Source organism: Salmo salar, chromosome ssa17 (genome assembly GCF_905237065.1).
Source record: "Salmo salar chromosome ssa17, Ssal_v3.1, whole genome shotgun sequence".
In the NCBI taxonomy this organism is placed as follows: domain Eukaryota; kingdom Metazoa; phylum Chordata; class Actinopteri; order Salmoniformes; family Salmonidae; genus Salmo; species Salmo salar.
In genome coordinates this window covers 61242904-61530018 of record NC_059458.1, presented here as the reverse complement: position 1 = coordinate 61530018, position 287115 = coordinate 61242904, and the positions used below count along the sequence as shown (strand labels likewise).

At 42.7% G+C, this 287115-nt stretch overlaps 8 protein-coding genes and 1 pseudogene across 12 annotated transcripts; 5 read left to right on the top strand and 4 right to left on the bottom strand.

Moving 5' to 3' along the window:
• The first annotated feature begins 17506 nt into the window (after window positions 1-17506).
• On the top strand, window positions 17507-26284 carry LOC106576263 (fibroblast growth factor 4B). Its single transcript, XM_014153346.2, has 3 exons — window positions 17507-18337; window positions 18847-18950; window positions 21525-26284. Exons 1-3 carry the CDS (start codon window positions 17998-18000, stop codon window positions 21702-21704), a joined length of 624 nt encoding a protein of 207 aa, XP_014008821.1. The 5' UTR covers window positions 17507-17997; the 3' UTR covers window positions 21705-26284.
• A 1301-nt stretch (window positions 26285-27585) lies between these two features.
• Window positions 27586-29378, top strand: LOC106576344 (fibroblast growth factor 23). The gene is made up of 3 exons (XM_014153467.2): window positions 27586-28049; window positions 28156-28259; window positions 28577-29378. Exons 1-3 carry the CDS (start codon window positions 27815-27817, stop codon window positions 29021-29023), a joined length of 786 nt encoding a protein of 261 aa, XP_014008942.1. The 5' UTR covers window positions 27586-27814; the 3' UTR covers window positions 29024-29378.
• Window positions 29379-38751: 9373 nt separating this feature from the next.
• LOC106576331 (fibroblast growth factor 23-like) lies at window positions 38752-40094 on the top strand (annotated as a pseudogene).
• Window positions 40095-43020: 2926 nt separating this feature from the next.
• Window positions 43021-48462, bottom strand: cl005 (CL005 protein). Its single transcript, NM_001146444.1, is given in 6 exon segments — window positions 43021-43685; window positions 43904-44014; window positions 44162-44239; window positions 46295-46416; window positions 47904-47941; window positions 48394-48462. Coding segments are annotated over 6 exon segments (810 nt in total). The 5' UTR covers window positions 48426-48462; the 3' UTR covers window positions 43021-43256.
• Window positions 48463-49610: 1148 nt separating this feature from the next.
• Window positions 49611-62787, bottom strand: LOC106576262 (G1/S-specific cyclin-D2). The gene is made up of 5 exons (XM_014153345.2): window positions 62242-62787; window positions 61019-61234; window positions 58522-58681; window positions 56336-56484; window positions 49611-53014 (listed from the first exon to the last, which is right to left on the bottom strand). The coding sequence occupies exons 1-5, from the start codon at window positions 62431-62433 to the stop codon at window positions 52826-52828; spliced, it is 906 nt and encodes a 301-aa protein (XP_014008820.1). The 5' UTR covers window positions 62434-62787; the 3' UTR covers window positions 49611-52825.
• A 21130-nt stretch (window positions 62788-83917) lies between these two features.
• LOC106576261 (ubl carboxyl-terminal hydrolase 18) lies at window positions 83918-87408 on the bottom strand. Its single transcript, XM_014153341.2, has 11 exons — window positions 87277-87408; window positions 86992-87130; window positions 86409-86505; window positions 86147-86277; window positions 85953-86032; window positions 85694-85828; window positions 85428-85523; window positions 85169-85333; window positions 84863-84991; window positions 84711-84754; window positions 83918-84593 (listed from the first exon to the last, which is right to left on the bottom strand). Exons 2-11 carry the CDS (start codon window positions 87059-87061, stop codon window positions 84482-84484), a joined length of 1059 nt encoding a protein of 352 aa, XP_014008816.1. The 5' UTR covers window positions 87062-87130; window positions 87277-87408; the 3' UTR covers window positions 83918-84481.
• A 3312-nt stretch (window positions 87409-90720) lies between these two features.
• prp12 (Poly polymerase 12) lies at window positions 90721-124063 on the bottom strand. Of its 3 annotated transcripts, none has more exons than XM_014153330.2 (13): window positions 123512-124063; window positions 98251-98386; window positions 97731-98007; window positions 96651-96788; window positions 96364-96414; window positions 96140-96266; window positions 95780-95945; window positions 95549-95669; window positions 95234-95330; window positions 93038-93122; window positions 92743-92873; window positions 92134-92285; window positions 90721-91992 (listed from the first exon to the last, which is right to left on the bottom strand). In XM_014153330.2, the coding sequence occupies exons 1-13, from the start codon at window positions 123784-123786 to the stop codon at window positions 91487-91489; spliced, it is 2262 nt and encodes a 753-aa protein (XP_014008805.1). In that variant the 5' UTR covers window positions 123787-124063; the 3' UTR covers window positions 90721-91486. The 3 variants fall into 3 exon arrangements, with proteins under 3 accessions (XP_014008805.1, XP_014008804.1, NP_001133528.1); XM_014153329.2 differs by having other exon boundaries at window positions 96651-96800; window positions 123512-124062; NM_001140056.1 differs by having other exon boundaries at window positions 96367-96414; window positions 96651-96800; window positions 123512-123850.
• Window positions 124064-125415: 1352 nt separating this feature from the next.
• On the top strand, window positions 125416-143561 carry LOC106576260 (transcription factor ETV6). 3 transcript variants are annotated; one of them, XM_014153338.2, is made up of 8 exons: window positions 125416-125762; window positions 127401-127530; window positions 137927-138091; window positions 139225-139359; window positions 141837-142418; window positions 142535-142677; window positions 142787-142887; window positions 143024-143561. In XM_014153338.2, exons 1-8 carry the CDS (start codon window positions 125730-125732, stop codon window positions 143124-143126), a joined length of 1392 nt encoding a protein of 463 aa, XP_014008813.1. In that variant the 5' UTR covers window positions 125416-125729; the 3' UTR covers window positions 143127-143561. The 3 variants fall into 3 exon arrangements, with proteins under 3 accessions (XP_014008813.1, XP_014008812.1, XP_014008815.1); XM_014153337.2 differs by having other exon boundaries at window positions 127398-127530; XM_014153340.2 differs by lacking the exon at window positions 125416-125762 and adding an exon at window positions 126023-126397 and having other exon boundaries at window positions 127398-127530.
• An 844-nt stretch (window positions 143562-144405) lies between these two features.
• On the top strand, window positions 144406-194945 carry LOC106576259 (chemokine-like protein TAFA-2). The gene is made up of 7 exons (XM_014153336.2): window positions 144406-145033; window positions 146784-146943; window positions 178923-179026; window positions 183600-183752; window positions 188480-188604; window positions 190833-190889; window positions 193700-194945. Exons 2-6 carry the CDS (start codon window positions 146930-146932, stop codon window positions 190860-190862), a joined length of 426 nt encoding a protein of 141 aa, XP_014008811.1. The 5' UTR covers window positions 144406-145033; window positions 146784-146929; the 3' UTR covers window positions 190863-190889; window positions 193700-194945.
• The last annotated feature ends 92170 nt before the right edge of the window (window positions 194946-287115 follow it).

Below are 287115 nucleotides of genomic sequence, written 5' to 3'. Positions count from 1 at the left end.
CTTTTAGATCACAATAAATACGATTGCAAAGACAGGCGAGGACCTGATCCTAGATCAGCACTCTTACTCTGAGACGCTTTGTGGACGCGGGCCTTGATTAGCATTATTGAACATTTGAGACGTTTTCAGTTGGCCTTGATTACAGTCAACTTTAATTCAGTTCATTACAGTTATCCCCTCAGTTTTGTTTGATAAGTTCAGTGAATGCGGACATCCTGTCTGTTCTGTAGAGGCCGTGATAGACATAGATTATGTCAACTTTGGTCTGCTGGCACAATGACAGAATCGGTGTATCGATGACTCACACCTACAGCGGTGTGCCATCCCTGAGCGTCTCCATCAGCATGACTACCTTTATGGATGCCTATTACATCACAAATCACTCTGCGGAGGCTAGGTGGTCACACCCTCACACCGCGCTCAAAGCCGGTGGCACAGTTTACGTTGTGTGAGGGTGAGAATGTGCGAAGCGGTGAGTGAAAATGTCACAGAATTCCTTACATTCCCGGGATAGGTTTGGGGTGGCTGGCTCGGTGTTGGGTTCCTGGGGGTAAGGAAAGAGGAGCCAGGGGAATAGGGTGCCGACTCAGCAGCTGACACCTCTGATCTCTCTCCCTCCCTCCGTCCTCCACCCTTAACTAAATACTAAGCCACACTGTAAAAAAATGATCCAGCTGTTTCAACCAAATATTATTAAGTAACTGGTTCCACAGCCTTTTTTTTGTTTACTCAACTTTTCGGGCAAAATAACCTGAACTTAACATTTTAGTTGGCTCAAACTTAGCTCCAACATGAGAAAAACAAAGGCAAAAAAATGAAAAAACGTATAATGATGTGTTAGCTCAAATTGTCTCATAATATGAAAATCACACACAGTGCTTTTAACATATAATGTTTTCAACTTTCATATTTAAACACGTTGACATGATTACATTGTGTATGTTAACTTATACAGTAATTAATATTCAACATTATCTCACCTAGGATTTTAGCTCACAACCTCTTGGTTCACAGCATTCCAATCGTTCTGCTACTCCACCATGTCTGTGTCAATAACTGATTTCACCTGTATTTCTACACGTTGCACTTTAAAGTAAATTTCAGCTATGTTAAAAGTACACTCAAGAAAAACTATTTTATTTGTCTTAGAGATTAAGGAGTAACATTAAAACAGAGTAATATACCCCACCAACATTAGACAAAAAAAATACTTTTAGCATGCTTATAGAGAAGGCCACTCAACATGCTCGGCACTGACACAAATGACTGATGATTGGCTGAAATACATTTATAATAAGAAGATTATGTGAGCTGTTTCGGAGGGACTTCAGTACCGGAGGGACTTTGGAGTTTCGGAGGGACTTAGGTATCATTGAGCATAACATATTGCTGAAATAACTTAGGTGTTATGGATTAACATCTTCTGCCTTATCATGGATGGATAGATACCTATCCAATAGAACACAGAGGGTTTTCTTTAATGGAAGACTCTCTAATGCAGATTCGGTTGAGTGTGGTGTACCGCAGGGCAGCCTGCTTGGACAATTATAGTTTTTTATGTTTACTAATGACCTTCCACTGACCTTGAATAAAGCCTGTATGTCCCTGTACACTGACAACTCAACACTATACACATCGTCTGCAACAGTAAAATAAATACCTGACACCCTTAACATAGAGCTACAGTCAGTTTTTGAATGGGTAACTAGCAATAGGCTGGTATTAAATATCTCAAAAACAAAAAGTATACGGGCCTCCCAAGTGATGCAGCGGTCTTGTGGCATCTCTACAGATCCGGGTTCGATCCCGGGCTGTGTCACAGCTGGCCGCGACCGGGAGTCCCTAGATGGGGCACACAATTGGCCCAGCATCCTCCGGGTTAGGGGAGGGTTTGGCTGGCCGGGATGTCCTTGTCCCATCGCGCTCTAGCAACTCCTGTAGCAGGCCAGGCACATACACGCTGACACATCCTACACATTGGTGCTGCTGGCTTCCAAGTTAAGCGAGCAGTGTATCAAGAAGCAGTGCAGCTTGGCAGGGTCGTTTTTCGGAGGACGCATGGCTCTCGACCTTCGCCTCTCCCGAGTCCATACGGGAGTTGCAGCAATGGGACAAGACTGTAAATACCAATTGGGGAGAAAAAGGGCTAAAAAGTCAAAAAAATATATTTAAAAATAACTGAAAGCATACTTTTTGGGACAAATCACTCGCTCAACCCTAAACCTCGTCTGGTTCAATTAATGAATAATGGCAACTAAGCAAGTTGAAGAGACTAAACTGCTGGGTGTTACCCTAGATAGCAAGCTATCATGGTCAAAACATATAGGCACAATGGTTGCTAAAATGGGATGAGGTCTGTCCATGATAAGGCGTTGCTCTGCTTTCTTGATATCTCAGTCAACCAGACAGGTCTTACAGGCCCTAGTTTCATCGCACCTGGACTACTGTCCAGTTGTGTGGTCAGGAAGGACATAGCCAAATTGCAGTTGGTACAAAACAGAGCAGCACGTACAGCACTTAGATGTACACGGAGGGTGAATGTCAACAACATGCATGTCAATCTCTCCTGGCTCAAAGTTGAGGAGAGATTGACTGCATCACTATTGGTCTTTGTGTGAGGTGTGATGTGTTGAAGGTACCGAACTATCTGTTCAAGCAGTTGGCACACAGTTCAGACACTCATAAGTACAACACAAGACATGCAACCAGAGGTGTCTTCACCGTCTCCAGGTCCAGAACAAAGGCTGGGAAACACACAGTACTAAATAGAACCATGACTACATGGAACTCTCTGCCACCCCAGGTAACTCAAGCTGGCAAAAAAACACATAAAAGAACACCTTACAGCACGACAGGGACAGTGAAGAGATACAGACATTTTTATGCATTTTGTATTGTATTTGCATTGTATTGTGTATTGTATTATGTTTGTGATATGTGTTTGGGATACAGCTGTGATATGTGGTTGTCTCACCTGGCTATCTTAAGATGAATGTAATAGCTGTGGGTCGCTCTGGATGAGAGCGTCTGCTGAATGGCTAAATTACAATGTAAATGTAGTGCTATTTATATTTAAGTATATTATGTTTTTTATTTGTTGTGTTCTTTCCTGTTTGGAACCCAGGAAGATGCTAACTGGGGATCCTAATAATGACTAAAAACGAATTGATGAGGGAATAGTGAGATTAACTGAAAATTGACACAGACATGGTGGTGTAGCAGGAAGATTGGAATGCCATGAACATTTTGCCATGTAAGGCCTACTACGGTAATCTGTTTGATCACATCTCATTGAAGAGGCATTGCTGTTCCCCTCACCTCTCATGGGGTGAATCAATGTCCATGTTGTGAAGCATCCTCTTGTCATTTGGAGTGAAAGCCAATCTATTAGTTAGCCTATGAGTGATGTGGCTCGACAGGAATTGCTTTTCACCACTCAAGCCAGATGAGGAGAAAATGTTCCCATGGTCAACATTCTCCAATTCATTTTGTCCATTGAATTTGCAACCTTGTGATCAAAATAAATACAGTATCTAAAGACTTCATATCAGATTCTGCTTAACCTCTCTGGGCTAGGTGGGACAGTGTAATCCCGTGGCGCGATTTTCAAATACCTTAGAAATGCTATTACTTCAATTTCTCAAACATATGACTATTTTACACCATTTTAAAGACAAGACTCTCGTTAATCTAACCAAACTGTCCGATTTCAAAAAGGCTTTACAACGAAAGCAAAACATTAGATTATGTCAGCAGAGTACCCAGCCAGAAATAATCAGACACCCATTTTTCAAGCTAGCATATAATGTCACAAAAACCCAGAAGACAGCAAAATGCAGCACTAACCTTTGATGATCTTCATCAGATGACACACCTAGGACATTATGTTATACAATACATGCATGTTTTGTTCAATCAAGTTCATATTTATATCAAAAACCAGCTTTTTACATTAGCATGTGACGTTCAGAACTAGCATACCTCCGGTGAATTTACTAAAATACTCACGATAAACGTTCACAAAAAACATAACAATTATGTTAAGAATTATAGATACAGAACTCCTTTGTGCAATCGAGGTGTCCGATTTTAAAATAGCTTTTCGGTGAAAGCACATTTTGCAATATTCTGAGTACATAGCCCAGCCATCACGGCTAGCTATTTAGACACCCACCAAGTTTAGCCCTGACCAAACTCCGATTTACTATTACAAAAGTTTGATTACCTTTGGTGATCTTCGTCAGAATGCACTCCCAGGACTGCTACTTCAATAATAAATGTTGGTTTGGTCCAAAATAATCCATCGTTATATCCAAATAGCGGCGTTTTGTTCGTGCGTTCAAGACACTATCCGAAGTGTAAATATGGGTCACGAGCATGGCGCAATTCGTGACAAAAAATGTGTAAATATTCCATTATCGTACTTCGAAGCATGTCAACCGCTGTTTAAAATCCATTTTTATGCCATTTTTCTCGTAAAAAAAGCGATAATATTCCGACCGGGAATCTGCGTTTAGGTAAACAGACGAAAGAAAACAAGGCATGGGGTCGACACGGGCACGAGCCTGAGTCTCACAGTACTGTGACCAGCCACTATCCAAACGCGCTACTTTTTTTCAGCCAGAGCCTGCAAAGCCACGATTCAGCTTTTTGCCGCCTTCTGAGAGCCCATGGGAGCCGTAGGAAGTGTCACTTTACAGCATAGATCCTCTGTAACGGGTAGAGGTAATCAAGAAGGGCAAGAAATTGTCAGACAGGCCACTTCCTGCATGGAATCTTCTCAGGTTTTGGCCTGCCATATGAGTTCTGTTATACTCACAGACACCATTCAAACAGTTTTAGAAACTTTAGGGTGTTTTCTATCCAAAGCCAATAATTATATGCATATTCTAGTTACTGGGCAGGAGTAGTAACCAGATTAAATCGGGTACCTTTTTTATCCAGCCGTGTCAATACTGCCCCCTAGCCCTAACAGGTTAATGTGTATTGAATGGACTTAAACGCACAATTGAAAATGGCTGACAATTTATCGACATTGGGTTACATTGTTGTCATACATGGTGTTTGTATTTATAGACTGAGAAACCTCTTAGGAGATACTGGAGAAGTAGCATATCCTTCCGACTACAGCCCTCTTCTAAGACAGTCCAGAACATTTTGCTGGAAGTATGCTAGCAGTTCCTGTTTAAATAGTATTTTTGACTCAAGTAAAATGCCAATGATTTCTGCTGTGTCATCGATTAATGTGGACCTGCAGAAAGGTCACCTCTGCCCTGGTACATTTCCCTTTAAACACTTATGCCCATTTGAGAATTTCTGTGACAATTGTGTACCAGATGCACTTTTCCTTTCTCTGCAGAGGTCGTATCCTTGAAAACTGCTCTCCACTCTGAACACTCCCGTCTGCCAAGCTGCACTTACCCAATTCAATGCCGCCAAAAGGTCGGACTGAGCATGCCATTTGAACCAGGGTTTTATTATTGATTACGTTCAGTGGGCCCTCTGTGGCAGCCTGTCTGTTTAGTAGTGTATTTCGTTTTTTTGTTAGGCTAGTGAATGTAGGCTACTGTGTTGTGTGGCGTGCTCACTGCTGTTCAGTAGCTTACTCCCAATCTCTCCCATACACCTCTGACTCTTTCACGTGTTTATTCCTATCAAAATGTTATGTATGCACATGTTATCCACAGTACATAACTTAGGCTATCAGTTACCTTTCTGAGTAAGCGGCATGCATAAGTATGTGAGCATAGTATCATGCATGTTTTATTTACTTATTTACTTTGTTATTTCACCTTTATTATACCAGGTAGGCCAGTTGAGAACAAGTTCTCATTTACAACTGCGATCTGGCCAAGATAAAGCAAAGCAGTGTGACAAAAACAAGACAGAGTTACACATGGGATAAACAAACGTACAGTCAATAACACAATAGAAAAATCTATGTACAGTGTGTGCAAATGTAGAAGATTAGGGAGGTAAGGCAATAAATAGGCCATAGAGGCAAAATAACTACAATTTAGCATTAACACTGGAGTGATTATGTGCAGATGATGATGTGCAATTAGAGATACTGGGGTGCAAAAGAGCAAGAAGATAAATAACAATATGGGGATGAGGTAGTTGGCTGTGCTATTTACAGATTTACTGTGCACAGGTACAGTGATCGGTAAACTGCTCTGACAGCTGATGCTTAAAGTTAGAGGGAGATATAAGTCTCCAGCTTCAGTGATTTTTGCAATTCGTTCCAATCATTGGCAGCAGAGAACTGGAAGGAAAGGCGGCCAAAGGAAGTGTTGGCTTTGGGGATGACCAGTGAAATATACCTGCTGGAGCGCGTGCTACGGGTGGGTGTTGCTATGGTGACCAGTGAGCTGAGATAAGGCGGGGCTTTACTGAGCAAAGACTAATAGATGACCTGGGGCCAGTGGGTTTGGCTACGAATATGTAGCGAGGGCCAGCCAACGAGAGCATACAGGTCGCAGTGGTGGGTAGTATATGGGGCTTTGGTGACGAAACGGATGGCACTGTGATAACTACATCCAGTTTGCTGAGTAGAGTGTTGGAGGCTATTTTGTAAATGACATCGCTGAAGTCGAGGATCGGTAGGATGGTCAGTTTTATAAGGGTATGTTTGGCAGCATGAGTGAAGGAGGCTTTGTTGCGAAATAGGAAGCCGATTCTATATTTAATTTTGGATTGGAGATGCTTAATGTGAGTCTGGAAGGAGAGTTTTCAGTCTAACCAGACACCTAGGTATTTCTAGTTGTCCACATATACTAAGTCAGAACCGTCCAAAGTAGTGATGCTAGTCGGGCGGACGGGTGCGGGCAGCGATCGGTTGAAGAGCATGCATTTAGTTTTACTAGCATTTAAAAGCAGTTGGAGAGTTGTATGGCATTGAAGCTCGTTTGGAGGTTTGTTAACACAGTGTCCAAAGAAGGGCCAGATATATACAGAATGGTGTCATCTGCGTAGAGGTGGATCAGAGAATCACCAGCAGAAAGAGTGACATTATTGATATATACAGAGAAAAGTCGGCCGAGAATTGAACCCTGTGGCACCCCCATAGAGACTACCAGAGTTCTGGACACCAGGCCCTCTGATTTGACACACTGAACTCTATCTGAGAAGTAGTTGGTGAACCAGGCAAGGCATTCATTTGAGAAACCAAAGCTATTGAGTCTGCCGATAAGAATGCGGTGATTGACAGAGTCGAAAGCCTTGGCCAGGTCGATGAAGACGCCTGCATAGTACAGTCTTTTATCAATGGTGGTTATGATATCTTTTAGGACCTTGAGCGTGGCTGAGGTGCACCCATGACCAACTCAGAAACCAGATTGCATAGTGGAGAAGGTACGGTGGGATTTGAAGTGGTCGGTGATCTGTTTGTTAACTTGGCTTTCGAAGATTTTAGAAACGCAGGGCAGGATGGATACAGCTCTATAATAGTTTGGGTCTAGAGTGTTAAGTTCATGTTTTAAGTATCCCTATATTTCTGTTATTACGGGGCTATCACTCAGTCAAGAGTGCGCCTGCGCAGGGAGTCTTGTCGTTGATGGACCTAGCCTAGAGTGGAATGGCTACCTTGTAGTGTGTTCATACGCTATAGTAAACTTTGTTAAACTGGAACCTTGTCGTTGTGTCATTTCGAGTTAACATAGAGTGTCTCCCCCTTTGAAGAGGGGGATGACCGCGGCAGCTTTCCAATCTTTCGGGATCTCAGACGATACGAAAGAGAGGTTGAACAGGCTAGTCATAGGGGTTGCAACAATTTCGGCGGGTAATTTTAGAAAGAGAGGGTCCAGATTGTCTAGCCCGGCTGATTTGTAGGGATCCAGATTTTGCAGCTCTTTCAGAACATCAGCTGTCTGGATTTGGGTGAAGGAGAAGCGAGGGGGGGGGTTGCAACTTTGATCATGTTGCTGCAGGGGGTGCAGAGCTGTTGGCTGGGGTAGGGGTAGCCAGGTGGAAATCATGGCCAGCCGTAGAAAAATGCTTATTGAAATTATTGATTATCGTAGATTAATCGGTGGTGACAGTGTTTCCTAGCCTCAGTGCAGTGGGCAGCTGGGAAGAGGTGCTCTTATTCTCCATGAACTTTACAGTGTCCCAAACCTTTTTGGAATTAGTGCTACAGGATGAAAATTTCTGTTTGAAAAAACTAGCCTTTGCTTTCCTAACTGCCTGTGTACATTGGTTCCTGACTTCCCTGAAAAGTTGCATATCGCGCGGGCTATTCGATCCACAGGATGTTTTTGTGCTGACCAAGGGCAGTCAGGTCTGGAGAGAACCAAGGGCTATATCTGTTCTTAGTTCTACATTTTTTGAAAGGGGCATGCTTATTTAAGATGGTGAGGAAAGCACTTTTAAAGAGCAACCAGGCATCCTCTACTGACGGGATGAGGTCAATATCCTTCCAGGATACCCGGGCCAGGTCGATTAGAAAGGCCTGCTCGCTGAAGTGTACAAGCACATGCTCCATCAAAAAGAATTAATAAATAAATACAACACTGCCAGCTCCTGCTGTCGTAGAAAACGCCAAACGGCAAAGTCATACTGCTTCTTTTTCTGCTGATGAATTATGGATCAGCTGCATCAGCAAGAAAATAGTCCCCAGTCCCCACATTGTATCCAGTCCCCTTTGACTTGACTGGCCTATATTCCTTCCAAATGAAATCCAATGCTTTTCATTTCAAGTCTATCCCATATTGATTACTGGGTTTCTTAATTGTCACCATATCACTGAAGTGAATGCTTGTCCACTTTGTTTTTGTGAGTTTTATTGCTCGCTTTCAGTGAGATGGAAATTCAGCTTTTTAATCTGAATGAGCTCGTGCAGCATAGTTACTGCTAGTTACTGCTAGTCACAAGTTCAAATGTGAATTTCTCATCCCACTGGGCAAAAACAGGTTGAATCAACGTTGTTTCCAAGTAATTTCAACAATAAAATAATCTAGGTTATGACATTGAATCAATGTGGAAAAAAGATTGGATTTGCCAAAAATCATCAACGTAAGGGAATTTCGTCTTTTTTTCAACCAACTTTTAGCCTATATCTAATGATATGGTCACATTTCTGTTCATTTCACGTTGAACTCTCATTAGTTGACAACATAACCAAATCTAAATCAAAACTAGACGCTGAAATTACATCTGTGCCCAGTGGAATGTCAATTCCTAAAATGTAATGGTCAGGAATGTTAGTACTGAAAGGGATAATTGATAGATGAGCAGACATGCAATCGTGCAACAATTTTAAAGTACTGTATTGACTTTCAACAGAATGTTTCTCATAGTATCCTATGTTTAAAGAATGCTGTATCATATCGGCTACACTAACAGTGCTGGTTGGGCTAGTTGGTTGAAGATATCTGTGCTGAATACACTGCTAGGGGTATGCTAGTGGTTCTGATGTCATCCTTGAACAATTCTCTTCCAATGCATACTGGGTCTCCCCAGCTGTTGTTTCAATATCATCTAACCGCACGTTAATAAATGCCTAATTGAAAGAGCTTGATATCCCAGTATATCCAGTTACTTGCACTTGTACACAAAGCCTCTATGAATGGCTATACCCTTCAGGCCGTTCTGTGTGTCTGTGTGTGTGTGTGTGTGTGTGTGTCTGTGTGTGTGTGTGTGTTGAATAGAGGACCATATAATTGGTATGGAGACAGCTGAACTGCCAATAACAAAAGAAACCTCTCTGGCACATTTCCCTCTGGGTAACTGCCTGTTTCTTTGTTCCGTATATAATCATTACACACACACACGCACACACACGCACACACGCACTAACACACATTATTCATGTTTGAGGTCAAGGCAAGTCAATTAATGCATTTTGATCTAGCTGTTAACCTTACAGAAGGCTAAATCACATCTTGATATTATGTGCCGTTGTGCCAGATTAGTAGTAGGCCTAGGCTGAGTTTGCTTATCAATAATTTATAGTACTGTAAATCTCTCTTTCACCCTCAGTGTTGAATAATCCTGCCGACTCCGTGATATTCTACATATCAAACAAACTGTAAGGTCTTAGAAATTTGATGGGGAGGGAGGAAGAGAAACGATTATATGAACTCCATAGAGGGGGTTCCTTCTTCTCAGAGTAGAGAATGTCTCTTTTCGATGGTATCCTTAGTTTTTCTGAAATGGGTTGTATATTATTATAAATGAAAGCAAACACACATTTGAGACCCAGTTTGTTAGACAACGGCAGTTGCTGTTGACCTGTTACTGTTTCCTTCTTGTGCTGCAGGCAGCTGTGTTTAATTGTATCTTTCTAGTCAGATTGCTGTGGATAGTAACCCAGCTGTTAATGGGTCAAGTACAGTTGTCTCTGTCAAGGGTTCATGCATCTAGACGTGTTGTCTTTTAATCTCGCTGTGTGATATAATCCATTCTAAATGCTAATGGAAAGTATGTCAGAACATGCTCTAGGAAATGGCAATGTTCCTGGTTGATACCCATTCGTTTTCCTCCCATAGCATCATCTCCTCATGGTCTGTACTGAGGCTTTGAAAGTATTGTCACGGTTCAAAATGCAGAGGTGTCTAGGGGTCGTTCATCAGATTAACAAGATTAACGTGGCCATTGGGTAACCCCCCTAAGTATTTGAAATATTAACTTTGCTCCAGAACATTATTTTTAGGATGTCCCAATACCATTAAACAACCCATAATGGCTGTGCACTTCAGATCTGCCAGTGGATCTCTTATATTTCTGCTAAAGAAACCCCTACATTTTGTCAGTGCAGATGCACTTGATACGGAAATTCTGGACAAAAGCAGATAATCAATTTTTTTTGCCATGATTTTTTTGTACAGAGGATACAGATACGATGGCCAATTTTAGGTATATACATTATCATCAAGTATCCCTGCAGTATTGTCAGGACTGGACATATGGTGGTAAACTGATGATGATGATGGTGGTATAGCAAGGTCTACACTAAAATCACTATCTGTTAGGCTATGTCATTACACACAGCAGTTTGAGCTGCACTTTAATCAGACTATTGAAAGCTCTCTGTGGTCCATGTCTGTGTATGAGAGCTCAGCAGCGTCACAGTCAGGGCCTCAGCATGGTTCTCATTAACATAGCCTTCCCAAAATTGATTTAAGGTTTACTTTGTCAATGACATCTTCCTTTTGCCTATTCAGATGCTGTCTGCAGGACTTTCAGCTTGCCCAGCAAGTTAAATGCTGTAGGCATACAATAAATGTGCTTTTCAGCATGGTTTACTGATGTTGTAACTTCAATTGTAGAAGCAGCAGGTACAATGAAGACATCTAACTAGCTTGCAGGAATCCATTGTTGTGGGTTTCCACTATGGCCAAGCTGCAAAGTCAAATTTGGCAATATCGTCAAAATGTATGGGTAAAGAATTTGCTTAGGGTTAGGTTAAAAATCAGACTTTAAGAAACCAGGGGCTTCTTGGCCAGATAGTGACGACCATTGTTGTGCACTAACGACCCGTGTTAAATGAAGACGATGTGGGGCGATGAGACAACGGAAGTCATTCCATTTCAATGGAAGAAAAGTGATGAGAAGCGAAGTGGGCGAGGGAGCGTGACCAAGGCGGGACTTAAGTTGGGGAAAACTGAACTTTATGCAAGTACTCAGCAATACTGCCGGGTTATTGACCAATCGAAGCTCACTATAGCTTCAAGCCCCTACTGGATTGGCTGTTGATACCGAGCACTACCTAGCATGTTGTCTGCTTGCTAGAAACCACATGGCGAGCCACTCTGGACAAAGCTAGCGTGGCTAAGCGATGCATCACTGCATATTAATACCCCCTAATACCGCGGCGCACAAACATTCAGCACCATAGACAGAGCCACGATCAGCATGAAATAAACAGAACAGCGCACGCTCAAACATTCAGCACCATGGACAATACCACGATCAGCAGGAAGTTAACAGAACAGCGCAAGCTCAAACATTCAGCACCATGGACAGTACTCCGATCAGCGTTGAAGTAAACAGAACAGCGCACACTCAAACATTCAACACCACCGACAGAGCCCCAATCAACACGAAGTAAACAGAACAGCGCGAGCCCAAACATTCAGCACCATGGACAGTAGGCCTACCCCGATCAGCACGAACTAAACAGAACAGTACGGTCAAACATTCAGCACCATGGACAGTATCTCGATCAGTACGAACTAAACGGAACAGTGCAGCCAAACATTCGGAACCATGGACAACACAGCAATCAGCAGAAAGAAAACTGAAAATCGCTGATTCAGCACCACGGTCACTGAACAGTGCTGTGCGCAGGCAGCTCATATAGATTAATGAGTAAAGATTGCAAAGCGCCTATGTAACAGTTTTTTTTGGTGTTGTTGAATTTTCAAACATACAATCTACCTGGAATGAAGCCATTCAAAATGTATATTACATTCTAATCATCTAGCAGACACTCCCATCCAGAACAACCCACAGGAACACCCAGGGTCAAGCGCCCTCCCCAGAGGCACATCAACAGCAACTGTTTGTTGGCCTGTGTAACGGTTTGTTGGCTTCTGTAACTGTTTGTTGGCCTCCGTAACTGTTTGTTGGCCTCCGTAACTGTTTGTTGGCCTCCGTAACTGTTTGTTGGCCTCCGTAACTGTTTGTTGGCCTCTGTAACGATTTGTTGGCCTCTGTAACGGTTTGTTGACCTCTGTAATGGTTTGTTGGCCTCTGTAACTGTTTGTTGGCTTCTGTAACTGTTTGTTGGCCTCTGTAACGATTTAATGTCCTCTGTAACAATTTCTTGGCCTCTGTAACTGTTTGTTGTCCTCTGTAATGGTTTGTTGGCCTCTGTAACTGTTTGTTGGCCTCTGTAATGGTTTGTTGGCCTCTGTAACGGTTTGTTGGCCTCTGTAACGGTTTGTTGGCCTCTGTAACTGTTTGTTGGCTTCTGTAACTGTTTGTTGGCCTCTGTAACGATTTAATGTCCTCTGTAACAATTTCTTGGCCTCTGTAACTGTTTGTTGGCCTCTGTAATGGTTTGTTGGCCTCTGTAACTGTTTGTTGGTCTCTGTAACTGTTTGTTGGCCTCTGTAACGGTTTGTTGGCTTCTGTAACTGTTTGTTGGTCTCCGTAACGGTTTGTTGGCCTCTGTAACTGTTTGTTGGGCTCCGTAACGGTTTGTTGGCCTCTGTAACTGTTTGTTGGCCTCCGTAACTGTTTGTTAGCCTCTGTAACGGTTTGTTGGCTTCTGTAACGGTTTGTTGGGTTCTGTAACTGTTTGTTGGCCTCTGTAACTGTTTGTTGTCCTCTGTAACGATTTGTTGGCCTCTGTAACTGTTTGTTGGCCTCCGTAACTGTTTGTTGGCCTCTGTAACTGTTTGTTGTCCTCTGTAACGGTTTGTTGGCCTCTGTAACTGTTTGTTGGCCTCCGTAACGGTTTGTTGGCCTCTGTAACTGTTTGTTAGCCTCTGTAACGGTTTGTTGGCCTCTGTAACTGTTTGTTGGCCTCTGTAACTGTTTGTGTCCTCTGTAACGGTTTGTTGGCCTCTGTAACTGTTTGTTGGCCTACGTAACGGTTTGTTGGCCTCTGTAACTGTTTGTTAGCCTCTGTAACGGTTTGTAGGCTTCTGTAACGGTTTGTTGGCTTCTGTAACTGTTTGTTGGCCTCTGTAACTGTTTGTTGGCTTCTGTAACGGTTTGTTGGCTTATGTAACGGTTTGTTGGCCTCTGTAACTGTTTGTTGGACTCTGTAACTGTTTGTTGGCCTCTGTAACTGTTTGTTGGTCTCCGTAATGGTTTGTTGGCCTCTGCAACTGTTTGTTGGCCTCCGTAACTGTTTGTTGGCCTCTGTAACTGTTTGTTGGCCTCTGTAACTGTTTTTTGTCCTCTGTAACGGTTTGTTGGTCTCTGTAACTGTTTGTTGGCCTCCGTAACGGTTTGTTGGCCTCTGTAACTGTTTGTTAGCCTCTGTAACTGTTTGTTGGTCTCCGTAATGGTTTGTTGGCCTGCGTTACGGTTTGTTGGCCTCCGTAACTGTTTGTTGGCCTCTGTAACTGTTTGTTGTCCTCTGTAACGGTTTGTTGGCCTCCGTAACTGTTTGTTGGCCTCTGTAACGGTTTGTTGGCCTCTGTAACGATTTGTTGGCCTCTGTAACGATTTGATGTCCTCTGTAATGATTTCTTGGCCTCTTTAACTGTTTGTTGGCCTCTGTAACGGTTTGTTGGCCTCTGTAACTGTTTGTTGGGCTCCGTAACGGTTTGTTGGACTCTGTAACTGTTTGTTGTCCTCCGTAACGGTTTGTTGGCCTCTGTAACTGTTTGTTAGCCTCTGTAACGGTTTGTTGGCTTCTGTAACGGTTTGTTGGCTTCTGTAACTGTTTGTTGGCCTCTGTAACTGTTTGTTGTCCTCTGTAACGGTTTGTTGGCTTCTGTAACGGTTTGTTGGCTTCTGTAACTGTTTGTTGGCCTCTGTAACTGTTTGTTGGCCTCCGTAACGGTTTGTTGGCCTCTGTAACTGTTTGTTAGCCTCTGTAATGGTTTGTTGGCTTCTGTAACGGTTTGTTGGCTTCTGTAACTGTTTGTTGGCCTCTGTAACTGTTTGTTGGCTTCTGTAACGGTTTGTTGGCTTCTGTAACGGTTTGTTGGCCTCTGTAACTGTTTGTTGGACTCTGTAACTGTTTGTTGGCCTCTGTAACTGTTTGTTGGTCTCCGTAATGGTTTGTTGGCCTCTGTAACTGTTTGTTGGCCTCCGTAACTGTTTGTTGGCCTCTGTAACTGTTTGTTGTCCTCTGTAACGGTTTGTTGGCCTCCGTAACTGTTTGTTGTCCTCTGTAACGGTTTGTTGGCCTCCGTAACTGTTTGTTGGCCTCTGTAACTGTTTGTTGGCCTCTGTAACTGTTTGTTGGCCTCTGTAACTGTTTGTTGGTCTCTGTAACTGTTTGTTGGCCTCCGTAACTGTTTGTTGGCCTCTGTAACGGTTTGTTGGCCTCCGTAACTGTTTGTTGGCCTCTGTAACTGTTTGTTGGCCTCTGTAACTGTTTGTTGGCCTCTGTAACTGTTTGTTGGTCTCTGTAACTGTTTGTTGTTCTCCGTAATGGTTTGTTGGCCTCTGTAACTGTTTGTTGGCCTCCGTAACTGTTTGTTGGCCTCTGTAACTGTTTGTTGGCCTCTGTAACGGTTTGTTGGCCTCTGTAACGGTTTTGGTTGCCTCTGTAACTGTTTGTTGGGTTCCGTAACGGTTTGTTGGCCTCTGTAACTGTTTGTTGTCCTCCGTAACGGTTTGTTGGCCTCTGTAACTGTTTGTTGGCCTCTGTAACTGTTTGTTGTCCTCTGTAACGGTTTGTTGGCCTCTGTAACTGTTTGTTGGCCTCTGTAATGGTTTGTTGGCCTCTGTAACTGTTTGTTGGCCTCTGTAACTGTTTGTTGGTCTCCGTAATGGTTTGTTGGCATCTGTAACTGTTTGTTGGGCTCCGTAACGGTTTGTTGGCCTCTGTAACTGTTTGTTGTCCTCCGTAACGGTTTGTTGGCCTCTGTAACTGTTTGTTGGCCTCTGTAACTGTTTGTTAGCCTCTGTAACGGTTTGTTGGCTTCTGTAACGGTTTGATGGCTTCTGTAACTGTTTGTTGGCCTCTGTAACTGTTTGTTGTCCTCTGTAACGGTTTGTTGGCCTCTGTAACTGTTTGTTGGCCTCTGTAATGGTTTGTTGGCCTCTGTAACTGTTTGTTGGCCTCTGGAACTGTTTGTTGGTTCTCCGTAATGGTTTGTTGGCCTCTGTAACTGTTTGTTGGCCTCTGTAACCGTTTGTTGACTTCTTTAACTGTTTGTTGTTCTCTTTAACGGTTTATTGGCCTCTGTTACTGTTTGTTGGCCTCTGTAATGGTTTGTTGGCCTCTGTAACTGTTTGTTGGCCTCTGTAACTGTTTGTTGGCCTCTGTAACTGTTTGTTGGCCTCCGTAACTGTTTGTTGGCCTCTGTAACTGTTTGTTGGCCTCTGTAACTGTTTGTTGGCCTCTGTAATGGTTTGTTGGCCTCTGTAACTGTTTGTTGGCCTCTGTAACTGTTTGTTGGTCTCCGTAATGGTTTGTTGGCCTCTGTAACTGTTTGTTGGCCTCCGTAACTGTTTGTTGGCCTCTGTAACAGTTTGTTGGCCTCTGTAACGGTTTGTTGGCCTCTGTAACGGTTTGTTGGCCTTTGTAACTGTTTGTTGGCCTTCGTAACGGTTTGTTGGCCTCTGTAACTGTTTGTTGGGCTCCGTAACGGTTTGTTGTCCTCTGTAACTGTTTGTTGTCCTCCGTAACGGTTTGTTGGCCTCTGTAACTGTTTGTTAGCCTCTGTAACGGTTTGTTGGCTTCTGTAACGGTTTGTTGGCTTCTGTAACTGTTTGTTGGCCTCTGTAACGGTTTGTTGTCCTCTGTAACGGTTTGTTGGCCTCTGTAACTGTTTGTTGGCCTCTGTAATGGTTTGTTGGCCTCTGTAACTGTTTGTTGGCCTCTGTGCAGACTGAGGGCCTGCTGAATAAACTCTCTGCCATGCTTGCCTATTCTACTGTTCCCCTTTCACTTGAACTGTAGATCACTTAAACTGTATAATTGTGAAAAATATTGGAATGCTCTGACTCTTTGGTACCCCACTACAACTGTCCCAATTAGAATTTGTATAGCAATCATTTTTGGAAGTTACAACATTAACAACAGTCATTGCTTATTGTATAGTAATGGAGCGTTTTATGTTATTTCACAAATAGAAGAACAGTCCATATCCACTTCTGGAAGAACAAAAATCAGGCTACTCAACTCCATTCCTGTAGACCTATACAAATACAATGCAATATTTGCTATGTAATAACACGTTAATACAATGTTATAAGCTAAGATCTTGTTTCTCATGGAAACTGGTCTACATTCTGATTTTAAGAAATGTATAGATATAAAAAATGTGATGTAGCAGACAAAATGCTTTGTCTTTTCAAATTGAAAATGTTGCCAAAGCAAAGCAATGATTTCATATAACTGTTGTTTGTGTATCAGCAACAGCGCCCCTCTTAGTGGTTGCCACGGTATGACTTGACTTGTGCTCCTTGGCACCCAGAGCAGTTGGGGAACCACGTAGCATGGTACTCTCTGACGTATGGGCATTCCCCGCGGCATATGTATTATGTAGTCTGTTCAAGGCTGACAATAACACCGCGTTTTCCAGTATCCCAAAGTGTGGGGAGTAAAGGAACCCGGAGACGGAAAGATCACTCACATTCCTGTGACATGTTAATATGGGTTATCCTTTTTTAATCGGTGCATTCTCTATATAATAAAGGTTCCAGGCATTCCGAAATAATAATAAGAAATATTTCCAGGCATTCCGAAATATGTTGTTGTGTAAACTTCCTGAACAAACAGCGAAGGAAGTGGCGGACAGGATTGCCATTGCTCTCCGGTGACTACTGGACTGTTTTTACACCTTCATTCTAAATAAGGAAGCAGCCTGTCAGACATATGACCAGCGTCCCAATTTGGGCTCCGTCAAAGTACTCATTGCATCCCATGATTGCTCAACTCTACCCAATGAAACTCCTCTCCCCCTGCCCCATCTCACATGTGAGGTGATAGCGGCTGCACATACTCTCATCAGATTTGCAGCTCAGCGCTTGCTGCATACACTTGCTGGGTTGCAACTTTTTCTTCCTCTCCCTCTCTCCCCTCGCTCACTTCGACGGGCAGCAATGAAGTCAGAGTGATGTCATATAAGGATGCGAGTGCCTGGCAAGGTGACATAGGTTTTTGGTGAGTGTGGTATTCTCCACAGCCAGCGTTGCCTATCGAGAGAGGCGCGGAGCTGCAAAAGATGATCAGCACCACCACCTCAAGCTCTGTCACGCTCTCTCCTTTTTCTACTCCTCTTTCGGGCTGTCATTTCATGCCAGAAGACCTGACCTGCCTTCCAAAAATAAGCCTTTGCCACCATGCCGAAGGAAGAAAAACAAGAAGAGAGGTATTTTTAGGCCCATTAACTTTGACCACGTGCCCCGAAGGTAAACTGGATGGCCATTGCGCAAAGGTTCTTCATCGGTATGTGCAACGAGGCAAGCACGCACTGGACGTTGACTGCAATTGTTCTCTTGGGGTCTCTATTGGGGATTGTGTCATCATATCCGATTCCAAGCAGGACTAATGCAACTTTATTGGAGCAAAGGTGGGAGACCCTCTTTTCCCGCTCTGTTCTGGGAATCTCTGGGGCGAAATCGGACATGAACTGGGAGAGTGACTATTTGCTGGGCATCAAGAGAGTGCGGCGACTTTACTGCAACGTGGGCATTGGATTTCACCTGCAGATCCTCCCTGACGGCAGGATAAACGGTGTACACAATGAGAACCAGTACAGTGAGTCGCATCCTGAAATGTAATTCAATAGAGAACATATAATATGAGCGGTCCCAAGTAAAGGCGACTTGAGAGCTCCTTGTCGGTCTTGCATGATATTTAATCATTGGGGTCGACAACGTTGAATGTCTCTCAAAGCAAAGACAAATCTATTAAAAAACCTTGTATCAGTCAGTGCTAAATATCTTCCCAGGCCAAAACATGACATGAATGCTTGGACCAATATAGACGCCAACTTATTTTTACACTGGCTCCTTCTGTGGCCCAGAAAAGGATTGCCATGCACGTCAGAAAGTGCAGTTATGATATATATTTATTTGGGCAATAGGAAATGAACAGCGTTGCTCCCCAAATGATACAGAACAAAGACGATGCAAGCAGAGTAGCCACCTACAAGGTTACACCCACCACTGTATTATGCACGTCTTTGTTCCCCCATAATCAAACGCATTGATACACTGCCAATTTGACAAGGTTCCTCTGTATAACACCATGCTTTGTTTGACTAGGTCTAATAGAGATCTCTACGGTGGAGCTAGGAGTGCTAAGTATGTATGGGGTGAGAAGTGAGCTGTTTGTCGCAATGAACAGCAGAGGAAGGTTGTATGGAACGGTAGGTGTGCGCAACTGTATTTCCCTATTGCTGGGCATGCTGTTTCTAACAGAGATGGAGGAAAACGCAATGTGTTTGAGATGAGCTAAATTCTTTGTTAATATGTTATTACAAATTATATTTGATCAATAATTGGTTTTGTTAAGTAGAGCCTCTGCATTATTTTGTTCTCTGTGAATCAAATCTTACCTCACTGATGGGAGCATTCATGACGCACGGAATGAATCCATTATAAATGATTCATAATTCCCAATTGCCCAGGGTATAACTTGTTTCAGTACGGTCTTTCTGTAGCCAGTGTAGAATAATGGAAAGGGGTTTGGGAAACGATAACCAACATAGAATTCTTATTGAAATATGATCTGTTGAATAAGACGATATTAACGATGCTTATTGAACTCGTTAGTTAACATTAGCCTAATAGTCTACCAATCATCTGATTGCTTTTCTGGCATTTGAATGTCTGAAGTTATTTATTGGAATCAATAAACTTTCAAGGTAGGCCTACTAATCTAAAGAGAAGGAGTTTTAGCATTGATGATATTAAGATTGATTTTATGGCCCATTGTTGAATGAAAATATTGCACCATAGTGTTTGCCTACTGTTGTAAATTGGTCTGAATTGGCAAACATTAGGCTCTGACATTTTAGCCTATAAAACTGCACCCTGCTTTTGTCCTGCAGTCAAAGATGGTTGAGTATGAAGATATCGTAAAACTTCAATTAAATGCAGTCTCAAATAGCCGCCTGTTCCTTTTAATAGCCGGGCATCGTCGCACATTTCAGCAAATAAACGCCTGTTTCAAATAAACGATGGATCTAAATGCATTGTTTACAAGTGAACTTCAGTGCAAATGGTAAAGATTGCGCAATAGAAGATACAGGAGAGCAACAGTATTGCCATGGATGAGACTGCTTGTTTTGGTAGCCTCAATTACAGTGGATACAAAGAGTGAGAGAATGATGCTGAAGCTGAAGCTGAAATTGCAAGTCTGATCTGCAATGGATGTGTTATTATAATGTTTATACTGGTCATACTGGTCATAATAAAGTGTGGTACTCTTTTCAACATTTTATTGAGCAATAGATGCCTTGCTCAAATGGGAGCCTCCAATTCAAACACCCATTAGACAGATCTGCAAGTGTTATAATGTATGCGCCAGTTGTGTTCGGTGATTGAAGCAAATAAACCGCTCTGGCTATTAATTTAAGTTTTACAGTATTTAGAAACTGCATCTCCAATAGAAATCCCCTATCACGCTTGTAGGTGATGTCATGGCAACGTTGGCTAGCTAAACTCATGCGCAGAAACACATCATCGGTACTAATGGTCGTTCGGTGTCGAACTGCGCATGTGCAGGCCACCAATCAAAGGCACTCCTTTGATATAAAGTTGTTTTTGACAAAAATTACAACATGTAAGTGTCAGATTTCGAGGAAATGAACAACTAAGGAAGAATTTTTCACTTCTCTCATTGACTTCTCAAGGGTTTCCGGAAGTCTCGCGATGTTGGGCCTCTGGGTTTAGAAACTGACTGAACTGAGTAGTGTTTAGCTGCAGTAAGCATCCAAATCGATTGCCGTGGAGGAGATCTACAAGTTGCTGAAATGCATTTAATGTGTTCAGCTTGACAAGACACTGTAAATTAGCAGGCAATGATTCATCATGACGCTGTCATGAACTCTTTTTAACCAGATTTAGTCCAGTCCTGTTTCTTCCCTATTTTGAAAACGTTTTAAATATTTTATTGTCTGTATGTTTATGTTAGATTGGCACAAAACCCAATACTTGAATCATGAATTATTTTTTTTTAAATATAAAAAAAAAGATTACTATAGAACTTAACAGAAATCTAGGGCATGTGGTTTTAGAAGTTTGAAGTGGTCATTTAAAGCCAGCATGCAGTATTTTTAATTAACAGTTTTAATCATCACTGTATGTCTATTTCATGGAAAATAACTCAAAATATATATTTTAAAATGTATTTCACTTTTGCCATTGAAATTATGTCTGATCATGTAGGTGGGTTGATACAAATGTAAATATATTTACATAAACAACCCTGATTGGTGGATAGGATCGTCTAGACTTTAGAGCCTGACCCGTTTACCCCTTCACAGTAGGAGGATACATATGCAAATAAAAGATGACCGGTCGTTGGTCAGAATAACCAGATCAGATTATAATGTCATGCTGTGGGCAAAAAACTCCATCCCATTTTAACAGGCTGAAATTCCAGGCGTTTTTTTTCTCCAAAAGCTCTTACACTAAAATAATTTTCACAATTTCAGAGCGTTATTTCAACTTCATAGTTTGGAAATATAATTTAAAAAAAACTGGAAATCAGGTTTTTGAATGCACTTCCCCTTTAATAATGAGTAAAATATAATCCATCTCAAATGTTAGGCAACAATATTTGTCTACTGAACTGTGTCATGTGGTCTGGTGCAGGAAGAGGAACTATGCCATCCATCTAAGCTTTTGCCAAAGCACGCTTGTCGTGTAATGTTCATCCTGTGGTCCTCCTAACTTGAGCTTTTTGTTGACCTTGTCTCTCCATTTGCCATTTTTAGAAATTCTTCCGGGACGAGTGCAAGTTCAAGGAGACCTTGCTGCCAAACAACTATAATGCCTATGAGTCTTCGGTTTACAAGGGCTTCTACATCGCCCTCAGCAAACATGGCCGCGCAAAGAGAGGCAACAAGGCCACCACCGCCATGACTGTCACACACTTCCTCCCCCGATTATTATGATCAAAGCTGGCAATAACTCACTAATTTGCACATGTGGATGTTCTCCCAGGTAATATAGAATTATACAATATACATATACACCATTTCAAAAGGACTGCAAAAACTACACAAGTATTTATTATCTTTATATATGTATATTTGGATAGCTACCTTTGTATTAGAACTTATGTCATTATTTGCTGCTTATCACGTATCATTATCGATTGAGGAGTGTAAGGCTTTGCCAGTCTTCACTTTACTGTGGTGCGTGCCGTAATGGAAGTTCGCTTCACCCTGCCCCAGGATCTGTGCGTTAGAGATGTCGACGATGAGTATGACACGTCTTCTTTCTACTTCCCAGGAAGCTCCAAATCAAACTCCCATTAGACAGATCTGCAAGTGTTATAATGTCAAAATACTTTCAGCTGAGAAACTATCGTCATTTAATCCCGTTACAGCCGGTATGTACTTCCAAAAAAGGACTAAATAAACATTTACAAGCAACTAACATTTTTTTCGTATTTGGCACCTCCAATGTATTGAGATGTTGTAGACTTGAGTAAATTAAAATAGTTGCTCAGCCAAACTCCATAACAAACGGATTTTGACATTATAACACTTGCATAGCTGTCTAATGGGAGTTTGAATCTGAGCTTCCTGGGCATTAAAGACATCTCTAACTCACAGATACTGGGACAGCTTCACCCTGTCTTTAGGGTGGATGACTAATATCCTTAGCTTTTAGGAGTGAAATGGATACTTTTTATTACCTCAAAGAACCACTTGACTGGATAAAGAGATGCATGGAGTTACTGTATGCTCAAGGTAATACCTGTTTAGTTTATCCTTTCTCTGAGACCTTTGAGCACTTGCTGGTTCACTCCCCTGTGTTCAAGATTGCTATTTTCAAGCAAAAAGGGGGATTGAGAACGAGACTACTTAAATGCACTTCTCTTGCTGCACGATGTGAAGGTGCCTTGGTGTTCCCACTTGTGGCCCCCTTAAACTTGCATGTAAGAGACACCCACTGTAGTCAGAAATAGGGCTGACACTCCGAGGAGGGCGTCGGGGGGGGGGCAGGTTATCTCTGGTTTATTTTCTTTTTCTGTTATTAGATGGATTAAGTAATATACACTCTGGTACACAGAGAGAAGACTAGAGGAGAACTCAGCCATGAGTGTGGGGAGGTAGAGAAACTCAGTTCCCACCCACAGTAGAAGTTTAACCCCCATGTGAGACTCCAGTCTCTCCGCAAGGTCATTTAAACATGGTGGGGCAGTTATGTGTTACAGACTGGATTCAAACCTCCTTTGTCTCAGAACTATTTTATTTCATGGCTTGAAATGAACTGAAAAAGGGACTAGCATAAGAACACACAATAAAACATGTATCTGCTCACAAACTGGGATACTGCTGACATACCCAAAAGCTTTAGCGTTTGGCTTTGGGTAAGTGTGTGAAATGTAAAACTGCAAGCTTTTGTGCATCGCCATACATAAACATGTCTATTAAGCCAATGAAAAATGATGTAAATATTGACAAATGTGAAACAGGAAAAAGAACCAGGAACAAGTGGCGTAGTTCAGGTTGCACAGTGACCATCCATGATGGTGCCTGATGTATTTTATGTTGGTGAGAATCGTTCCCATACATGATTATTTATTTAGTTGTTTGTTAATGTGTTTGGTGAAATCCCAGATCAGTGTGCTCTGCAGCAACATTGCCGTGGCAGAAAGTTGTTGGAAGCTGTAATTGGATGGTTTTAAATGTAATTACGGGAGGCTCAGTTCCTAGAGTCAATGTGTAGCACCGGACTGAAGGACAGTGCAGTGCCTCATAGTTGATAGTGTTCTTTCCTCTGCGGCTGCTTACTTGAAAACTGAGGCTTCTCATTCTACCCGACCCCAAGTCACCCTCTGGGAATGTTCTCTTTGGTGGAGCCGAGGAGGAGCAGGACTATTTTAACCTAGGAAAGACTTATGGGATGCGGCCTGCTGTCTCTGTTTGTTGAATCCCCTGCAAGAATGTGTCTTGGCCAGGATGACTGGCTGCTCCCCAAATACTCCCCTTTAACCAGTTCCACCCTGGTCGTCAGATAACCCTGTGAAAACCCATGGGGCTGGAGGGACCTTGGGATTCCAGCAGTTACCCAGGAGCTTCCCCTCCTGCATTAGTCGTTTTTTAGTTCACGGTCAGAGTCATGGACCAGTGTTGACCCTGACTCTGTGTCTAGGGTGGTCTGCTATTTGGGTCACCTCCCATCAAATCAATGTTTGTCTCTATTTGATAGTATTATCGCTCTATTTAATGAATTTGCAATGAATTTGATGTAAAGCTAGTTGATCGGTTTTAAAGGGACATACAGGGCTGTGCTGGGTTGATTCTTTATTTATGGAATTCTTTATGCACTGTTTGAATGGTCTCCATAGAAAGACCATCAGTGGCCTCCAAGACTTCCATCTTGTCCTTAATTGCTCTTATAAGCGTGGCTTTAAAGCTATAGTCTGTGATTGGTGCATCCATTTTTGGACATTAAATGTAATGTAATGAGGCTTTATAGCCATTTATTCTTAAAGAATATAACTTAGAAATGCCTCATGACCTTGGTTAAACAGTCTTACCCCATCATAACCCAAAATATAAGCTTGGTTTATTCCACTGTTTGTGAACAATGTAATTGTAAACAAATACTGTGGATTAAAAATTGGTTAAAACTATAAAAACTAGGGGCTAGGCAGCGTTTTGTTGTTCGAATCATAGACTGTAGCTTTAAAAAATTATATATACACCTGTCATTGTCACTTTTCATATCTGATTGCCTGGCTGAGAATGCATGTGTCTGAGATCTACCGTTGTTTGAGTTATGTCTTTAATTTCTTTTGGTTTGATGCGTCTGCCCTGCATTAATGTGAATGCAGATATCATTTTTGCTCCTCTCACACCCCTTTCCTCACACACTTGTGCGTAGCCTACATCCGAATACTTCCAGGGAGGGGGACCTCTGCAGACTTGATGCAGTACTTGAGACAAAGAGCAAAGTCACTGCAATTCTCTATCCTCCCAGTTCTCTGTGTCTCTACAGCAGACCTTGTGGGCCATTGTGACGTCAACCAACTAACTGCTCTTCAGGAATCACCTGGCTCTGCCTGAGAACCAAGGCTCTCATGCCAAAAGACTGTGGACAAGAGCTTCCAATCCTGTCTAAAACAACCCTTCCCTTACACTTTCGCAGTCTTTACAGAGAGGTCTTGGAACGGTTATTTAAAGATTTTAGTGGCACATTGGAGTATTGCAGGGGAGTTTCATATTGCAGAGTAACTGTTAAATGATTTCCACAGTTTACAAGAGTCCGTTGAGGTTATTTTCAGGATTGATGGAAGCTTTCTCTAAAGGGCAGCACCTACCTACCTGTACACTTACTGTGGTGTACGACAGGAACGTACTAGGATGGATTATTATGGACATACAATTAATCTGTCACACGGTATAGTGGCCTGGATCAAATCTCCTTTTCCTAACTTGTTGTAATGAGAATCTATGTACTGGAAGTAAATCCTGTTGTTTGTCTATTGGTTAAAGAGTGATGTCAGAGATCAGACTAAAGACGTATTGCCGCTGTGACTGCATGTGGTATTACATGAAAACGTTCTGGGATACTTATTGACATTGGTAAAAGTAAAAACGAAAAATAATCAGATACATTGTTCTGATAAAAGTGAGGCAAATATGTATTTAATAAGTTCAATGTGAGTTCATTGAACAGATAAATCCTCATGTCAACATACCTGTGTGTGTGTGTGTGTGTGTGTGTGTGTGTGTGTGTGTGTGTGTGTGTGTGTGTGTGTGTGTGTGTGTGTGTGTGTGTGTGTGTGTGTGTGTGTGTGTGTGTGTGTGTGTGTGTGTGTAAGAGTCTTGCACGCCCTCCCTCAAAGTCAACAAGATGTCAAAGGTGCACCTTATCAGAGATCTTGAAAATATTGAAAGTAGTGCTGCTTGTGAAAAGTGAAATTTTGCTATCTTAAAGTAGCTTATAAAATGCTGTCTTTCCAATGTCTGAGCATGGTAATGGGATAGTGAGGCAACTAAAAGCTGGAAGCCTAAAGATTACAGGTTGATATTCTGTTCCCTATCAGACTTGACCAAAACATACGACCGCAATAAATTCTAGTTCTTTTTGAAAATGATTTGTGAAATGTGTCAATGAACTTCAGCAGAGAAGGCATCCTGTTATCATGCTCCGCTAACTCTAAAAGCTGTCTGAAGCCCACCAAGCCTGATTGGGAGTGTGTCTGCATGTGTATCCCTTGTGTGTTTCGGCAAAACTTTCTTTCTCTTGGTTTTGTACCCCTGCACTAAGGGGAGTGAGCTTCCACCTATGCCCCTTCTCTCTGTTAACATATACCTCACCTTCTGCCTTAGTTTTAATTTGTTATGACGATTGTAAAATAGTAGACTTCTGCAATCATTTATTTCTGAAAAACTGATGAGGCTACGTAAGAATAATAATATATTGAAAATGTTTTTCCTTTTATTTTTGTACGTATGTGCTGTGCACAGCATTCTACTGTATTCCTGAGATACCAATAAACGTTTGTTTTATACTTGTTGTTTTCTTGGTTTCTTATTGAGCCCGGGGCTGTATGGGTTTGTTAAACATGACAGAGAATCATGTACACGTCACCTAGGATGAGATCAACTTGATTTCCTCCTAGCACCTCACTCACAAAGATGAGTGACTTACCAAACATATAGTGTGTAATGCACACTGACCAGTGCACTATGCCCTCGACAGCCTATTGCAATACTTAAGGCGATCTACTATTTTAAGGTTCAGGGGCACTGCTCTGCAAAATGTGACCCCTGAACCCCCTTATAGAATGTTGACACTTCTTATGTTGAAGCACCAACAACAAAGGCAAACCTGCAGTAGTTTATGCTTGGAAAAGTGTCTAACATGAAATCATCATGTCTGAAGATTAGATTAGATCAACTTTATTGTCCCACCAGTGGGAAATTCATTTAGTCAGGTGCTTAAAAAGACCAAGTACATAAAACATATAAACAGAATAATTAAATGAATTTGTAAGTGCTATAGGCTACATATATGAAATAAGATAGTTATGACTCATTGTATGACTCATAGTTATGGTCATTTTATTTTTATTTGGTCCGACACTAGGACCCCCTGTGCCGTCCATATTGTGGCATAGATTACCTTGTGCTTCCCTCTGCTGGTCAAACTCTGTAATGGTAGAATTGTTTGTGATGGGCACTTGGCACCAACGACCATACTTTATTTAAGGGGGCCACTCATCGTCACATATACACACAGTGTAATGTTAATTTGGAGCTTAATTAGTATTATTCAGGCATGGATTTATGTTTTTATAATGAAATAGAAAATGTTAGATAGAAATACAGCACTACATTAGATCTGTGTTTTTAAATGGTCAAATATTTATCTAAGTTTAAGATGCTGTCTTATCATTTAATTCAAACAGATTGTACCATAATGTTCAATTACTATCATAAAATTACGTTTTCAAAACATTAGAAGGGTGTTGGGAATAGGTTGTATAGATTAGGGACAGGAAACCTTGGGAATTGGTTGTATAGATTATCTTTAGCCTTATAAAATGGGTAAAACTGGACCCAGTAAAGGGCTTAACCTTGACTCATTGTTTTTTTTCTATACCTCTAAAAAAATATATAGGTAATTATAATATGCTTACTGGAGAGAGGGGTATATTTCACACACTGAGATGACAGAGGGTACGTGAGTCCAAGGATCCTGATTGTGAACGTTTTTTTGCGTGAAAAAAAAGACGTCACAGTACAGACATTGCTCAATGAGACTACTACGTTATTTGGTGACCAATACCTATTGACAAACAGTCAGGTGGAGATGCACCCCCTTCCTTCCGCCGAGAGAAAGACCCACATCTGCGTTGGGGGCGAACGCTGCGTAGGCTAAAGGATGTGAGCAGGAGTGGCATTTGGGTCCCTTTAAATAGAGCCGTCCTCAAACGTTGGACCATCAGATCAGCTGAAGTTTGCAAACAGTTTGCTGCAGAATTCAAAGCTACATCCGAAATCTCTGTGATACATTTTCAGTGTTCTTTGGGTAAAAGATGGAAATAACCAAGACATCTGGGATGAGGGACGCCGTCTTGGTGCTCTTACTGGCTGTTCTTCAGGGATTTCGACTTGTGGATGCCCTTCCAAACCCATCACCTCTCCTGGGATCCAACTGGGGGAATCCGAGAAGATACGTACACCTGCAGACGTCTTCAGACGTGAACAATTTCTACCTTGAGATCAGTTTAAATGGCCACGTGCGCAAAACTACACTTCGAAGCTCATACAGTAAGTTCATATTACATTTTTGCCGTTTCTTTTTGATTGAAATTTGGTTTTAAGTTTTTGTCTTTAATCTGCTTCTATAGGCTAACACAATTGATTTTGTCAACAGGTGTGATTTTATTGAAGGCGGAAACAAGAGAGCGCGTGGCGATACTTGGAGTCAAAAGTAACCGCTACCTGTGCATGGATGCCCTGGGAAACCCTTTCAGCTCTGTAAGTAAATGCCCATTTTCATTATCCATTGAACTGAAATACATGTTTTCTTAACATTTAGAATAAGACTCGTGAGATAATTGAATGTCACTTTTTCCTAATTTGAACCCTTCCTGACATAAACCAAAAATGCGCTTTTACGCACGGATTTCAGACCACTTTTGTCCAAACACACAGCCTATAACTTGTCCCTTTTTGTTTTGTTTTACACTGGTCAAAATGTTCTTGTGTTTAGCACTCAAGCAACACTTAAACAATTAAGTTAATGGATATACGTTTCTAAATTGCAGTTTTTACGTAAATGTATCTGTTTACAGACCGTTTGCCACAAGGAAGACTGTCTTTTTAACCACAAGTTATTGGAAAACCACCGCGACGTGTACTACTCTTGCAGAACTGGTATTCTGCTCAACTTGGAAGGAATAAAGCAAGTGTACACTGTGGGCCAGAATCTACCGCAAACCTCCCTCTTCCTGTCGGAGAAGAACACGGTGCCACTGGAGCGCCTCTTGCACCGGGAGAAGAGAAACCGGGTGGTTGACCCTTCTGATCCGTACAACATGCTGGGTCAAACGGAGGAGGATGAGGACTCCCGGGCTATGCCGGAGCTGGATGACACCTTGGAGATGGACCAGGAGGCTGAACTCCCCGAGGGACGCAACATCTCCCGGGAGACCCCTCAGTCTCCCTCCGACGACCCGTGGAACGTGCATTCCCTAAACCCCCCTCCCAGTCCCCGTATCATGAATGCAATGGTGGGATAAGAGGACAGGACACTTGCCGTTGTACACCTGGTTTTAAGAATATAAGTTGTGTGCGCGTTCACGTTGGATCTTTTCCAGCTGGTCTGGAAACAAACCCCAACTCTTACACCTGTGAAACTCTGACCGTGACAGGCTTATTAGAGCATATTAGTCATTTGTATATAGTCATAAGACGGAAAATTGTATTTTGTTCATTTTTCACTATAGCACAGTAGCTAGTGAGTATGTAACTATTGGTTTCCGTGCTTTTTAATTCTAGGACGCAAATTCTGCACATGAGTGCACTCTGTTTACGGGATGGATTCTTATGAGAATCATGCTGAAACCCGAAATATTTGTGCGTCTTCTTCGAAGAAAAAAGTAAGTTGAGCTGAAGTCACTTTATTAAATGTTTTACAATGTAAGAAGCCTACAAGAAAATACTCGGGTTATCAAATCAAATCAAGGTTTATTTATACAGCACATTTCAGACATGGAACGCAACACAATGTGCTTTACAGGAAAAACACTGTAAAAAAAACTATGAAAATAGAAGCTGAAATATTTACTAAACAACAAACATGAGATAAAAAAAACAAAAGATGACACAAACTGAACAACAAAAAAGGACCCCAACCAAAAGCAAAGCTAAAATATGTGTTTTAAGATCTCTTTTATATATGTCCACAGTTGATCTCTTTTAAATATGTCCACAGTTTCGGCCCCCCTCAGGTTGTCTGGCACGCCTCTCCATGCCTCTTGGTCCTAGGCTTTGGGATAGTTAAAAGGTCAGTGCCATTGGACCTGAGGGACCTAACATAAAAGTATGTCTGACATGTATTGAGGTGCACAATCGTGGATAGATTTAAAAACCAATAGAAGAGTCTTAAAATGAATTCTAAAACTCACAGACAGCCAGTGCAGAGACCTTTAAAACCGGTGTAATGTGTGCTCTCCGTCTGGTCTTGGTCAGTACCTGTGCTGCAGCATTCTGACTGTTTTGCAGTTGACCAATGGCTTTCTTGAGTAGACCAGACAGGAGAGCATTACAGTAGTCAAGCCTGCTTGAAATAAAGCATGGATGAGTCTCTATCAGCCTGAGTGAGAAACGGCCACACCTTGGCAATGTTCCTCACGTGGTAAAAACCTATTTGGTTCACATTCCTAATGTGTGATTTGAAATTTAGTTCAGAATCTGAAATAACACTTTTTTTTTTTTTTACCTGGTTGTTTTATCTTTATTGCCCGTGAATTAAAATGTGTGGCTAGATTCTCTCTCTGGGCTTTGGCTCCAACAATAAGTACCTCATTCTTCTCTTGATTTAGCTGGAGGAAGATGTGAGCCAACCAAGTATTTAAATAATAATTTATACGTGGAGCTAAAATCCTCTGGTGACACAGAAATGTAAAGTTGTGTATCCTCTGCGTAGCAGTGAAAATCAATACTGGCTTTCTGATAACGCTGCCAAGGGGTAGCATATATAAACTGAACAGTATCAGACCCAAAATCAAACGTTGTGGAACCACATGATATGTATTTTCTCCGAGTTATGTTCACCAAGGGTGACAAAGAACTCTTGACCAGTTAAATAGGTCCTAAACCCATTTAGAACTGGACCGGAGAGGCCAACCCACCTCTCCAGTCTGTCCAGGAAGACATCATGGTCAACAGTGTCGAACACAGTACTTAAAAGAGTACAAGGACAGATTATAATGATGAAACTTAAACATATTCCATATAAAATTAGGCCTACTACAATGTTGGATATGCCAGTACGCCTACATGTTCTAGGCCATTTTCTTGCAGTGACACATTTCATTTAAAACGTGAATGAATGGCAGGCCTACTCCCTACAGGGTATCAGAACACATAGAAAGGATAGGTTGGTGATAGGTGCTGGCCAGCAAAAGCAAGCAACAAAGCCAATCCCAAGAAAGTTGAAAGAAAGTATTTATTTATTTAAATCTATTCATTTATTGTTATTTCTAGTATTTATATGGATGCTTTAACTGTTAAAGAGGAATTCTGAGTTGGCCTTTGATGGGATATAGCTTCTGTTTCCCCAGAAAACCGGATGTGGGGACTCAGCTCAGGCGTTTCTTTATGGCTGCTACATTAGGTTAGTTGTGAGTAGGCTGTGTGTGAGTGTTTGTGACATTTATCTTGAAAAATAAATGATTATGAACAAAATATGACTTTTTTCAATGTATTTATTTTTTGGGATTATATTTTAGATAAATATTTTAGTACTTAAGGATGGAAAAACTGCGTACCTGAGATCCCCATGATGTCATAATAGCAAGCAAATGCAGTTCTGGGTGGAGAAAAAGGCGTACTCTGTTTTGTTTCTGAATCGTCTGAATTTACTTGATATTGACAGTAATCTACAACGTTAGGGACTTTGTAATTATATAAATGACAATAAATCCCATATTCAGCAATATAAGATTTTTCATGTGTTATTTTTCTTATGTTTAGAGCTGGCAAGAAATGTATTTCACTGTACTTGTGTATTTGACATTAAAACTTAACTTGCTGTGTGTTGCTGTTTGAAAGGTTAGTAATCGCACCAGTGGGCATAAAGCTGGCTACAGTCAAACAAGCTGATTGCTACCGAGAAATCAAACAAAAATAAATTAGACGTCAATTCACCATATTCCCTATCATTGACTACTTCGATGTCTTTGTTTGTTTATAGGACTTTGCATGCGATGTCCTGATACATTTAGTGCTCAAATCTCTGTTTTTGTCATTTGTTATAGGCTGTTTTTAAGGACATGTAAATGTGGCTTATTTGGCCAACATCCCTCATTTATTGATGGCGCTGGCTACGCCAGGTTGGATCTGAATGCATATGGATGTCCATTAAATTCATCAAATGTTCGGTAAATTAAAATCTCCCCTGTCATGTTGTCCGGCACCAAATTCTCATAAAGGAAACTATTCAATTATTTTTGAATGTTCACATGAAAATCTGTTACCAACTGGATGGAAACCTAGCTGTAAACACCATAAAGTCTCTGGCAAGTGTGCTAGTCATGTGTCACTTTGATTATATCTGCACATCATGGTTCACCAGCAGCCCCAAGCATCTAAAGAATAAGCTACCAGCCTAACAAGCTTGTAAGAATTGTACTTAAACTCCCCCCTCATACTCATCCGGAGGTTGATTATTTTGCATCTTTATTTCTGTAATGTGTCTGTATCTATGTACACTGAACAAAAATATAAATGCAACATGTAAAGTGTTTCATGAGGTGAAATAAAAGATCCCAGACATTTTCCATACTCACAAAAAGCTTACTTCTCTCAAATTTTGTGCACAAATTTGTTTACATCCCTGTTAGTGAGCATTTCTCTTTTGCCAAGATAATTCATCCACCTGACATATCCATCCACCTCCATATCAAGAAGCTGATTAAACAGCATTACACAGGTGCACCTTGTGCTGGGGACAATAAAAAGGCCATGCTAAAATATGCAGTTTTGTCACACAACACAATGCTACAGATGTCACAAGTTTTGAAGGATCGTGCAATTGGCATGCTGACTGTAAGAATGTCTACCAGAGCTGTTCCCAGAATTGTATTTTAATTTCTCTACCATAAGCCGCCTCCAACATCATTTTAAAGAATTTGGCAGTATGTCCAACCGACCTAACAACTGCAGACCACGTGTATGGTGTCGTGTGGGCGAGCGGTTTTCTGATGTCACTGTTGTGAACAGATGGTGATGGTGGGGTTATGGTATGGGCAGGCATAAGCTGCAGACAATGAATACAGTTCCATTTAATCGATGGCAATTTGAATGCACAAAAATACTGTGATGAGATCCTGAGGCCCATTGTGAGGCCCATATTTTTTTAAGGTATCTCTGACCAACAGATACATATCTGTATTCCCAGTCATGTGAAATCCATAGATTAGGGTCTAATAAATGTATGATTTCCTCCTATGTACTGCAAATTAATGAAATTGCTGTATGTCACATTTATATATTTGACCCCTTTTTCATAGTTACAGTCTTGTCCCATCTTTGCAACTCCCATACAGACTTGGGAGAGGCGAAGGTCAAGAGCCGTGCGTCCTCCGAAACACAACCCAGACAAGCCGCACTGCTTCTTGACACAATGCCCGCTTAACCCGGAAGCCAGCCGCACCAATGTGTCGGAGGAAGCACTGTACACCTGTCAGCGTGCATTGCCATGGGTCTCCAGGATCTCCAGTGGCACAGCTAGCACTGCGATGCAGTGCCTTAGACCACCGCGCCACTCGGGAGGCCCTGCATTTCTATTTTTGTTTAGTATATTTTATATAATTATAAATGGCATCAAACTGTTGAAAATCTTATTTCCCCCTAGCTGATCATTGTCTGCAGCCAGCTCTGATTATAATGTAATGAAACAGGCAGGAAAAGTGAGCTCGTCTGTGGTAGTCGGCGAACCCTCAACCTTCTGGCCCGTAGCCCTGCATGGCATCGACTCTGCCACAAAAGCATGCCGAAGTCGCTACAGTTATTGTTATTTGTGGTCGTAAACATTATTTTGAGGTAATTCTATGAGGGGGGGGGGGGGTGTTCAATTTATTTTAAAGTATAAGGGGAGGGTCATGTGGAAATATTTGTAACTTTGCATTTGCATTTTTTTTATGACACCTTGAGTGGATCAGCCCCTCCCCCCTAGTACATTTCGATCTGTCCTTTAAGGAGCCTAACGTTACCATTACTCCTTAAAGTCCAACAACCTTATGTTATTTTCAGCGGTAGACTGGCTCTGGCAGCCCAAAACAGCCAAATACTAAATTTAAACATTAATCAATTTTCAATTGCGATATGTTTCCCCCCTTGTTCATTCAATATAATCTATAAAAGGTTAAGCTGACCTCATGAAGCGGGTTGAGAGAATGCCAAGAGTGTACAAAGCTGTTATCAAGGCGAAGAGTGGCTACTTTGAAGAATCTAAAATCTAAAATATATTTTGATTTGTTTAACACTTTTTTGGTTACTACATGATTCCATATGTGTTATTTCATAGTTTTGATGTCTTCACTATTATTCTACAATGTAAAAAAATATATAAAAAAAAAATAAGGGAAAACCCTTGAATGAGTAGGTGTGTCCAAAGTTTTGACTGGTACTGTATGTCCATATATAATTACCTAATTAATACCTCTGGTCCCTGCACCGGTGAAGCCTTACATGAGTACAAATCACTTGATGAATACAATTACTATGTGTGTGGTCATCTAAAGATCATCAGGCCACGACTTATCTGAAGAAAGCCCAGTCACATTTGTGGCAGCCACAGTGGACCCAGGCCAGAGAGTCAGTGAACTGCCATACAAACCTTGGCTGTGTCTAGACACGAAAAATGGCTATGCAGTGGCAAACCACTGCACTTGTGCTGCAGGTACATAGCTGCTGTTTTGTTTGCTGTTGAAGGGTGCACACAAGCCACTGCCAATAGAGAGCTCTCATGCACTGATGTTAAGTGTATGTGGAAAGGTTATCAGAAGAGAAATGTAACAAGCCATGCAGCGGAAAACCTAGACATGGCGAGAAGGTCACCTGCAAATGTAGGAAACGGCAAAATCCACCCGGCCTCTCCAATGAGGAACAGCAGGAAGCTCTTGCTCAGCTGCATCAGATTCTGCCCTCAGCAGTGGTTTTAGTCAGGAGTGAGGGTGATACAGACAAGGCCTCTGAGTCAGAATATGAACTACACCTAACGGCAATGTTCCCTCAAAAAAATTTGGGCACCGAGCAAATTTCAGGTCTGCTGAACGCAAACTTGAAAGTTGTGAAAATTCTGTGCAACTTCTGGCGTTTACTGTGAACACTGAGGCTGTACCCACTTTAAGTTACAGTTTTAACAGTGGTCAAGTAGGCCACTGTGGCTATTTGATCATAATGTAGGCCTACCAGAGTGGCCTACCATTAAAAACAATGGAGAAAATACATCCCACAACATTTTAACATGGAAATAGCTATTCAGCCTAGAGTAGCAGCCAATGTGTGGTGTTCAATGTAGGCCTATATTCCATGAGACTTTTGGAAAAAACATGCAGGGCTTGACATTAAACTGTTTATCCACTTGTCCTTCAGACAAGGAGGTGACTGAAAATGTGTTTGATGCAATAATCCCATAGAATTATTACAGAGAATCAGACAAATTATGTTACCCCCTGCCTATTGGCTACTTATCTTATTCAAGCCTGTCTCAAAGTACAACACTGCCCCAAAGTGCTTTACCTGACTCACTTCAAAGAGGGCTAGAAATGCATAGGTTTTGTGCTTTTGTAGGAAGCAACCACGCACCCATTGATGACTAGAAATTAGCTTTAACTGGGCTAATAACTAAATTATTAGCAAACAATATGAACAAATGTGCACACATTGTTTTGATCTCAAAACAAGCACATCTACTCTTGACCACTCATGATGGAAACACAGTCCAGTTCAAAGTGAACGGCACAGATCCATATATAGCAATGGTCTATTTGCATATAGGGATACTGCTCTGAAAATGTATTGAAGTTCAATCTCATACTTCTCTGCGCAGGCTGATATTTCTTCTGTGCGGCAGTCCCGGGGAGCTGCAAGGCCATGCATGTGCGCAGCTTTAAGGGAACATTACCCATCAGTACGACACTGGTTGGCCCAAGTCACAAAAGATGGAAGTTATTCCCCCAAGGAAAGTCCCTACACCCTACCCTTCAACAGGGTGACTGTTGCACAAGGTCAATAATATGTACAACATCCTTCACTACAACAATGAGTCAGCTGTCATGTAGTATGACACTGTCAGCATTTCCCATGTGCCATGTCCCATGTGAAATGGGACATTGAGCATGAGGAAACTACAAGAAAGGAATGCTGTCGACAGATGACAGAACAGCACATCAACTTTCACCTGAAACCCTCAGGTGTTGTTGTTTACCACGCCCACCCTTCCTAGCCGAGTCGCCTGATGGGATTTCCTGGATGACTGCCATGGGTATACGGTACTCGAGATCAAGTGTCCCCACAAATACAAGGACTTGCCTCCAATGGACATACAGGACCAGTCAAAAGTTTGGACACACCTACTCATTCAAGGGTTTTCTTAATTTTTACTATTTTAAAACATTTTAGAATTATAGTGAAATAACACATATGGAATCATGTAGTAACCAAAAAGTGTTTAACAAATCAAAATATATTTTATATTTGAGATTCTTCAAAGTAGCCACCATTTGCCTTGATGACAGCTTTGCACACTCTAGCATTCTCTCAACCAGCTTCATGAGGAATGCTTTTCCAATAGTCTGGACAGGGGTTCCCACATATGCTGAGCACTTGTTGGCTGCTTTCCTTCACTCTACTGTCCAACTCATCTCAAACCATCTCAACTGGGTTGCGGTCGGGTCATGTGATGCAGCACTCCGTCTCTCTCCTTGGTCAAATAGCCCTTACACAGCCTGGAGGTCTCTTTTGGGTCATTGTCCTGTTGAGAAACAAATTATATTCCCACTAAGCGCAAACCAGATGGGATGGCGTATCGCTGCAGAATGCTGTGGTAGCCATGCTGATTAAGTGTGTCTTGAATTATTAATACATCACTGACAGTGTCACCAACAAAGCACCCCCACACATCACACCTCCTTCTCCATGCTTCACAGTGGGAACCACAAATGCGGAGATCATCCGTTCACCTACTCTGCGTCTCACAAAGACACGGCGGTTGGAACCAAAAATCTCAAATTTGTACTCATCAGACCAAAGGACATATTTCCACCGGTCTAATGTCCATTTCTCGTGTTTCTTGGCCCAAGCAAGTCTCTTCTTATTATTGGTGTTATTTAGTAGTGGTTTCTTTGCAGCAATTCGACCATGAAGGCCTGATTCACGCAGTCTCCTCTGAACATGATGTTGAGATGTGTCTGTTACTTTATTTGGGCTGCAATCTGAGGTGCAGTTAACTCTAATGAACTTATCCTTTGCAGCAGAGGTAACTCTGGGTCTTCCTTTCCTGTGGCGGTCCTCATGAGAGCCAGTTTCATCATAACGCTTGATGTGTTTTGCGACTTCACTTGAAGAAACTTTCAAAGTTCTTGAAATGTTCCGCATTGACTGACCTACATGTTTTAAAGTAATGATGGACTGTTGTTTCTCTTTGTTTATTTGAGCTGTTCTTGCCATAATATGGACTTGATATTTTACCAAATAGGGCTATCTTCTGTATACCTTGTCTACCTTGTCACAACACAATTGATTTGCTCAAAGAAGGAAAGAAATTCCACAAATTAACTTTTAACAAGGCACATATGTTAATTGAAATGCATTCCAGGTGACTACCTCATGAAGCTGGTTGAGAGAATGCCAAGAGTGTGCAAAGCTGTCATCAAGGCAAGGGTGGCTTCTTTGAAAAACCTCAAATTTAAAATATATGTTGATTTGTTCAACACTTTTTTGGTTACTACATGATTCCATATGTGTTATTTCATAGTTTGATGTCTTCACTATTATTCTACAATGTAGAAAAAAATATATATATAGAAAAACTCTTGAATGAATAGGTGTGTCCAAACTTTTGAGTGGTACTGTAGTTCAACTGGAGGATCCTGCATTTTGCCTGGAAACCAATTGGTTGAAGAGAAAGAACCAGTACTTCACTCAAGTTCAAACACAACTGCTTGCCACAGGATGTCAGCAGGGTAACTTTGTTGTCTGGACACAGCAAGGCATTTCTGTCATCAATCTTCCCCGAGATGAGCCATTCATTCAAGATCTGTTGATCAGAACCCAAGCCTTTGTTGAACATCACCTGATTCCAGAGTTGCAGAAAAGGAAGTTGCAAATGGTACTGAATGAATAGGAGGAGGGATCAGCAGCAATCTGCTCCTGCAATAGACATCTGTTCGGCAAGATCATCTGCTGCACAAACTAAGACTGCATGGTGAAGTGGTTCCATTACAGATGTGTAGGAATCAAAAGGAAGACAGGACAATGGTTGTGCAATTCATGTAGGAAGTAACCTAAACAAGAAGCGACAGTGTTGTTTCTACACAAGGTGTTTTATTGGACAATAGACTGGGGTAAGTCTAGCTCCCCCAGTCATCATCACATATACACACAGTGTAATGTTAATTTGGAGCTTAATTAGTATTATTCAGGCATGGATTTATGTTTTATAATGAAATAGAAAATACTAGATAGAAATACAGCACTACATTAGATCTGTGTTTTTAAATGGTCAAATATTTATCTAAGTTTAAGATGTTGTCTTATCATTTAATTCAAACAGATTGTACCATAATGTTCAATTACTATCATAAAATTACGTTTTCAAAACATTGGAAAGGTGTTGGGAATAGGTTGTATAGATTAGGGACAGAAAACCTTGAGAATTGGTTGTATAGATTATCTATAGACTTATCTATAGTCAGTTTTTCAATGTGAAATTATGAATATGTTTCTGTATCTATAAAAAATATATAGGTATATTATAATATGCTTACTGGACAGAGGGTTATATTGCACACACTGTGATGACATATGCGCTTTAAAGATTAGTGCAAGGATCATGATTATGAAAGTGCTGATGTTTGAAAAAAAATACGACGTCACTTTTGTACAGACATTGCTCAATGAGACTACTACGTTATTTGGTGACCAATACCTATAGACAAACAGTCAGGTGGAGATGCACCCCCTTCCTTCCGCCGAGAGAGCGCTGCGTAGGCTAAAGGATGTGAGCAGGAGTGGCATTTGGGTCCCTTTAAATAGAGCCGTCCTCAAACGTTGGACCATCAGATCAGCTGAAGTTTGCAAACAGTTTGCTGCAGAATTCAAAGCTACATCCGAAATCTCTGTGATACATTTTCAGTGTTCTTTGGGTAAAAGATGGAAATAACCAAGACATCTGGGATGAGGGACGCCGTCCTTGTGCTCTTACTGGCTGTTCTTCAGGGATTTCGACTTGTGGATGCCCTTCCAAACCCATCACCTCTCCTGGGATCCAGCTGGGGGAATCCGAGAAGATGCGTACACCTGCAGACGTCTTCAGACGTGAACAATTTCTACCTTGAGATCAGTTTAAATGGCCACTTGCGCAAAACTACATTTCGAACTAACTAAAACATATTCAAAGATGACAAAAAATGTACAGTAAGTTCTTATTACATTTTTGCCTTTGCTTTTGATTGAAATTTTGTTTTAAGTTTTTGTCTTTAATCTGCTTCTATAGGCTAACACAATTGATTTTGTCAACAGGTGTGATTTTATTGAAGGCGGAAACAAGAGAGCGCGTGGCGATACTTGGAATCAAAAGTAACCGCTACCTGTGCATGGATGCCCTGGGAAACCCTTTCAGCTCTGTAAGTAAATGCCCATTTTCATTATCCATTGAACTGAAATACATGTTTTCTTAACATTTAGAATAAGACTCGTGAGAGAAGTTTCCTAATTTGAGCTCTTTCTGTCATATGCCTACCAAAAATGCGCTTTTACGCACGGATTTCAGACCACTTTTATCCAAACACATAGCCAATATAGTATCACATTTTTACATTGGTCGAAGTGTTCTTGTGTTTAGCACTCAAGTAACACTTTGAAAATGAAGTTAATTTATGTACGTTTCTAAATGGTCTGTTTGCGTAAATTAATCTATTAATCTGTTTATAGACTGTTTGGCACAAGGAAGACTCTCTTTTTAATCACAAGTTATTGGAAAACCACCGCAACATGTACTACTCTTGCAGAACTGGTATTCTGCTCAACTTGGAAGGGATAAAGCAAGTGTACACTGTGGGCCAGAATCTACCGCAAACCTCCCTCTTCCTATCGGAGAAGAACACGGTGCCACTGGAGCGCCTCTTGCACCGGGAGAAGAGGGACCGGGTGGTTGATTCTTCTGATCCGTACAACATGCTGGGGCAGACGGAGGAGGATGAGGACTCCCGGGCTATGCCGGAGCTGGATGACACCTTGGAGATGGACCAGGAGGCTGAATTCCCCGAGGGACGCAACATCTCCAGGGAGACCCCTCAGTCTCCCTCCGACGACCCGTGGAACGTGCATTCTCTAAACCCCTCCCAGCCCCGGTATCATTAATGGAATGATGGGATAAGAGGACAGGACACTCGCAGTTGTACGCTTGGGTTTATCAATGTAAGCTATGTATGTGTTCACTTTGGGTCTTTTCCAGCAGTTCTGCAATCAACCCTCAATGTTTTAAACAGATGTTATACTTGTGAATGTCGGACGGTGGCACCCTTATTAGGGCATAAGGGTAATTGATATGTAGTCATAAGATGAAATATGTAGCCAAAAAAGTACCACATTATAACGTTTTATTTCGGCCATTCTTCACTATAGCACAGTGAGTAACTCTTGGTTTCCGTGATTTTTGATTCCAGGACGCAAATTCTGTATTTGATTGCGCTCTGTTTACGGGGAGGATTCTTATGAGAATCATGCTGAAAGCCGAGATAATGTTGCGTCTTTGTCTTTTTTTTTTTTTAAAGGCAGTTGAGCTGAGGTCACTTTATTAAACGTTATACAATGCAAGAAGACTGCAATAAAATACTATTGATATGAAACTTAAACATATTTCATCTAAAATTAGCCCTACTAAAATGTTGACTATGCCAGTAGGCCTGCATGTTATAATGCATGTTCTTCTAATGAGACGTTTAATTTTAAACTGAAATGAATGGTCCCCTCTACAGGGTATCAGAACAAATACGACAGGTTATAGAGGCTGGACACCAAAAGCAAGCAACAAAGCCAATTCCAAGAAAGTTGAAAGTATTTATTGATTTAAATCCATTCATTTATTGTTATTTATAGTATACTATTTATATGGATGCTTAACTGTTAGAGGAATTCTGAAAGCCTTCTCATAACTTACAGGTTTTGTATGTGAGGATCAGAGTCACAGAAAATGTATTATGATGAAGAAAATTACTTTTTCCAATTAATTAATTTATATTCTATTTTAGATCAATATTTTAGAACTTCAGGATGAAGAACTGTATACTCACAACCACTCCATCCTAGACTTCTATGTATGACGCAAGCATAAAAGTACAGGCTAAATGTGTGAGTAAGCTCTGTGTCACATTAAGTGCATAAGCAGGTTGACCATTGATTCATTCACTTTGAGCTTCCAGTCATTAAGGTTGAGTGTCTCACGCATCTCATTATGGAGAAAATTGGCATATCTTAATTTCTGCCAAACCATCATTGTCTACAAATAAACATTTACACATTCTATTTTTGTTTCACTCTCACTAAGTAACATGTTGGAGGTATTTTAGTCAAAGGAACACAGTACAGTGACCACAAATCTTTGTCCTGTTTTACTTTGAGGTTAAACCACACTGACCTGGCTGTCACATCTAAGAGGAGCTTAACAATCTCAGTGGCGGTCATGAGTGAAGGCACATTTTTTTTAGATTGATATGATAGTCTAGATATTTTTCAATATTTTTGAGGCAGTTTATTCACACATTGCAATATTCTTTCAAAAGAAGAGCTTTAATAACACTCAAGTTGAATAAGATTTAAGCAAACCCACCCATTCATGTTGACGGATCAGATTTAGTACAGATGTTTATGCTGCCACTGGTGCCTTCGGAACATTACTCATGGTTGTCTCTGGAACAATCTAGACACAGGTCAGTAGCTGTCGCATTATTTTCAATTGCCCCAGTTCTTTGACCGGTCACGCTCAGCCTGAGCACTGAAACAAAGTGATTTCTATCAGGTTTTAAACATGAGAAAGCCTGTAACTCGGAAGTGGCCCCTCGGGTGATTAAACCTGATATTTCCCAACCTGCAAACGTCCCCAGGTTCAAATCCTGCTTTGCATTAAGAAACTACAAGACTTGCACACGCTATTACCTCTTATGCAACCTTTAGTGACAATTACATTTGCGCAAGATCAGAGGAAGCTTGTGACCACTTTGGACACTTGAAATACAAAGCCATTGAACATGTTAAACACCAATATTGAAGCCTTTTCTTTGGTTGTGATTAATCAATACTGTAACGCTGTACTTTTTGCAGTGTATAATTTATTACCTCATAATGGACAGGGACCACAATAAGTGATAACTCCATGTTGAATTGTAAAGGCTTTAAAAGATAATGACATTCCTCACACTTTTCTGCCTTTGGTATAATATGACAAAAACAATACAACTAAATCTTCAACATGATCGACTTAGTAGTGGAAACAAACCATTACATTATCCACACTAAAACATTCCAAACAAGTCCTCATTTCATTGGACTGTGATACAGGAAGTGTTTAGTTTCCATAGAACATTCCATGGATAAATATTGGAAGACCGGGAAATTGACTCACACAGGATATACAGACATCCTGCCAATAGTTCTGCGGAATTTGCACTGAGCAATGATCTACTGTAAAAAGGGTCCATTGAGAGCAAAACATTTACCCTGTATTCCCATAATACTTTGTGTCCTCTACTTCTCAGTGTGCTTGTCTGTGGTCGGGTATTCATTCCTTTCTCGTGATCAATTTCTGATTACATTTGTTAATAGAACGGGAAAAACAGACAAACCTCAATGACAAAGGAGCAAAAAATGATGTAAAATAGATACATGATATCACTACAGGGATACGGACCCAACTTCAGACCGATTCAAGCTGCACCAGCCGACCTCTCAAGCCAACCCACCCCGATCTCTAGCCAAATAAATACACAAGCAAACGAACAACTGAGGTAGTACAATTTTGTGTGCAATTGCCATCGCAGCGCCAGCATCATTTCTGCTGTTGTTAAACCTGTCAGCATTACACGTCATTGTTGGAGTGACAGTGTGTGTGATGAGTCATCATTAAGGACTGGTAGAGTGACTCCAAGAACATCAGATAAGGTAGATAGGATACCGGTCTTCAAAATCTATCCACTTTGGGGCACTTCCAATATACGTATGCATAAAAGAGCCTACGTCACCATGGTTACATAACGTGGAGGTTACTTAAAAAGCTTTAAAACAGGTGAAGATATAAACTGTGCAAAATTGCTTAATTTATTTACCGTGTATAAAAGAAAAAATGAATCAATTGATGATTAGGGTTCTTCAATGACCCTACTAAAATCTCCCCCCAACTGATATCATCAATAGTAGACAAGTCACTGTGCCAGATATTCTTTACTTTCAGTGGTTTGTTAGCTACAGTAAATAACATTTAAACAGAACAGAGTAGTGACTAAACCTTTTGTGTTGCCTTGTCCATCTTTAATGTGTGATGTAACATATGTTACGGGAGGTCAGGTGGTCCTTCCTGTTGGTGAAAACACAGCGGACAGCAGAGAGCGCCAGGCCAGACTCAGTGGGAGACACGGTGAGGACAAAGCGGCTGATGCCTGTGTTGGGGCAGGCTGACAACACCTTGGACATCTTCAGGCCCTGGGGCAGAGAGCACTGCAGGTCCTCCACAAAATGTCTCACAGCCACGCGGATGTAGGCCCCGTGGCTCACCACCAGGGCATGGAGAGGGACACCCTCCATCCCGTCGCCAGGCAGACCAGGTAGGGGCCCATCTGTGCCAGCTGCACCGGTCCTGGCCTCTCTCCCTACAGCAGCAGAACTCTGTCCTGAGCAGCCGTGGTCGTCAACCATGTGCTGGTAAAGGGACTTTAGAAACTTCTTGCATCGCAGCCTTACCTGGAGGGAGACAAAGACACACGTTTAAATTTTTCAAGGACTAAAATAATACTTATCTCCCTAGAATAAAAAAAATCTATTAATGATGTGTTGAGCTTCTGCCTTGAAGTTCCGAGTTGAACCCCTGCATGGCACTGTTGGACATGGAATCCAGCTCTGAGCTGTTGGCTAGCTGGGCCAAAGGGAAAGCTGATAAAATGTTCAGATCCCAGTCTAACCTGTTCCAAGGTCTCCCCTCCAGGAGGAGTATAGTCTCGACACGACTGGCCGGCTCTGTTAGCCATGTTCTTCAGATCCTCCTTGGGCCGTCCTTCTGCGATCCCAAAACCCTGTATGATTGATGAACCACTTTGATGATAATTTTCTATGCATTGTATTTGTATGTCAAACTCTAAGGTCCCTGTGGTCCCTGGGTAGACTGGGCTGGATCAAATATATACTACATACATGCAATAGGAGGCATATGAAAGACTTACCCTCTCTCTGAGTAACGGGTCAAAGACCATTTCAACGCCCGAGGAGTGAACATTGTTCCTCATAATGATTTCTGCAGTCTGACAAAGGATAAGGATGTGTGAACAATGACAGCATTGTCTTAATCGCCACACCTACAACCAAATCAGCTACTACGCTAGAAATGAACATAGCCTTCATTACTGTACTTCTAAACTCAGCAAAAAAAAAAACGTCCCTTTTTCAGCACCCTGTCTTTCAAAGATAATTGGATTTTTACGAATTAACTTCACAGATCTTCATTGTAAAGGGTAATAACACTGTTTCCCATGCTTGTTCAATGAACCATAAACAATTAATGAACATGCACCTGTGGAACAGTCGTCGAAACACTAACAGCTTACAGACAGTAGGCAATTAAGTTCAGTTATGAAAACCTAGGACACTAAAGAGGCCTTTCTACTGACTCTGAAAAACACCAAAAGATAGATGCCCAGGGTCCCTGCTCATCTGAGTGAACGTGCCTTTGGGATGCTGCAAGGAGGCATGAGGACTGCAGATGTGGCCAGGGCAATAAATTGCAATGTCTGTACTGTGAGATGCCCAAGACAGCGCTACAGGGAGACAGGACGGACAGCTGATTGTCCTCGCAGTGGCAGACCACGTGTAACAACACCTGCACAGGATCAGTACATCCAAACATCACAGCTACAGGATGGCAACAACAACTGCCCAAGTTACGCCAGGAACGCAATATCCCTCCATCAGTGCTCAGACTATCCGCAATAAGCTGAGAGAGGCTGGACTGAGCTTGTAGGCCTGTTGTAAGGCAGGTCCTCACCAGACATCACCGGCAACAATGTCGCCTATGGGTACAAACCCACCGTCGCTGGACCAGACAGGACTGGAAAAAAGTGCTCTTCACCGACGAGTCGCAGTTTTGTCTCACCAGGGGTGATGGTCGGATTCGCGTTTATCGTCGAAGGAATGAGCGTTACACCGAGGCCTGTACACCGAGGCCTGTACTCTGGAGCGGGATCGACTTGGAGGTGGAGGGTCCATCATGGTTGGGGGCGGTGTGTCACAGCATCATCAGACTGAGCTTGTTGTCTTCGCAGGCAATCTCAACGCTGTGCGTTACAGGGAAGACATCCTCCTCCCTCATGTGGTACCCTTCCTGCAGACTCATCCTGACATGACCCTCCAGCATGATAATTCCACCAGCCATACTGCTCATTCTGTGCGTGATTTCCTGCAAGACAAGAATGTCAGTGTTCTGCCATGGCCAGCGAAGAGCCTGGATCTCAATCCCATTGAGCACATCTGGGACCTGTTGGATCAGAGAGTGAGGGGCTAGGGCCCTTCCCCCCAGAAATGTCTGGGAACTTGCAGGTGCCTTGGTGGAAGAGTGGGGTAACATCTCACAGCAAGAACTGGCAAATCTGGTGCAGTCCATGAGGAGATGCACTGCAGTACTTAATGCAGCTGGTGGCCACACCAGATAGTGCTACTTTTGATTTTGACCCCCCCCCTTTATTATTCAATTTCCGTTAGTCACATGTCTGTGGAACTTGTTCAGTTTATGTCTCAGTTGTTGAATCTTGTTATGTTCATACAAGTATTTACACGTTAAGTTTGCTGAAAATAAACGCAGTTGACAGTGAGAGGACATTTCTTTTTTTGCTGAGTTTAGTTCTACCCGCTGACATTTCTCATATACTGTAGTCTACGTCTGTGGTTTAATATATTGTCTGCTCTCTTCCCTCCTTCACAGTAACATATACAATGGAGAAGTTTTGTTCCAGAAATTATTGAAGAGACTTTAATGTCTTATCTGAGAAATTTCCCACTGAAAAGGTCTTGTAGTAAGGAATGATTTTACTTTGACATCAGTTGCCAACATATCCTGCCATTTTCTGCTATTGAACGGCAGTGACAGTGTAGCCGCAATTATAAGTCGCACACTGGGAATCTAAACTAAATAGAAGTTACATCCTACATCTGCTGTGCATTGTTAATCTTTCTGGTGGTCTCCTAACCTTGGTCCCAGGCTCAATTGCTACATAGAGCCAGCTGGGTGGACGAGGTTAGTGTCACCTAACCGTAACCTAAGACGACATCACATGTAACACCAGTGGCATCTCAGGAAAACTCACCTGTCTGGCGCGCTGCAGGTTACTGACAAACACGTTGGAGAACCTGAGCTCTCTGAGGTACATTCCTGCAGCCTCTGCCTGCTGGAGCCCTGGCTCCGACAGGGAAGTGTCCACCCACTGACCTGACAGCACAAGACCAACAGGTACAGTTGAAGTAGGAAGTTTACATACACCTTAGCCAAATACATTTCAACTCACTTTTTCACAATTCCTGACATTTAATCCTCGTAAAAATTCCCTGTCTTAGGTCAGTCCTTAAGCCATTTTTCCACAACTTTGAAAGTATGCTTGGGGTCCCTGTCCATTTGGAAGACCCATTTGCGACCAAGCTTTAACTTCCTGACTGATGTCTTGAGATGTTGCTTCAATATATCCACATCATTTCCCTCCCTCATGATGCCATCTATTTTGTGAAGTGCACCAGTCCCTCCTGCAGCAAAGCACCCCCACAACATGTTGTTGCCATCCCCGTGCTTCACAGTTGGAATAGTGTTCTTCGGCTTGCAAGCCTCCCCCTTTTTCCTCCAAACATACCGATGGTCATTATGGCCAAACATTTTTATTTTTGTTTCAACAGACCAGAGGACATTTCTCCAAAAAGTACAATCTTTGTCCCCATGTGCATTTACAAACCGTAGTCTGGCTTTTTTAATGGAGGATTTGGAGCAGTGGCTTCTTCCTCGCTGAGCGGCCTTTCAGGTTATGTCGATATAGGACTCGTTTTACTGTGGATACAGATACTTTTGTATGCGTTTCCTCAAGCATCTTCACAAGGTCCTTTGCTGTTGTTCTGGTCTTGATTTGCACTTTTCGACACCAAAGTCCTGAGTGGTATGACGGCTGCGTGGTCCCATGGTGTTCATACTTGCGTACTATTGTTTGTACAGATGAGCGTGGTACCTTCAGGCGTTTGGAAATTGCTCCCAAGGATGAACCAGAATTGTGGAGGTCTACCATTTTTTTTCTGAGGTATTGGCTGATTTCTTTTGATTTTCCCATGATGTCAAGCAAAGAAGCACTGAGTTTGAAGGTAGGACTTGAAATACATCCACAGGTACACCTCCAATTGACTAAAATAATGTCAATTAGCCTATTAGAAGCTTCTAAAGCCATGACATCATTTTCTGGAATTTTCCAAGCTGTTTAAAGGAACAGTCAACTTAGTGTATGTAAACTTCTGACCCACTGGAATTGTGATACAGTGAATTATAATGGAAATAATCTGTCTGTAAACAATTGGTGGAAGAATTACTTGTGTCATGCACAAAGTAGATGTCCTAACAGACTTGCCAAAACAATAGTTTGTTAACAAGAAATTTGTGGAGTCGCTGAAAAATGAGTTTTAATGACTCCAACCTTAAGTGTATGTAAACCTCTGACTTCAACTGTATTAGTCAGTGTTTGTGTGAATGACCATACTTTTGACATTCCCCCTCAAGTGAACATGGAAACAGATGAGTATCAATAACTTTGATTCTACTAGTTGATACATGAACAACAAGGAAAGGTTTATAGCTGGTTCTTACAGCCTTTGTTTTTAAATCACACAGGATTCCCGAGGTTAGGTCATTACTGGTCAAGGTTGGAATGTTTACAAATGACAACATACCTTGTAGCAACTTCTCCTTGTTGTATTGTGTCTCCCCACTGTGAAATTGAGAAGATAATCATTTAGAAAATTACATGCACAGCATTTTTCTGAGGATACAGAGTATCAGATAAATTCTAGAGGTGCACAAATAGCTTAAAAGTTAACGTTAATAGCTTTGATCACTTGCATGTCTTTCAAGGAGGTTGCATGGGAGATAGACCAGATATAAAGTCTATGGAGAGAGGACACTCAGGGTGACACTGCTTCGATATGGTGGCAGAATAAGAAACCTATGGATTTAGCTAGGCAGCCACTTTGGCACAGAATAATAATGTTAGATGACACATTTGAATAGGCAACACGCTTCCTAGCTAATATTGTCGGCAACTGACAGCTGTGCTTTGAAGTGGTTCAATAGGGTTGTCAAGAATGCAGAAGCCTACGTACATTTTAGGAAATATATTATACATACAGCACACAAAACAGAAAGGTGGTGGTATTTACTTACTGTCTAACAACGGTCAAGCTAAATGTAAGCATTTTAGGCTAAGCCAAAAGTTTTTCTGCCTCCTTTCTTGCTCAATGTTTACGGGTTTCTTCCTAGTTCTATGACACGTGGACGTAACGTAAAACGTCACGAGGTCTATTCTAACAGACCAATGGCATTGCAGAAGGTGAGAAATGAATAATAAATGTTGTAGTTAACAAGAAATACAAATGTAACTCTTAAGATTGTTCCCTGATCAAACACAATTCTTTGAACAATTGAACAATTCTTAGAACATTGTCTAGAATAATAATTTCATGAACACTAAATGCCTTTTGTGAGGTGAAGATAACAGTTTTGTATGTAATTCCAGAGAGAATAGGCAAAGCATTAAAAAAAGCAATACATCTGTCAATGAACTACAGCTATTTGGGGGGGGGGGGGGGGCTGAATTTGTGGAAAAATTATCCGAATTGGATTGCCTGTCTACCAGCCATTGGTGTGTAATGGTATGTGATAAATGTAGCCTATTCAATTTGATTTGGATATATTTTCTTCAACATTATAGGTTGTTTACCACTCTGTATATTTGATCATCTAAAAGAAAGTTGCTATATAGTAGTAACTCATTACTAGTATGTCACCTCTGATGATTCAATACCGCAATTGTTAGTGAGAAGATATAATACCCAAACAACTTGTGCTTTAGTGTACATTTCCAAAACTCTATGTAAAATATACAAAGAGAATTGTAAGAAGTGTGAAAAGGTATGTGGCTCTACAGTTTAAACAATACCATGCAGCCAAGAATTTGTAGGTTCAAATATCATCTTGTGTGTGCGCGTTTCTGCAACTCTCGATGTCAAAATTACAAAGAAGAACGTTTGAAGGAGTCTCTGGTCCGGGCGTACGGATCCCACCCCATAAGAAGTTTGAACCCACAACCACTTGGTCAGATAAGCCTATAGCTGCAGACACAAAATAGCCTTTTGGTGCAGCATATCTTCAATCAAATGAGAAGCCATTTAGCAACTTCAAGCTTTAACTTACCTTCATATGGGCCTGCATAGTTACTTGACTGCACAGTACACCACCACCAACACAATCACTCTACACATTTCACCTTCCCTTAATCTCATCCACCAGCTGGCTCTCTATGCACCAGCAATTTGAGCATGGGGACGAGGTTAACCTTCCCTTAACCAGCACAGAACAGAAGTACACTACTAGCCAGTAAAGATGCTTCGCTCTTTTTTGTGGGTCAAATTTATTGAACAGAAGTTGTGGATCAGACACTTCTGAGGTACATGTGGTTGGCAGTGGTGGGGGTCAAAACAAACTGGAATCCCACAGTTTTCCACACTGAAGGTTTACACACAAACATTTTTTGATCATATAAAAAAAATTCACTAAATGGGTACCTCACAAAATGCATTCCACTTAATTCAATACACTGATCCTAAATGTGCTAATTAAGTTGAAGTAGGAAAAATAAGATAAAATATATATTTTTGTTTTCCAAATACATTTTATATAGCCATCTCTTATTTAGCACTAGGTATGATATGAAATACCTAGTATATGGTCCTTTACTTGGCCAATGACAGATCAGTGTAATTTGATGGATGACAAGGAACTACTGTTGTCTGAAGAGAGGAGGTGCCACATGAATCTCCTGCCTCTCATCCAGGAAAAAAAATCTAGAACCTACCAAAACGCATCAGAGTCAGATTTGATTCCACTAAGTCACTGAAAAACTGCTGAGTTGTGAGGTATTGTCCAATGAACCTGAGGTACAACACCATTTCAATGGTAGAATGCAGCAAGGAAACGACAGAACACCAGATAAATGGAAAGAGTAAAACATGCTATTTGAGAAAACTGCAGAAGGTACTTCCAGTCGAAGACGTGTCCCACTTTACCGCTCTCCAGTTTACATACAGCAAGGAAAAAAGCAAGGAAACAATAGGATACTTTAAAATTCATAATTTAGCAGCACACTCAAGTGAATATCACAATTCTAAGATTGAAAAACAAAAAGCTTAATAGCAGCAAGAAAAAGATAAAGATAAACAGATGCATTTTGGCTTTCATCACTTAGAAATTAATTTAAGTAATTAACACAAACAAAACTTTAAATGCTTACCCATATCTTTTCTCAGTTTATAGCAAATTGCGTTTCATGAGAAAAAGTAAATAGGTTTTAAGTACTTCCTGCATTGGTGAACGTGGATGCCAAAAGTAAAGAGCAAAGTTTTCTGCCTATAGGTTTAAAGTCGGTATGTTATTTTTTTCTTTCTTCTTTCTTCTGAAAGACAAGTTGAACTGTGGAGCAAAACAAAATACAAAAAAAACTATGAACCAGAAAAAACATTGTGTAATCCTTTCTTAGGACCATCATATTGATTTGGATATGAAGCAGGCAAAAATAAAATTCAAGTTAAATGGATGTAATCAAAGAATCAAGTCTAGATGTGATTTTTAAAGCTTTCCTAGGTTTGCATTGCAATTGATTTGGTTCCATGTTGGTAAACCCTTATCCTACTCATTGGTCAGGAAATTCTTTCTAGTCCTTGTGCATCACCCTAAGTGGGAATCCAGCCCAGAGAATATCAAATAACTTAAAATAAAATAAAAATCATTTAAAAAAAAATGAAACATTAGAAAACCCACCTACCCCATTTGATCACCATTCCCTTCAGCTTTTAAGGAACATGTTTTTAAAAGTGCATTTAGGTTGATCCAAGTCTTTGACCATGACTTAAATATCTAGTTGGATTTAACAGGAGGCCCTTCCAGGAAATGTGCCATCACACCAAACTGCTCCCTCGTGATCAACTCTTGAACTATCAGAATGACAACCGCCTGCAGGCCTTCCAATCAAGAACAGGCTTGTTCTGGTGTGCCACGAGAGCTCCCTACCATGTCTTCATCCATTTCCCCCTCATTTGAACTGTTCACAGTCCTTCATTTCATGGCACCAATCGTGCCGTCTCTAGTTCCATTCTCAAAACCTCCCTTTTTTGCCATCGCCTCTCACTCTCCAATAGGCTACTCCACTTTTGCCAAACTTTCACTGCTCTAAAATGTTCCATACACTCCAACTCTACAAAACTTTTTAAACAATCCAGCTGACACTAACAAACAACTGTAGTTTCATTCTCATCTCCACACTAAGACCATCCCTCCAACATGCAGTCTCCTTTTCCCTAGCATTGGCTTTGGCTGATCCAGAACAAAAACATGCTTTCACACCAAATTTACTGACAGACTTAAACAGTGCTCCCTGGTATAAAAGGTATATATATATGATTCTCAATCATTTTCTAATAACATGCAGGAGTTTCTCAGAGCACACAACCCAATAACATAACAAAAATAGCTTTGTTCAATTAGAAAAGTAAATATTGGCTTGGTATTAACTTGGCAATGAAATCAAGACCTTAACAGCTGATAGCTGTTCTGTCCTCGCTCTCACCCTTAGGGGGCAGTATATACAAGCCCTCAGGACTCCTTACCTGTGTCTCTCTACCCCCTCTCGCTCTCTTTGTGTTCTGTGTGAGTGGGCCCAGCCCTCCCCTGGCCAGCATATAAGAGCATAAATAGGAAGCAGTGCTACAGATGCACAGTTTAGCAGGCAGGAGATGCAGCTCTCTTCGTTCTGTACATTAGCTTCTCCTAAATAAAGGTGTATGAACACTGTGCAGAACCAAACCAGTACTTAATGTAATGCACACAGTACTACAGGGGCTTTCTGTATTTGAAATTGAGGGAAACACCCACCCACTGTGAAATTGATAAATGCTTACTAATGATTAACAATTATTATAATAATCATAAAACTAAATTATATTGAAATAATGATAATATCTAGAATAACAATTAGAATACAATAATATGAATAACAATGTTTTTGCTAGCTTTTTTTAGTGAAAAACTATTTTGTATTTTTATCAAGTAAAAAAAACTAATATTTTTATATTTAATAATTCAATGATGCAAATCTATTCAGGTTTCCTTTCTGCAAACCTAAGGCACTATCAAGTTTTCAAATACATTGGGTCTAAAAAAAGCTTGTTTAATTTAATATGGCACATATGTCAATATGTGACCAGCTAAATATAGATGGGAGCCACCCATTTAATTTTTTAAACCTATTCTCTATATTGTTTGTAAAAGTTCTTATCAGTTGATAATTCCAGCATGATGCTGTTGATAGCTCATAGATTGCCATCCCAAACTTTGTGGGACCTCACAGGTTGACTTAACAAGGGTGGGAACTCGTAGGTTGGTATGGCATTTAGTGGTGGGAGTTCATTGGTTGACTTGGCGTATGTGCTGGCAGCTCATTGCTTGACATTGCGAATGTTGTTAGATCCCATAGATTGACAGAGCGACGTAATTGGTGGGAGCTCGCTGGTGGGCGTCACTCTTGTAGATGGTGGTGGTAAGCTCATAGGTTGACGTCGCGTACGTCTGTTGGGGTGCTGGATACGTCTGTTGGGGTTCTGGATTGGTCTTGCTGCTCCATGGCCTTGCTGCCCGGCCTGCCTTCGGCCATCTGCCTCTGCTGCTGTTGCTCCTGCTGCAGGCTACTGGCCAACACCCTCTCTATCTGCTCCTGACACGCCTTCAGACAGTCCTGCAACAGACACAGAGACATCAACACACTCACACCTCTACTTTAGGTGCTGTACACACACACACACACACACACACACACACACACTCTTGATTGACCCCAGACACCTGTGGACGAACAGTTAACGCTGTCATGCATTTACACAATCGACATTGACTGTTATTGGAACAGCTTTGGTCACATGCATGGCAGGCCATACCGGGAGGGTATTATGAGTCTTGTGATAAGTGGTTGTGCCTGTTTCACGACCAGTCAGTCACTAGAACAATGGGTACCAGCGCACACAGACACCAGGCAGAGAGTGGTGACTCATTGGGCCCTTGAATCCTCCTAAACACAGGTGAGGTGTGGGTAGAACATTCCTAATAGTCCTAAATTCAATAATGGGCTGGACTTCCAAATGGTTACATAGTCCCTTTATAGTGCAACATGTTTGACCAAGGCCCATTGGGTTGAGAGGAACACAGCAGCCCTGAGACCAAAGAAACATTTCTCATCACTCAGGACACAGCGGGTGAATCTCAAAAGTAATTTCTCTGATTCCGTGCGTCCTCTCGTGGGAGGTCTGACTCTACGGAGCCGAAAGCGCGAGCCCTAAAGAGTGAACACAGCTCGCAAAGAGGCCAACATTCCTTTGAAACTTACGGATAACTAAAACGTAAATGGGCCGCAGTCTGAGCGCCAGCGTTGCCATGGCCACATAATAACCACAGGTCAATCGAGAGCTGCTGGGTTGTTCCTAGTCTTAGACTGACTGTGGCCCCTGAGTCCCTGTGTGCTGCTGAACTGGCCTCAGGTTCCTTTGTGTAAGCCGAGAGCGCAGACTTACAGTAATAAAGAAATATCTTAGACAACAAAACAGTGATTTAATCTGTGACGTAAAATTATAGATTTTCACATTACAGAATATATACATATACAGTGCCATCAGAAAGTATTCAGACCCCTTGACTTTTTCCACATTTTGTTACGTTACAGCCTTATTCTACAATGGATTAAATAAATACAAATCCTCAGCATTCTACACACAATACCCCATAATGACGAAGCGAAAACAGGTTATCTAGATAAGTATTCAGACCCTTTGCTATGACACTCAAAATTGAGCTCAGGTGCATCCTGTTTCCATTGATCATCCTTTAGATGTTTCTACAATTTGATTGGATTCCACCTGTGGTACATTCAATTGATTGGACATGATTTAGAAAGGCACAAACCTGTCTATATAAAGGTCCCACAGTTAACAGTGCATTACAGAGCAAAAACCAAGCCATGAGATCAAAGGAATTGTCTGTAGAGTTCTGAGACAGGATTGTGTTGAGGTACAGACCTGGGGAAGGTTACCAAAACAATTCTGCAGCATTGAAGGTCCGCAAGAACACAGTGGCCTCCATCATTCTTAAATGGAAGAAGTTTGGAACCACCAAGACTCTTCCTAGAGCTAACCGCCCGGCAAACTGAGCAATCGGGGGAGAAGGGCCTTGGTCAGGGAGGTGACCAAGAACCCAATGGATACTCTGACAGAGCTCTAGAGTTCCTCTGTGGAGATTGGAGAACCTTCCAGAAGGACAACCATCTCTGCAGCACTCCACCTATCAGGCCTTTATGCTAGAGTGGCCAGATGGAAGCCACTCCTCAGTAAAAGCCACATGACAGCATGCTTGGAGTTTTCCAAAAGGCACCTAAACACTCTCAGACCATGAGAAACAAGACTCTCTGGTCTGATGAAACCAAGCGTCAACTCTTTAGCTTGAATGCCAAGCGTCACGTTTGGAGGAAACCTTGCACCATCCCTACAGTGAAGCATGGTGGTGGCAGCATCATGCTGTGGGGATGTTTTTCAGTGGCAGGGACTGTGAGACTAGTCAGGATCAAGGCAAAGATGAATGGAGCAAAGTACAGAGAGATCCTTGATGAAAACCTGCTCCAGAGTGCTCAGGACCGCAGACTGGGGCGAAGGTTCACCTTCCAACAGGACAATGACCCTAAGCACACAGCCAAGACAACGCAGGAGTGGCTTCGGGACAAGTCTCAGAACGTCCTTGAGTGGCCTAGCCAGAGCCTGGACTTGAACCCGATTGAACATCTCTGGAGAGACCTGAAAATAGCTGTGCAGCAACGCTCCCCATCCAACCTGACAGAGCTTGAGAGGATCTGCAGAGAAGAATGGGAGAAACTCCCCAAATACAGGTGGGCCAAGCTTGTAGCGTCATACCCAAGAAGACACTAGGCTGTAATCGCTGTCAAAGGTGCTTTAAAAAGGACTGAGTAAAGGTCTGAATACTTATGTAAATGTGATATTTCCGTTTTTTTTTTTAAATATATAAATTAGCAAACATTTCTAAAAACCTGTTTTTGCTTTGTCATTATGGGATATTTTGTGCAGATTGATGAGGAATATTTTTTTTTAATCAATTTTAGAATAAGGCTGTAACCTAACAAAATGTGGAAGAAGTCAAGGGCAAGGGGTCTGAATACTTTCTGAAAGCACTGTGTGTGTGTGTATGTATCAGTGGAGGCTGGTGGGAGGAGCTATAATAATGGATGGAATGGAATAAATGGGACAGAGTCAAACATGTGGTTTCCATATGTTTGATGTGTTTGATACCGTTCCTTTCATTCCATTCCAGCCATTACAATTAGCCCATCCTCCTATAGCTCCTCCCACCAGCCTCCACTAATATATATGGTGTGAGAGCTCTCAATGCATGTCATCGTAAGGAGTTAGGAAATCTGTGTTTGTTTCTCATCTGCCATTTCCCCTGGAAAGATGGAGCCTCTATTAGGCATAAGAGAAGAGCTAAAGTGGGAGCCATGCAAAGGAACTGCCTGCCTGTGTCCTACCACAAGAATGTGGGCCCTGGGTTCCAAGAAGACATTCCCTCGCCTCCGCTCTTTATAGCTGCAGTCTAGGTCCCGAGCCAAGACCCACAGGCTCTGACTCCATGAAAAGTAAATAGCTTCAATGTGCGACTACTGCAGGAATACTGTAGCATCGCTCTTGTTTACCGGGAAGATCTCTGTGCTCCAAGCCCAGGAACGTTGGTGAATAGCTAAGTCTAACCGGCAGCCGAAGAGGGTGTCGGTGCCCAATGTTGGAACACATGAAGTATTTTGTGCTATACGCTCGCCAACACTGATATCACCATCTCTTCAAAAGTTTCCCGCCATGCTCCTAAAATGTCTGCCATGTAGCACTTAGCTAGCCTGATATCAGATCTGTTTGTGCCGTCTCGCTAACTCCTTGTCATTCATTGACATAACAAGGAATTGGCCAAACATTAAAAACAGACCTGGGATCAGGCTATAAACGCTACTTACCACCTCTGTGTTGGTGATCTTGGCCAGCAGGTCAGTCAGACGGTCTCGACTCAGGGCCTGGTCTGATTGGTCCAGCTGCAGGCCGCAGACGGCCGCCCCCACGCTGCCCGTAGCGATCATGGAGGGGGGGTTCATGGCGAAGCTGAAATCTGAGGATAAGAGACAACATCAGTGAGTTCACAGCAGTCAAGGGGTGACAAATCAGAATCAGAGTTGCACATTCAAGTCAAGGAGTAGTCCAAAGGAAGTGAGGAAGCATTTAGAGGGGAAAAATCTACAATATAAGTTACGAACTGAGTTGAACTGTACTTTCCCACAGACTAACACATTCACACAAGATGCACAATCAAGTCAAGATGTAGTCCAAATGAAGTAGCTGAGCATTTAAAGACGTTCAAACATCTTCATAATCTCTTAATATATGAGTTCTTAAAGAGCTTAAACCAACTTTTCCACAGTCTAACATGTCCAACATGGCCGTGGTGGAGCCTGTGTTTTCCCTCACTCTGCCTCAGCTGTGATTAGGAAAACATAGCAGGAATCCTCCTACTCAGTGAGCAATGAGTTCCAGAAACTACTCCCTCTTGTCCTCCATCAACCAGGCCCAGAGCCCTCAGCGACAATAGCCCTGCCGGCTGGCGGGGGAGGGAGGAAGCAGGCCTGGAGGAAAGGAAACGGCTCTAAAGTGGACTGGGTTTAGCTTCAGCTCCAGCTCTAGCCCAAGCACAGTCCAGCCAAGCACAGACCCTGGTCTATGTGCTGTGGCCTTCTCTCTCTTTATAGAAAGAGGATGCGACTGATAGCTTTGGATCAACCCCAGGGAGTAGTCCAACCACTCTCGTCTCCTCCTCAAGAGGCCAGCTGTGCAGAGGCCAGAGAGCTCCCCTGTCATGAGAACAACATTCAGAGCAGCACATAAAACCCCAAACATTTACATTATTGCTAAACCACAGCAGACTTTTTTTATTGTGGCTGTTTTGCGCTTGTGATATAAACGGGCTGCTTATGAATAGTGGGGAGACCGCTGAAACACGGCCAAATAAAAAATGCAACACTAAAATGGCACTTAACAGCCACAGGGCATGAACCTCATTGAAGGAGCCTATGGCTTGAATACCATATTGTAGTAAACAAGGACTTATGGGCCAGATCAGATCAAAGAGACACATGGCAGTAAATCTCAATATATCAAAGTGGACTTTTTTCCTAAGTTGCATTTCCTCCCTTCTATAATTGTCTGACGTGAAAGATGTAATATACAGAAGAGAGCAGCAGATGCCTACAGGTCAGCTAGATGGGACTGTCTTATTACTGCAGTCCATTCAATCAGAACAAGGACATAGGAGGTAGGGCATGTAGCCTAGTGGTTACAGCATTGGACCAGTAACTGAAAGGTTGCTAGATCGAATCCCCGAGCTGACAAGGTAAAAATTTGTCGCTCTGCCCCTGAACAAGGAAGTTAACCCACTGTTCCTAGGCTGCCATTGTAAATAAGAATTTGTTCTTAACTGACTTGCCTAGTTAAATAAAGGTAACAAAAATACAGTAGGACAAAGGAAACAAACCCATTGGGATTCACCCTTAGTGTTTAGGAAGGGTCTGAAGCGGCATCCGAGTCCATCCTGCTCCACAGCAGAGGCTAGGGGAGGAAGGAAGACTGCCGGCTGCCAGTTCTGACTTATGAAACCTGGAAGGGCCTCTGTCAACAAACATTACGCAGAGAGAGCAACCCAGCTGCTGCACCCAAGTCATCCTAGTCCACAGAGGAGGAGATGGAAGGGGAGCCAAACAGCAGGCGAGGAGACTCATCCACCCACTGTCATCACAGGGAGAGGCTAACCTAAACACTACACGCACAGAGGATTCTCCCAGCCTCCTTTAACTATACTATTAATGCCTTATATGCTGAAAGTGCTCTCGATACAGCTTGCATCTGCTTTTAGCAGCCGTTCTAATGTAAAGATGACCCCATTACGCTACGAGAAGTGTTCCAGTGATGGGAAGAGAAACGTGGAGAGCAGCCATTGGATGGATGTGTGTTTGTGGTCCCTCCCCTTAGACTGCAGAGTAGCGGGTCAGATGAGTGAAATCAACGATGAGTCACAATGTCAGATTGTGAACGAGAAAAAGGCGAGACTATCCTATCAGGAAGCAGAAGGTCTCCTGAGGCAATTTCCTGTTATTACCTGTGGCACACAGGGCGATGAATGTCTGTGTGTGCTTGCGGACCACAGATAGCTTATCTTTGGGCAGGGGCAGTCTGTGTAGGATGTGATCCACAAAGTCGTTTGGGATGACTGCCGCCATGTTCCACTTCAACTTCCCTAGGACCACCAACTCCCACTCCTAGAGGACAGAGACAGAAGGAAGAAAACAAAGCATGAGCAGAATTGCAATGTCCTGTGGATCATTATTATGCATTCACCACTTTACTCAGCCTTTCTGTCAACAAATGTATGAGCTGGGTTTATAAGCTGATGACACTTTATAGGGTATTAGTGCTAAATGATTAACCAAAATGTAGGTTTTTAAACTACTAATTGACTGAAGTCGGTTCAATTATTAGAATGAAATGTTTTTTAAATCTTCTGTGAGCTCAATGCGCACATCGTCAGGCCAATATTTCTACATAGTTTAGCGACGTAATTAACTACAATGACCATAATCCATTGCGCATCTACTTGTCCGGTCTGGGTTTATTTTATGCCTGCTCCGGAAGAGAGATAAATGCACGATGAGGTGATATAGAGAGCAGCTGTTGCTTCGCGAGGAATCCACCTGAAAATAGATTGTTGGTAATCAGCAGTCATAAAAATATGCCTTATTTACTTTGAATAACTACTAAAATAGTGATTTTTGTCAGACAGAATAGGCTGCGGCTCTATAGAGATGAGATGACTTGGAATAAAATAATAGTCCTCAAATAAAACAAGTGTAATATACACAACTGAAATACTTTATTAAAGTAAAATAATGTGAAATGGTTAATAAGTGATAAGCAGTAATGAGCAGTCACTGCCATCATGGGACTTTTACTCATGGTTTTATTCTGTTGCACTATAGGGTATTGAGGGGATGTTTGAGGATCGTTGATCCTGTTACTCTTCTGTTTGCCATGAAATACCATGCATACCAACAAGTCTGTCTCAATTCAGAGGAGAGATCATTCAACACCAGAGCAACATTTTCCTTGACACTCTCTCTCTCTGCACGGTTCTCTCATTGCTTTTCATGTGACGTGTCGAGCCTCGCCACTGGTTCCAGCCAGAGACAGCAGCATCACAGCCACAGTTGCTTCCTTCCTGTCACAAGCCTTAGCTAGCGTCTTTGGTCTGCACCGCCCGTGTTGGTTAGCACGCTGCGGGGAGCTTTCATGTTAAAAGCAGCCTCACCCCAAGGGGAAAAGGAATGGAACAAAACAGCCAATGTGACAAATTCAACTGATCCCGCGACTGGTTTCCTCTTTTGAGATGATGGCTCAACCCGAGACGGAGGCTGTGGCAGGGAACGCCCATGTTTACTGAAACCCCTCTGTTAGTGTGGACAGTGACAGGCCCCTCTGAGTGGCTCTCTCAGATTATAGGGGCAGGCCAGGACAAGCGTCAGCCATACAGCGAGACTTCATTAATCTATATGCGTTTCCTACCAGTGCAGCGCCACACATGCAAACGATTAACCTATGGTAAGCCCGTGGAGAATGTTGACTGAAGATGTGCAGGGAGGAGGTCTGTCCTATTGTCACTGCTGCGCTCACTTCCTGGACAGCTGCCCTGGCTAGAAACCCCCTGAATTCCCCTCCCAGCTGATGCACCAGCATTGGCTCATCGACAAAGAATCTCAATTTCACCACGTCTCTTCTTAGCCTGGTCCCAGGTCTGTTTGTGCCGTCTAGCATGAGTTAGCATTACTGTGACCTTAGGAATTGGAAAGACAGCACAAACACATCTGGAACCAGCCTCTACCTATAAGTTTCCATTCACTTTTTCCAGGGAAACCTCGAGCACAAGGGTGTGATGATGCAACCCCAGCAGCTGGACAGCAGAGGAGAAGAGGACACAGTCCTATAGCTCTCCTATGGTGATTCATATTTGGACACTAGAGCAACATGGGTGGGACATGCCATTTACTGTAGAAATATTGATGTAATGGTAGGGAGGATTGTCTTATCTGATACTAAGGACTGACAGACTTTAAATGGTTGATGGGGGGGGGTCCCCTGTGGAATAACAGTCCCCTGAGACCAATCATTCAATTAACAGAGAGTGGTCAAGAAAACACAGTTGGATATTATGAAACTAATGTATATAAACTTCCTCAACCAGTGGATATTAATATAAGCCTTTGTGGATTTATGCACTACTGTTCCTTCCTACAAATGATTAATCCACAATGTTGGAAATGTTGAAATCCTTCTACCACAAGACAAACTGGATAACTGCCACTAGGTGGCAACGCAGGCCACTTTAGTTCAGACCTGATCAGGCACTCTCCTCATGCATGCATAAGCCCACTGTATGGCCAAGGAATGAATCAGTCTCCAGAACTGTACACTGACATATTTAACTAAATATGGCAGAAGAAAAAACGTGAATATTGTACAATTATTGGGCTATACATGAATGTATGATATTTTAAGTAATTGCATAGTTTTCCATGCATTAAGAAAAAACAATAGTTTCTTACCAGCAGATCCCTTGGTGTGATGGAGTTGTCTGTGTACATGCACAGCTTTTCAGCAGTTAATGGACGACTCTCCTTTAACTTTGTTGCAAGGAACATGCATACAGCTCCTAGAAGCTGCAAATAACACTTTCTAGTGGGCGCCACCGCTAAAAATCTGTCCAAATAATTAATAGCCAAGGGGAAAACGTCTTCCTCACTCTTCTCCTCTTCACAAACCTGGTGGGAGATAACATTATTATATTAGGCCTACTATTTTTAATTATTTTATCAATATTTACATGAATGTCTGCAGAAACAAGAAAATATCCCATTTCAACATTTGCATGATGGGAAAACCATTGTGACCTATGTTGTCGATATTCAGTCAGTGGATCCGCATTAAAAGCTACAATATCAAATTATATCAAAGAGCTCTTTCGTTACAGCCTGTAGCGGAAGTCGTGCCCGAACACCCACGCTGCTCATTTCGCCACGTCCGTCATATTTTCAAAAAATAATTACAAATATAAATAAATTAGCTACAGCAGGAAAATTGTATGCGTAATGTTCATAAGCCGTTCCTAAACCATTCCCGAAAATTTAGAAAGTAATTTGTCTTCGATTAAAGTTTATAATGGCAAAAACTAAAGAAGCCTGTGCGTGCTTGCTATTTTGAGACAGCAAGAACTGGAACTAATATTTTCAAAAAAATTGTCATAATTATTTAGAATGGACTAATTGGATAGATTCAACATGAAAATGAAGCTTAGATTGTCTTCTTTAATTTAACTTATTCCATAACCAATACAATCCAAGATATTGACATTTAGCTAACTTAAACGCATGGTGATGACTTTAGCTAGCCTGCTGGAACTTCCCAGGCACCACACGCCTTGCATGGGTCATTTCTCAGTGAATTCAATTGTAGAAATTCGGCTACATGCCAGCTATCAAAACAACCATGCTATGAAACTTTAATAAACCATCTGAATAAATAGACAAACGTATTACAGAGTTATTAGAACATGCTCCTATGTTCAACATGCAACATTCTTACACAACGCATAGACCCCTGTAGGCTCATTTGTATTAGAGAAATCAAATCGTATTATACACAGCACACTTATTAGCGTGAGAGAAGTACATGATATGCCTTCAAACAATATTCCTGACCAATGCACAAATGCCTTGAAAACAGCACTATACCTGACCAATGCACATGTAGGCTAAAAACGCTCACAAACCTCGTGCATCCATCCTGCAACCATTCGCCTCATATGTGGCTGAATGTCCTTCTGGACACATTTAAAATACGAACATTGCGGTAGAAACCTGTCTTCTATGGTTAGCAGACTTTGCAATACTCTGTCGTCATAGAGAATGTTGGGGTCAATTTGGGCAAGCACGACTTTGTCCTCGAAGCAAAGAAGTTCCATGGTTCGGTTCTTTCCTTTGCAGAAAAAATAAATAACGTCAAAACAGTAGTGGGGACAGTGTAAAACGGCTGGAGAAGTAGGCTATTCGAGAGGAAGCATGGGTGAGACTGCAGGGTTTATTCCAGCGTAGTCCTGCCTCTCGATAGCCTCTGTTTCCTCTCTGCCCTGGGCTTTAGGCTACTTGCCGCTTATTGAAGTCTGAATAAACGCAGGGTAGGCTATGATGCAAGCATATCTCATTCTGCACAATAGTTGGTTAGGCTATAGTGATAGAGCAAACGCTTGTTGTACAATCTATCTTTTGCTGTGTTGCTAGAAGCAGGAACCGGATGAATGCCACCTCACTCGTTTAACTTGTCCCTCTCCCCACCCCAACTCCGGTCTCACACATGCGCTGATGCAGTGAAATCGAACATTAGGCTAAAGAAATGTCAGACATGAACCTAATCGATCACAGTAGCATTGTGAGGTTTCTGTATCTCTTATATCTTAGTTTGTCATATTTAACCAGGCTACTGCTTCTACTACGGCTAACGAATATGACTAGGTTATTCTTAATTGGCACTTAATGTGTTAATTATCAAGCGCTTGGGATCTAGCAAATTAAACTGCAAGCTTTTCTTTAGTTCAACTAACTCAATGTTTATAGAACAATATCCTATACCGTTGAAAGAGGAACTAAAAACCATTGAGCTGAAAAAGCAACATCTTACTGGGATGATTACACATATGTCCTCTTTCACAATCATTACCAAAAATAACTAAATGAAATATGCAGCATCTTCGGAGTTTTTGTGAGAACAGAATGGCAGAAAGAGAGGGAGAATTGTCTCTATGGGAATGTCAAGGTTATTTGGATTAGTTTTACAACAAAGGGATGAATGCATTCAGTTTGCATTCCACTTTCAGGTCAGAGAGATATGCAATTAATATAGGCCTATGGGGGAACAAGCTGACGAACTCAGTTATGGTGTGCATGAGTCTCAGCTGGAGACCGTATGGAACCCTGGCTGCCATGCTCATACCAGGCAGCCATAATCCAAACCTTGGGGGAAACGGAGGTGTCAGACAGATAAAGCTCCCTTTGCTCAGTGCTGCTGTGTGTGCATGTGTCTAATGATAACACGTGTCAGCCACTATCACACAGTCCAAGTCGCACAGAGGTAACAGAGACTGGGCAGAGCCCTGGGAAAACGTGGAGGAGCGTGAAATCACCTTGATCCAAAGATTCCTGCTGCATACCAGCCCACTGAACCCATTAGGGGCTCCGAGACTTACAGGCCCCCAGATCAGAGCAGATCACAGGATGACACCAGGGTCAGAGAAAGAGACACACACACACACACACACACACACACTGGGGGAGAGAAAGATATTACCTAATCCCTGAAATTGGCCTGAAGGTCAACGTCATTATATTATGAATGATGCGTGATCGAGTGAGTAATACAAGCGAAACAGGTAAATAAATACCGCCATGAAGTACCAGTTAAGTGCCAAACCTGATTATAGCGTGCCCACATAGCCAGGGCCCAGAGTTTTTCCTGACAGTCTGACCCTCAGGGACAATTCGGAGCACCACGATGGCACACGAAGAGGCACAAAGTCTATTTTGGTTTATTTGCAGCAGAGAGGAGCATTCCAGGCTGGAATGCCTGTGTGTGAACAGTCAGTGGTGAGAACCTCTCTCAGAGCTGTAGAATGGTACTGGAAGCCAATGCGGTAAGAACCTCTCTCAGAGCTTCTCAGAGCTGTAGAGTGGTACTGGGAGCCAATGAGGGTAAGAACCTCTCTCAGAGCTTCTCAGAGCTGTAGAGTGGTACTGGGAGCCAATGAGGGTAAGAACCTCTCTCAGTGCTGTAGAGTGGTACTGGGAGCCAATGCGGTAAGAACCTCTCTCAGAGCTGTAGAGTGGTACTGAGAGCCAATGCGGTAAGAACCTCTCTCAGAGCTGTAGAGTGGTACTTGGAGCCAATGCGGTAAGATAATTGCATTACAGATATTGGGTAATGGACATGACTAGCACAGCTTCAAGGTTTGTGTGTGGTAATGGGGTTAACACACTCAATAGAGTTATGTATGTGTAGGGTACCAGGCATTTTACATAAGATACTCCCATCACTCCTAAGGTTCTTCTCCAGAGCAAAGTGAACCTATGAAGAAGCCAGTGAATGCGGAAAAGCTGACCTGGCACAGAATAAAAACCATAGAGAGCAAAAGGCATGTGGGTTGGCCTGACTGCAGCCCAAGTCATTCCTTTCAATTTGAGTCCTGTTGAAGACTGAGGGAAGATAATAAAAGATTTACATAGAAAACATAGACAGACACACAGACGTAGTCTATGCAGACATGCATAAACAGTTACATTTAGTCTCAGACGAGCTAGACAGAAATGAGAGGAAAAAACTATACATTCAGAACAGGAAAAAGAGGGGTGTTTCCCACATTGTGCAATGAGAGATTCTCAGTGAAACTGAAAGCCCTTATACAAAACCCAATGGCAACATTTAAGAAGACAATGTTGAGACAGTAAGCACTTCTAGGTTCAGTCTTTGGTCTTGAACACAGACCTGAGTCAGTGGCTCTATCCAACCTTCTCTCAGCCCCTCCTATATACAACTGTCCCTCTATCTCTCTCTCCCTCTAGCTCTCTCGCTGACGTCCATCAGCTTGTGTCTCTATCTTGTAACCAGCATCTCTCCGAGAACATTGGCCTACTCTGTCCCTTCCATACACTCAGGAGTGAGTGGGGCGGTAGGTAGCTTAGTGGTTAGAGCATTTGGCCAGTAACCGAAAGGTTGCTAGATCCAATCCCCGAGCTGATAAGGTAAAAATCTGTTGTTCTGCCCCTGAACATGGCAGTTAACCCACTGTTCCTAGGCAGTCATTGTAAATAAGAATTTGTTCTTAACTGACTTGCCTAGTTAAATAAAAAAAAGAGAGAGGGAGGAAGGGGGGAGCTTGAATTAAGTCACGAGCAGCTAGTGAAATAGGTTGGATTTTACTGGGTGAGATCACATCCTCTCCTCTGAACAGAGAACAAAACTCATCCTCTGATGCCTGGAGGAGTGCACTCTGCCAAGCCTGAGATGGGGTCTGTATCTTTGTATGTCAACCTGTACGTACAGTATACATGAGTGTGATGTGTGTGTAGGCTATGAGCGAGTGAAGTAGCTCCTGTGAATGCCATACTTGGTAGAGGGACTCTGCGTTATGTAAGTAACCAGCCTGAGGCCCGTGCTGCTCTGTCTGTCAGCTCTACAGTCAGTTCACAGGAGGTTGGTGGCACCCTAATTGGGGAGGACGGGCTTGTGGTAATGGCTAATGGCTGGAGCGGAATAAGTGCAACGGTATCAACTACATCAAACACAGTTTCCATGTGTTTGATGCCATTCCATTCGCTCCATTCCAACCATTATTATGAGCCATCCTCCCCTCAGCAGCCTCCACTGAGTCAGTTCCTTTCCTCTCCCTCCGGTTGCCTCTCCTCTCTTCACATCACAGACATCTCAAGGCAGTGAAGAAGGGAAGTGGTCTGAGTGGGAGCCAATAGGCAGTGGGCTGCTGCCTGTCACAAGTGGACCGGGTCTGTGCGGTCAAAGATCAGGGGAAGGGAGAACACAAACAAAAAAGATTCCGGTGAGGGAGCTGCTGTCAGCAGCAGCGTCGGCTGGTGCTTTCTGAATGGGAAGGATGCTGTATTTGGTTGTGCTGGGCTGAGGGGGTGTGTCCTTGCGACCACCAGCATCCTCTTTAAAGGCTGATTCATCAGGGACAGGATGTCCAACAGGAAGACAGGCCCAGGGGGCAGATAGACCAACAGCTGGTCATACATACAGTATCCTCGTCCCAAACAAAAGATCTGTACAAACTGATGATTGCTGTTGTTCTGTAGCCTGTTGAAAACACGGTGTGTTAATCAGTGGCGAGCAGTTTCCAGTAAAACATTTTCAGAGAAGTTTATTTTAAAGCGCTGGCCCCACTTGTCTACAAATAACATTGCTTTCTTTGTCTCTGTGACTTCCCTCCGTCTTTGCAACATTTCCTCCCCAGCACACTTACATTTCCCTACAGAGAGAAAGGAGGAAATGGGGCCCTAGCTCACATGGCTGAAGAAAGTGCTTTGAAAACTGCTAGAGCAAGGTGATCCGACTCCCTATAAATCGCTAGCTGGGGAGGGTAGACTCCTGGGTCTGCTCTGGGGGCTGCCCCGGCCCTGTTCCTTTCCTGTGTTTGATGCATGCTAACCATGGGCCTCTTATTCCTATACCAGGCACAAAGAGACCTCTGTGAGAGGATAGCCATCTTAGCTCACATTTTAATTCACATTATTGGTCTCATTGCTTGATTAGATTGAGGGAGGACGCAGGATGAGAGAGCTCCCCTGTCGCCAGACTCAGTCATTCAGCCCAAAGTGGGACTTGGATTCCATCCAGCTAGACCAGGGTTGAAATAATTACAATATTTCAAATACTTTATTTGTGCTTGATTGAGCTTGCCTGGCTTACTGGACCAATAGAAAAATCCCCAAAAGTGCAAACCCCACTCACCTGGCACTTCAGCCAAACTAAAGCAAACGCTCAACAAATTTGAAAAATGTCATATAGTATTTGAACCCAGGTCTGGAGCAAGCACAGAGTATTATCCTCAAACACAGCAATGGCTGGGGACACTGCTGGGCTTCAAGCAATTGAAGGGGAAAAAGCCATCCATGTCTGTGAGGTACAGTAAGTCTTTCTGACTGATTTCCCAACATATTTCTCTCAAAGTGAAAAGCCATTCAAGGAATCTTATCTGGGTCAAGTACAATCTTGCAGCACAGGCTTGGTTAGCGCACTCAGGAACCATAGGGTGGGGGCGGTATGGCCTATCGCCCAGAGATGGCAGTGGCCACTACAGTCCCAAACCGCTCACCACAAACCAGCCCAGCAGCAGAGACCGGCAATTAACAAAGCAAACAAACAAACACTCTCACATGAGATGGTAATAAATAAAAAATCCCACCATATTGCATAATCTTACATTCCAAATAGCCTAGAGAAGATCTGAGATAAGCACCAGGCATACCAGCCTTATCACCTTATCTGCAGGAAATGCCATAATATGAATTAGAGTGGTGAGGTCGGTGTGACCGGCAATGACCATTCATGCTACCCCCCATCCCCTGGGACACGGCCTGGATTTGATCCTGTGATTTCTCTCCTGGCGTGGAGGACCAGGGAGGCAGAGGAGGCTGACCTGACCAGGGTGGGCCCAGTATTGCGGTGGTTTGCCTGGGATCAGAGCGTGGTGCCATCAGGCTGGTATGTCAGTGCTCTGTACCCACCAGGGCATTCCTTTGGACCAAGCCAAGGAATTTCACATACTGCTAACTGCACACTGAAATCATCTAATCTCAAAACCCAATTGGAGAAATATGAGACTTAAACATGAATGGATTGGAGCAAGTGTTGATTGCTCAATAATGTGGTGTTGTGATAAGTCATGTCTTTTTTCTTCTTCTTCCTGTTCCTCCTCCTCCAAATTACACTGAAAATATGTTTAATTGTTCTCCCATAATTCCCTGCCTGTCCGTTCAGAATTATGGTCACTGTTTTCCCATGTCTTTTTTTCCCATGACACATTACTTTGGGCACAGCCCTTTTTTAGCTGGGAGCCTAAATTCAGTTCGACAGGCTGGATCTTTATTTAGCAAAAGGGCAATAAGCACTTTCTTTCTCCACAGTGAAAACCAGTTGAAATACAAACCTGGAGAAGAAACTAGTAGGACCTGATACTGGTGTTGTCACATACAAAGCTAGTCACCCAAGAAATGGGAGGTGTATCAGAGCAGGCTGATAATGATGATGATGATGGCATTATGAAGGGACCAATCAAAGAGCAGGGTTATGATGTCATAATAAAGGGACCAATCAGATAGTTTATGATAACATCCCAATAAAGGTACAAATCATAAAGCAGGGTTATGATGATGTCATTATGAACGAACAATCAGAGCAGGGTTTTGAAAGGGATAATCAACGAGAGGCTATGCATGTTATGGAACATAATGAACTCCGTGGATGGTGTGTTTCACGTCGCGCTAGCGGAGTGGAACTGACCCTCCACGGAGTTGCATTGTTTCGAGTTGATTATCGCTTTTATACCATGGCTATTATTTTTTCATAGTAGCAAGCTAGGATTGATGGTTTGGTTAGCTAAACTAGCAAGTCTGTTTTTTTGGTTATCAAGGAAACTACTGTAGCTATTTAGTAAACTTGCTATCTACTTCAGTGGATGTTGAACACATTTCTACCTGCAAATGGACACATTTCTAGCGGCAATTGTGTCCATTTGCAGGTAGAAATGTGTTCAACATCCACTGAAGTAGATAGCAAGTTTACTAAATACCTACAGTAGTTTCCTTGATAACCAAACAAACAGACTTGCTAGTTTAGCTAACCAAACCATCAGTCCAAGCTTGCTATTATGAAAATCGAATTCAACAATGGCAATAATATTTTCAATTCGACTTTTGCTTTCAAAAGCAGCACAAACATAAAACATAAGAATGAACTATAGCCATTGAATTCTACTGTGCTAATACCGTGAGTTCTAAGGAAATAATGCAAGCTCTCGAATGGCTTCAAGCCAATCAGAAATGAGCATTCAACAACGCCACAGTATAAGACAATGTGTATAATGTAAAATTGGCCCCTTATTATTACATCATCATAACTCTGCTTTCTGATTAGTGCATCATAATGACATTGTCATAACCCTGCTCTCTGATTTGTCCTTTCATAATGTCATGTTCTTATGATGGACTAATCAGAGAGCAGAGTTATGATGATGTCATAATGAGGGACCAATCAGAGAGCAGGGGTATGACGTCATTATGAAGGGACCAATCAGAAAGAAATGTTATGATGACATCATAATGTCCTAATAAAGGATGGGGCCAATCAGAGAGCAGGGTTATGACAATGTTATTGTGAAGGGACCACTCAAGAGAGTAGCAGGTATATTATACACACAACATGTCACACACACAAGCCTTATTTCAACATTTTGAGAAACAAGTGATATACAATCAGACTAAAACATTCCCACAAGGACTGTTCAGTTCGCTCTATTGGGCATTTTAATACCAGATACCCCTCTGAAGAGACATATCTCTCCCTCGTCCCTGAGGTCAAACGAGAGGAAGTCATCGATTCTTCCCACCAAAACTCTGGGAAGAAGAATAGAGGCCCAGAGTCTTTTTCCCCTTAAACGTTATTATTCAATGTCAAGCCCCACACCAGCCGGTCCACTTGTGTGAGAGGAGAAAGCGAGGTTCACAGTGCTGCCGAGGCTTTGCTGCGATGCTCCAGGCTCATCCTGGACCACCATTTCCCAGGACCAAGGCCACATCCCTGGGGATCACTCGTCCAGTTTTGGCCCCCATCGCTCTGGATCCTCCGTGGTCTTCCGGACTGGGAAAACGGCTCATCAGGCCATCACACTGACCTACATAGCGCACTGTTGGATGGTGCCCATCTATCAAATCCATCAGACATACAGTGCACTAAGATCGTTGTAGCCTTTTCCTTTCTAGGAATGATGAATGTGACATATCCAATGTTTAAAAAACAAACTTTTTTCTGCTGGAAGCTGAATTTTTCCATCATTCTATGTCAGACTAAAGCCATGTAAACAAATCTTAATAAAAAATCTTGCTTTATCCACCTGCCGTCATCAACTTATACACAGTGATGCACATACTGTAATTCTATAATCTGGGGAATGTCTTGATAAGAAAATAGCAAGGTTGGGTTACAGAACAATAACCCTATTGGAACTCTCATTGATGCCAAATACAGAGAAAGTGTCCTGGCTGTTTTTGGAATTGGACGACCTTGGATGTCTGTGTTTCCGAGCCTTATGTAAGCATCCATAACAGGAAGTAGTGAGGCATAGGTTATGGTTGGAGCCATGGCTGTGCTGGAGCTCAGGCCCTTGGTCAGGATTCCCACAGTCACTGAGGAAATTAAGGCAAAGGGAGGCTCTCTTTATGGTTAGCCCTGGTAGACATAAATACTCCTAAGGAAGAGGATGACTTTCAATGGGGAAAAATAACGAGGACTTACTCTATCTTGCACAATGCACAAAACTGAGCAACTGGATAAAACATTGAGCAATGAAACTGACCACAATGCGACAGGACATTTTCATTTCAAACTAATCAAATTGAAGTCTTGGTAAAGAGACCAAAGATTTTCAGGAATCTCTGCAATGCACAGTGTGGGAGGAGTAATTATCCAAACTGAGATGTTTGTAGACATGACAGAGCATTGGAGGTGTGGCTCTTTTCTCCATGTCCTTTGCTGTCATGGTAGTCATTCATTCTGAGACAACTACTCCTGGGTGTGTAAACTGAGTGCCTGTTTGTAGGCCCAGGGTATACCCACTGGGATAAAAACTGGTTGAATTAACGTTGTTTCCACATCATAAAAAAACAACAACTGCAATGTGATGACATTGAATCAACATGGAAAACTGATTGGTCTTGAAAAACTACATTTTTTGTTGATTTCACGTTAAATTCACGTTAGTTGACAACTCAATCAAAACTAGACGTTGAAATGATGTCTGTGCCCAGTGAGTACACACTAGTGTGAATATGGGGTCCTGTGGAGATTCCCAGTTCCCCAAAACAAACAGGCTATTAGTCTACACTGTGACCTGCTTGCAATCTGTTAAAAAAGGAAAGAACAACAGAGGTATCACTACCCAGCTGTGTCTGCTTCCTCAAGAGAGTGGTACATACAAGGGGAACATGATACAGCCACTTTCCACTGTGTGCTGGCTAACAACAAGAACCAACATGACATTTGGCAAATGCATTTCAATATACAGTACCAGTCAAAAGTTTGGACACACCTACACATTCAAGGGTTTTTCTTTATTTGTACTATTTTCTACATTGTAGAACAATAGAGAAGACATCACAACTATGAAATAACACATATGGAATCATGTAGTAACCAAAAAAGTGTTAAACAAATTAAAATATATTTGAGATTTCAGATTCTTTACACACACAGCTTTGCACACTCTTGGCATTTTCTCAACCAGCTTCACCTGGAATGCTTTTCCAACAGTCTTGAAGGAGTTCCCACATATGCTGAACACTTGTTGGCTGCTTTTCCTTCATCCCAAACCATCTCAATTGGGTTGAGGACGGATGATTGTGGAGGCCAGGTTATCTGATGCAGCACTGCATCACACTCCGTCTTGGTCTAATAGCCCTTACACAGCCTGTAGGTGTGTTGGGTCATTGTCTTGTTGAAAAACAAATAATAGTCCCACTAAGCGCAAACCAGATGGGAGGGAGTATCTCTGCAGAATGCTGTGGTAGCCATGGTGGTTAAGTGTGCCTTGAATTCTAAATAAATCCCAGAGTGTCACCAGCAAACTCCACACCATCACACCTCCTCCACACTACTCACACATACAGATATCATCCGTTCACCTACTCTGTGTCTCACAAAGACACGGCGGTTGGAACCAAAAATCTCAAATTTGGACACATCAGACCAAAGGACAGATTTCCACCGGTCTATTGTCCATTGCTCGTGTTTCTTGGTCGAAGCAAGTCTCTTCTTCTTATTGGTGTCCTTTAGTAGTGGTTTCTTTGCAGCAATTAGACCACGAAGGCCTGATTCACACAGTCTCCTCTGAACAGTTGATGTTGAGATGTGTCTGTTACTTGAAATCTGTGAAGCATTTATTTGGGCTCCAATTTCTGAGTCTGGTAACACTAATGAACTGATCCTCTGCAGCAGAGGTAACTCTGGGTCTTCCTTTCCACTGGTGGTCCTCATGAGAGCCAGTTTCACCTTAGCGCTTGATGGTTTTTGTGACTGCACTTGAAAAAACTTTCTTGAAATGTTCCACATTGACTGACCTTCATGTCTTAAAGTAATGATGGACTGTCATTTCTCAATGCTTATTTGAGCTGTTCTTGCCATAATATGGACTTGGTCTTTTACCAAATAGGGCTATCCTCTGTATACCACTCATACCTTGTCACAACACAACTGATTGGCTCAAACGGATTAAGTAGGAAAGAAATTCCACAAATTAACTTTTAACAAGGCACACTTGTTCATTGAAATGCATTCCAGGTGACCACCTCACGAAGCTGGTTGAGAGAATGTCAACAGTGTGTAAAGCTGTCACAAAAGCAAAGGGTGGCTACTTTGAAGAATCTCAAATATAAAATATATGTTGATTTGTTTAGCACTTTTTTGGTTACTATATGATTCCATATGTGTTATTTCATAGTTTTGATTTCTTCACTATTATTCTACAATGTAGAAAATAGTAAAAAAAAGAAAGAAAATAAATAGACATTGGTTGACAGTACACGTCAGGAACAATTCAAATCAAAAGGTTGGACAGAAAGAAAACAAAATGTGTTTCTTCACATCTAACTTATAAGGTTCTACCAAGTGTGGCTTACAGTATGAAGCATGAGGGATCTACTGGGGGAAAGAGGAGTGATAACGCATTCCCATATGCTACAATAATTTCCTCCCTCAGGCACTGTTGCTGCCTCGACAGCTAGCTCACCAGTTGGGAGAGGGTGTGCTGGAAAATATGCCAATGACATGGTGACATTCTTTGTTAATTTCACATTGAATTCCCGTTAGTTGACAACCCAACCAAATGTAAATCAAAAGTAGACGTTGAAATGATGTCTGTGCCCAGTAGGTACACACTAGGGGGCCTATGAAGGTCCTGTGGAGATTCCCAGTTCCCAGAAACACAGAGTTGGGGGGCTGCTGCAGCTTTAGGTAGGAAGTTGCATTGAACAACATGACCCATTCTTCCATGCAGCACTACAGTGCATTTAAGAGGTCAAGTCAACATGACACAAGCAAAGGAAGTCAGGTGACAATGCACCTACCGGTAAGCAGACAAACATACAGGCAGCCATATAAGTGGACAAACAGGCTATGACAGTGTACACTGTGACCTGCTTTCAATCTGACTGTTAAAATGGGAAGAAGAACAACAAAGGTATCACTACCCAGCTGTGTCTGCCTCCTCAAGAGAGTGGTACATACAAGGGGAACATGATACAGCCACTTTCCACTGTGTGCCGGCTAACAACAAGAACCAACATGACATTTGGCAAACACATTTCAGTATACATGACCTTAGAATAGACATTGGCTGACATTACATGTCAGGAACAATTCACATCAAATGGGGGGACCGATAGAAAACATGTCATTCGGTCAGAGCCGCAAAATGTGTTTCTTCACATCTAACTGATAAGGTTCTACCAAGTGTGGCTTACAGTATGAAGCATGAGGGATCTACTGGGGAAAAGAGGAGTGATAACGCATTCCCATATGCTACAATAATTTCCTCCCTCAGGCAGAGCTAGCTCACCAGTTGGGAGAGGGTGTGCTGGAAAATATGCCTCGGCAGTGAGTTACTGTAGAAGAAAAGGAAAGATGCTTCAGCCGTATTGGAAACATCTTTTCTCACAGTCAAGCCAATAGGCAGTGTCATGAGATAGGCTTTGACTGGAGATAGCTGGGTCACCCTTCACAAGTTGCACTTCCTGTCCTAAGATGACTTGTCACAGGAAATCAGGAGGCTAGGTCATCACTGTAACGGCGAACACCAGCCAAACTAAAACTAGCAAGCATCTCCCAACACAGTCCACAGAGAATATATTATCGTAAGGAATAGCTTATATAAAAAATACATTTGTATCTTACATTAAGTGTGATTCAAAGATTTCTTCACTTTAATGGAAATTAATTAAATAGGTGGTGACTGCAAAGACAAAGAAATTACAGCACTATCTTGCCTAAGATACCCACTTATATGATGCATTATCAAATTCAAGGCCTGGCTATTGCAACAACCACTCTACAGTACACATCTCCTTTTGATAGTCAGTGAGGCATCTGCCCAATGCTGGTAAGTCTGCATGGGCACTTCCTCTGACAGTTCTGCATACTCTGCTCTTCACCCACAGACACACCGAGTTACACTTTGTTCTTGATAGGAACTGTGATGATCTCTTCTCACTACCTGCGAGGCACGCTGAGCCTGTCGCCCTGCCCTCCATTCACCATCCAGACTGTCTCGTATAAATATATGGGGCACCAGCGCTCTCAAACGTGGGTGAGAAGGCGAGAGACGGGCACGTGCCAACACGCTCAGCACTGCCCTCACTTGTTTGTCATACTCTAGGGGTTTTCCCATACATGCCAACTGCAGCGAACATGTTCTCACAACATCTACAGATAACAACAAAGATGAGGAGGAAGCTTATGCAACATTTCTACAAACAACAATATCACAGAATCAACATGCCTCGCCTCTGGTGTTTCCTTCAACAACCACATAGCAGGAAACATGGTGAAAGCTCTCTGTACAAACAAATAGGATCCTTTGCAAGACAGAGGTGGATGGCTGGCCAAAGAGAGGGCAAAAGCATGCTTTTTTCACATATTCACTGTAGCCAATTCGCCTCAGCTCACGTTGCCACAAAAAATGGCTGCATGTTATTGTCCCACTGATGTAATTTGCGTCCCCAAGACACACATCTAAACCGTGAACAAATGCCTAATCTTATTTCCAGATGTGTAATCTTCCTACCATCACCAAACATGCGCTAAGGGTTTCAGAATAAGCGGTGAATGAATGCCTCGTGGACCTTTGTATTATAAAGACCAAAGATACAAAAACATGCTCCCTGCACGTCGTTAAGACGTTCGCAGCCGCTTTGAAATGGCGATACAGAGGGTTGATATTAATATCGCACACCATTATAGGCCTATTGACCAGAGTGATCTACAGAGGAACAGAGCTCCAATGCAACTTCAATGGAAAACTGTGTGGGTAGCTGTGCACTCATTGATGTAGGCCTAGCTCTGATTCTACAAAAGCATCCAAGAACACATGAAAATACTTTCTGCCATGTCATAACATCCAGAATAGGCACAGCTCTATCCCCTTCGACGTCGACGACAGCGCTGCATTGTGGATCAGATCAAACGTCTGGGCTAGCCTGGGGCGCATTATATCAGATTCAATTTTGGGTTGAGGCCCCTTCATTCATTTCTGACATTTACAGTTGGAGCAGCCCCCTCTCGGAGGCCTCTTGTATCTGGCTCTCTCTGTGGCCCCAGTCAAGTCAGCCACTCTGGAAAAACCCAGCAGTGCATCTGACTTGCATTGCCTGGCTCCACCGTGTGTGTTCCGTTTGGCCCGCATCGCTGGTGGAGTAGAGCGCGCCAATTACCAGCAACTGCTCTCTCCGAGACGAGCATGATGTCATCCCCGGTCCGCCATAACAGACTGCAGATGAGCGGGGGTTTGGACTAGAGAGGGCTGGGTCTCAAGCCGAATGAATGTGCCTCACACAGGCACAGGAAAGGAACTGAAGGCTTAAAACAAGGAGGATTTGACTGTACAAACTGCAGAAATACAGACTTCTAGTACAGAATTAATATTTCCTCAATATTAAAAGGTGCTTGCATCATTTTGCGGTGCAAAATCAAAGGTTGTGTAAGAATTGAATTACAAACACGCCGACAGTAGATATTAGTGCACCAGCTGTCTCAGATAACAACCCAGGCTACAGATGGGTGTGCATGACTGATGTCATAGCTGTGAGAAAGCACAAAATGCCTCCAAGGCAGGACCTCTATAGAGGGCTTCAGCTCTAATGAACCACACCCCTGAAGACACAACACTGTGTAAAGGAGAGAAAACAACTGAGTGATAGGGTGTGTTCCCCTGGCCTCTTCTAGGGCTCTGGAGGACATCGTTTTTTTGTGTGTGTGGAAAGCCACAGATAGCCAACTGTGTCTTCAGATATCAAAGGAGGGATGAACAATACAGCATAGTGAGGCACACACACACGCGCACACCGCTCCATTGATGACTGGTTTTGGTATCATCCCAGAGGGCTTTGCGCTTTTCAGGAAATGTTATAAAGCCACATCAGAGGCTGTCTCCTCTCCCAGAATGGACCTGTGGGTTACAGCAGGCCTCCTTTCATTTCCCCATGTAATTCATCCAGAACTCTCCAACCACACACTCCACACACACTCCCCACCAGGAGTACAGGCTCTTTCTGTAACCCCTTTCTAAGAAAGAAATATTTGTTTTGCCCTATTTAGGCGTGTAATGGAAATAGTAAAAAAAATACTGCTGGTGCAATGACTTCCATTGACTGTTATGTAGTCTTATATGACAGGGAAACTCCGGTATTTGTTTCATTAGTCCATTCTTGACATAGTCCCAACATGTTTTGTTTGTCAGCAATCACATTTTCAAGACATGTAACTTTCAGAATACAGAAATCATCCACGTATGATGGATTTTACATCATATGATGCAAAACACAGCTTCATATGATGCAAAATGCATCCTACGCCGATGATTTCTGTATTTTGAAAGTTACATATCTTGAAAATGTGATTGCTGACAAACACAACATGTTGTGACTATGTCAAGAATGGACTAATGAAACTAATACCAAAATATAGTTTTTGGGTGGAGTTTTCATTTAAATATAGCAGTGGCCTGAAGGTCTCAGAAACTGCAAGACAAGAATGCACATCATGATATCTGTGTGTAAGAAGAACCAACCAACACATACGTAAAACAAGATGAACAGATGGCAGGTTAAGACAAGAGAAAGTTCTAAACAAGATTACATTTGAAAATGACGGGGGTGTTTATGAACAGATTACATTCAGGATGTTTATCAATCTTCCTGTGTGACATCAGGTTAAGCCCAATGTTTCTCATCCTCAGAAGTAGGAGGCTTCTCATGGTAGACACAGAACTTTCACAGAGGGAATGTTCTTTTGGGGGCCGAAACATTCAAAGGTACGTGACAGCGGCCATTTGAGAACATTTGGCTTCTGTCCAGCTCATTTCACTTCCCCTTAACCTGTTATGGCTAGGGGGCAGTATTTTCACGGACGGATAAAAAAACCCGATTTAATCTGATTAGTACTCCTGCCCAGAAACTAGAATATGCATATAATTATTAGCTTTGGATAGAAAACACTCCAAAGTTTCTAAAACTGTTTGAATGGTGTCTGTGAGTATAACAGAACTCATTTGGCAGGCCAAAACCTGAGAAGATTCTGTACAGGAAGTACCCTGTCTGACCATTTCTTGGCCTTGTTGATTATCTCTATCAATTACAGGGGATCTCTGCTCTTACGCGACACTTTCTACGGCTCACATGGACTCTCAGAAGGCGGCAAAATGCTGAATCGTGGCTTTGCAGGCTCTGGTTGAAACAAAGTAGCGCGTTTGGGTAGTGGCTGGTTACAGTACTGTGAGACTCAGGCTCGTGCCCGCGTCGACCGAAAGCTTTGTTTTCCTTTGTCTGTTTAGCTAAACGGAGATTCCCGGTCGGAATATTATCGCTTTTTTACGAGAAAAATGGCATAAAAATGGATTCTAAACAGCGGTTGACATGCTTCGAAGTACGGTAATGGAATATTTAGAAATCTTTTGTCACGAATTGCACCATGCTCGCGACCCTGATTTACCATTTCGGATAGTGTCTTGGAACGCACGAACAAAACGCCGCAATTTGGATATAACGATGGATTATTTTGGACCAAACCAACATTTGTTATTGAAGTAGCAGTCCTGGGAGTGCATTCTGACGAAGACAACAAAGGTAATGAAACTTTTGTAATAGTAAATCGGAGTTTGATCAGGGCTAAACTTGGTCGGTGTCTAAATGGCTAGTCGTGATGGCTGGGCTATCTACTGAGAAGATTGCAAAATGTGCTTTCACCGAAAAGCTATTTTAAAATCGGACATACCGAGTGCATAGAGGAGTTCTGTATCTATAATTCTTAAGTTGAAAATTATTTTTCGAGAGCATCTGGGCTCCTCTTCTGCTGAGAGCAGAGCGGAGCACTTTGATGGAAATTCCTCTCTTAAACTTCATAGACCACAGCTCAGAGGAGGGTCATAGTAGTTGGAGTAAGGTGAGGTCAGAGCCTTAACAAACCTTACTCAACCTTGAACTCTCCTCGTCTCACTCCTCAAAAAGTGTGATCATGTGTGGTAGAATTAGCCTGGCTACCATAGAACGATGTAAGGCTTCAGACAATATAACTTAGCTCAACAGAAGACTGATCATTCGTATGCTACGCTGTGTTCAAAATGCCTCCTCATCTTTAGGAGGAGGACACCATTGAGAAGACCCATAGGACAGACTGGTCTGGGGTTAAGAGGAAATGACCTCATAATCAGAAGTCCCCTCGGCCAATCTCTGTCTATCATGGCTCATGATAGATTGATGGTTTGTTGAATGTCTCCAAACACGACTACAAAGGAAGATCTAAAACGACAGTCTAGGTCTAAATGTTAAAAAATAACTCTGCTCTGTCCTCTTGACTAAGATCACACCCTGTTATATAGCTTCCTCTCTCTCTCTCTTCTCTCTTCTCTCTTCTCTCTCTCTCTCTCTCTCTCTCTCTCGACCTCCACCCTATCAGTCTGCAAGGCTGTGTGTGTCACTGTCATAGTAACTAGTGAGCTATGCCATGGTTCACATTCCACTGCCATCCACCTCCTGTCCTGCCCACATTTTCCCACAGAACTTTAAACCCTGTGAATGAGAGTCTGCCTTTGTTTTCATGCATTTTTCCTCCAGATCCCAGCAACTTCCCCATGGTAGGAATGCAGCCGGAATGCCAACACCAGCTACCTGCATTAGAGGGCCTTTGTCCGGAAATAGGAGCTGCTGAAGAAGAGAACTGGTCAAAGAGGTTTGACAGTTGATACTTCGGCTCGAAGGAGCCAAGCCCACAATCCTTAGCAAATGAACAGTACATACAGTCTGGATCAATGTTTAAACATGGCAAAGGGGCACAAGCAGAGAGGCAAAAAGTATGTTTGCGCAGGCCAGTTTCAGTTTGAGTCACGGGTCACAAGAGCCTCCCTCTCACACGTCCCCCTGCACAAATCATTCACTTTTCTGCTGATGAGAGAACTGATTGCAGACATAGCACACTCAACACGATCACTATCTAAGGGTAGCGTCCCAAATGGCACCCTATTCTCAATATAATGCACTACTTTTGACCAGATCCCTTTGGGAATAGAGAATAGGGTGTTTTGGGACACATCCCAAATGTGTCAGGAGCAGATACAACACTGTGCTGTGGACTTATCACCTCAGCCCAGAGCTTGGAATGATGAGGCAGCCGTTTAGCCTGGGGTTCTAATTCCATACGTTCCTGCATGCTGACAGTACAGTACAGTGAGAGAGACCTGAGGATGCTAGATGAAATAACCATAGTCAGAGCTTCCAGCACTGCTAAGAGAAGGGTTACAGTCGCTGCATAAATGAATTAAAAGTCGTTATGTCATAGCCTGCATAAAGTGGACTCTCCCTGTTCTCTGCAGAACAGTAATTTGTGATGTAATTCCTAAACCGATGCACATATTTCCTGACATGATATGGCAGCATACTGCTCTTCTGATATGAATGTTGTTAAATTAGATAGGCTACATGAGACATGAGTATCTCCTTGGACAAGAAACCCACATTCTCAAAGTATACTTGAGAGGAATCTAAACATTTGCAACACCAGCCAAAATAAAAAAGTCACTGTAAGCGTGGGAACCATTGAATGCCGCTGTACATGTTGGAGCAAGAGAATACAGAGGCTTTACGATGGCATGCACAGGCAGGGCCAGCTATAAGGGCCCTGTGTGAAGACAACAGAGAGGACCGTTTCTCCCCTGTAACCTGAGAAGGCCTATCTCACAGAGTGAGACCGATTACTGATCAGGCCTGGAATCCCAGTTTGACAACTAACGAAGATAAGGTGCTAACAGAGGGGTAGTAATAGAGATAGAATGAATAGAGAATGGGACATCATATCATGTTAGCTGTTAGCCAACGTTCTGAAAAAGATAAGATTGTCTGAGTTCATTTCCTGGGTGACAACAACACAAAGCGTACCAAATCCAAACCACACCTCCCTCAGTCTTTGAATCTTTAGTTATGGTGGTCAGACATATGAAACAAAATCCTCTTAGAAAACACAGCAGATGTACAGTTTTAGTTTTACGACCCTCACGCCAACTAGACTCATAGGGAGCAAAGCTGACCGACGGGAGAGGTAAAGTTCATGAGGTCCAGACTCCCTCTGGAGAGGATATATTTTATGAACTCAGAAGGGGAAAGCTGAAGCACGGCAGCCTATATATGACCAGAGAAAAGATTCCACTGTTTCCAGACAGTTTAATTTATGAGTGAATCTTAGACAAGGGTTACTGGTAGGAACCTAGGACTATTAGGAATACCATTTAGCCAGAGTATCGTTGGAACACATGCCTGCATTCACAGTCAGTCAGTGCAGACATCAATATGAGTCAAGGGTCATGACCCTAGAAGCAAAGGTGAAGTGACACAGGCCACCAATCAAAGTTCATCACAGGGATACCTCCACAATGAACTGACAGATGGATGTCTCACTGCTCAGCAGATGGAAGACAATCTCACAAGAATTAGGCGTTGGTCTACATTTACCACTAGACGGTACACAGCTAGAACTTTTGATAAACCTATCGTGGCAGGTCAGAATCATGCACCTTTACTTTTCAAGAGACAACAAGTGGATAGTGTTTCAGTGCTACATTCCATTATATTATTCTACATTGATACGAATGGAAATATCAAAGTGATGCAAAAGACATTCGCATTCAGTTCTTGTTAGTTATTATTTACATCCTCACTTCACCATGGTCACCAGGGTCTGCACACTCAACACGGAGAGTGAAGCAGAATCATTTCCTCTTTGAAAACCCATTACATAACCACAACAGCCGGTAGATAAGCTAGAGATTTCATGATGATAGGTTGACTAAGATTAAAATAGAAGAGTAGGCCTAGTCATGACAGGGTGGAAATAAGAGATTAAAGTAGTGGTCATTGGACATAAGGAGGAACACAGGCTTTTCTTCATGGTGAAGTAGGTGAAAATTCAGCTGTAAATCAAACTATTCTAACTAACACCATTGGCAATGTCCTGATTCTAGATACGAGATGTTGACTGCAAAGGCAACACAAAGGGATGGTTTGTCTCTCAATCCTAAGACATTCATTGTCCTCTGAATAATTAGAAAATGTTGCATGAGACTACTAAGCCCTCAAATTCAACAGGCATTTTTGTGAATGGAATCCTCTGCATAACAGCATATACTGTGCAGTAAACATTGCTCAAGAGGAAGGAAGGAAGACTGGACGGATGACACCAGTGATGTAACACCCCTCTTTCACAGCTACTAAGTGGATGAAAGCAGTGAGAAATGCCCGAAGGAAGCCATGTTGAATTCTGAAACTGCCATCTTTGGCAAGACAGATGGAATACTGGGTTGGGTAGGGATATGTCACAAAGATTCACTCACGTTCTCAAGCAAACCACTGACCTGAGCTCCTGAAATCAACCATAAACCTTCCACACTCTCCTAGTAACTGGTACACACACATAAACAAAGAACCCAAAGCATTAGGAAACCTTGTCCAAAGTCAACACTAGCACTTGAGCGTTTCCACACAGCAAAGCCTGTAGAATATCATCACCTAGATCAGTTTTTTGGGGAACTCAGTCCGGCTTTCAACTTACTCTTGAAAGTTGTAATAGTAGAACGAATGCACAAGGTACAATTTCGAAATTGGGTAGTACATCATCAGTTCCTCTTGTCATGTCAGTCATTGAAGACCTTAGAGAGCTATTTATAACTTGTCAGAAATGTCCAGATCAACTAGCCCATGTCAGCTAACGTTTTTTTAGCTAGGTTTTTTAGGCCATAGATTTTCCAGTAATGTTCGAGTCACTCAAATATCACACCAATACACATTAGACATGGCAAAAACATATAGAATTGCAAGAAAATTTGCTTTTAAAACTGCCAAATGTTCTCTGCACCCCATGACAAAATGTGTAGAATTGCAGGAAATAAGCTTTAAACCTGCAAAATGTTTTCTCTGAAAACAAGAAGGCTGTGAACAGTTTGTGTCATGAACAGTGCTTTTGCCCATAGAAATCGAAAGGGGGATCTGAGTGAAAACGTTTGGGAACCTCTGACCTAGATGACACTGTGGTCAGGAAATGAGTTCAGCTGGGCCACATGCAGGTTTAGTCTCTTCCCTCGCTCTTGGCGTGTCAAGAACAGTCACTGTTTAGGCAGAGATAAGTCACCTTGCCAAGAACTATAAGAGTAGATCCTGTAAACACAATACAGTAACCAATCCAGACCGACTGAAAACCTTCCAAATACAGGAACGGTTCATAAGGTGCCTCCCATAAGGTGTCCACTGTCCAGGGGGTAATGGCAGTACAAAGGTACAGACGACAGACTGGGAGGCTCAACAATGGTGGAGCAGACATGTAGCGCGTGCCACACATATGAATAGGAGCTAATGTGTCGCCTATGTTAAGGTAAGTTAAGCGTACACTGGAGCCACATGACGGGGTATGGAGGGGTGTGTCACGGCAGGTGTTCTCCCCGAGTGACAACTGTGTCACACGCCAGCCATCCTGTGACTATAAGGGGACATTCACGCAATAACACCTGGTTACTGATTTAAGTACTGAAATTCAAAACTGTTATTTCAACTATCAATGTCAAATATCTATTATTTTTCTGTTTATTCCTCATGTTATTAATTTTCTACTGGCATTGTTGGAAAGTAAGTAAGAATTTCACCTGTTGTTTACGAAGCGTGTGACAAATGACTTTTTATTGGATTTTATTCAAAAACAGAGTAGCATTTATAGGGGCATTTATAGCCCAAAAATATATATCTGCCAATCAAGAGTGAGGTTTAAGACTTAGTTACAAAACTGTCCCATTTCTGTACTGTTGAGAGTAGACTCAAGCGTCAACTCTAGAAATGCAACATCTAAAAGGAACAGTGACACGCCAGCAAAAGTGCTGTACATCATACTGAATGCATTACTCTGCTACTGTCCGCTGACTGTGGGTGGGAGATGTGGCACTGTGCAGACGTCTTCCATTCTGTCAGTGCGAGGCAGGCTGCGAGCACACGGGCACCATTTCAACTGATCCTCAGTGTCTTGGCTAAGGTAGTGGGAACAGTTTTTATTAACTATGTGTGAGATTCCCCAGACAGACGGCCTATACCAAGTTGTACATGTACTGTAAAGTATGTTGAGAAGGAATAGGTGGATTGGAGATATTCTATCTGTGCCTCACTCTCCTTTTCTGAGAGAAAGATGATAGGCAAATGAGAATAAATAGAAGATAAGAAAATAACAGAATAGAGAAGACTATAGAAGAACATAACATTTCAATGCATGTCATTCCAAACCACATTTAAGAATGATTATTGAGAGAGCCTGTGGCACACACGCTGGGTGTTTCAGGTCTTGCAGGGCTCATATCAGTAACTGGAAAAAGACGCAATACATTTTCAGTTGCTAGCTGGGAAAAGTACCGTTTATTTCTCTGTTGACAGCATTATATCGGTAGTGATATCGAAACAGAACAGAGTACCGGTAACGACTGATTAAACCAACTGTTCTGAAACAAGGTGAGTCACATGTTTTCCATGTCAGGCAAATATTATCACCAATGAGTCAATGGCCTTTTTCAGGTTTTCCCCCAGAATACCTCAACTCAGCACTCTCTTCAAACCACCCGTCTTATAGTGGTTTCAGAACGGTTTCAGAACGTGTGGTCTCTGAAGCTTACAAGATGACTGTACTAATGACAGGGTGAAGGGTCTTTGCCTCCACCTATTGGCTAAGCTCAGTAATGCCCTATGAATGTCCAACGTATCCAGCATAAACAAAACCTCCAAACATATACACACCCCACCAAATATACTTAAACAAATCCATGTAATTGCACATAAACAATGACCCCTAATTTTAAAGTGAAAATCATTAACATAAATGACATCCCCAATGCTACATGAAGACAACAACCCCTCCAATAGGTAGTTGTGCACTTTGTGTTTGGTCCTTGATTCCTACGGTCTCCAGTCTCCACTCTTTATCCCTTTAGCTCCGTCCCCTGTGGACCACTCCTGTTGCTTTCCCTCTGGGGTTCGTCTGTAGAGCAGCATATATGCTGTTTCTTCTCTGTTAACAAAGGATAAGACACCTGTCAACTGATGCCATTTCCCCCACAGAATTGATTGAGGATAATACTGAGTTGTCGCCATTCTAAAGAGAAGTCATTTTGTGTTAAAACCTTACCTTAGACTTCCTCCATAGGTGTTCTGTACTTCCTTCCAGCTAACCTGTGTTTGTGCAAATGTTATGTTACATTTAATGATACAAAAGAAAGGTATATGCATAACACAAACTTGCTGAGTGGTGTAAACATTCTTCCACTCATTTTCTCTTACCTGTCGTACATAACTATCATTAGCGTAGTACCAGCTCTGGTCCTTGTGACGAACGTATGCTGTGTAGTGTCCAAACATGGCATCGCCGGAGTGCACAATGACAGCACACAAACTGTACTGGCTGTCACTCTGAAAGGATGAACAAATACAATTTGATGTCCGTCAGTACAGCTGCACTATTTCCCTCCAATGATGTTGTGATAAAATGTAACTGTGTTTATGTAGGCCCATGTGTAATTGTTTTATGTGCATAATGTTGTATATTAGCATACCTCAAACATAAATGGTAAACATATGCCTATCTACCTGTACATAACTTTCTGACAGTGCCTCTGCCGTCAAGATCTCAGAAATGTTCAGGGTTTCTGGGAAGGTGACTTGGCAGTGTAGTTTCCTGGTGTAACCATGGGAATTACGGAATCTCTTCAGGTGAAGACACAAGACAGGGGGCAGGGAGATGAGTTTGAAGCCCTACATAAGAAAGAACAAAATGGAGTAATTCAGTGAACAGGCAAATCACAACAGTCTTTACAATGGAACATTCCTTCAGTTATAAAGAGCTGACCTGTTTGGATGGCTTCTTCTCTCCACACCTTTCACAGTAGCACTTATCTCCATCCCGTAGCTCCTGAAGCTCGAAGAAGAACCGTATGCAGTCCTCCTGGAAGACCACAGAATAGGAAAGACACAGAGACTCAATTTTCATTTTAAACAAACCTCATCCTCCCTTCGACAGCTATCGAATAGAGCAATGTAACATTCAGTGCTAAGTACTTTGAATAGAATCCCAATATAAGAGAAAACTCGAGCCAAGTTTGAGGGAACCCTCACCAGGGAGTTGTGGCTCTCCCTTATGTGCATGGGGAGGCTGAGTAGAAAGCTGGTCCCATTTTCGATGTATGTACATTCTAGACACTGAAGGTATGTCTCCACGGTAACATTGTACAGAGACTGAATCTCCTGAGCCTGGGGATGGAGAACACAGACAGAGAAGCGTCCTATCATATCATCTCCAACATGCTTTTTGTTGGGTGTCCCTGTTGTTATTTTTTAGTTGATCTAATACTATGTCAATTTAAGTAGTACATACCAAGGCCTTGTCACTCATCTGTTGTTGGATAAGGTTTAGAATGGAGAGGAATACCTCATCTGCATCCTGCTGAACATGGTCTGAGAAACACATTCTTGTCAATGTTAAAGTTGTAGACAGAAAAATGAGATTCTTTGTAATTCATAATTGTCGTTGCTTTTTTCTCCATGTAATGACACATAGACTACTCATACTGCGGATGTAATTTCTGTCCAGGCAGTGCAGGAAGTCTTTATGAGGATCAGGCTGGGATTGGTCACTCTGCATGGCTAGTAGCACTTTCCTCAGATACAGAGGGACACTCTCCTTGTCAACTGGGTTCCACCTAAGAACATAACATTCCCAGCACTCAATGCTTTCCCACAAGCAGCATGATAACGACCAGTAAGCTAACTAATGTCTTTGTTACATGTTGATTCTTAATAGCGAAGTATTGTAACCTGCCACCTGGCTTACCCTTCTAGCAGATCTACCAGTTCCCAGGTGGCAGAGAAGGACTGCAGCAGAGCGTTCACACAGCACGACAGGCCATAGTTCTGCAGACCTCTTAGGCCTATGGGCATCAATATGATCAGAACATAGCTGCATGCCTCAATTCTATCCAGACAGTTAAGTAATAATAATGTATTATGTCTCACAGGAGGTTGTTGGCACCTTAATTTGGGGTGGACCGGCTCATGGTAACTGCTGGAGCAGAATCAGTGGAATGGTATCAAACACATAAAATATATGGTAAATATATGGTTTCCATGTGTTTGATGCCATTCCATTCACTCAGCAGCCTCCTGTGCTTGTTTCCATATTGATCAATGCAAAGTGTGTGGTGTAAATTGCAATGATGCTACTCCTGATTATGGTCAGAATTTCTTTCTGGTCATGTGATCGGGAAGAGGGTTTACTCAAAGCCCTATAGCGGCTCAGTAGGGTTCAGTTATAGGTAAACGTGTAAAACAGGTCCCGCGATCAGGGAAAAATAACCAGCCCATTGTCTTGTTTCAGTATCTACTTTCCACCATATGCATTCAGTCCAAGCCCGTACCTTGTAACCTACTACGGATAGGTAGACTCCAACTACCGATGAACATTGAGAAACTTCTTCCTGCCATCATGGCTATCGTTTTAGCTTATCTATTGCTGGACTACCGTTGTTGAGTTAAGAAGTCCAAGGGGTCCACCTCCTTGTGAGTGAAATACAAATTAATAACTGGATCGTCATCATACATTTTTACATAGCTGCGTTTACTCAACATTGAGAAATGTTTGTGAATCCAAAACACTGCATATAGCATAATATGTATTTATTTTAAGCAAAGATTCCACTTACTTTATCGATCTCATTGACTATCCACAGCCCTGGGAAAAAAATTATGTGGAAAAGACGCGACTTGACGCGTCTACAGCAGCATCACTTTCATTTTCCATTTCTGGCAAAATTGAGGTAAAAACGAAACTAACGAAACTGAGTCCATTATATCGCCATCTGCCGGCCTTTGGGCTAAGTGCCATTCATTTCTACTGATTTCTATCTTATCTTATTGTTGGGCTTTGTTGAGGTCACCACATACAGCATTTTAAAACAGCATTGACTGTCATTTGCCTGTAAAATTCCATGTCAGGACTATAAAGTAGTTGACAGCGACAGTTAACAAAAATGTGACTTTTGTCATGTAAAAGCTTGTCCACATAGTTCTAGACAGCTGTGTAGGCAACTATTTTAAATCAGCATGGAGGCAACCTTTCGCAGCAAGATAAGACTTATTATGGGACAAGATATAGAACTATTGATGGGGCCCTCCTTCAGAGCAGTACAGTATGAAAGCCACATAGTTGGTTGGATGGTACCCCCTAGTGACAAACCTGATCAAGCTGTAATTTCTTCAATGGAGAATGAGGATGAAGCTCCCTGGGGTTGAGGTCTTCATGGCAGGGGCGTCATTTCATCTAAACCTAGGGTATGGCAGCTCATTTACTGCATTTCTACACAATTCAAAAGCTCTCAAATGCATTTAGGAGAACAGCAAAAACAACCTAAATGTACTCCAGCCATTATCACCTTGGCTGCAGTAACTTCATTCACTTCAGTCGATAGGGGACTTAACATTCTACAAACATGTCATACTGCAATTAGCTACTACGCACTAGCTCAGCAAAGGGGTCAAACACTCTAGTTTAGTTACACGTCAAGTCAAACAGTTACCTAGCCATCTTTCAGATCTGCACTGTTCTCTGGAGAACTGCGTCGATGTTCTCTCTGTCTATAGTCCTCATGTTCCTAAAGCCAGCCCTCTAAAACCGCTAAACTGCATGGGATTGGAATGATTTTAGTTGCCAATTTTAAATTGTTGGTGTTGAGCTAGGTAGGGTATGTTCACTGCCATGCCCAATTGACGCCCTACTTCACAGGTCCAAAACGCTGGTCCCAGATCCGAACGAGGACAATTAGACCCGGATTCGAACGGACCGGGTCAGATCTTTGGACCCGGTCACTTGGTTGTTGTTTTTTTTTAACCAAAAATGTATATAAACCCTAGATTACGTTTTATTCGTATTGCCCAATGAGAGGTTTTGAAGCCTCCGTCCGCCATATTGGTACTCCTCAGAAGGAGCAGTACTCATAGACGGCTTGGTTGTTTAGCAACAAAACTGACTTGTGCGCAACTATGGGGCAAAACAGATGGGGTTATCTTAGATTGTTGTCAACATGTTAACTCTATTATGTCTCCAAATGTTTATTGAAAACTTAAATACATTTGCACAATGAGCACTTGTTGTCTCTCAAATACATAATGACAGTTGTTGATAAGCTAGCTAGTGATCTATTTTTGCCATATTAGCATTGACATGAAATCAGTCAAAATACCTCAAGACATGGTATCAAGCACAAGATAAAACTAGCTGAAACGAGCCACCTACAATTCCCCATACGGTAGGGTGACCATACGTCCTCTTTTTCCCGGACATGTCCTCTTTTTGGACCTAAAAAATGCGTCCGGCCGGGATTTCTAAATCGCCCAAAATGTCCGGGATTCGGCTTTTGCTTTCTACAGTCGCCTTTCATTGTGTGCGTTTTTTTTTTTTTGCATTGCTTTGACCTTTCTCTTTAGGTCCCGCCTTCTCACACGCCACCATTGGTGGGTCATGTAGGCCTACGCAAACATTGGTCAAACTGCATCTCAATCATTACCCTCACCATGGCAACAGCCAAGAGACAGAGCAACAGCTTTCTTGTCAACAGTGGCACATGGCTCCAGAACAGCGTAAAAATGCCCAAACGCAAATGTAGATTCACAGACGTTTTACAGAGAAAATTCCCGTGTTTTCGTCTTGGTCGGGATCCGTGTGAAGCAGAATGCATGACCTGCAAAGCTGGCACGTACGTGTCAGTGTCAAATAAAGGTGCTAGCGACCTAGAAGCCCACATAAGCTCCGCAAAACACAAAATTGCAGCTAAAGGAGAGAGTTCGTCAGGTAAATTTAACTGACTATTTTGTGAGAGCAGGTAAAACAGAAGATGCTGTTACTGCTGCGGAGGGAGTTTTTGCATTCCACAACACTAGGGTGACCATACGTCCTCTTTTTCCCGGACATGTCCGCTTTTTTGAAAACTAAAATATGGTCACCCTACCATACGGCAGCTTCTTGTCATTGTTACCAGCTATCTGACCGCTCAGAATCATAACAAAGTACGGCTTCCGGCCACATCAATGTGCGCACATTTTTTTATGTGACGTTGTCAGCCGACCCATCATTACAATTACAATCACTTGGTTTAATTTCATTATTGGTGCATAACTTTACACTTACATTCTGGTGTGTTCATAAGAATGAATAAAGTGCTACTTCAATCAGCAAAATTATACTTCTCAAAATATTTACAAAATTGTGATTAATGCAAAGAAAACAGCTGGATTATATTCATAAAATGAACGAAACCCCTAATCGTACAAACAGATACTGTAAAAGTACTGTACTGTACTATAAATGTATAAAGCTTATAATGTACACAACTGCTTCATGTTGTGAGGGGCACAATTTGCCATTATGTAAAGTGTGCAAAGCTATCATCAAGGCAAATGGTGGCTACTTTAAAGATTCTCAAATATAAAATATATTTTGATTTGTTTAACACTTTTTGGGTTACTACATGATTCCATGTGTTATTTCATAGTTTTGATGTCTTCACTATTATTCCACAATGTAGAAAATAGTAAAAATAAAGAGAATCCCGACCTGCCAAAATTATAGTTTGTTAACAAGAAATTTGTGGAGTGGTTGAAAAACGAGTTTTAATGACTCCAACCTAAGTGTATGTAAACTTCCGACTTCAACTGTACATACACTCTAATGCCTCACTGCCACTGCGGCTGGGACTTTCGTCCCTCTTACAGATCTCACAGGGGAATACCCCCACTAGGGACCTATCCTACATGTCACTCATGGATCTCACAGAGAACTAGCTTCACTCGGGACCTATCCTTATGGAACCTACCCTACACCATATATTTACGACCGGTTGTTACACAATGGGCCGACTGAATAAACTCAGGTTTTCTGGGTCCGTATCCTATAATTGTTCAGCCTACGATTCTCATCTCCCCAAGATGTCAGAATTGGTGGCAACAGGTGTAGGAATTGTGCCTACCTTGTTTCTGGTGCCAACTCCCGTTTCACTGATTCGGACTCTCTAGTTTGACTGTAAATCGTGGTGAACCCTGCTCGCAGCGCCAACTGTTAGATTCTAAATAAATGGAGTAAAAACTCAGACTAGTAAAGCTCAAATCAAGTTTATTCACCCAATGGGTCAAACAACTGATAGACAAAGACATATTTACACAAGCACTGGTATTTAAACCTTCCTCCTATGCTGAGTCTCATCCTTACACATCTGGACAGCCAATAGATCTCTGTTGCTAGACAGGACATTAGTCATTCCTGTTCTTTCCTCACTTCATCTGACCTGACCTCAGCCCAAATTCCTCACTTCTCCCCAACTCACGGCTGTCTTGTTGACTTGTACCAGACTGTGGCCTTTCTCCTTTCCATAGGATACCTGATGTCTAACCATGTCTGACAGAATGTAAACATTCTGCATTTCCCTCCCTCCCTCAGTGACATGAATAAGGATATTTCATATTTTCAAGTTTAGAAGTCAGAACCCATCAATGCAAAGAAAACAGATGGATTATATTAATAAAATGAATGAAACCCATAATTGTACAACCATTGAACTGATGCACATCAGCAGATACTGTAAAAGTACTGCAAAGGTATAAAGCGTATAATGTACACAACTTTTCATGTTGTGAGGGGCACAATTTGCCATTATATAAAGTCAGTAGCACTACAAAAATGTTTGCATTGTAGAAAACAGATAATAGCACATCTAGTAATCATAGTAAGGTGCATCCCAAGATTATCTGTAATTTGTCAAACACATTTAAGAGTGCTAAATCCATTTCTGTAATTCACAAAAGCATATGTTTTTGCCTCAGTTTAATATCAAAAGGTTCACAATTCACCCCTCGCAGTCAGCCTCAACTAATGACACAGGAGTTGTCAGGTTTAGGTGGAGGGGTTGGTAATGGTGAGTATGTTGGTGCAGGTCTAGGCGCTGTGGCAGCCGCTGGTCTATATGCTGGTGCTGGTCTAGGCGCTGTGGAAGCCGCTGGTCTGTATGCTGGTGCTGGTCTAGGCGCTGTGGCAGCCGCTGGTCTGTATGCTGGTGCTGGAGCAGGTACAGGAGCTGGACGGGAGTATTGCTGGTAGACTTGTGACCATGTGTCGTCCTCACCATAATGGATGAGGTACTCTGGGTACACTTGGTGCTTCTCAAACACCACAAAGATGGAGGGGTTGCTGACGTCATCCACACAGCTGTCGTAGAAGATGGTGTCCCCTCCGTCCTTCGAGGGGGGCCGGAGGTAGCTCGAGTGCCCTTTGATGTAATCTCCCGCCAACACACGACAGACAAACATGGACCTCGTATTTAATTTGCCAGTGTAGCTGTTGGAGTATTTGGCATCCCTGGCAAAGTAACTCCCTGAAATTGGATGTTAGGGGATGAAGGGGTAAGCAGTAATCATTAATCACAGGAAAATATATTATATCAACGATATATCATCTCGATTTATGTCAATAATTAGAATGAAATGTAATAGCACAAGCACATGAGACAGCTCACCTTTCCCGAAGGATGTTCCGTTTAGTCCACAGATCCGCCAGTCAAAGTTGTTAAGGCAGATGGCATCCAGGTATTTGGAGTCTGTGCCATGGAAAAGCTGTTTCTCCGTCACATTCCTCCCTCTGTTGTTCTTCTTCATGAGATCCCTTTGCCTTGCAATCAGAATAATACACATAAATCTCTGCCTTGCAATCAGAATAATACAAATACACTGATTACAAGGCAAAGAGATGTATGTCCTCTAGAAGCACTGTAGACAGTGTGCAGAATGTATTGAAAATAAAAAAATTTTTAGATTATATTTGTGACAGAAAGTTAGTCAAGAGAGAGAAATATTGTATAATGTGCAATTATTGTGGGTGCAGTCAGGAAGTGAGCATCAGGCTGTATCACATTCAGCTGTGATTGGGAGTCCCATAGGGCTGCGCACAATTGGCCCAGCGTCATCCGGGTTTGGCTGGGGTAGGCCGTCATTGTAAATAAGAATTTGTTCTTAACTGGCTTACCTAGTTAAATAAAGGTAAAAATAAATAAAAAATAAAACATCTATTCTAGACCAATCAATAGGTGATTGTCAATTGAAGGTGTATGTAGTCTTAGGGAACATACCACTGAAAGACTTCCCAAAGGGCTTTGTTCTGAATCCTCTCGATTTGGTGGATGCTGAAGCCTCTCATGGTGTTCTGAAAAAGCCCTTGAATCTCCTTAAACTCCACTGACGAGCACGGAAGGTCGACTCTCTGATAGGGACATGATGGGAGACAGAGAAAGTCATAATACACCATTAGCCTACCATGTAGGGACAGATTGGAGCAGCTATTTGCCCAGGAACAAAACAAACAGTCATCTCCATTGGTCTAAAATAGCAGGTTCCTTGCATCCTTGCATGTACTGTATATAATACCTTGTATCCTGTTTCAGGAGTTTGTGCCTTATCCCAGTGTCCTGGTAAAGCTCGGAAATTTGAGTGATTGCTCGGAGCCCTTTTTCTGAAATGTAGAAGAACAATAAATATTCCTAAAGGTAAATGCAAAGAGACATTTGGTTGTCTAGCACAGAGGCCTAGTTCAACCACAAAATGTAAAACAAAAAGACAAATGGTTGCAGATAAATAGTAACCTGGTTAAATAAAAGACTGCTCTTAGAATTTTTAGACTGCCATTGTTTTGGGGAAATCTGTCTATTTCACCAAATATCAATATATTTATGTATTCTGATGTTTTGAAGTTCTTCAGCATTTTAATCAAGATAATCTATTCTTTCTAATGATGTACATAAGTTTGGGTAGAGTATTATGCTGTGATCAATTTCTGGAAGTTAATACTTCCCATTGTTTCCTATAGGGGAAATAGGGGTATGTCTGTCTATTTCACCAAATATCTACAAAATGTATATATTTTCACACCATAATAAATCACTATAATCTCCTCTTTGTAATGATGTAAGGCTGGGCAGCGAGCTCTGCTGTCATCAAACGCTAGTCTTTAAAATGTCAGAAATTACACATTACTGTTGAGGCTGCTGCTCCATTGTTTCGCTATGGGGAAATTCTACAAGGACATGTCTGTCTATTTTGCCAAATATCTCACAATGTGTACGTTTACATTTTTTTCGCGTTGGACACCATTTTTAATCAGGAGAATCTCCTCTTTTGTATGATGCAAGTCGGGGCAGCGAGCTCTGCTATCATTGATCGCTAGTCCAGAAAAAGTCAGAAGTTGCAATTTTTCTATACTTCCTCATTACGCAGATGTAAGCACTCTTGACACCACTGAGTTGTTATTTATAAAATAATATTTATAAAATAAAAAGGAATACTTCTTTTGGTGCCATTTAGGGGAAATGGAATTCTAGGTATCACTTCTATCAAGGATCAAGGTAAGACCCAGATGCAGACCGTGTCGAAGTAACAATGTTTATTACAGCAACAGGGGCAAAGGTACAGGACGTGCAGGCAGGCTCAAGGTCAGGTCAGGCAGAGGTTGGTAATCCAGAGGTGGGGCAAAGGTACAGGACGTGCAGGCAGGCTCAAGGTCAGGTCAGGCAGAGGTTGGTAATCCAGAGGTGGGGCAAAGGTACAGGACGTGCAGGCAGGCTCAGGGTCAGGTCAGGCAGAGGTCGGTAATCCAGAGGTGGGGCAAAGGTACAGGACGGCAGGCAGGGTCAGGGGCAGGCAGAGTGGTCATACGGGCGGGTACAGGGTCAGGGCAGGCAATGGTCAAAAACCAGGAGGATGGGAAAAGAGAGACTGGGGAAAAGCAGGAGCTGACACAAAAACGCTGGTTGGCTTGACAAACAAGACAAACTGGCAACGGACAAACACAGAACACAAGTATAAATACACAGGGGATGATGGGGAAGATGGGCGACACCTGAAGGGGCGTGGAGACAATCACAAGGACACACGAAACAGATCAGCGCATGACAACTTCAGTCAGAAGAGGCTCAGCGAAGGTTTGTTTGAATTAATTTGCTATGGCCTCGCGCTGGTGTTCCAGCTCAGCCAAAGTTCCTTTGGCTGTTTTTCAGTCTTGGGTGAATATTGACTTATTCTATTGTCCAGCCTACCAGTGGAGCTAGCTGGTAAATCAAGCTCTTGCCGAATCCAGTCGGGAGAAGAGCGATAAAACATCTTCTCCCCCAAGAAAAGCCATCAATGCAGTTTTTTGCTGTTCTTTCAGTTAAGCTATTCCCTCCAGTTCGTATATAACTGCTGCTATAGCAGCATCAACACAAACCTCCAGGCGCTTCACATTGTCATCATCAACTAAACCACCCCCACAGATTATCAGAGGACGCTGATTGGTCCGGCTGTACGGTGGAGGGAGAGGGATGTGCTCAAATGGTTTGAATCTGGTCGTTGCCAGACTGTATCCGTGTTGAGCAAAATAATGTAAGCTTGCGTCATCAGGATGGTTCGTACGAGGCTATAGTGCTACGGCAAAAATCAAAACGTGCACCCGGTCAACTCTTCTATAGACAACTTTCAAGGCAAGAGAACACATGAGGAGCCTAGTGGTGAAGTGAGTGAACAATCCCCAGGAGAGTCATTTCAAGAGCAAATTGATCCATACAAAAAACATTCACAGCTTTATCTTACCTGGTTTTGATAGTTTGTGCATCAGCCGAAGAGACAAACACAGGCCGTCTTCTCACAACCTTCTTGGTGGTGTACTGCTTGTTTGTTTGAATCATGTCTGAAAAGGAGCAGAGCTGTTGTAACAACAGACAGTTCACTTCACATGCAGATGTCATTGTTTTACCATAGTGACTCCATTGAGAAATATCTCAATTTGTCACATACAGTAGTAGCTGTAAGAATCACTGCATATCTGTTCGTAATATACTATGTATGGTGTATATGTTTTTAAGGCTGCAGTTGGTTTATCTTGGATATCATGTCATCTGTGCTCACCAGGGAAACTGAGTTCATAGGTCTGTGACCCCGCGGTGAACTCTATCACAGCCTTGTTGTCTTCCTGGAACCTCTTCTCCAGGTCTTCACTGGTGATGGTAGCTGCCATGTGTCGACCGCTCTGTAGGGCAAGACAGAAAACATGGAGGTTATGCATTATTTGCATTTAAAGAGGGACTGAACTCTGTCCTATTCAACCGTCACTATTCAACAGTGCTCGTCGTCACTCACTGCTGATGCGTACTGGATCCAGCTTCCAAACTCGTCCTCCCAGAACCAGGCCCACTCCGTGGTGAGGATGAAGGTAGGCTGTAGCACAGAGGAGATGGTGGAGAGACGCCGGGCTTTGTTCAGACCGCAGGTCATCGTATCGAAACACACAGGCTGGACTCCCCGACTAGACAAGAGAGAATAAAAGACAGCGAACAATCAGCAATCACAATAGGGGAAGCTGTATATCACACTAACTAGAAGCATATATGGCATTAATAACTCATTGTATTAGTAACTAGCAACATTTGCCCACCATGGACCAAGTGCCCTACGTGTTACTGTCCATTCAAGTTAATTCTTCTTAAACGTAGAGCACACCTGTATGTCTTTGCTGGGTCGCAATAGTCCTTCTCAATCACCTCGTTGTCTTGTAGAGCTGTCCAGTTTAGTCCCTCCCTCACCTCCCATTTGTAGGGCATGGTAGAGTGGGCTTTAAAGCACTTATCTGAAGTATGAGTAAAGTTAGGTATTGAAGTCTTATGTTTATTACGCTCCAAGCATTGATTATTCATAAAATTATGCTTTGCAAAATGCTGTCTTACCACCATGTTTGCAACTGCCCTTGATGAAGTACATGCATATTTCAGTTTTATCTGAAAAAGAGAACTGGACATTTAATTTACCATGCCAATAGAATCAACATCTATACATTTTGAGAGCTTGTGACTGGGAACTTGTTCTTAATGTTCATCGTTCATCGGATCTTAATACCGATGAACGTTATTTTAAACAAGAAATCCACAATTAACCTACGTGTTGTTTCTTGACATCAATGATGGGCTATGCTATGACTGCATGACCACCATGCTACGTGCAGTATTGGCATTACCTTGACTAGGTCTGTTGGACCTCTGGCTTGTGTTAAGGGCAGCGGTGGCAGCAGTAGCAGTATCATGGTCAACCTCTTGGAGTTGGAGCGCCCTGAGTCTGGCGAGCATAGGAGCGGGAAATAGGGGTGCTGGAGTTTCTGCAGCACCCTCTGATAAATGTAAATATATTTTCCCAAAATATATAATTAGCCTATGCCTGTCTGTACAGACATTTATAAAAGCATTCAAAATAATACAACAGAGAGACACAATTTGGGCAGCAAGCGTGCCAAATATCGAACTGCTTGTTACGTTGTGGCCATAGAAATATAATCCATGGAAGGGTCTTGGAACCTCTAACCCTGGCAATTTGACTGGTAAACTCATGAGTACACTCAAGATGCCTGCCAGTCCTGACTTCAATAGACACAACCATTCTATGTATTCTAATTATATTGTTGCGGTTGTCAGTGAAGAGCAAGCTATAGGCCTTTCATTAATGTCTAAATACAATCGCGGGAAAAACTTAGTTTGAAAAGCAAATGCCTCTTGCTGAACAGAGAAGACTAATCTGTCTGCAGAAGCTACCAAATGTTTTCTCAACACCTGCCAATATTAAGAAAACAGCAGTTATTTTGATTGGCTCAAGCGAATCGGCCATCACTGGTGAGTAGCCTACATATAGTCATGCTTTATCATGAATGCATCTTTATCACTGGGTAAGCCAGTATCACTGGATATTTTATTTAGTAGCCTATACTGTAGACCAGGGTTTCTTAAACCATGAGTCGGGACCCAAAGTGGGCTCAGGTCATGTGAGAGGTGGGTTGCAGTTATGAGAATGCATATATAATCACACACTATTTCTTATAACTCCTACAAGATATTAGGAAGTAGCATTAGGTTCCACTAAATGCTATGTTCTCATAAATTAAACAAACTCACTTTACCATCTTTACACTTTAGTAAAACTATATTAAGGTATAACACAATATTATTTAATAACTTATGAGTTAACATGCTAATAACAGTGTAGGCGTTACCGTGAGTACTCAGTGGGCCTCTGTTAAACATGTTACTTGTGTTAGAGGTTGCATTACCTTTAGCTCTTTGATGTTGCCCCTTGCCTTGCATGGCACGGTCTTGCTTTTGCAACCACTCGATGTTCATGTACACAGACTTCAGGGAGGCAATGAGCTCGTTGGGCACCCCTCTGTCCTGCAGGATTTTTAATGGGTGGGGTTCGTAGAAATCATGACACCTGGGACAGTTGCAGCTACCCCTGAGATACATCTCACAGATGTGGAGCCTCTTGCATGTCTCGCCATCCTGGCATTTGCCATATTCTCCAACGCCGTTGTTGTAGTTGTGGCACACCTAGCAGAAGAAAAATGTTTGTATGAGAAAACGATACACACAAACACACATGCATGCACACACACCCATACACATGCATGTATGAGTACACACACATACAATATTCTGGGATATTCCATGTATATTTCTACACACCACAAGATTGGAGGAACATGAACTTAATTTAGATCATGATCACTAAACACAATGCCTTAACCAGACAGAGCATACTTTAGCAAAGGGGCCTACTGCAGTGTTACGTACTGGTGGTAAGAGGAAGCCATCATTCTGAAGCAGCAGGGTACACAGCTCAGATTTGCTCAGTTCCTCCAGTCCGTGTTCTTTCAGGATTCTGCTGTTCTCCCCCGAGGTCATGTCATGGTTGAAGCGACATCCTCCTCTGTAGTCAAAAGTAAACATTTTCTTGATACAACCTTCCATCACACTATGCACAAACTGGTTGAATCAACGTTATTTGTCAATGTATTGAAACGTGAAATCTATGTGGAAAATACAGTCAGTGTACCAAATATTAGGAACACCTTCCAAATATTGAGTTGCACCCTCTTTTGCCCTCAGTGGGGCAAAAGAGGGCATGGACTCTACAAGGTGTCGAAAGCGTTCCACAGGGATGCTGGCCCATGTTGACGCCAATGCTTCCCACAGTTGTGTCAAGTTGGCTGGATGTCCTTTGGGTGGTGGACCATTCTTTTTTTCACCTCCTTTTTCCTCATGATATCCAATTGTGATCCAGTTACGATTTTGTCTCATTGCTGCAACTCCCCAACGGGCTCGGGAGAGGCGAAAGTTGAGTCATAAGTCCTCCGCAACATGACCCACCAAACCGCATTCCTTAACACCTGCCCGCTTAACCTGGAAGTCAGCCGCACCAATGTGTTCAGAGGAAACACCGTTCAACTGACGACCAAAGTCAGCCTGCAGGCACCCGACCCGCCACAAAGAGTCGCTAGAGCGCCCGACCAAACCCTCCCCTAACCCGGACAACGCTGGGCCAATTGTGCACTGCCCTATGGGACTCTCGGTCACGGCCGGTTGTGACACAGCCTGGGATTGAACCCGGGTCTGTAGTGACACCTCAAGCACTGCGATGCAGTGCCTTAGACCGCTGCGCCACTCGGGAGGCAGTGGACCATTCTTGATAAACACGGGAAACGGTTGAGTGTGAAAAACACAGCAGCGTTGCACTACTACCTTTCTCTGTTCAAAGTCACAAATCTTTTGTCTAAGCCATTCACCCTCTGAATGTCACACATACACAATCCATGTCTCAATTGTCTCAAGGCTTAAAAATCCTTCTTTAACCTGTCTCTTCCCCTTCATCTACACTGATTGAAGTGGATTTAACAAGTGACATAAATAAGTGATCATAGCTTTCACCTGGATTCACCTTGTCAGTCTATGTCATGGAAATATGTTTTGTACACTGAGTGTACATTTGATTTGAAAAAAGTTTTGAAGGTGAAATTTCAACATAGACAAAGCTTATCTAAAATATGTTGAATTTATATCTTTGAAACAACGTCAGATCTTCAACATTATATCCAATATCAGAAAAAAAAACTATAGACTTGGCAGCATCTCCTACCTCTACTGACCTACAGTTACCCTTTGGTTTCCCATACAGGATTTTAACCAAGCCCTGCACAGCTTTGATATTTGTCACTGACTACAACCAATGTGCTATTGTGAGAATTATTATTAAGAGATCTCTTAATAACCAAATAGATTTACTGTTCTTATCGAAGTCATTCCAAAGGGTAGGTTTAACAGAGCAAATCAAATGTTACCATACTTTAAAGATCATATATCATCTAATAGGCCTATGTAACATTTGCAAAATCAACAGCTATTGTTTCTATTCAACCCAGGGTTCAACTAAAAATAGACATCACATATAGGCCTAGGGTTTCAAGCTTTGGTTGATTTCAAATATACTCTTCAAGTGAATAATTAATATGTTGGATTCATGTCTCCATCTCAACAAAAAATCTAAGTTAAAGATTAGGACTAAATCAAATCAAACCACATTTAAAGTTTGATTTGATTTAGTCCTATTCTTTAACTTAGATTTTGGGTTGAGATGGAGACGTGATTCCAACTTATTCATTATTCATTTGTAGACAAACTGGATATTGAATTGTGTTTGGTTGTCAATGCAACCAAATATCAACATTTGAAACAGATGTATATTTTGTGCCACTGACTTAGTCTGGATTACATTCCAGTTGGTCTACAAATTCATAATGGATATGTTGGATTCCTGTCTCCATCTCAACCAAAATTATAAGTTAAAGAATAGGACTAAATAGAATAAAACTGTATTTAGAGTACATTTTAAAGTTTCATTTGATTTAATCCTTTAACTTATTTGTAGACCAACTGGAATTTAAGACAGACTAAGTCAGCGCCACAAAATATATATCTCCTTCAAATGTTGATATTTGGTTACATTGACAATTCAATATCACTTTGGCCATACAGTAACTTGCCTTAAGTTAAGGCTATTTTACAAACTAATGTAACAGTATTTATTTAAGTGATAATGCTCGAGACGCCGGTGATTGGAGGATATATTGGCACGGGATATGTTGACAAACCGTGCCAACATATCCTCCAAACACCGGCTTCAATGGCATTATCACTTTTATACAACGGGTTACCAACATATTCAAATAATGATTGACATATTTTCATTAACGTTATTTAGATACATTTATTCATACAATTTCATCCTTCCACAAGATATAGTTCTGACACAAATCTAGGGTTGCTACCCAAGCCGGTTGCCAGGGACACGACCCAGTTGTTCGGGCTTTTTGTCCTGTATCAATGAACGCAACCCAGTCGTTCATTCTAAACGTTACATTGCCATACTGGCTGGCAATGTTCTTATCCCTTGCTTGCTAGCTAGCCAACTACGGCTAACTTACAGTCACGTCAAACAGTGCAGCCAGAATAACAACAAAGTAGCTGTATTTGCATTTGCTTTAGCTTTTTTTCTAAATTACATTTATTTGGATACACCCATAACAATGAGCGATTTCCCCTGGTATAGAAAATGTGCTCACTCGTCAGGACACTGTTGTTCAGAGGAGCTAGCCAACAACACAGCTAACACATCACTTAAAACTGAAGCTGAAAAGTCTGCAAACTAGCTGCACTCCGTTTCGTTTTACATTTTTTCAATTTACATTTATTTGTATATATCCATAAAAATGATGCCAGCTGATTCATGATTTCGACTGGCTGAGAAACGCTGCCTGCCTGTCTGTATCGTCCCGACATATTAATTACTATTGGACAGTTGGAGATTTTTTTAAATATTGAAACAATGTTGCAAATGTCGGGGAGACAGACAGCAAGGTTTATAGAAATCTCTGCTGTTGAAAACTAAATGTCAGTCTAAAAGAAATGTGAGATAATGTCTAGATGCTTTTTAGAGTGGAGATCAAGTTTATAAATTACCTGGCTGGGCTGATGAGACAGTGGATTGCGCAGTCAAATGGAATAGAGTAAATAGGCATTTTAACTTCATAGATTTAGCCAGTGGTAACTTGTGGAATAGACACCGGCTGGAATGCGGTTTTAACCAATCAGCATTCAGGATTAGACCCACCCCTTGTATAATCAACTATAAACTTCTTATGTAATCACTGAAAGTGTGCATGCTCAAAATAGCATGCAAAGGTTGCAGGTCTGTGAAGGTGATAACACATCAAATAGATTCATAAATACAACATATCTGATATTGTATTCTCAATTGAAATTTGTTGTGGTTTTAAATGGTTGAAAGCGCAGTGATAACACATTTAGATGATGTCACGCTGGTATGAAGAGATTCGGGAGACAGGCGCAGGAATGCGTAATAGTTTTTTTTATTACACCCAAAATTACAGCGTGCCATGTAAAGGCACGGGGACAAAGACCAAACAAACACATACACAAAACACAGGGTTTAAACCCAAACAAAAGAGCGAGGAGTACCTTGAATAAATACACATGTGCACAATGATTAACACACAGGATGAGACCCTTAATCATCTGTGCACAGCACAGGTACAGGTACACACACACACACACACACACACACACACACACACACACACACACACACACACACACACCAACGGACATTGGAACAACAATCGACAGCACCATGGTGAACAAAGGGCACATATATACAAATACAATCAGTGGGAATAGGAGCCAGGTGTGCGCAATGAAAGTTCCAGAGGGATCCCTGACAGATGACAACTAAGAGCTTGATTCAATCTGTATCACCGAAGTTCAGCGCTATAGTGTGATTGAAATTTAAAGGTAATGTTCCTGCATTCACAGTAAACACTGCATATGTTGGCTCAATCAGAAATGACCTTAATATTTTAAGCGCTCTATAGCGCTGAACATTGGCAAGACGGATTGAAACGAGCCCTAAACCAAAATCAGACATCGCTTTTCCATTGGAATTTGGTTGTGCTTTTAGATGGTTGAGAGCATAGTGATCTAGAGGTGAAAGAAACACACCTATTTAGGCGAGGTGCTGGCTAGCGGAATGGAACACTTGAAAATAAAGGGGAGCCGCACACTCTAGGAGCGATGCAAAAATGTAATGTCCAACGTTTCGACAGACAAGCTGTCTTCATCAGGGTATAATGACAAACACTGCGGAGTGACTCGTTTATATAGTGTCAATAGACACACACCATTGCCGGGTGTGGCCTGATATCATTGGTTAATTGTCATATTAAAATAGCATACAAAAAACATAAATGGATAGCGTACAATCATAGATACAATTTGGCCACATAAGCCTACAAACACTTACAATAGCAAAATCACAATAATCACAAGAATGGCTTCAGATCAAAGTCTACGTTGAGACGGAAGGAAGCAAGGGTTTTTAAATTAAAGGTCCATTCAGCCTCTCGTTTTAACAATAATTTATCGAGGTCACCCCCTCTCCTAGGGAGGGTGACATGTTCGATGCCAATATAACGTAGAGACGAAATCGAGTGGTTTGCTTCCAAAAAGTGGGCCGCAACTGGGTAAGTCGAGTTTTTGTACCTAATGGTGTTACGATGCTCCGAGATTCGTACTTTTAATTCACGCTTTGTTTTACCCACAGTTTTTACCAGAAGGACAAGTTATAAGATAAATAACTGCCTTAGTGGAGCACGTAATAACACCTTGGATTGGGATCTGTTTCCCTGTTTGGGGGTGTTTGAAGGATCTACATTTATAAGTGCCATTGCATTGAGCACAGCCATTACACTTGTAGTTTCCATCCAGTAGGGGCGCAAATAGACGTTGTTTAGGAATATCTTGGGCTGGTAAATCAGAGTTTACCAATTGATCTCTGAGATTTCTGCCCCGCAAGAATACGACCAAGGGAAGGTTTAAAACACATTACCGATCCTATCATTGGATCTTAGAATGTGCCAATGTTTGTGAACGATTCCCTTAATTTGTTCAGAGCACTTTGAATAGCGGGTAGTTAGAACGCAAGAATGCGTATTTTAGCGAGACTGACCTTGAAAAAGGTCATGTCTCATTTTGTTTAGAATTTTCTCAATGGCAGTATTAATCTGACCATTTTTGTACTCCCTCTCCTTGAATTTTCTTTGCATCTCAGCCATATTTCTATCGAAATCTGATAGTTTTTTGCAAATGATTTTGATTCGACAGAATTGGCTGTAGGGCAAACAATTTTCAAGTGAAGTGGGTGACAACTATCAGCCCTCAACAAACTGTTACGATCAGTAGGTTTCCTGTAAAGTCCAGTGTATAGAACATTATCTTCACACAAGATCAGAAGATCAAGATTTGACATGTATCAGATTGCATAGTAAATCTCAAATGCTCAGAACAGGAGTTAAGAAAAGCTTGGAATGCCTGGAGCTATTTTGCATCACCCCTCCATAGAACAAAAATATCATCAATATACCGTTTCCAAATAATGATGTTAGGCAAGAAAACATTTTTGAGAGGATTGAAAATAGACTGTTTCTCCATGTAACCCACATACAAATTAGCATAGTTAGGAGCCATGGGGGATCCCATAGCAGTGCCCTTCGTCTGAATAAAGAAATCATTTAGAAACATGAAGTAGTTGTGTGTGAGTACTATTTCAGCCTATGTTATAATGCATGCACTGGAAGGTAGTTCATTGGGGTCACGTTGCAGAAGAAAATGTTCCATAGCTTCAATACCGCCCTCTTGTGGAATTTTTGTGTATAACGACTCAACATCAAAAGCTACTAACAAAGTATTCTCAGGGAGAGGATCAAGAGATTCAATGACAGAGATCATACTGCTGGTGTCCTTTACAAAGGAGGGGAGCTGTTCTGAGATCATACTGCTGGTGTTCTTTACAAAGGAGGGGAGCTGTTCTGAGATCATACTGCTGGTGTCCTTTACAAAGGAGGGGAGCTGTTCTGAGATCATACTGCTGGTGTCCTTTACAAAGGAGGGGAGCTGTTCTGAGATCATACTGCTGGTGTCCTTTACAAAGGAGGGGAGCTGTTCTGAGACCATACTGCTGGTGTCCTTTACAAAGGAGGGGAGCTGTTCTGCAAGTGGTCTAATAAAAAAGTCACCAAAAGTCGATAGAGGGGCTGTTACTGCATCAATGCCCGCTACAATAGGATGCCCTGGAGGTTTTGTAACATTCTTGTGTAATTTCTGCAAAGTACAGAAAGTGGCAATTTTAGGGTGTTGAATAGCCAAAAAGTCGTGTTCTTTTTTGGTTATCTGATCAGAACTTAAATACCCATCTAGGACAGTAAAGATTGTGTTCTGAAATTGGGCAGTGGGGTCACTTCTGAGTTTCTTGTTGTCAAGCTGTTGTCTATGACACTCATTTACATAAGCTGTCCTATCCATGAGTACAACCGACCCACCCTTATCAGCAGGGTGGGTAAGGACTGCCGTATCGGGTCGTACAACCAACCCACCCTTATCAGCAGGGTGGGTAAGGACTGCCGTATCGGGTCGTACAACCGACCCACCCTTATCAGCAGGGTGGGTAAGGACTGCCGTATCGGGTCGTACAACCGACCCACCCTTATCAGCAGGGTGGGTAAGGACTGCCATATCGGGTCGTACAACCGACCCACCCTTATCAGCAGGGCGGGTAAAGACTGACGTATCGGATTGTAAATCAAGCAAAGCTTGTTTTTCATCCTTAGGTAAATTATGGAACGATATGTACTCCTGTTTGTTCTTAAGGAGATGAACAACATCTTTTTCAACAAGTCTGCAATATGTCTCGATAGAGTGATTGCGATTGGCTGGAGGTATAAAGTAACTCTTACTTCTAAAAGGAGTCGGAGTATGTGCAGGTGAGCAACCTACTAAAGTACTAAAGTATTCCCTTAAACGGATGTTTCTAAAAAAACTTAAACATGTCTACCTTAATATAGAAATCGTTGCACTGAATTGTAGGCACAAAAGATAACCCTTTATTAAGCAAGGAGACATGGGCAGGGCTCAATATCTTGCTTGATCAATTAAAGACACTCAGTCCTGTGGGTTCTGGGACCGTGTGAACGGTCCCCCTGCCTCTGGTAGTCGTTTCTTTTTACCCCGTCGGGTGAGGCATCTCGTCGGTGAGCCACCTCTGCGGAAGTGCGGTCACCTCCGCACTTCCGTTGGCCCAGTCTCTCGTTGGATAAAAAACTGGCACTGGAAGCGGATGAGGCGCTGGTTGTAGAGCGTTGGTCAGACGGAGAGGATAGACGTGAGCAGCCTCCCTCCTGCGTCTGTCATGGAGAGGAGGAGCAGGACCTCTTTTGTCAGGGTTTCTCCAGAAGTAGACTTTGTCCTCGGCCTTGTCTTTTTTGTCTTGGTTCAATTTCTTGATTTTAAGTTCCTTTATTTCGGTAGACAACTTGTCCTGGAGCGCTTGGTTAGTTTTCATCAGTTCATTGAATATGCCATCATCATTAACAGCTCCTTGACGAGCTGTGTGTTTCTCTTCAATCGTGTTATCCATTTCAATAAAATCATTTTTCAACTGGTCAACAACAATTTTGTCTCTACGTTATAATGGCATCGAACATGTCACTCTCCCTAGGAGAGGGGGTGACCTCGATAATATATTGTAAAAACGAGAGGCTGCCTGGATCTTTAATTTAAAGACATTGGACATTACATTTTTGCATCTGAGCTCATAGAGTGATAATACATTGGGAATTCAACAAACTTTTGTCTGTCTTTCTGAGTGGGTATATAAATATTGAAATCTCACTGATCAACATCTCAAACAAATATTACAAAAATATCCACATTGAAATTACGTGGTGTGCCCAGTGGGATGAGGCTATAGGGCTATACTTAATCCATTGGAAACAGTAAAAAAAGGGATCCTACAGTACCCACTGGGCAAAAAAATGGTTGAATCAACGTTGTTGACATGTCATTAAAAAAAATATGTGTAATGTGATGACGTTGAATCAACATGGAAACTGATTGGATTTGCAAAATGTCATCAACGTAAGGGAATTTCGTATTTTTCTCACCCAACTTTTAACCTAAATCCAATATGATGTATTTTTATTTGATTTCACGTTGAATTCATGTTAGTTGACAACTCAACCAAATGTAAATCAAAAATAGACTTTGAGCAGACGTTTGTTCTCAGTGGGTATTTGATCAGTGCATGATAATATGCCCAGGCCTGTTTCTTACAATTTATTGGCACTACTTTTATCTTTGTGCACAATGGAAAAACTTTTGAATGCAATGCGTAATTTCATGCGTAATTATGGAATATTTTGGACAGAGACAACTGGAAAAGTTTTTAAAAGTAGGCCCCCTCAGAATTGTGCCTCCTCAGATTTGCCCGGTTTAAAAAATAGTTGTATTATTTTTTTGGTTTCATTTTTTGTTGGTGTTTCTCTGTAATACTACTAGCCACGTCTCCCAACCTTATAACTGGTCACCAAGAAGCCATTTCAGCTAGCTTGTCCAACTATCTTAGCTGGCATGCCTGCTGGCAAGGTTGGTAGACTTTAGAAAAGCAAGCAATTACTAAATGTACTGAATAAGACTCACATTCCTCACATTCATGATTTTAGCAGAAATACAGAGTAGCATATTTAGATTCTTTAAAAAAAGAACCAGTCACAGATCTGGGGAAGGGTACCAAAACATTTCTGCAGCATTGAAGATCCCCAAGAACACAGTAGCCTCCATTGTTCTTAAATGGAAGAAGTTTGGAACCACCAAGACTCTTCCTAGAGCTGGCCGTCTGGCCAAACTGAGCAATCGTGGGAGAATTTAAGCACTGTATGCTTAGATATAAAGAAATATAAACATTTCTGACATAGAATTAAGCATAGTGATTAAGATTGCAGGAAAGGGCTGTTTGGGGGCCTAGCCCCCCTCAGACCACCCCAGAGATATCCTCACATACTTTGTGCCCCCTCAGATTTTTGGTATGCATGATATGGAAGACTATTAGGCCCAAGTGAAGACCAAAACAATTAAAAATACATTATGAGTGGTGGTACTTGGATTGTTTTGGGCACGGATTGTACTTTATAAACTTGAAAAACTTAGAGAATAAAGTCGAGACATTTCGAGAATAAATTTGAAATGTATTTTGTTAAATAAAGTCAACATTTTATTTCGAGAATAAAGTGGCAATATTTCGAGAATAAAGTGACAATATTTTGAGAATAAAGTTGCAGTTGTATTTCAAGATTAAAGTAGGGGATTTGGTTAATAAATGCATAACTCTGGCTGCCTGTTGCTGTGTGCTCCACCTTTGAAATACCTGAGTTGGATGACTGGTGAAACTATACTTTAGAATTGGCTTTAGTAACAAGGAAATCCTTGCTCTTTTGGCACATAATAACCAAATTATTATAAGTATTAGGACATGGAAGAGGTTGTGACTGCCACAGATTGCGTCTTTTCAGAAGGAGGAACCACACGGACTTGGATGAGGTATTTAAGTCCGTGTGGTTACATAAATGGGTAAACAAATGGCCATAATAATCAAACACATTGTTCAAATAGGTGTCACTGCACACTCACGCTTATCAATCTAATGATGTAATAACTCACACGCACTCTCACACACACCAAGTTTCCATCTGGCAATTTCAGCATTACAAGGGCTTGCGCCTACCAATCTCTCTGATTTGGTCCTGCCGTACATACCTACACGTACGCTACAGTCCCAAGACGCAGGCCTCCTTATTGTCCCTAGAATTTCTAAGCAAACAGCTGGAGGCAGGGCTTTCTCCTATAGAGCTAAATTTTTATGGAATGGTCTGCCTATCCATGTGAGAGATACAGACTCGGTCTCTACCTTTAAGTCTTTACTGAAGACTCCTCTCTTCAGGAGGTCCTATGACTGAGTGTAGTCTGGCCCAGGGGTGCGAAGATGAACGGCAAGGCACCGGAGCGACGAACTGCCCTTACTGTCTCTGACTGGCTGGCTCCCCTCTCTGCACTGGGATTCTCTGCCTCTGACCCTGTTATTGGGGCTGAGTCACTGGCTTACTAGTGCTCGTCTATGCTGTCCCTAGGAGGGGTTCAACACTTGAGTGGGTTGAGTCACAGACGTGATCTTCCTGTCCGGTTTTGCACCCCTCTGGCTCGTGCGGTGGAGGAGATCTTCATGGGGTATACTCAGCCTTGTCTCAGGGTAGTAAGTTAGTTGTCTGTTGATATCCCTCTGGTGGTGTAGGGGCTGTGCTTTGGCAAAGTGAGTGGGGTTATACCCTGCCTGGTTGGCCCTGTCCGGGGGTATCGTTGGACGGGGCCACAGTGTCCCCCAACTCCACCCCTGTCTCAGTCTCCAGTATCTGTGCTGAAATAGTCTATGTGCTGGGGGGCTAGGGTCGGTCTGTCTTATCTGGTGTCCTGTGTGAATTTAAGTATGCTCCCTCTAATTCTCTCTCCCGGAGGACCTGAGCCCTAGCATCATGCCTCAGGACTACCTGGCCTGGTGACTCCTGGCTGTCCCCAGTCCACCTGGTCGTGCTGTTGCTCCAGTTTAATCTGTAAAGCCTGCAGCTAGGATAACCCTGACCTGTGCACTGGACGTGCTACCTTGTCCCGGACCTGCTGTTTTCGACTCTCTCTCTCTCTACCGCACCTGCTGTCTCGACTTCTGAATGCTCGACCTGTTGCACCCTCTACAACCACTGTGATTATTATTTGACCCTGCTGGTCACGTTTGAACATTTTGAAGAACAATCTGGCCTTAAATGGCCATGTACTCTGATAATCTCCACTCGGCACAGCCAGAAGAGGACTGGCCACCCCTCAGAGCTTGGTTCCTCTCTAGGTTTCTGCCTTTCTAGGGAGTTTTTCCTAGCCACCGTGCTTCTACATCTGCATTGCTTGCTGTTTGGGGTTTTAGGCTGGGTTTCTGTATAAGCACTTTGTGACATCTGCTAATGTAAAAAGGGCTTTATAAATAAATACATTTGATTGATTGATCTAAATATAGGCCTATTAGATATCAATGATGATAGGCCTATATAAAGAAATAATAATTGATCTGACATGACTTGGTTGGTAGCCTAGCTAATATCTCCTTTCACTATCCATCCATCGGTGATGTCGTCAAGGATGGGAGGAATGAAAGATGCATAGGTTATACCAAAACAGGGGCATCATCTCTGTTATAGGTTATTTGTTTCAACTATAACACTTAGGTTATCACTTGTTCACCTTATAAAGACTAGTGGCTACATCTGTCAGGTTATAATAATGGAATGCAAAATTGCTGTTTCAGATAGGGCTTTACCGCTGCACAGGCAGTCACGAGCCATGGCTGCAGTCAAATTCCACATGACTGTTGAGTCACGGTAACTAGGCTTCTCCTAAACTGCGCTCTAGTGACGCTGATGGTCATTAGTAGCCTACCAAACTTGCTAACGGCCAGTCGCTAACAGCAGCGGTGTATGGGTAAAATTGCTGGCAAAGCCAGAAAAAAATCCATATCACAACCTGTGTTGTGATAATTGCATTGTTTGCTCCAGGTTATGAGGTGAACACACCACCCATCACTTCCGAGTATATTACTCGCTAATGTTCAGTCTCTGGATAATAAAGTTGACGAGATCAGGGTGAGGATTTCCTTCCAGAGAGACATCAGGGATTGTAACATACTCTGTTTCAAGGAAACATGGCTATTTCTGGATATAGTGTCTTAGTCCATACAGCCAGTTGGGTTCTCAGTTCAGCGCACTGACAGGAATAAAGATCTCTCCGGGAAGAGGAAGAAGAAGGGCGGGGGTGTATGTTTCATCATTAACTACTCATTGCATGATTGTGATAACATACAGAAACTCAAGTCCTGACCTGGAATACCTCAAAATCAAATGCTGTCCTTATTACCTCCCAAGAGAAGTCTCTTCGGTTATAGTTACAGATGTGTATATTCCCTCTCAAGCCGATACTACGATGGCCATCAAAGAACTACACTGGACACTATGCAAACTGGAAACCACATATCCTGAGGCCGCATTTATTGTAGCCAGGGATTTTAACAAAGCTAATCTGAGAAAAACTCTACCGAAGTTCTACCAACACATTGACTGGAGCACTCACTCTGAGAACATTGGACAACTGTTACTCAGCTTTTCAAAATGCCTACAAGGCCCACCCTGCCCGCCCTTCGGCAAATCTGATCACGACTCCATTTTGCTCCTCCCTTCTTATATGCAGAAACTCAAACAGGAAGTACCTGTGCTACGGACTATTCAACGCTGTTCTGACCAATCGGAATCCATGCTTCAAGATTGTTTTGATCATGCGAACTGGGATATGTTCCAAGTAGCCTTTACAAAAATATCAACGAATACACGGATACGGTGACTAAGTTTATCAGGAAATGTATAGGAGATGTTGTACCTAGGGTTGCAAAGGGTCGGAAACTTTCCGGTAAATTTCCATAACTTTTCCAGAAATTTTCCACGGGAAGTTAAGCCCGGGAATTTTGGGGATTTTGCTTAAATTCATCCAAAAAGTTTGTTTATAAGTGATCTTTTTTGTGGGATACACAAGGTAATTCTAGGTCTTGTGGCATATTTTGGTTAAACTATCCCCAATTCAATGGAATTGCAACCCTCTGCATGCACAGTGCACTCTTCCATCACATGAACAGCTGATTCTCAAGGTCTTACACACTAATGAGATGCTATTGAGCCCACACTACTACACTGTCTGAGCCAAGGACTACATGCTTTCTGGTAAGTTTTGATTACAATACTGGGTGGGGTAATATATTTTATATGACATACATGATTTTCTGTTAACTTGTAAATAGTACCCTACAGAAAAGTGTTGAAATCATTTCTAACTTGTTAACAATTTCTGCTTGTTAGTTTTTGCTACCATGTGGGTTTTAGCTTGCTTGAGCCTGCTAACTGAGGAGTGTTAATTCACCTGTTTCCATACATGTTTCATTTTAAAACATGTATCTTACAAAGGAGTTGTTTAATCTAACTGCTTAACTATTTAACTGTACATGGAATTGTATTTGTTGTTTCTTTACTAATTGTTTTCTAATCTTTACAGGAAAATGACACGGGCACTATCTGATGTGTGGTGACATTTCACTGCAGCTAATGTAGAAGGAAAAGCTGTGTACATTTGCAAATACTGTGCCAAATCATATGTGAATAATGCAACAAAGATGCAGAAGCATCTGGCCAAGTGCATAAAGTTCCCTCAGTGCTCACAACAAGCAATCTCTAACAAAAGTCCATCTACTTCTATTTGAGGTGAAAATTATGAATCAGACACCTTATCGATAGCAACAGCTAACGGTCCTCCTGGAATCAGAAGTTTTTTTGACTCAATAGAGGAACGTAGTCAGAGAAATGCTGATGAATGTCTTACTCGAGCTGTTCACCTCTGATGCTCACAGGCAATGTGTATTGGAAAAGATTTCGGAATGTTCTTCGCCCAGCATACACCCCTTCAACCAGACATGCTTTATCTACTCATTTGCTGGATGCAGAGTTCAACAGAGTTCAAGTGAAGGTCAAGCAAATCATAGAGAAAGCAGACTATTGCAATAATTTCTGATGGGTAGTCAAATGTTTGTGGGCAAGGAATAATTAACTACATCATCTCCACCCCCTCAACCGGTATTCTACAAGAGTACAGACACAAGAGTGGTAAGCAAACTGAGCCCTAGGACCACCCTAGGACCATGCCTCAGGACTACCTGGCCTGATGACTCCTTGCTGTCCCCAGTCCACCTGGTCATGCTGCTGCTCCAGTTTCAACTGTTCTGCCTGCGGCTATGGAACCCTGACCTGTTCACCGGACATGCTACCTTGTCCCAGACCTGCTGTTTTCATCTCTCTAGAGACAGCAGGAGCAGTAGAGATACTCTGAATGATCGGCTATGAGAAGCCAACTGACGTTTACTCCTGAGGTGCTGACCTGTTGCAACCTCTACAACCACTGTGATTATTATTGTTTGACCCTGCTGGTCATCTATGAACATTTGAACATCTTGGCCATGTTCTGTTATAATCTCCACCCGGCAGAGCCAGAAGAGGACTGGTCACCCCTCATAGCCTGGTTCCTCTCTAGGTTTCTTCCTAGGTTCCGGCCTTTCTAGGGAGTTTTTCCTAGCCACCATGCTTCTACGCCTGCATTGGTTGCTGTTTGGGGTTTTAGGCTGGGTCTCTGTACAGCACTTTGTGACATCAGCTGATGTAAGAAGGGCTTTATAAATACATTTGATTGATTGATTGATTGACACACGGTACAATAGACACACCGGTCTCTACATTGCAGATGAGCTAAAGGCAGTCATCCATGGCCTTGGACCACAGAAGGTATTTGCACTGGTGACAGACAATGCTGCAAACATGAAGGCTGCTTGGTCTAAAGTGGAGGAGTCCTACCCTCACATCACACCCATTGGCTGTGCTGCTCATGCATTGAATCTGCTCCTCAAGGACATCATGGCACTGGATACACTCTACAAGAGAGCCGAGGAAATGGTTAGGTTGGGAAGGCTCATCAAGTTATAGCAGCAATCTACCTCGCCAAGCAAAGTGAGAAGAATAAGAGCACCACATTGAAGCTGCCCAGCAACACCGGTTGGGGTGGTGTTGTCATGTTTGACAGTCTCCTGGAGGGGAAGGAGTCTCTCCAAGAAATGGCCATATCACAGTCTGCAGATATGGACAGCCCCATCAAGAGGATCCTCCTGGATGATGTATTTTGGGAGAGAGTGGTAAGCAGCCTGAAACTCCTGAAACCTATAGCAGTAGCCATTGTACGGATTGAGGGAGACAATGCCATTCTGTCTGATGTTCAGACTCTGCTTGCAGATGTAAGATAATAAATCCGTACTGCCCTGCCCAATTCACTGTTGCACCAAGCAGAATAAACTGCAGTTCTGAAATACATCAAAAAGCATGAAGACTTCTGCCTGAAGCCCATACATGCCGCAGCGTACATGTTGGACCCCAAGTTTGCTGGCAAGAGCATCCTGTCTGGTGCAGAGATCAACAAGGCCTATGGTGTCATCACTACCGTGTCTCGCCACCTTGGCCTGGATGAGGGCAAGGTTCTTGGCAGTCTGGTGAAGTACACTTCCAAGCAAGGGCTTTGGGATGGAGATGCAATATGGCAGTCGTGCCAACATATATCATCAGCCACCTGGTGGAAGGGACTTTGTGGATCTGTGGCTCTTTCCCCTGTTGCCTCCATCATCCTCCAAATCCCACCAACAACAGCCGCCTCAGAGTGCAACTGGTCCTTGTTTGGGAACACACACACTAAAGCACGCAACAGGCTGACCAATACAAGGCTTTAAAAATTGGTGACCATCCGGGCAAATTTGAGGCTTTTTGTGCCTGACGACAACGAGCCATCCTCAACAAGGTTGGAAAGTGACAGTGAAGATGAGGCCTCAGAGTCTAATGTTCAATAGGTGGACATTGAGGAGGTCCAGGGAGAAGACATGGAAGCCTGAGAGGATGACAACCAAAGCTTTAGTTTCTAGGCTATAATTGTACAGATGTATGTTGAAAATGTTTTTGGGAGATGCGATGGCTCATTGGGGATCATTCAAAATTCCCTTTCTTTTGTTGTTCAGTGAAATCATCCCATGTGAAGAGTCAACTCATTTAATTAAAGTTCAATTCGTAACTAAATTGTATTTTTATTTCTATTGGAAGGATTTTATCATTTGCAATTATGTCGACTTATGATAAGGTAAAAGGTTGATGTTTCAGTCTCCATATGATATGGTAAACATATCCAATGCAACAAAATCTACATTTAAATGGTATTAATGTTCATTTGCATATATTTCCATTATTTCTCATATATACCCACGGAAAGTTTCCACCTCTGAATATTCCCCAAAATGTGCAACCCTAGTTGTACCCACTGTGACTATTTAAACCAACTCAAACCAGAAACCGTGGATAGATGGCAGCATTTGTGCAAAAATGAACGCACGAACCACCGCATTTAACCATGGCAAGGTGACTTGGAATATGGCCAGATACAAACAGTGTAATTATTCCCTCCACAAGGGAATCAAACAGGCAAAACATCAGTACAGAGACAAAGTGGAGTCGCAATTCAATGGCTCAGACATGAGACGTATGTGGCACGGTCTACAAATAATCACGGATTACAAAGGGAAAACCAGCCACGTCGCGGACACCGACGTCTTGCTTCCTGATAAGCTAAACTCCTTTTTTGCCCACTTTGAGGATAACACAGTGCCACCGACACGGCCAGCTACCAAGGACTGTGGGCTCTCCTTCTCCGTGGTTGACGTGAGTAAGACATTGAAGCGTGATAACTCTCGCAAGGCTGCCGGCCCAGGCGGCATCCCTAGCCGCGTCCACAGAGCATGCACAGACCAGCTGGCTGGAGTGTTAACAGACAGATAGAATAATTTGTATGTTTAAGATAATGACTAAAGTATTCCACCCTGAAACCATATAATTGTATGAAATTTCATAATCCAATAATGTGTGTGACTAGGCCATTGTGTTACTATTTCGCAATATGAGCTGGGTATAGTTGAGATATTGAAGGACAACTGAACTGTTGACTTGTGATAATGGTGAAACTAATAACTGGAAAGAGGCCTCCCCACCCTAGAGGGGAGAAAAACTGTTAGAAATGGCTAGGCTTGCAGAAGATGATGAAACATGTTGCAGAAGGGTGATAAACAATGTATGTGAACTTTGGAAAAATACAGCCCACCTAAAGAGAGGTGGAGTTTCTACTGATGTGAGTTCATTTGTGGGTGTGTGTGCTATAAAAAGATTGTGTTCTCATTTTGAAGACAGAGCGCTCTCTGAATAAAGTATTGATCTATTGCAGAATCTGAGACTTTGTCAAATTCTTCATTAACCAGAGCCTTACAACCTGTGGAATTGGTCAAAGCTTGAATGATAGTTGAGTTCAACCATTGAGATAGCAAAATTCTCGTGACACAGACATATTCAATCTCTCCCAACCCCAGTCTGCTGTCCCCACACGCTTCAAGATGTCCACCATTGTTCCTGTACCCAAGAAAACAAAGGTAACTGATCTAAATGACTATCACCCCGTAGCACTCACTTCCGTCATCATGAAATGCTTTGAGAGACTAGTCAAGGATCATATCACCTCTACCTTACCTGACACCCTAGACCCACTTCAATTTGCTTACCGCCCCAATAGATCCACAGACGATGCAATCACTGCACATTGCCCTATCCCATCTGGAAAATAGGAATACCTATGTAAGAATGCTGTTCATTGACTATAGCTCAGCATTCAACACCATAGTACCCTTCAAGCTCATCATTAAGCTTGGGGCCCTGCGTTTGAACCCCGCCCTGTGCAACTGGGTCGTGGACTTCCTGACGGGCCACGACCAGGGGGTGAAGGTAGGAAAAAATACCTCCACTTCGCTGATCCTCAACACAGGGGCCCCACAAGGGTGCGTAACCTCTCACCCAACATCAATAAAACAAAGGAGCTGATCGTGGACTTCAGGAAACAGCAGAAGGAGCACCCCTATCAACGGGAACGCAGTGGAGAAGGTGGAAAGCTTAAAGTTCCTCGGTGTACACATCACTGACAAACTGAAATTGTCCACCCACACAGACAGTGTGGCGAAGAAGGCGCAACAGCGCCTCTACAACCTCAGGAGGCTGAAAAAAATTGGCTTAGCACCTAAAACTCTCACACACTTTTACACATGCACAATTGAGAGCATTCTGTCGGGCTGTATCACCACCTGGTACGGCAACTGCACCGCACGCAACCGCAGGGCTCTCCAGAGGGTGGTGTGGGCTGCCCAGTGTATCACCAGGGGCAAACTACCTGCCCCCCAGGACAACTACAGAACCCAATGTTACAGGAAGGTCTAAAAGATCAACAAGGACAACAACCACCCGAGCCACTGCCTGTTCACCCCGCTATCATCCAAAAGGCGAGGTCAGTACAGGTGCATCAAAGCTGGGACCGAGAGACTGAAAAACAGCTTCTATCTCAAGGCCATCAGACTGTTAAACAGCCATCACTAGCACCTTAAGAGGATGCTGCCATTTATACATAGACTTGAAATCACTGGCCACTTTAATAATTGGAACACTAGTCACTTTAATAATGTTAAATATTTTGCACTACTCATCTCATATGTACACTACCGTTCAAAAGTTTGGGGTCACTTAGAAATGTCCTAGTTTTTGAAAGAAAAGCAAATGTTTTGTCCATTAAAATAACATCAAATTGACCAGAAATACAGTGTAGACATTGTTAATGTTGTAAATGACTATTATAGCTGGAAACGGCAGATTCTTTTATGGAATATCTACATAGGCGTGCAGAGGCCCAGGTTACAGTTTTGACTTGAATCTTCTTGAAAATCTATGGCAAGACCTGAAAATGGTTGTTTAGCAATGATCAAGAACCAATTTGACAGAGCTTTAAGAATTTTGAAAAGAACAATAGGCAAATGTTGCACAATCCAGGTGTGGAAAGCTCTTAGAGACTCCAGGGTGTGAATAGTTAAATAAATGAGATATTTATGCATTTCATTTCCAATAAATTTGCTACAATTTCTAAAATCATGTGTCACTTTGTCATTATGGGGTATTGTGTGTAGATGGGTAATAATTATTATTTTTGTATATAATTTTGAATTCAGGACGTAACACAACAAAATGTGGAATAAGTCAAGGGGTATAAATACTTTCTGAAGGCACTGTATGTAAACACACAGATTAGTCCGTGTGGTTCCTCCTTCTGAAAAGACCCAATCTGTGGCAAAACCGCTTCCAGGTCCTAATAATTAGGTTATTATCTTGTTATGGATAGGGGGCAGTATTTTCACGGCCGGATAAAAAACGTACCCGATTTAATCTGATTATTACTCCTGCCCAGAAACTAGAATATGCATATAATTATTAGCTTTGGATAGAAAACACTCCAAAGTTTCTAAAACTGTTTGAATGGTGTCTGTGAGTATAACAGAACTCATTTGGCAGGCCAAAACCTGAGAAGATTCCAAACAGGAAGTGCCCTCTCTGACCATTTCTTGGCCTTCTTGATCATCTCTATCCAAAACAGGGGATCTCTGCTGTAACGTGACATTTTCTAACGCTCCCATAGGCTCTCAGAAGGCACCAGAACGTTGAATGATGACTTTGCAGGCCATGGCTGAAAAACAGTAGCGCATTTGGATAGTGGTCGATCTGAGAACAATGAGACTGGTGCGCGCGTGTACGAGAAGAGTCCATTTTACTTTCTCTGTCTTTCAACGAAAACAACGACTCCCGGTCGGAATATTATCACTTTTTTACGAGAAAAATCGATTTTAAATAGCGTTTGACATGCTTCGAAGTACGGTAATGGAATATTTTGAATTTTTCTGTCACGAAACCTGCCGGGCGCGTCACCCTTCGGATAGTGTCTTGAATGCACAACAAAACGCCGCTATTTGGATATAACTATGGATTATTTGGAACCAAACCAACATTTGTTATTGAAGTAGAAGTCCTGGGAGTGCATTCTGACAAAGAACAGCAAAGGTAATCCAATTTTTCTTATAGTAAATCTGAGTTTGGTGAGTACCAAACTTGGTGGGTGTCAAAATAGCTAGCCATGATGGCCGGGCTATCTACTCAGAATATTGCAAAATGTGCTTTCACCGAAAAGCAATTTTAAAATCGGACACCGCGATTGCATAAAGGAGTTCTGTATCTATAATTCTTAAAATAATTGTTATGTTTTTTGTGAACGTTTATCGTGAGTAATTTAGTAAATTCACCGGAAGTGTTCGGTGGGAATGCTAGTTCTGAACGTCACATGCTATTGTAAAAAGCTGTTTTTTGATATAAATATGAACTTGATTGAACATGCATGTATTGTATAACATAATGTCCTAGGAGTGTCATCTGATGAAGATCATCAAAGGTTAGTGCTGCATTTAGCTGTGGTTTTGTTTTTTGTGACATTATATGCTAGCTTGAAAAATGGGTGTCTGATTATTTCTGGCTGGGTACTCTGCTGACATAATCTAATGTTTTGCTTTCGCTGTAAAGCCTTTTTGAAATCGGACAGTGTGGTTAGATAAAGGAGAGTCTTGTCTTTAAAATGGTGTAAAATAGTCATATGTTTGAAAAATTGAAGTTTTCGCCCATCATTGGATATTGGAGCAGGTGTTCCGCTAGCGAAACGTCTAGATGTAAGAGGTTATGTGCTAAAATAGCAAGCATTTCCAAAGCCAATTCTAAAGTATAGTTTTAATTAACAGTCATCTACTAAGGTGGCACGCACAGCAACAGGGAGCCATGGAGGCATGCAATTAATACAACTGCGAGTTTATTCTCAAACTATAGCCATTTTGTTCTCAAAATATTGACACTTTATTCCTGAATTATTGCCACTTTAATCTCAAAATATTGCCACTTTATTCCTGAAATATTGCCACTTTACTCTCAAAATGTAATTTTGACTTTATTTACGTTTTTAAAGTACTATCTGTGCAAAATCAAAGTGCCACCACCCATCACCATTTTTTTATTTTTTTTCTCTTCACTTGGCCCTAAAAGTAGGCTACAGAAAGTAGGCTACAGATGATATTTTTTTGCCTGGGTTAGGCGCAACATGTTATCTAAATGTAAATACCTAATAGAGCCCCACAGTGGATGTGTCCTAATTCCCCCCAAACAACTAGCGGTCAAACAGGAAAATGGTTCCAATCATTTTCCAACATTCATTTTTTCCCATATGGAATTTTAGAAACACTTAAAATAAGGGCTGTGTTTTGTGTCGGCTTACCCTGGGGTGACGTTTTGATAACCATGTAAGTCTCTCTCGGAGAAGGTGACTTTTATCAATATATTCGGCTCTATTTACTCTCATATTCGAAAATCCTATGTAGCATCAAAGTAGACATCATGCAAGACTACAAATCCCAGCAAACTCCTGCACATGATCTCTAGCTGACGCCTTTGCGAACAGGTATTGTGTCCATTTAAAACTTACACAAGACAGTTCATAGAACTGTCAATTTAAAGAAATGTAGTCAATGTATTCATTAGTAAATTTAGCTAACATTAGATAGTTAATCCAGAGATTCTTACCTTTGCCTCGATTCGGTAGTCTCGTCCAGATCATCATGGTATTTGTAGTTCTTTATGATAGCCACATTAGCAACTAATTAGCATTTCATTTTGGGGGGTAAATATACAGTTGAAGTCGGAAGTTTACATACACCTTAGCCAAATACATTTAAACTCAGTTTTTCCCAATTCCTGACATTTAATCCTAGTTCCCTGTCTTAGTTCAATTAGGATCACCACTTTATTTTAAGAATGTGAAATGTCAGAATAATAGCCGAGAGAATGATTTATTTCAGCTTTTATTTCTTTCATCACATTCCCAGTGGGTCAGATGTTTACATACACTCAATTAGTATTTGATAGCATTGCCTTTAAATTGTTTAACTCCCAAAATAAGTTGGGTGCATTTTGGCCCATTCCTCCTAATAGAGCTGGTGTAACCGAGTCAGGTTTGTAGGCCTCCTTGCTCGCACACGCTTTTTCAGTTCTGCCCACAAATTTTCTATAGGATTGAGGTCAGGGCTTTGTGATGGCCACTCCAATACCTTGACTTTGTTGTCCTTAAGCCATTTTGCCACAACTTTGGAAGTATGCTTGGGGTCATTGTCCATTTGGAAGACCCATTTGCGACCAAGCTTTAACTTTCTGACTGATGTCTTGAGATGTTGCTTCAAATATATCCACATAATTTTCATTCCTCGTGATGCCATCTATTTTGTGAAGTGCACCAGTCCCTCCTGCAGCAAAGCACCCCCACAACATGTTGTTGCCATCCCCGTGCTTCACAGTTGGAATAGTGTTCTTCGGCTTGCAAGCATCCCCCTTTTCCTCCAAACATAACGATGGTCATTATGGCCAAACAGTTCCATTTTTGTTTCATCAGACCAGAGGACATTTCTCCAAAAAGTACTATCTTTGTACCCATGTGCAGTTGCAAACTGTAGTCTGGCTTTTTATGGCAGTTTTGGAGCAGTGGCCTTTTCCTTGCTGAGCGGCCTTTCAGGTTATATCGATATAGGACTTGTTTTACTGTGGGTATAGATACTTTTGTACCTGTTTCCTCCAGCATCTTCACAAGGTCCTTTGCTGTTGTTCTGGGATTGATTTGCACTTTTCACACCAAAGTACGTTCATCTCTAGGAGACAGAACGCGTCTCCTTTCTGAGCGGTATGCCGGCTGCGTGGTCCAATGGTGTTTATACTTGCGTACTATTGTTTGTACAGATGAATGTGGTACCTTCAGGCGTTTGGAAATTGCTCCCAAGGATGAACCAGAATTGTGGAGGTCTACAATTATTTTCTTAGGTCTTGGCTGATTTCTTTTGATTTTCCCATGATGTCAAGCAAAGAGGCACTGAGTTTGAAGGTAGGCCTTGAAATGCATCTACAGGTACACCTCTAATTGACTCAAATGATGTCAATTAGCCTATCAGAAGCTTCTAAAGCCATGACATAATTTTCTGGAATTTTCCAAGCTGTTTAAAGGCACAGTCAATTTAGTGTATGTAAACTTCTGACCCACTGGAATTGTGATACAGTGAATTTTAAGTGAAATAATCTGTCTGTTAACAATTGTTGGAAAAATTACTTGTGTCATGTGTAACCGATGTGAAATGGCTAGTTAGTTAGCGGTGGTGCGCGGTAATAGCGTTTCAATCAGTGACGTCACTCGCTCTGAGACTTGAAGTAGGGTTTCCCCTTGCGTTGCAAGGGCCGCCGCGGCTTTTGTGGCGCGATGGGTAACGATGCTTCGGTGGGTGTCAGTTGTTGATGTGTGCAAGGGTCCCTGGTTCGAGCCCGGGTTGGGGCGAAGAGAGGGACGGAACCTACACTGCTACACATGCACAAAGTAGGTGTCCTAACCGACTTGCCAAAACTATAGTTTGTTGACAAGAAATTTGTGGAGTGGTTGAAAAACGAGTTTGAATGACTCCAACCTAAGTGTATGTAAACTTCCGACTTCAACTGTAGGTGAATATATTGATAAAAGTCATCCTAGAGAGATTTACACGGTTATCAAAACGTCACACCAGGGTAAGCCTACATAGAACACAGCCCTTATTTTAAATGTTTCTAAAATCCCCCATGGGAAAACTGTATGGTGGAACTTTCACTGTGACCTGCTGCTGACTATCAGGCAGTTACTGAGTGAGTGGTGGGAAGGGGTGCTTGTGTGTGTTGAGACCACTGGTTGAGAGAGCGCTGCAGCAGGCAGCTGAGTCATGGAGACAACTTTTTACCAGTTGTAGGTAGGCTTTTTAGATTGGTCATTATGGAGAAACCTATTTCCAAACCTTTTTCCATAAAACATATTAATGTTCTAGAACTGATATGATGGAGACAAAGCATTGGAAAACGACTTTCGGCACACTAGAGCGCTTTAGATAGTTGGTTTAAAGTAAACTGCATTCTAATGTCGACTTTTCTTATGGAAAATCAAATCAAGCAAAGGGTTTTTGTGTCTCGAGCACTGCGCAAGTGGAAATTTGAAATGGAAGTTTTGGAATTCCATTCGCATACTTCTGTTATAGCGGAAAAAGTGACATTAAATGTGGAGAATGATAGATTTGCATATGTTGGCCATCAAGTAAGCTATTAATTTCTATGCCATTGTAGGCTCCTGTAGCCTACCATTTGATACAATAAATACGTTGAAATCACGATATGAATTTGTGCCCCTTGTGTAGCCTACCTGGAGCTGGCAAATATATTTAATAAATAGCCTATAACTTCAGTTTGTTGTTGTAGCCTTATGTTATTATGCAATTATTAATGGCGATGCTTAGTTACTTAAATTGGAAGTTATCAGTTGTAATCATGGTTACAGCTCAATGTCAGTTTCATTGAGGACTTTTCCCTGAAATGAGATGTTGGCCTACCAGGGGCTATGGGCTACCTGCATCTAGTTCAGCAAATCAAGGCAAAGTTGAATTGCAATTATAAACACTGATTTTAGTCAATAGCCTATTCCTATTGAAATAACAAGTCAAGCTCGCAAATAGGCCATTTCTAACATTTTGTAGTCTTAACATCTGGCACATAACGGCACAATTGCCAGAAAATGGTGTTTCTTGCACAGAGATTTTGAGATCCTCTGTCCAACTTTCATCACTCAAACTCTCCTGTCGGATTTATCTATAGTTATGCACATGCACAAACTGGATTTATTTACAGTCCTGAATGCTGATTGGCTGACAGCCGTGGTATATCAGACTGTATACCACGGTTATGACAAAACATTTATTTTTACTGTTCTAATTACACTGGTAACCAGTTTATAATAGCAATAAGGCACCTCGGGTTTGTGGTAGGCATATATGGCCAATACACCACAGCTAAGGGCTGTGTCCTAAGAACATATACCACACCTCCTTGTGCCTTATTGCTTAATTATAGCAGTCAAAATAAGTTAAATCGTCTTGCTGTGGAAAAACAAATGGGGGAATAGTTCTCAGGCCTTGTGCGCGGGTTTTGAGAGGTCATTTGTTTAAAAAAAGTATTTTCACCTGGCAACCCTGGTGGTTCTCTATATACACCAATAACGCCATAAAGCATGGTTCCACAACTGGCAGCAACGGTTGTTTTATATTTGCTCCCCACGTATTTGGACATAAAATACTAAAAACACCAGATCAGCTGCAAGTGATTTTAATTTGAGAAATCTGTTCCAAGTATTCCCACGCATAATAGAGAGAGACTTGATCGTATACAAATGTAAGCAAGATTTGAAATTATTACGTTTCAGTGAAATATTATATCTGTTTGGGATTCTTGCGGTCAATTTGCAGTCAAATTAATTGTAATTATGATCCCTGCCATGAAGCAAAGGGAAAGGCTATGTGCCAAATGTTCCCCAGAGCAGGCCTTGTGATTAAAATTGCTTCACGGTAACAACAGTAACAAAATTGGGAAGCGTTGAAGTTCCATACCTTCTCCGACTGAATGGGCAATCCCCAAGCATGAATCGTTTACAAAAATGTAAATTTCGGCATCCCTGGCAATTGTTGGATTTGCACAGTCGAAGTCCAGTCTTGGCTACCACCCTTTGCTTTCCGTTAAAAACAACAAAACAAAATGTCGCTCTATTCGTAATTACATCCCGCACCGAGACTTGCAAGTCACTGTAAAAATTCGCATCTAATTCATCGACGTTCATTGATCCATGATTAGCACAAATAAGTTTAGTTATGGTCGATTCCATCATTTCTTCAACCCGTTAAACAACGTTATATTCTTTCCATATGGTTCGGAACTCTGACGAGAAAATGATGTGTTGAGAGGAAGCTGGAGAGTGAATCGAAACCGAAACTTAGTATAACCTTACTGATCATTCCTTCTTCTGCAATGCAATAAAGCGTTCATATTGCACAAAATAATTAGCAAGAGCTTGACACTAGCCAATGTGTTATAGTATTTATATAAATAGGCCTGGAATCTTTATCATTAGAATGTAAATATGTAGGTCTACTGTATGCCTGTCTGTCTACTGTAAAAAATACCAACTATGCCCAGTAGATGTCGGATGCATCCCATCCAAACTCTAGGCCTAGGGGAAATTCATGTCAGTCAAATCACTTTCAGCGATCATCATTTTTTAACATGTAACTATCAATATATTGCCATGCATTTGTTGCAATTTCCATCCTTACATTTGTGCATAATTGTTTATAGTGTTATGCTGCATACTATGTGAGTGCCAGTTGAGGTTGCTGAGGGAAGGATGACTCATAATAATATCTGGAATGGAGTCAATGGAATGGTATGAAACGCGTGGTTTCCATGGTCGACATTCCAGTCATTATTATGAACCGTCCTCCCCTCAGCAGCCTCCACTGGTGATTGTGCTTCCATTACCATATGCCAGGGAGTTACACTCACGGCTGTACAGCAAGATTGAAACTCTCTCATATTACACTGGTGGCAGAGGTGGGATAGCCCCTATTGTCTCTGGCCAATGTTGTAAGTGTACCATTGAACGCCATGTTGGGCTTCATGCAAAAGTACACATAGGGAGAGTAGGGCTAATTTGCTGATAATAGGCGTATAATATCCTACATCAGGAGTACTCAGCTCTTACCCTACGAGGTTCGGATACGAGGTCCGGAGCCTGCTGGTTTTCTGTTCTACCTATTAATTAAGTCCCAGGTCTAAAGCGGCCCCTCAGAAAATACCATGGAACTGGCTTCGAGGCCCCATGTTGAGTTTGAGGGTCCTACATGCATAGTATAATTGACAAATGTTATAGAGGGAAAATATTGTTATGAGAGTTTTATTAAAATATGCACCTTTTGGAGGACCCCAGGGGCCCCCAGTGAGCCCACTTTTGATGGCTATGAATGGACATCTCATTTCAAACTCCTTCCACGGAGTGCCTAGTGTCTGCAGGTTTTTGGTTTTTCCTTTCAGTTAAGACCTAGACAACTAGGTGAGGGGAGTTCCTTACTAATTAGTGACCTTAATGCATCGCTAAAGTACAAGGGTGGAGCGAAAACACCCAGACACTCAGACCTCCGTGTGTAAACATCATCGGCAATATCCCGATATGGGGTATCCCTTTAAGAAAGAAGTGGCTGCAGAAGAGAGTCTGGCTGCAGGCTAGACTAAAGTGTGTTTCTTGAATATAATTATTTAATTGGCTCCCTGGATCTCGTAGGCGTCTCTTTCTAGCAATGAACCATTTGGAGATCTTTCTCCCCAATAAGAAACGCCTACGAAACTCGGGAAGCCAATAAGATAATTCTAAGCAAGGAACGCCTTTTTTATCCAGGCTGCAATCAAACCCTCTGCAACAAGGGGGCTGGGCTCAAAACTGGGAATTCACGTCATTTCGCCGTTTACACATCCAAATCAATGAGCAGCACCACAGAGATGTCTGCCTTTTAGTCCTGTCTTCCAGGAAGAGAATTAACCAACGCGTCGCCGAAATGTAGAGCACAGCACCAACAGAAAACAAAGAACTTTCACGCGTTTATGATAAACATGGTTATATAATGGATCGATAACAAACCTTAAACGTATTTATTACGTGGCCCTGTAACCCTCCCCAAGTCAGGGAGTCGGGTGTGGGTGTTTTTTTTCTGGTTTATTTCAAAGAGGAGAACGGAAAAGGAAAGTGGGAAGAGGAGAACTTCCTGAATTTAGCAAGACATGTCAGAATCCTCATCGCAGATCATAACCAAGGTATTTGTTTATTTTATAAAGCAGAATCAAGTTCAAGGACCCCGGGGTGAGATGCGCTTGACGCAGTCGTGTTGTTGACAACTGCATCGTGTGTGTTGGTAATCATCTGTTGCTGAGGGGAAGGTTTCGCCGCTCTGTTGTAGACTACAGCAGCGCCTGGTAAATCCATCCATGCTGCGCTACAAGTTTACCGACTTCGCAGCACACCTGAGATAAACGTTTTTCGTCACGACGTTCGTTTTCATAGGCTATTGGTGCTTTCAAGACAACTTAGAACTCGGCAAGAAAAACGAGGTCAAATCATGACGCCTCAAGATCACTGACGTGAAAGTCGTTGCTATAGAAAGATGCCCGCGTTTCCGACTTGGAATTCCGAGTTGGATGACCATTGAAACGATTTTTCCCAGTCGGAGCTCGTTTTTTTTCTGTGTTGCCAGTTGTCATGAACGCACTGAAGCCAGAAGTCGGAGATTTCAGAGTTCCCAGTTGTTATTACCGCGCCATATGGCTTGTTTGAAAACCACCAGAAATGTGACTATCCTTATGGATCATATTAGCCTACAATTAATGTTATTGGTTGAAACTATTCATGGGAATATAAATGTATCTGTCACAATTATATAGCATACACACAGGTAATTCATTTTATATACAATACTTTTTGTATATGTAAACCTGAAATTTGTAGGCCTAAAATATGTAAAACAGTTGCAGTGCATAAATGCATGGTGGTTATCATGTTATTACATTACAGTAACGGTCTAAAGATGCCTCTTAAAATTTCGGGTGACAAGGAAACTATTTGGGATTGTTGGGATGCACCCTAGGAGAGTAGGCCTAAATATATTTTGGAATGATATTGTTTTGCAGAGTTATTGTAGGCTATATGTATGCCTCTAAACACACAAACTCACTCTCTTGCCCCCTCTCGGACCCATCTTTACCTGAACCCCTTTTTGACCGTACACAACCTTGTCAAATCTGGGCTGTACACATGCAAAATCTTCTAAAAGTAAGACTTGATATAGTGTATTATTGTTGCTATAGGCTACCAAAATACATTAAGTATTCTTGAAAAGTAGGGTGGTCTGTATAATAAAATGAGATTAGAAGCTCATTGCTACATATGCCACAGTGTGTTCCTAGTACAGTAGGCTAATAGGAACTAGCCATTTTAGATTGACTGGTTAAATTAATCACCAATCCATGTTATAAGATGCTGCTGTTGGCAAACGGAGAGCCTATAAACATCACATTCAGCAGCACTGTTGCTGTCCATAGAAGGTGCAGAGTAGAAAGAGGCAAATGAATGATGTTAGAATACCATTGTCAGGTCGACAGGTTACATTTGGTATAAGTAAATGTGCACAAATACCAGTAAGTTCAACCTCCTGTTTAGTGACTGGCTGCATTGACCATGCAAACACACCAGCATCTTTCTCCAAATAAGTCAAATACGATTTTATGAATAAAAAGATTGGCTATGTGTGGGTACCTTATCACTTAGATAAAGAATGTGTAAATGGTGTTATAGTTTCTCGGTGTGGTGATTTTCAGGCTGTTTGGGTTTAACGATGGTTTTCGGGGAGGTTTGTAACTAAGGCATGCTTTGTGTCTCTGTGTATCTATTCATAGCAGGAGAGGCGCTCATTCAGTCCTTCCTCCGTGAGCCCCCTGCCAAACTCCACTTCCTCCCCCGTCCATGCTCCCACGGCCAGGCCAACCAGCCGAATGGAGGACGAGCCTGCCAGGCTGCCCGTGCACCTGCGTGAGTCACTCACACAAACATGCAGACGCACACACACGCACACACAACTCATGACACGCACACAGAGAATACATGACAGTCTATAATAAACAAACAAATCTCTTTGTCTTTTCAGCCTGCATTTTCCTTAACCCATAAATATTTGTTTTGAGAGCATTTGACCTCAGAAAATGGCAGATTGAATGCCATGATTTACTATAGCTACTTGCATGTCACGTCATCACTCCAACTGGCATCACTCTCCCCATGTGGACAGACATACCTACTCATGTATCCCTCCTCTGAGGTTCTGAAGCAGACCCAGGGTCAAGGACCAACACAAGACGTCTTTACTGGACCATAGCAGAGTCACTGTACTGGAACACTACACAGTGGAATTCAACACAGCAGGACAGTGACACCCAACACAACTCAGTACACGGCAGCACCGCAGTGTTCAGTACAATAACACCTCAGGGTACTGAAGAACAGCACACAACACAACGTAGCTCAGTACAAGAGAATAGAGAACAGCACAGAATAATAGCCCAGTGTAATAGAGGAGTATAACATGTAAAGAGTTTAGGAGAAGAAAGGAAGTAGGAGATGGGTTGGGCTGGGGAGAGTCTAGAAATAGGAGAGAGAGTGAGGCATTACAGGACAGGACGGACAAGAAGGAAAGCAGGGAGAAGGCTGTAAATATGAGGCAAGATGAAGAGAAGATTTGTATTGAGAGGGCAGATGCGTATATTGATTTACTGTGCTACTTTACATTATTCTGCACTGTTGAGGAAGAGCAGCAAGTAAGAATTTCACTGTACCATTTACACCCGCTGTATCCTGTACACGTGACGAATTAACTTCGATTTGAGGTGTTTATTGACCTGACATGGTTGGAAAAGTGAGAGCATTGGTGGAAACCATGTTTTTGTTTTACCTATTCTTAAGACCAGTAAAATCCCCAAGGGCCTCAAAAAAAGAGAGGAATGAAGGGAAGGAAGAGGGACAAGGAGAGGAGGGAACATGACAACCGTGTACTGTCTGGTGGAGCTGACTGCAGGTCTCAACCGGCCACTGCCTGAGCCAATAAAACAACAGGCGGGGTTGGATCACGGCCAGGATATAGACTGGGTGTTTATAGAGTTGTAGAGTCACTGGGCCTGCTCTGTGTGAAAAACTATTCATGTTTAACCAGGTACCTTTTAACATGTATGACTTTCAGGGCTTAGAAGACTAGTGAGATTCGTATTTGTATTTCTTCAGTGAGTTTGGATAGAAATCTTCCCACTGGGCACAGCCGTCAATTAAATGTCTATTCCACATTGGGTCAACGCAATTTCATTGAAATGACGTGGAAACAGTGTTAATTCTACCAGTTTGTGCCCAATGATTTGTCGTGGGAACTTTTGAGGGTAATTGACCTAAATATTGGCGGTTTGTTGGTGTGTTTGGCAAAGATATGGTACAGTACTCATAAATTAGACCAGTATAATAACACACTTTGTGGTAAGCTCAATATCTGAAAGAAATGACCTGTAGTGTCTATGCACGTGGACCATACAGAGGAAATTCCCCATTTCAACTTCCCCTTCTGTATTGCCATAGAAAAAGGAAGAACGTTTAACATGTCTGTTTTGGTCTGAGGTTGTCTGTTAGGGCCGTTTATCTGGGCGTGGTGAATGTGGTCTGCTGGACTGTGGGCTTTGATTCAACTTTTTGTTTGAATCTTTAGATTAGGCAAGATTTCCCTCCATTCTACGTGTTGACTCTGTCTTTAACTCTGTGAAATATATAAATGACCCTTCACCTGTAGGCCTACAGTACCCATACCTCTTATTGGAACCTTCTTTGGCTCAAAGCCATCGCTCTTCCTGAAAGAAAGAATGAAAGAGGGGGGAAAAAAAGACGGAGAGGAAATTGCAGTGTGGGCAGAAATCCGCCTTCTCCATTTCCTGAGGAGGAAGTGGATTAGATCAGGGTGAGAGTTGCAGCCTTCTCCTCACTCTCAAAGAAGGCTACTCTTCTTTTTAACCCTTTTAGCCAGGAGCATTAGAAACCACCCCACTCTGATTGGGAGAGTGGCTGGGTGAATGTTCTTGAAGTGGTGAAGTTAGGGTTACATTTCTCCATCACATTGGTGGATTTTCACATTAATCCTCCAATTTCCTGTCTGTTAGCTGTCTCATTGTTGAACTATAGAACATGCACATGAAAAGAAAATAAGCACAGCTTTAAAACACTTAATTCTACTGTTTGGTTGCACTAGATGTCAGCACTTGAGTGAAGTGGATGACTTTTCAACCCTCAATTCCATTACATTAATCGTGTTTACTTAATTGTCTTGCAATGTGTCAGCCTCAAGGTCACCCGTCTAGCAGACACTAAGAAGCGTAGCAGTGTCATTCAGGCTCACTGCAATAAGGGATTCACGCTATTTACTGACGTCACGACAAGTCGGGTGGGCGCTGATGGGGATGTAACATTGAGACACCTGTGACAAGTTCAAAGAATATGGAGTGAGTGTCTATGGGAATTTGTCTGGAGAGTACAGTTTACATTAAACATGGAAGCTTATTGAACATGAGAAATCTCTTGCTGGGAGACAGAGAAAGAAGCCTCCTCTTGGATACTTGGCTTGCTGCTGTTTTTCTTTGTAAACCTTTCTCAATAGATTGTGTTTGCTTTGCTCACAGATGGGTTTCTACTGTGTGTGTGTGTGGGTGGGTGGGTGGGTGGGTGGCTGAGAGTGTGTGTGTGTGTGTGTGTGAGACTTTGTGCACTGGCATGTTGGAGTTGGTGTGTGCTTGTGTATTAATCGATCTCTCTGTGTCCACATGTCACTCTGTGAGTAATTGTACTGTGTGTGTGCCTGCATACTAGTTTGTGGAGTCTTTCTGTATGTGTAAAGATGTTTGCGTGCATATCAACGGTACAGCACACACAGAAGGGTATTTGAGTGTCTTGTGTGTGTGCAGTGATTGGATATGTGTGTGTGTGACTGTGTGTACGCCATTGCCTTTCAGAGGGGAAATTTCCTGCCCCTGGAAGCCGTTCTCATCCTCAGGAATTTCCTGAGTGGGCAGACGGCGCTTCCTGAATAAATGTTGTTGTTTTTCCCCCCCTCATTCCCTTTTCTCCCTCTGAAAGGGAAACTGTTCTCACATGCCAACAGCCAAGTGGAGAGCAGCCCCCTTCTCTTCCTGTTTGAAACACTCGACATGCCATCATGGAAGGAAGGGGGTTTAAAAGGAAAGTGGGGGGTATAGTTCCCCACCCCAAACCAGGCAGGGAGAAAACTGAGCCCACCAGACAGATTGATGCTTAAAAGACATCGCTATGTTGCTAATGCTACCCATTTTGCCTTTAAAGGGCGACTGCAGTTCCTTTGGCTTTGTTTTGAAGATTGCCCAATAAGAAATGCTAGAGACCATAACTGAAGCCAAACCAGAGTTGTCTTGGGGGTGTGGTTTGATGTGGGTGTGTTATGTTTGTATATAGACCCTTTCCAGTACACGACACACTGACAGATGCACGTGGCTCTTGGCTGCAGTAAGAAAGCCATCGCCATCTGTACCCATTCAACATAGCCTAGATTTAGATTTTATTACTTCTAAACAAAATAACTTTTTTGGGTTCTCATACACTTACAATTATGTTATGATTATAGCTTGAACAGTCAATAAGATTATATTTGGTTGTGATCTTTGCAAAATAACTGTTTTTGATGTCGCAGTTGTTAGCTAGAATGCTAATGCTCATTGACATAGTCTGTAGCAAAAGCTAGCCAAAGAGTAATTTTACTGGTTGAAGTTTTTTTAAAGTAAAATGCAGTTGATTTGCGATGATGACACAAACATTCATACGAGCCTTAAAATCCCATTGTAATCCAAAAGTAGTGTGAAATGCTATCAAAAGCAAGATGTAAATAGAGGCTTTTTTTTGCTGGCGTTCAATAAGAACTTCCCCGTGTTCTGCCACCAACTTGTGCGTATCGCTCTCGTGAGGCAATGTTTGCAAACACAGAAATGGGTCTATTGTACCTTGGCAGGTGTTTGTCCCTCCTGAGTCACTGTTGCAACAACAACCCCTTCCTCAAAATATTAATTCATTTAGACGGTTTTGCAGAGGAGGTCTTAGTCGCGCAATTTTGCATCTAGCTAAGGTATTTGGTGCAGTAATTCTTAAGTAAAAACATTTGCATGAAAAACTAGTCCGTGCACTGCATACAGTCTATCGAGCCAGGAAAGTCTGGCTCCGCGCTCAGGACTGATTTCTGAGAACAATATCTTTACAATATTATCTGTAAGCTGTCAAACTATTTTAAATAAAACATAAGCAACACACTGTTTATCAGTGTACAAAATCACTTGCTAGCTAGCAAAGTTCCAACTCTGTTTGTCAATTAAGCTAGCAAGTAGAAGCTAGCAGGCACATTGAGCAGCCAGGCCACAATCAGTTTATCAAGTCAGTGGCGAGTTGTGTGCTTCGGTGCTGTTTTTAAATTTTATTTTTTAAACTTTCTCACCATTTATTACCAGAATGTCAGTCTGTCTGGCAGTGTTTAATATGGAATCATGTTACAAAACAGGTCGCGGGGGATACATGATGCTTGGGAATGGGTTTTTGAATATTGAGAAGTGCTCTCTGATCGTCTCATTTTGCCCCAAAAAAGTGTCCGACTCGAGTGATTGACACTATCAAACATGGTCAAGGGTTATTTCAACATAACGTTGGCGAATCAGTTGTGTTATATAAACAAGTCTGAGGTGCTGTGTAATGGGCAGATCTGTTTCACTGTCTGCAGGTTCTGGCTGCTATGATTGGATAGAGCGCGTGCAGCTTCTTCTCTCGTGTTAGTGGGCATGATCGTAATCCATACCCAACCCCCCAGTAAGTCTCGACAAACTCATTTACAGAACTCCGTTTTGGATGAGACTGACTTCATGACCAAAATGATCCTATTTACACGTTGTAGATAATTTTGACACTACAATTGATGTTTCGAACTCATATCGATGCAACATATAACCAACTTCTCTGGTTTTAAACGGCCTAAGGGGCAGTTGACATTTTTAAGTGAAGGGCCTACTGCAGATGTCATTAGCATAGATGACATGCTAATTTCCATGACATTGTGGTTTAGTACAGAATAATTCTGGATGGAACAATGAGGTCAAACTGAGAACAGCTATTCACTTGAACATCTCAACCTCTAGCTGGGCTGATGTATGTTCCTAATACATCTGCATAATTTCGTATGCAACATGTCATATATATATATATATATATATATATATATATATATATATACCTTGAATCCTGTAAGGGTCTGTTAACGTGAAACATTGCATTTATTCTAAGTTCTTGGTTGGTATTCTATGGCTCAAAGCTCTCATTTGTTAACCAGTGTCCTCAATAAGATTTTAAAAAGTAGTCCGTTGAACCATTTTAAGAGCATAGCTAGCTCTGTTTTGTCTGTTTCAACAATGACCTCTATCTAGCATGTACACGTTCTGTGGTCTGTTTGCCCAAAGAGGAAGAAAGCATGGTAGTTGGTAGGTGTGCATTTAAGATTCACAAGTGTAGCTTTTTAGGTACAGCATTAGTACAGTACTACTCGTTCCTACATTTTCTAAAAGAGGGTTGGTTGGCCTTCTCTTATAAAAACGCATAAGTAGAATCAGTGAAGGCAGGAACTTGTTAAAAACAAACTACAGTACATGAGCCAGCTTGCCCCCAATGCACAACATACTGTCAAACAAGTTGCGCTACTTCCTGCCCATAAACCGAGCGTTTGATTGGTAATCTGTTTTATGCTTGTTTTGACTGGATGGAGTCCAATCCGGCTGGATTTGGAACACACAGTTTCCGATGAGGTAAAGTGTGTAGTTTGCATATTGACCTGGAGCGAGAGAAAGGAGGGGGGATAAAGTGAAGGACAGAAACGGGAAGAGTGAGAGAAGAGGGTGTGAGTAAGGGAAATGTGTAAGGTGTTACACCCTCATGTCTGACTCAAAAGGCTTCCTCTTCTCCCTCCTACCCTGCATGAAGAAAAGCTATTTTCAATCAAGAATGGAAGACAATATCCGCCTCTTCATTCAAGAAGGAAAGCAAACATTTGCAGCAAAGGTGAATGACTATAGAGAGCATTGATTCAGGAAACATACTTTTGACCTAAGTCAAAAGCATTTGCCAGCTTCTATAGCAGTTACAGTACATTCAAAAAAATATGTTATTATTCATTCCAGGTAAAACTGTACACACACACATTACTTGTCTGACCTTTTAGAGGTCTACAGAATGGACACATATTTCCCCTGTATGTTCTCTTTTGCTGAGAGAGTAGTTAAAGAGGTTGTGGAGGGTAACAACGAAACAAGATACCAGTGATCTCATCCCTTCTCTCCTTCATTCATCCCATGCGCTTCCGAGTTTCCCCGGCAACAGTGTGCATCAGTGTGTGTGTGTGTGTGTGTGTGTGCGCGCGTGTGCGTGCGGGGGCCTGCAAATCCACAGAGTGAAAATGATGTGTCATCAGAGAGGATTAGTAGCCCACGGTTTAGTCAAGGGCCTTTCGGGTGGATCCGCCGGTCGTGTTCGAGAGTGTTTCATCTCATACACAAACAGACTGCACACCAGAAACCCGAGATGGTGTCCAACAAAGACACGGATGGTGAAACGAGAGCGGGGGCTGAAATTGATTTGGTCATGAACACTGAAACAGTAAATCTGCAGGTTCTTACACAACTGAAATGTGAAAAGGATTGGGCGAAAGGGGAAACTTCTCTGACTCTGTGAGGGACAGAGTAAGATGTGGGGCTAATCAAAGAGCCACTGTCACTCTTTCCTCCTGATCTTTTTCTGGGTGCCTCAGCTTCTCTTTCTTCTCTCTCTTTCTCACCATGTGTTTGTCTGCTGAGTCTTAATATCCGTTTCTCTTCCTGTTGGTCTTCTTTTTTCTACCACTTCTCCGTTATTGTTTCTGGTTCCCATCACTCTCTATCTCCTCTCCCCTCCCCTGCTCTATCCTTTTCTCTCTCTGCTCTCTCCATTGCTGCTGAATGTTGATAAACCTCACAGCGTCGCTCCCTAACCTTACCGTAGGAAGTTTCCTGTGCTGAAATGGAGCCCATGCTGGATCGCTTCCTGCCCAAGCGTGTTTGACCCCCCCCTCCCCCTCTGCTGGGCCCTGTGCAGATGGCTGGGTCCGGCAGGCCGGATCTCAGTGGAGTTTTGGCAGCGTTGTGCCTTCCCTCTCTTTCTCCTCTCTCTCTCTCCAGCCCTGGAGAGAACATACCACGGCAGTGACCTCACAACCAGGGCCTCCCTGCACGCCGTACGCATCACTAAGGTTATGTGATTAAGGGGTCACCCGTAGGCGACACAGCTGGTGGATGCTGAGCATATGGTAATTAGATCTGTTCTCTTGTTAGGTGCTACCTTACTGATGGTGTTTGTTCATGGTAGTCAATTGCATTGTTCGGTTGTTCAATCTAGAGCTGGCATTAGAATGAAAGGATATGAAAACATATTTCATTGGGACATTCTAAAATCCCTACAAACAATGGGCTGTAGTCCTCATGTTATTCTTGAACACCGGTATCCAACTGTTGTATGATTTACACCTTTTTACTCATAAAAGGGCTCTTTACTTGTCATATGTGACCCCTCAGGGGCCAATTGGCCCTGATTGAAAATCCAGCTCAGCTAGATAACCAGATGCATGGCCCCTGTGACAATCTGTAGTAGTTTTCACAGACTCTGGTTCTGGCTTGACTGTTTGTGGAGACTATCTAAGTAGACCCTGTGTAGTGATGGAATAGGCTGCATAAAACATTCCATTACACATCAAGTTGTTCACTGGCTATATAAACTCAGCAAAAAAAGAAATGGCCTCTCGCTGTCAACTGCTTTTATTTTCAGCACACTTAACAAATGTAAATATTTGTATGAACAAAACAAGACTCAACAACTGAGACATAAATTGAACAAGTTCCACAGACATGTGACTAACAAATGGAATAATGTGTCCCTGAACAAAGGGGGGGTCAAATCAAAAGTAACAGTCTGTATCTGGTGTGGCCACCAGCTGCATTAAGTACTGCAGTGCATCTCCTCATGGACTGCACCAGATTTGCCAGTTCTTGCTGTAAGATGTTACCCCACTCTTCCACCAAGGCACCTGCAAGTTCCCGGACATTTCTGAGGGGAATGGCCTTAGCCCTCAGCCTCCGATCCAACAGGTTCCAGACGAGCTCAATGGGATGGTGCGTTCCTGGTGTAACCCGGGCAGTTGTTGTTGCCATTTTGTACCTGTCCGGCAGGTGTGATGTTCAGATGTACCGATCCTGTGCAGGTGTTGTTACACGTGGTCTGCCACTGCGAGGACGATCAGCTGTCCGTCCTATCTCCCTGTAGCACTGTCTTAGGCGTCTCACAGTACGGACATTGCAATGTATTGCCCTGGCCACATCTGCAGTCCTCATGCCTCCTTGCAGAATGCCTAAGGCATGTTCACGCAGATGAGCAGGGACCCTGGGCATCTTTCTTTTGGTGTTTTTCAGAGTCAGTAGAAAGGCCTCTTTAGTGTCCTAAGTTTTCATAACTGTGACCTTAATTACCTACCGTCTGTAAGCTGTTAGTGTCTTAACGACCGTTCCACAGGTGCATGTTCATTAATTGTTTATGGTTCATTGAACAAGCATGGGAAATGGTTTAAATCCTTTACAATGAAGATCTGTGAAGTTATTTGGATTTTTACGAATTATTTTTGAAAGACAGGGTCCTGAAAAAGGGATGTTTATTTTTTTGCTGAGTTTAGTTATGTCCATACACTATATTCTAGATAAACTTTCCCTTCACAAGCCCTGCCAATCTCTCTAATCTATCTCAATATAGAAGGGAAGAGAGAAATGGGAAACTGGCAGTCTGAGACGTTTCTTTTTGTATTGATTGTTCCCTGTATAAAACGTTCTTTGTTTGACGGGCGGGGAAGCGATCTCTCTGAAACCGTGCACGGGTTCCGATTACTCCTGTGACAGTGACATTGCGCGCGCTGCCGGCCAAAGATAACATCTGTCCCATTCCAAGAGGAAGTGTTTGAGGCCTGGCGATAAGTGAGACGTAGAAACTGCTGCTCTTTGTCTGGTGTAGGCGTGATGGATGCTGCTCTGGTGGTTTGCTGTGTGTGGGGTGAAGCACAACGATACTGTAAATCTGTTCACAGGTTACAGGTTAGAGCCTAGTATGAATGTAAATATAGGCCACCCAGTACCCAATGACGTCATCTCGATCATGGCTCTCCAACGCTGTTCCTGGGGAGAGACTCTCCTGCTACAGATGCCAGAGAAAACAGTTCCTGACAAACAACAATTACTTTTCTGTCAATGATTTATGTGCTAAACATCTCGTACTCTCAATTGCAAAATGATGAGCAAGACTGGGAATACAATACAACTTGACTCATATGCCGTATAAACCCGTGATAAGGCTTTCTAGCTGATATGAATTACATGCTGTTTACTTTCTAGACATCTACTGCTCTCTGATTCCCGCGGTCACACACGCCATTGTTTTCCCTTTGAATACTATTGTATTGTTCATGTGTGGGTTTAACGAAAAATGTAATGTGATTTTTATGACATCAATTTCCTGAAAGAATTATAGAATGCAACTGAAGGTTTGATTTAACCACATTGTTATTGCTTAGGTTACAAGGAACAAGGTTATCATTTTCTAAGTTATGTTCCCAGACACACATTCATGGTGAGCGTTGATTTCTGGGCTATTGCTCATTGCAGTCAGTCACTAATGCGTTTGGGCGATCCATCAGTGCAGATGTTTTGCTCTCGTAAGTTCCCACGGCAGTGAAAGAAATATTTCAGAGCCTGAAGGGTGAAAAACGTCAGAGCTGTTTCCTCTGGTATTCCTCAGTGTGTCCTTGCCATTTATGCACTATGCATTAGATTAGTCTAATACACATGTAGTTATACACTATGTTTTAGACTGACTGAGAGAAAGCCACAGGCTTTCCTTTGCAAACTAAATCTACCAAGGTTAACTCAAATATTGACAAACGTGAAGCAAATATGAAATGAACTCGCTGTATGTGAGCATGCATGACTGAAGTTTCAGCTTTCTTGTTCGACACCTCCATTCCTGCACTCTGCTTATCTCACCTCATACACTCCCCCCCTTCTCCCCCCCCCCCCCCCTCCGCTAATCTTTGAATCAATCCCTCTTACTTTGATCTCCTTCCCTCATTTCCCTTTTTACTGGCACCTCTGTCTCTTTCCTCCCTCTCTCCCTTTGCTCCTTCCTTTACTTCCCCTTGGTCTCCCTCCTCCCCAACACTTTACTCTCTCTCTTCTACCACTCATCTCTCCCTCCTATCCCCCCTCGCTCCCTCCACCCCCAGGCCTGCAGCCGGTGTTCTGGAGCAGGGAGGACGTGGGCCAGTGGTTGCGCTGGGCCGAGAGGGAGTTTGCCCTGCGGCCCAACACCAGCGGCAGCTTCCAGATGAACGGCAAGGCCCTGCTCCTCCTCACCAAGGAGGACTTCCGCTTCCGGTCGTCCCACTCCGGTACGCCCACCTCCCACGGCCCTTATTAATTCAAACGGTTGCTATGTTATTAGAACACATTTTTCTAACAACATGCTCATGTTTAACAATAATTAATACTGAAGGGGGAATGACTTTGGAGAAATGGCACACTGACCTAAGATAATGGCCATGTGTTTAGGGCATACACTGAATGTCTTTTATAGACCTTTAGCCTATATTTGTAAAATATGTCGATAGATCTGCTCAGCTGGAAGAAAGCAAGATGAAGAGCAATATCAGGGGATTTAGCAGCTGCCTTAGTGGAGTTGCTGTCTGTCTTTATTGTTGGGGGGAGGAAGTAGGAGACTGGTTGGGTAAACGGCCGATCAGGAAGTGCAAACCGACCTTAACCGTCACCTGCTAACACCAGGAATTTCCCCTGCAGTGCCGTGTTAAACAGCAGGGCCAGAAAGTGAGAACTGAAAGGGGTTTATGTGTGCAAGTGTGTGTGCCTGTGGCGTCTTCACTTCCTTTATGAGAACCATTTCCTTGATGTTCTGACGGGAAGCCTCTCAAATTGAAGTGAAAAAACTCCCTCCATTCTATTGATTCTCTTTGAGGGAAATACTCTCTCAGAGCCCTTCATATACAGGTAGTGAGTTAAATCTTTCAGGGTGGCCTAATAATGCAATTTTTACACATTGAGCATAAACGGTGTTATGCTAATGACATCTCTGTTGTAGAAGATACTACACTTTTTTTCTTATCGTCTGACACAATCAACCTAGCCTTAACACAGGAATCTAGGAGTGAGTCACATGGTTGGTTTATGACTAGACTTACCATTAGGATTCTGTCACGTCCATGACCACCTCAAGTAGGCTGCTTTGTAGGAGAACGGACGAGGTACGGAAGTTGCTAGGCAATAATATCAAGTCTTGAAACGGTCTTGGCAAGTCTTGGCAGGCTGATTCATTAGCAACACTATGACTCTTGTCTTGATCTGTTGGCATCATTTACCATCTGTTTGGTCCACACATGTTCTAAAACGTTTTTTTTTTATCCTTTTGATTACATTGATTGACAGCTGCTGCCATGTCTATGGGGTGCACCATTGGAGGGGCTCATACGGTTATGTCTGACCTCTAACCACTGACCTGTGTATTCTGCAGGGGACGTCCTGTACGAGCTGCTGCAGCACATCCTGAAGCAAAGGAAGCCGCACGTCTCCTACCCCTCCGCCTACTTCCCCAGCAACTCCTTCCACCCTCTGCCAGAGGGAGCTCTCCAGCACCACAAACTGGAAGGTCAGTGATGTTCATTAGGGCACACTGTAGCAAAGGGCTTTGTAACAGCAAATTAAAGTCTGTGTTCAGACAAGTTCATGTTGTACATTGCGTTTCACTCTCCCTACTGAACACCAGCCTGATGGTGTTCTTGAGATCAGCCAGTCCACTTGGAAAGCATTTCTCAGACCAATATGAAATCAACTTATTAGCCTATGGGGGGGAAAAACAACAACATTTGAGGCCCACCATGGAGTGGAATATTGAACGCATCACCATTGCGTCACTTTCATGACAATATTATTTTGTTATTCATCAAACTTGTCTGCCAGAAGGATTTTGCAATTCTGTTCTTGCCTAGGGGAATTTGTCATGTGTAATTCCCCCTGAAGAACCCAACTGATCTGACTTCTGTGTCACAGGAGTTACTCAACAATCTTAGACGGTGGCTTCAATTCAAGTATTTAATTACACATGATTAGCGAAAATCAGTTGGTCTCTTAAATACAAGTAAAACTAAATGCATGCTCTTCAACCGATCGCTACCTGCCCGCCCGTCCAGCATCACTACTCTGGACGGTTCTGACTTAGAATATGTGGACAACTACAAATACCTAGGTTTCTGGTTAGACTGTAAACTCTCCTTCCAGACTCACATCAAACATCTCCAATCCAAAGTTAAATCTAGAATTGGCTTCCTATTTCGCATCAAAGCATCCTTCACTCATGCTGCCAAACATACCCTCGTAAAACTGACCATCCTACCGATCCTCGACTTCGGCAATGTCATTTACAAAATAGCCTCCAATACCCTACTCAATAAACGGGATGCAGTCTATCACAGTGCCATCCGTTTTGTCACCAAAGCCCCATATACTACCCACCACTGCGACCTGTACGCTCTTGTTGGCTGGCCCTCGCTTCATGCTCGTCGCCAAACCCACTGGCTCCAGGTCATCTACAAGACCCTGCTAGGTAAAGTCCCCCCTTATCTCAGCTCACTGGTCACCATAGCAACGCCCACCTGTAGCACTCGCTCCAGCAGGTATATCTCTCTGGTCACCCCCAAAGCCAATTCCTCCTTTGGCCGTCTCTCCTTCCAGTTCTCTGCTGCCAATGACTGGAACGAACTACAAAAATCTCTGAAACTGGAAACACTTATCTCCCTCACTAGCTTTAAGCACCAGCTGTCAGAGCAGCTCACAGATCACTGCACCTGTACATAGCCCATCTATAATTTAGCCCAAACAACTACCTCTTCCCCTACTGTATTTATTTATTTATTTATTTTTCTCCTTTGCACCCCATTATTTCTATTTCTACTTTGCACTTTCTTCCACTACAAATCTACCATTCCAGTGTTTTACTTGCTATATTGTATTTACTTTGCCACCATGGCCTTTTTGCCTTTACCTCCCTTATCTCACCTCATTTGCTCACATTGTATATAGACTTATTGTTCTACTGTATTATTGACTGTATGTTTGTTTTACTCCATGTGTAACTCTGTGTTGTTGTATGTGTCGAACTGCTTTGCTTTATCTTGGCCAGGTCACAGTTGTAAATGAGAACTTGTTCTCAACTTGCCTACCTTTTTTTTTTTTTTTTATGTAGCAATACAATTACGAGAAAGCATCTCAAGTATGCTTTAAGTGAATCTGACACAAGTAACAAGTGGTTCAATGGTCTACTGTAGAGAGAGGTGTTTAAGTCTCTGTTTACTATCCACCTGAAAAGAGGAGGGACTTCACCTTCTTCGTGCTACACTTTGGACTCCTTTCCCTGGCATGGATAGAAGGAAATAGGAGCGAGGGGAGGAGAGGTGTGGGGTTGAGGTGTTGACAGTGAAACCTGCTCCACAAGGAAATGCTTCTATATTTAAACAACCTTTGGTCTAGGAGTTGATTATCTACAGTTCCTCATCTCTACATGTTTTATAGGGGAAGTGATTGGGTTAGACGATTAAGATGCTCAGGACTTCCTTGTTGTTCAGTATGCTAGTTTTGGTATGCAGAAGCAAAGATATTTCTTTCTTGCTTAGAGGCAAAGAATACTAGCTATTCACATGTAAACACTGTAAGTAAATGGGTACTCTACATGTTGTAATGTCCTATCCAGTAGAGGACAGTTCAAATTCATCACTAATAATCTACCACCCATATACATTGAGACATGATGAAGTTTGTAAATGTCTGTAGTGACATCTACTGGACATAATGTAAATATGTTTTGAAACATATCCTAGGGGCGGCAGGTAGCCTAGTGGTTAGAGCATTGGGCCAGTAACCGAAAGGTTGCTGGATCGAATCCCCGAGCTGACAAAGTAAAAATCTGTCATTCTGAGCAAGGCAGTTAACCCGAAGACGTGGATGTCGATTTAAGGCAGCCCCCGCACCTGTCTGATTCAGAGGGGTTGGGTTAAATGAAGAAGATACATTTCAGTTGAAGGCATTCAGCTGTACAACTGACTAGGTATCCCCCTTTCCCCTTCATTGCAGAAACGGTACGGCGGACACCACGCAGTACAGAGCTCCAGCACCCACCCACCATTGAGCTCCGACACCGCTCCCGCTCACCACACCACCCCGCTCCACGCCTCTCCCCCCTGGACCCCAACTACCCACGCCCTGGTGCCGAGGACCACCTCCAGACGTCGTCCCAGCTGCCCGACAGCAACCACCACCTGCCCGAGGACTTGTACACTCTGTCAGTGTCCCCAGTCGCCCCTAACGGCCGCTGCGCCACACCCCGCGAGGCCCCCTGCCCAGGCAGCCCCGGGTGCCAGGACGCTGCCCCCCCTCGTGTTATCCAGCTCATGCCCAGTGCCATCATGCACCCCCTGCTGCTCAGCCCAGGGCGAGGAGGTGGCGCTGGAGAATTCAGGCATGGCCGTGGGGGGCCACCACTTCAGGCCCCCCATGAAAACGGGCGTGAGGGGAAGGGCCACATCCAGCTGGCACTGGCCCACCACCAGCAGCACACTCTGCATCAGCAGGAGGAGGCGCTCTACAGGAACCACCACGTCATCGTGCCCGTCTCGCCACCAGAGGAGCAGGCAATGCCCATTGGACGGATAGCAGGTAACTAACACTCCTAACTACTCAGGGTTCATCTTAGAGGGTGTGGCTAGAAAACAGTTGAAGTTAACAGGTACTGTCTGAAATGTGTCACACCTCTAACGTGTTTGTGTTCCCAGACTGCAGGCTGCTGTGGGACTACGTCTACCAGCTCCTCTCAGACAGCCGGTACGAGAACTACATCCGCTGGGAGGACACAGAGACCAAAGTCTTCCGCATCATGGACCCCAACGGCCTGGCTCGCCTGTGGGGGAACCACAAGGTAACGAACTACACCCCCCAGTGTTTGATTGGAAAAGGCATTTTCCTGCAGTGCCGGTTTTCTTAAAGTTCTGTGTTGACATTATATCTTGTTCCATTGGTTGTAACAGAACAGGACCAATATGACGTACGAGAAGATGTCACGAGCACTGAGACACTACTACAAACTGAACATTATCAGGAAAGAGCCAGGACAGAGACTCTTATTCAGGTATGGTAGGGTTTAGTTAAAAACCCAATAATTATTTGAAGTAAAAAAAAAATATATATATATATATAATCACACACCTTCACACACTTGTCCAGTTTGAGTTAATGATTAACCACTGTGTGTATGTGTGGTTCAGGTTCATGAAAACCCCAGATGAGATTATGAGTGGACAGACTGACAGGCTGGAGCACATAGAGTCGGACACAGATGATCAAATCTACATCAAAGAGGAGTGCTGAGGCCTCTGGGAAATGGAGTCCACTAAAGTGATGAACTACTACAGCCGCTGATGCCTTTCGGAAAGCAGCTCGAACAATCGTTTCAAACCGAGAGCGCCCGGACATTCACTCTATCCAAAACTCAGATGAACTTGACGGTGACGTCTCTCTGCCTTTTTAAAACTATATAAGGTTTTCTTTCCAGACAAATCTTATCAGTTTTCTGTCTTAATTCAAGGAGTTCAAAGGACCTGGTGAAAAGTATATCTCATAAGACATTCCTTTTCCCTGAACTGCCACAGCAAATCAATCATTTCATGCTTGTCATGTCATATTGTTGATTTTTCTTCCCCACGTGTGCATTAAGTATAAGAAAATGTTGCAATTTGTGCAAATAATGGGAGGTGGTGTGTAGCTGGAACATTTTCACCACAGAATAAATATTTTTGAATAATTTGTATGGCTGACCTTTTTAAAATGCATCTGACCTTATTGCCTGAAGCATAAGTCTAGCAATCATTCCTGAAACGATTGAATGAAGTGATATGTAGGCGAAATGTATGGTGCCTTTTTTTCCTTTTTTTTTAACATAACTGCCAACATCAAGTTTGGAACTTATTCTGAAACAATCCACATGGTGGCAATGCTGCACCACTTTTGACTGTAAACCAACATAGTTCACTGCACTGTAGTCCAAGTCCAGCTCTATTGAACTTCACAAGGAATTAAAAGTCCAATGCAGCCTTTATCTCAATGTCAAATAATTTCCAGGTAACAATTAAGTACCTCACTGCGATTTTTGTTTTCAATTAAAATGGTCAAAAAGAAACAAAAATTGCAACGTAGCAAAGAGCAATTTCTCATTGTCATCATGTTCATAATTTCACAATATTATTCCAACCTTATAGTGTGGGAAAATATATACAACACAAGAAATTCACGTTTTTGACTGCACTGCGCCTTTAAGAGGTTTTAATTAAAGTCTGTGTGTGATCCAACCACACCTGTTTTCACATAAGACAATTAAAAGGTATACAAATTACTTATGCAAAACTGGGTTCCCTAAGGCTCACATCTGCCAAAGTTAAATTAAATCTTGCACATTACTAAACCAATGCAAATACTACCCCTAAGCTATAATGTCATGTCTCTTACAACTTTCAAAAATCATATTTAACTATATCATGATGCAATTCAATGTCATGTATCGAAATTCCCATTGATCGTATTTGCGCAAAACTGAGCAGACATTTTTGTGTAGTCTCTTGATATGATTAACCAATGCAGGCTTATTAGTGTGTTTACGCCAGTGGCGATGGATAGTGTTAGTGGCCTTGTGCCACTATGATGGGTTATTCACGAGTCTGTGATGAGCGCAGCGGTCGGTAGGTGTTTGTATGATGATAAATTAGTGCGCACCGCGTGCGTGTAGTCAGTCTCTGATGGAACTCAGTGGAATACAGACTGGTGCCGCAACTGAGGCAGAAGTCGGGACAATTTCACTTCAATTTTGAGTTTATTGCATTTTTTTTTATTAGGTTATATTTTATTTTCTCTCACTTCAAGGGTGATCACACTCCGTTAAGACTAGGGGAAACAATTATGACAGTGTATTCACACATTGGACAATAAATAGCCTGACAATCAGAAAGCATAATAGGACGAGAAAGCACCCGAATAATTTTCTGTGCTCTATCAATCTACAGTCGAGTATTTGTTCCAAGAAAACGAGCAGTGTTTCATTTGTGTGCGCGTGGATTTAATTTTCGGATATCTATCACTGTGTCAAGCAATATTGGACCCGTCCTACACAAATCTAGGCTGTGCTGATGTTGCCCGCGGACAGACGCACCGCTGGATTGTAGCAGTGCTGATGGATTAAAGGGCAACCTTAACCTTTGGAGGGCGCGAAGGGAGCGGGGCAGCAGGTATGAAAAGCATGATTTTAGCATACTTGGTCAATTTTGTGCGCCCTATAATGATAGCTACTGACACTTTCTTTCAATAAAAAAGTGTGCGCAGTCAAGCACCATTTTATTTTTATTGCGTGCTACAAGAGAATTGGTCTACAAGGAGCTCACCTACTAGGCACACGCCATTTCAACGTCTAGTTTTGATTTACATTTGATTGAGTTGTCAACTAACGTGAATTCAACGTGAAATAATCAATGTAAAAATGTCATTGGATTTAGGTTCAAAGTTGGGTGAAAAAAAAGAGGACCTTTCCATAGTTAATTACTTTTTGCAAATCCAATCAGTTTTCCACCTTGATTCAACGTCATCACATTAGTTATTGTTGAAATGATGTGGAAACAACGTTGATTCAACCACTTTTTGCCCTTGTGGGCGTTCTCAAGAAGTGCTTAACTTGAATCTCATCAATATCCAATCAACTCTGAAATAATTAGCGCGATAATGTCTGGGTTCGTTTTAGTCTTGATGTTGATTAAACTAGCTCACAGCATGAGTTTAATTACCAGTCAATCGCCCTCATCTCGAGAAAGTGCACCTCGAGTGATGTGTGGACCTGCATTTATTAGGCTATGCCAACTGCATCCGCTCATTATTTATTTTCTCTCATCAAAAGTTTAACCACTGAAATTTCTGGCATCGTTGTAACTATTTAGATTATCTTTACAATTAGAAATCAGACATCCCTTAATCCTTCTGTCCCTGAAATATGGTTCAACTGTCAAGTTAGTAGTCTATTTGGTCTTGGGGCCGTTAATAGGGGAAACCCATATATGGTGATTCTCCATCCACTCATTTTATACACAGACATCTATTGGTCTGCCGACAGTGCAACCATTGTTTATTCAGTGGGCTGCCATACAAGACAGAGCTGCCTCTTCAACATTGGTCCACTGTCAACGTCCAATACTAAATAGGCTTGTAAATTAACAGGCTAAATGCATCAGAAGGGCAATGGTGTCCTCTGGATAGTCATGCAACCTAATGACTAGCTGTTCAACCCAAGACAGTATACCAGAACAAAAGCATAGGGGACTTATTTAGGCCAACTGAAATCTATGATAACATTTAAAAACAACATGGATGCAAAACTACAAACATGCTCTCTCACTGTGGAGAAGCAAAATGTGTTTTGGTCTGATCAAAACCTGGGTTTTCAATCAAATAGATTGGCTCTCTTTCTATTTTACTGTATGCCTGCACCTTACACCCTCTACCAATTCAGAGGCACATGAGGTGTTCTTGCATCACCACCAGCAGAGTAAAGATTTGAGAGGCTTGATATGAAATAGACTGCAAAATGTGGTCTCATCCTACTGGCAGTCAGAGCAAGTTAATGACAGCCTTGATACATACCATGATACACTATAAAAGATCCAAAGTAAATGTGGAGTCTGAAGAGCATTGTGGTGTTCAGGTATGACATTATCATAAATCTCAGTCAATAGAATATCTAAGCTGTTTGTCAGGCTGCTACTTCTTAAAATATCCCATATTTGTATCTCTCCTGCTCATCTTGTGTCATACTGACATTGTTAATCAGATGACATGAGCATTTGTCACCAGTGACAATTATATTACACCTCATGGAGAGGGCATATGGATTTCACTCTCACGTTAGTGAGCACGCACACACACACACAGGTGCATGCATAGTAGTTAGTCAACATCAATAACATCTACTGACAACTGCCTCAACTCCCTCAGACAGACAATTGATGGGCACATCCCTGGCTCTCAGCAGACTGGCTACACTGTGAGGGGACATAACACAGAGGAATGCCCTCTCCAGCTGGGTGACCTGGTGCCAACTGTCTGCAGCTGTCTGGCCAGAGCCGGATGATGATTCTCCAATGTCACATCCCTGGTGTGTACTGTGCCCTTTCCCATTCAGGGCATTACCATTGATCCATCCATCTATGAATTTGAGAGTGGTTACATTTCCCTTAGCTCATTCCTTTATTAAATTATCAAACAAAGTGGCAGGTGTTAGGCTGTTGAAATGACAGATTAGGCTTTTAAATGAGCAAAATGTCTTATTGGTAGGTTATGAACCCTACATTGACCTGCTGCTATATTAACACATAAACCATTGTGGTTCAAGTCCCTCTGGAGCTTTTCTGTAATGTCTGGCTTGACCTTTCAGTAAGAGTCAATGAGGCGTCCTAGTTCAGGGCTTCCCAAAGTGGAGTCTGAGGAGGTACTGCAGGGGTCCATGGCAAGACCTCAAGACCTCAATATGTCTATTTTTTTGTATACCCTTTTTATGAATATTGCTAGCAAGAACAGTTTAATACATTTTGTACGAGTTGCGGGGAAAAAGTTGAGTGTATAATACATTGTGGATGAATAATATTACATTGTGTGTTCTTAACCTTTTAGATGCCCAACATGGACCTGGGAGGCTCACAGGGATATTTGTATACACAGTACTCCATCATTTACAAAACATTTTTTGTACTCAATTCTTCTTGTATTCCCCCAAATGTTGTTTTGAACATAATGCAATGTAATTTAAGCTTTAAAACGGCAGCTCTTTCACTCTGCCCTATGGCAAAATGTGTAGAATTGCAATAAATGGCAAAATGTTCTCTTTCTCGGGGTCTGATACTTGATTAGTCCAGCCATGCACTGCAGAAGTCATAGTAAAACTGCTTGTATGCTATTTCAATCACTCTCTAAATAAGAGTTGTGTTCTGATATTCTGAGAGGGTGTCCCTGATGCCAAAAAGTTTGTAAACCCTTCTCCTAGTTCATGAGTTTGTTTTGACGACGTGCTGATGTTTTAAAGTTGTAAACTAATTCTACAGATTGATAAGGGTCACGGAGGTACATGACCTATAGTCCTAATGGTGATTCTATAAAATCAATACATTGTGGATTTAATCTAGTAGACCATTTCTCTTATCAGACCTAGGTTACATGGGTAGAATATCCTTCAAAAGGACACACAAACTAAATAGATGTAGCATATGACCTCAAGTACTTTTGTCACAACTTTTAATATCAATGCGACATATCCTTGGTGTCACTTGAAAGGCATTGGAATGTGATACATTTTATATTATTCCGCAAAGAGAGAACCTATACTGTAGCTCTCGACTGTTCTGGGCTCCATTTTCTTTGTGATCAAAACAAAAGACTTCAGAGGCCAAGCTCTCGCTCCTTTCTGAAGAAACTATAGAAATGTGTGAAAAAAATTGGTAGTTGATTGTCACCCGCTGTGCCTGCGTTTGATGTAAGTCGGAAGCGAGGGCTTTTTTCCCCCTCTCTCTGCCTGTCCCATTCTTTTTGATCAGCCTTTTCCAATTGGAGTTTAAACTAATTCACCAGCCGCAGAATAAATATGAGAGCAGAAATGCCAAAATAACAGCAAGTCCCGCCCCTCACCACCACCTATCTAACACCCCCCCCACACACACACACACACACAGTTAACATACACCTCATACATGTTATTTCCCTCTCTCCTACTTTCTCCCCCTTGCTCTCTATCCAATCAAATGGGCTTTGGCACTCTAGTGCCAGGGTTTTGCTAGGTCCTCCCAGGATCCATTTGCCAGTGCGGACGCGTTCGTTAGCATCATGTCCACCTTCATTAGTCTTTGTTTAGAGGCTGAAGGCTTTGTTCCTTTTCCAATTTAACACATTGTCCGTGGTGTTTTCGACAATGTTCGCATCTCTCTGCCTTCCCCTCCCTCTCCATCTCTTTTGTGCTCTCTCACTCTTTTATTCTCTCTCTCTCTCATTCTCTCTTTCCCTCTTGTCTCTGGAGAGGTACATTGTATATTTCACCATCAAATAATACTGAGTGAAGCATAGCTGTTTGGCACTGTGTTGTGCATCACATGCTTCTATAAGTGGTGGTTTCAATTTAGTAGGAGGAAAGAGGTTTATTGTAGGATTAGCTATTGTGAAATATAGAGCATTTCACCATGTATTGAGTCACTTCCTGTTTGTGTGTTCTACTGACTAAAGGGTACTACATTGGCCTATCAAACTGGCCCTGTGAATCGTCTGTTTACTGTGGAATGTGATGGCTTTAAGTGGGTGGCCGAGTAAGTACTTGCCGTTGTCGACAGCCACTGCCTTTTTAGACCCACAGACAACATTACTTACACAATTATAAAAAAGTAGGTTATTGAACTTGATGCTCTTCTAAGTTCCATGTTGTTGACCAAGCCCACTGGGCAAAAACTGGTTGAATCAACGTTGTTTCCACGTACTTTTAACCAAAAATTTAATTACATTGAATCAAACGTGGAAAACTGATTTGGATTTGCAAAAAGTCATCAGTTTCTTTTTTTTCACCCAACTTTTAACCTAAATCTAATGGCAGGGTGACATGTTTGGTCGATTTCACGTTGAATTCACGTTAGTTGACAACTCAACCAAATGTAAATCAAAACTAGACGTTGAATTGACGTCTGTGCCCAGTGGGATGCTTTGTTACGGTTTCCATGCTCATTACATGCGTACTCCATGTGTGCACACCAATCGAACATAACTATACCCTCTCTCTTTCTCTATACTTGTGATTGTCTCCGAAGATGACTGGCAGCCATTGCTATCCCAGAATCCTCTTCTGGTGCGGTGGCTATCACATCCCCTGTCCAAAATTGCCCCTTCCTCTGCAACCCCCTCTTCCACCCCCTCCTTCTTCATGGGCTGTCCTCCAGTCGTCTGTGATCCTGTTTCACATCGCTGGTCTGCGTCCGACCTTTTCCCCACCACGGTCGTTTTATCTCTCCTGCAGGGTCTTAGCAGGGCTCTGCGTGTGGCCCAATGGCTTAAAAACATGCGGCCATCACGCAGCTTGCCAGCAAGGCCCAGAGAAGTATCCACAAATGCCAATACTCTTTTGACAGTAGGGAGAAAAGTTCGAGTTTTCATTGCTTTTTGTTGGTTTGTGGGGCAAATCTGTAGTTACATCAAACTGTTGTTTACCAGTAGGTCTCTGGCTCTTCAAAATTGACAGCGTGTTAAACCCTTTGAGCTAAAGCCAAGGTTGTAGCTCCAGGAGGCAATTGCTGTCTTTAGGTCAAAGACAAGGTGACTTAACAACCTCCTGGCTGTCAATGCCTGACTAGAGATTTAGACTAGCACCCTTTACGAATGTCTGGCATCACACATACCTTCAACATAACTAGGCAGTGCAAATAGGTTAGCAGATACGTTACTTCCTGTTCAAGTAAAATACATTTGTATTTGTAACATGCTTTGTAGACAACAGGTGTAGACTAATGGAAATGCTTACTTACGGGTCCTTTTCCAACAATGCAGAGTTAAAAATATGATAAAGGAATAATACACGGTGAATAAGGAATAGAAATAACCAGTAAAAATATCATGGCTATATACAGGGAGTAGAACAATAACATGGCTATATACAGGGAGTATAGCAAATGTTTTGTCCATTAAAATAACATGGCTATATACAGGGAGTAGATGTACTAAGTCGAGGTAATTGAGGTAGCTATGTACTCTACATACAGTATAGGTAGGAGTAAAGTGACTAGGCAACAGATAATAGACAGTAGCAGCAGCGTGTGTGTGTGTGTTTTGGGGTGTCAGTGTAAGTACTGTATGAATGTGTGGGTAGTGGCCAGTGTGTGTCCACAGAGTCAGTGCAAGAGAGTTAGTGCAAAAAAGGGTCAATGCGTTTAGTCCGGATAGCCATCTGATTAGCTATTTAGCAGCCTTGTTTAGAAGTCTTATGGCTAGGGGGTAGCAGCCATTCAGGGTCCTGTTGGTTCCAGACTTGGTGCAATGGTACCACTTGCCATGCGGTAGCAGGGAGAACAGTCTGTGGCTTGGGTGGTTGAAGTCTTTGGATAAAAATGTGGGCCGTCCTCTGACACCGCCTGGTATAGAGGTCCTGGATGGCAGGGAGCTCCGCCCCAGCGATGTACTGGGCCATACACACTACCCTTTGTAGTGCCTTGTGGTCGGATGCCAAGCAGTTGCCATACCAAGTGGTGATGCAGCCAGTCAAGATCTCTAGATGGTGCAGCTGTAAAACTCCTTAAGGATTTGAGGGCCCACGCCAAATCTTAACAGCCTCTTCGAGGGGGAAGAGGCATGGTCGTGCCCTCTTAACAAGGGGGAAGAGGCATTGTAGTGCACTCTTTAAGGCTGTGTTTGAGGTCCTTGATAAAACCTGCTCCAGAGCACTCAGGCAATAGGACTGGAGTAAAGGTTGACCTTCCAACAGGACAAAAACCCTAAGCATGCAGCCAAGACAACACAGGAGTGGCTTCAGGACATGTCTTTGAATGCCCGGACTTGAACTCGATCGAACATCTCTGGAATGACCTGAAAATAGCTGTGCAGCGAAGCTCCCCATCCAACCTGGCAGAGCTTGAGATGATCTGCAGAGAGGACTGGGAGAAACTCCCCAAATACGGGTGTGCCAAGCTTGTAGCATCATACCCAAGAAGACTCGAGGCTGTAATCACTGCCAAAGGTGCTTCAACAAAGTACTGAGTAAAAGGTTTGCAAAAATGTCTAAAAACCTGTTTTTGCTTCGTCATTATGGGGTATTGTGTGTAGATTGAGAGAATTTTTTTTCAAATCCATTTTAGAATAAGGCTGTAACGTAACAAAGTCAACAGGTCTGAATACTAGCCTATTGGCATGGTGGTGGCGTCTAATTGTAGATTTGGAGACTTGGTGACCTAAGATGCGACACACACACACACAAACAGAGCCTGGCTTGATCTGGCACTCTGCCTCCCTCAGGCTATTTAACCCGGGGACTGTAACCTAAAGATTTTACCCTCAGAGACTGTGGCTTTCAATCTGACCACTTTCCTGCTCTTATCTGGTGAAGAGGCCATTTTAATAGCTTACAGCCAGTGCCCTATCAGGCAGCTGAGTGTAGTGAGGATGGAGATAAGGCTGACATGGAGTCAGGCGTGAGTAACAGGATAAGAAGACCACAGAAAAACGGGGGTTGAGTCTTCCTCAAGGGAAAACACTGGCCTCAGGAATGCTGCGAAATATTAATAAGGAGACCCCATTCAATTAATTAAAACTAACATTGTTCCTTGGGTTCCGGGAGCCAGCATGAATAGCGTGAACTATCGGGTAGTCAAATGCTGTGATATAGCAGTCAATGGAATTGGCAGTTAAGTGTTTGTATGTTTTGTGTGTGTGTGCAGGCGTGCCGTGCATGCATGTGTTTGTGTGTATTATTATAAAAATAAAACATTTGACCACATTTTTGATTTGTCATTTTTTGTTCAGAGGTTTGCAGGTACAATATCAATTTAAATTAATATATTTTGGCTGCCACTGAAAAGAAAAACAATAGTAGGAAATACATATAGAAATTACCATATTGAGGATATTGTACTAGTAAAATTGGTAGTTAAAGAGAAATAAATAAAAGAGGTGGGCCTACACCGCCAATGACCCCCCCCCCCTTCCCCCTCCCATGGGACTGAAAGCAAGGAAAGTACAAAATATGATTATAGAATATACACTACCGTTCAAAAGTTTGGGGTCACTTAGAAATGTCCTTGTTTTTGAAAGAAAAGCAAATGTTTTGTCCATTTAAAATAACATACATTTGATCAGAAATACAGTACAGACAGTGTTAATGTTGTAAATGACTATTGTAGCTGGAAACGGATTATTTTTTTATGGAATATCTACATAAGCGTTGAGGCCCATTATCAGCAACCGTCACTCCTGTGTTCCAATGGCACATTGTGTTAGCTAATCCAAGTTTATCATTTTGAAAGGCTAATTGATCAGAAAACCCTTTAACAATTATGTTAGCACAGCTGAAAACTGTCGTGCTAATTAAAGAAGCAATAAAACTGGCCTTCTTTAGACTAGTTGAGTATCTGGAGCATCAGCGGGTTTGATTACAGGCTCAAAATGGCCAGAAACAAAGTACTTTCTTCTGAAACTCGTCTGTCTATTCTTGTTCTGAGAAATGAAGGCGATTCCATGTGAGAAACTGAAGATCTCGTACGTACTGTGTACTACTCCCTTCACAGAACAGCCCCGGTGCACAACTGAGCAAGAGTACAAGTACATTAGTGTCTAGTTTGAGAAACGGACGCCTCACAAGTCCTCAACTGGCAGCTTCATTAAATAGTACCCGCAAAACACCAGTCTCAACGTCAACAGTGAAGAGGCAACTCCAGGATGCTGGCCTTCTAGGCAGAGTTGCAAAGAAAGAAACATATCTCAGACTGGCCAATAAAAAGAAAAGATTAAGATGGGGAAAAAGAACAGACTAGACAGAGGAAGATTGGAACAAAGTGTTATGGGCAGACAAATCTAAGTTTGAGGTGTTCAGATCACAAAGAAGAACATTTGTGAGACACAGAAAAAATGAAAAGATGCTGGAGGAGTGTTTGAAGCCATCTGTCAAGTAATGTGGAGGCAATGTGATGGTCCGTGGGTGCTTTGGTGATGGTAAAGTGGGAGATTTGTACAGGGTAAAAGGGATCTTGAAGAAGGAAGGCTATCACTCCATTTTGCAACGCTATGCCATACCCTGTGGATGGCGCTTAATCGAATCCAATTTCCTCCAACAGGACAATGATCCAAAGCACAGCTCCAAACTATGCAATAACTATTTAGGGAAGAAGCAGTCAGCCGGTGTTCTGTCTATAATGGAGTGGCCAGCACAGTCACCGGATCTCAACCCTATTGAGCTGTTGTGGGAGCAGCTTGACTGTATGGTACATAAGAAGTGCCCATCAAGCCAATCCAACTTGTGGGAGGTGCTTCAGGAAGCATGGGGTGAAATATCTTCAGATTACCTCAACAAAATGACAACTAGAATGACAAAGGTCTGCAAGGCTGTAGTTGCTGCAAATGGGGGATTCTTTGATCAAAGCAAAGTTTGAAGGACACTATTTCAATTAAAAATCATTATTTATAACCTTGTCAACATCTTGGCTATATTTCCTATTCATTTTTCAACTAATTTCATGTATGTTTTCATGGAAAACAAGGACATTTCTAAGTGACCCAAAACTTTTAAACGATGGTGTAGATACAGTGCCTTTGGAAAGTATTCAGACCCCTTTGCTTTTTCCACATTTTGTTAAATTACAGCCTTATTCTAAAATCGATTTAAATAGTTTTTTTTCCCATAAATCTACACACAATATCCCATAGGGACAAAGCAAAAAAAGGTTTAGAGGTTGTAGCTAATTTATATTAAAAAAAATGAAATATCACATTTATTCAGACCCTTAACTCAGTACTTTGTTGGAGCATCTTTGGCAGCGATTACAGCCTTGAGTTTTCTTGGGTATGACGCTACAAGCTTGGCACACCTGTATTTGGGGAATTTTACCCATTCTTCTCTGCAGATCCTCTCAAGTTCTGTCAGGTTGGATGGGGAGTGTTGCTGCACAAATATTTTCAGGTCTCTCCAGAGATGTTTGATCGGGTTGAAGTCCGGGCTCTGGCTGGGCCACTCAAGACCATTCAGAGACTTGTCCCGAAGCCACTCCTGCATTGTCTTGGCTGTGTGCTTATGTAACAGTGTAAGTTCCGTCCCTCTCTTCGCTCGAACCAGGGACCCTTGCACACATCAACAACTGACACCCACGAAGCATCGTTACCCATGGCGCCACAAAAGCCGCAGCCCTTGCAACGCAAGGGGAAACCCTACTTCAAGTCTCAGAGCGAGTGACGTCACTGATTGAAATGCTATTAGCGCGCACCACCGCTAACTAACTAGCCATTTCACATCGGTTACACTTAGGGTCGTTGACCTGTTGGAAGGTGAACTTCGCCCTAGTCTGAGGTCCTGAGCTCTCTGGAGCAGGTTTTCATCAAGGATCTCTCTGTACTTTGCTCCGTTCTTTACCTTGATCCTGACTAGTCTCCCAGTCCCTGCCGATTTAAAAAAATAAATAAAAATAATAATAATAATTATAATAAAAAAATATATATATAAATAAAAAAATAAAACATCCCCACAGCATGATGCTGCCACCACCCATGCTTCACCGTAGTGATGGAGCCAGGTTTCCTCTAGAGATGGCGCTTGGTATTCAGGCCAAAGAGTTTAATCTTGGTTACATCAAACCAGAGAATCTTGCTTCTCATGGTCTTAGAGTCTTTAGGTGCCTTTTGGCAAACTCCAAGCTGGCAGTCATGTGCCTTTTACTGAGGAGTGGCTTCTGTCTGGCCACTCTACCATAAAGGCCTCATTGGTGGAGTGCTGCAGAGATGGTTGTCCTTCTGGAAGGTTCTCCAAAGAGGAACTCTAGAGCTCTGTCAGAGTGTCCATCGGGTTCTTGGTCACCTCCCTGACCAAGGCCCTTCTCCCCGGATTGCTCAGTTTGGCCGGGCGGCCAACTCCAGGAAGAGTCTTGGTGGCTCCAAACTTCTTCCATTTACGAATGATGGAGGTCACTGTGTTCTTGGGGACCTTCAATGCTGCAAAAATGATTTGGTACCCTTCCCCAGATGTTTCCCTCAACAAAATCCTGTCTCGTAGCTCTACAGACAATTCCTTTGACCTCATGGCTTGGTTTTTGCTCTGACAACTGTGGGACCTTATATAGACAGGGTGTGTGTGTGTGTGTGTGTGTGTGTGTGCCTTTCCAAATCATGTCCAATCAATTGAATTTACCACAGGTGGATTCCAATCAAGTTGTAGAAACATCTCAAGGATGATCAATGGAAATAGGATGCACCTGAGCTCAATTTCGTGTCTCATAGCAAAGGGTCTGAATACTTATGAATACTTTTTTTTTTTTTGTAATAATTTGCTAAATGTATAAAAACCTGTTTTTGCGTTGTCATTTGGGGTATTGTGTGTAGATTGTTTAGGATTTTGTTTTATTTAATCCAGTTCAGATTAAGGCTCTAACGTAACAAAATGTGGAAAAAGTCAAGCGGTCTGAATACTTTCCAAAGGCACTGTATATACTACATGACCAAAAGTATGTGGACACCTGCTCGTTGAACATCTCATTCCAAAATTATGGGCATTAATATGGAGTTGGTCCCCCTTTGCTGCTAAAACAGCCTCCACTCTTCTGAGTCAGGCACTGATGTTGGACGATTAGGCCTGGCTCGCAGTTGACGTTCCAATTCATCCCAAAGGTGTTCGATGGGGTTGAGGTCAGGGCTCTTTACAGGCCAGTCAAGTTCTTCCACACCGATCTCAACAAACCATTTCTGTATGGACCTTGCTTTGTTGACGGGGGCATTGTCATGCTGAAACAGGAAAGGGCCTTCCCCAAACTGTTGCCAAATAGTTGGAACCCCAGAATTGTTTAGAATGTCATTGTATGCTGTAGTGTTAAGATATCCCTTCACTGTAACTAAGGGTCTTAGCCCGAACTTACCGAGGCAGCTCTAGCAGGGCAGAAATTTGACTAACTTGTTGTTAAGGTTGCATCCTATGACGGTGCCATGTTGAAAGTCACTGAGCTCTTCAGCAAGGCCATTTTACTGCCAATGTTTTTCTATGGAGATCACATGTCTGTGTGCTCGATTTTATACACCTGTCAGCAACCGGTGTGGCTGAAATAGCCGAATACACTAATTTAAATAGGTGTCCACATACTTTTGTAAATACAGCTCTGGAAAAAATTAAGAGAAATATTCAGTTTCTCTGGTTTTACTATTTATAGGTATGCGTTTGGGTAAAATCCATATTTTTTTATTTATTTTATAAACAAGTGAAAAATTCAAAATAAAAATATTGTCATTTATTTGCAGAAAATAACAACTGGTCAAAATAACAAAAGTGTTGTCAGACCTCGAATAATGCATAGAAAATAAGTTCATATTCATTTTTAAACAATACAATACTAATGTTTTAACTTCAACTCAGAAATCAATATTTGGTGGAATAACCCTGATTTTCAATCACAGCTTTCATGCGTCTTGGCATGTTCTCCACCAGTCTTTCACATTGATGTTGGGTGACTTTATGGCGCAACAATTCAAGCAGCTCAGCTTTGTTTGATGGCTTGTGACCATCCATCTTCCTCTTGATCACATTCTAGAGGTTTTCAATGGGGTTCAGGTCTGGAGATTGGGCTGGCCATGACAGGGTCTTTATCTGGTGGTCTTCCATCCACACCTTGATTGACCTGGCTGTGTGGCATGGAGCATTGTCCTGCTGGAGTAACCAATCCTCAGAGTTGGGGAACATTGTCAGAGTAGAAGGAAGCAAGTTTTCTTCCAGGACAACCTTGTATGTGGCTTGATTCATGCGTCCTTCACAAAGACAAATCTGCCCGATTCCAGCCTTGCTGAAGCACCCCCAGATCATCACCGATCCTCCACCAAATTTCACAGTGGTTGCGAGACCTGGAGAGACCTACAAGCCACAGTGTCTCGAACCCACTGTGAAATTTGGTGGAGGATCTGTGATGATCTGGGGGTGCTTCAGTGGTCTCTTCATTTTTTCCAGAGCTGTATAGCGTTTGCATGTATGTGTTGAGCTTTATGGATTGTTTAGTTGTAGGTGCTAGGCTTTAGTTGAGATTATTCTTTATGGAGTCAAGTATATTTGTCCAGGCCTCAATTGTTCCTTTACTAGCTCCGTTAATTCTCGCTGTCGATAATTCTAATGTTCTAACTTCTAATTGTAACTGGCGAATTGGGAGAGAGTGGGGTGATTGCCATCTGAGGCAACTGCCAACAGTAATCTTCTCTGATTGATTGAGAGATTCAAGGAGCTATCATCGTGAAGTCACATAGTGGATGCAACGCATTGAATATTTACATTCATGCACTTCCAAAACACTTTTTTTTTTTACTTTGGCCCAGAAGCATTTAACTGCAGGGAACTCCCACATCATATGATGGAAAGTGCCTACCTGATTTAGGGGACACAGTAAGCAGTTGGGAGTTGGGGCCAATTTCATTGTTAAATGTTTCCTTTGTGTTAAATACAGTCTGTGAACAAACGTGTATAAATTGATGGTTGGGATTACGTGATGCCAAGGTAATATTTTTCCATATTCTTTTGCATTTAAAGAGTTGTTCTGATTCACTTAGATCTGTAGACCATACTTTTTTTAATGGCTAGCTCAGAATATGAGCTTTCCAAAAGTTGTTTATATATTATAGAGATCAGTCCTTTTGGGGGCCCAGATAATATATATTTTTAAATCCCATCATTGGATGATTCGGTAGTTGGGTTTCCCAAGGGACTCCATAGGCCAGCATAGCTGACCTAAATTGATAATATAGAAAAAATGAGTTGCCTGGTAATGTTTGAGTCTTTCAAATCTTGGAATGTTCTCAAACCATTACTATCCATGATATCGGCAAGGGTACTGGTTCCACATTTGGACCATGGTGTGGGGGATTTAAAATGACACCCTCCAGATCGCAAGGCATTATTGTGAAATATGGGAGTATGGGCTTGCCATTTTGATTCCCAGTTACATTGTTTTTTACATTTTGCGCCAAATAGAAATTGTGTGAGCAATAATAGGACCAAATCGTAGTTTACATTGTTTAAGAGATATATCAGTGAAAACCACCTCTTACAGGTCAGAAGAAGACACCATATTTCTCTCTATACTCAGCCAGGGGGCGGAAGAATCATGTCGGCACCAATTTAGGATGGGACGAAATGCTAGTCCATGGAAATGCAATTTAAAGTTTGGTACGGATAGTCCTCCCTCTTTCTAAGTTTGTTAATTTTATCCGGGATCGCTTACCTTGCAATATATATTTTTAATCCACGCTATGGATTTCATGCCAATAGCCAGAAGGGAGAGACAAGGGGAAGCAAACTACAGAAATTCAGTCATGGCAATATTTTCTTTTTGACAATAGTCATTCTGGGATATTAGTCCATCTACTGAGGTTGGATTGAATTGATTTGAGCTTTCCGTTAAAGGTTCTGGCAATGATTGTATTTAAGGAAGGAAATATATCTATTCCCAAATATTTAGAATGGAAAACATTTGCGATTCCATAAGTAGAGACAGGGTACTCCATCATGGTCTTGAGGCAGCATGGCAGATTTGGTTAGATTTGTTTCATAACTTGACATGGCGATTAATTTCTCTATGATCTTCAAAGTCTTTGGGAAGGTTTGAGAGACATTGTCTAAGTAAGATATTGTCTGCATATAATGAGATGACGGGATCCGTAGAATTGAGAAATTAGTGTAATTTGATTGTCTAATTGATTGGGATAAGGTCTCCATAGACAATAAAAATAGCAGAGGTGATATCCGATCACTTTGCCTGCTACATCTAGTTATTCTAAATGGAACAGAGCAGGTATTGCCTGTTATTACTATGGCTGAGGGATTGGCATATAGTATTTTAATTATATGAATGAAATTGAAGCCAAGTGCAACCAAAGATATATGACCATTCTAGTCTATCAAAAGCTTTTTCTGTGGTCACATTTCTGTGCAACGCATGGCGAATCAACACACTCCCTGGGTAAATGTCAAACCGGGTCCTAACGAGATCTGGGACCACGGCGGAGCCCACACTAGCACGGACGCTTCACTCACGCTCTCATTTGCATTCTACCGGGGCGACTGTACCAGAGATGATTCCACAGGAGAGAGCAAGAAGGAGGGAGGGAACAAGAGGGAGAAAGTGAGAGAGGTGGAGGACGAAGAGGAGGAGGAGGTGGTGGAAGAAACTCTGAGGAGTTCAAAGCCACGTCTTTGGCCCTGTAGCACCCTGTCAACCCAGGCACACTTCCTGAATGTCAGAATACGCCAGACATGAGGGGAAGGGAAAGAAATCCAATCACACCAGTATGCACGTACAATAACATGCCGTGAATGCATAAAAACAAGGCTTCTAGTTGCTAAGCCAATGGCACAAGCCAGTAGACTCCAAGCTTTGGTTGGTTGTTATGGTTGCAAGCAGGGCCTCTAGTCTAGGTCACTCAAATCATTTAGCAATGAAGAAGTTTGTCACTCAATCAGTTCATGCATGAAACCAGAGTGATGGCATCAGCTAATATTGCACCAATTACATTCGACACTAGCTGCCGCAAACAAGCTATGCACTGGAGTTTATTGGTGCCAAGCTGTTGCTTTAACATGCGTTACTCGCCATGCATGTCTGTTTTCTGTTATCCCACCAGCATCCCAGCCTCCACCTGTTTGGCTCTGCTTTTTCTTCAGTCATGGGGATTTGTATAGTATACCTTACTCACTGTCTGTAATTATCATTATCTTAACATGATGCATGCTTTATCTGTACATTGTCAGCCCCTAAAGGGTCACACGTTGGCAACATGCAGGATGTTGGGCAAAACCACATACTGTACATACCAGGGATCGTCAACTAGATTCAGCCACTGGCTGTTTTTTTTTTTTTCTATATTTTTTTTCTTGAGCGGATGGTTGGGGGGCCGGAACAGAGTTACTAATCATTTGTAGACTTGTCTTCCCTGTGGCTCAGTTGGTAGAGCATGGTGTTTGCAACGCCAGCATGGTGTTTGCAACGCCAGGGTTGTGGGTTCGATTCCCACGGGGGGCCAGTATAAAAAAATAAAAGAAATGTATGCATTCACTACCGTAAGTTGCTCTGGATAAGAGCGTCTGCTAAATTACTAAAATGTAAATGTAGACTGCAAGTTGACTGCAAGAAGCCCAAACAGATATGTTTGACTAAAACATAATCATTTTAAACCTTGCTTACATTTGTATACGATCGCGTACCTTTCTATTATGCGTGGGAATACTTGGGAATAGATTACCTAAATAAAAATCAATTGGAGCTGATTTCCTGTTTTTAGTCCTTTTTGTTTTTAATTTTTTTTACCCCAAAGAATTTAGGAGGCAAATAAAACCACCCACGGGCCGCCAATTGTGAACCCTGCTGTACACACTTACAAAAATGGGTTTCAAAAGGGTTCTTTGGCTGTCCCCATAGGATAACCCTTTTTGGTTCCAGGTAGAACCCTTTTTGATTTCAGGTAGAACCCTCTGTGGGAATTGTTCTATATACATGGAACCCAATAGGCTTTTATCTGGAACCAAAAAATATTATTCAAAGGGTTCTCGTAATGGAACAACCGAACAAACCTTTTAGGTTCTAGATAGAAAAAAGGTGCTAAGACTGTAGTTGAAATTTGAGTGTTAGCCTAATTGGATTTCTTGTAAACTATAGAGTGAGCGAAATCAGACAAACTGATGTAAATCTGTTTCAAGTGTGTCCCATCATGTGTCAAGTGTTGTTGCAAGCTACTTATCTGCAGTTAATGACAAAGTCAACTCAATGTGTGCCTATAGCAGATAACTCTATATTGGATGGTCGTTCAATCTCAGTAGTTGTCAAGGACAGGGCTTCACCTTCTGTCCATGCATCAGGCTTTTCCCCTCACTATCAGTCTGCTTTTTAAACAGCAAATCCATAATCCTATCAATAAGGTGCAAACGGGTGGCAAAAAAAGGTGGGTTGCTGTTATTAAAGTTTGTGAAAAATGTAGGTGTATTATGGCGTCTTTGCAGTGTACAGTGTGTGAAGGACATTATTGCAGTGTAGCTGGATTGTATTTTCTTCTTCGAAGACTGATTCAGTCGTTATATTATGTTCATCATTATTATATTGTGTTCGTATGCCAGTCCTCTATGCTCATATGTATTTCCTAGGCCGTGCTGATACGGAGCTACCCAGACAGTGCCACACGCCACCAATTTGCAGCAGCTTTCTGAGGTGTCACTTTTCCTCACCAGACTTTATTTAAAGGCACAAGATCAGACACGTACTCAACAGCATCTGCTCAGCGCAGCGTTTTTCTGTTGTGTGTGTGTGTGCTGAGATGACACAAGAGGAAATGGTGTGTTCTAGCATGAACACATTCTTATTCAGAAAAGGCAAACAATTCATCAGAAGTCCTTCTCAAAAGAAATAGGCCTATTGTTTGATATTCAGAAAGATTTTTTTATTAGAATCTTTATAGTCTTTAACCAACAATATTAATTCACAAGCTGCCAGGACAATTGTACCCTGCACCACTATCCAGCATGCATTTGGTAAAAAGGGGCAATTTGGTTTGGATCATACAGTACATCAAAGTGTTTACCCGGGCCCAATTGTTCATCATGAAAATGTGGGCTGAACAGTTGATATACTTAGATTTTTCTCTTGTAATTCTTCAGCCTGTCCCTCACAGCCCTCTGACTATGTAGGCTACCACAGAGTGCTCTCAGACAACAGTTCCTACTCAGGCTTGAGTTTTGTAGCTTAATGATGCCCCCCAGTCATGGCTTTGTGTCCACTGGTAGCTTTGGAGAGCGACTGCCAGTTCCAACAATGCATCAACTTCTGTATGCCTTACCAACCAGACAATCATTTTGGGGTCTCAAAACATTCCCTGAATGTAGGCAAAAGCTCAACATTTTTTATCAGAAGTTTCCAACTTTGTGTTCTTGTCACTTTCTCAGTCAAAAAGCAAGCCGATATCTACCCCTCAGGTAAAACAAAAACATGACTTAAAAAATGTAAGCCTATGCAACATTAACGTAATACAAACAGTTCTGTAGGAATGAGGTTTACCACTGGGCACAGACATCAATTCAACCTCTGTTCCACGTTGGTTCAACGTAATTTCATTGAAATTATGTGGAAACAATGTTGATTCAACCAGTGTGTGCCCAGTGGGTTGTGCAATAGGCCTAATACATTATCACAGTATATTGGCTATGCTTGGCCTGCCAATTTTGTTAATCTCAGACCATATTATATTTCAAAACTCAAGCTTCGATAACAAAATAGGCCTAGATCAGTTGTTGTATCACTTGCAAGGTACAGCTGAGCATAAATTGAAGTAATTTACTGATCATTTTGTATTTCATTTTACTGGACTGATGGTACCTGCAAATGATCAGAGGAAGGAGGGAGAGAGCAGTAGATGGTCCACCTCTCACAGTCCTTGCTCTCTCCTTTCCTCCGGTGAGACTGACCAGAGAGAGGGGACATCATCTTCCACCTGACGGCGAAACTCGAGTCACACTGCATCATTTCTGCCTCATGCACAAATTCATGTTGTTCCTATGACCAGAGAAAGTTAAATATTCCTTGATATTAAAATAGAAACTACGAGCTGCTGATAATAAAAACGCAGTGCTATCTGTACATACTCATTCATTGCAGCTGCAACGAGAGTGGAAGTAGGCAAAATAGCATTTTCTGTTTTGTTAATGTGTTGAATAAAAACAGTGTTGACAGTGCTGAATAAAAACTTGAACTCCCTGATAAAAACATCAGCTCTTTGCTGTATTCTTTGACAGTCTCTCGCTGGTCATGGGTTTTCAAAGTTATGATATCTCACATAGGCTTGTATCAAACTTTGCTGTGGGGTTGTGGAAATTGTAGGTAGTCACGTTGATTTGAGCTATCCAATTGGCCAGCACAGTAAGTGCACTTGATTTAGCCACAGCTCTCCTGGTCCGCCGGGTAGACGGAGTTTGTCCTTTCAGACCAATGAAATGGTTCAAAATGGGAACACTTTGCCTACTTGGTGCACAGCAGGGCTTCTGAATCAAGTGTACCTACCGTCAACAGCGCAAGACAAACTTTTTTTAAATAGGAGCGCAAGGCTTTATCGTTGGCTTTTCAACAGAAATGTTTGGTGATCGACTAGGAATGCCTTGAAGATGGACCGGTTGATGACCACTGGTCTAGAATGGTTCAGGGAACAATGGCACTATAGGGTGATGGAACCTGTAGGACATATATGCTCCAAACAGCATGTCTAAATCACTTTCAGGTTCATTTACTGTAAATCATGTTTTAAATTAGTCCTATTAGAAAATTCTAGAAACAGGACACAAACAGATTAACAGCCTGGTCATTGATCACCCATCAAAGATGGCTGCCGCTGCTCCGTATTTGATGCTCTCCTTAAACAGTGGCACCTCACAATAATTAATAAGTGATATCCCACACAGAAATAAGTTTAGTCATTTGGAGGTTTGCTCCAGTTTGGGGGAGGGGGGAGTTAGACGTGTTCTGAGTGATAGTAATGAGCTCCTGGAGACAGGCTCGGCGTGCTTCCCGTCGACACAGCAACCAATTATCGGCCCGCACCTGTCCAACTTGGTCGCAGCTGTACGGAACAGTGAAGCAGTCAGGCTGCATGCTCCAGTCCCTCCCGACAGAGCAGCGAGCATCGAGCACTGCTTCCAATTTCCTGTTCCTGGTTGTAATGAGGGTGGAGCCTGTTCTGATCCACAGCCATCAGCGATCAGCTCTCCATTTGAGTGTCAGAGCCCATCACATTCCCCATCTTGTTTTTCTTCCCACCCAACCACCCATCTACTGAGGTTATTGTTATTGTTAGTCTTTGTCTCTGATGTCGACTCAGACTAGAGTAAGCTGCTTTTGCTTTCAACAAGCTGTGTGTGTGAGTCTTAAATACTGTGCACACAATAGAAGCTACAGCTGGCTGAGTAAAAATAAAAAATAAAAATAAACTACAATCTGTTAACGTCTAAGTATCATGTCGATAAATGTATTTAACTCTGCAAGAAATTGTTTGCAGACGCTCGCTGTTACACGCCACACAAAGGTCCATTATCACCCCCCCTTTATAAATAATACATTTAAATGACATGCATTTCCAAAATGGCGGATATGGATTGTGTCTCTGAGTCACATGGCCTGTATTTTGAATAAGAGAAAATAAAATGTATTCTTTAAATGGCGGATTGCATATTTTAGCGTTCATTGTCACATATTACTTTTCTCTGCACAAAGAGAGCCCCGGCCACCATGTTCCTAATCATTTAAATCCACATGCAATCTCGCTCAGCCATCTTATCCAGGCCTGGCCATCCATTAGCTACTTCTCATTTCAGCCCCATTAGTTCTGCCATGCTCGGCTACATTTCCATATCGTTCCATTTCAGCGTTTTCAGCCTAGAAAATGGGAAAAGTTGCGGATTAATTCCAACTAATCCTCAATTTTTCTATTGCCTTTAATTACTTGTTCTGGCCTCTGACATTCTGAATGGTCTCCTGCAATAACTTGACTTAGACGTGTTCCCCATTGTGACTTTAAGAAATGTTTGCTTATTTTTTTGCTTCTCTGTCTCTGTCTCTGTCTCTCACTTGCTCACTCTCTCTTTCTGTGTGTGTGTGTGTGTGTGGTCTTCTATAGTTTGGTAATGAATGACACCTTGTTCTGGTGGATCCTCATTTGCGATGACTAGCTAGGCAGGTCATTTTTCATTTCTGGACCATTTTCATAAAGATTTCAGACCGCTGATGTAGACTGTGAACGGATGCTTATCCAAGTGGTATACTTAATGATCCCTAAATGTTACACTCAAGCTCTGTAAGAGTCTTCTGTCAATGTCTAACATAACTGGTGGGAGCCACTTGCTTAGTACTGCAATGTAATGTCAGACACATGCTGAAAGGACAAAATGTATAATGTGCCACATCATCTGTGTAGAATCCATGTATACATTTTTTCATAGTGAGTCATCAAGGCGTTGGAACAAGGCGATTGGCAGGTGTGTGTGACTCCTCTGAGCCACCACGGTGTTGTGATAGCCCCCTTGACAGCCCTCATGAACAGCACACTAGTCGCCGTGACCATCCAAGCAGAGCGGCCGTTTATGCCCCTTTGCGTTCAAAGGAGGCCCCAACGAAACGCGCTGATGAAAGTAATCTAATACCACAAATTAGCCTGTCACTTAGGCCGGATTATAACCCCCGCGAGAGCACAAGCTCAAATAACTTCTGCTTCGTTGTTCCTGGATGTAAATGGAAGATTGAGGGAGGGGAGTGAGGGAGGGGATAGAGAGGAGGGTGAGGGAGGGGGTAGAGTGAGAGGAGAGGGAGAGGTGAGATGGGGGGGGGAGGAGAGGGAGCCGGAAGGGGAGAGTAGAAGGAAGAAAAAAGTGTACCATTTCATTTTAATCCGCTCAATCGCTCTCTGTGTAATTAAATAGACCCCCCCCCATTAAAATAAGACCTGCTTGTTCCATTTGAACACACCCTGATTCCCTTCTGGACTTCGAGGAGCCTGCCTCGCTAATCTAAATCAATGCCTGGTTGGCCCCAGCCACCCACTCCACCCCTATGCCTATGTAGCTGTGCTGAAATGCTAGGGAGGTTGACACAAGTAAGAGAATGAGAGGTGTTGTTGATTCATGGCCTGCTCTGGCAAAGCTTGTCATAGGCTGTGCATTCGGAATGGTCAATGGCACTAACCTACAAATTATCACTGAAGAAAGGTTTTGAAGCCTGGGTTTGATAAGCTGTCAGGGTACACACACACACACACACACACACACACACACACACACACACACACACACACTCACTGAGGGAATGAACAGAAAAGCATTGAGGGTGACATTGGCTGAATTTGTCAGCCATTCTTATGGTAGAGGGGCTTGAGTTTACACACACACACACACACACACACACACACAGTTAAGTTCTATTCTGGGGAAGGGCTGCTCACCTTGGCTCTCCCCCCTATCAGTCTTAACTTGAACCTCTGAAGCCGGGGCACCATTTGTTCAATGGGGGAAAGAAGGAGCATTGCTCCTCAAGGTCTCTCCACTTGCAGGCAGGCAAGAACAGCAGAACAGAAGTCTCCAGTCACTCTTTTGAATAGCATCTCCAATAGCTACAGTTACAATTACGCTACTGTATATAACCTCAGATGAAGACAGCAACTCTAATATAGAATCATGTCAGGCTAATCACCGGCTTGATCATGCACATGATCTTGATGAATGATAATGATATGATGACATTTGCTGCAAGGTGTTTCTATTCCAGCTGAGGTACTGTAAAATCACACCTAACGGATCTTCGACAGCTTGACAATGTGGCAGGCAGGGTGCTTTACAACACCTTTTTATAAGGTTAATCCGTCACCAAGGTAGTTGGTACAGATAACATAATAAAGCCCTACCATTGTCTTAGAAATTCTTACATCTTGAATACTTGAAATGAAAACTTCAGTACCAAACAACATACAGTACTACCCATTATTTGCTGTGCATCAATTTCTCAACCCTAACTACAGTTTGCTGCGCAATAAAGCAACATATTCATTTCCATGTTTTCTAGGAATTGATATATTACAGCTTCAGTTACAAAGTTATTAAGAGTCGGGTGCTGAGTGCTCAGACGATAATTGGCTAACAGGTAGAACAGTCAGTCTCTGTGGCTAATTAAAGGTATTCACCTGTCACTTCTCGCCTATCCTTGGTACAGAAATAAAGTTTTATCAAGCCTCCTAAAAATAGAGTGCTCCCTCGCTCTGACGCCTCACTTTTCACCTTCTCTTTCTCATCAAAGAGGAGCTCAGCGCGCCCGAGCACGGCTTAGACACTCTATTCATGTTTCCTCTCGCTTATTGGCTTCCGTTAATCTGAGGTGTGAATTTTTGGTTTCCGATCACACCAAGTTAGGCTAAGAAAATTGAGCCTGTGACTGAATGCAGGATGTGGCCCCCGGGGGATACATTGTGTAGTTGTTTACCGGTACAATATCTTAACTTTAAAGGCCCAGTGCAGTCATAAATGTGATTATCCTGTGTTTTTATATACATTTCCACACAATGAGGTTGAAATAATGCTGTGAGATTGTGACAATTATGATTAAGGAGCTTTTTAGTGTAATAGCTGTTTGGAAAGAGTGGCTGAATTTTCTGTCTGCCTGCCTGCTGTCATCAAATGAGTTAATAGACCAATAAGAAAGTGTTCCAACCCATTCTATCAATAAGAGCTAAACTCAGCAAAAAAAGAAACGTCCCTTTTTCAGGAGCCTGTCTTTCAGGACCCTGTCGAAATAACTTCACAGATCTTTATTGTAAAGGGTTAAAACACTGTTTCCCATGTTTGTTCAAAGAACCATAAACAATAAATGAACATGCACCTGTGGAACGGTCGTCGAAACACTAACAGCTTACAGACGGTAGGCAATTAAGGTCACAGTTATGAAAACTTCAGACACTAAAGAGGCCTTTCTACTGACTTCGAAAAACACCAAAAGAAAGATGTCCAGGGTCCCTGCTCATCTGAGTGAACATGCCTTAGGCATGCTGCAAGGAGGCATGAGGACTGCAGATGTGGCCCGGGCAATAAATTGCAATGTCCTTACTGTGAGACGCCTGAGACGGGACAGACAGCTGATTGTCCTCCCAGTGGCAGACTACGTGTAACAACACCTGCACAGAATTGGTACATCCGAACATCACACCTGCGGGACAGGTACAGGATGGCAACAACTGCCCGAGTTACACCAGGAACGCCCAATCCCTCCATCAGTGTGCTCAGACTGTCCGCGAGAGGCTGGACTGAGGGCTTGCGGGCCTGTTGTAAGGCAGGTCCTCACCAGACATCACCGGCAACAACGTCGCCTATGGGCACAAACCCACCGTTGTTGGACCATACAGGACTGGCAAAAAGTGCTCTTCACTGACGAGTCGCGTTTTTGTCTCACCAAGGGTGATGGTCAGATTTGTGTTTATCGTCGAAGGAATGAGCGTTACACCGAGGCCTGTACTCTGGAGCGGGATCGATTTGGAGGTGGAGGGTCCGTCATGGTCTGGGGCGGTGTGTCACAGCACCATCGGACTGAGCTTGTTGTCATTGCAGGCAATCTCAACGCTGTGCGTTACAGGGAAGACATCCTCCTCCCTCATGTGGTACCCTTCCTGCAGGCTCATCTTGACATGACCCTCCAGCATGACAATGCCACCAGCCATACTGCTCGTTCTGTGCGTGATTTCCTGCAAGACAGGAATGTCAGTGTTCTGCCATGGCCAGCGACGAGCCCGGATCTCAATCCCATTGAGCACATCTGGGACCTGTTGAATCGGAGGGTGAGGGCTAGGGCCATTCCCCCCAGAAATGTCCGGGAACTTGCAGGTGCCTTGGTGGAAGAGTGGGGTAGCATCTCACAGCAAGAACTGGCAAATTTGGTGCAGTCCATGAGGAGGAGATGCACTGCAGTACTTAATGCAGCTGGTGGCCACACCAGATACTGACTGTTACTTTGGATTTTGACCCCCCCCCCTTTGTTCAGGGACACATTATTCAATTTCTGTTAGTCACTTGTCTGTGGAAGTTGTTCAGTTTGTCTCAGTTGTTTATTCTTTTATGTTCATACAAATATTTACACGTGTTAAGGTTGACCGTGAGAGGACGTTTCTTTTCATGTTTTCCCCTCTAAATTCAGACTCCCCAGACAGTCCTAGCAAAATTCTTGCTTGAGAATCTGCTCTTTGCTAAGCAGTTTGTGTTTTCAATTAAAATTGTTAAAAAGAAATGATCACAGTAAGGTTCTTAATTGTTACCCAGAAATGATTTGATATTGAGATAAAAAACGGCTGTACTGGACCTTTTTAAAGGGAATGTCGTTTTAGTCACACCAGATGGAGTCTGAGGTAACAACAGTTTGGAGGGATGTTAAACAGCCAAGCCCATGAACACAACTCTACTGTGACATACTAACAACGTCAGTGCATTAACATGTCATCCTGAGGTGTCTGGAACTAAATTAGTTCTCAGCTCTCCTGTCCGATCGCATCAACAGCTCCTTAAATGACGCGTAATATTAGGCCTGTTTAAACCATATTACTGCTACAGGTGTGAATGTGCCTCAGCATCTGTGTACCCACAAGCTCTCCCAAGTGTCTCGATTGAAGGTCACTTTCCCTAGTGGGAAAAGTTGGATGTGACGTCCTTATGACAGTTCCTGGTTGCAGTGATGTCATAATGACAGTTTTTGGTTGTAATGACGTCGTGATTGAAAACAGTCATTGCCGGCTGGGCCCTTGAACAAGAGGGGTGTTCAGGTCTCTGATTTGTGCCACATTACCATTCTAGTTGCATCACCGATGTGGATTCTACACAACAATGGTGGTGGATCAGGAACGGTACCCTTTACTGTGTCCTTTATGAGCCCCATCTTGTAATTGCAGATAATAGTTCACATTTCATTGTCTTTTGTTCTAAGAATAATCAATGTAACCCCTGTCTTGTGGTGATTCTGTTGGACTGCGTTGATTCCCATACGGTGGTTAATTGTTTGTGAAAAGCGGCCTACCTTAAAAAGGTCAGACCACTTGGTACCCTCGGTTTGTTTTATGTTGCTACTGCACCTCAAGCAAATACTGGGGAAAAACACTCCGAAGCCTAGGTGGTTTTTATACAAGGATAAATGACAGTGTCTAATGCTAGCACACAGCATGTGTACACACAGCCTACATACACGCATTCACGCGCAAACATATACACACCCACGGCCTCACACACTACAGGCATGCCCACGTGTACACTCACGCACACACACCTTCCGTAACAATCTGCATCATTCACCATGATTGGATAATTCAAGTGGCTCTCCGTTTTCGACATGTTGTCAAGTGCCAGATCTTTGAAGTCATTTGCTCCCTGTTGAACAGCTAGGACCTATTCACCCTGCAGCACTAAGGCATAATGTGGTGCCATTTCTCTATGGTTACATCCCAAATGGCACCCTAGTCCCTACATAGTGCACTACTTTTGACAAGAGCCCTATGTAATATAGGGCATAGGATGCCATTTGGGACGTAAACTATGTTCCCTACCGAATACACTGCTTTCTTTCTGGAGCATCGTCTTCTGGGGTTAGGTTGTAAGGGGATGGAAACATTGCTTTAAAAAATATTGCACATGAATATTTCAAACGGCTGCCAAGGCATGTCAATAGTCATAAAGAGTGTTGCACTTCTGAAGGGAGAATGGTAAAGAGAGGAAATATGCTGCGTACAGTTAGGGAAGACATCACACATTATACCCTCATCTATTGACATTCATGATACATGTTATTGTAATAGTGTAATTCACATAGCGGTGCAGCCCAAAGGCCTTACCATAAATAAATGACAAAAGCATAATAAAGCAATACGATTAAACATAAAGGATAATATAAAGATGAGAAAAATGCCAAATCAAACCAATAGATTTTATGACAGACACTGAAGACAGTGGTGATATGTGGCTAGATGAAAGGACACAAATATTTCAAGGATCTAACTCTTTGAGAATGGTGGAGACCAGTGTCTGAATTGCACAGGAAGTGACTATCTGGCGTGATAATCTATCTCCACAATTTGATTGTATTCCAACATGTCTGACAGCGCCAGCCTGGGTGGCGGTGCGGATGCTGCATATAAATAACACAAAACTCATCAGGTCATTACTAGTACAGGCAGATGATGCACACTTCCTCTGAGGATGCGACAAAGGTCACCCACAACAATAATCACCACTTCATCATCAATATCAGCTGTGCACATGAGAAATGCCCCGAGGAGGTAGGCCTAAGCTGAAACTCATGAGGACAATAAGGTCACACAACTACACACACAGCTACACATACTAATGTTTCTAAAAACATGTTTTCCCTTTGGTATTGTGTGTAGATGGGTGAGAAAAAAAGTAAGTAATATTACCATTGTTATCAAGTTAGACAAGAACAATATGCATTAAAGAAAAATAGCTCTTGCTGGGTTCTTTACAGTTATTTCAGTTGCATCAATCAAGAAGACAAACTTAATAGAGTTCACAAAAGGGCATAACTAGTGAATGTAAACGGCAGAACTCAAAGACTTTATTTCATAGTCCCCCCCTCTATATTAATCTCTCTCTGATCAGTCTTTTCATGTGGAAGTCATTATTGGGTCGCAGTAAAGGAGCCCATCCTGTATGATTACTTCCTGTACTACCCTTCATTAAAGTAAACACTCAAAAGATATGCAATGCCTTACTACTAAAATGTTTAGACCACATTCATTCATAATTCATAAAGCCTCGGCTAAGAGAGCAATTTACCGTCCATTCCAAAATAGACCATTGTACTATGACCTCATAAGAGGAGGAAGTGGGAAAAGGAGAGCAAGAGAGGCAGCCATCTAATCCATTGGTGTGAATGCACTGGTTTCTCTTGATTGGTAATAGTGCCAGAGTGAACTTGATGTGAAATGGATTGAAATATCACACTGGCCCCCATACGCCTGTCTGAGACGGACGGGGTTGAATGTTGCAGCCTGCTACGTTTATGAGCTTGCCCTCTCAAATGGCTTCACATCTCCGAGTGTCATTACGGAAGGTCATTATGACGGTTACCACTCGGAAAGGGCACTCAGCGTTGGTGTCGGGTAACGGATGAACACTTTGAAAGTGAAAACTTTTTGAAAGGGTTCAAACTGAAGTCAGGTCATGCATTTAGGGGTCCCTGCATTTATGTCAGTTACTTACTGTATATTGGGAGGCTTCTACATGTTGTTTGTGTTTTTCATCTCTGCCGGACATGCATAGCAATTTCCATTAGCCAGAGTGACCCGGTTAGCTCAAGATAGACATTGAACCAGATAATATTTTGTGACAGGGTTTGGTCATTTTGTTGATAGTTTCGACCTAAGAATCACAGACTGTTATGACTGGTGTCACGTCTCGTTTACATTCACATTAAAGCAGGATCTGTGACAGAAGGTTCATGAAGTGTTTGGTGTGACAGAGGGGAAAAATCTTTACTTTCGCTTCATACCGTCAGTGGAGAACATCTGTGTAGCAGAGATGCTTGTTCTGTGACCGTGCAATCGGCCCACTGCAGCTGTCCGAGGTGACAGTCTCTGTCACGGTCGAAGAAAAGGGGGGGGTGAGAGGGAGAGAGAGACTAGAGAGAGATAATCCCTGTATCAAATCCAGCTCCAGAGAGTGGAAAGTCCAGGTTTTTGCAGTTTAACGATTTCACTCGCTTGCCTGCCAATCTCTCCATCCACAGCTTTGTCTGTCTCCCACGCCACCCTCTCCCTCACTTTATTACACTGAGGCTTTTATCGTATGTTGGGCCATGTCTATAGGAATAAAAGCCTATGTTTGTTCGCCGAATGTGTCAGGGCTCTTTGTTGTTATGGCCTCACAAATCCCTCTGTGGGCTATTGTGTGTCGTCTCAGAGGTTTGCACAGTACAGTGGCGTAGGAACAGCTCTCATCATGCGTGGCTTAACTGTGTAATAGCTTTGCAACTTCAGCAGATCTTACTTACTATAATGGCTCCACCATTACAGTATCATCATAGTCTCATCTCCTGTATGGCCTCTGTCTTTGATAATAGGGCCCTTATTTTTTTCCACTATGTAAATACAGATGTAGGATCTTAATTTGATCTCCCTGTTGCAGGAGAACTGTCCTGCAATACAGGAAATGTAAAATTTGTAATGTATTTGAGGTATAAAAATGTATGTATCAAGCCCCACAAAAATGTCCATTAATTATAATCCACATAATAATTCAAATGTCCTGTTTATTGCAGGATTATTTTCCTACTGTAGCAAACTGGCTCAAATTAAGATCCTACATCAGTAAGTCTTGATGAATAAATGTCTTCCCTTCCTGAGTTCTTTCCTCTTTACAGTATGTATGTAGGCCAAGGTCGATGGAGTCTTTTGTCCACATTATGAAAACTATTATAGACTGGTCCTTCTAGGCTGGGATATGAGTGACGTGTTATGCGACAAAATATTTGTAGGTTTAACAAACAGGACAGAATGATTTGACATGTATCCCGTTGATACAGTCTGTCTTCACAAGGGAATACAGCTTTTCCGCTATCTGTTCCCCTTGGCAAGCGTGGTCTTAGATTTCAGCCCCACTCTTAAATTATTGAATCTCAAGTTTCTTAAAAAGTAACCTAGTTATGCTATCCATCCCTGACAAAAGTTCTAAAACTTGCAGCAGCTTGACCCGTTGGCTGTGAGTACACTCCATCGCTCGTCTTTGTTCTTGTATCAGCCTGAATACACTTACTGATGCAAACACTCACTCTGGGTTGAAAGAAATCTTGGTATGTTGCCCTGTCTGTAGAGTGCCAGCATCTCGCTTTTACCTCAGGTCAGAATCCATCACTGTCTGTCCATGGGGAAGGCTGACCTACGACTATCTCCTCACCACAACGGCACAGGGGGAACTTATCAAAGTCTGTGAACACAACCTCGCTCTCCACAGATCAGCCAAGGAGCTCGGCAGAATCTAGTAATGATTTTGTGGAATAGGCTAACTTTCAGTGAAAGGCTGACCATAACCACATGCTGACCTAATGACCTGTTGGAACCACAGTGAGGACCAGCCTCGTAAGCAGTCCATCATAGCTTGTGGATAGGAATGAATCACATGGTCTTCATCCAATCACAGTTGGCCTATTTAGTAATACTATTCAGTCTAGCCAATAATTGTACTCCAGAGTATTTGGTGTTATGAGGCAAATACTCAGTTCACTGCTAGCAGTGGCAATGTTCTCATATCAAAACCGTGCATTATGACACAGTTTCATATATTTATGTAGAATATCCTGTCAAGGTATAGGGGGCAGTATTTTCGATTACCTAATACTCGGTCCCAGAGTCAAATATTTGCATATTATTAGTATATTTGGATAGAAATAACTCTGAAGTTTCTAAAACTGTTTGAATGATGTCTGTGAGTATAACAGAACTCATATGGCAGGCAAAAACAGGAAGTGGGAAATCTGATGCTTGTAGTCTTTTCAAGTCATTGCCTATCTAACACACAGTGACTTAGGGTTCATTTTGCACTTCCTAAGGCTTCCACTAGATGACAACAGTCTTTAGAACCTTCTTTCAGCCTTTTGCGGTGAACAGAGAGCGAACAAGAAGGCCGGGAAGTTGGTGACTCAGAAAATGACATGAGTTTAGTAGTGCGTGTTCTTGTGATGAGGTAGCTGTGTTCCATAACGTTTTTCAAGACTTTGGAATCGTCCGGTTGGAATATTATTGAAGTTTTAGGTTAAAAAGGCCCTAAAGATTGATGCTATACAACGCTTTACATGTTTCAACGAACGTAAATATAACTTTTTTTGACTTTTCGTCGTCAAATTTTCGGCGCGCTTCCTACATTTGGAGTAGCTTACTGAACGCGCAAACAACAAGGAGGTATTTGGACATAAATGATGGACTTTATTGAACAAAACAACATTTATTGTGGACCTGGGATTCCTGGAAGTGCCTTCTGATGAAGATCATCAAAGTGAATATTTATAATGCTATTTATGATTTTAGATGACTCCGAAATGGCGGGTATCTGTATTGTATGATGTATTTTTCTGAGCACCGTACTCCGATTATTGCAAAGTGTGCTTTCCCTGGCAAGCTTTTTTGAAATCTGTCACAGTGGTTGCATTCAGGAGATGTTTATCTATAATTCTTTGAATAACAGTTTAATATTTTATCAATGTTTATGATGAGTATTTTTGTAAATTGTTGTGCTGATTCACCGGCAGTTTTGGAGGAAAAATATTTTCTGAACATCATGCGCCAATGTAAAATGGGGTTTTTGGATATAAATATGTACTTTATCGAACAAAACATACATGTAGTGTGTAACATTGAGTCCTAGGAGTGTCATCTGAAAATCGCCAAAGGTTAGTGCTTAATTTTAGCTGTATTTATGGTTTTTGTGACCCCTCTCCTGCTTGGAAAATGGCTGTGGTTTTTCTTGTGTTGGCACTGTCCTAACATAATCTAACTTTATGCTTTCGCCGTAAAGCCTTTTTGAAATCGGACAATGTGGTTGGATTAAGGAGAGGTTTATCTTTTTAAAATTGTGTAAAATAGTTGTATATTTGAGAACTTTGAATTATGACATTTTGTTGTTTTGAATTTGGCGCTCAGATTTTTCACTGGCTGTTGAATAGTGTGAACTGTGGGTGGGACGGTAGCGTCCCATGTAGCCCTGAGAAGATATAGTAATTAACACGAATATGTGCAAAAACATAATTAGGTTACTAATTTGCATTAGTAATTGTTGGTTCTCAATGAAGACAAGTGTAATTGCTGGTCATTAAACAGTAACAGCATTTAACATACAACAACGGACTTTATGAAAACCTGCTAAATATAGATATTATTACATTAAAAAGGTAATAATGCGTATTTACATCTTATTAATGCAACATAATATAGCTTTTTATACCTTTATCATAATTTTATGAAATAAAAATACTACAATCAATTCCCTTATTTTTCATTGCATTCACTTCAGCTAATTTTACATATAGATCAGTTGTGCATGCATGTTTTTTCTGTGTGGGGAAACTCTTGGTGAAGTGGTCCTTCCATAGCCAATGCAACCGCTCCACTCTGCAAGGTCAAGTTGAGTCTTTTGAAAGCCTGCTCATTGGTCTGTAACTATTCAATTTGTTTCAGAGAGAGAAGAAGTCAATAGAATAGAATAGGAAGGGGCATACGAACAGAGTTCACAGGAAAGGGAAAATATTTCTTGCTTCATTCCGTTTTAAACTAATGCACTTTGTACTCTTGAAAGAAAATCAAATCTATACTCCATAGGCCATACATCAAACAACAGACCTTACTGCAACAGAGTTATAAAGGAGGTAAAGTCACATTCCAGATGAATTTGAACACAGATTTCAATTAAGGGAAACCACTGAGGTGGCACAAGTGAACAATACTATGTTCTTCTATTGAAACATTTTAATAGAGCTATTGTATCATTAATATCAGCACACACCCATAGAGTAGAGGCAAAAGAAGAAACTCATCCTCACAAACTATTTTAATTATACAGTACGTTTCTCTGTGGTTTATTACTGTTTGGTTTGTTTTTGCTCTCCTCTAAACTTTTGTGTGATATTCGTGTTTTGTGCCTGCAGCAATCAGTGGCATACGTTATGCATATTTCCTCTGGGTCTATTCTGTGACAAAAAGCCATGCATTAAACATGAAGTTGTATTTGAATAAAACACACAAATTAGAACTTGACGCTTGCACTTTGACACTATCTTAACTAGAAAATAAGTGTGAGTCTCCTCCTTTCTGTCTAAAACTACAGTACAATTAAAAATAGTAATTTCACACAATGGCGATGTGGAATATTTAGGTAACTCAAATCCCGCTGCTTGAAGCCCAGCGCACTATTATTATTTTTTTTTTAATCTGCACCCTTACTTTCATAGTTTCCCATGAAATGAAAAGACTTTGCAAGAATACTAACAATGCACAAAATGGTTCTTTACTTCAGACTTGTGCTTTCTCAGAGAAACCCCTCATGTGAGGTAATGGTCTATGTGAGTGTTCAAGGAGGAGTGAACTTAGGAAGGGGATGAATAGTTTGCTAAATCAACACTTTCACTGATCCCACAATTTTTAACATTCAGTAAAGAAGGTGAAAATTGGGTTGTTGACTAGAAAGAGGCTAATAATGTCTTTGTTTGTGCTGTGCATGGCTGACTGTGTGATATACTGGCACAGCTATGCAGCGTCATAGTAACATCCACTTATTATGGGAGACGTGGAATGAACAGTATAATTTTACAAATCTTGTATTGAAAAATGGAATCTTGTGCGAGACCACCATGGCAGCTCAGTGCTATATTAGAATGGTCAGTCTTGTATCTGTTTTATCGATCGGCCATCTTTTAATCACTATTTCCGCACTCAAAGGCTGGGTCCCGTTTCATGATTGCAAAAATAAAAATGAACTACATGAATAATCTGATAATCCCTGTGAGAGATACACAATCTATATGTCAGTGATTGAGGCGGAGAAAGACAGGGGATGGTGAAAGAAAAGGGGTAAACGAAGCATGTCACTGTCTCTGCCTCGTGGCATCTGATACCTCGCCTCTTCCAGTAATTACCGCACCACTTGTGTCTTGTGTTTTGAAATTGGATCATTTCCTGTCAAGGATAGCAAGCAATGCCAAATGGTTTATGTATTCCATCCCCATCTCAACCACACTTCATTAGGGAGAAAATAGTGCAAGGCCCAGGGTAAGGCAGAAGGAATGGATTCATTCTGAGTTGAAGAACCTATGTTCCTCTCTCGTCTCCTCCCTGTGTGGAGCCACAGGCCTGTCAAGGCCTCTGCCCTGCTGAAATGGTGAGGGCCTGTGTGGGGGTGGCAGAGGGCCTCACCTGCTCTGAGTGGCCCTTTGGCTCCTGTCATAGAGAGAGAGGTAATTAGGAAATGTGGTAGAGACGGAGGTAAAGCAAGTGAATGAAACTGGAGATTTAAATAGAGAGAGAGATACATATATATATATATATATATATATCTCACATTTTATTTAACCAGGTAGGCCAGTTGAGAACAAGTTCTCATTTACAACTGCAACCTGGCCAAGATAAAGCAAAGCAGTGCGACAAAACAACAACACAGAGTTACACATAAACAAACGTATAGTCAACGCAATAGAAAAATCTATGTAGATGAGTAGGGAGGTAAGGCAATAAATAGGCCATGGAGGCGAAATAATTCCAATTTAGCATTAACACTGGAACGACAGATGTGCAGATGATGATGTGCAAGTAGAGAATAGAGATACTGGGGATGAGGGGATGGGCAGAAAAAGATAGAGGGAGATAATGAAGGAGAATGTAGACATGAGTAGTTGGCTAGTGTGTAGGCTTCCGGTGTGCAGAGGTTGGCCTGATGCCTGATGCAATTTAAAGCACATCTCCTACAACACTGGAGAAGACGCTACTAGATGGACGCTTGTTGTGCCTTTCTTGGAAGTGGATTTGAAAAGGCAGGAGCAGAATGAATGTGAACCACGGGACCTCCAATAGTCAAATGTCTTCCTCTTTTCGCACTGATCCAAATTAACACGATTGGTGAAAGTAAATGTCAGAAACCAACGGGACGATTTTCTTTCCCCTATCCAGTTGTTACAGATCAACGTTGATGAATAATAGCTATGTGGAGAGAGGAAGTCTCTTAAGACCACTGAGATGCAACTGCCATGTTTTGGATGACCTAAATGCCTAACGTGCGAGTTGCTGAAGTAGACAATGAGATGCTTGTGTAAGTGTAGCCGTGTATCTCTCTTCACCCTCTCTGTTTTTCTCTCGCAGGATGAGTGAGAGACACACACAGCAAGGAAGTAAAGGGGTTCTACTTCTAATGGTCTGCATGGTGACTCTGCTGGAGATGGCCAGACCAACAGAAGGTGTCAGAGGTAAGGACAGTACGGTACACCTGTAAGAAGGGGCGTGTTATGATGAGCGTCTGTTGGCTGTCATGGACAAAGTGGAGCATGCTCATTGCCTTTTTTTAAGTTCATTTTGGCAGATGCCTACCGTACGTGTACTGAGTGTACAAAACATTATGAACAGACTGACCAGGTGAATCCATATGAAAGCTATGATCCCTTATTGATGTCATTTGTTAAATCCACTTCAATCAGTGTAGATGAAGGGGAGAAGACAGGTTAAAGAAGGATTTTTATGCCTTGAGACAATTGAAACATGTATGTGTGCCATTTAGAGGGTGAATGGGCAAGACAGAATATTTAAGTGCCTTTGAACGGGGTATGGTAGTCTATTTTATTTAACAGTTGTTTAACTAGGCAAGTCAGTTAAGAACACATTCTTATTTACAATGATGACCTAGGAACAACGTGTGGCTCAGTTGGTAGAGCATGGTGTTTGCAACGCCAGGGTTGTGGGTTCGATTCCCACGGGGACCAGTATGGAGAAAAAAATGTATGAAATGTATGCATTCACTACTGTAAGTCACTCTGGATAAGAGCGTCTTCTAAATTACTAAAATGTAAAATGTAGGAACAGTGGGTTAACTGCCTTGTTCAGGGGCAGAATGACAGATTTTTACCTTGTCAGCTTGGGGATTAGATCTAGCAACCTTTCAGTTACTGGTCCAATGCTGTAACCACTAGGCTACCTGCCGCACCGGTGCCAAGCGGACCGATGGAATGCTTTCGACACCTTGTAGAGTCCATGCCCCAACGAATTTAGGCTGTTCTGAGGGCAAAGGGGGATGCAACTCAATATTAGGAAGGTGTTCCTAATGTTTTGTACATTCATCCTGCTAGTTTAGATGATGTCTGATCTCTAAGTCTTCACATTAAAATAACTTTTTGTAGCCTATAGTATGCCTAGATGTTTTATCTTAGGTCCTGACGCACCTGATGTTCCATAGGTAAAGGATTGTGTGATAGGGTTTAAATGTGTGGAAGAGATGTAATTCAACATACTTCCCTTGTCTTGTTAAGACTGTTGATAAGCTGGGACACCACTAGAACATCACTAGAACCCAGTGAGATCAATTACGGCATCTCAGTAACATTACAACTATGGGGCAACTCAAATGTTTCAACCTCATTGGTTTCAACACTGGGAGCCTCACTGACAATCCACTGTCGCAGATAATTGGCAAGGTGATTCCGTAGACATGCAGGATGGCCATTCGTGGACATGACAGAAAATATTTAGCTTTCTTCTGTCTGTCGACCAATTAAAGTAGGGCATGGGCCTACAGCATGTGGCTTTTGATTGGCAGCGATCCTTACTCAAGGCGCTCATCATTTCTGCCGCAATTGGATCAGAATAATCTCGCACACGTTCAATTTCTATCTGATAGCTTCAGCAGCCCTCTAATTTCCCTCGGGTGTTATTTCTGTTGCTGTAAACCTGTTATCATTCCAGGGATGAAATCAATCCAGAACACATTCAAAGTCGAAAAAAAAGAATCTTCCCAGAGAACAAGAAAAAATGTAATTATACCATTGTAAAAAAGAACCACCCTAAGTAAATATTGTTGGTTTCGGCAAGCAAAGAAATAGATTTTCTAATGCACTTTGTGTCCTATTTGAGTGCTCGCAATACTTTTTTATTAGTGGCTTCTGTCAGCAAAAAGCTGCATAAATTTGTATATCTTCAAAAACTCTTCCCTCTTTTCGCTTTGACGTGTCGGCTTTAATTTGCTGAGATGTGCAGGAAGAGTGATCTGCCTCGCCTTCCGAGTTGCTCTCTCTGGTTCACCTTGTATTTGCCACTATATTGAGTTGTTTACACGGCCAAGGTGCAGTACTGGAGAGGCACAACAAGAACACTTGACCCTATTGGCACTCCTACCGGATACACAACCTTGGAATAAGATATCCAAGGACCTTTACAATCCTTATCACTACAATGATCCACTGTCCTTGTAAAGTCAGTGGAGGAATGCTTCTGATAATCTGTCTTTTTCCTTGTATTCCAAGTATTGATCCAATGGGAAAACACTGGACACATACAAATCGCACTGAGACTAAACATATAGCTTTAGTTTCTCCAATGGTTTGTCTAATTACTGTCATAGACCATTAGCGCATTGCAATAAAATGTACAATGAAGCATGGTCTCACTCCAAAGGTTTACGACCTATTCAGCATACTTAAAAACATTGAGAATGTCCTTATCCCCCCATTATACGGGAGCAATTCTATTTGAATTATAGGCAACCCAGAGCGAGTATCCTATTATGTCTGTAAGTGCATTTTATCTTCTTTGTAGATTTCCAGTGTTTGTTGGGAAATCAGTTGGCTGGTAACAGTGCAAATGGATTGCCAAAAAATAAACATTGTTCTTTTCCTCGAGCACAGTTCCCGACCATTTGGGAGTCCTATCTTTCTTTTTTTTCTGAAACAGCACAATCTATACTTCTTGGTCAGGAATAGATCAGCAATTGCATTACCCTCGGGAAAATACATTTTATTTCACTTCTTAATCTGATTTGTAGTGTGCCTTGAGGATTTAACTTCATTGACTGTCCACTTCAGTGGAGCCCTGCAATAAAAGGTATCTTATGAGAGAGAGAGAGGATGTGTTCACGACCAATTTACATGATCAAAATGATGACAAAACAGTCTTCTATCTATGGCCCAAGCTTTACGGACGTCAGATGCAGAACACCATAAGGATCAATGATTTGAAAAGCTATTTGCGCCACTGGCTGTCTTCACTTGCACTATTGCTATAATTACATATTCAGAATTGATTGAAGGTTAAAAAAAATCTAGACATTCTGTACTGTGCATCTGAGACCGGCTCGGCCAAAAGCCTCTCAAACAGAGAGAAATAATGACTATATACATTTTTTAAAGTGAATGTAATCATGAACTGTAGTGTTGGTACCACTTTCCTAACACGGACCAAAAGAATCAATTTGTAGTCAGTCAGTGCATAGCAATTACATGGGTCACCAGTTCTTTATCACCTTGGAATATGCTTTTCACCAGTGTATATACTCACTCACTCCTTTCCCATGCACCGGCCCAGCAGGGAAAGGCGCTTCTCTGGGATTCTGGGGAAAGACTCATTCCCAAGTACATAAACCTCTGTTTCATAGCAGGACAGCACAGTGGTCATACGACTAGAGCTCCACATCTACTCCAAAAAACTATTCCTCTCTGTGTGAAGCGTGGCGCTACTTTTACATAGAACTAAGCAACGCCGTCAAACGTATTTGTCTTTCATATCTTTTTTTTAATACGAGTAGAGTGCGAGTCAGACTCCCGCTACGTTCAAACGATTGCTCCTCAGTTATTTTGATGTATGAGCAGGGACAGGGGGGGGCAATAGCAGAAGCGCTATCAAAACTTGTGTATAATCAAAAAAGAGCTCCGCCTCCCTCCTTTTCACTTCCTGCTTGTCTTTTGATGTATAGGCCTATACCTAACACCTCTCGATAACATGGCACAACTACTCATCTGCTTGAACTCCTAACAGTTAGTTAGAGCAATAATACTCTTGTCTGCTACTGTGAGTTCATCAACCACTGCATTCAGTTTGATTTAAACCATTTGGGTACAAATGATAGATCGAAGCCATTGGAAACATTCAAATGTTATTCATTTGAGGTGTGATTTCTTCCACGTTGTGTCCCAGTGATGGTGTTGAGGGTGTTACTTGAGGTGTTGATGCAGCTGCAATGCAGTCCACTCGATACCCTACCTCCTCCTATGACATTTCTGCCTGATTGAAAAAAAGGAAAATAACATAAGGCATGCAAAAGCAATGTAATGAAATAAGCTTGGCTGGCTTCACTGGTATAAAGTACAGCAATCAGTGGGAAGGTTCCACAGCACTTTTCATTTGTTGTTTACCAAGTGAGCAATAACTGCCTCTGCAGAAGGACGGACTCCTCGTGAAAATGTCACATGTAATTAAAAGAGCAGGAAGCAGCACAGTCCCTAAATAATTCAGACAATGTAGCGTGAGCTGGAAATTGGCTCAAAATACTGCAGCAACTGCACCTTATTTTCTGTAGAACTTGTAAGAAACTACTGAGAAAGGGATTTTTCAATTGGTTTTTTGAATTGCAAAATAGCCTACTAATTCATTGGCTGATGCTTTCAGTTGCAAACTATTTTAAAGCTTAATCATAGTTATTCTGTACCTTCAGGGTTGTGGGTACCGCATAAGTATTAGGTAGCCTCCCTTATTAACAGGTATATGCCTCCAGTGTTCTGAATATGTGAACAGGCTGTTAGTCAACCTAATACAAAGTGAACTCTACAATGGACATATGGCCTACTTCATTGCCTGTTAAAAATTAACCCTTGATTGTAACTTTTTTTGCAGTCACACAGCATAAGTAATACAAAAGTATTTAGGTTATGGCTCTTTTTTTGTGCTACACTATGACATTAAGCTGAGTTTTAGGCTATGTGGAAGTACAATTGCGTTATTTTAGTTACTGAGTTATCAAGTGGCTAATTCTGATTTCATTCTGTTTTATGTTTTCTACAGTGCATCAAGTCAGAACCGGCACTTGTGAGGTTGTGGCTTTGCATCGATGCTGCAACAAGAACAAAATAGAAGAACGCTCCCAAACGGTTAAATGCTCCTGCTTCCCTGGACAAGTGGCCGGGACGACCAGAGCTGCCCCGTCTTGTGTAGATGGTACGTTCCAGCTGAATATTTAATGTGCTATCGATGTGTCATTTTTTTGCTGATGGTCTGTTCCACTCGGACTAATCTGAGGAGGTTAAACTGAGATCGTCATTAAATCTTTATATGGTGAGCTTGCACCATCTTCCTTAGTGAAACTGCTCTTAAGAATTGTTGTTAATTTTGTAACGCTTCAGACCACAAGGTGCTTAGTCATAGCCATCCACAGAGGCCTCATTTATACTTTGTTTTATTCTTAAACTTTACAATACACTTTACAAGTGTTAAACTGTAATTAAATGTGTTAAAGTGTTTACCAGAAGTGCTCCTGTGCCATATAGTCGTATCCTCAGGGGAAATTAGTTTGGTCTCCTGTTTTTCAACCTGCAATTCCTTACATTTAGTGGAGTCTGGTGCTTTACGACAACTCGGTACTGTCTCTGCCTTTTACAGTAATGGTCTTGCTGAATTGTACTCCTCCTCTAACTCCCTATAGTGCTGTAGAACCATGTGATCCTATTAGAATGAGCTGAACATGCCAAATACACTGCCTTCAGAAAGTATTCATACCCCTTGACTTTTGTGTTACAGCCCGAATTTAAAATGAATTTAATTTAGATTTTTTGTGTCACTGGCCTACACACAATACCCCATAATGTCAAAGCGGATTTATGTTTTTCCACATTTTTACAAATGAATAAAACATGAAAAGCTGAAATGTCTTCAGTTAATAAGTATTCAACCCCTTTGTTAATGCAAGCCTAAATAAGTTCAGGATTAAAATATGTGCTTAACAAGTAAAATAATAAGTTGCAAGGACTGTGTGCAATAATAGTGTTTAACATGATCTTTGAATGACTACCTCATCTCTGTAAGGTCCCTCAGTCGAGCAGTGAATTTCAAACATAGATTCAACCACAAAGACTACCTTTTCCAATGCCTCTCAAAAAAGGGCACCTATTGGTAAACGGATACAGAATAAAAATATTACAAAACATGCATCCTGTTTGCAACAAGGCACTAAAGTAATACTGCTAATAATGTGGCAAAGAAATTTACTTTATGTCCTGAATATAAAGCGTTATGTTTGGGGCAAATCCAACACAAACATCACTGAGTACCATTCTTCAAGCATGGTGGTGGCTGCATCATGTTACGGGTTTGCTTGTCACCCGCAAGGACTAGGGAGTTTTTTTAATGATAAGAAGTAACGGATTAGAGCTAAGCACAGGCAAAATCCTAGAGGAAAACCTGGTTAGTGGGAGACAAATTCAACTTTAAGCAGGATAATAACCTAAAACACAAGGCCAAATATACACTGGAGTTACTTACCAAGACAACATTGTATGTTCCTGAGTGGCCTAGTTACAGTTTTGACTTAAATTGTCTTCAAAATCTGTGGCAAGACTTTAAATCGGCTGTCTAGCAATGATCAACAGCCAACTTGACAGAGCATGAATCATTTTTTAAAGAATAATGTGTAAATACTGTATAATCCAGGTGTGCAAAGCTCTTAGACTTACCCAGAAACACTCACAGCTGTAATCGCTGCCAAAGGTGATTCTAATGTGTATTGACTCAAGGGGTGTGCATCACAAGAGGTTGGTGGCGCCTTAATTGGGGAGGACGGGCTCGTGGTAATGACTGGAGTGGAATACATCAATACACATGGTTTCCAGGTGTTTGGTGCCATGCCATTTGCTCCGTTCCGGCCATTATTATGAGCCGTTCTCCCCTCAGCAGCCTCCACTGGTGTGAATACGTTCTGAAGGCACTGTACCTATAGGATGTGAAAGTAGATGTTGTGAATCTCAGCGCCGTTTCAATGAGCGTTATCTTCAGTCACCCAGAAATGTGTTGTCTTTTCCCATCAGAACCCAATTTTACGCCTTCAATGCAACGTCGGGCCCAAGTCGGATTCTCCTCACGTTGATACCGTACGACTTAATCCTTAAATTACTGACAGATCAGGGGTGTAAGTGACTGCTCCTTGTTTTGGAGTAAATCTCATGTGTGGCAAGCAGGGAATGTGTTACCGTGAAATAAGTGTGAAATTAGATATATATTTGTTTCAGGGCGGCAGGTAGCCGTTAGAGTGGTTGGGGGGTTAGAGTGTTGGTCCTGTAACCAAAAGATTGCTAGTTCAAATCCCCGCGCTGACAATGTAAAAATCTGTTGTTCTGCCCCTGAACAAGGCAGTTAACCCACTGTTCCTAGGATGTCATTGTGAATAAGAGTGCTCTTGGCTTTCTAAAACAAATGTCTTCTATTCTCTTAACTGTTTTCTGGATTCATAAGAGGTTTTCAATGTACAGGATAAGAATTTGAATACTGACCATCGTTATATAGGCCGACTGCTGTATTAATGATGAAATCAATGTACATTTGCATGTGAACTGTAGATTTAAGTGCTTCAAAGTTGCCAGTAGAAAGAAATGTACTTGATTTGCATATCTAGATTTTTTTTTAAACATTTAATTTAACCTTTATTTAACTAGGCAAGTCAGTTAAGAAAAAATTCTTATTTACAATGATGGCCTACCCTGGCCAAACCCTAACCTGGACGACGCTGGAATTATTATGCGCCGCCCTATGGGACTCCCAATCACGGCCGGTTGTGGTACAGACTGGAATCGAACCAGGGTCTGTAGTGACGCCTCTAGCACTGAGATGCAGTGCCTTAGACCGCTGCGACACTCAGGAGCCCCCATGGTAAATGTGCTTCTTCTGAAGCATAAAGCTGACTGCTGCATCATGTTTCCTTTCATTGCATTAAATCATACAGCCTCTGAACCACATTCAAGGTTTAGCTACACTTCAACAGGCCTCACTGCAAAGTCAACTCAGCTTTACATATCCACTGTCTTGTTGGTATGAATGATTCGGGAGACCGACGCAGGAATGCGTAATGTTTTTTTTTATTTCACTGAAATTACGGTGTGCCGTGTAAAGGTATGGGGACAAAGACCAAACAAACACGTAACAAAACACAGGGTAGAAACACAAAACAAAAGAGCGAGGAGTACCTCGAATAAATAACACAAGCACACAATGATTAACACACGGGTTAATCATCTGCACAATCCACAATGGCACGAAAGCCCAAAACACACAGCACAGGTACACACACGCACCAACGAACATAGTAACAATAATCGACAGCCCAATGGAAACCAAAGGGCACACTCATACAAGTACTAATCAGTGGGAATAGGGGACAGGTGTGAGTAATGACAGTTCCGGAGGGATCCGTGACATCCACAAGGCTGACGTTTTGACCACAGAATAGTGAATTCACAGCCCTCCCAGTTGTGCTTAGCTCACATTATATTTGCTGCATTCCTTGTGCACCTGGTATCATATTCAAAAGCTCACAGGTTAATTTGCAAGGCTCCAAACCTGTTCCCTTGTATTGCACAGTGAACGTAGGTGATTAACAGTGCTGTGTATCAGAATGTTAAGACTGATGTCTCATTGTTCCATAAAGCTTTCTATCCATGTACAGTATCATGATACTAGGTCTACGCGAAGTGAGAAGGGAACACACGTTTCTGCTTTGAAATCAATAGAAAGTACACAGCAATCGCTATGCTTTCTAAGGGAAGGGGACAATTTGAAACCCTCACATTTTCGAAAAAGGCACTTGAAGTTGACTTACATCTATGCAATGTCAGTCCCAGAACATCACTTAACCACACTAATGTGGCAGTCAGACCACCAACCAGGCAGAAAGAGCTGCCTCAATTTGGGATTGAAAAGCAGTTCACACCCCTAGTCTGGCACCAGATGCGTTTAACCTATTCGATGACATTTGAGTATTGACATTCTCAGCAAATTAAAGTGCTGTGCCAATGGCGCCCAGTTTAAAGTGCTCCACGGGTGATCTCTGAAAAATGATCAGCACTTAACCTTTTTTAATTATGTTTTTTATACGTCCAGGGATTACCTGAGCTCTCATCTCAGTTTGAGCCTGATCACCTCCTCAAAGCCTTGTTTAAGTGTTTATAATGTATCCTGTTCCAACAGTTTGGTTGGACGTCAAACCGTTTGATACAGCCAACGTTGTACAATTACTGTCACTTCTAAAGGTGCTTTACACAATATTGCTGTTATAATCATGCCTGTAGGATACAAATAAGTTTATCTTAATGTATCCACCCTCTGTTTATGATGGTTTGGCTCTCATTAAATTCAATACAACTACCTCATGGTGTTTTGTAGTGACGGGGGAAAAAAATCGATAGTTACATTTCACAACATTCTTTTTTTGCCAATATTATATCAATATTTGACTCGAGGTATTGATTTGTAAAAAAAAAATAGGTAGGTAACGTAAGCGTTAGCTAGCTCTAGTCGGCTGTACCTGCGCCATAACGCTGCTATTTTTCATCCTCTAGCTTGTTTTCCATTTTCCTTTTAAATAGTGAGCCAACATGTTTTCAGCACTTTTATTTCCCTGACTAATCAAAACTAATTTTCTCATGGCTCTCTCTTGTCTCTCTGCAGCAGACGTATGGTGAGAAATATGTTTGGAACATCAAATCGCAATACATATAGAATCGTGAGAATCGCAATGCATATCGTATCGGCACCTAAGTACCGTGATAATATTGTATTTTGAGATCCCTGGCAATTCCCAGCCCTAGTGTTTTGTAAAACAAGGAAAATGTCTGTTCCTGTATGTCTCCCTAGTATCTCTCAAAGCTGCTCATTATAACGAGGCCTCTGTTCTCCCGTAGCCTCTATAGTGGAGCAGAAGTGGTGGTGTCAGATGCATCCATGTCTGGATGGGGAGGAGTGTAAAGTCCTCCCAGATCTAAAGGGATGGAGCTGCGCCACGGGGAACAAGATAAAGACTACCAAGGTAAGGGTCCTCGTAATCAACACATTGCACTTTAGACAGTGGCAACAAGCCATCGAATTTAATTTCAGCTGAACAGTCGTGGCCAAAAGTTTTGAGAATGACACAAATAAACATTTTCACAAAGTCTGCTGCCTCAGTTTGTATGATGGCAATTTGCATATACTCCAGAATGTTATGAAGAGTGATCAGATGAATTGCAATTAATTGCAAAGTCCCTCTTTGCCATGCAAATGAACTGAATCCCCAAAAAACATTTCCACTGCATTTCAGCCCTGCCACAAAAGGACCAGCTGACATCATGTCAGTGATTCTCTCGTTAACACAGGTGTGAGTATTGATGAGGACAAGGCTGGAGATCACTCTGTCATGCTGACTGAGTTTGAATAACAGACTGGAAGCGTCAAAAGGAGGGTAGTGCTTGGAATCATTGTTCTTCCTCTGTCAGCCATGGTTACCTGCAAGGAAACACGTGCCATCATCATTGCTTTGCATAAAAATGGCTTCACAGGCAAGGATATTGCTGCCAGTAAGATTGCACCTAAATCAACCATTTTATCTGCTCATCAAGAACTTCAAGCAGAGCGGTTCAATTGTTGTGAAGAAGGCTTCAGGGTGCCCAAGAAAGTCCAGCAAGCGCCAGGACCGTCTCCTAAAGTTGATTCAGCTGCGGGATCGGGGCACCACCAGTACAGAGCTTGCTCAGGAATGGCAACAGGCATTTGTGAGTGCATCTGCACGCACAGTGAGGCGAAGACTTTTGGAGGATGGCCTGCTGTCAAGAAGGGCAGCAAAGAAGCCACTTCTCTTCAGGAAAAACATCAGGGACAGACTGATATTCTGCAAAAGGTACAGGGATTGGACTGCTGAGGACTGGGGTAAAGTCATTTTCTCTGCTGAATCCCCGTTCCGATTGTTTGGGGCATCCCAAACCAACAGTAACGCGTCCTGAGACCATTCATGTGTGGGGTTGCTTCTCAGCCAAGGGAGTGGGCTCACTCACAATTTTGCCTAAGAACACAGCCATGAATAAAGAACGGTACCAACACATCCTCCGAGAGCAACTTCTCCCAACCATCCAGGAACAGTTTGGTGACGAACAATGCCTTTTTCCAGCATGATGGAGCACCTTGCCATAAGGCAAAGTGATAACTAAGTGGCTCGGGGAACAAAACCATCAATATTTTGGGTCCATGGCCAGGAAACTCCCCAGACCTTAATCCCATTGAGAACTTGTGGTCAATCCTCAAGAGGGTGGGTGGACAAACAAAAACCCACAAATTCTGACAAACTCCAAGCATTGAATATGCAAGAATGGGCTGTCATCAGTCAGGATGTGGCCCATAAGTTAATTGACAGCATGCCACAGGGTGGATTGCAGAGGTCTTGAAAAAGAACGGTCAACGCGGCAAATATTGACTCTTTGCGTCAACGTCATGTAATTGTCAATAAAAGCCTTTGACACTTATGAAATGCTTGTAATTATACTTCAGTATTCCATAGTAACATCTGACAAAAATTTCTAAAGACATTGAAGCAGCAAACTTTGTGGAAATTAATATTTGTCATTCTCAAAACCTTTGGCCACGACTGTACAGTGTACCAACATAGTAGGTGTCATAGTAGTCCTCATAGTAGCCAAGTACAGTCAACTTCAGTTTAAAAAGACAGACCTATATGTTTCTCAACCTATTGACCTTGCCTATTTGTATCATTTGGTCAAGGTCAAACGGTTTAGTCTAAAATTACAGCACTCTGCCATGCCATTGCTAAAACTGTCTAATGATTGAAGTCACTACTGGGACCCTGGGGGCCTATCTGAGGGGCCGACATGTCTCCTTAGCACTATCAGAGCCATTTTGAGGACCGAAACGTGCAAATTACTCACTCCAATTACTTGCTTTTAACGCAGTAACCCGATGCCCATATCCTTCCCTGGGTTATGACGACCCCTAGACTTGAGTTCTGCCTCCTTCCATGTACTTAATTATTTAAACTGGCCACACCACACCACACCTGTCTGGAGCCTGTAATTATCGATCCAGGGATTAGTCGGGACCTCAAAATGGAATGGGGTTTATTTGGTGGACAGTGTTGCTGCAGCAGTATTGATGGATTGATCAACCATAATAACCTCACCCACATGTTAATTTCGCTTGGGATGAAATTTAAAACTCATCTCTTCACTTCCTCTTTTTCCCCTGTCTTTGTTAACACGGAACGCCGGAAAGATCTCATCAGACAGGGATCAGCTCTGGTAACCCTTGATGCCACGGAACCGAATCAAGGTGATGTAATCTTGTAAGATGAATTTGATTGAATTGGACCAATATCAACGTTAATCTTCATTGTTTTCTGAATTCAGACTATAGCCTTTAATGCAAGCATTGAATATTACAGTTTAAACATTATCTGTATCCTACTGTGTCAAGTGCTGGTGAGAAACAGCAAACAAACCATTTCTATTGGTTTGAACATTTGCTTAATGAGGAAATAAGATTTACACCATGCTCCTTAATTGTACTTATTAGGATGCAAGTAATGACTATTCATGGATCATTTATGGTTTTAACTGATAAATTCAACAAAACAGCTGGAGAGTGTTCTAATTGCTTTACCTGCCATCCAAGATACTTCAACATCTTTTGGAAGATGGAAAATACATTGCTTTCCCATAATGTGATTATGCCATCTCAATAAAATTGCCTTACATTTAAATGGAAGCATATTTCCATCTACTCGCTAATGTGCTTCACTGCTACGGGCAAAACCTATTGAGAATGCAGGAGAATGAACAGGAGAATGATTATCTAGCATAACATGTCCAAATAACCCATTTAGCCATTATAGATTGGAAAATGATAATTGTACAGTGAATAATGAGCCGAGCCAGGTTGGGTATTTTTCTGTTACAGATTTCATGAGTCACCCGTTGACCCATGCAGCTATAGGTGTCACGGTTGTCATATGAATGAGACCAAGGCGCAGCGTGTGTATCGTTCCACATCTTTATTCATCTGTGAAACTATGCAAGACGTACAATAAACTAATAAACAAAAACAACAAACTGTGACGAAGAGGTGCAACAACAACTCAAAATAATCACCCACAAAACCTAGTGGGAAAAACAACAACTTAAATATGATCCCCAATTAGAGAGAACGATGACCAGCTGCCTCTAATTGGGAATCATACAAAAACCCCTACATAGAAAAAAGAAACTAGAACCAACATAGAAAAAAAGAAACTAGACAAAACCCCACAGTCACGCCCTGACCTACTCTACCATAGAAAAATACAAGTTCTCAATGGTCAGGACGTGACAATAGGCCTGTTTTGCTCATTGTTTTCACTCAGCCTTAGGTTTAACACAATGTATGTGATTGAATTTGATTCAGAAAGAGATTGAGTTAAATGTTTTGAAGGCAGCCTGAAAAACCTTCAGAAGGTGCCACATTCCTATTTAATTCCTCCTGTCTTCTGTTGATGATGATCTCAGTCGATGCATTCATTTTCCCCTTCTGCGACTACTGAGATGCCGTTAGATCTGTCTCATGTAGGCTCCTTTATCTGCTGACAAAAACCGGTGCCTGCTCTTTGTCTTTGTAGCATGGAATTATTCTCAAATTAGTACCACATTAATCACAGTGACAGCTCGGAAATGTAAATGGCTCGTTGAGGGAGAGAATTTATTGCAATATGAACGACAAGAAGGCGCTCTCTCCTTACCCATATGCAAAGTGGCGTAGTGCTAACCTAAATATCTGTGGAATTTACTGAGAGTGTGTTTGATATGATTATGAGAGATTTTTTTAATATGAAGTTAGGCGATGCCTGGGGGTTGTCACAGAATTTTTTTCCCCACTATATTTTAAGCTAATTTATTCACAGACAGAGAATACAGTGTATTCGGACAAATTAAAACGGGCCTGTCCACAGTCAAATAGCTGATTGGTGAATTAGCAAAATGAGTCTGTCAAAGGTGCCTGTTTTCTTTGCAAAGTTCAGCAGTAAAAATGTAGCTTGACAACTCCCGTGGCAGCTTCCGTCAGCTGTCAGACTGGCATAGTCTGTAGACAGTCTGCTGGAATCGATAGTGGAACGTAGTTATGAAGGTGTTATGGGTGTTCCTCGCAAGGCACGTTTCTTAAGCCCTTTCCGGAATGTACTTTTGCTCGAGCCGAGGAGCTGTCAGTCAGAGCCGGAGCTTCATGACGGGCAATTTAATCTTGTGAAGGGTCCGAAGTGCTGAGAGTATCTGACAGCATTAAACTAGGGGAGGGAGAAAATCTCAGTCTGTACGGTAAGGCAAATTCTATCCACACAAGTCCTTTATCAAGATAAAAACACCATCCCTGTCAGGATAGGCCAGAATCTGATATGGAAGGTGGAACAGGAAAAATTTGAACGACAACTTAGCCTAAACTGCATAACATATTCTCTGTTTCAATTTTCTTCAAGGAATTTCCTCCCCCTGAGTGTAGCCTACCACTACAAATCATTTCCCAGCACGGATGGGGAAAGGCATTTAGTTGGAAAAGCACATTTTTATCCAGGGGAAATCACTTGTGCCTTTCAAATCTTGATTTAGTATTATGCTTATCATTATTGTTTTACCCCTATCTGGAAAAAGAAGTAGACAAAATCATGTGTGACTTGTGCAGTCAGTGTGACAGAGGTAATTTCAGTGGCTGCGAACGCTAATGAGTTTGCTTTGTTTGTTGACCACTGTGAGTGGAGACGCTAATATCGCCTGATAGCTTTTCTTTGCTCACTTTATTGCCTTTTCTCATTAAAACTAGCAAAGAAAACCAACCACCTAATTCATACAAGATTAGGTCATGAGATTAAGAATTGTAAACTTTAAAAAAAAAGTAATTTCATAATGTAGGCAGATGAACCGTAAACTTTCGATGCAAAAGGCCTTGCACCAAATTACCTCAAGTTCTTCTGGGAAAAGTAGAAGATAGAAGCTGACTCTGTAGTCACTAAGGACTGAATGTGAGAACACTGGTTTTGGTTGTATTGCACATACTGTATTAATTGTGAGATGGAATCAGGATGGTCTGATGTTCATGGAAATGTGTTTGTGTTACAGGTTGATCAATAAATGTTACTGGGTCTTTACCTGTGGAATACCATCATGGACTCAAGAACATTGCAGCGACCCTTTTTGTAAATAGAGACTCCCTCTATTGGAGACTATACTATGAATCTTCTGGAAGACTTACAAGCACAGGGTAACAAAGGACATCTGGATGAGAAGAGAAGAGTGGACACTACTAAATGATTGCTCAGTAGAGGGGACCTATATTTTGAAAAGCCCAGACATGACTATCACCACATTGGGCATCAGGATGTCTTTTTATTCTCTAACATTGTTCTGCTTATAGTGGATTACAATGGGGAATTTTGTCTAAACATTATTTGTAAAGTGATAGTTTTTCTAAGGGAAATAGTTTTTTCCCCCTTAGAATGCATTGTGCATCATTACTGTGCATCATTACTGTAACAGAGTATCATCAATATCAAGAATGTCCCCCATGAATATTAGGGACGAGTCAAATTCGATCCAGTTTTTAACAATCAAATGATGGTCAGAAAATGGGAAGAAGAAATATAAAATTGGTGAACCTTATTGTATTGAGCCAATCATTGAACATGCAGGGTGATTTTCAAAGATGCACAAAAAAGGCACAAGGTACTGGAATTGGCGTATTTAAAAAAAATGGGTGGCCATTCTTATGGGTGGCCATTCTCGATAGTGCTGCGTGCAGGGAACATGGCTTATTCAAAAGTGAGTTTCAACCAATGGCAAGTGAGAGAATGTGATGTATCCAAGGAGAAATACATGTATACTGATGTATAGGGCAGACTACAATGTAGCACCAAAACTGAATACTGAAGTTCATGTTTGATTTGCATGTTTTATTCCAAGGGTATTATCTTTCATTTGGGGCACTAGGTACATACTTTTGAAAACGTACACATTTAATGAATGTGGTGCGCAAATGAGTTACTCCTAGTGTGCTTAGCGTTTGCTTAGGTTCTTTTGAAAATCATCCTGTCAACTGCCAGTGGATCCAGTTAGTTTGTTTATGTTGCACAATGCCTGGGCTCAGATTCGAATGTCCATGTAAAGTTTATGTTAATGTATGCAAGCTAAAATGCATTCATTCTACAATACTGGCTATAGTCCATGGGGTTGGTAGGGGCCGGGTTAAGTGCTTTTTAAAATTAATTTCTGATTCGCTGATAACTTTTCAACAGGTATCTCTGACGCTTCCTTCATCTGTGCAAGTGCTAACATCTTCGAATAATAAACTGTGGTAGTCTTAACTTAACACTTGTCATGTGACCCTTAACCTCCTCAGGTGTAGGAAGAAGAAACCAGAGATTGACTCTTAGCTATGCTTCACACAGTGTAGGCTACAGTATGAAGCTGATCAGGCTTCATAATGATTATGCATCAGCCCTTAGATTATCTCTAGTGTGGAATGGAACATTGATTCCTTTCAGAGTCCTCTTTATGTGCTATGCCACAACACATAGTGTACAAAAAACAAATACGTGTACACACACACACACACACACACACACACAGTCTTGTACAGCTAACCAATTCAGTCACATTCAAAATCCTACTTTCCCTAACCCCTAAACCTAACTCTAACCCTAACCTGTACTCTTACCCTTAACTCTAGCCTTAACCCAAAAACCTAACCTTAACCCTAAACCTAACCCTGACCATAAAACTAACCCTAGCTCCTAACCCTAATTTTAACCTTAACTAATTCTAACCTTAACCCTAAACCCCCAAGAAATAGCATTTCACCTTGTGGGGATGAACAAAATGTCCCCAGTTGGTCCAATTTTTGTTTGTTGACTATTTTTGTGGGGACTTCTGGTCCCAACTAGAATAGTTTAAACACGTACACACACACACACTTTGAAAATGTAAATGTAAAGATTTTCTGAGCCATGATTAAAGATAAAAACATAGCAAACTACAAATCCTAAATTGGTACTGTATGGGGCATTTTCAACCATTATGAATGCAAAGCCCACAAACTCAAAGTCAATCCCACTCAACTAGAACACACCTTTTCAAATGCTCCCCCCTAAAGAATACCATTGTTTGCTTTTCATGGGCAGACAAACAATGATGTCACCAGAGTAAATACATCACACCGAGAGAGGAGCTAATGCAATCTAGGGGTTATTGAGTTCCAAGAACATGACAGCCAGGAGAGAAAATACCTTCATAAAATCACAACTGAAAAGGCATGGAACTGCGATAAAAATACCAGTAAATGAATGTCGTACTGGCATAATGTCAACAATAATAATAATAATAATAATAATAATAATAATAATAATGCTTTTCTTGAAGCTCTTAAAATGTGTATTTCCAGTGCAGTAATTCTATGGGTGTATAGTTGCTTTGGGGCAATATAATATAGAAAAACAGCCTGTTCACTTAGATTGTCAGTTGTATGGAAAGGACTAGGCTCAAGACAGTAAGCTACTTATTTTGTTTTCTTAGGTCATGGCAATATGGATTCATTACTGTACTCTAGTCTTCTTGACGAAGGTATGATGTACAGTAAGCTTCAAGAAGGTGCCTCATGTTTATATAGTTCATTTGGCACCTCTTCAGATTTTCATGGACACATGTTTTAGTCTTGTACAATCCTTGTACGATTGACTCATATCATCTCCCAGCAGCCTCAATGTCCTCTCTTACTGAACCACTGAGGTTTCTTTGCAACGCACCGCTTCCAACGATGTCAAACACCACCGTCTTGAATGACATGGCTTCCCAAGCCTGCTAACGCACTCCCACTCTGCTGCACCGATCGTCTGTTTCATGTTTTGCGGAGTCCTCTTAGACGAGCAAGTGCTTCCTTTAAACACAGGGCTTCACCTTCGATTACAAAGGGCGCCCCATTCGGAACAACACATGTTCTCCACCATCAGAAGGCCATGACACCCCGCAAGCCTCAGAGCGTTAAAACAGGTTGACATTTTAACACCCCTCACAGATTCTCCACCGCTTTCTGACACGTCTCAATGCTGTGATGGGGGAGGTGGTGGAGTTAGCAATGAAAGAGACAACAGTGAGCAGAACTTAGTCTCGCCCTCTCGCTTCTTGATTCAAATGAGGTAAAGGCATTTGTCTCCTTTTTTCCACTGCTGCCATTACAAGTGCACATCAAAGGAAACTCGTTCCTCTCACTATATGCTGTATAGTTTCATAATCTTATGTGGGTTTTGTAATTAAATGCTCCGCCAGGGGAATGGAGCTTGTCGATTCTCTGGGAAAGGAAAATTTCATTAAAGAAGCTCAGTGTAAAACATTGGTGATGCTATCGCTGGCTTTGTACTTATTTCATTTGATAGTTTTGCATAACAAAAGGACTTGTCAGGATTACATGTTGGAAAAAGTATAGATATGGAATGAATCGTACTAATCATTTTAAGACGGGGAATGTTGATAGCCTATAGATTTTTATCCTTGGAGATATGTTTCAGCGTGGACTTGGAGAAGAGACAACATTTGGGTAGATTAATTGGTCGATTATGAACTTTTTGGATAACGCATTTAGCCAGACAATTTCTTATTTCCTTCACTAGACAATTCATAGTATTTCATTTGACAGTAGGTGTAGTGACTAGTCAACAGCATGTGTGGAGAACCAGCAAAAGGACACCATTTCCTGTTCCTAATAATTACCGGCCGAGCACAGTTTCTCTGGACCCCCCCCCGCAAAGTGTTGTAGTCTTCGCTGAGAAATAGGCAAGTTAGATGCATGACAACTGTCTCACCTACTACCCCATGTAGATTGGACAACACAAACAATTCACTTGCTACGTGTGGAAATAAAAAAAGCAGGGTTACTGTCAAATTTTTTGGGGGGTATTTTTTTCAAATAAAATGTAGACATAGGTTTAAGATGACGGGTGCATGGGCCTCCAGAGTTAGTGCCTTGCGGGGCTGCAGGGGTTTCTGCTACGCCAGGGCTAATAATAAGAGCTCCCAGCTAAGCACAGCTCTAGGATCAGCAGTGCACCTGCACTTTAAGCACAAAAATCAGCTTTTATATTGATGCATTCTGTAGACCCACGTCCTAATACACTAATTGCTAATGGTCCCTACAACCTGCATGTTGGACAACCTTCTGCCAGTAGAACATTTTATCCTACTCATCAATTTCACTATTGCAGCCTGGGCCCACCAAGATGCACGAAGACATTTTACAAAGCCAAACTTCAAATTGCCCTCCTCTGACCTGTTCTATTGAAGCAGCTCCCTGACGGACTGAACGAGTCATAGCCTGTGATTTTTTTCTTCTGCTTCTTAGCTGCTAATGATGATCACCTGTTTGGTCCCCTTTCTTTCTCAAACGCTTTAAAATGAGCTGATATTAACAGGTCATGGGAATCATAACGCTGCAACATGGTGTCCTCCAATAGGAAACATTTAAAGCCTGAACGCGAAGCTCTAAACAGTCACATTGTGGTAGGACTGATGGTCAGATTGGCTGATAATTGTACAGTTTTCATGTTCTCTACGTCAGTCCAAGGTGTACCAGTTTTGTTGTGCACAGCCAGCAGCCAGAACCCTCATTAAATCTTAATCACGCATAGGCACGCACACACACACACACACACACACACACACACACACACACACACACACACACACACATACAGATGTTTGATCTTAATTTGACCAGTATTGTTGCAGCTAAATAATACTGCAGCAAAAGGATTTTAACGTTTAGTCCATAATGTTGCTTGATAGGTGGTTAGGCTATTAGCTTGCCAAAATGTGGCTACATGAAAAGTGCAATAATGTTAATTTAACCGTTTTTTAGTGCGGGTTTTCAGTAAGATTATGATAAATTGTGAAGCTTATCTGCATTTCCTGCAGCACAGAAAAATTCTCAGCAACAAGAGTGATCAAATTAAGATCCTGTACACACACATACACAAACGATATACACACAACCTCTATCAGAGGACCCATGATTTTTCTTTCTAAGCTCCTATTCTACTGATGATGGTGAGATCAAAGATCAACATGAGGCATTCGTCATCATCAAACGGCACTCCCAAATGCATCTGTGGTTTCACTAGAAGGGTGAGATACCACACGTTTGTGTGTACATGTATTTGTATGAGATAGAGAGAGAGAGATTTTTTTTTTTACTGTTGTATTTATGAGGTTGTAAGTATTTGAAGTTGGTTTGGGGGTAAAAAATACATTATTGCTCAAGGCAGCAGACCACAGTACTCACAAAATAACCAATAATGAATGTGATTTACTGTCTATTATAAACTGGGTGGTTTCGAGCCCTGAATACTGATTGGCTGACAACCGTGGTATATCGGGTATGACAAAACAGTTATTTTTACTGCTCTAATTACGTTGGTAATGTCACAAGTGTAGAGAGGAGTAGGCAGGAGGCAGTCGCAGGTTTAGAACTACTGAGTTTATTTAAGCACTATATATTTAAAAGCGGAACAAAACCCAAAGTACTCAGGAAATAGTGGGATCAATTCCTCTCAGGAAAACAAGCAACATTTACAATGACCGACAAAGACAAATGACAGAGGGAGTATATATACAGTGATAGAGTTGGGGATTGGAACCAGGTGTGTTTAATGATAACGGGACATGTCCGGGGTTGATGAGTGAAGGGCGTTTGCCAGCTGCAGGTTCGGCAGCAGCTGAGCTGTACAGGAGGAGGAGACAAATATACCACAGCTAAGGGCTGTATCCAGGCACTCCGCGTTGCGTCGTGCTAAGAACAGCTCTTAGCCGTGGTGTATTGGTGATATACCACACCTCCTCGGGCCACTTTGGAATGGGGGATGGGGGAGGATCAGGAAATGACTGAGCCGAAATTTTGGATAATGTTACAACATAGTTAAATGTGTCCTGTCTATCTCAGCCCAATTTCAACAGTGAGAGAGCGAGACACTAATTAAGACCATGGCGGATCATGCTGGGCCGGCTCATTCCCCCGAGCTCACCGGAACATTGTTCATATAACACAGTGAGGGAACACACTGGTAAAACACAGGAAGCTGAGGAGATTCATTCCAGTGATAGATTAAATACTCCCCCCCCCCCCTTCTCATATGCCTTGCCTCTGTGTCAAAGTACAGGCTTGGCTGTGCTCTCCATTTCATCAGTGCACTCTCTAATCAAACGCCTAGGGAGGTCTGCAAAGTTATCATCCGCTCGGCTGATACCACTGTACTTCCATAACCGTAAGTGGATAGGATTAGTGAACATGATAACGTGTTATGGTTAAATTGGAAGCTCTCTCTCTCCAGTTGTCATGGCAAGATAGGATGCCCTTGCCATATTTGTATGTTGGAATTTTGATCCCACTGGGCACAGACGTCAGTTCAACGTCTAGTTTTGGTTTACATTTGACTGAGTTGTCAACTAATGTGAATTCAATGTGAAATCAACAAAAAATGGTATTTAGGTTGAAAGTTGGTTGAAAAATAGATATGGCCTTAAGTTGATGACTTTTTGCAAATCCAATCAGTTTGTAGTTAGAGGAGCAGTCAGTCAATTATTTTGGGGTAAAACACCAAAATTGATTAGCAATAGAAACCTGCGTAGGTGCTAACTTACTAAGCCAAAATAAATGTATTAAAAAGCATCACATTATTCTGGTGTGAGCACGAGAAATCAACAACAAAAATAAATGTATACAATAGAAATCTGGCCATCTGGCATAGGATAATGTTTTGGGGAGAAAAGACATTTAACAAAGCCATCTCTGCATTGTCTGTCATACGCCGGACATTCCCCGCTTTATTAATGTGTTGAAAATGGATTCATTCCTTGTGAAAGGGGTGGTAAATTAGGTGTTGGCTCGCAGTTCAACCAATTGTAAATATATAAAGCAAACAAATGATGTTTTGGATGAGCCGGTGACCCTCCCTATCACTGTCATCAAGCAGAATATATACCTGTCTAACAACGCATCCAATGGAGGAGAAGCAGACACGACAACGGCTGCCACAGTGATTTGCACTGCTATTGTATCGCCCATTGTTGTGTTATGAATTTATCATTTGCGGGAACCCTGCATTGAATACCGGCCTTGCAACAACAATGGTGAAAAGAGATTGACAATAACCAATTTAAAACGAGTAAAATAGCAGGGTTTTCAATGAAAGCAGGCCATTTCAATAACTGTCACATTTCTGGTAGAACATCAGAAAAAGCGAGCAGTGTCTTTGTTGGGTTTGTCAGGTTCTTTGTTTTCTGACCTGTTTCTTTATCTGCATGATGAAAGCATGGTATGAAGGCATGCCGTTAAATCTATGATCAAGGCCTGGTGGCCAAGTTGTTTTGTGGTATTGTTAGATGAGTCTGTCGCTAATGAATTATGGTGAATCATAATGAAATATTTGTTTTACGACTGCCCTTTTTTTTTTACCTGTTCAGTTCTTTTTTAGAACCTCTAATACTATAATTCAAACTTTTATGGGTGGGTTTTTGAGGAAATTTGAATTTATGATACTGTATAATTGGTAAACTACCATACTGACCTCTTTTTCCTCTCAAGAATGTTTCAACACACTTATTAATTATTTGACAATACTGAACTACCTGCCCTCATCTGTGGACATCAGTCTCTTGACAACATCCCAGGTCATGACCTGGACATTACACTAAGGAATCTGAAAGAAGAAAAGCATGAAAAGTATTAGATTGCGATGGAAGCGAAGCCTGGCCTCTGATAACCTCATTTTTAGGGCTGTCTCATCTTTATTGTGATAAATCCTCCACTGACAGTGACCTGAGATGAAAGCAGGAGACGCAAAGCCGACACAAGTTCAGATAAAGTTCTCTGCGGGTCCGCATCTGAATCGCCCCACCCACTCACCCCCGCCTAAACCTCTCTTCACCTCCACACCAATGCAGTGAGATTGAATAGGGAGGGAAGGAGGTTGTGGGGAGGGAGGGAGAGAAAAGTTCCTGTGCTTTCATTACAACTTTCTGGTTGATCCCACAAGGGGGCCTTGGATGGCGCAAAAGACACTGGGATTGACGTCTCTAATCTCTCCGGCTCCCTTGAACTCTACCTCTCCTTTTGTTCTTTAAGCCTGGCCTTCGCTCATTTCTACAACTCTATTTGCGCTCAGGTCTTGGTTCGAGGAAGGGCGATGGGAGGGTGGGGCTCGGGGAGAACAGGGAGGAACCATGGAAGTGGAACAGCAATCGGCGTCATGGCTGGAGAACTCGTTTCAGCATCCTCTGGAGGGATGAGCTGGTAAAATGTATTCTGTCTGACTGAGGTAAAAAAAATGAACTTGGCTGGCTGAGGTGACCCTACCACAGAGGCTTTAGAGAATTCAGAGGAGAAGACTTTGATCAGCTGTTTCGTATTGATCTACAGCGGACTGCGACCAGGCAGATCGCTTTTATGTCCCAATAAGTTTAATGGGTTGTCTCCTTTCCTACATTCCAAATCTGGAAAGTGTGGATAGGCAAAAGCAACATGGCAGCAATATGTCGTAGTCTTATCTATGTTTAACTATCTAGATCAAATCAGTGGTGGTTCCAAAGGAAAGGACTCTTTATTGGGAAGCTCTTAATTGGGAATCCACAAAATGAAAAAACCCACAAACAACAAAACCCACAAAAGGATGGTGGAGAGCCTACTTAAATGTAGATGTATAGGACTACCTCCTAGAAGGAATCCCCTTCTTTCTCCTTCCACTATTGTGTATATTAACATTCTTTGGGAAGTTGTGGACTCTGTTACTCTATGTTACCTGTCCGACATTCATCACCAAATGGGGGATCCACACACACACAATGAATCTCGCCCTCCTCTTACTAATTACTCTACTTTCCATGATGAGTGGATGCAGCCTACTGATTCATTGTGAACTCTGCTAGTGCTACTCGATAACAGATGACCTCATTACAGTATAGGCCCCTGTTTGTTTTGCAGACAGGAGCCTTAGTGAGATGCTGAGCTGAAGTGGGTACTGGGACACCTGTATGAATACATTAGACCCTCTCATTTCCATGGCTCCCACCTGGTGCCCTCATGCTGTACCGGGCGCCACACCGGCCCTTTCTCCAAGAACCCGGCGCTGTGAGTGCCTAAAAGTAATCAGCCATACGGCAGGCTAGCCAGCTTCCCCCTCCTTCATGTACCCTGTGATGCACAAAGAGGCTATAAACCAAACAATATTTGTGTTCAAGGCACAACTGTTTCCCTCATCTGCTATTTAATCATGTTGATGTAAAGACACGTTTATGGGGGATCCAACATCTTCATTTGTAACACTGTAATTAGTTGTTCAGTGTTTTGATTCAACTTTAAGGCGTAGGCTATGAATAGACATCGCATGCATTGCAAATCAGTCCTTGTACACAAATTAAAGTAAGCCTACATGGTCAAACAAAAGCATCTTATTTCCATATAGGATGAAGGACTAAGATACTGTAGGTCAAAGGGAACTATACAAACCAGCTTCGCTCAGAACAAATCCTTTACATTGTTTAGCCTAAATATAATGTATATGGCTGTTTTAGTTTGAAAAGTCCACAACAATCTAAAGTGATTCACAAATATATTTTCATTCCTACTGTAAACTGGGGGGGTATTGTTTTTTCCTTCCAGAATGTACTCCCTGCCAATCATTCAGCCTTGCAACTACACAACAAGTCTTGTTCAGATGTGCAGATGTGGTAAGAGGAAACCACTATTTCAAATCCACTCGCTTGAAAACATGACACTACAACAATCCCCTAAAGTCTATTCAAAGTTTTCTGGGCATCTCCAAGACAAGAGGATGAAAAGACTGGAACACTGTGTGCTGGTTTGCAGGCATGCAGCAGTTGAATGATCCCATCTTGAGGATCAGGTGCCATAGCAAATTTGACAGCCTCTCTCATCTCCGCATCCTCCTCTGCAAAAACTGCATGCCTGGTCTTCCCCTCCCCAACGCTTGAGAGGGAACTGGAGAGAGGAAGTCCTGGAGTCAGATCTTGTCTTCGGGCAAAGAGAAGCCCTTCTCGCCGCTGGGAGCGGCGTCAGATCTCAACAGGAAGTGTTGATGCAGCGGAGCTTGCGTGTGATCTTGGCTGATCGCGCTTGGCAAGGGAACTGTCTGGCCGTGGTCGCAGATGGTGTTCGGTGCCTTTGGCAGTTTATAGTCTCAGAACTTCCATTAGCTATCAGTGCTAACGGTGCTTGTGTTGTAATTAAAACTGGGAGTAGACACCGGCAGCTTGACATGACAATATTGAGCCATTTCGGTTTGTGCACTTCCAGGAAGCCTTCAAGGAATATTCTCCTGGAAGAGTTTACCTCTAGTGTGGAGTAAAGTAGATAGATGTTGAGTGTTCGACAAATGATGTCATTCCAGACAATATTACACACATGACGTAGGCCTATCATATAGCCTAGCAACTTTTAACCAAATAATGATGGAGGCACTGCATGGTAAAACAGTTGCTGCATGGCCTGGAGGCGCAGGTTCCATCGTATTTCGTATTTTTTTTCTCTCTAAAAAAGATAAGGATGAATATGATGGCATGAAATATGCTATGATGGATAGGAATGCTATGTCATGATTATTCTATTCTCTATGGTCCTGAAGAGCTGCACACCTCCAGGGTTCCCACAGTCCCTTAAATCACACCTTCAGATCCAGGGGCAGGGTTCTAGAAAACGGTTGCCTCTCATTCAAAAGCCTTCAGTGCTAAAGAAGACATAGCTTAAATGGTGCTGATGAATTAGCAACACCCAAGTCATTTTCAATGCAAAAGCTACTGGGAGATGGAATTCAGGGAGAGGGAGGAATGCTCTGCTCTGCACAAACTCCCCCGGGGCTCTGTCAGTGTGGAGGGGGACTGGGGAATTGGTGCGATAGGGGAGGGAGTCGGTTTTTCCAGCATGCATCTCTCTGCTCCTCCACCCACACACTCTTTTCTTTTACAGAAGAACGGAATCCCAGCAGAGGAGTTCCTTCATCTTCCCAGAATATGTTTGTCCTTTTGTGGCAAAGCAGCTCCTCTTAATTAAACAATGGTAAGTATCTGCTGTGTAGTCTTGCAGAGGAAGAATGTCAGAAAGTATAAGCATATCAGACGAGACCCCAGTTCGTTAGCAACGTAAAGCTAGAGCAAAAAATAGATATTTTAGGAAGATGTTGAGTGTTCGACAAATTATATCAAATTATAGAATTATATCTCTGGCAGATATGGTACATGATCCTGGTCTGGAACATACTGAATCCTTGTCACAGAGATTCCAGTGGTACCTGGAATATATACAGTAAGTGAGTATGTGAGAATGGGAGAGAATTTCATTGAGAGTTTGTGGGATGTCCTCCTCCACCAAACATTATTTATTGGAGACGTTGCATTGCCGCTGCTGCCTTAGGCTTCCCCATTATGGAGTAGAGGATACATTTCATTCTTAAAGTTCTTTGTGAAATGGCCTTGAACAGCATTCTATATGTGTAGGGAAGTATTTAAACACTTGCTTAGGTCCAACCTCTGATCTTTCCAAGCATTTTTTATATGCTAAAACAGGATAAAAATTTTAAGAAAAATAATCAACTTAGAAATAAATGGACGATGATGACTTATGAGAAGGTTACCATCTTCAACAACTGCCAAATCCTACATACCACAATGAGTGTGGCTGCTGTACATTTGCATCTCTTAGAAACTGTAATTTTCCAGAGGGACTTGAAGCCAGCATTTTCTCTACACATCTCATTCAGTACTACTGCCCACTAAATGAATCAACACATAGGCTACAAGCTTGTCAGTGATAGAATATTGCTGTTCAAATTGTTGAATTTAATGGGCTAATCTAATGGAATGAAGACTGCGCTATGTACTTCCCTTGTTCCTGATCTATAGATAATTCTACTATGCTGCTAAACAATTAAGTCAAATAGAGAAAACACACACAGGTTGGCGGTGGCCGGTAAGGTAAAGTGCATCACAGATTCCCGCCGACACCTTTGCAAATGTGATTTATGCTCACCGCCACAGCATGGGCCCCCAATCTTTAATTACCGTGCAAATTACTCGCCGCTGTAATTCATCAGTACGCAACCACCCTTACCTCGTTTCCACACTGTTAAATGAATAATTGCTTTCCTGGAAAACCGGCTTCTCTCCTTGTAATGGCCACGGCCTCTGAGGGTATTGGCCGCTAATGTCGAGCGCGGGCTTGCAAATTCGACTAGAGCCCAGATTTCTACCTGCACTAATGAAATGTACGGCAATGAGTATGAATTGTCTTTAATTGCACAGACCTTTACATCTTCATGTCGCATGGAATCACGTATCGTAATAGGGCCGTCTGCATCCTCTAATCGTCTACACAGGGAAGCAATCAATGCCGGTTAGCGTTTTAGTTTTCAGTTCAAACAGTGGAGGATTAAAGGGGACTCGTTGACTGGCTGGGTTGGTCCCCAGCTAAACATGAGCCATTGACCATAGCCTCTTCAGTGTTTGTGCGATAAAGCCCACTAAATGAATTATGAGAGGCCTCATAAAACACAAAGACATTTCACTGGGTGAAGGGCCTTATGATACCCTTGAGTCCGCTGGGTAATAAAAATATTTTATCCCCACATACCTTAGAAACAACCTATTTGAGTATTTTTGTTTGAACTGTTATACAATGTAACCAATGTTATTATTGAATAACTTTCAAGGTAAATTAATGGACCCAAAAATAGATCTATTGCAGTTTCAAACTTTTATGTCTCACTGAATAATCTGGTACTCATTGTATTGCACAAGACCAAAATATTTTACAAAAGACAAATGCCACTATCACTGTTTATTACACAAACAGTAGCCTGCCATTTTGTTCTCAGTGGCCCCTGCCATTGCACCCCGGGAGCCACTGGGTCTGCTGGTTGTGGAAATGGCCTTTTGTCCAATCAATTACCAATCAATTACCCAACCGCTAAATTGATTCTCAGCAGTAATCATTTGGGCAGAAATCCCAAATCAGTAGGGTATTTCATGTGTTAATAAGTGAATGTTCTATCACTAGGACCTTGGTCACAGTCTACAGCCCTTAAATTCAAATCTCGAATTCGAAGCCAGTCACTGCTTTTTTTTCATTCTTTTTTTTCATTCTAAACAAGGACTGAATTAGACCTGGAACTTCAGGTTGGTGCAATTAATTATCAGAAAACCAGCAGTAGTCAGGACCTTGTAGGGTAATATCAGAATACCCCTGGTATATACGATGAAAAGAAAATATAGATGACTAAGCTTGGATTGGTTGGATAATTTTTGCCTTGGAACTACAAGAATAAAGTGCATGTACACTGTAGAAGGAAATCAAAGCATTCACTCTCCTCTAAACCCTGAGAGATCATTTGCAGAACACACTGATTCTTCAATTCTTCATAAGCACTTGTAAGTGAAGTGAGTATTGACACACCAACACACTGGACAAAAGAGGTACCGTATACAGTCGTAAAATAGTGAATCATGAGTGGGTCTTTAATAGCTCTTCCATGGCCACTATTTATTCACTATGGCACAATGTTGAACTTGTAAAACCAATCAACAAATAGCTAACAGCTACAAATCAAAGACCTATTTTACTACCATTGATGAGGTAGCCTATTGTTTGAGATGCACACAGTAACTCAGCAACACCTGCAAAAAGTATAAGAGCCAAAACTCTGATGAGAACTCCAACTCATTTCCTTTAGAAACCAAGCTTCTTACCAGCAGAATAACCCCAACAAAGTATCCCAGACAAGCCGGTGGGTAACCTAGCCTACAGTACCTCTGGGAGAGGGTTTTGAAGTGTAACATTTTCCAGGGTTAACCGGTCGAAAGGCTGTCCGCCAGCTATTTTTAATTGCCTACAGGGGCCGTTAGCTTGGGTCATTCGTCACGGTGGCTTAGTGCTGTGTCTGCACACCCCGTTCCAAGTCCACACTAGGCCTGGGGACCATGCAGACTACGCTGGCCCCACTCAACTCATCCAATCTGGATTGGCGGCCAAGGGAGGGAGGCAGCATCCACAGTAAGATCTGATTATACCTGCCCTCGCGTCAGCAACATTTGTGGTTGCTTGAACTCAAGCGAATCATCAAGGCTGGGAAAGGGAGGTGGGGGCCTATAAAAGTGTTGGGTTGTTCGTATTCTTATAGAACAGTACTTGAGGCCCTTGGTTACATACTGTAATGCCAATGAGTAGTGTGTTCTTAGCCAAGACTGTGGTGGAGAGATTGAGAACAGAGTCCATTGGAAGTGGTTAGATTTTAATTACTGCTTTGTCCTGGGCAAATACGGAGAGAGTGAATGTGGACTGTGGAGGTCTGTGTTTTTGAAAAGGATGTGATTGTGACCTTATAGTCTTCTTCCATTGTTTTTTTTTGTTGCATATTCTTGGACGGGTCATCTGTTTTGCATTTCCTTAAAGAAAATCATACTTTAATTTCTTTAAATGTACTTAACATTATAGTTCAACATTGCTATAAACTAGCAAATACATGTGTGACTACAATAACCAAATTGTGTTTTGTTTGTGCAGACAATCATGAGAGTTGATTTGAGGGAAGACTAAACAATGAATAATTTGTAAAAAAATTAATAAATGTACAAAGCATAACAATTTGGCTATACGGAATAAGAATACGACATTATCAAGTGTCGGTAATGCTAAAACGTCTATCCTGTGTGTGCAGCAGGTACAAACACTCTTATATGCCAAAGGTATATTATCATGACTAATTTGAAATCATAGATCAGTTTGAATCTTTCAACATATATCTTCTGAAACAGGAAAACAAGATGGGGAAAACAACAAACAGAATATACTGGAGGGATACCTAACCATACCTGACTGAAGGTAAAGAGTCATTTTTAAAAGAGAATGTGATGTATTGTCCCATCGCTCTATGTTCAGCTGAGCCCTGGGCTGGGCATGGCCCTCAGAGAGACCCAATCCCTGATTATTTTTCACCTTGTTTACGGTTGCACACCTCCGCGGCGCTCCCTCCCTCCATCCCTCGCTCAATCTCCCTCTCTGCATGGGCCCGTCTCATTACGTCCATCTCAAGGAGTCAGTCAGCGGAAAGAGGGAGCGAGGGAGGAGATTGAACGAGGGGGAGGCAGGGAGGGAACAGGTAATACAGGGACAGGTAGGGAAAGCGCCGATGAAGAGATAGGAAGAGTAAAAGTCGATAGTTGAGAGTTTGAGAGTAGAGGTTGTTGGATGAGAAAGTGAGAATGTTTTCTGTTCAAAACGGCATGACAGGTGAGAATGTTTACTGTTTTCAAACTGCTATCAGTGTTATATTGAAATAACCCCTCTAACCCACAAGCAGATTGGACGGGATATGACAAAAGACAATTTGTAACACTAAGACCCCAACATAAGTCATGATTTGCATGATGACAAGTGTAGCTGTGATTACATTCTGAGCCTACTGTACTGTGGGAGGTTTAGAAGCTAATGGGTTGTCTTATATAAGACTGCCATGACAACCAGGCCAGGGATTGACTAGCCTACATTTCCTCAAAGAACAAGGTCAGCATACACTGACTTCCAAATCAATATTTGAAAGAAAAATAGGTGAGTTGAATCAATAGGCCTATCCACCTTATGCAGCCTGGCAACAAGGGTGCAGCCAATTTCTTGCGGTTGTTTTCCAACTTCTGGCGTGTTGACACACAGTTGGTGATTAAATATAAATTACATGTAAAACCTATTGAATAACGTGCACAGAATTTGAAAGATATGGTAATTCTCTGGTGAGGAAAATTATAGTTTTCAACTAGCATAAGCACTCGGAAGCCGGCGTTAGCGTAATAAGCATTCTCACAGAGATAACATGGTGGGTTAGCTAGTTAGCTTTGTCACACATTAGATTGCAAATATCCAAATGTTATCGACATAAAACATTTTGGAACAGTTTCTGTCTTTTGTCATTGAAATTCTGTGTCTAACAACATTACCTTTCAAGCATTGATCTTTGATTGAAAATGAATATAGCCTGTATGGTTAGATACAATCAAATGAGATACCATTAGATACAGTCAAATAAGCTAACTAGCTAACCTGCCATGTTATCTATGGAAATGATAATTATGCTAACATTGGCTTCCGAGTGCTAATACTACGTGAAAAAAAAAAAGTGAAAAAAAATGTCCTCAACAGAGAATTGAATTATCTTTCTAATTCTGTGCACATTATTTAATAGTTTGACAAATGTAATTCATATTTAACGATGGTTTCGCTTGTTTGTCAATGAGCCAGCCGGAAGTAGAAAAACATTTGTGTTCGATCGGGAACTGAGTCAAGTGGGCAGGACTACATAAGGTGAATAGTTTGGAGTGATTCAATCATAACTTCAGTGAAAAGAAGACAATTGTGACTGCGCTATGATCTGTTACTGGAGGGACTAAGGATGTAGCGCAACACAAAGCTCAGTGACAGTTGCACTGGGTGTTTTGCCATGTCCTCTGGGTATACTGTAGGATGCTCTCCTGGTGGCACACAATGCAGTGCCAATGCGTTCTAGGTTAAACAGGTTTTGAGAAGCTGTGTGGTGATGTGACATGAATGGGTTTACAAACTGTTCTGTGTGGGCTGGAAAACATAAAAAATAGCAGTGTGGCTGTATGTAGCCCATTAAAACATACATCTGAAGTAAAACATATACACAGTATGGAGTGATAAGCAATTATTTCCATAATGATCATAAAGAATACGGAATGCTACAAACCCAATTGATTGGTGATTTTTCTTCCTGTTAAACTATCGTTCAACACATCGTACAGCACTAGCTTATTACTGTACACAGGGGGTGTGTGACTGTGCGTGAAACAATGTGCTGGGAGGGAGATAGAATACAGGGAAATAACAGCAATCTGTCCCCTGTGCTGTCTGCCTAACGCCTGTGTGTCAAAATGAGAGGGATCCATTTTTCCACATTACTAGCTGAAACATTACCATGGCACGTGTGCAGAATAGATAAACCTCAAACCTAGGAAAAAGCCTGGTTTTAGGGGAACAAAACCGATCTGAGACAATGATGACATGTCCAAGTGTGTTGTTAGGTGCATCTCACTAAACTAATGTGGAGATTCTCCAACAAATTGAAATCATACAGTGTGATAGTACAACGTCAAGTAATTCATACAGAGGCACTTATATCAAACACCAGGTGTATGGTGTAAATATAACCAATTGTGACTGACAGAGGCAATTTAACTTGGCGGTTCAAAGACACAACACATGGTTTGATGTGACACACTCAACACAACACAATTACAGTGGGGTAGCTGTCCTGCAGTCAGTACAGTACATTGATTAAATTGGCCTTACTGTATTCTTTATGTAGCCTATGCTTTATGTTGTCCCTCTTTCTGTACAGTACAGCTAATGCCACTGTGCCACAGCATAACCCTCTGCCCCACCAGAGAACCAGTGTCCCAGAGAAACGTTACTCCCGCCACAGTTAGGACGATTAGCTCGCCACTTTCCCTGTTTCTGGAGCAGAACTAATTAAAGCTGAAAAAGAGAGTTCCCTCACTATCCATGCACGACGTGTCTACCGAATGTATGCGAGGATATAAAAAGGCTTCTGCTGGATGTGACAATTTTCTAAACCTGTCCATTACGCTAGCTTGTTCTATTCAGAAACTTCTGGAATTGTGTTTTTGTTGTTTTTTTCTGTTGTGGAGTATCTGGGTTACTTCTGGATGTTGTGATTGAGTCATTTACTTGCTTGTCTTAGTGGTTACACTTTATTTTACAATATTACATATTAGCTAGTATGTAAGTACTTTTAATATGGCAATTTTGTTCATTTTTTAAGCACCACTAAGCATATTTTGGAAGCAGGAAGTTGCGATAATGCTTAACTGAATTGAATCTTTGTTAATACTTTTTAGTATTTTTTTCTACCGTGACTCTGGGTATCACCATTTAAAGCCAAGTAATGGAAATAGTAGGCTTCTTATTGAATGTCTAGCATTGGAAAATTCATGACTCCCTGGGTGTGTTTCTACCCCTGGATAATTTCAGTCTGTCTGAACACGGAAACAAGAGAAGGTGATCAAGCTGAGGGTAAACATATCTGCAGGTGCAGAAGATGTTTTTACCCATGATTCGTTGAGTCATGCTGGTTTCAGCTGACGCAAGAGGAGACACCTGCGATGCACTGTGCTTCTGAACACTTGAGAATCCCAATATTGTATTATTGGGCAAAACTTCCTCTGCTACATTTTTGGCAGGTTGGCATTCATTATCATGACTCTTGACCTGGAGGCAGCTCTGCAGAGTGGTCACTAGCTAGAAAAGCCAAAAAGTCATAAAATCAGATTTTAAACCTAACCCTAACCTCAGCCTGGTCTTATAGACTGGACGTAACAGAGTAAAAGTAGATTTGGGACACTCAAATTGGTATGATATGTTACGTTTGGTGTGGTTACATAAGACAGATGGTTACTTAGGGCGAAAACGAAAGTAGGGCGGTTGGTCGGGGTGGATGGGTTCAGAGTATAACGCAAACTTCTAGCAACCTAAAGATTCCGAATTCAAATCTCATCACGGACAATTTTAGCATTTGAGCTAATTAGCAACTTTGCAACTACTTAGCATGTTAGCTAACCCTTCCCCTAACCCTAACACTTTTAGCGAAAACTTCCCTTAACCCTAACCCTTTTAGATAACCCTTCCCCTAACCCTAGCCTTAACCTAACTCCTAAACTTAAACCTAACCCTAACCCCTAGTCTAGCTAACATTAGCCAGCTAGATAACGCTAGCCACCTAGCTAGAATTCGTAACATATAGTACATTTAGAAAATTCTGAACATATTGTACTTTTACAAATTTGTAGCATATAATACGAATTGTAATTCGTAACATATCATACGAAATGTGTGATGGACATCCATAAATTAATACATACCATACGAAACACTATAAATCAAGTTAGAGTAGCTTGTCTAACTATCTTAGCTGGCATGCCTGCTGGCAAGGTTGCTAGACTTTAGAAAAGCAAGCAATTACTTAATGTACTGAAGAAATTCCTTTTAATCTTTTACCCATATTTTAGCTGAGATGCATAGAAACATTCTAGTTTCTTTAATAAAAGACTCACCAGTCAGGAGGATACAGACAGCTCAAGAGGTATGCTTAGATATGCAGACAAATACTTGGTTTAAATGTAATCTGGCACCCTATGAGAATATCATGATATATATGTATTCATGATGATGCCATGATGTGCCTTTATGAATGATGTGTGTCATGATCCCATGTACCCATGTACTATGCTTTAATGTTGCACCATGATGTAATATCCTAGACATGTTAGTGCAGTATATTGAGATGTGTGATTTCCAACAGTCAGAATGACACCCTCATTAACAATTGAACAGGTAAAGAGGTATGCGTAGATAACCTATGCAGAAAAATTGATTTTTTTTTTTACATAGAATTAGGCATAATGATTATAGCTCTACATTGCAGGAAAAAACTGTTTCAGGTGTTTGAAAAATACTACATTCTCTGACTTTCCCCTCCATCTTCATGTACTTCGTGCCCCATCTAAAATAATGGGTGCATTACACCCCTGGCTGCATAATTGGGCCAATGAAATATTAACAGTATTTTAATATTTCAGTGCAAATAATGAGGGCTCTTGACCTCTGTATTTAAATGTGAATGTGAATTTAGGGGCGTTTTTCCCCTTGTCTCTTTCTCATTTCCTGAGAAACTTTGGAGAGTGATGAAGAACCTGTCGTTACATAATAAATGAACACAGTAGAAGATTTATCAAGAAAATTAGTTATAAAACTAAGTGCTTATTGTGAAAATGTTGAATACATCAAATTGGAAAATGTCTGAATAGCTGGAAAATCGATTTCATTTGAAACATTTCTAAATATACAAGCACATCTAATACCTAAGAAATCAGGGAAGTAAAAGTATTTCCAGGTGAAAAGGTGAGGAGTGTGTGCATCTGAGTATGTGTGTGATTCGATGTGCATCTGTGTTTGTGTCTGTGTGTTTGTGTGTGTTTGTGTGTGTGTGTGCGTACGTTTGTCTGTGGAGAGAGTAAGGCAAAGGGTCGGGCATGAAGCATCTGACAGCTTCATCAAAGAGGGACAAACACCGACGCCCAGACACAGGCTGAAGGTCGGCCACGCCGTAATGGCTGGCTCCCGCTCCCATTTGTCTAAATCAGGACGTGTGCGTTTAGCAATCAGCCGCAGGTAAAAAGCATTTGGCTGGCTGTCATACCCAGTCACCTTCATCCACGCCTGTATCGCCCAGTGGCCCTGTCAGGCAGGAGGCTGGACGCAACCCGACTCAGGTAGCACAATAACTCTTATCATCAAGAGCAGCGGCGAGCCAGATAGATACGTTATTATTCTGAGACACACATTCCATCCCAGGTACGGCGGGTGGAAGACAGAAAGAGAGAAAGAGGGGGAGACAAAGGAAGAGAGGGTTAGAGGTAGAGGAGTGGGAAGGGGGAGGTGAAAAGATAGGCGGGTGTTCAGTAGAATCAAGCAGAGGAAGGATGAGAGAAGAATGGAGAGATGGTACAGCTGAGGAGATTGGGGTAACGAAAGACGATGCAAGAAGGAGAGAGGAAGGAGAGAGGAAGGAGAATGAAAGGAAGGAGAAAGAATGGCAGGTAGATTTAAAGAGGGAGATATAAAATATGAAAAAACTGAAGGGAAGAAGATAGTGAGAGCAACTGCTGAGTATACGGGTGAAAGAGAGCTGATTCTCTGAGGTGAGAAAACGGTTAGGCCTATGTGTTAGAACTCAAACACAGACACATCCTCATGAGTACAGAATTCATCAAGAGGGACTGAGTTGGATATTGATCTTTTTGAGGTAAACAATATTTATCCTGCACACCTGCATTTCTCACCTGCAGTCAGATACTGTGCAAATTACCTTTTGTCGATTTGTAATTTTATAGGGGAATGATTTCCTGGCAAAGCAGCCCTATTGATAAAATGTATTTTTTGCCGATGTGTTGTGTAGCTGTGTGAGGCATCTATGGCAGTAAGTACAGGGCAGTGTTACATTTAACTGTTTGCTTTCAGTAATGAGATGTAGAGCAGAGTAGACATTAGCAAGTCAGATTGCCAAAGACCTGGACTGGTTCCATTCTGTTTCTCATTTCAAATCCAATAAACACTACAAATACATCTTGTTATTAAATGGTGATCGAATGGCACAATATAGACGCAGGCTGAATGCAAAAGTGATTTGATAACCACTCTACCACATCTATTCCTCATCTCCATCTCTATGACAGCCACCAGATGACTTGGACTTTACCTAGCCTGTTAAATCTAAAATTATACCTTTTACAGAGTCTGCCAGTTTTACCACTGAGGCTTCCCATCTTAATCCCTCACAGAGCTATCTCTCTGCCCTGCCCACGCACACTGACACCACGGTCGCCCCAGCTCACTAAGGGAGCAAAGAGGCAGGATTAAATACCTTCAGAGACTAGGCGTGGGTAACCAATGATAGGGGCGACCTCAAGCCCCCCATTTCCTGGGAGATGACTTGAAAGCAAAGTGACCATGTCAGGGACAGGATGTCCCTCTCACGACATCCAAAGTCTCCACCTAAGCCTCCCTGCCCTCTACCCCCTCCACCCCTTTTCCCCTGGCCTGTATAAGCCCAAGCACCTGGCCACAACTGGGAGAGGGGCCAGCGAGTCACACACTGCTCTTTTTATAGACACTCGCTGAAGCTCAGCCAGAAATGTGGACCAAGCATTAATCATGAATTTCAATTTGCCACTAATTTCATTCATCTCCGTCTGTGATACCTCTGGGTTTGCGATTCCAGATTTTTACAGAGTAGCCGAATAAATCTCTTAAAAAAGGAATATACTGGAAGGAATAATCTAGTATCCAATGCAGCAGACATTACTGTAGTCATGTTGTTGTACTATGGTTTCTTTTGAATCTGGCCTTTTGTATTTGACCTTCTCTTGAAATTCTGTAGAACCCATTTCCTCTCAAACACTGCATATTTCCTAGCCTGAGCAAGACCTAGTCCAGTGGTATGATCGTCTTTAAAGGATAGCCTAGCTATACAGTATTACCAAAATGACTACGCTCATTCAGCAGTCCTCTACTTGCAAACAATATAAAAAACAACTATAAAATCACCATTTACAAAGACGAAGTAAGAGAAAGGTATAAAATCATATCCTATCCAACAATAAATGGTTGACTTGTAATAAAGTCAGAAGTGGGAAATTTGTTGATACCCAGAGCTCAATTTTCCTTTCTGGTGTCTCTGAGAGATACATTTCATTTCCTGTAATGAAATGAGGCAGATGATGAAGACTTCAGGAGGTATTCTCTGTAGTGACAACATTCGTCTCACACCTGTTCTCTCACATCTGACCATCTCCCTGTCTGACGAACCCCCTGGGGTCTGACCTGCAGTTGGGAAGATAGTCAGATACGTGCTGTGTCTGGTAAACAGACACAGTGGGTGCTGCTGGCATTGAGGAGAAGTAGAACTTTGGATATTCCGAGATATCGGCCGACACAAAGACAGATGATTCCAACAGAGATAAACAGACGGAAAGATGAGCAGACAGAAGGTAATGTTCCTGACACATTCCTTCTCTTTGCCTGAGGGACTATGCATGTGTTTATCGAGCATCAGCAAGTCCTTTTGTTTTGCTTAGTCCGACGTTGCCCCCTGTCTAAGGCTCCAGTGGTTTACATATTCCATTCGCTGCCCTGAGACACCGCTGGGAGAGGAAAAATAGCCCTTGGTGCGGTGCATCTTGCTTTGTGCGGTTCACATAGCAACGGGACCCTCTAACCTCTAGAGGTCGGTCACCCGGGAATTCTGGGAAGCTCAACTGTCAGATCTGGCAGCCACTCAGGCGTGGAGTATGAACCAGGGGGAGAAAAAGACCAGCGCACACACTGTAGAAACTACTGCTCCACACACACACACACTATCAAAAATCCGTATCCACCTCTCCATAACTGCCTCAACCCTCCCTGGTGACTCAGTTTGATCCCAGGGATGAGATTGCTTCCTTGCAGATACTGTACCCTGTCTTAGCATGGGCTGTTTTACCAGGATTAAATTGATACCCCAGGGAGAAATGGGGGGGGGGGGTGTAAGGGATCAATGGGTATGGGAGAGGGGGTGTCAAGGGATGCAATTAATCTCTATCAAAATGCTCCTTTTAGGTGTAATTAGAAATGATCTCAACACGGGGAGATGGGAGAGCCAGGATTACCGCGATGAGGACGGAGTGACATCTGTATACTGAGACAAGGGGTAATTTGTCTCTCTAACGAGGATGTAATATTGATTGGGATGCAGGCTGACTGAGATCATGCAGTACCTCACTAGCATTTTATTTTACAGTCACATTGATTGTCAAAGGCAGAACAGAACAGGAATAACAAACACTGGCAACGCAATCTAGCCTGCATGTGTTTATCATACGCTTACAATACAATGTTCACTGTGATGATAAAAACATTTATTTCAAAATGTATATTGTGATAGCTAGCCCTACTAATATAATATATGCCATTTAGCAGACATTTTTATCCAAAGCAACTTACATTCATGCATACATTTGGGTGGTCCCAGGAATTGAAACAACTAACCTGGCATTACAAGCGCCATGCTCTACCAACTAAGCTACAAAGGACTATGTTACCAGGGCAACACCTCCATTCTACAAAGACCTAGCCCAATAATAGACTAAAGGAGCCTAACGTTACTCCTTATAGCCCAAGGACCTTACACGTTCTGTTAAGAGGTGAATTGGCTCAGGCATCCAAAACAGCCAAATACTCCATCTAAATGAGAATAGTTTCTCAATTGTGGTACGGTTCTAGAAACATAGAGTGCTCTACTTTCATGTCTTCTGTCGGTTTCCGTAAACGAGCGTTGTAACAAATATGGCTGTGTGGGAAGCCCACCCTTTAAAGGTATGTAGTAATTTATTTTATTATTTCTCGCTGTTGTGAAAGATATGTTCCTTATGTTTCCAAAACCATACCGCAAGCATTGCATTTTAACATTCAGAATGAGTGTCAGGGCTCTTAAAAAATCCCCCGGCCAGAAGACACTATCACCAATAGGCGCTAAAGGTAATTAGCGTCTATGAATGGGTTAAGTGCACTGTAATCAACGATTGAGACATATGCTTAACCGACGTATCCAAATGTGCAATACTCTAGTGAATGCTATAGGTGAATGTTTGGGTGGAGGCCCTTAATTGCTTGGGGCCCCCCTCGCCTCATTGGGGCTGCAGGGGCCTCCGGTAGTACACCAGTGATTGTCAGTACTGTAGTTTTCAAGGCAAAACCTGGCCAAAAACAGGCAATCGTTTTATTTGATGGAGAGCACGGGTTAGACTCCATAGACAAGAGGTAGTGCGAAAGCATGTATTGTACAGGCCTACTTACTTGGAATTCCGACGGCTTACTTGGGTCGGCAGCGTAACCTAGTGGTTAGAGTGTTGGACTAGTAACCGAAATGGTTGCAAGTTCAAATCCCCGAGCTGACAAGGTACAAATCTGTCGTTCTGCCCCTGAACAAGGCAGTTAACCCACTGTTCCTAGGCCGTCATTGAAAATAAGAATTTGTTCTTAACTGACTTGCCTAGTTAAATAAAGGTCAAATAAAAACTTCCTGATAAGGCTCTTTATCCTTGTGAGCTGAACCTTCCTCATTGGCTCATAGCAGAGTCATGCTATTGTCTCCAGGCTTGGGTCATTGTGTCAAAAGATATAACTCTCACTAGCAAAAGTAGAAAGAGTGACATGACATTCCCGAGCCTGCATCTCCAGCAATTAATAGGGCGTTCGACATCATTAGTCTCGGTGAACATTAATAAAACAGTGTTTGAGTGGGCCACGAGAGGTGATTTAAATGCAAAGAGGCCTGGGTTCCTGAGCAATCCATCTCATAAACCTGATCTTGTACTAAATGTTTGATTCATAATCGCCTGGTAATGACTTCCCCCGTCAAAAAGGAATTGCGTCAGAGTCAGATTTAATCCGTACCTTGTTCAGATGATATCCTATCAAAGCCTGGAGGGGCGTTCCTAGGTACTACACGATGGCTTACGGGTAAGAGGAAATCACAACCACCCATAAAAGGCTATTATGAAATCACACTGTTTAAGGAATGACTTTCTGTTTCATTTCCCTATGTCCTCAAATTGCAGGGATATTAGCCTACACACACAGGTAGACTTTGGCACACACACAGCATGTATGTGTGTCCAAGCATGTAGACTTTGGCACACACACAGACAGATATGACATGCATGGTGCACAAACAAGCATATTTTCTTTCTCTTTCTCGTCCTCTCTCTCACACACACAGGGACTGAGACATACACAGACACACAAGCACTTTCCTCATATCCGACACCCATATTTCACCGTAGCTCCAAGGGCCTCCTCCTGTGACAGTCATTAACTGTGTGACAAGTTCCAAATTGTCAACCCACACAATGTTGTCAGATTTCACTGCTTATGAGTTTTTCAGCTGCGGTGCAGCTACCTGACAGGAGGTGTCAAGGAGACTGCAATAAGCAACCCAAGCCTCTCCATGGCACCATGCCTCAAATAAATTAGTACAGATGTAGGATCTTAATTGGATCACCCTGTTGCAGGAGTACTTTACTGCAATCCAGGACCTTTTTAAATTGTAGTCTATTTGAGGTTTAAAAAGGCTTCTGAAGTTTGTAATTTCCACTTTGAAATTTCAGACTTGATTTTACCTATTGAAAAATGTATCAACGCCTACAAAAATGTCCATTAATTCTAATCAAAATAATAATTCACATTTCCAGGACTATTTTCCTTCTGTAGCAAACTGGCTCAAATAAACATCCTACATACAGTACGTAGTGTGGTGCAGATTCATTTCTTTAAAGATGAAACACATGACGTCATACAGACACATTGGATATGGTAAGATCAATGAATACATTACATGGAAATACTAGCAAGGTCAAGCCCTTGGTTCAATACTATTCCAGCCTTCTGCCCTGCCATACTTGTCATTTTACCTTGAACTACACTAGAACCTATTTCTCATGCCCTGTTTAGAGTAAGTAAAAGGAAAATATTACCTTCAACAACAAACGTTATTGCGTTTATGATTCATACCATGGCCTACCATGACCTGTACATGTCCTGTGTTGAGTGTGTATGCAGTTCTGTGTTTGTTTATGTGAATTTATTCAGACCAAAGACAAACCTGCATTAGCGTTCAAAATGAATAGGAAATGTGTGGCGTTCATCACCAGCTACTGTTCCTCAGTTGAACAGCTCATTCTTGTTATTGATAGACATTCATGAGAAAGAATGGTACAGTAACTGTTGATTATCGGACTAGGTTGAACCAGGACATACATTCAATGCAGGGAACATGCAGTACATGAACAATGATCACAATGTTTTGCTAAGTTTTGTCTCCATACATTACACAAAAAGTAGCCTTATACTGTATTTCTCAAAATTCTTCATTGACTGAAATTCCAACGTCGGCACCAAACCAGCAAGAACAGGGCTGTCCAATCCAGACGATATGGAGATCAAACACCATACCAGCCAGCCAAGACGACCCGCGGCAGCATGTGCTACCCACTACCCCCAGCCGGCTCTTGAAAGGCGACACAATTCCGATAAATGTATTCCTGTCAACATTGCTGCGATGCGTTTTTAATACAGCCCCCAGAGGATTCAGGGCACAAACAGGCAGAGTCAAACTCAATTTCTCACTGCAGAAAGAGAGACGTGACAACTGCCTTATGCAGGTCAGGGACAGTCAGGGACTAGCTGTCCAGGCAGCCCGTCTGGCCCCAGTTAGATATGGCTGAGGAAGCGATGTGCTATGAACCACCATGTCCTGAACAGGTTAGTGAGGATCTCAACTCCAGGGACTATAAAGTCAATAGCACGCTGTGCCCATGTATTTCTAATTTTATAGTTTAAATAGACTCAAAGATCAGTGAACGTTTATTATGTCACGGTAACTGGGCGAGCTTGTGTCAAATATGAATAGATGCTTGCAGGGTCACAGCTAATCTCAAATTGGGTTTTTAAAATTACCTGGTTAGAAGGGTTATGAAATATGGATGTTAAAATGGACAGATGTCAGCCTTTAGGTCAAAATGTAATTTAGAGCTCCTTTAATCATTAAATAATAATCAATGTGGTTCTGTGTGTCATACACTGACATTACCATACCTGTAATCTCATGGCAGAAAGTACTCATACCCATTGACTTAGTCCACATTTTGTTGTGTAATAGCCAGAATTCAAAATGGATTTTTCTCACCCATATACACAGAATACCCCATAATGTCAAATTGACATTACTATAATTTTTTGCTAATTTATTGAAAATGAAATACAGAAATATCTAATTTAAATAAGTATTCACACAATATAAGTATTCACACATTACAGCTTGGGTATATCTGTATCAGCTTTGCACATCTGGATTTGGGGATTGTCTCCCATTCTTCCTTGCTGATTTTCTCAAGCTCTGTTAAGTTAGATGGAAACCGGTGGTGAACAGCAATCTTCCAGTCTTTCCAGAGATTTTCAATGGGATTCAAGTCTGGGCTTTGGCTGGGCCACTCAAGGACTTTCACATTCTTGTTCTGAAGCCATTCCAGCGTTGCTTTGGCTGTATGCTTGTCATTGTCCTGTAAGAACGTAAAACGTAAATCTTCGCTCCCAGTCTAAGGTCATTATACACTCTAAAGCAGGTTCTCAATGATTTTCCTGTATTTGGTTCTATTCATTGTTCCTTCTATCATTACCAGTCTCCCATTCCCTGCCGCTTTACCATAGTTCTTTGCATTCAGGCCAAAGAGTAAAAAAAAATTGTCATCAGATCACAGAATATTTTGCCTTATGCTCTTAGGTTTTTCACTTGCATTTTTCTCTGGAGTGGCTTCTGTCTGGCCTCTCTCCCATAAAGCACAGATTGGTGAAGTGCTGTAGAGACTGTTGTCCTTCTGGCAGGACCTCCCATCTCAACCAAGGAAATATATAGTTCTGTCAGAGTGGTCATTGGGTTCTTGGTCACCTCCCTGACCAAGGTCCTTCCTACATGGTTACTCAATTTGGTCGGATGGCCAGCTCTAGGCAGAGTCTGGGTAGTTCCATATTTTTTCAATTTCCCAACGCTGGAGACCACTGTGTTCTTGGAAACATTCAACACTCTAGAAATTGTTTTATACCCTTCTCCAGATATATGCCTCATCACAATCACAATCTCTGTGATCTACGGACAGTTCCTTGGACTTCATGGTATAGTTTCTGACTGACATGCACTGTCAGCTGTGGGACATTATATAGACAGGTGTCTTTCTTTCTAAATTATGTCCAAACAATTGAATTGGTCACAGGTGGATGATCAAAGGAAATTGGATGCACCTGAGCTCAATTTGGAGTGTTATAGCGAAGGTGTGTGGTTATTTACATAAACTAGATATTTCTGTATTTCGTTGTCAATAAATTTGCTAAAATGTCTAAAATCATGTTTTCACTTTTTCATTATGGAATATTGTATGTAGATGGGTGGGGGAAAAAATCTATTTAATACATTTTGAATTCAGGCTGTAACGGAACAAAATGTGGACAAAGTCAAGTGATATGAATACTTTCGGAAGACACTGAATATATTTGATTTCAGGGTATAGGTACAGTTTAATAAAGTACCAAATGTTGTTTGATATAGCTAACCGTCATATCAAATAAACTGTAATAATCGCTGTTTGAGATGGTGATAAGACAAAAGAACGATGTCGTCTAACATGGTACTGGACATTTGTGTAGACCTGTCCTGCAGTCAATGACCAAAAGCGCCCTCTTTGGTCTCATGGGTGGAATGTTATTATTAATCATTTTCATTACTTAATAAAGATTCTTAGAAAAAAAACAGATGAAAATCCGGTGTTTCTATGTCAAACAGTTTTGCTATATTTCAGTCTTCTGTGATGTATATAAAGTGTAATATTGGGATGAAAACTCAAAATGGAATACATTTCAACTCTATATCTGACATGGTACAGGTGTCTTCTTTTTTTAAGCCCATAACCATGTGTGTGAGGTCTATACTTCTGTTTCAAAGTAGATTTGATTCTACCAAGAATAACTTTGTTTGACCCTGATTTAGCCAACTGCAGTAAAAGGTTAACAGAAATGGCACCAGATCAGTTCCCAATCTGTCAGATGGAGTTGACGCAACCAGAGTGCTGACAGGACATAATGAGTTATGAACAGATCAACTCCTGTTTTTGTCCTCACCTGACCACTCTACACCATCAATACTTATTGACGGCTAAAGAGGTTACACTCCAACGCTTCACATTGGACCTCATAGGGCAGTGATGAGGCAGTGTTGAGTTAATACTGCATGCCAACAACATAACATTAAACAGACTTCACCACACCTTAGTAACACATTTATACTCATATCAGTGTAAGTGTGCAACTGGCTTAATGTTAGCTACCATAACTGATTCCAGCCACCGCAGCCAAAGCATTTGCATTAGGCACTTCTCAGAGGGCTAGACATGACTAAGATCAATGTGGATTTGAGGTGCTATACGAGAGATATTGGAGATTTCCCTGGCTTGCCAACCTTGGGACTTGGCCAGCAGAGTACTTGAGTGCATATAGTGGTACCACTGCAGTGACAGTGAGCTCCTTCAGACTACAGTGTAGAGTGCTTTCCCTTATGGTAAATCACAGCCAGTCCATATTCATAATCATTCCCATTAGTCTTCAGCCAAACTGCCCTTTACCTCCATTTTGCCCCTCAATTATTCTTCCTGTGTACACTTTGCTGTAGCTACTTCCACATCAGCACTCGTGGACTGCTGGGAAGCTTTAAGTGGTCCTTTAGAGGTAAAAAGCTACTCGGGGGTAGAGGGTTGTAAGTCCTTCATGGAACAGAAAACATACTGTAAGAACAATGAAAAAGAAAAAGCAATTGTGTAAATGCCATTATCTAAAGGGATTCATTGTGGAGTGATTGTGTGTCTCTACATGCCAAGCCCACATGACCTAATTTAATTTCAGTTCCAATATATACTTTTTTGGAGACTGCTTGCAGACTCAAACAATGCAACACTTACCGTAAATCATGCAAATTATACTTACTACAGAGCTTTAGTATAATGCATAATTGCGCTAATGCTCAATGGAAACAATGATAACATTTCCAGCGTTTCTCCAAAAATATGTCTGTGCTTTTTGGGGAAATCCTTTGTTATATTGGCCCTTTCTTCTCAACCCTTCACAATGCTTTGCACCCTGCTATCATCCAGAAGGCGAGGTCAGTACAGGTGCATCAAAGGTGAGACCGAGAGACTGAAAAACAGCTTGTATCTCAAGGCCATCAGACTGTTAAACAGCCATCACTAGCACATTAGAGGCTGCTGCCCTATATACATAGACTTGAAATCACTGACAACTTTAATAATGTTTACATATTTTGCAGTACTCATCTCATATGTATATACTGTATTCTACCCATTTTTACTGTATCTTAGTCTATGCTGCTCTGATATTGCTCGCCCAAATATTTCTATATTCTTAATTCCATTCCTTTACTTTAGATTTGTGTGTATTGTGTGTAGTGTTGGAAAATTGTTCGATATTACTTGTTAGATATTACTGCACTGTTGGATCTAGAAACACAAGCATTTCGCTACACCCTTAATAACATCTGCTAAACACGTGGATGTGACAAATACAATTTGATTTAATATGATTGTTCCAAGTTATCTTGGCCCTAGTCTCTCGCATTTGTTATGGGTGCCGAGAGTATCTTCACCCTTGAACCCATCATGCATGATCCTCCTTTAAAACCTCTCTGGGCTAGGCGGGACGAATTCGTCCCACCTACGTAACAGCCACTTGCAGCCTGTGGCGCGATTTTCAAAACGTTAAAAATCCTATTACTTCAATTTCTCAAACATATGACTATTTTACAGCTATTTAAAGACAAGACTCTCGTTAATCTAACCACACTGTCCGATTTCAAAAAGGCTTTACAACGAAAGCAAAACATTAGATTATGTCAGCAGAGTACCAAACCAGAAATAATCAGACACCCATTTTTCAAGCCAGCATATAATGTCACCAAAACCCAGAAGACAGCTAAATGCAGCACTCACCTTTGATGATCTTCATCAGATGACAACCCTAGGACATTATGTTATACAATACATGCATGTTTTGTTCAATCAAGTTCATATTTATATCAAAAACCAGCTTTTTACATTAGCATGTGACGTTCAGAACTAGCATACCCCCGCAAACTTCCGGGGAATTCGCTAACATTTTACTAAATTACTCACGATAAACGTTCACAAAAAGCATAACAATTATTTTAAGAATTATAGATACAGACCTCCTCTATGCACTCGATATGTCCGATTTTAAAATAGCTTTTTGGTGAAAGCACATTTTGCAATATTCTAAGTACATAGCCCAGGCATCACGGGCTCGCTAATTAGACACCCGGCAAGTTTAGCACTCACCATAATCATATTTACTATTATAAAAGTTTGATTACCTTTTGTTGTCTTCGTCAGAATGCACACCCAGGACTGCTACTTCAATAACAAATGTTGGTTTGGTCCAAAATAATCCATCTTTATATCCGAATAGCGGCGTTTTGTTCATGCGTTCCAGACACTATCCGAAATAGTAAAGAAGTGTCGCGCGCATGGCGCAATTCGTGACAATAAAATTCTAAATATTCCATTACCGTACTTCGAAGCATGTCAACCGCTGTTTAAAATCAATTTTTACGACATTTTTCTCGTAGAAAAGCGATAATATTCCGACAGGGAATCTCCTTTTCGGCAAACAGAGGAAAAAATCCCAAAGGCGGGGGCAGTCGGGGTCACGCGCCTAAGCCCAGTGTCCCTTGATCGGCCACTTGAGAAAGGCGATAATGTGTTTCAGCCTGGGGCTGGAATGACGACATTCTGTTTTTTCCCGGGCTCTGAGCGCCTATGGACGACGTGGGAAGTGTCACGTTAGAGCAGAGATCCTTAGTAAATGATAGAGATGGAAAAGAAGTTCAAGAAATGGTCAGACAGGCCACTTCCTGTAAAGGAATCTCTCAGGTTTTGACCTGCCATTTGAGTTCTGTTATACTCACAGACACCATTCAAACAGTTTTAGAAAATTTAGGGTGTTTTCTATCCATATGTAATAAGTATATGCATATTCTAGTTACTGGGTAGGAGTGGTAACCAGATTAAATCGGGTATGTTTTTTATCCAGCCGTGTCAATACTGCCCCCTAGCCCTAACAGGATTATGTACCCACTGCTCTGTTCTGACGAGAGGTAGCTTTGGTCTTGGCCAAGGGATGTTGTTTCATTAGGTCTGACCGGAAACCCTGTGATTACACACTTCCAAGAGGATGATAAACCCAAGGTACATACTGCCTTTCTTAGGCGCCACTCTCTCTCTCTCTCTCACACACACACACACACACACACACACACACACACACACACACACACACACACACACACACACACACACACACACACACACACACACACCAATGAAAGGATCATAACGTAATTAAAGCAGAAAGATTGTTTTAGGTCTGTGTGAATTTAAAAAAATATTTAAATGAAATGGAATCTCACCTCAGAGAGCGCTGACATTTGAGACCATTTATGGAAGCTGACATTTAAACTAATCTCAATCAAATAATCTGGGCCTCGGTGCTATAATAATCTGATTAACCCTGGAATCAGAGCGCTGTGCAGATCACTGAGTCCAGATATGAGATAGCATCACCAGCGACCCCCAAGCCTGAAAATAGAATCAACTCCTCATAATTCCATGTTTACCTTACATATTCTACCCCAACCATCCTCCAGGCTCTCAATAGATTTGATTGAATACAGACACTTATCCTTTGTCCTTTGTGAAATGCATACAGTCAATTAACATGAACCCAATCAGGAGGTCATGTCTAAGTGTATAATGGTTTGTTCGGTAGTTCACCTGAGTGGTTGAGGACATTGTTACCGTCACAAAAAGGTGTTTTAACTCTAAGTCTGCGTGTCCTTATTCGGTTTACAGGTTAGATCGGATTGAAATGTGCAGAGAAGAAAGGAAATGTAGTGATCCATGCAAGAGACGAATTTCTCTGGTTGAACAGATAGTCGGATCCTCAAAGAATATCCTCCTTAGATTGCAGTCTGCTAGGTACAGTAGGACACAACATCCAAGACTTGTTAAGAGTCTTGAAAGGACATTAGTTCAGGCTGAGTTCAATTTCCTTTGTGCTCGATAGTCAATCAGCTAGATCAGCTCACTGAACAAATTCCCATGCTTTCACACTGCACTCCGTCACATGATTAACATCCTACACCTCAGTATCTAAAATGGTTCCTAAACCCAGAACACACTCAGCTTGACTGTTACAGGCCGAGCCTGACACTATTGTTCCAGAGCACTAGATAGACAATAAGATAACACAATCTGAACCATGAAACGATTCCGTTTGTGATTCCACAGAGTATAGATCCACAAGCCAAAGGCCCCCTGATCCTCTAACTGTAATATTTCCACAGCTCTACTATGAGTGTGTTTGTGACTAGAGGCGATGGTCATTACAGACTAATACAGGGCAATATTGTAATACTTGATGTGGAGCTTATCCCTATTCCCAGAGCTAGAATGAAGAATTGACTAAACGCTGCAGTGAGCTCTACTGCAATATTGTTTATTTTCTTCTTAACTAAATTCGTTTCCAATCCCGTGCCCCTATATTTGTTTCCATAATGATCTCATTGTCTTCTCTTAAAAATACACAAAGCAAAGGGTTTGAGTAATCTGTATTTTTCCATCCATTGAAAAGCAGTTGAATTTGGTTGTTTAATATAGGTTGGATAGATTGGTTTTATACTTCAAAGCAGTGATGAATTCCTTTGGGGTTTGAGTCTAAATGTTTATGTTGGGATTTTTTTTATCCTTCCCCTTTATTTTGAGAGCAGGCCTCCAATCCAGCTCTTTTCCCCCCCATGTCACAATTCAACAAATAATTTGCTGACAAATAATGTACACAGAGTACATTTACATATAAATTAAACCCAGCTATTTCCAGACAGAACCTGATTTTTATGAGTCCATAACTTCGACTTATGACAGTAATAATGACAGTGTTGCTGTAAAATAATGACAATGGAACTTCATTTACAGACGCATATATGTTCCCAATATTCCGGGTAGACATCTGCATCCACCATTTGTGACAAATAGATTAGTTCTGAGCGGAGAAAGCACTTGTTCCCGTTTGGAGAGCGTCATAGTGATTGATGATTGATATTTGGCGGTCTTACCTGGAAAAGAGTGACTTAATGCTTTCTCTGCCTACGAGCACAGAGACTCAGGGCTGTCTCATGTGTCTGTCTTCCCAATGTCTGGGAAGGTGAAAATCGACCTCAGTCACATCCCCCTCGTGTGTGTATTACCCTGAAATACTGAGTTATAAAGGACATGCTACACAATAGCCCAGACAACTCTAATTCATCTGCAGTTTGCCAACACTATGATTCATGAAACATTCACATATATTAATAATTGACTGAACTCGAAGTAATTTGCGTACAGATAATAAATGCACTGCTGTATGAAACAAGAGGACACAAGGAAGGGATTATTTAAAGATGAGCAACCCTCAAGCCTCTCATCCTCTATCTTCCACCAGCAGAGTTACATCTCACCCGCCTCCTCCAAAGACATGTGCTTTTATGCGATGAATTACTATTTACTAGTGTTTGTCTGAGAGTTGTCTTACGTCCTGCTGTGGTGTGGATGACACAGAGAGACGTTCTAAAATCACATTTAGAGCAGGGAGGCTGATTTAGGTGTGGGAGGACTGCACAACACCACTGCTGCTCTGTTTGCACTATCTGCTTTAGGAATACAATGGAGTTCAACGTTTCAAAGTAAGTCTATTCAAGGTAAACACTTGAACGTTTGGGCCTTGTATGCTGATTCATATGAAGTATTTTTAATCCATCATTCATTTCTATTTTCAAGGTGGATCAAGGCTAACTGTTTAAAATAATGAATCATTATGGAGATGTTACCGAAGCAAAGCCTGTCATAAAATAAAATGACTCACAGTCTGACTCAGCAGTATTTCAAGGTAGGAAATAACAATGAAAATATTTAGACATGGATGAACTAATCACACTCATATAACTCAGATGTCAATAGGATTTCAAATAAAATATATGCCCGTTACGTTTCAGAATAACAGATGTAATAACTGAAGCACTATAGATTAGATAGGCATCATCACATGCTAAATTCACATCGGAAAGGAAATCCTCTGCAAGGATCGAAGAGGAAGTGGCAAACTTACAGAGGGGTTGCTGTGTCGACGGGACCAGTGATTATTTTGTGGGTTGTCATTCAAATGTAATCCACAAGGCCCTCCTAAAGGCTTTTATTCCTGTTGGCTAATGAAACAGTAAACTGACCCCAGGGGTGGGCCTCAGTGTCTATTGATTGCAATTTGACATGACTGCAATTGCGCCGCTAGATTGCCCTCAATGTAGCATGGGGATATGATTAGGTCTGGTGTAGTGTAATGAGAAAAATAAATAAAAGGGCGCTTCAACTACACATCCGGGGCCACTAGCATGCAAATCGGAATGCACCTCCACAGCTCTCCTATTTCCCCAACACATCTGTGCCTTCCATTCCACACCACTCAGTGAAAAGGTTAATGTGTATTTCACAATCAACCATGTGCTGGGTTTCGGGAACTTTCTAAACTAAGTTAAACACCCCTATCCTCCCCTCTGATTGGAAAATCCATAGTTCCACTTTTTGGACCATCTGTCGTGACATATGCTCCCCCATGCTTTCTGATAATGCCAATCAATTGAATTTTGCTTTGTTATTGTCACCTTGTAAAGAACTTATACCCTCAGTGGAAAATGTCAGATGCTAGAGAATGTCACCTGTGACATAACCATTTTTCATCATTGTTATCTGGTAAGGGGAACAAATGATGAGTCTTTTTTATAGGCCTTTCATGACTGCTTTCTAATGATGATTAGACAAAACTGCGTCGTTTGTGGCACAGCTGCTGATCAAAAGACTTTCGCTCCACAGCTTCCATTTGCTTCAAATGTTTGTATGAGATCATCTTATATAATTTGTGTTGTTTGGACACAGCAGCACTGTGTGTCCAAGTAAAATTCCCCTCTGGGGACAATAAGGTCAATGGTATTTTATCTTTGGTCAACACATTTTCATGCCCCTGGATATGCTCCAACTACATACAGTGCCTTCAGAAAGTATTCACACCCCTTGACTTTTTCCACATTTTGTTGTGTTACAGCCTGAATTTAAAATTGATTAAATAGAGATTTTCTTGGCCACTGGCCTACAAACAATACCCCATAATGTCAAAGTGGAATTATGTTTTTAGAATTTTTGTACAAATTAATAACGAAGAAAAAGCTGAAATGTCTTCAACCCCTTTGTTATGGCAAGCCTAAATAAGTTCAGCAGTAAAATGTGCTTAACAAGTCACATAATAAGTTGCATGGACTCACTCTGTGAGCAATAATAGTGATTGATAGGATTTTTGAATGACTACTTCTTCTCTGTACCCCACACATACAATTATTAGTAAGGTCCCTCAGTCGAGCAGTGAATTTCAAACGGAGATTAAACTATATACAAAGACCTTGGAGGTATTCAAATGCCTTGCAAAGAAGGGCACCTACTGGTAGTGGGTTAAAAAAAAGTACACTTTAGATAGTGTATCAATACACCCAAAGATACAAAAGCGTCCTTCCTAACTCAGTTGCCGGAGAGGAAGGAAGCCGCTCAGGGATTTCACCACGAGTGACTTTAAAACAGTTACAGTGTTTACCAGCTGTGATAGGTTAATGGATCAACAACATTTTAGTTACTCCACAATACTAACCTAATTGACAGAGTGAAAAGAAGGAAGCCTGTACAGAATACATATACTCCAAAACATGAATCCTATTTGCAACAAGGCACTAAAGTATTAGTGCAAAAAAATTTGGCAAAGCAATTCACTTTTTGTCCTGAATAAAAAGTGTTATGTTTGGTGCAAATCCAACCCAACACATTACTGAGTACCACTCTCCATATTTTCAAGCATAGTGGTGTCTGCTTCATGTTATGCTATTTTTATAATCATTAAGGACTGGGGAGTTTTTCAGGATAATAAGAAACGGAATGGTGCTAAGCACAGGCAAAAATCCGAGAGGAAAATCTGGTTCAGTCTGCTTTCCACCAGACACTGGGAGATTAATTCATCTTTCAGCAGGACAATAACACAAGGCCAAATCTACACTGGACTTGCTTACCAAGAAGACAGTGAATGTTCCTGAGTGGCAGAGTTACAGTTTAAACTTAAATCTGGCAAGACCGGAAAATGGTTGTCTAGCAATGACCAACAACCAATTTGACAGAGCTTGTAGATTTTTGAAAAATAATAATGGGCAAACACTGCACAATCCAGGTGTGGAAAGCTCTTAGAGATTTACCCAGAAAGACTCACAGCTGTAGTAGCTGCCAATGGTGATTGTAACATGTATTGACTCAGGGGGTCGAATAGGTATCTAATCAAGATATACTGTATTATTGTTTTATTATTATTATTATTATTACTCTTAGAAAATGATTCTTCCACTTTGACATTACAGAGTATTTTGTGCAAATCATTGACAAAAATGACAGTTAAATCCCACTTTGTAACACAACAAAATGTGGAGCCTGTTGGGGCTCGGGGGCAGTATTGAGACATTTTGAAAAAAATATGTGCCCATTTTTAACTGCCTCCTACACCAACTCAGAAGCTAGGATATGCATATTATTAACACATTCGGATAGAAAACACTCTGAATTTTCTAAAACAGTTTGAATGGTGTCTGTAAGTATAACAAAACTCATATTGCAGGCAAAAACCTGTGAAAAATAGATCAAAAAAAAATGTGAATTTTGTGACTGTACTATTTAGTGTCATTGTTTTATAGATACCATAGTGAGAAAGGATTCATTTCGCAACACCTACGGCTTCCACTAGATGTCAACGATCTTTATAAAGTTGTTTGAAGCGTCTATGATAAACAGAGAGCAAATTAGAATCCAAGGAAGTTGACATGTCATCACTTCATTTTTTTGCGCCTGCGCATAAATCTGAGAAGCGTGAGTTTGTCATTAATTGTTTATCTAGACATAGGATAGGTTGTGTGAAAATATTACTGATGTTTAACGTTAAAAATGGACCAAAAGATTAATGCTAAACAACATTTGACATGTTTGAACGGACGTAAATAGATTATATTACTAGGTTTTTTTAGCTTTTCTGCGTGATTTTACACTCCCCCCACCACGTTTTGTGGGAGCATAATGAACGCTAAGTACTTGGTGTTATTTGGACATAAATTATGAACTTTGTCAAAAGAAACCACATTTGTTCCGGACCTGGGATGCCTTCCGGACCTGGGATGCGTGCCTTCTGATGGAGATAATCAAAGGTAAGGGGATATTTACAATGTTATTATCGATTTTAGATGATGCTAACTGTATAGCATAGCCTGTTGTTCTTAGCATAGCACCCCGTTTATTGCAAAATGTGATTTCCCAGTAAAGTTATTTTGAGATCTGGCCATTCGGTAGCAATTACGAGATGATAATATATTATTCTTTGAATGACAATATTATAATTTACCAATGTTTTCGAATAGTAATTTTGTTATGTTCACCGGAAGCATTTCAGAGAAGAAAAAATCTGAATTTCACGCTACTGTAAAATGCTGTTTTTGGATATAAATATGAACTTGATGGAACAAAAAATGCATGTATTGTATAACATAATGTCCTAGGAGTGTCATCTGATGGAGATTGACAAAAGTTAGTGCATAATTCTAGCTGGTTTCTGCTTTTGGTGACGCCTGACCTTGAATTGAAAATGGATGTTTGTACTTTTGTGGCTATGTACTGTCCTAACATAATCTAACTTTATGCTTTTGCCGTAAAGCCTCTTTGAAAATCGAACAATGTGGTTAGATTAAGGAGATGTTTATCATTTAAATTGTGTAAAATAGTTGATTGTTTGAGAAATTGAAATTATTAGATTTTTGATGTTTTGAATTTCCAGCCTTGTTAGCAATCCCGACTCGGGGTTCATTGCTAACCTGTAGCCCCAACAGGTTTTAAGGGTTGTGAATACTTTCTGAAGGCAGTGTAACACTTACAGCACCTGAGCAGCTGTTGAGTTTTCTTCTTGTCATCTTCTCATAGCACACCCTCTTCTACAATGTCAATGAAAAGACTGCAAATACAGTACAGTAATATGTTCACCTAAACTCCTTCTCGAAGGGCTTTGCTTCAATCAAGAAGCGGGTTGATACGTGGTCACGTAACTCCCTTGCCGGTGCCGTTTCTGGATGTGTATCGAATACGTTTTTTGGGGGAAGATGCTTCACCGGGAAATCATTTGTTTCCTCTTTGCAATCCACCCTACAGTGGGACCTTCACATATCCAGCAAAGGCAATCGTTAAGACAGTCTTTTTTTCTGCTGCCATTAAGGTCTAATATATCACTTGTGCAGTCAATTGTACTTGACAGGCAGCTTCTTGAACTTGAACTGGGTCATCTGGTGACAGATAGCATGGCCTGTTTGTTCAATTTCCTCTTCTGCAATGGCATCGCTCTGAAGTGACTTATTATAAATCACTGTGGTTGCGTTCATCATGTATCTTGTCAGCGCCACTGCGCCAGGGAAAGGCAAGGTGTGTGTGCCTGTGTGTGTGTGTGTGTGTGTGTGTGTGTGTGTCTGAGAGCGAGAGCGAGAGGAAAGACAGTGAGAGATTGATTAAGGACACATATACGGAGAGTATCGTGGTATGAGGATATTAAAGAGAAGGTAAGAGTATGTTTACATCAATGTGAACTTGAGGGAGACAAAAACCTCATGCATTGGATTCTGAATAATACCGTATATGCATGGGTGTAGGTGTTGTGCCTTTAAGTTGATGTGGCAGGTAATACCAAGAGGATATATGTGTGTGTGTGTGTGTGTGTGTGCGCATGTGTTTGTGTGTGTGCGCTGAGAGTCACATGGTAGGCTGAGAGAGATGAAACCCTTTACTTGGCCCTTCACCCCTCATCACCTTGAGGGGGTTCTTCTGGCTGCCGCATATAAGCTTAAATGTGACTGAGAGATAATGAGGATCATTCCATCCCAGAGAGAGAGCAAAAGAGCGAGAGAGAGTGAGGTGGAGAGAGGAGGGGGAGCAGACAGAGAGAGGAGGGGGAGAGAGAGAGACAGACGAGAGAGAGAGACAGGGAGGGAGAGAGAGAGAGAGAGAGAGAGAGAGAGAGAGAGAGAGAGAGAGAGCAAAAGAGCGAGAGAGAGTGAGGTGGAGAGAGGAGGGGGAGAGAGAGAGAGAGAGAGAGAGACAGACAGAGAGAGGAGGGGAGAGAGAGAGACAGACAGAGAGAGAGACAGGGAGGGAGAGAGAGAGAGAGAGAGAGCAAAAGAGCGAGAGAGTGAGGTGGAGAGGGGAGGGGGAGAGAGAGAGACAGACAGAGAGATGGGGAGAGAGAGAGACAGACAGAGAGAGGAGGGGGAGAGAGAGAGCGAGACAGACAGAGAGAGAGAGAGAGTGAGCAAAAGTGAGAGAGTGAGGGTGAGAGTGGGGGGGAGACTGGGAGAGAGAGAGTGTGTGTGTAAAAGAGAGAGAGCGAGAGAGGAGGTCAAAGGACAATGTCTGAAGTGGACAGAAAATCCCAAAGGAAGATGGAGGAGCTCCTGGCAACAGCATCCACACATGAGATGAGCGAGAGAGAGTGTTGCACTGCCAGCACAACAAGTATTTGTTCCTTTTAATAGTCCAGCTGGTATTTCAGCGAAAAACTGGTGATACTATCAACTAGACAGGCCTTGCCTCCTGACCTCAGCATGGTTAGATAATAAGGCTTACTGTCACTTTCAGACTCTGTGTCAAAAGGATGTATCCGCACTCATAGGTAAACATTTGAGTGGAGGAATGCATTTATCTAGAAAATATACACATTTTTTGTTTAAAGGCTGATCGATGCCAAGCTTAAATTGCGATTGAACAAAGAATGGGAGCAATAAACAGGGTGATGAATGAAATCCAAAGCACTCTTCAGATTATGTTCGTAGTTTCTGTTCCATGTAAAAGTCTATCGTTGCATTACAGGTATAAACCAGTAAGTGAAGTGTCAATCTGTCTTTGACGAGTGGACTTGATCATATTACACCATGCAGAACACTCAAACCCATTAACGGACATGTGGAATGTTGCGACCCTTTGCGAAGCTGACATCACAAGAAGTGCTTTTTCAGATTTAGTTACCGCAGCTTTGAAGCTTCTGACCTTGCATCTGTCCAGTGTCACAACAAAGTACATTATTCAAAAGGCATTGTCTTCCTCTTCAGGGGTTGCCAAATGGTAACGCTAAACGCTAATTGACTGAATGGTGCAGAAGTATTCAGTTTCTTCTCTCTGTTTTCTATTGCTCATCTATCGCTCATGTCGGAGTTTATGGGTTAATTGAGAGGACCCACCTGGCTAATATATGACGTTGGTTGGTGTCTGTGCCAGCTGTCCCTTACACTAGGCACGCTGATAGGGATGCCCCTGATGCCTCCTTCCAGTTGTGAGCAAATCTGTTCCCAAAGCTAGTCAAGGGCATGCTCGCACACATATATACACACAGACACACACACACACACACACACACACACACACACACACACACACACACACACACACACACACTTACTTGCTTATGGTAGTCCATCGCTTATGGTAGTCCATGATGACTTCCCCGTCTGAGGTAACGGTGAAGTATTTGGTGCCTGTAGAGTCCAATCCGTGATCCACAAGCTTTATTGCAGGTGGGTCATGTGTATTCTGTGTTGGTGGGGGAAGGCATGGTTGTTTTTGCTGTCTCTTTGTGTTCCTCTCCTCCTCCCACCTCTGTACACCGCTCTGGCAGAGCTGCCTTCAGGTGGGATGTTCGGCAGCAGTTTCCTCCAGCTCTGTGGGTTTGATGATTGCACTTCTTCAGTCACGTTTTCAGCTGGTCCTCGTAATGCTTCGTCAGCCCCCTGTAGACAGCCGGTCACGGTGTAACTGGCCATACACGATCTTCTGCAGCGGGCGCTCCTGAGACATCCTGAAGACATGCCCGAGCCAGTGCAGTTGGTGTTGGGTGACTGTGGCCTCCATACTCTTGCAGTTGGTCTTAGCAAGTATTTCTGTCATGCCAGGTAATTCCAAGGATGGGAACACACACACACTCATACACACTTCACTTTGGGCTAGTTCTAGAGCGACAGGAGTGAGTTCCTATAAACAACACGGATACAAATTATGTTTCATGACCACAGTAAAAGCTGAACGATTCAACCAGTACATATTGTACATTCCAAGGCAGTCACAAAACTTTCTCACAGTAACTAAGAACGAAGTCAACACTGCCATTTTGGTTGATCATACCACATTGTCCTGGGATTACAGTGGACAAATAGGTCTGAGATGAACAAGTGCATGACAATATTCTGGACAATTGGCTTTTTAGAGACAGGAAGTGTAGAGGAGAATCCTTACTCTCTGATCAGGTTAATATGTGTTATGAGGGGCTCTGAACAAAACTAAGTACAACAATTACAAGAATAAGTCACCTTGTTTATCTGATTGCTTCTCGGGCCATTCGATTAAATAAATGTTCATGGTTTCAATTGCATCCTTTAATTAAGAGAGGACCTCTCCATGTAACAGCAGCCCTCGGCTCTCATTGATTAATGCCTAATATAGCAATCGGGGGGCGGGGGGGGGGGCAGCAAATATGAAAAATGGATACTGCAGCAGACAGGACAAAGTGAGAGATGAAATTAAGTTGCACCGCCACTTGTGTGAATGTGTGTGAGGTCTCGGTGTGTGTGGTCTCTGTGTGTGTGTGTGTGTGTGTGTGTGTACGTGTGACAGAGTATCCCTCTGTCTAACACGTTCATGCTCTACATGACCTTGACAGGTTGTTTCCTCGCCATCCTTGAGTGGAGGGACAAAGAGGGTGTCACGACCGTCGTATGAATAATTGGACCAAGGCGCAGTGTGAGTAGAGTTCCACATTTTAATGATAGTGAAACTTCCAAAACAACAAAAAATATAACGATAGTGAAATATGTAGCGCACATAGCCACTCATACAAAACAATCTCCCACATAGCAGGTTGGAAAAACAACACACTAAGTATGATCCCCAATTAGAGGTAACGATATTCAGCTGCCTCTAATTGGGAACGATACACACACACCAACATAGAAATATAATACCTAGAAACCCCCCTGGTCACACCCTGATCTAAAACACCCCAGAGAACCCCAAGGGCTCTCTATGGTCAGGGTGTGACAGTACCCCCCCAAAGGTGCGGACTCCAACCACAAAACCTGAAACTAGATGGGGAGGGTTAGGGTGGGCAACTAGCGTCGGCTCCGGTGCGGGACGTAGCACCCGCTCAGACCGCAGATCCGGCCATGGAGCCGGGCTGAACGCCGTGCTCGGACTGGGCACCGGCGCAGAGGAAGGCTTCGGCCATGGAGCGGGACTGGACGCCGTGCCTGGACTGAGCACCGGCGCAGAGGAAGGCTCCGGCCATGGAGCGAGACTGGACGCCGTGCCTGGACTGGGCACCGGCGCAGAGGAAGGCTCTGGCCATGGAGCGGGACTGAACACCGTGCCTGGACTGAGCACTGGCACAGAGGAAGGCTCCGGCCATGGAGCGGGACTGGACACCGTGCCTGGACTGGGCATCGGCGCAGTGGAAGGCTCCGGACATGGCACCGGCGCAGGAAGCTCCGGGTCGTGGACCGTCACTGGATGCTCCGGACTGTGAACCGTCGCTGGAAGCTCTGGACTGTGAACCGTCGCTGGAAGCTCTGGACTGTGAACCGTCGCTGGAAGCTCTGGACTGTGAACCGTCGCTGGAAGCTCTGGACTGTGAACCATCGCTGGAAGCTCTGGACTGTGAACCGTCGCTGGAAGCTCTGGACTGTGAACCGTCGCTGGAAGCTCTGGACTGTGAACCGTCGCTGGAGGTTCCGGGCTGTAGACCGTCGCTGGAGACTCCGGACTGGACACACGCACTGGAGGCCTGGAGCGTGGAGCCGGCACAGGTGGCACCGGACTGATGACACGCTCCTCAGGGCGAGTGCGGGGAGCCGGCACAGGACGTACCGGGCTGGGGAGGCGCACTGGAGGCCTGGTGCGTGGAGCCAGCACAGGTTGAACCGGACTGATGACACGCTCCTCAGGGTGAGTGCGGGGAGCTGGCACAGGACGTACCGGGTTGGGGAGGTGCACTGTAGGCCTGGTGCGTGGAGCCGGCACAGGTTGCACCGGACTGATGACACGCTCCTCAAAACGCCTGCGCTGCAGCATACTCCTAGCCAACATCTCTCTCCGATATCCCTCCTCAAACTGCTTCATCGACTCCCAGACGGTCTCTGGCTCTCTCTCTCTCGCTTGTGCCCCCCCCTTCCCCCAAAAAGAATCTTGGGGTTGCCCTTGGGTTGTTTGTGGCCGTGGACCCCGGCGTTGTCGCTGTCCTCCTTTACTCCTCAGCGACTCCCACCAAGGAAGGGTCTCGCATCCACCTAGTATCTCTTCACATGACCAACTCTCCTTCACCTCCTGGGCACGCTGCTTGGTCCTGGCTAGGTGGGATATTCTGTCACAACCGTCGTATGAATAATTGGCCCAAGGTGCAGCGTGAGTAGAGTTCCACATTTTAATGATAGTGAAACTTCCAAAACAACAAAGATATAACGATCGTGAAATACGTAGCGCACAAAGGCACTCATACAAAACAATATTCCACATGGCAGGTGGGGAAAAAGGACACACTAAGTATGATCCCCAATTAGAGGGAACGATATTCAGCTGCCTCTAATTGGGAACCATACACACACACCAACATAGAAATATAATACCTAGAAACCCCCCTAGTCACACCCTGACCTAAAATACCATAGAGAACCCCGAGGCTCTCTATGGTCAGGGCGTGACAGATGGGTTATAGATCTATATTTGGAGGGACACAGACAACACAACATCCGGTTTGATATTATGCTGTACATATTGAAGTCTCTCTGGAACATTACGTCTTCATGATTATGACAGTGTTTTGCTAATTAACAGTTATATCCGCACATACAAATGGACAATAATAACCAGAGAGGTCTTACAAATCTGTGTTTCAGAATTCATCAGCATCGTCATGGTTTGTACAGATTATGAATGCATGTAGATTTGGCTTGAGTAATAATTATCCACAGACTACAGTACGTTTTATTTATGTAAATGTTTTCATGCATGGGCGCTATTTTCAGACGATCTCTGTTTGGAAAACAAATTGCTGAAGCAACCAGGCTAATATATTCCTATTTGTGAGTCATTAAGGCAAGGGTTTCCATAGGCCAATGTTAACATTAGCCTTTGGAAAATGCACCCAAGTGAATGTACTGCAGGCCTACAGATATCATAACTTGCAGTCAGTTTTCCTTAAAGCACTATTTTCGAGAAAACACAATGATTTGAAATGATTTGAAATGATTTCAATATGGATTTAGTTGGGAACAATTGGTTTGCATTGAATGATGGACTGGTGTATAGGTCATGGCTCAACCTCCGTACACTCACCACACACTCTGAAGAAATGGTCCAGAGAGACCTACTTCAGAGACTGTCTTATCATATGTTCATTAGGGATCAGGATCACAAGCCACTATCTAAATATAGAGATGTCATTCACTTAGAAATTCAAATTGGAAAAGGAGCCTGAAAGAGTTGAAATGAGCTGGTGGACAGACAGTCTTCATGTGGAAAAAGTTATTGTCCCCATTTATCTGACACAGTCCAGAACTTCATTATATTACTGTAATAGATAGGAGAGGGTAATATTTGATTAATGGCCAGTGGTGTGATATCATATGCACTCTGAATTGATAAGACCTTCCGGGAGAACTTCCCTCTCTCTCTCCTCTACTGCTACTGCGCTTTAGAGGATGTAGCCGGCCGAGGTGGTACTGTAGGCTACTAGGATGTCAAGAAGCATCCTCCAACACAGTGGTTCCCAAACTTTTTATAGTCCCGTACCCCTTCAAACATTCAACCTCCAGCTGCGTGCCCTCTCTAGCACTCTAAAATGTTTTTTTTTTTGCCATCATTGTAAGCCTATGATACATTTATTAAACATAATAATGAGTGTGAGTTTTTGTCACAACCCGGCTCGTGGGAAGTGACAATGAGCTCTTATAGGACCAGGGCACAAATAATAATATGATAATAATCAATAATTGTGCTCTTTATTTAAAAATCTTACATATAAAACCTTATTTGTTCATCAAAAATTGTGAATAACTGTCACGTTGGTATGAAGAAATTTGGGCGACAGGCGCTGGATAGGGTTTTTTATTAAGCCCAAATTACGGCGTGCCATGTTGTAACGGCTGTCGTGAGAGAGAGTAGACCAAGGTGCAGCGGAGTTAGTGTTCATCATTGCATTTAACAATAGAAAGAACACTATACAAAACAAAAAAACCGACAACCAAACAGTCCTGTCAGGTGCAAACACTAAACAGAAACAATTTCCCACAAAACCCAAAGGAAAAACATGCTCCTTATGTGTGACTCCCAATCAGCAACAACGAACTTCAGCTGTGCCTGATTGGGAGCCACACACGGCCCAAAACAAAGAAATACAAAAACATAGAAAAAGGAACATAGAACGCCCACCCAATGTAACACCCTGGCCTAACCAAAATAAAGAACAAAACCCCCTCTCTATGGCCAGGGCGTTACACGAGTAAAGGCACGGGGACAAAGACCAAACAAACACGTAACAAAACACAGGGTAGAAACCCAAAACAAAAGAGCGAGGAGTACCTCGAATAAATAACACACGCGCACAATGATTAACACACGGGACAAGACCCGTAATCATCTGCACAATCCACAATGGCACAAAAGCCAAAACACACAGCACAGGTACACACACGCACCAACGAACATAGTAACAATAATCAACAGCCCAATGGAAACCAAAGGGCACACTCATACAAGTACTAATCAGTGGGACTAGGGGACAGGTGTGCGTAATGAAAGTTCCAGAGGGATCCGTGACAATAACTCACCACAGGTTAATGAGAAAGGTGTTTGAAAGATGTACATAACTCTGCAATGTTGGGTTGTATTGGAAAGAGTCTCAGTCTTTTTCCACACACTGTCTGGGCCTGTATTTATTTTTCATGCTAATGAGGGCTGAGAATTCACTCTTACATAGGTACGTGGTTGCAAAGGGCATCAGTGTCTTAACAGCGCGATTTGCCAAGGCAGGATACTCTGAGCACAGCCCAATCCAGAAATCTGCCGGTAGCTTCTGATTAAATTGAATTTTCACAGAACCGCTTGTTGCAATTTTGATGAGGCTCTCTTGTTCAGATATCAGAGTACTGGAGGCAGGGCATGAAAGGGATAACGAATCCAGTTGTTTGTGTCATCGGTTTCGGGAAAGTACCTACGTAATTGCGCACCCAACTCACTCAGGTGCTACGCTATATCACATTTGACATTGACACTGGCTGAGGAAAGGCACTACTCCCAATATAAGTGAACCCCAAATCAATGTAGTTCTCATCATATTTGCGCTTCTTCGATGATCCATCGTCCCTGTCTGTTGTTTGGTGCCTTCCCGGGTAATGGGGCAGTAGCTCTTCGGCTGCATCAGCTTGACAACTGTCAGTGTCCATGCTAGCTGGGCTAACAACAAATGTAGCATTACTGATGCTAGCATTGGATGTGCTCGTGGAAGCAGAACAACTTGTGTCATCAACAGGTGCAGGTGTAGTACTGCTGGTAGTAGCAGTACTACCAGTAGAGCTGATATGTGTCTCTATGGACGCCTGCCTTACTTTTTTTTAACTATTTATCAATTTTCGAGCAAACGGAATGAGCAGCAGCTACATTTGGCTCTCCCGGGAGAGAGTGACGGTTAATGGGATTGGATGTTCATTATTTGACTCGGCTACCTGTATTTGACATTGTGTGGTTATTTCGCTGAACACTTGATGGTTTAATTTTATTTTTGGCAGTGAAACGAGGCTACTCAGGGGAGAAAAAAACCTCACCCAAATGTTTAGCCCAGTCGGAAAATACAAATGGACTGTTTGAAAATGTGAAGACTTTTTTTTCAAAACATAACAAAAAACATGTATTTATTTATTTATTTTAAATGTGAATCACATTTTTATTTGGCGTACCCCTGATGGCATTGTGCGTACCACTGTTTGGGAATACCTGATCCAATGCAAAGCTAGCTTTACTGTCTATTGTTATGTACAGTCAATTCTGACAAGTGGAACACTGAAAACCAGGGTTCAATGCCAGTCAGTAACACTCCCATAAGCTTTAATAAATGCAGTACATTTTCCCTGACTCTGTCTAGCTCTTTTTGGGAGATGAATAGCTGAACACATGGACCAACAATGAAGAACTGGAAGTCTCAGACTAGTGGAATGGCTTTATGTGACATCAAAACACAAACACAGCGTTCACTTGCTATTCTACACACATAATACCATATACATCATGCTCCCTGTGATTATCATATGTTATTAGCTAGTAAATTATCATTCATTAGCTACTGCATAATTTACGACATATGAGTTGAGCGTAGGCCTATATGACATCACTCACATGTGGATAATAGCATACATTTATTTTGACCTGAAATGATTGTACATTTAGGAAATAAGCATGCCCCTGCGATTGCAAACAAAAGCTAATCTAGCATGACTAGCTCATAAGAATAACATTAGCATGAATTAGCTTTGAAATACGGTGAGCCGTTTGTCTTACATAGCTGCACGAAAACAATCTTGTGTAGGCCTAGGTAATACTGAGCATGCCTCTCAAGTACACAATAAAAATGTTGAGCAAATATAACGTATAAATGTTACTTAAGGCAGAAATAGGGACAGGCAAGGATAAGATAGCATTTACCCTGACATTTAGCACTGAGCTAGGCAAAGTCATTGAACTGTGAACCACAGATGACATGACCCTTTTAGCTGACCAATGCAACACAGTAATGGCAGAATTTGCATGAGCCTCTGAATGTTTCACTTAGATGGCAGCAGATTTGGAATGACAAGCCCAGACAAACAGAAAACATTGAATCCCTAGTGAACCACCGTACATAACAGCATATGTTCCCCCAAAATCAACAAACCACTCTGAACACTGAAGGAAAAAAGACGGAATACGGAAAGTGCAAGGGAAGAAGTTATGTCCATGCCGTACTTCCGTACTCCCAAGTCCCGAGTCTTTGAGTGGAAGTCCAATTTTCCTTGTGGAATAGAGTGGAGGCCTCTGCTCTACTCGCTCCAGGGAACCTGTTTGGAATGCAATTTTATTTTGGCCTGTGGACACATCAAGTTCTGCCTCAACAAGAAGAGAAAGAGAGTTGAGGAGGAGAGAGAGAGGCTTTTCAAACAGCATACATTAAATGTCTTCTCTGTACTGTCTTCACCTTCTGTGTTTGCCTCTCCTTTGGGTCTGTCTCACGTCCTAGGGCAATGGCACTAACAAGACTCCCTTCCATGGTCTCTGGTCACACCAGATTTACCTCACTGTCAGTTCAGGTCCCCTTCAAGGAGAGGCTATCAACACATTGGTCACAGTGTAAGCAAAGTCCAAGTGTTCAGATAACAAACTTTAAACCGAGAACCTGCGTCTAGTGGAAACTAGTGCTAAATGGAAGTTAAATAATTTTTAAAAGAAAATGTAGCTGTAGACATTCCAAATGGACAACAACTGAGCACCATCTGAGAAACATGTATTTCCAGAAAGCGAAAGGTTGACTTTTGAAGGATGTACTGTATACCTTCCAGACATCCCTTAATCCCTACTCGTACGTTGTTCTTACACTGCTGAGGACAGGCAACGGTTCAGGTCCATTTGAAGATAAACCATTTGAATGCATGGTCTGCATCATAACCAGATAATGCTTAGTGAGGCATTGAAGAGGAGCGTTCCTTGCTGAGCAGAGTGCGTGGACATTCTCCAGGGAGACCTTATTAACAATGGGTGAGCTCCTTCCAGAAGAGGAGCACGGTGAATCCATGAAAACCACCAGCAGAACCAGGGAGGAGCTGTTAGCATGGGCTCTGGCCTGAGTCAGGGAAAAGCATGGATACTGACCTTACCTCAACCCCATCTCTAGAGTAGCTTGTGCACGTTCACTATGTCATCAAGATCATTGATACTACAGCACTATACACCCTGTGTGACGACATGAAGCTAAAATGAATGGTGTGGGCAGGGTTGGGGGGACTTCAGGATGGGTTTGTGGGACATAGTGTATTTTAGTCTTGCCCCTGTGAACAGAAATGTGGATGGACGAGGAACAGTGCAACTCTCATGCCTGGACTGGCAAAGGGCTTTTACAGATTCTTAAGACTAACTGATGGCTCGTAGCTAAAATGGTTGAGATCCTTCAGCTGTTTTAATGATGAGGTAGCATGGCAGGTGCTGGAAGTGGAGAGGACTAGCTTCTCTCCCTGTGTTCGTTCATAAGATATACCATATAAACTGCAGTAAAATATCACTAAATGTAGATATCTACTGTATAGACAGACACTGTACATATCACAGAATTTTGATTAGGCATGATGACATTGAGGTAATGATGTGCTGTCTTGTCTCTCACCCTAGGGATGATGACAAAGTGTTATAGCCTAGTGTGCTATCAAGTAGTCAACAGAGGGTCAATTCTGCTGAACCGAGTTTGCATACACAAGGTTCCCTTACTATGTTTTAACTTGGAGAATGCCTGGAATATCTGAAGATTCTCCCCAATTGAATTCAGAGCTCCTACTTTGGAATATTATGTTGCCAAATGCAGCTATTGAATGAGGCTGAAGTATTTTAGGAGGAATATCTGTTACAGCTTGGAAGGAGTGAAAGACCCATCATTAACTTAGTTGAGACTGTTTAGAGAGGCTCAGCACTAGAGATAGCCTTTTTACCTTGCATCATGAGAGGGGGTGGAGACACGCTGGCACATGAGTCTGGAGTGACCCTGTCCTGTGGATTCTGCTCGCCCAAGGTAACGCATCCTACAGTGCAGCCATAGATAATTACCAGGGAGTGTTTGATTGAAGATCAAAATTCAGCTCAGAGCTTCCAACAAGCCTCACATTGCCAAAATCTTGGTTCGGTTTCTATTCAAATGCGCCAGGTTATAACTATTCACAACTAATACTGTAGCTTTTTAAGTTCTGCATGCGTCTTCATAATTAGAATTGCAGACCTCTAAGAAGCATATCTACAGGAAATAAAATGTGTGATTAGACAAGTCTGTTCTCTGGGTAGGTAGCTTGCATAACACATGTATGTGGATAATTCCTATGTGGGTCAAATAGGGTAGAATTACAAATGACCAAGTGCAAACAACAGTAAGGTGTTTTCTGTCTCTCTTTTGGATGGTGCAGAAATGTCACAGAATGTGCTGCGACTTGCAGGATGTTAGTTTGAAGTCAGCAGTTTGATTGTAATTCAATTGCAGAACTGAACGGAGGTGTCACAGTTTTATTCAACTTTGGCAGCCAATGAATAATCAGTGCACAGTTGAGTTGAAGGACATAATTAATGATATGGAAATGTAAATACAAATATATGTCATCTATCTGCATGAGAATAGTGTATTGTTATGGGAGTGTTGTCTAAATTATTCATTTCCCAGATGAACTGTACCAACTAGTCACAAAGAACAGCTCATTCTCCAAATATAACTATCATTCCTGTACCCATTTATTATTTTCCCAGGTACATACTTTGATTGACCGTTTGTTATCGCAAATTTCAATTATCCCCATGCAACAGTTTAACAAGAGAAAAGTTGTTTGCACTTTCAGAACATCTCTCCCAAAGACAGCCTTTGAAATCCTTTTACAGACCTTCAAACACTTTAAATACTCTGTCTTCCCACTGATCAGTATGAGCACCATTAGTTTCTCATCATAGGGGCTATTTATAGTAATCTGTGCTGATGAAGTTTATAATGTAAGACTGTACTCAGGGGAACTATAAGAAATGCTTTGTAGCTCTGCTGACATGAAGAAAACTCACCTCCGCAAATATATATATTTTTTTACTTTTTATCCTTTCAAAGCTAAGCGTGGACTCTCTGGATGACATCCTGAGCATCTGCAGGCTGAGCTTACAGACAGACTGTATAAACAGGAGAAGAGTGCCCCCTGTATGCAGGCGATGTTTTCCTCCTCGGTTTTATTTCTGAGTGGTATTTAGTTCTGCAATAATCAAACTGGTTCCACACATCCTATTACTAAATGATCAAATAACAACACAATCACTTTTATTCAGACAAGGGTTTTCATTTTATGCATTTCCTGACATTTCTTGCTTAAACCAACAGCCAATAACCAATAGCCCAGATACTCAGTTTTAAATTAAACATATTTTTGTCTTCCTTCAGAGATAAGGGTGTATCTAAGGTGAAAGATACATCAGAAACGTTCCAATTCAAAATGCCCTTTCTATGTGCAGTGTCAAATGGAGTTAAATGAAGAGACAGGGCAGATCAGAGAGATCCGCCAGCAGATCTTCACTGTCTTATCCACTAAACCAAGAGAGACTCTGTCAAGACCTCATCCACGACGTACCTGCTAAGATAAATCACATATTCCTAACATAGATTAGAAATTAACTTGTCAACCATTCAGGTAGTCTACAATACTGCCCTATCAAGCAAAAAGGCAGTACCTGCTCATTTGGTCGAAAATGAGTTAATGTCATTTTTGCTACATTAAATACATGCTTAATCATGTGGACAAGTGTCCTGCCTCTATTGTGTTGTGTTTTGGCAGTAACTGCATAAAGTTACTGTTTAACCAAGGTAAATAAAAGCCATTTCTCTCAGTTCCACACTATGAGCAGTTACTGCCTTTTTGCTTGGAAGGGCAGAATAGGTGCCCTTATTATCTGTGTAAGAAATGCTCAATCAATATTATTGCATTTTATATCATGCCTGAGTAACCCAAATATACATAGTCCCATCGCATGCAGACTATTTTATATATGTTTATATAATACAGTAGAATGAACAATAATTCAACAAATGGCTGACAAAAACATATCAAAGAAACCAGTCAGGTGTATCCAATAAGGCACATAAGTGGATTCCCAAATCGAGTTATACAGTACTACCAGGGATCTTCTTGGGTTATTTGGTATTTGGTATTTTGGTATTTTATTGGGATCCCCATTAGCTGTTGCAAAAGCAGCAGCTACTCTTCCTGGGGTCCACACAAATCATGAAACATAATACAGAGTGACATAATACAGAACATCATTAGACATACAGTATAACCAGGGATCTTATTGGGTTATATTACCAGGGACCTTCTTGGGTTATATAGTATTACCAGGGATCTTCTTGGGTTATACAGTATTACCAGGGATCTTCTTGGGTTATACAGTATTACCAGGGATCTTCTTGGGTTATACAGTATTACCAGGGATCTTCTTGAGAAGCATAATCATCATGATAAGGGAATAATGGTTTGCTTAGAACATATGGTCTGTGCTGTGTTATACACAGCTTTTGTCATGTGCTCTCTAGAGGGCTATCAAATGGCTCCAAATACACGTATCGCCTTTAAACATTCCCTTTTGCACATAGAAGAGAATGAGCCAAATTAAAATGCACACTGGGTAGTTGATACTAGTAGGGAGCACATGATGCACAAAACCTGATCAAGCAAACAAAGAACACTGTAAGCATTTTCATTTAAAGCTGAGGAATTAGCATCTGTAATGTAGGCGAACCCCAGGCATGCAGTAAACATCCTACAGAAAGAGAAAAGACTTCAACAGTTCGACTCAAGAACAGGATTGAGATTAATAAAAGGATCAGGAGGGTCGAACAATAGCAAAATAATGTGGTGCTTCCAGTTCCGAGTTGGAACGTGGCGCCGCAGAGGAGACAGATGTGCAGTGGAATATGCCATCGATTGCCCCCAGGCATTTTCAACAGTTCTAAAGGCTTCCACTGTCAGAAATGAAGCACCGGGGAGCGCACAACACAAAAGTTAAATGAAGGTTAAATGGAAGCACTTCAAAGTGGGAGATCCTCCACAGAAAAATAACAAAAAAGGTTAATGTGTGTTTTGTTGAGACAGCCCAGCAGCTTGTAGCTTTTGGGTATGGCAAGTCTGAGGTCCAGTTTGGGCCGACTGCCTCAGGGCCTGGCAGTACAGGTTTCATTTACCCAGTAACAACGACGACTAGCACACAAATAGGGTTTTCTACAAATGGCTTGAAACAGCAGTTTTCACCCAATCCCCACTTGGTTGATGCCGCAACTACTTCAATGCCTCAAAACCTGGGATGAAAACTCAGCAGCATGGCGGGATGGTCATACAGCCTGTTATACATTACGTGTCCAACATCCCCTTCTGCTGCTGGTGATAACGAAGTGTCATTATCAGGTGGGGAAAGAGGAGAGGATGATACTGGTGTACGGGTATTAGGTAGATGTACTGGTGTAGGGGTAATAGGTAGACGTAGTGGTGTAGGTGTATTAGGTAGATATAGGGATGTAGGGGTATTAGGTAGATGTAGTGGTGTAGGGGTATTAGGAAGATGAAGGGGTATAGAGGAAATAAGTAGATGTAGTGGTGTAGGGGTATTAGGAAGATGAAGGGGTATAGAGGAATTAAGTAGATGTAGTGGTGTAGGGGTATTAGGAAGATGAAGGGGTATAGAGGAATTAAGTAGATGTAGTGGTGTAGGGGTATTAGGTAGAGGTAGTTGTGTTTGTGGTATTAGGTAGATGTAGAGGTATTATGTAGATGTAGTGGTATTATGTAGATGTAGTGGTGTAGGGGTATTAGGTAGACGTAGTGGTGTAGGGGTATTATGTAGATGTAGGGGTATTAGGTAGATGTAGGGGTGTAGGGGTATTAGGTAGATGTAGGGGTATTAGGTAGATGTAGGGGTATTAGGTAGATGTAGGGGTGTGGGGGTATTAGGTAGACGTAGTGGTGTAGGTGTATTAGGTAGACGTAGTGATGTAGGGGTATTAGGTAGATATAGGGGTGTAGGGGTATTAGGTAGATGTAGGGATGTAGGGGTATTAGGTAGATGTAGTGGTGTAGGGGTATTAGGAAGATGAAGGGGTATAGAGGAAATAAGTAGATGTAGTGGTGTAGGGGTATTAGGAAGATGAAGGGGTATAGAGGAATTAAGTAGATGTAGTGGTGTAGGGGTATTAGGAAGATGAAGGGGTATAGAGGAATTAAGTAGATGTAGTGGTGTAGGGGTATTAGGTAGAGGTAGTTGTGTTTGTGGTATTAGGTAGATGTAGAGGTATTATGTAGATGTAGTGGTATTATGTAGATGTAGTGGTGTAGGGGTATTAGGTAGACGTAGTGGTGTAGGGGTATTATGTAGATGTAGGGGTATTAGGTAGATGTAGGGGTGTAGGGGTATTAGGTAGATGTAGGGGTATTAGGTAGATGTAGGGGTATTAGGTAGATGTAGGGGTGTGGGGGTATTAGGTAGACGTAGTGGTGTAGGTGTATTAGGTAGACGTAGTGATGTAGGGGTATTAGGTAGATATAGGGGTGTAGGGGTATTAGGTAGATGTAGTGATGTAGGGATATTAGGTAGATGTAGTGGTGTAGGGGTATTAGGTAGACGTAGTGGTGTAGGGGTATTATGTAGATGTATTTGTGTAGGGGTATTAGGTAGATGTAGGGGTATTAGGTAGATGTAGAGGTATTAGGTAGATGTAGGGGTATTAGGTAGATGTAGTTGTGTTTGTGGTATTAGGTAGATGTAGTGGTATTATGTAGATGTACTGGTGTAGGGGTATTAGGTAGATGTAGGGGTGTAGGGGTATTAGGTAGATGTAGTTGAGTTTGTGGTATTAGGTAGATGTAGTGGTATTATGTAGTTGTGTAGGGGAATTAGGTAGATGTAGAGGTATTAGGTAGATGTAGGGGTGTAGGGGTATTAGGTAGATGTACTGGTGTAGGGGTAATAGGTAGACGTAGTGGTGTAGGGGTATTAGGTAGAGGTAGTGATATAGGGGTATTAGGTAGAGGTAGTGATGTAGGGGTATTAGGTAGAGGTAGTGATGTAGGGGTATTAGGTAGAGGTAGTGATGTAGGGGTATTAGGTAGAGGTAGTGATGTAGGGGTATTAGGTAGAGGTAGTGATGTAGGGGTATTAGGTAGATGTAGTGGTGTAGGGGTATTAGGTAGAGGTAGTGATGTAGGGGTATTAGGTAGAGGTAGTGATGTAGGGGTATTAGGTAGATGTAGTGGTGTAGGGGTATTAGGTAGATGTAGGGGTATTAGGTAGATGTAGGGGTATTAGGTAGATGTAGGGGTGTAGGGGTATTAGGTAGATGTAGGGGTGTAGGGGTATTAGGTAGAGGTAGTGGTGTAGGGGTATTAGGTAGATGTAGGGGTGTAGGGGTATTAGGTAGATGTAGTGGTGTAGGGGTATTAGGTAGATGTAGTGGTGTAGGGGTATTAGGTAGATGTAGGGGTGTAGGGGTATTAGGTAGATATAGTTATGTAGGGGTATTAGGTAGAGGTAGTGGTGTAGAGGTATTAGGTTGATATAGTTATGTAGGGGTATTAGGTAGATGTAGGGGTGTAGGGGTATTAGGTAGATGTAGTGATGTAGGGGTATTAGGTAGAGGTAGTGATGTAGGGGTATTAGGTAGATGTAGTGGTGTAGGGGTATTAGGTAGATGTAGGGGTGTAGGCGTATTAGGTAGATGTAGGGGTATTAGGTAGATGTAGGGGTGTAGAGGTATTAGGTAGATGTAGTGGTGTTAGGTAGATGTAGGGGTGTTAGGTAGATGTAGTGGTGTTGGGTATTAGGTAGATGTAGTGGTGTAGGGGTATTAGGTAGATGTAGGGGTGTTAGGTAGATGTAGGGGTGTTAGGTAGATGTAGTGGTGTTAGGTAGATGTAGTGGTGTTGGGTATTAGGTAGATGTAGTGGTGTAGGGGTATTAGGTCGATGTAGCGGGGTGGGGCATTAGGTAGATGTAGGGGTATTAGGTAGAGGTAGGGGTGTAGGGGTATTAGGTAGATGTACAGGTTTAGGGGTATTAGGTAGATGTAGGGGTGTAGGGGTATTAGGTAGATGTAGGGGTGTAAGGGTATTAGGTCGATGTAGCGGGGTGGGGGTATTAGGTAGATGTAGGGGTGTAGGGGTATTAGGTAGATGTAGTGGTGTAGGGGTATTAGGTAGATGTAGGGGTGTAGGGGTATTAGGTAGATGTAGGGGTGTTGAGGTATTATGTCGATGTAGCGGGCGGGGGTATTAGGTAGATGTAGGGGTGTAGGGGTATTAGGTAGATGTAGTGGTGTAGGGGTATTAGGTAGATGTAGGGGTGTAGGGGTATTAGGTAGATGTAGGGGTGTAGGGGTATTAGGTAGATGTAGGGGTGTAGAGGTATTAGGTAGATGTAGTGGTGTTAGGTAGATGTAGTGGTGTAGGGTATTAGGTAGATGTAGTGGTGTAGGGGTATTAGGTAGATGTAGTGGTGTTGGGGTATTAGGTAGATGTAGGGGTGTGGGGTATTAGGTAGATGTAGTGGTGTAGGGTATTAGGTAGATGTAGGGGTGTGCGGGTATTAGGTAGATGTAGTGGGTGTAGGGGTATTAGGTAGATGTAGTGGTGTAGGGTATTAGGTAGATGTAGTGGTGTGGGGGTATTAGGTAGATGTAGTGGTGTAGGGGTATTAGGTAGAGGTAGTGGTGGGGGGGTATTAGGTAGATGTAGTGGTGTAGGGTATTAGGTAGATGTAGTGGTGTAGGGGTATTAGGTAGATGTAGTGGTGTAGGGGTATTAGGTAGAGGTAGTGATGTAGGGGTATTAGGTAGATGTAGTGGTGTAGGGGTATTAGGTAGATGTAGTGGTGTAGGGGTATTAGGTAGAGGTAGTGGTGTAGGGGTATTAGGTAGATGTAGTGGTGTAGGGGTATTAGGTAGAGGTAGTGGTGTAGGGGTATTAGGTAGATGTAGGGGTGTAGGGGTATTAGGTAGAGGTAGTGGTGTAGGGGTATTAGGTAGAGGTAGTGATGTAGGGGTATTAGGTAGAGGTAGTGATGTAGGGGTATTAGGTAGAGGTAGTGGTGTAGGGGTATTAGGTAGAGGTAGTGGTGTAGGGGTATTAGGTAGAGGTAGTGATGTAGGGGTATTAGGTAGAGGTAGTGATGTAGGGGTATTAGGTAGATGTAGTGAATTAGGGGTATTAGGTAGAGGTAGTGATGTAGGGGTATTAGGTAGAGGTAGTGATGTAGGGGTATTAGGTAGAGGTAGTGGTGTAGGGGTATTAGGTAGATGTAGTGGTGTAGAGGTATTAGGTAGATGTAGGGGTGTAGAGGTATTAGGTAGATGTAGTGGTGTTAGGTAGATGTAGTGGTGTTAGGTAGATGTAGTGGTGTTGGGTATTAGGTAGATGTACTGGTGTAGGGGTTTTAGGTAGATGTAGGGGTATTAGGTAGATGTTAGGGGTGTAGAGGTATTAGGTAGATGTAGTGGTGTTAGGTAGATGTAGTGGTGTTGGGTATTAGGTAGATGTAGTGGTGTAGGGGTATTAGGTCGATGTAGCGGGGTGGGGGTATTAGGTAGATGTAGGGGTATTATGTAGAGGTAGGGGTGTAGGGATATTAGGTAGATGTACAGGTTTAGGGGTATTAGGTAGATGTAGGGGTATTAGGTAGATGTAGGGGTGTAAGGGAATTAGGTCTATGTAGCGGGGTGGGGGTATTAGGTAGATGTAGGGGTGTAGGGGTATTAGGTAGATGTAGTGGTGTAGGGGTATTAGGTAGACGTAGTGGTGTAGGGGTATTAGGTAGATGTACAGGTTTAGGGGTATTGGGTAGATGTAGGGGTGTAGGGGTATTAGGTAGATGTAGGGGTGTAAGGGTATTAGGTCGATGTAGCGGGGTGGGGGTATTAGGTAGATGTAGGGGTGTAGGGGTATTAGGTAGATGTAAGGGGTGTAGGGTATTAGGTAGATGTAGTGGTGTAGGGGTATTAGGTAGATGTAGTGGTGTGGGGTATTAGGTAGATGTAGTGGTGTAGGGGTATTAGGTAGATGTAGTGGTGTAGGGGTATTAGGTAGATGTAGGGGTATTAGGTAGATGTAGTGGTGTTGGGTATTAGGTAGATGTAGGGGTGTAGGGGTATTAGGTAGATGTAGTGGTGTAGGGGTATTAGGTAGATGTTGTGGTGTTGGGGTATTAGGTAGATGTAGGGCTGTAGGGGTATTAGGTAGATGTAGTTGTGTTTGTGGTATTAGGTAGATGTAGTGGTGTGGGGTATTAGGCAGATGTAGTGGTGTGGGGGTATTAGGCGGGGGGGTATTAGGTTGATGTAGTGGTGTTGGGGTATTAGGTAGATGTGGGGGTGTTAGGTAGTTGAAGGTATAGGGTATTAAGTAGATGAAGTGGTGTAGGGGTATTAGGTAGATGTAGGTGGTGTAGGGGTATTAGGTAGATGTAGTGGTGTGGGGGTATTAGGTAGATGTAGGGGTGTGGGGTATTAGGTAGATGTAGTGGTGTAGGGGTATTAGGTAGATGTAGTGGTGTAGGGGTATTAGGTAGATGTAGTTGTGTTTGTGGTATTAGGTAGATGTAGTGGTGTTAGGTAGATGTAGTGGTGTGGGGGTATTAGGTAGATGTAGTGGTGTAGGGGTATTAGGTAGATGTGGGGTGTGGGGTATTAGGTAGATGTGGGGGGTATTAGGTAGATGTGGGGTGTAGGGGTATTAGGTAGATGTAGGGGTGTGGGGTATTAGGTAGATGTAGTGGTGTGGGGTATTAGGTAGATGTAGTGGTGTAGGGTATTAGGTAGATGTAGTGGTGTTGGGGTATTAGGTAGATGTAGTGGTGTGGGGTATTAGGTAGATGTAGTGGTGTGGGGTATTAGGTAGATGTAGTGGTGTAGGGGTATTAGGTAGATGTGGGGTATTAGGTAGATGTGGGGGTATTAGGTAGATGTAGGGGTGTGGGGGTATTAGGTAGATGTAGTGGTGTAGGGGTATTAGGTAGATGTAGGGGTGTGGGGTATTAGGTAGATGTAGGGGTGTAGGGGTATTAGGTAGATGTGGGGGTGTAGGGGTATTAGGTAGATGTAGGGGTGTGAGGGTATTAGGTAGATGTAGTGGTGTAGGGGTATTAGGTAGATGTAGGGGTGTGGGGGTATTAGGTAGATGTAGGGTGTGGGGTATTAGGTAGATGTGGGGGTGTGGGGTATTAGGTAGATGTAGTGGTGTAGGGGTATTAGGTAGATGTAGTGGTGTGGGGTATTAGGTAGATGTAGTGGTGTGGGGTATTAGGTAGATGTAGGGGTGTAGGGTATTAGGTAGATGTGGGGTGTAGGGGTATTAGGTAGATGTAGTGGTGTTTGGGTATTAGGTAGATGTAGTGGTGTGGGGTATTAGGTAGATGTAGGGGTGTAGGGGTATTAGGTAGATGTAGTGGTGTTGGGGTATTAGGTAGATGTGGGGGTGTTAGGTAGGTGTGGTGGTGTGGGGTATTAGGTAGATGTGGGGGTGTGGGGTATTAGGTAGATGTTAGGGGTGTGGGGTATTAGGTAGATGTGGGGTTGAGTGTGGGGGTATTAGGTAGATGTGGGGGTGTGGGGGTATTAGGTAGATGTAGGGGTGTGGGGGTATTAGGTAGATGTAGGGGTGTAGGGGTATTGGGTAGATGTGGTGGGGTGGGGTATTAGGTAGATGTGGGGGTGTAGGGGTATTAGGTAGATGTAGGGGTGTAGGGGTATTAGGTAGATGTGGGGGGGCGGGCGTATTAGGTAGATGTGGGGGTGTAGGGGTATTAGGTAGATGTAGGCTGTGGGGGTATTAGGTAGATGTAGTGTGTGTGGGGTATTAGGTAGATGTAGTGGTGTGGGGTATTAGGTAGATGTAGGGGTGTGGGGGTATTAGGTAGATGTAGTGGTGTAGGGGCATTAGGTAGATGTAGTGGTGTTGGGTATTAGGTAGATGTAGTGGTGTAGGGGTATTAGGTAGATGTGGGGGTGTGGGGGTATTAGGTAGATGTAGTGGTGTGGGGTATTAGGTAGATGTAGGGGTGTAGTGGTATTGGTAGATGTAGTGGTGTAGGGGTATTAGGTAGATGTAGTGGTGTAGGGGTATTAGGTAGATGTAGGCGTGTGGGGTATTAGGTAGATGTAGTGGTGTAGGGGTATTAGGTAGATGTTAGGGGTGTAGAGGTGTTAGGTAGATGTAGGGGTATTAGGTAGATGTAGTGGTGTTGGGTATTAGGTAGATGTACTGGTGTAGGGGTTTTAGGTAGATGTAGGGGTGTGGGGTATTAGGTAGATGTAGGGGTGTGGGGGTATTAGGTAGATGTAGTGGTGTTTGTGGTATTAGGTAGATGTAGTGGTGTAGGGGTATTAGGTAGATGTAGGGGTGTAGGGGTATTAGGTAGATGTAAGGCTGTAGGGGTATTAGTTAGATGTAGTTGTGTTTGTGGTATTAGGTAGATGTAGTGGTGTAGGGGTATTAGGTAGATGTAGGGGTGTAGGGGTATTAGGTAGATGTAGTGGTGTTGGGGTATTAGGTAGATGTAGTGGTGTTAGGTAGATGTAGTGGTGTTGGGTATTAGGTAGATGTAGGGGTGTAGAGGTATTAGGTAGATGTTAGGGGTGTAGAGGTATTAGGTAGATGTAGGGGTATTAGGTAGATGTAGTGGTATTAGGTAGATGTAGGGGTGTAGAGGTATTAGGTAGATGTAGGGGTATTAGGTAGATGTAGTGGTGTTGGGTATTAGGTAGATGTACTGGTGTAGGGGTTTTAGGTAGATGTAGGGGTGTAGGGGTATTAGGTAGATGTAAGGCTGTAGGGGTATTGGTAGTGTGGTGTGTTTGGGGTATTAGGTAGATGTAGTGGTGTGAGGGTATTAGGTAAATGTAGGGTGTGGGGTGTTAGGTAGATGTGGGGGTATTAGGTAGATGTAGTGGTGTAGAGGTATTCGGTAGATGTAGTGGTGTAGGGGTATTAGGTAGATGTAGGGGTGTAGGGGTATTAGGTAGATGTAGTGGTGTAGGGGTATTAGGTAGATGTTGTGGTGTTGGGGTATTAGGTAGATGTAGGGCTGTAGGGGTATTAGGTAGATGTAGTTGTGTTTGTGGTATTAGGTAGATGTAAGGGTGTGGGGGTATTAGGCAAATGTAGTGGTGTGGGGGTGTTGGGCAGTTGTGGGGGTATTGGGTTGATGTGCTGGTGTTGGGGTATTAGGTAGATGTGGGGTATTGGTAGTTGGGGTGGAATTAGGTAGATGTAGTGGTGTAGGGGTATTAGGTAGATGTGGGGGTGTAGGGGTATTAGGTAGATGTAGTGGTGTGGGGGTATTAGGTAGATGTAGGGGTATTGGTAGATGTAGTGGTGTGGGGGTATTAGGTAGATGTGGGGTGTAGGGGTATTAGGTAGATGTGGTGGTGTAGGGGTATTAGGTCGATGTAGTGGTGTGGGGGTATTAGGTAGATGTAGTGGTGTTTGTGGTATTAGGTAGATGTAGTGTTATTAGGTAGATGTGGTGTGTAGGGGTAATAGGTAGATGTGAGGGGTATTAGGTAGATGTAGGGGTGTTGGGGTATTAGGTAGATGTAGGGGTGTGGGGGTATTAGGTAGATGTGGGGGTGTGGGGTATTAGGTAGATGTGGTGGTGTTAGGTAGATGTAGTGGTGTTGGGTATTGGTAGATGTAGTGGTGTGGGGTATTAGGTAGAGGTAGTGGTGTGGGGGTATTAGGTAGATGTAGTGGTGTGGGGGTATTAGGTGAGGTGGTGGTGTGGGGGTATTAGGTAGAGGTAGTGGTGTGAGGGGTGGTGTGGGGGTGTTAGGTAGATGTAGTGGTGTGGGGGTATTAGGTAGATGTAGTGGTGTGGGGTATTAGGTAGATGTAGGGTGTGGGGGGTGGGGGTATTAGGTAGATGTAGGGGTGTAGGGGTATTAGGTAGATGTAGTGGCTGTAGGGGTATTAGGTAGATGTAGTGGTGTGTGGGGTATTAGGTAGATGTAGGGGTGTAGGGGTATTAGGTAGATGTGGGGTGTGGGGGTATTGGTAGATGTGGTGTGTGTTGTGGTATTGGTAGATGTGGGGGTATTAGGTAGATGTGGGGGTGTAGGGGTATTAGGTAGATGTAGTGGTGTTGGGGTATTAGGTAGATGTGGTGGTGTTGGTAGATGTAGTGGTGTTGGGTATTAGGTAGATGTGGGGGTGTGGGGGTATTAGGTAGATGTTGGGGGTGTAGGGGTATTGGTAGATGTGGGGTATTGGGTGATGTGGGGGTATTAGGTAGATGTGGGGGTGTAGGGGTATTAGGTAGATGTGGGGGTGTGGGGGTATTAGGTCGATGTGGGGTGTGGGGGTATTAGGTAGATGTGGCGGGGTGGGGGTATTAGGTAGATGTGGGGTGTGGGGGTATTAGGTAGATGTAGGGGTGTAGGGGTATTAGGTAGATGTAGTGGGTGGGGGTATTAGGTAGATGTGGGGGTGTGGGGTATTAGGTAGATGTAAGGCTGTAGGGGTATTAGTTAGATGTAGTTGTGTTTGTGGTATTAGGTAGATGTAGTGGTGTAGGGGTATTAGGTAGATGTAGTGGTGTTGGGTATTAGGTAGATGTAGTGATGTAAGGGTATTAGTTAGATGTAGTGGTGTTGGGTATTAGGTAGATGTAGTGGTGTAGGGGTATTAGGTAGATGTAGTGGTGTGGGGGTATTAGGTAGATGTAGGGGGTGGGGTATTAGGTAGATGTAGTGGTGTGGGGGTATTAGGTAGATGTAGGGGTGTAGGGGTATTAGGTAGATGTAGTGGTGTAGGGGTATTAGGTAGATGTGGGGGTGTAGGGGTATTAGGTAGATGTGGTGGTGTGGGGGTATTAGGTAGATGTAGTGGTGTGGGGGTATTGGGTAGATGTAGGGGTGTGGGGGTATTAGGTAGATGTAGTGGTGTGGGGTATTAGGTAGATGTTGGGGGTGTGGGGGTGTTGGTAGATGTGGGGGTATTAGGTAGATGTGGTGGTGTGGGGTATTAGGTAGATGTAGGGGTGTGGGGTTTTAGGTAGATGTGGGGGTGTAGGGGTATTAGGTAGATGTGGGGTGTGGGGGTATTAGGTAGATGTGGTGGTGTTTGTGGTATTAGGTGGATGTAGTGGTGTGGGGTATTAGGTAGATGTAGGGGTGTGGGGTATTAGGTAGATGTAGGGCTGTAGGGGTATTAGGTAGATGTAGTTGTGTTTGTGGTATTAGGTAGATGTAGTGGTGTGGGGTATTAGGTAGATGTAGGGGTGTAGGGGTATTAGGTAGATGTGGTGGTGTTGGGGTATTAGGTAGATGTGGTGGTGTTAGGTAGATGTAGTGGTGTTGGGTATTAGGTAGATGTGGGGGTGTGGGGTATTAGGTAGATGTAGGGGTGTGGGGTATTGGTAGTGTGGGGTATTGGTAGATGTAGTGGTGTTGGGTATTAGGTAGATGTAGTGGTGTAGGGGTTTTAGGTAGATGTAGGGGTGTGGGGGTATTAGGTAGATGTGTGGTGTGGGGTATTAGGTGGATGTGGGGTGTGTGGGGTATTGGTAGATGTAGTGGTGTGGGGGTATTAGGTAAATGTGGGGATGTGGGGGTGTTAGGTAGATGTAGTGGTGTAGGGGTATTAGGTAGATGTAGTGGTGTAGGGGTATTCGGTAGATGTGTGGTGTGGGGTGTTAGGTAGATGTGGGGGTGTGGGGGTATTAGGTAGATGTAGTGGTGTGGGGGTATTAGGTAGATGTTGTGGTGTTGGGGTATTAGGTAGATGTAGGGCTGTAGGGGTATTAGGTAGATGTAGTTGTGTTTGTGGTATTAGGTAGATGTAAGGGTGTGGGGGTATTAGGCAAATGTAGTGGTGTAGGGGTGTTAGGCAGTTGTGGGGTATTGGGTTGATGTACTGGTGTTGGGGTATTAGGTAGATGTGGGGTATTGGTAGTTGAAGGGTGTAGAGGTATTAAGTAGATGAAGTGGTGTGGGGGTATTAGGTAGATGTAGGGGTGTGGGGGTATTAGGTAGTGTGGGGTATTGGTAGATGTAGGGTATTAGGTAGATGTGGTTGTGTAGGGGTATTAGGTAGAGGTAGTGGTGTGAGGGTATTGGGGAGATGTGGTTGTGTGGGGTATTAGGTCGATGTAGTGGTGTAGGGGTATTAGGTAGATGTAGTTGTGTTTGTGGTATTAGGTAGATGTAGTGTTATTAGGTAGATGTGTTGTGTAGGGGTATTAGGTAGATGTGTGAGGGTATTAGGTAGATGTAGTGGTGTTGGGGTATTAGGTAGATGTAGGGGTGTAGGGGTATTAGGTAGATGTAGGGGTGTAGAGGTATTAGGTAGATGTAGTGGTGTTAGGTAGATGTAGTGGTGTTGGGTATTAGGTAGATGTACTGGTGTAGGGGTATTAGGTAGAGGTAGTGGTGTAGGGGTATTAGTTAGATGTAGTGATGTAGGGGTATTAGGTAGAGGTAGTGATGTAGGGGTATTGGTAGAGGTAGTGATGTGGGGGTATTAGGTAGAGGTAGTGGTGTGGGGGTATTAGGTAGATGTAGTGGTGTGGGGGTATTAGGTAGATGTGGTGGTGTTGGGTATTAGGTAGATGTGGTGGTGTGGGGTTTTAGGTAGATGTGGGGGTGTAGGGGTATTAGGTAGATGTAGGGCTGTAGGGGTATTAGGTAGATGTAGTGGTGTTTGTGGTATTAGGGAGATGTAGTGGTGTAGGGGTATTAGGTAGATGTAGGGGTGTGGGGTATTAGGTAGATGTAGGGCTGTAGGGGTATTAGGTAGATGTAGTGGTGTTTGTGGTATTAGGTAGAGTGTGGGGGTATTAGGTAGATGTGGGGGTGTGGGGTATTAGGTAGATGTAGTGGTGTTGGGGTATTAGGTAGATGTGGTGGTGTTAGGTAGATGTAGTGGTGTTGGGTATTAGGTAGATGTGGGGGTGTGGGGGTATTAGGTAGATGTTGGGGGTGTGGGGGTATTAGGTAGATGTGGGGGTATTGGTAGATGTGGTGGTATTAGGTAGATGTGGGGTGTGGGGTATTAGGTAGATGTGGGGGTATTAGGTAGATGTAGTGGTGTTGGGTATTAGGTAGATGTAGTGGTGTGGGGGTATTAGGTAGATGTAAGGCTGTGGGGGTATTAGGTAGATGTGGTTGTGTTTGGGGTATTAGGTAGATGTAGTGGTGTGGGGGTATTAGGTAAATGTAGGGGTGTAGGGTTGTTGGTAGATGTAGTGGTGTGGGGTATTAGGTAGATGTAGTGGTGTGAGGTATTCGGTAGATGTGGTGGTGTGGGGGTATTAGGTAGATGTGGGGGTGTGGGGGTATTAGGTAGATGTAGTGGTGTGGGGTATTAGGTAGATGTTGTGGTGTTGGGGTATTAGGTAGATGTAGGGCTGTAGGGGTATTAGGTAGATGTGGTTGTGTTTGTGGTATTAGGTAGATGTGAGGGTGTGGGGATATTAGGCAAATGTGGTGGTGTGGGGTATTAGGCGGTTGTGGGGGTATTGGGTTGATGTACTGGTGTTGGGGTATTAGGTAGATGTGGGGGTATTAGGTAGTTGAAGGGTTAGGGAATTAGGTAGATGTAGTGGTGTGAGGGGTATTAGGTAGATGTGGGGGTGTGGGGTATTAGGTAGATGTAGTGGTGTGGGGGTATTAGGTAGATGTGGGGGTATTAGGTAGATGTGGTTGTGTGGGGGTATTAGGTAGATGTAGGGGTGTGGGGTATTAGGTAGATGTGGTGGTGTGGGGTATTAGGTCGATGTAGTGGTGTGGGGGTATTAGGTAGATGTGGGGTGTTTGTGGTATTAGGTAGATGTAGTGTTATTGGTAGATGTGGTGTGTGGGGGTATTAGGTAGATGTAGTGGGGTATTAGGTAGATGTGGGGTGTTGGCGTATTAGGTAGATGTAGGGGTGTAGGGGTATTAGCTATATGTGGGGTGTGAGGTATTAGGTAGATGTTGTGGTGTTGGGTAGATGTAGTGGTGTTGGGTATTGGTAGATGTAGTGGTGTGGGGTATTAGGTAGAGGTAGTGGTGTGGGGTATTAGGTAGATGTAGTGATGTGGGGGTATTAGGTAGAGGTAGTGATGTGGGGGTATTAGGTAGAGGTAGTGATGTGGGGGTATTAGGTAGAGGTAGTGATGTAGGGGTGTTAGGTAGAGGTAGTGGTGTGGGGGTATTAGGTAGATGTAGTGGTGTGGGGTATTAGGTAGATGTGGTGGTGTGGGGTTTTAGGTAGATGTAGGGGTGTAGGGGTATTAGGTAGATGTAGGGCTGTGGGGTATTAGGTAGATGTGGTGGTGTTTGGGGTATTAGGGAGATGTAGTGGTGTGGGGGTATTAGGTAGATGTAGGGGTGTAGGGGTATTAGGTAGATGTAGGGGTGTGGGGTATTGGTAGATGTGGTGGTGTTTGTGGTATTAGGTAGATGTGGGGGTATTGGGTAGATGTGGGGTGTGGGGTATTAGGTAGATGTAGTGGTGTTGGGGTATTAGGTAGATGTGGTGGTGTTAGGTAGATGTGGTGGTGTTGGGTATTAGGTAGATGTGGGGGTGTGGGGGTATTAGGTAGATGTTGGGGGTGTGGGGTATTGGTAGATGTTGGGGGTATTGGGTAGATGTGGGGGTATTAGGTAGATGTGGGGGTGTGGGGTATTGGGTAGATGTAGGGGTGTGGGGTATTGGTCGATGTGGGGGTGGGGTATTGGGTAGATGTGGGGGTGTGGGGTATTGGGTAGATGTGGGGGTGTGGGGTTTGGGTAGATGTGGGGTGTGGGGTATTAGGTAGATGTGGTGGTGTGGGGGTATTGGTAGATGTAGTGGTGTAGGGGTATTAGGTAGATGTGGTGGGGTGTGGGGGTATTAGGTAGATGTGGTGGTGTAGGGGTATTAGGTAGATGTTGGGGGTGTAGGGGTGTTGGGTAGATGTGGGGGGTATTAGGTAGATGTAGTGGTGTTGGGTATTAGGTAGATGTAGTGGTGTAGGGGTTTTGGTAGATGTGGGGTGTGGGGGTATTAGGTAGATGTAGGGCTGTAGGGGTATTAGGTAGATGTGGTGTGTTTGTGGTATTAGGTAGATGTAGTGGTGTGGGGTATTGGTAGATGTGGGGGTGTGGGGGTATTAGGTAGATGTGGTGGTGTTGGGGTATTAGGTAGATGGTGGTGGTGTTGGTAGATGTAGTGGTGTTGGGTATTGGTAGATGTGGGGGTGTGGGGTATTGGTAGATGTTGGGGGTGTGGGGGTATTAGGTAGATGTGGGGGTTTGGTAGATGTGGTGGTATTAGGTAGATGTGGGGGTGTGGGGGTATTGGGTAGATGTGGGGGTATTAGGTAGATGTGGTGGTGTTGGGTATTAGGTAGATGTGGTGGTGTGGGGGTTTTAGGTAGATGTGGGGGTGTGGGGTATTAGGTAAATGTGGGGGTGTGGGGTGTTGGGTAGATGTAGTGGTGTGAGGGTATTAGGTAGATGTAGTGGTGTAGGGGTATTCGGTAGATGTGGTGGTGTGGGGGTATTAGGTAGATGTGGGGGTGTGGGGGTATTAGGTAGATGTAGTGGTGTGGGGGTATTAGGTAGATGTTGTGGTGTTGGGGTATTAGGTAGATGTAGGGCTGTAGGGGTATTAGGTAGATGTAGTTGTGTTTGTGGTATTAGGTAGATGTAGGGGTGTAGGGTATTAGGCAAATGTGGTGGTGTAGGGGTGTTAGGCAGTTGTAGGGGTATTAGGTTGATGTACTGGTGTTGGGGTATTAGGTAGATGTGGGTGTGGGGTATAGGTAGTGTAGTGGTGTGGGGTATTAGGTAGGTGTGGGGTATTAGGTAGATGTGGTTGTGTTGGGGTATTAGGTAGATGTGGGGTGTAGGGGTATTGGTGATGTGTTGTGTGGGGTATTGGTGATGTATGGTGTGGGGTATTGGTAGATGTGGTTGTGTTTGTGGTATTAGGTAGATGTAGTGTTATTATGTAGATGTGGTTGTGTGGGGTAATAGGTAGATGTAGGGGTATTAGGTAGATGTAGGGGCGTTGGCGTATTAGGTAGATGTGGGGTGTAGGGTATTAGCTATGTAGGGGTGTAGGGGTATTAGGTAGATGTGGTGGTGTTAGGTAGATGTAGTGGTGTTGGGTATTAGGTAGATGTGCTGGTGTGGGGGTATTAGGTAGAGGTAGTGGTGTAGGGGTATTAGGTAGATGTAGTGATGTGGGGGTATTAGGTAGAGGTGTGATGTGGGGTATTGGTAGAGGTAGTGATGTGGGGTATTAGGTAGAGGTAGTGGTGTGGGGGTATTAGGTAGAGGTGGTGGTGTTGGGTATTAGGTAGATGTGGTGGTGTAGGGGTTTTAGGTAGATGTCGGGGTGTGGGGGTATTAGGTAGATGTGGGGCTGTGGGTATTAGGTAGAGGTAGTTGTGTTTGTGGTATTGGGGAGATGTAGTGGTGTGGGGGTATTAGGTAGATGTAGGGGTGTAGAGGTATTAGGTAGATGTAGGCTGTAGGGGTATTCGGTAAATGTGGTGGTGTTTGTGGTATTAGGTGATGTGGGGGGTGATTGGTGTGTGGGGTGTGGGGTATTAGGTAGATGTAGTGGTGTTGGGGTGTTGGTAGATGTGGTGGTGTTAGGTAGATGTAGTGGTGTTGGGTATTAGGTAGATGTGGGGGTGTGGGGTATTGGGTAGATGTTGGGGTGTAGGGTATTAGGTAGATGTGGGGTATTAGGTAGATGTGGTGGTATTAGGTAGATGTAGGGTGTGGGGTATTAGGTAGATGTGGTGGGGTATTAGGTAGATGTAGTGGTGTTGGGTTTAGGTAGATGTAGTGGTGTAGGGGTATTAGGTAGATGTAGGGGTGTAGGGGTATTGGTAGATGTGGTGTGTTTGTGGTATTAGGTGATGTGGGGGTGTAGGGGTATTGGTAAATGTAGGGTGTGGGGTGTTGGTAGATGTAGTGGTGTGGGGTATTGGTAGATGTAGTGGTGTAGGGTGTTCGGTAGATGTAGTGGTGTGGGTATTGGTAGATGTGGTGGTGTGGGGTATTGGTAGATGTAGTGGTGTGGGGTATTAGGTAGATGTGGTGGTGTGGGGTATTAGGTAGATGTAGGGGTGTAGGGGTATTAGGTAGATGTGGTGGTGTTGGGGTATTGGTAGATGTAGTGGTGTGGGGGTATTGGTAAATGTGGTGGTGTGGGGTATTAGGTAGATGTGGGGGTGTTAGGTAGATGTGGTGGTGTGGGGTATTGGTAGATGTGGTGTAGGGGTTTAGGTAGAGTGGTGGTGTGGGGGTATTAGGTAGATGTAGTGGTGTGGGGGTATTAGGTAGATGTGGTGGTGTGGGGTATTAGGTAGATGTGGTGGTGTAGGGGTATTAGGTGGGTGTGGTGTGGGGGTATTAGGTAGAGGTAGTGGTGTGGGGGTATTGGGTAGATGTGGTGGTGTAGGGGTATTAGGTAGATGTAGTGGTGTAGGGGTATTAGGTAGAGGTAGTGGTGTGGGGGTATTAGGTAGATGTAGTGGTGTGGGGTATTAGGTAGAGGTGGTGGTGTGGGGTATTGGGTAGATGTGGTGGTGTGGGGGTATTGGTAGATGTGGTGGTGTGGGGGTATTAGGTGTGTAGTGTGTGGGGTATTGGTAGAGGTAGTGGTGTAGGGGTATTGGGTAGATGTGGTGGTGTGGGGTATTAGGTAGATGTAGTGGTGTGGGGTATTAGGTAGATGTGGTGGTGTGGGGGTGTTGGTAGAGGTAGTGGTGTGGGGTATTAGGTAGATGTAGTGGTGTGGGGGTATTGGTGGGGGTAGTGGTGTGGGGTATTGGTGAGGTGTGTGTGGGGGTATTGGGTAGATGTGGTGGTGTGGGGGTATTGGTAGATGTGGTGTGGGGTATTAGGTAGATGTAGTGGTGTAGGGGTATTAGGTAGAGGTAGCGGTGTGGGGGTATTAGGTAGAGGTGGTGGTGTGGGGGTATTGGTAGATGTAGTGGTGTAGGGGTATTAGGTAGAGGTAGTGGTGTGGGGGTATTGGTAGAGGTGGTGATGTGGGGGTATTGGTAGAGGTGTGTGTGGGGGTATTAGGTGGGTGTGGGGGTATTGGTAGATGTAGGGGTGTGGGGTATTAGGTAGATGTAGGGTGGGGTATTGGTAGATGTGGGGGTGTGGGGTATTGGGTAGATGTGGGGTTTGGGTGATGTGGGGGTATTAGGTAGGTGTGGGGGTGTGGGGTATTAGGTAGATGTAGGGGTGTGGGGTATTGGGTCGATGTGGGGTGTGGGGGTATTAGGTAGATGTGGCGGTGTGGGGTATTAGGTAGATGTGGGGGTGTGGGGTGTTGGTAGATGTAGGGGGGTGGGTATTGGTCGTGTGGCGGGGGGGTATTGGTAGATGTGGGGTGTGGGTATTAGGTAGATGTAGGGCTGTGGGGTATTAGGTAGATGTAGTGGTGTTTGTGGTATTAGGTAGATGTAGTGGTGTGGGGGTATTAGGTAGATGTGGTGGTGTTGGGTATTAGGTAGATGTGGTGGTGTGGGGGTGTTGGTAGATGTGGTGGTGTTGGGTATTAGGTAGATGTAGTGGTGTGGGTATTAGGTAGATGTAGTGTGTGGGGGTATTAGGTAGATGTGGGGGTATTAGGTAGATGTGGTGGTGTAGGGTATTAGGTAGATGTAGGGGTGTGGGTATTGGTAGTGTGGTGGTGTGGGGGTGTTGGGTAGTGTGGGGGGTATTGGTGGATGTGGTGGTGTGGGGTATTGGTAGATGTGGTGGTGTGGGGGTTTAGGTAGATGTGGGGTGTGGGGGTATTGGGTAGATGTGGGGGTATGGGTAGATGTTAGGGGTGTGGGGTGTTAGGTAGATGTTGGGGTGTGGGGGTGTTGGGTAGATGTGGGGGTATTGGTAGATGTAGTGGTGTGGGGTATTAGGTAGATGTACTGGTGTGGGGTTTTAGGTAGATGTAGGGGTGTAGGGGTATTAGGTAGATGTAGCGTGGGGTATTGGGTAGATGTGGTGGGGTTTGGGGTATTGGTAGATGTGGGGGTGTGGGGGTATTAGGTAGATGTGGGGTGTGGGGTATTAGGTAGATGTAAGGGTGTAGGGGTATTCGGTAGATGTAGTTGTGTTTGTGGTATTAGGTAATGTGGTGGTGTGGGGTATTGGTAGATGTAGGGTGTGGGGTATTAGGTAGATGTAGTGGTGTTGGGGTATTAGGTAGATGTAGTGGTGTTTGGGTAGATGTAGTGGTGTTGGGTATTAGGTAGATGTGGGGGTGTGGGGGTATTAGGTAGATGTTGGGGGTGTGGGGGTATTAGGTAGATGTGGGGTATTAGGTAGATGTGTGGTGGTGGTGTAGGGTATTAGGTAGATGTGGTGGTGTTGGGTATTAGGTAGATGTGCTGGTGTGGGGTTTTAGGTAGATGTAGGGTGTGGGGTATTAGGTAGATGTAGGGGTGTGGGGTATTGTGTGTGGGTGGGGTATTAGGTAGATGTGGTGGTGTGGGGTATTAGGTAGATGTAGTGGTGTAGGGGTATTTGGTAGATGTGGGGTGTGGGGGTATTCGGTAGATGTAGGGGTGTGGGGTGTTAGGTAGATGTGGTGGTGTGGGTTTAGGTAGATGTGGTGGTGTGGGGTATTCGGTAGATGTTGTGGTGTTGGGGTATTAGGTAGATGTGGGGGTGTAGGGGTATTGGTAGATGTGGTTGTGTTTGTGGTTTAGGTAGATGTAAGGGTGTAGGGTATTAGGCAAATGTAGTGGTGTCGGGTATTAGGCAGTTGTGGGGTATTAGGTTGATGTACTGGTGTTGGGGTATTAGGTAGATGTAGGGGTATTAGGTGGTTGAAGGGTATAGGAATTAAGTAGATGAAGTGGTGTGAGGGTATTAGGTAGATGTGGGGGTGTGGGGTTTGGTGTGTGGTTGTGTAGGGGTATTAGGTAGATGTAGTGGGGGTATTGGTAGATGTGGTTGTGTAGGGGTATTAGGTAGATGTGGGGGTGTAGGGGTATTAGGTAGATGTGGTTGTGTGGGGTATTAGGTCGATGTAATGGTGTAGGGGTATTAGGTAGATGTAGTTGTGTTTGTGGTATTAGGTAGATGTGGTGTTATTATGTAGATGTAGTTGTGTAGGGGTAATAGGTAGATGTAGTGGTGTAGGGGTATTAGGTAGATGTAGGGGCGTTGGGGTATTAGGTAGATGTGGGGGTGTGGGTATTAGGTAGATGTAGGGTAGGGGTATTGGTAGATGTAGTGGTGTTGGTAGATGTAGTGGTGTGGGGTATTAGGTAGGGTAGTGGTGTGGGGGTATTGGTAGAGGTAGTGATGTAGGGGTATTAGGTAGGTGTGGTGATGTGGGGGTATTAGGTAGAGGTAGTGATGTGGGGGTATTAGGTGAGGTAGTGATGTGGGGGTATTAGGTAGAGGTAGTGATGTGGGGGTATTAGGTAGATGTGGTGATGTGGGGGGTTAGGTAGAGGTAGTGGTGTAGGGTATTAGGTAGATGTAGTGGTGTGGGGGTATTGGGTAGAGGTAGTGGTGTGGGGTATTGGGTAGATGGAGTGGTGTGGGGGTATTAGGTAGATGTAGTGGTGTGGGGGTATTAGGTAGATGTGGTGGTGTAGGGGTATTGGTAGAGGTAGGGTGTGGGGTGTTAGGTAGAGGTGGTGGTGTGGGTTTGTGGTGGTGGGGGTATTAGGTAGAGGTAGTGGTGTGGGGTATTAGGTAGATGTAGTGTGTGGGGGTATTGGGTAGAGGTGGTGGTGTAGGGGTATTAGGTAGAGGTGGTGGTGTGGGGTATTTGGTAGATGTGGTGGTGTGGGGGTATTAGGTAGAGGTAGTGGTGTGGGGTACTAGGTAGGGTAGCGGTGTGGGGGTATTAGGTAGATGTAGTGGTGTGGGGGTATTAGGTAGATGTGGTGGTGGGGTTATTAGGTAGAGGTGTGGTGTGGGGTATTAGGTAGGGTGGTGAGGTGGGTATTGGGTAGATGTGGGGTGTGGGGGTATTAGGTAGATGTGGTGGTGTAGGGGTATTGGGTAGACGTGGTGGTGTGGGGGTATTAGGTAGATGTAGTGGTGTAGGGGTATTGGGTAGAGGTGGTGGTGTGGGGTATTAGGTAGATGTAGTGGTGTGGGGGTATTAGGTAGAGGTAGTGGTGTGGGGGTATTGGTAGATGTGGTGGTGTGGGGTATTGGTAGAGGTAGTGGTGTGGGGGTATTAGGTAGAGGTAGTGATGTAGGGGTATTAGGTAGAGGTAGTGGTGTGGGGGTATTAGGTAGTGTGGTGTGTGGGGTATTAGGTAGATGTGGTGATGTGGGGGTATTAGGTAGATGTGGTGATGTGGGGGTATTAGGTGGGGGTAGTGGTGTGGGGTATTGGTGAGTGTGTGGGGGGTATTAGGTAGATGTGGTGGTGTGGGGGTATTAGGTAGAGGTAGTGGTGTGGGTATTGGTAGATGTAGTGGTGTGGGTATTAGGTGAGGTAGTGGTGTAGGGGTATTAGGTAGATGGGGTGATGTGGGGTATTAGGTAGAGTAGTGGTGTGGGGGTATTAGGTAGATGTAGTGGTGTGGGGGTATTAGGTAGAGGTAGTGGTGTGGGGGTATTAGGTAGAGGTAGTGTGTGGTATTAGGTGAGGTAGTGATGTGGGGGTATTGGTAGGGTAGTGTGTGGGGTATTAGGTAGATGTAGTGGTGTGGGGGTATTAGGTAGAGGTGGTGATGTGGGGGTATTAGGTAGAGGTAGTGGTGTGAGGGTATTGGTAGATGTAGTGGTGTAGGGTGTTTGGTAGATGTAGTGGTGTGGGGTATTAGGTAGATGTGGTGAGTGTGGGGTATTAGGTGGAGGTAGTGAGTGTGGGGTATTGGTGGGGGTGGTGATGTGGGGGTATTAGGTGGAGGTGGGGTGTAGGGGTATTAGGTGGAGGTAGTGGTGTGGGGGTATTAGGTAGATGTGGTATGTGGGGTATTAGGTAGGGTGTGATGTAGGGGCATTAGGTAGATGTGGTGGTGTGGGGGTATTAGGTGAGGTGGTGGTGTAGGGGTATTAGGTTGAGGTAGTGGTGTGGGGGTATTAGGTAGAGGTAGTGGTGTGGGGGTATTAGGTAGGGGTAGTGGTGTGGGGGTATTGGGTAGATGTGGTGGTGTTGGGGTATTAGGTAGAGGTAGTGATGTGGGGTATTAGGTGAGGTAGTGATGTGGGGGTATTGGGTCGATGTGGGGGTGTGGGGTATTGGGTAGTGTAGGGGTGTGGGGGTATTAGGTAGATGTGGCGGGGTGGGGGTATTGGTAGTGTGGGGGTGTGGGGTATTAGGTAGATGAGGGGTGTTGAGGTATTGGGTCGTGTGGCGGGGTGGGGGTTTGGTAGATGTTGGGTTTGGTAGATGTAAGGCTGTAGGGGTATTAGTTGGATGTGGTTGTGTTTGTGGTATTAGGTAGATGTAGTGGTGTGGGGTATTAGGTAGATGTAGTGGTGTTGGGTATTAGGTAGATGTAGGGATGTGAGGGTATTAGTTAGATGTAGTGGTGTTGGGTATTAGGTAGATGTGCTGGTGTATGGGTTTTAGGTAGATGTAGTGGTGTGGGGGTATTAGGTAGATGTGGGGTGTGGGGGTATTAGGTAGATGTAGTGATGTAGGGTATTAGGTAGATGTGGGGGTATTAGGTAGTGTAGTGGTGTTGGGTATTTGGTAGATGTGCTGGTGTGGGGGGTTTTGGTAGATGTGGGGGTATTAGGTAGATGTAGGGGTGTGGGTATTAGGTAGTGAGTTGTGTTTGTGGTATTAGGTAGATGTGGTGGTGTGGGGTTAGGTAATGAGGAGTGAAGGGTGTTGGTAGATGTAGTGGTGTGGGGTTTTAGGTAGATGTAGTGGTGTTGGGTGTTAGGTAGATGTGGTGGTGTGGGGTATTAGGTAGATGTGGGGTTGGGGTATTGGGTAGATGTTGTGGTGTTGGGGTATTGGTAGATGTAGGGCTGTGGGGTATTGGGTAGATGTGGTTGTGTTTGTGGTATTAGGTAGATGTAAGGGTGTGGGGTATTAGGCAAATGTAGTGGTGTGGGGGTATCAGGCAGTTGTAGGGGTATTAGGTTGATGTACTGGTGTTGGGGTATTGGGTAGATGTGGGGGTATTAGGTAGTTGAAGGGTATGGAGGATTAAGTAGATGAAGTGGTGTGGGGGTATTAGGTAGATGTGGGGGTGTGGGGTATTAGGTAGATGTGGTTGTGTAGGGTATTAGGTAGATGTAGTGGTGTGGGGGTATTAGGTAGATGTGGTTGTGTGGGGTATTAGGTAGTGTAATGTGTGGGGTATTAGGTAGATGTAGTTGTGTTTGTGGTATTAGGTAGATGTAGTGTTATTATGTGGATGTGGGTGTGTGGGTATGGGTGTGTAGGGGTATTAGGTAGATGTGGGGGTGTTGGCGTATTAGGTAGATGTAGGGGTGTGGAGGTATTAGGTAGATGTAGTGGTGTTGGGGTATTAGGTAGATGTAGTGGTGTGGGTATTTGGTAGATGTAGTGGTGTGGGGGTATTAGGTAGGGTAGTGATGTGGGGGTATTAGGTAGAGGTAGTGATGTGGGGGTATTAGGTAGAGGGAGTAGTGGTGTGGGGTATTGGTAGATGTAGTGATGTGGGGTATTAGGTAGAGGTAGTGGTGTGGGGGTATTAGGTAGAGGTAGTGGTGTGGGGGTATTAGGTAGAGTGTAGTGGTGTGGGGGTATTAGGTAGAGGTGGTGGTGTGGGGGTATTAGGTAGATGTAGTGGTGTGGGGTATTAGGTAGAGGTGGTGGTGTGGGGGTATTGGGTAGAGGTAGTGGTGTAGGGGTATTGGTAGATGTGGGGGTGTAAGGGTATTGGGTAGATGTGGTGGTGTTGTGGTTTGGTAGTGTAGTGGTGTGGGGTATTAGGTAGATGTGGTGGTGTTGGTGTGTGGTGGGTATTAGTAGATGTGGTGGTGTGGGGTTTTAGGTAGATGTGGTGGTGTGGTGTATTAGGTAGAGGTAGTGGTGTGGGTATTGGGTAGATGGAGTGGTGTGGTATTGGGTAGATGTGGTGGTGTGGGGGTATTGGGTAGATGTAGTGGTGTGGGGTATTAGGTAGGGGTGGTGGGGTGGGTATTGGTAGTGGTGTGGGGTATTGGTGATGTGGGTGTGGGGGTATTAGGTAGATGATGTGGTGTGGGGGTATTAGGTAGATGTGGGGGTATTGGTAGGGGTGGGGTGTAGGGTATTAGGTAGAGGTGGTGGTGTGGGGGTATTAGGTAGAGGTAGTGGTGTGGGGTGTTAGGTAGATGTAGTGGTGTGGGGTATTAGGTGGTAGGGGTGTGGGGGTATTAGGTAGAGGTAGTGGTGTAGGGGTATTAGGTAGATGTAGTGGTGTGGGGGTATTAGGTAGAGGTAGTGGTGTGGGGGTATTAGGTAGATGTGGTGGTGTGGGGGTATTGGTAGAGGTAGTGGTGTGGGGGTATTAGGTAGAGGTAGTGGTGTGGGGGTATTAGGTAGATGTAGTGGTGTAGGGGTATTAGGTAGAGGTGTGATGTGGGGGTATTAGGTAGAGGTAGTGGTGTGGGGGTATTAGGTAGATGTAGTGGTGTGGGGTATTAGGTAGATGTAGTGGTGTGGGGGTATTAGGTGAGGTGGTGGTGTGGGGGTATTGGGTGAGGTAGTGATGTGGGGGTATTGGTAGATGTAGTGGTGTGGGGGTATTAGGTAGATGTAGTGTGTGGGGGTATTAGGTAGAGGTAGTGATGTGGGTGTTAGGTAGAGGTAGTGGTGTGGGGGTATTGGGTGGGGTGGTGTGTGGGGGTGTTAGGTGGAGGTAGTGTGTGGGGGTATTAGGTGGGGTGGTGATGTGGGGGTATTAGGTAGGGTAGTGATGTAGGGGTATTAGGTAGAGGTAGTGATGTGGGGGTATTAGGTAGAGGTAGTGATGTGGGGTATTAGGTAGAGGTAGTGATGTAGGGGTATTAGGTAGATGTAGTGGTGTGGGGTATTAGGTAGGTGTAGTGATGTGGGGGTATTAGGTAGAGGTAGTGGTGTAGGGGTATTAGGTGAGGTAGTGGTGTGGGGGTATTAGGTAGATGTAGTGGTGTGGGGTATTAGGTAGATGTAGTGGTGTAGGGTATTAGGTAGATGTAGTGGTGTGTTAGGTAGTGTGGGTGTTGGGTAGTGTGGTGGTGTGGGTATTAGGTAGATGTAGTGGTGTGGGGTATTAGGTAGATGTAGTGGTGTGGGGTATTAGGTAGAGGTGTGGTGTGGGGGTATTGGTGGGGGTAGGGGTGTGGGGGGTATTAGGTAGGGTAGTGTGTGGGGGTATTAGGTAGAGGTGTGTGTGGGGGTATTAGGTAGATGTGGTGGTGTAGGGGTATTGGGCTAGGTGTGGCGGGGTGGGGGTATTAGGTAGGGTGGGGGTGTGGGGTATTAGGTGGAGGTAGTGGTGTGGGGGTATTGGGTAGAGCGTAGTGATGTGGGGGTATTGGGTAGATGTAGTGGTGTGGGGTATTGGGTAGGGTAGGGGTGTGGGGTATTGGTAGATGTAGTGGTGTTGGGGTATTGGGTGAGGTGGTGGTGTGGGGGTATTAGGTAGATGTGGGGGTGTGTGGTATTGGGTCGATGTGGGGTGTGGGGGTATTGGGTCGTGTGGCGGGGTGGGGTATTAGGTAGATGTGGGGTGTGGGGTATTAGGTAGATGAGGGTGTTGGGTTTGTGGGGGGGGGGGGGGTTGTGTGTGGGGGTGGGGGTATTAGGTAGATGTAAGGCTGTGGGGGTATTAGTTAAATGTAGTTGTGTTTGTGGTATTAGGTAGATGTGGTGGTGTGGGGGTATTAGGTAATGTGGTGGTGTTGGGTATTGGTAGATGTGTGATGTAAGGGTATTAGGTAGATGTAGTGGTGTTGGGTATTAGGTAGATGTACGGGTGTATGGGTTTTAGGTAGATGTAGTGGTGTGGGGGTATTAGGTGATGTAGGGGTGTAGGGGTATTAGGTAGATGTGGTGGTGTAGGGGTATTAGGTAGATGTGGGGTATTGGTAGATGTAGTGGTGTTGGGTATTAGGTAGATGTGGTGGTGTGGGTTTTGGTGTGGTGTTGGGTGGGTTGGTAGATGGTGGTGTTTGGGGTTTAGGTAGATGTAGTGGTGTGGGGTATTGTAATGTGGGGGGTGTTGGTAGATGTAGTGGTGTGGGGTTTGGTGTGTGGGGTTTCGGTGATGTGTGGTGTGGGTATTGGTAGTGTGGGGTGTGGGGTTTTGGTGTGTGGGGTATTAGGTAGATGTTGTGGTGTTGGGGTATTAGGTAGATGTAGGGCTGTAGGGGTATTAGGTAGATGTAGTTGTGTTTGTGGTATTAGGTAGATGTAAGGGTGTAGGGGTATTAGGCAAATGTAGTGGTGTAGGGGTATCAGGCAGTTGAAGGGGTATTAGGTTGATGTACTGGTGTTGGGGTATTAGGTAGATGTAGGGTTATTAGGTAGTTGAAGGGTATAGAGGAATTAAGTAGATGAAGTGGTGTAGGGGTATAAGGTAGATGTAGGGGTGTAGGGGTATTAGGTAGATGTAGTTGTGTAGGGGTATTAGGTAGATGTAGTGGTGTAGGGGTATTAGGTAGATGTAGTTGTGTAGGGGTATTAGGTAGATGTAATGGTGTAGTTGTATTAGGTAGATGTAGTTGTGTTTGTGGTATTATGTAGATGTAGTGTTATTATGTGGATGTAGTTGTGTAGGGGTAATAGGTAGATGTAGGGGTATTAGGTAGATGTAGGGGTGTTGGCGTATTAGGTAGATGTAGGGGTGTAGAGGTATTAGGTAGATGTAGTGGTGTTGGGGTATTAGGTAGAGGTAGTGGTGTAGGGGTATTTGGTAGATGAAGTGGTGTAGGGGTATTAGGTAGAGGTAGTGATGTAGGGGTATTAGGTAGAGGTAGTGATGTAGGGGTATTGGTGAGGTAGTGATGTGGGGGTATTAGTTAGATGTGGTGATGTTGGGGGTATTGGTAGATGTGCTGATGTGCGGGTATTAGGTAGAGGTAGTGATGTGGGGGTATTAGGTAGAGGTAGTGATGTGGGGGTATTAGGTAGAGGTAGTGTGTGGGGGTATTGGTGAGGTAGGGGTATTAGGTAGATGTGGTGGTGTGGGGGTATTAGGTAGAGGTAGTGGTGTGGGGGTATTAGGTAGAGGTAGTGATGTGGGGGTATTAGGTAGATGTAGGGCTGTAGGGGTATTAGTTAGATGTAGTTGTGTTTGTGGTATTAGGTAGATGTGGGGTATTGGTAATGTAGGAGTGTAGGGGTGTTAGGTAGATGTAGTGGTGTAGGGGTATTAGGTAGATTTAGTGGTGTAGAGGTATTGGGTAGATGTGTTGGTGTGGGTGTATTAGGTAGAGGTAGTGGTGTGGGGGTATTAGGTAGATGGAGTGATGTGGGGGTATTGGTAGATGTAGTGGTGTAGGGGTATTAGGTAGATGTAGTGGTGTAGGGGTATTTGGTAGAGGTAGTGGTGTAGGGGTATTAGGTAGAGGTAGTTATGTAGGGGTATTAGGTAGATGGAGTGATGTAGGGGTATTAGGTAGATGAAGTGGTGTAGGGGTATTAGGTAGATGTAGGGGTATTAGGTAGAGGTAGTGGTGAAGGGGTATTAGGTAGAGGTAGTGGTGTGGGGGTATTAGGTAGAGGTAGTGATGTAGGGGTGTTAGGTAGATGTGGTGAGTTGGGGGTATTAGGTAGAGGTAGTGATGTAGCTGTATTAGGTAGGGGTAGTGATGTGGGGGTATTGGGTTGAGGTAGTGATGTGGGGGTGTTAGGTAGAGGTAGTGATGTGGGGTATTAGGTTGAGGTAGTGGTGTAGGGGTATTAGGTAGAGGTAGTGGTGTGGGGGTATTAGGTAGATGTAGTGGTGTTGGGGTATTAGGTAGAGGTAGTGGTGTTGGGGTATTAGGTAGAGGTAGTGTGTGGGGTTTAGGTAGATGTGGGGGTGTGGGGTATTGGGTAGGTGTGGGGGTGTGGGGTATTAGGTCGATGTGGCGGGGTGGGGGTTTTAGGTAGATGTAGTGGTGTAGGGGTATTAGGTAGATGTAGTGGTGTTGGGTATTAGGTAGATGTAAGGATGTAAGGGTATTAGTTAGATGTAGTGGTGTTGGGTATTAGGTAGATGTACCGGTGTATGGGTTTTAGGTAGATGTAGTGGTGTAGGGGTATTAGGTAGATGTAGGGGTGTAGGGGTATTAGGTAGATGTAGTGATGTAGAGGTATTAGGTAGATGTAGTGGTGTTGGGTATTAGGTAGATGTAGTGATGTAGGGGTATTAGGTAGATGTAGGCGTGTAGGGGTATTAGGTAGATGTAGTGGTGTAGGGGTATTAGGTAGATGTTAGGGGTGTAGGGGTATTAGGTAGATGTAAGGCTGTAGGGGTATTCGTTAGATGTAGTTGTGTTTGTGGTATTAGGTAGATGTAGGGGTATTAGGTAGATGTAGTGGTGTTGGGTATTAGGTAGATGTACTGGTGTAGGGGTTTTAGGTAGATGTAGGGGTGTAGGGGTATTAGGTAGATGTAAGGCTGTAGGGGTATTAGTTAGATGTAGTTGTGTTTGTGGTATTAGGTAGATGTAGTGGTGTAGGGGTATTAGGTAGATGTAGGGGTGTAGGGGTATTAGGTAGATGTAGTGGTGTTGGGGTATTAGGTAGATGTAGTGGTGTTAGGTAGATGCAGTGGTGTTGGGTATTAGGTAGATGTAGGGGTGTAGAGGTATTAGGTAGATGTTAGGGGTGTAGAGGTATTAGGTAGATGTAGGGGTATTAGGTAGATGTAGTGGTATTAGGTAGATGTAGGGGTGTAGAGGTATTAGGTAGATGTAGGGGTATTAGGTAGATGTAGTGGTGTTGGGTATTAGGTAGATGTACTGGTGTAAGGTTTTAGGTAGATGTAGGGGTGTAGGGGTATTAGGTAAATGTAGGGATGTAGGGGTGTTAGGTAGATGTAGTGGTGTAGGGGTATTAGGTAGATGTAGTGGTGTAGAGGTATTCGGTAGATGTAGTGGTATAGGGGTATTAGGTAGATGTAGGGGTATTAGGTAGATGTAGTGGTGTAGGGGTATTAGGTAGATGTTGTGGTGTTGGGGTATTAGGTAGACGTAGGGCTGTAGGGGTATTAGGTAGATGTAGTTGTGTTTGTGGTATTAGGTAGATGTAAGGGTGTAGGGATATTAGGCAAATGTAGTGGTGTAGGGGTGTTGAGGCAGTTGTGGGGTATTAGGTTGATGTACTGGTGTTGGGGTATTAGGTAGATGTAGGGGTGTAGGGGTATTAGGTAGATGTAGTTGTGTAGGGGTATTAGGTAGATGTAGGGGTATTAGGTAGATGTAGTTGTGTAGGGGTATTAGGTAGATGTAGGGGTATTAGGTAGATGTAGTTGTGTAGGGGTATTAGGTCGATGTAATGGTGTAGGGGTATTAGGTAGATGTAGTTGTGTTTGTGGTATTAGGTAGATGTAGTGTTATTATGTAGATGTAGTTGTGTAGGGGTAATAGGTAGATGTGGGGTATTAGGTAGATGTAGGGGTGTTGGCGTATTAGGTAGATGTAGGGGTGTGGGTATTGGCTGGTGTGGGGTGTAGAGGTATTAGGTAGATGTGGTGGTGTTAGGTAGATGTAGTGGTGTTGGGTATTAGGTAGATGTACTGGTGTAGGGGTATTAGGTAGAGGTAGTGGTGTAGGGGTATTAGGTAGATGTAGTGATGTAGGGGTATTAGGTAGAGGTAGTGATGTAGGGGTATTAGGTAGAGGTAGTGATGTAGGGGTATTAGGTAGAGGTAGTGATGTGGGGCTGTTAGGTAGAGGTAGTTGTGTGGGGGTATTAGGTAGATGTGTTGGTGTTGGGTATTAGGTAGATGTACTGGTGTAGGGGTTTTAGGTAGATGTGGGGTGTGGGGGTATTAGGTAGATGTGAGGCTGTAGGGGTATTAGTTAGTGTAGTTGTGTTTGTGGTATTAGGGAGATGTAGTGGTGTAGGGGTATTAGGTAGATGTAGGGGTGTAGGGGTATTAGGTAGATGTAAGGCTGTAGGGGTATTCGTTAGATGTAGTTGTGTTTGTGGTATTAGGTAGATGTAGGGGTATTAGGTAGATGTGGGGGTGTGGGGGTATTAGGTAGATGTAGTGGTGTTGGGGTATTAGGTAGATGTGGTGGTGTTAGGTAGATGTGGTGGTGTTGGGTATTAGGTAGATGTGGGGGTGTAGAGGTATTAGGTAGATGTTGGGGGTGTGGGGTATTAGGTAGATGTGGGGGTATTGGTAGATGTGGTGGTATTAGGTAGATGTAGGGGTATTAGGTAGATGTAGTGGTGTTGGGTATAAGGTAGATGTACTGGTGTAGGGGTATTAGGTAGATGTAAGGCTGTAGGGGTATTATTTAGATGTAGTTGTGTTTGTGGTATTAGGTAGATGTAGCGGTGTAGGGGTATTAGGTAAATGTAGGGGTGTAGGGGTGTTAGGTAGATGTGGTGGTGTGGGGGTATTAGGTAGATGTGGCGGTGTAGAGGTATTCGGTAGATGTAGTGGTATAGGGGTATTAGGTAGATGTAGGGGTGTAGGGGTATTAGGTAGATGTAGTGGTGTAGGCGTATTAGGTAGATGTTGTGGTGTTGGGGTATTAGGTAGATGTAGGGCTGTAGGGGTATTAGGTAGATGTAGTTGTGTTTGTGGTATTAGGTAGATGTAAGGGTGTAGGGATATTAGGCAAATGTAGTGGTGTAGGGGTATTAGGCAGTTGTAGGGGTATTAGGTTGATGTACTGGTGTTGGGGTATTAGGTAGATGTAGGGGTATTAGGTAGTTGAAGGGTATAGAGGAATTAAGTAGATGAAGTGGTGTAGGGGTATTAGGTAGATGTAGGGGTGTAGGGGTATTAGGTAGATGTAGTTGTGTAGGGGTATTAGGTAGATGTAGTGGTGTAGGGGTATTAGGTAGATGTAGTTGTGTAGGGGTATTAGGTAGATGTAGGGGTGTAGGGGTATTTGTTAGATGTAGTTGTGTAGGGGTATTAGGTCGATGTAATGGTGTAGGGGTATTAGGTAGATGTAGTTGTGTTTGTGGTATTAGGTAGATGTAGTGTTATTATGTAGATGTAGGGCTGTAGGGGTATTAGGTAGATGTAGTGGTGTAGGGGTATTAGGTAGATGTAAGGGTGTAGGGATATTAGGCAAATGTAGTGGTGTAGGGGTGTTAGGCAGTTGTAGGGGTATTAGGTTGATGTACTGGTGTTGGGGTATTAGGTAGATGTAGGGGTGTAGGGGTATTAGGTAGATGTAGTTGTGTAGGGGTATTAGGTAGATGTAGGGGTATTAGGTAGATGTAGTTGTGTAGGGGTATTAGGTAGATGTAGGGGTGTAGGGGTATTAGGTAGATGTAGTTGTGTAGGGGTATTAGGTCGATGTAATGGTGTAGGGGTATTAGGTAGATGTAGTTGTGTTTGTGGTATTAGGTAGATGTGGTGTTGTATGTAGATGTGGTTGTGTAGGGGTAATAGGTAGATGTGGGGGTATTAGGTAGATGTAGGGGTGTTGGCGTATTAGGTAGATGTGGGGGTGTGAGGTATTAGCTATATGTGGGGGGTGTGGGGTATTGGTAGATGTAGTGGTGTTAGGTAGATGTAGTGGTGTTGGGTATTAGGTAGATGTACTGGTGTAGGGGTATTAGGTAGAGGTAGTGGTGTAGGGGTATTAGTTAGATGTAGTGATGTAGGGGTATTAGGTAGAGGTAGTGATGTAGGGGTATTAGGTAGAGGTAGTGATGTAGGGGTATTAGGTAGAGGTAGTGATGTAGGGCTATTAGGTAGAGGTAGTTATGTAGGGGTATTAGGTAGATGTATTGGTGTTGGGTATTAGGTAGATGTACTGGTGTAGGGGTTTTAGGTAGATGTAGGGGTGTAGGGGTATTAGGTAGATGTAAGGCTGTAGGGGTATTAGTTAGATGTAGTTGTGTTTGTGGTATTAGGGAGATGTAGTGGTGTAGGGATATTAGGTAGATGTAGGGGTGTAGGGGTATTAGGTAGATGTAAGGCTGTAGGGGTATTCGTTAGATGTAGTTGTGTTTGTGGTATTAGGTAGATGTAGGGGTATTAGGTAGATGTAGGGGTGTAGGGGTATTAGGTAGATGTAGTGGTGTTGGGGTATTAGGTAGATGTAGTGGTGTTAGGTAGATGTAGTGGTGTTGGGTATTAGGTAGATGTAGGGGTGTAGAGGTATTAGGTAGATGTTAGGGGTGTAGAGGTATTAGGTAGATGTAGGGGTATTAGGTAGATGTAGTGGTATTAGGTAGATGTAGGGGTGTAGAGGTATTAGGTAGATGTAGGGGTATTAGGTAGATGTAGTGGTGTTGGGTATAAGGTAGATGTACTGGTGTAGGGGTATTAGGTAGATGTAAGGCTGTAGGGGTATTATTTAGATGTAGTTGTGTTTGTGGTATTAGGTAGATGTAGCGGTGTAGGGGTATTAGGTAAATGTAGGGGTGTAGGGGTGTTAGGTAGATGTAGTGGTGTAGGGGTATTAGGTAGATGTAGCGGTGTAGAGGTATTCGGTAGATGTAGTGGTATAGGGGTATTAGGTAGATGTAGGGGTGTAGGGGTATTAGGTAGATGTAGTGGTGTAGGCGTATTAGGTAGATGTTGTGGTGTTGGGGTATTAGGTAGATGTAGGGCTGTAGGGGTATTAGGTAGATGTAGTTGTGTTTGTGGTATTAGGTAGATGTAAGGGTGTAGGGATATTAGGCAAATGTAGTGGTGTAGGGGTATTAGGCAGTTGTAGGGGTATTAGGTTGATGTACTGGTGTTGGGGTATTAGGTAGATGTAGGGGTATTAGGTAGTTGAAGGGTATAGAGGAATTAAGTAGATGAAGTGGTGTAGGGGTATTAGGTAGATGTAGGGGTGTGGGGTATTAGGTAGATGTAGTTGTGTAGGGGTATTAGGTAGATGTAGGGGTATTAGGTAGATGTAGTTGTGTAGGGGTATTAGGTAGATGTAGGGGTGTAGGGGTATTTGGTAGATGTAGTTGTGTAGGGGTATTAGGTCGATGTAATGGTGTAGGGGTATTAGGTAGATGTAGTTGTGTTTGTGGTATTAGGTAGATGTAGTGTTATTATGTAGATGTAGTTGTGTAGGGGTAATAGGTAGATGTAGTGGTGTAGGGGTATTAGGTAGATGTAGGGGTGTTGGCGTATTAGGTGATGTGGGGGTGTAGAGGTATTAGCTATATGTGGGGGTGTGGGGGTATTAGGTAGATGTGGTGGTGTTAGGTAGATGTGGTTGTGTTGGGTATTAGGTGGATGTACTGGTGTAGGGGTATTAGGTAGAGGTAGTGGTGTGGGGGTATTAGGTAGAGGTAGTGGTGTGGGGGTATTGGTAGAGGTAGTGATGTAGGGTATTAGGTAGAGGTAGTGGTGTGGGGTATTAGGTAGAGGTAGTGGTGTGGGGGTATTAGGTAGAGGTCGTGGTGTGGGGGTATTAGGTAGAGGTAGTGATGTGGGGGTATTAGGTAGGGTAGTGATGTGGGGGTATTAGGTAGAGGTAGTGTGTGGGGGTATTAGGTAGAGGTAGTGGTGTGGGGGTATTAGGTAGAGGTAGTGGTGTGGGGGTATTAGGTAGAGGTAGTGGTGTGGGGGTATTGGGTAGATGTGGTGGTGTAGGGGTATTAGGTAGAGGTAGTGGTGTGGGGGTATTAGGTAGAGGTAGTGATGTGGGGGTATTAGGTAGAGGTAGTGATGTGGGGGTATTGGGTGGGTGTGTGGGGTATTGGTCGATGTAGGGGTGTAGGGGTATTAGGTTGGATTTGGCGGTTTGGGGGTTTTGGTAGATGTTAGGGGTGTAGAGGTATTAGGTAGATGTAGGGGTATTAGGTAGATGTGGTGGTATTGGTAGATGTGGGGGTGTAGAGGTATTGGGTAGATGTGGGGGTGTAGGGTATTGGGTCGTGTGGGGGGTGGGGGTATTGGGTCGTGTGGCGGGGTGGGGGTATTGGTAGATGTAGGGGTGTAGGGGTATTAGGTAGATGAAGGGGTGTAGAGGTATTAGGTCGATGTAGCGGGGCGGGCGTATTAGGTAGATGTAGGGGTGTAGGGGTATTAGGTAGATGTAAGGCTGTAGGGGTATTAGTTAGATGTAATTGTGTTTGTGGTATTAGGTAGATGTAGTGGTGTAGGGGTATTAGGTAGATGTAGTGGTGTTGGGTATTAGGTAGATGTAGTGATGTAAGGGTATTAGTTAGATGTAGTGGTGTTGGGTATTAGGTAGATGTACTGGTGTATGGGTTTTAGGTAGATGTAGTGGTGTAGGGGTATTAGGTAGATGTAGGGGTATTAGGTAGATGTAGTGATGTAGGGGTATTAGGTAGATGTAGGGGTGTAGGGGTATTAGGTAGATGTAGTGATGTAAGGGTTTTAGGTAGATGTAGGGGTATTAGGTAGATGTAGTGGTGTAGGGGTATTAGGTAGATGTAGTGATGTAGGGGTATTAGGTAGATGTAGGCGTGTAGGGGTATTAGGTAGATGTAGGGGTATTAGGTAGATGTTAGGGGTGTAGAGGTGTTAGGTAGATGTTAGGGGTGTAGAGGTGTTAGGTAGATGTAGGGGTATTAGGTAGATGTAGTGGTGTTGGGTATTAGGTAGATGTACTGGTGTAGGGGTTTTAGGTAGATGTAGGGGTGTAGGGGTATTAGGTAGATGTAAGGCTGTAGGGGTATTAGTTAGATGTAGTTGTGTTTGTGGTATTAGGGAGATGTAGTGGTGTAGGGGTATTAGGTAGATGTCGGGGTGTAGGGGTATTAGGTAGATGTAAGGCTGTAGGGGTATTCGTTAGATGTAGTTGTGTTTGTGGTATTAGGTAGATGTAGTGGTGTAGGGGTATTAGGTAGATGTAGGGGTGTAGGGGTATTAGGTAGATGTTGTGGTGTTGGGGTATTAGGTAGATGTAGTGGTGTTTTGTAGATGTAGTGGTGTTGGGTATTAGGTAGATGTAGGGGTGTAGAGGTATTAGGTAGATGTTAGGGGTGTAGAGGTATTAGGTAGATGTAGGGGTATTAGGTAGATGTAGTGGTATTAGGTAGATGTAGCGGTATTAGGTAGATGTAGTGGTGTTGGGTATTAGGTAGATGTACTGGTGTAGGGGTTTTAGGTAGATGTAGGGGTGTAGGGGTATTAGGTAGATGTAAGGCTGTAGGGGTATTATTTAGATGTAGTTGTGTTTGTGGTATTAGGTAGATGTAGTGGTGTAGGGGTATTAGGTAAATGTAGGGGTGTAGGTGTGTTAGGTAGATGTAGTGGTGTAGGGGTATTAGGTAGATGTAGTGGTGTAGAGGTATTCGGTAGATGTAGTGGTATAGGGGTATTAGGTAGATGTAGGGCTGTAGGGGTATTAGGTAGATGTAGTTGTGTTTGTGGTATTAGGTAGATGTAAGGGTGTAGGGATATTAGGCAAATGTAGTGGTGTAGGGGTATTAGGCAGTTGTAGGGGTATTAGGTTGATGTACTGGTGTTGGGGTATTAGGTAGATGTAGGGGTATTAGGTAGTTGAAGGGTATAGAGGAATTAAGTAGATGAAGTGGTGTAGGGGTATTAGGTAGATGTAGGGGTGTAGGGGTATTAGGTAGATGTAGTTGTGTAGGGGCATTAGGTAGATGTAGTGGTGTAGGGGTATTAGGTAGATGTAGTTGTGTAGGGGTATTAGGTAGATGTAGGGGTGTAGGGGTATTAGGTAGATGTAGTTGTGTAGGGGTATTAGGTCGATGTAATGGTGTAGGGGTATTAGGTAGATGTAGTTGTGTTTGTGGTATTAGGTAGATGTAGTGTTATTATGTAGATGTAGTTGTGTAGGGGTAATAGGTAGATGTAGTGGTGTTGGGTATTAGGTAGAGGTAGTGATGTAGGGGTATTAGGTAGAGGTAGTGATGTAAGGGTATTAGGTAGATGTAGTGATGTAAGGGTATTAGGTAGATGTAGTGGTGTAGGTGTATTAGGTAGAGGTAGTTATGTAGGGGTATTAGGTAGAGGGAGTGATGTAGGGGTATTAGGTAGATGAAGTGGTGTAGTGGTATTAGGTAGATGTAGTGGTGTAGGGGTATTAGGTAGAGGTAGGGATGTGGGGGTATTAGGTAGAGGTAGTGATGTGGGGTATTAGGTAGAGGTGGTGATGTGGGGGTGTTAGGTAGAGGTAGTGATGTGGGGTATTGGGTAGATGTGGTGATGTGGGGGTATTAGGTAGAGGTAGTGATGTGGGGGTATTGGTAGGGTGTGATGTGGGGGTATTGGGTAGATGTAGTGATGTGGGGGTATTAGGTAGAGGTAGTGATGTGGGGTATTAGGTAGAGGTAGTGGTGTGGGGGTATTAGGTAGAGGTGGTGGTGTGGGGGTATTGGTAGAGGTAGTGGTGTGGGGGTGTTGGGTAGGGTAGTGATGTGGGGGTATTAGGTGAGGTAGTGATGTAGGGTATTAGGTAGTGTGGTGATGTGGGGTATTAGGTAGATGTAGTGATGTGGGGGTATTAGGTAGAGGTAGTGATGTGGGGGTATTAGGTAGATGTAGTGATGTAGGGGTATTGGTAGAGGTAGTGTTTGGGGGTATTAGGTGGGTAGTGTTGGGGTGTTAGGTTGTGTGGTATTGGGAGGTAGGTTGGGGTATTAGGTAGAGGTAGTGATGTGGGGGTATTGGTAGAGGTAGTGATGTGGGGGTGTTAGGTGAGGTAGTGATGTGAGGGTATTGGTAGATGTAGTGATGTAAGGGTATTAGGTAGATGTAGTGATGTAGGGGTATTAGGTAGATGTGGTGATGTGGGGGTATTAGGTAGAGGTAGTGATGTGGGGGTATTAGGTAGAGGTAGTGATGTGGGGGTATTAGGTAGATGTGGTGATGTGGGGTATTGGTAGAGGTAGTGGTGTAGGGATATTAGGTAGATGTAGTGGTGTAGGTGTATTAGGTAGAGGTAGTTATGTAGGGGTATTAGGTAGATGGAGTGATGTAGGGGTATTAGGTAGATGAAGTGGTGTAGGGGTATTAGGTAGATGTAGTGGTGTAGGGGTATTAGGTAGAGGTAGTGGTGTAGGGGTATTAGGTAGAGGTAGTGATGTGGGGGTATTAGGTGGAGGTAGTGATGTAGGGGTATTAGGTAGAGGTAGTGATGTAGGGGTATTAGGTAGATGTAGTGATGTAGGGGTATTAGGTAGAGGTAGTGATGTAGGGGTATTAGGTAGAGGTAGTGATGTAAGGGTATTTCGTAGATGTAGTGATGTAGGGGTATTAGGTAGAGGTAGTGATGTAGGGGTGTTAGGTAGATGTGGTGAGTGTGGGGTATTGGGTGAGGTGGTGAATATGGGGTATTAGGTAGAGGTAGTGATGTAGGGGTGTTAGGTAGAGGTAGTGATGTGGGGGTATTAGGTGGGGGTAGTGATGTGGGGGTATTAGGTAGATGTGGTGATGTGGGGGTATTAGGTAGAGGTAGTGATGTAAGGGCATTAGGAAGATGTAGTGATGTAGGGGTATTAGGTAGAGGTAGTGATGTAGGGGTATTAGGTTGAGGTAGTGATGTAGGGGTATTAGGTAGAGGTAGTGATGTAGGGGTATTAGGTAGAGGTAGTGGTGTGGGGTATTAGGTAGATGTAGTGGTGTTGGGGTATTAGGTAGAGGTAGTGATGTAGGGGTATTAGGTAGAGGTAGTGATGTAGGGGTATTAGGTCGATGTGGGGTGTAGGGGTATTAGGTCGATGTAGGGGTGTAGGGGTTTAGGTCGATGTAGCGGGGTGGGGGTATTAGGTAGATGTAGGGGTGTAGGGGTATTAGGTAGATGAAGGGGTGTAGAGGTATTAGGTCGATGTAGCGGGGTGGGGGTATTAGGTAGATGTAGGGGTGTAGGGGTATTAGGTAGATGTAAGGCTGTAGGGGTATTAGTTAGATATAGTTGTGTTTGTGGTATTAGGTAGATGTAGTGGTGTAGGGGTATTAGGTAGATGTAGTGGTGTTGGGTATTAGGTAGATGTAAGGATGTAAGGGTATTAGTTAGATGTAGTGGTGTTGGGTATTAGGTAGATGTACTGGTGTATGGGTTTTAGGTAGATGTAGTGGTGTAGGGGTATTAGGTAGATGTAGGGGTGTAGGGGTATTAGGTAGATGTAGTGATGTAGAGGTATTAGGTAGATGTAGGGGTATTAGGTAGATGTAGTGGTGTTGGGTATTAGGTAGATGTACTGGTGTAGGGGTTTTAGGTAGATGTAGGGGTATTAGGTAGATGTAAGGCTGTAGGGGTATTAGTTAGATGTAGTTGTGTTTGTGGTATTAGGTAGATGTAGTGGTGTAGGGGTTTTAGGTAAATGTAGGGGTGTTAGGTAGATGTAGTGGTGTAGGGGTTTTAGGTAGATGTAGTGGTGTAGAGGTATTCGGTAGATGTAGTGGTGTAGGGGTATTAGGTAGATGTAGGGGTGTAGGGGTATTAGGTAGATGTAGGGGTATTAGGTAGATGTTGTGGTGTTGGGGTATTAGGTAGATGTAGGGCTGTAGGGGTATTAGGTAGATGTAGTTGTGTTTGTGGTATTAGGTAGATGTAAGGGTGTAGGGGTATTAGGCAAATGTAGTGGTGTAGGGGTATCAGGCAGTTGAAGGGGTATTAGGTTGATGTACTGGTGTTGGGGTATTAGGTAGATGTAGGGTTATTAGGTAGTTGAAGGGTATAGAGAATTAAGTAGATGAAGTGGTGTGGGGTATAAGGTAGATGTGGGTGTTTTGGTGTTGGTGGGGTATTGGTAGATGTGGGGGGGGTATTAGGTAGATGTAGTTGTGTAGGGGTATTAGGTAGATGTGGGGGTGTAGGGGTATTAGGTAGATGTGGTTGTGTAGGGGTATTAGGTCGATGTAATGGTGTGGGGTATTAGGTAGATGTAGTTGTGTTTGTGGTATTGGTAGATGTAGTGTTATTATGTGGATGTGGTTGTGTAGGGTATAGGTAGATGTAGTGGTGTTGGGTATTAGGTAGATGTAGGGGTGTGGGGTATTAGGTAGAGGTAGTGGTGTGGGGTATTTGGTAGAGGTAGTGGTGTAGGGGTATTTGGTAGATGTAGTGGTGTGGGGGTATTAGGTAGAGGTAGTTTGTGGGTATTAGGTAGATGTGGTGATGTGGGGGTATTGGTAGATGTAGTGGTGTGAGGGTATTAGGTAGATGTAGTGGTGTGGGGTATTAGGTAGAGGTAGTGATGTGGGGGTATTAGGTAGAGGTAGTGATGTGGGGGTATTAGGTAGAGGTGGTGGTGTGGGGTTTAGGTAGAGGTAGTGGTGTGGGGGTATTAGGTAGAGGTAGTGGTGTAGGGGTATTAGGTAGATGTCGTGATGTAGGGTATTAGGTAGATGTAGTGCTGTGGGGGTATTAGGTAGATGTAGTGGTGTTTGGGGTATTAGGTAGATGTAGTGGTGTGGGGGTATTAGGTAGAGGTGTGAGTGTGGGGGTGTTAGGTAGATGTAGTGGTGTAGGGGTATTAGGTAGAGGTAGTGGTGTGGGGTATTAGGTAGATGTGGTGGTGTGGGTGTATTAGGTAGAGGTAGTGATGTGGGGGTATTAGGTAGATGGGGTGATGTGGGGGTATTAGGTAGGTGAAGTGGTGTGGGGGTATTAGGTAGATGTAGTGGTGTGGGGTATTGGGTAGGGTAGTGGTGTGGGGGTATTAGGTAGAGGTAGTGGTGTGGGGGTATTAGGTAGAGGTGGTGATGTAGGGGTATTAGGTAGAGGTAGTGGTGTGGGGGTATTAGGTGGTGGTGATGTAGGGGTATTAGGTAGAGGTAGTGGTGTGGGGGTATTAGGTAGAGGTAGTGTGTGGGGTATTTGGTAGATGTGGTGATGTGGGGGTATTAGGTAGAGGTAGTGATGTGGGGGTATTAGGTAGATGTAGTGATGTGGGGTATTAGGTAGAGGTAGTGAATGTGGGGTGTTAGGTGGAGGTAGTGATGTGGGGTATTAGGTGAGGTGGTGATGTGGGGGTGTTAGGTAGAGGTAGTGATGTGGGGGTATTGGTAGATGTGGTGATGTGGGGTATTAGGTAGAGGTAGTGATGTAGGGGTATTAGGTAGATGTAGTGATGTGGGGGTATTAGGTAGAGGTAGTGATGTGGGGGTGTTGGGTTGAGGTGGTGATGTGGGGGTATTAGGTAGAGGTAGTGATGTGGGGGTATTAGGTAGAGGTAGTGGTGTGGGGGTATTAGGTAGATGTAGTGGTGTGGGGGTATTAGGTAGAT

Excerpts from the sequence above, each read along its gene's own strand:
- LOC106576263 (XM_014153346.2), top strand. The coding sequence starts at position 17,998 with ATGGCCATTGCGCAAAGGTTCTTCATCGGTATGTGCAACGAGGCAAGC. Across the intron at positions 18,338-18,846 it reads ACACAATGAGAACCAGTACA|GTCTAATAGAGATCTCTACG; the intron begins GTGAGTCGCATC and ends TTGTTTGACTAG. Across the intron at positions 18,951-21,524 it reads GAGGAAGGTTGTATGGAACG|AAATTCTTCCGGGACGAGTG; the intron begins GTAGGTGTGCGC and ends TGCCATTTTTAG.
- LOC106576344 (XM_014153467.2), top strand. The coding sequence starts at position 27,815 with ATGGAAATAACCAAGACATCTGGGATGAGGGACGCCGTCTTGGTGCTC. Across the intron at positions 28,050-28,155 it reads TACACTTCGAAGCTCATACA|GTGTGATTTTATTGAAGGCG; the intron begins GTAAGTTCATAT and ends TTTTGTCAACAG. Across the intron at positions 28,260-28,576 it reads TGGGAAACCCTTTCAGCTCT|ACCGTTTGCCACAAGGAAGA; the intron begins GTAAGTAAATGC and ends ATCTGTTTACAG.
- LOC106576262 (XM_014153345.2), bottom strand. The coding sequence starts at position 62,433 with ATGGAACTTCTTTGCTTCGAGGACAAAGTCGTGCTTGCCCAAATTGAC. Across the intron at positions 61,235-62,241 it reads TTGCAGGATGGATGCACGAG|GTTTGTGAAGAGGAGAAGAG; the intron begins GTTTGTGAGCGT and ends ATCTCCCACCAG. Across the intron at positions 53,015-56,335 it reads AGATCACCAACACAGAGGTG|GACTGTCTGAAGGCGTGTCA; the intron begins GTAAGTAGCGTT and ends TGTCTGTTGCAG.
- LOC106576261 (XM_014153341.2), bottom strand. The coding sequence starts at position 87,061 with ATGATGGCAGGAAGAAGTTTCTCAATGTTCATCGGTAGTTGGAGTCTA. Across the intron at positions 85,334-85,427 it reads AGAAGAAGCCATCCAAACAG|GGCTTCAAACTCATCTCCCT; the intron begins GTCAGCTCTTTA and ends TTTCTTATGTAG. Across the intron at positions 84,755-84,862 it reads ATGATAGTTATGTACGACAG|GTTAGCTGGAAGGAAGTACA; the intron begins GTAAGAGAAAAT and ends GCACAAACACAG.
- prp12 (XM_014153329.2), bottom strand. The coding sequence starts at position 123,786 with ATGATGGAATCGACCATAACTAAACTTATTTGTGCTAATCATGGATCA. Across the intron at positions 93,123-95,233 it reads GCACAAACTATCAAAACCAG|AAAAAGGGCTCCGAGCAATC; the intron begins GTAAGATAAAGC and ends TCTACATTTCAG. Across the intron at positions 92,286-92,742 it reads CTTTGGGAAGTCTTTCAGTG|GCAAAGGGATCTCATGAAGA; the intron begins GTATGTTCCCTA and ends TCTGATTGCAAG.
- LOC106576260 (XM_014153337.2), top strand. The coding sequence starts at position 125,730 with ATGTCAGAATCCTCATCGCAGATCATAACCAAG. Across the intron at positions 127,531-137,926 it reads CAGGCTGCCCGTGCACCTGC|GCCTGCAGCCGGTGTTCTGG; the intron begins GTGAGTCACTCA and ends CTCCACCCCCAG. Across the intron at positions 139,360-141,836 it reads CCAGCACCACAAACTGGAAG|AAACGGTACGGCGGACACCA; the intron begins GTCAGTGATGTT and ends CCTTCATTGCAG.
- LOC106576259 (XM_014153336.2), top strand. Across the intron at positions 179,027-183,599 it reads ACCAACAGAAGGTGTCAGAG|TGCATCAAGTCAGAACCGGC; the intron begins GTAAGGACAGTA and ends TGTTTTCTACAG. Across the intron at positions 183,753-188,479 it reads TGCCCCGTCTTGTGTAGATG|CCTCTATAGTGGAGCAGAAG; the intron begins GTACGTTCCAGC and ends GTTCTCCCGTAG.